This window comes from Lytechinus pictus, chromosome 5 (assembly GCF_037042905.1).
Source record: "Lytechinus pictus isolate F3 Inbred chromosome 5, Lp3.0, whole genome shotgun sequence".
Taxonomy (NCBI): domain Eukaryota; kingdom Metazoa; phylum Echinodermata; class Echinoidea; order Temnopleuroida; family Toxopneustidae; genus Lytechinus; species Lytechinus pictus.
The window spans coordinates 30,189,046-30,451,368 of NC_087249.1; the positions used below are offsets into that span (position 1 = coordinate 30,189,046).

A 262,323-nucleotide genomic window follows, 5' to 3' on the forward strand; every position below is an offset into this window, starting at 1 on the left:
AAGTAATTAATACGCTTATTATTTTGACATAGCGATATATTCTATCTTGTCAAGTCGATATGTCCACATGGCGAGATATGAAGTGTACAAGCCCCGGCGAGAATCCCGATATATCGCTATGTTGACATGTAACTTATTTAAGTCGACTTGGCAAGATAAAATATCTCGCCATGTTGACATATAACTTTTTATAAGTGGACTGACTTGGCAGGATAACGTATCGCGCCATTATTTAGTCGACATGGCAAGATAAAGTATCTCGCCATGTCGTCAAGTCGATGGCTCCGTATGGCGTCTAGAGGGTAAATTTCCGGGGGGGGGGGGGGTAACAGTCCCTGACGATAAAATATGGGGATAATATTTTCCTTGAAGTAGATTTCAGGGGGCGATTGTCCTTTGGGTCATCGTTATAGAACCCCAATGGACTCGTATCATTGGCCTTTTGACCTCTTGATGGCATTGGATCTCACTATATAACCTGACCATTATTTTTACACAAACCGCGGGCTATCGGACCCGCGGTCTATCGGACCCGCGGACTATCGGACCCGCGGTCTATCGGACCCGCGGTCTATCGGACCCGCGGACTATCGGACCCGCGGTCTATCGGACCCGCGGGCTATCGGACCCGCGGTCTATCGGACCCGCGGTCTATCGGGCTGTAACCGATCCAATTGACCGTCAGATAGACAGATTTTCGACACCATACCAATTATAATTTCCTTTGTCGGGAAATATATATATATATATGTCTATAAAGTCAAAACTTCTTTCTTAAAAATATTATGTAAAAACAAACAAATATATGATACAAATCACATTACATGTACCTCCAAATATTAATTAAGTATATACCATATTTAAATAACTAACATGATTATTGTCATTCTGACAAACCATAGTAAAAAACACTTACTGATAGCATTTACAATTCATCTGTTCACTGTTATATTTGAATATATTATCATAACATATTCAATTAAATATGTAAACATTTATTGAGTTATCTTTAATTGGCCATGAAATCATAATAGGGAATTTCATTCAACAGATATTGAAAGTAACCTACAGTAATATGTACATGGCAACACCCACTGAAAATGATTTGTTCACACAATCAACTATCTCGAGATTTAAAAAATACGTTTTATACATAACATCTCATCTAACTTCTACACTCTTAAAATAGTTGGGCAAAATAAATGCCCAACTTTTAAAACATGGGCAACATTACTGTCCACACAACTATTGGTTAAAATCTGTCCATTGGGTAAACTAATTATTGTGTAATAAATTTGCTCAATTGGATAATTGCCCAGAATATATATATATTTTACCATATACATTACTCAACAAAGTGGACAGTATGTTGCCAAACATTTTAAGTGTGTAGTACTACTTACTCAAATATCACTAAACAAGTTTATCAATGCGAATAACACTATTCTAATACTATTCTACCTAAGAAATTATTATCACTTTATACACATTTTTTTTTATCATGTGTCTTTACATAAAAAGGAAAGTGTCCGTGTAAAAATAAATCTTGTCTGATCTTTATGCTTATGTTTAAGTTTGAATTAATTTTTGAAGTTTTATTCAAAAAGTTATTGATGTAAAAAATAAAACATCAACTTCATATCATTATGGCGTTAATCGACTGTTCATATTAGCGTACCTAAAATATCTTTAAAAAAATTAAATACACTAAATAACACTCTAAGAACATGAAATTTCTAATTTTGATGAAATATAATATTTCGTGTGAAATAATTTTCTGTTGAAAGATTAATTCACGTAACTAATGTGCTCATCTTGGAATATTACCAAGAGGCAGGTATAGCTTTATCCCTTTTATATATTCCTCAACTGTATAAAGATCATATGATCAATTATGAAGTAATAATGCAAAAACATATGCATTCTCAAGAATTCCATATACAAACATAGAGGACAAAAGAAGTAGAACACATCTGAATTTCCAAGGTTTTAACATAAGAGAAAAACATTGCAACAGTATATTATAACACATTTTTTTCTTAAAGGGGAATGAAACCTTTGGAACAAGTATATAGGCTTGTGTCGAAACAGAAAAATCAAAGAATAAGAACAAAGAAAGTTTGAGAAAAATCGGACAAATAATGAGAAAGTTATGAGCATTTGAATATTGCAATCACTAATGCTATGGAGATCCTCCCATTGGCAATGCAACAAGGATGTGTGATGTCACATGTGAACAACGTTCCCTTTGATGGCCTAAAAAAAACCTTTTTGTTTTTTCTTATGGTGATACAAAATCTTTATCCATGATGTATTCTTTAAAAATCTGTATTACATGCCCTCCTATAGAAAGAACACATGATCTACTGATAGATGTGATAAAAGAGGCAATTTAAGTGAAATATATACTTATAAGTATTGGGGAGAGTTGTTCACAAGTGACATCACACATCTTTGTCGCATTGCCAATATGAGGATCTCCATAGCATTAGTGATTGCAATATTCAAATGCTCATAACTTTCTCATTATTTGTCCGATTTTTCTCAAACTTTCGTTGATCTGTTTCTTTTGATTTTTCTGTTTTCACACAAGCTATCTTGTTTCAAAGGTTTCATTCTCCTTTAAACATTCCTAGGGAAAAACACTTCAATCACAGACACCATAACTTCTAACATAATTCATTACAAAAAAAAATGTTCAATCGCACATGTTTTTCTTACCTGACTTACATGAATTCTAAAAGTTATATTTGTATTTGTTTAAACATGAATAATGTTTTTTTTTTCAATATATAATGTCATGAAAAATTGCTTGTTTATTCTGACTCTTTTGTTGTTTAATTATCTTAATTTTCATACATAATCGTTACATCATTAAAGTCATCTGGTAAAGGTCAATGAAATATTCAATAATTGTAAGTTATAATTTTACTTTATTTCCTCTTTCGCGTTTACATTGGTTCATACAATCTAACTATAATTGCAAGAACACATCAAATAATTCTACTTCTTTATATACTTATATCTGTAGGCCTATAAGAATTCGGCAAAAATACGAGCCGGGTAATTTTCTTCCATGTGTTGCCTAGACTTGATTTTAGTTGTCGCCAGTGATCTTCGATTTTGTTTGTTGTGTAGCCGTCCTTATCACAGTTTCATGAGAAAAGCCATGCTTCACCAAATCAGAATAGGATTTCCAACAATCATATGATCTTGGTCCCTGGGATAGAATGTACCTCTTTTTGGTAGCAGAGTTTCTTCTGATCTGTCATCAACAGCAACTATGAAACCTTCTTCAATCCCGCCAAACACCCGATTGTCCTCTACCGTATGGCCCTTGTGATATTTTCGCTTCCCAACTTTTGATTCATCAATTTGAACGACTTTGCCTTTGCCTCCTAGTTTCCTCATATTCAAGTAAAGTTACTTCACATGTTTCTCGACAGAACATTTCCCAATTTACTACTGTCTTGCTGCTGATTTGCATTTCTTTCATCATCATATTTTGTGGCATCTTTTGTGTTCACAGGCAGTACATGTAAGTCAGTTTCAAAATCTCTGGAATGCTTAAATTGGAATGATGAAACCAAGTTCTTCCGATTGATACTGTTTTCATGGTTTTTGAGTGTTTTCTTTTCTGGAACATCTTCCTACATACACTCCCATTTGTATCCATCCAGCCGATCTGTTGTTTCTATCAAACGCATAACACTGTTACATATTCTGGGCAAAGATAAGTATTGAAAAAAAAACACAAGCCACTGAAGTTTATGATACTTGGTAATTCTGGGCAAGATAAGTATATAGCCCCTATTGCGAAACAAGTCCTTTATTCAAGTGTACGACCCTTGGTAATGACATTGTTGATAGATGAAATTTTCTCTTTACTAGAATGTTAATGTCAGCTTTAGTGGCAGCTGACATTCCGATGTGGCATGTAAATTACATACCACGTTTATAGGGATCAGAACCAAGATCAGTATTGCTAAAGTAAAGACTAAAATTGGCAATGAATCAGCGCGCATGTGTGTTGGAAATGGTATTCTAACTTTTGATATTGTTGATACTGGCTGGATACGTGGGAAAATGTGAACCAAAATTGTGAATGTGTTAACGTTAAATGTCCTCCAGATATTTGTAAGTGATGTATAATAAGTTTATCAAGATCTGTCTCGAAACGAATTCGAATAATTTTCATTAAAATACTTTGAAAGAAATGTAATGTGGGGAGAGAAGATTATGCTTATGGTTGAAATTTTAACCAAAAGTCTTCTCTCTCGGTCCGATGTGTTGAAAATTGCGTCCTTTCCAGGGGTGGTATTCTGAGACTGAGATGAGATCCATTTTATCTTAGATAAAATAAAGTATTTTATCTCCGTTAAAATGAAGTAGATAAAATACCCTTAAAATCTCTCCGAATTGGTATTCTGAGAACAATTTTATCTCTGTAAGACACACCTATTTTTTAATCAATGAATTAGAAACGTGCTTAACTTAACTTAAGACTTACTAACTGTTACTGTTGTTGTTGTTAGTCTAATTTTATAGCTCTCTATCTCTCATATCACTCAATCACCAATGGAAATCCATTCCGCTAGTAGTAGGAGGTGTGAGATTTTTTAACAAAAATGACAACTCATCTTTTTTTCAGAAGTCTACATCGCATGTTTTCAAGCATCATTTCAAAGACAATATTAGTCAAGAAAAGTCTTATGAAATACTTCATGATTGTGCAAGAACAACGTTAAAGGAGAATGAAACCTTTGGAACAAGATAGCTTGTGTGAAAACAGAAAAATCAACGAAACAGATCAACGAAAGTTTGAGAAAAATTGGACAAATAATGAGAAAGTTATGAGCATTTGAATATTGCGATCACGATGCTATGGAGATCCTCAAATTGGCAATGCGACAAAGATGTGTGATGTCACTTGTGATCAACTCTCCCCATTAGCATTACTTTAATTAGTATATATTTCACTTAAATTGCCTCTTTTATCACATCTATCAGTAGATCATGTGTTCTTTCTATAGAAGGGCATGTAATACAGATTTTTAAAGAATACATCATAGATAAAGAGTTTGTATCACCACAAGAAAAAGGAGAAAGAGACATTTTGAGGGTATTTTATAGTCTATCAAAGGGAAAGTTGTTCACATGTGACATCACACATCCTTGTCGCATTGCCAATGGGAGGATCTCCATAGCATTAGTGAATATAATATTCAAATGCTCATAACTTTCTCAATATTTGTCCGATTTATCTCAAACTTTCTTTGTTCTTATTCTTTGATTTTTATGTTTTGATACAAGCCTACCGGTACTTATTCCAAAGGTTTCATTCCCCTTTAAGGTGTTCTCAATAAATATATCAATTTTCTTCATTTTCATGTCAACATTTAGAGTTAACTCACCTAGAAATATTGACAAAATCAACGTCGCAGAGATAAAATAACCCCTACCCTCTTTTAAGTTTATTTTGTTTTTTTTCTTCAAAGTAACTTGGGCGCAAGCACATCACCCGCGTTGCAATGGCCAGATACGCGATGGGTATATCTACGCAGCCACTGCTCTGTTGGGTATCATCATAGATACGCAAGATAAAATTTATGAGCAAGATAAAATTTATGAGCAAGATAAAATTTTAAATTTTATCTGAGAGATAAAATGTCATCTCAGAATACCAATTTCATTTTAAGAGATAAAATAAAATATATTTTAAAGATAAAATGACCTCAGAATACCGCCCCAGGACTTTACACATGGTGTACCATAAACTACTTCGGTGATTACTTTGCCTCTGTGCATTTCTTGTTTTCACGGTAAAAAAAAAAGGTATGGAATTACAAACATTTGGGTTCACTTGTTGTCCAACACAGTACTCCTGTGAAAAATGATAACAAATCATTAAATACATTAGGGAAATCAAACAGTTTTTATAAGGTGTAATTCCATGTTGTGTTCATATATGTCTTCTCTTATTTCACCATCTTGTTAAAGGGATGCTCCGGGCTGAAAATATTTATATCTGAATAAATACATGCAGAGTAAAATTCACAGCAAAATGCAGAAATTTCATCAAAATCAGATAAAAACAACAAAGTTATTGAATTTTAAATATTAGCAATATTTTGTGAAAACGTCGTCATGAATATTAATTAGGTGGGCTGATGATGTCACATCTCCACTTTTTCGTATGTTATTACCTGAAATCATATTTGTTTCATTGTTTCATACATGTGTGAAAAAGACCTCCCATATAATGAAATAAGTTGCAGAAATGAATTTATATTGCGCTATTAGTTGTCAATCCAATCTTTTTAGTTCTTGGAGGAAAGATTTTAAATAAACAATTTCATATCATAGAATACAAAAGAACAAGTGGGGATATGACATCAATTTGCTCATTGAATATTCATGAAGACATGCCTAGAACTGTTTCACCGGAAAATGCAAAACTTTAAAATGTCTTAAATTTGTTATTCCTTGTCCGATTTTGATCAAATTTTCAGTGTTTTCTTAGATTTTTCTTTATCTGTTCAAATCATATTTACATTAGCCTGGAGTACCCCTTTGACAACTGCAGAATAGTGTATAAGTTTTGAGTGACATTAAAAGTATCAGATGTAGTTATAAGTTGTTTGACCTTTTCTTTCGTATTTCAGGACAATGGAAATTTTCCTTTATCGGGTGCCTGTCTTATTCAGGCGAACAGCTGCAGTTTTATTCAACCTTGGTCTTCAACCAAGGTACAATCAGAATCTTGTTTTGGGATCAACTAGAGTGCTCTGTGATGTTAATGTTCAGCCAGCAAGAACTGTTTGCATTGATTCACTTGTATCAGATTTAAAGAGAGTAAAACTTTCTGAGTCACTTCCTTGCATCAGGGCAACATCTGAAAGGAAATCCTGTGGGATCTATGGGACCGCTATCAGGACATGTTCCAGTGAAGGCGTGAACAAGCGTCGTGTGATTCCCAACGAAGCAAGCAAGCAGTACTTAGCCAGCATAGGTCTCGATTGTGACAGGTTACAGAAGTCCCGTCCCACTGTGCTAAAGCAGAATGTGAACAGTCTACAGCAACATGTAAACCTCCTCAGGAGTCTTGGTCTAAGCGATTCAGACATTGTCAACATCATCTACAAGGAAGCCTCATTCCTGAGGAAAGATGTGAAGTCTGTATATGAGTTGGTAGAGTACTTAAAGAACACCGGTCTGAAGGACAGTGAGGTGGCCAACATCTTTCAGAGGGCACCCCGTTTTTTCACCACGCCTGAGACTGTCATGGACAATGTGGAGTATATGAAGTACCTTGATGTCACAGACAAGAATATCTGCTACACCCTGATCTACACTCCATCTATGTTCTACAGGGTTCAAGGTGGGGTTGAGCGGGTAGCTTCATACCTCAAGCAAGTCATGATGGAGGAAAATTTTGTGGGAGACCATAACCGTGTCATCCGTTACATCATGAGGAATGATCCAGCCCTTTTCATCCGTCAGGTTTCTGAATTGGAGAACAATGTGAAGTTTCTCAAGGAATCTGGATTTCATGGAGAGGACTTGATATCAATCATCCGTTACTGTCCTAGTTCTGTGCGCATTGGAACCGAGTTCCTCAAGTCGCGCCTGGAATATCTCCAAAAGCATCTGCCTTTGACTAATAATGCATTGAAAGACCTCATTCGAAGGCACCCTCAATTGCTTCATGCCAGTGTAGAAACAATACAATCTCATATTGATCTTGTTCTTGAACTAGGTTTCACAACAGCGGATATGGTTAAAACGCCTAGAATCTTTGCTCGTAGTCTGAGCTCCATCAGATCCCGATATGAAGAACTAATTGAAGTTGGATGCAAGCCTAATCTTGGTTCATTCATTTACTCCAAAGAGAGGCATCAGGAGATCGTGCAAAAATTCAAGATGAACCAACGCAAGAAAAACAGGAGTGAAGAAATTAATAACTAAATAGTTGTATTTGTTATTTTATAAAATTAATATAAAATTATAAGGGGACAATTATCTGGAAAAAAACCGCTATGTGTTAAAAGATATAATAATTGAAAGAATTTGTTGAATCACATGTGCACAATGTGTGCAGAAATATGCATGAATATTTCCTTCTGTGGTTGTCATTAGTTCCTTTCTTAAAGATAAATGAACAAAGTTGTAGTTAAACTGATTTCATGAGAAAGTCTGTAAAACCTGGTCCTTGTCTTACAAAGAGTTGTGATTGATCCAATCAACCACAACTATGGAAAGCCAGCTACATCAACATCTTAAATGCATGTTCAAAATTTCTTCTAACTATGATGGATATTCATACATTCATTGTTTTCTTGAAAATTCAGTGTGCTTCTCTTTGTTTATGAAGGACATTGTGCAACTTTCTTGTAGAAAATATTATGACAATGATGTATTTCCATAGAATTGAGGTTGATCGAGTCCATTGTAACTCTTTGTAAGACGGGACCCAGTATTCTCACTATATCATTGTGGATCTATATATCTGGTAGAGTTACATAATGTGAAATCATGAAATCTAATGTAGAAAAACAATCACACTGTAGATCACCAATGCAGATAAGGTCATGTTACAGTGTATTATTATTATTATTGCTTGGAAAAAGACCTGACATTTGATGTGAATCCCATGGATATATTTTGATAATATCTCAGTAATCACACAATTACTTCCAGAATCATTTGGCACATATTTTTTTTATTTGTGCAAACAGACACTTAGGCAGTCATTTTATTGTCTTCTGTATGAACTCATCTTGAAATTGTTACCACAATTTATTAGTTAATTTTATTCTTTTAGTATTACTGGCATTGAGTGTTTTAGAGATTTTTACAGTATACATGTATATGTATTGGAGGAATAATTTATGCTGTATGCAACCCCTGAATAAAAAAAAAACAAAAAATGTTTTATTATAAATTTTAATCACAGAATATTAAGTATAAAAAAAAATCATCTCATTTTATTGTTTTGGTCCCTATAATATTCTGAAACATTTTAAATATTCTTGCCCCCCCCCCCCTTGGGAAAAAAACTGTGTGTAGCCATTGATATGTATCACATTTCATGATTTGGTATCAGTTAACTTTAAACTGACTGGAGGGGAGGTAGTTAATAGTCTGTTTATAGAGAGTGTGTATTCATAAATTCGAGTAGAAGAACTGATCCAATGGCTATTTGACATTCTGTGTGTTTTCCAGATGCTTGCCAATGCAATAGATAATGATTTTTATATGTAGTTCATTGATTACTACATCATGAGGAGAGTGACATTGTATACGTTTGATTCATGAATTTATATATAAATAATAAAGTAAAAGTCACAGAGCAAAATGCTGAAAATTTCATCAAAATTGGATAACAAATAACGAAACTATTGAATTCAAAGTTTAGCAATATTTCGTGAAATGCACGTCATGAATGTTCATCAGGTGGGCCGATGATGTCACATCCCCATATTCCTTTTTCTTATGTTATTACATGAAATCACATTTAATTTTTCTTACATGTGCAAATGATGTGTCTCCATTATGATGAAATAAGTTGCAGCAATAAATAACTAATGCACTATTTTAGTTGTCAATCCAATTGTTTTAGTTCATAGTAGAACAAAAATTGAATAAACCTAATTTCATATAATAAAATACAAAAGAACAAGTGGGGATATGACATCATCAGTCCACCTAATGGATATTCATAAAGACAGGTCTAGAACTGTTTCACCGGAATAATGCAAATCTTTATAATTCAATAACTTTGTTATTTGTTATCCGATTTTGATCAATTTTCCATCATTATGCTCTGTGAGTTTTACTCTATTTAATGGCATATAAATATATTCAGCCTGGAGCATCCCTTTAAACAGAATTGCTGTTAACAGGAAGTGGTCAGATACTGGCTGGTCATAAGGACTGCCACTCCTTAGGACTGCTAGTCACTGGAGCACTATTCATAATACTAGGAGAGGTTTGTTTTCATAACCAAAGAAAAGAATCAAAACATGCTAAACAGGTCATTAACCTTGACAGTCTGTATTCATAATATGGGAAAAGGGTCATTATTCATAAAGTAAAAATACATGTAGTTCTAAGGGTAACTATCCATAGTGGAATAAGAAAGAAGCTAATGCACTAGTCATAATGGATAAAATGTTGCTATTTGTAATTGAATAAGAGGGTCACTATTCATAATAAAATAAACCCATCAGACTAATGACCACGTCCCTTGATTATTACCAGTAACCCTTTCTCCCGTTATGAATAGAGACCCTCTTCTTCCATCATGACTTGTGATGCCCCCCCCCCCATTCCATTTGAATAATAATGACCTGCAATTAGCCGCCCTTCATTTTTGTGAGTTAATTAACTTGATTCAAATCAGTTCTGATTATTAATTCCCTTTATGGTAAAATATGAATAGTGACTCATCTTACATTTGAAAATAGGCATTTTTAATAATAGTCATCATTACATGTACCTTATGAATTATGACCCTTTTTCTGTTTTATAACTAGCAGGAAGTTAAGTATGCGTGTAGTAAATAGTGGTCATTATGATTAGTGGGCTTACACAACATTGCCATGGATTTCAGGCCTTTTATTGCAATATTTTTAATGCAATGTCACTTTTATAATTTCTATATTTATTGCACATATCAGAATATTAGAAAGGGCTTAACAAATCTCAGCGGCTAATAAGAGGGGCATGTTTAGACTAATTATTAGAACATCAAAAGCAATATCATCAATTGACTTGGATTGATAAGCCCTAGAAAGTACAACTGGTGATTTGAAAATTTGAATTCAGATCCAAATTCATATCATGAAGTGCACATACAAAATAAGACCCCAAAATTCTGAAATAAATATCCAAGAAAAATAGTGGTTATTTCATTCTATTTTATCAAACCTAACAACATTGTTAAATCGGGATGTTTAAGCTGTTTTTATATTTTATTTGGAAGAAATATATCACTTTTTAAGGATAAATCCGTTTTTAAAATGGTTATTTTAATAAAAGATGTAAAAATCAACAGAAAACTTCATTGTAAAAAAAGAGGATAAAGGTCATATTTAGTTGCAGAGCTTGCAAAAATTCCTGTACTAAAAAAACATTTTGCCTATGATAATAATGTACCCATATGCCAAATATGCATTTCTTCTTTGTGATTTAGGATTTGTAAGAACAATTTCTGAGAAAGTTAGCATGTAAAATACTGTCTTACATTGGCCTTTTCTTCCACTTCATGGAAAACTTTTTAAAAAATCCCGGGGGGCCACTTCCATTGACGAGTGGATACCATGCGCGACCATGGGGTCTTGAAAAGCACCCTAAACACGTATTTTCCATATTCTGAAAATGCACCCCTTAACAAGTATTGGCGTGTGAAACCCTACCCTTAACAAGTATTGGAAACAAATACTATTGGCAAGTATTCCCAGAATTGAGCCCCTAAACAAGTACAGCAATGTATTTTTCATATTCTGAAAATGCACCCCTTAACAAGTATTAGAAACAAAACGATACTCTTGGCAAGTATTTCCTGAAATGAACCCCTAAACAAGTACAGCGATATTTTATTGTTATGTCACGGGTCCGTCGGTCGTCGGTTTTACCTTTACACACCATTATTTTGGTTTAGCACGGCCCCACCTTTCACACCTCGCGCAAATCGGACTCTAAACACGTAGTGTTGGGGCAAAAAGGACATCCTTTATAAAACATTTTGATTTTGTTTTATCATCCCCGCATATTTGACCCTAAACACGTATTTTTCCGAGCGAAATAGATACCCTTTTTTCAATATTTTTGTGTTTTTGATACCCTTATCACATTACGTACGTAACGTGCCCTATCTTGAAAAAGACATCCTTTTTACGTGTTTTTTGGGTCGCGCATGGTATCCACTCGTCAATGTAAGTGGCCCCCCCCCCCCCCGGGAAAAAATCAAACCAGCATCTTCTGCATCACAATTAAATAATAATGTATATGCATTGATCAAATCAAAATTATGGTTTTGATTGTAATAAGATAATGTGAATAGCAAGCAATCTAAAACAAAAATGGAGAGAGGGGGGAGGAGAAGATGAGGGGTGGCAGTGAGAGAGAGAGAGAGAGTCGATAGGCAAGCCGATAGAAAGACACAGAGAAGGATGAGTGAATTGTGTGCACCCCTACCCCGACCTACTTTTTCCTATCTGGGGTCTAGGATAGGAATAATAGGTCGGTGGAAGGGGGGGGGGGGGGACATACAAAAAAGAAGAGACTAGGAATGGGAAGAGGTAAGGGTGTGGCAAATATGACTCTATTTTCACATATTTGCCGGTCTAATTGTTTTTTTGCGCTTTATGTCTATAAGATATTAAGAAAAATCAGAAGCCTTAATTGCATTAGTTATTTTGACAGTTGTTTTTCAGTGGATTAATTGATTTAGGTTCCTGTATTTATTGTACTCCTTTTTGTATATACCGGTACTGTTAAAAAAAAAATCCATTACCCATCTATTTCGAAATTAAAGGGCATAGCGAGAACCACAAGCGAAATAGCCAACATTTTTTTTTATAGGAGCATAATTTGGGGCTTGTGACTCGGCCCCAAAAGGTTCCAAGACAAAACAAGAAAGAAAGGGAAACGGTGAAATATATAATTTATTGATCTCATGGCCAAATCTATTTCAGGTTCACCCCGTGCGCCATGTTTTATCCCTTCGATTTATATTACGTCTCTGTGCAGCTTTTGAACTCGTTAACTTTCCAAAGCATCATGCATCTTGAAACAAGGGATCTAATAACATGTACATGCATGAAGGCCTTCATTTTATATCACTAGGTCATGGGTGTCGATCGGGGGGGGGGGGGGTGGTGGGTGGATATTTCTCCCAAATATTTCAGATGGTGATGGCCTAGCTGTGTTAGTATCCCCCAATAATTTAAGGTATGATCATAATAATGATAATAATAATTGATAATAATAAAAGCGATTATCATAATTGTGATGGTTATCTTATGTACATATGATGACCATTCGCCCCCCCCCCCCCGTATTTTTCGTGTTTATTGCTTTTGAATGAAACCTTTCCTTTCGGACTGTTACAAAAAGATGGATTGAGAGAGAGAAAAAAATCCAGGTTGAAACAATAAAATGATCATGTTTTTTATACATGACATTATCTTTTTAAAATTTAGCCCTCCACGTAACCGAGGGCACGGGGTGTGCCCCGTTTATTTCACAGCCCTTTTGAATATCACTTCATTTTTGTTAGTTTTCTTTATTCAGGTAAATGATGTAAATTAAGTGGAGAACATACAATAGAAATGAGAACTGGAATTGAAGAGTGAATAAAGGGACATAAATAATTGAATAAATAAATAAATAGATAAATAATGATAAATAAATAAATTATTAGTAATAATGATTATAATGATGATGATGATGACAATGAAAATAATAATATTAATAATGATAATAAAAATGATAATAATAATACTCGTACAGTTCTTAATAGACGCATAACACTAAAGGATCTTTAAATGCGTGAGAAAAAGCAGGAAATATGTTTAGACTCGTAGATTGGAAATTAGACATTCAATGTACATTATAAACATCAGAGAAGTATTGAATATAGATTGAACCTAAGTTAATCAAACACTCTGAAGCCGTTGGTTTGTAAATATAATTGTACTTTGAATTGCTCAAAACAAGAGTCCGTAAAATTGCTATTTTCTAGGTCACTTTTTCAAAAATTTCAGCTCGCGCTTAATTCGTGCACGCCTTATTTTGGTCCTATCTCGTCCCTAAAGTACCTTGTTTTGTTGTAGAAATAAAACTATCATAATACACTTAAAACTCCTGTTTGAAGGAACACATCCCCCGCAATTACGTACATAAATGTCTCACAAAATATGTGTCAGTCACCCCCCCCCCCCACCATGAACACCGATCGACACCTATAAATAGGTGTATTGACTGACATGCGCACCGGGAGCATGTCTTGATGGGGGGGGGGGGCGGGGGGGGGGGTGGGCAGCGCGAGGGTCGCACCTATAGGTAGAAGGGGCTCATGACACAATTTCTTTTCTTTCTATTTTTTTGAAGGGGTGAGGGGAGTTGCGCAATATTTTTCAGATGGCAGGGAGAGCAGCCTCCTTGAAACTGAACATTCCTGTCGTGCTGACAGCCGAGCTGGGTACTAAATTTAGGTTGTTCCAGTTAATTCCTCATTGTCTCGGATAGAATAACTTGAATGAGTCAATTGAAGCTTGTGTGCATGATGTACTTGAAATTGTGATCGTGTCTTGAAAAAATGTTGCAGTGTTGCATTTCAGAGGAAACTATTGTTCGGGAAAGTTTGTAAACAACCTCTATATTGTTATAATATATTATGATAATTTTTGGGATAACCCCCCCCCCCCCCCCCCACTCACTGAACCCCTTCCGCTGTAAGGGGGACAGGGCCGGTCCGGGGCGTGACCAAGTTAAGGGAGGTATCGGGATGAGATGAAGTCACTGCATTGGCTAATAGTCTCGCGTCCTCTATTGTGTTAGCCTGCTCACGTGCGCTTCGCGTTCATCCATTCAGCGACGCGATGCGATGTGGCCCGGTGCCTCCATATAAAAGATCTCCATAGCAACGCTGACACTATCCCGTATTGAGAAACCCGGTCGGGTGCAGAGAGATCAAAAGGGGTATTATCAATATACTCGCATGTTATATTCTGTGTGTAATGTAACGAGTCGAAAAGTTGATACCAAACAAACATCGTGTCGTCCCGTTGGCAGCCTGGAAAACCCACGATTCTCCATCGGGAAAGGATAAATTAATATTTCAGGATCTATATCTTTCCGAAGGATTTATAATCTTTTTACAAAGAGGGTAAGTTTTTCGCTGTTTGTATGATTTTAAAGTTTATGTAAACAAGATCAAGTTTATGCACGTAACCATGATGTTTATTCCGTTGTTTATTGCGATATGCTTTGTTACATAAAATAGGCATATGCTTATTAGATATACCAGCAAATCTAGGTCTAACATTTTTTGAAAACTTAATTGTTGACATTCTTCTCCTGTAACTAGAAGTTATTACTTGACTCAACTCTGAGGGAAGATATTTCATTTTAGAATTATTTCTAGAGACATCCAATCGAAGAACAATGGCCAACATATAGGACTACCGTTTACATTCAGTTGCCAATCAAAATATATGTTCTAATTCTTTATGATCAAGAATAAATCGTACTTGATGTTTATTCCGTTGTTTATTGCGATAATGCTTTGTTACATAAAATAGGCATATGCCTATTAGATGTACCAGCAAATCTAGGTCTAACATTTTTTGAAAACTTAATTGTTGACATTCTTCTCCTGTAACTATATATAGAAGTTATTACTTGACTCAACTCTGAGGAAAGATATTTCATTTTAGAATTATTTCTAGAGATATCCATCCAATCGAAGAACAATGGCCAACATATAGGACTACCGTTTACATTCAGTTGCCAATCAAAATATATGTTCTAATTCTTTATGATCAAGAATAAATCGTACTTGTTTGCAGCATTTGAATCATTATCGAGTCCATTCGTTTTTTTATGGGCGATATTTTTCAGTGACATCTTTTAAAAGTTCTCTTTCTCAATATTTTAGATTTAAAAATTAATGTAAGCTACTTTATCATCTACTCAAGATTTTGGAGCGCATTGTGAGTCAGATAATAACACATTTTTCTTTACTACGATTAAAATAATTCCACAAAAAATAGATTGTTGTTGTTGTTGTGAAGGCAAATGCTATACCTCGCTCTAATTTGTATATAGGGACAGCAACGCACCACAAATGTATTTGTTTATGTGAGGGATCACATAGATTTTTATTTGCTAATACATTCATATATATATATATATATATTTGTATCATAATAATGGTCAGAGGTTGACAAAACGCACTTTTGACAGATAAGCACAATTTGGCCTACTATAGCTACAGGCATCACTGAGGAGTAGGGACTTTTATGCAAAATGGTTAAACGTCCCATTCAACATCGTGCTGATTCCAATTGTGATGCAGAGATGAGAAGGAGGAAGGAGCAGGAGGAGAAGAAAAAGAAGAGGAAGAAGAAGAAGAGGAAGAAGCAGAAAATAAATAAAGAATAATAAGAAGAAAAAGATGAAGAAGAGAAAAAAAGAAGAGGAAGAAGAGAAAGAAGGAAGAAGAAGATGAAGAAGAAAAAGAGGAAGAAGAAGGAGGAGGAGAAGTGGTGGAAGAAGAAATGCAGAGATATGACAATAATTCAGTATTTAAGCATGACGGTTATGTCTTTTCGTTGTCTTAAACATTGTTGATATGTAAAAAAAAATTAGAGCAATCAAACATCAGTGAGTTTGAACTCCTTTGTCTGGTGTATGTCACAATATTGACCTGAACCCGTTACCTAAGAATCTTTACTGTCTTACAAACTAATCAACTTTCGATAGCTTCTGAATAAATTTCAATCGCTAATAATCTTTTTATTAAGATTTTATACGTACTATAATCATAATTTTTTTCTCGTATGTAATACATGTTTATTTGTAAATTTCATTTTGAGTTGTAGCAAAATAATGCACCTATACACGTAGGCCATCAAGTATTTGGAAGGTTTGAATGTTGTTGTTGTTTTAGCTTATACGGCGCGTATCATTCAGTAGCGAATATTTGCGCCAATGCAATCGATTATTATTATTCGTTGTTATGAGCCGTTCCAAATAAAACGTCCGGTCATTCCTATCAATAAATGGATGACAATAATGGTGCAACATACACTCAAGATTTTTACCATCATAACAAAATATTTATAAAAAGATCAAACCAAGTAATAATCGTGAATCATGTAAAAAGGCGCTCACAAAAATATCGTTATGAAGCAATATTTAATGTTAATAATTTAGCTTATAAAACTATGAGCAGCTGTGAGGAATAACGTTTGATTTTTTTTTTTGGGGGGGGGGGGCACTGAAGCCAATAAGCCATGAAAGCAAAATGTGACCAGTTCTTGGCTGCCAAGACTTGTCCATCACAGTTCATGCAGTGTTTAACTTTTAGTAGGCATACCCCTTGGTAAATACTGTCCAATGTTTGTCTCCTTCGATGTATCTTTCTCTACTAAGTGCTTGATGAGGACTCACCCTTTATTTGAATAACAACTAAAGTGTAGTTAGGGATAGAGTAGTGTTTTCAGAGTCTATTCATAGTCTGACAGTGTGTAAACTAATGAATATACAAAGGAACAAAGCGGTCCTAAACAATAAAGTGATGTCACAAAAGCGATGTTGCTATCAATCGTGGCTCTAATCAGTATAGCGAGAAGGTTTTATCCCTGTTACTACTGTTACAGCTCAAAAGTATATAGCATATATTTCATGACGGTGCGGGGGGGGGGGGGTGGTTCTTGCTGGTCCTTAGAGGAATATAGAACGAGTTTACTCTCTTTATGCAATATGCAAATCAGTTGTAAATATCTTTTAGAGTTTTGCTTCTCGGATGGTGTACGTGTGTGTGTGTGGGGGGGGGGGGGGGTAAGGCGCAAACAGGCCTTTCAAATAGTTGCAACCGGTTTCAAGAAGTAAATATGCTATTGAAACAAATCGTTGGTTTAAATTCCTTGTAAAGACAATTGATATAGGTCTAATGGAAAACCCGTCAGCATCGCGGTATTCCGCATATCGTTATAGTGGGTATGACTGGTAGTATTATAGGCCTATGCCTATATAGTTTGCTCCTAAATGAGCTCTTAATAATTTAAAATACAAAATGTACGTCATGTCCTGTCAACCTGTCTAATCCCTTCCATCTTATTTTTCGTGATAAATGAATTTATGCCCAGTCACTCCTATTTCGTCCATGTTCGAATTGATGTTCAACGCCCCCTCCCCCATTTTGCCCGATGCAATCCTCCTCTTTCCCTTATCCTGTCTTCTTATTGCCATGATCATGAGCTCAAACTGCATCGTGGTGGTGATGCGACAAGGTGATGTAAGGTCACGGAAGTAGATATCCCGCCTAACCACCTGCTGAGCTCCATCCATGGAAACCGTTGCCAGGCAATGTTTGTAGAATGGAAAGTACTCTACATGCTAAAATTGAAGAGTAAACACAGTTCCTATTCACATTAATCATTATTAGATGTCGATGGCAGCTTGTTCAATATAAAAGCAGAGTTAAAGATGGAGTTAAATCGTGTTGATAATTGATTTTTGCGAAGTAGAGTGTTGTACTTGAGTGTTGTGCCTGTATAAGTATTGTTCTTGGATGCTGATGTTGCCTAGCTGACTTCATAGAAGTGATCGTTCTGAAAATTTCGAAGAGGATCGAGCGTCGAACAAAAACAAAGCATAGACCTACAATTCGACCTGCAAATTGACTTACTCTCGTGTGATAATTAAACGTCCACTCTGATAATGGCACGAAAACGAGTTGGCCTGCCAAGGAAAGTACACTTTTTTTTATGAATCTCACACATCCGTTCAAATTCTGGAAAGGGCCTACTATATGTAGTACCTGCACAGAAGTTATTTCTTCCTGGTCATTGATGGTGCCCTCGCAAAGCTACCACACTTCTTTATTCGTTTCCCTTTCCTGTAACCATGGTAACTCGTTTCTTCTCCATGTTCTCTCCGGTGTTCTCTCCAACATGCAGGAAGAAACCAAGAACCATGCCAGCCGAGACAGTCACCCTCCCGGTCATCAGCAACAAGATTCCTGCCCCGCTGACCGGTAAGGAGTTCTTGACCGCTTCCCACTACCGCATCGGCAACGACAGAAGACTCAGCAGAAGCGCAACCAAGAAAAGCACCTTCAAGAAAGACTATGTGGCGCACCGGTTCTACGGGAGAGGGGATCCGGCTGAGCCTCCTGCACCAGCTTCGGTCATGCACAAGGACCTGGTGGCGAGATCAGCGGATACCACAGAGACACATGCATCCTACAAGGTAGTTGGTTTATCTTCCTTTTCCCAGATACCAACGCGATTTCTATGATGTATATATCAAAACTAACAAACGCATATTTAAAATCATATATAACCCCTGTACTTACGTGAATGCGATTTATCTTCAATATTTGAATAGCTATGTAAGTTGATAAAGCATTTTAGGAACGAACCAATAGTTCCAACATGGAAGCAATTTACCCCCAAATTTAGCTGCAATTGCTTATCAAGACCATTGCTGCTTAAAAAAAATGTTCCAATTATTGACTGACCATCAAGCATGCGATCAGATTTAATCTAATTTCTGACTGATCGCTATTATTTGTCTTTCGGTCCTCTATCTGATGTAGATCTGCGTAATTTATTCAAGGTTCATCGCCACAAAATTTATTTTATCATCAATGTCACAAACTCTGTTCTTATATTACGAATATATCCTTATAATATTGTACGTTGCCATGAAGCAGATTTAAAAAAAAATTAAAAGACAAAGCCACCCAAAACAAAGAGTTAATGTGAATAATTAGAGAAAAATCCAACAAGCACAACGCTGAAAATTTCATCAAAATCGGGTGTAAAATAAGTAAGAGAGTTATGACATTTTTAAATTTTGCAAAATTTCACAAAACAATTATGCACATCCTGGTCGGTATGGAAATGAGGAGATTTTATGGTTCAGTCAAGTTGGCCCTAGTTGTCAAATCTGTAAAAATGGAAATATTGTATAATTAAAACAATAAAAAACAAAAGAAATAGTGAGTGAGGGACATCATCGACTCTGTCATTTGCATGTCACTGAGTTGTGCATAATATATTATAGTGCATATTGTGAAAAATAAGGGAGACTTTAAAATATAACTATCTTATTTTACATCCAATTTTGATGAAATTTTAAGCGTTATGCTGTTGTGATTTTTTTTATAGATTCAAGCCAACATTTTTCTGAGGTGGACTTGACCTTTAAAAGGAGAACTGAACATTTTATAAACTCTAGACAGTGTTGCCATCATTCTGCAGTTTAACATCAATCATTAACATAATATGAACTTAACTGAAGAAGTATAGATTACTATGATAATATAGTATTGTTTTACGATGGGAATCACTTAATTGCAATTATCGCAAAAATTTGCTCGATACAGGGAACCTTTCTTCCTCGGGTCAGCCAGTGCACCGCCCTCACGAAAACCAACTTTAAGATGGACTCCGATCACCGGGTCGAATCCTTCCTGACGTCACACTCTCAAGAGTTCCAGACACCGCAAGCAATGACCCGATCTTTGCCGAACCCCGAACCGATGAGGAGTTACGTACCCGAGGGGGATAAAGAAAAGGAGAGGATGCCAGCTTCGGATTATCACGGAAATTTCCGAGGGCACGACACGTCGGTGATCAAGGTGCCGAGAGCGCCATGCGTGCATACGGGTAAGGAAAACGAATTACTTACATTTCTTATAAGCCAAACAATGATCTTGTATTTTCACAAAGTTTCTACCATGATATCTTATCAAGGACACGGACATTTCTATGGTCAGGTGTATCATTGTGATACTGCATTTGGAAATCTGACAACTGTTATAAAAATTTAACAAATTAAATTAATATAACATAAAAGAATGATTTGTCTTATTTCCAATGTCCTTTGTATAAACATATATGTTTTAATAATATTGATACAGTAGATATATTGATAGCGGCGGGGCTTAAATTACTATGTCACATTTACTTGAATCCGAATAACAATCGATCTGATCACTGATTTTCCATAAAGGCAATTTGTCATTTTGTCCACCGATAATTTCAGGGCAATAAGAGATTGTATCATTATAATCGGGAAAGACTAACATATAATTTCAATTGCCTGTCGACTATAACTTTGAAAATTCTATAGTCCCTTACATAAGTTGCAAGTATTAAAACTTGAAGAAAATTGAAGAATATAGGATTGATTTCCTTATCAATATTCTTTTTTTTTTCAGGTGGCGAGCCGACAATCAGAGGGGATTCTCGTACTCATGAGCCATACGATACGTCGTCTAAAGAACAATTTCCAGGCAGATATCTTCCTTACGTCGCCGTCAAACCAGATGTAAGTTATTATTTTGTTAAAATTGTATAAAGTCAATAGTTTGAATATGAAACTTATGCTGTAACATTTCTAAGACTGATTGATTTCCGACCCTACCTTCACATGTATGTATTTGTTAAAGTCATATGGAACACGTACTGTATGTAAAAACTAGAAAATTCTAAAAACGGATAAAGTGAAACATGCTCTTTTGACTTGACTTTTATTATTATCACTGATAATATGATTTTGAAATGATGATATAGAAAGTAGTAGTCCCAGTAGTGAATAGGGACTTGCGTTTCATCTGCTGATCTTTTTAATTTTCATGATAATTTCCCTTTATTTTTATTACAATAGCTTGCTGGATCAAGCATCCCACAAGGAGATATTGATAAATTGGTCCATCGAGAAACAACACAGCTGACGTCATACCCAAGGTTCAGCGGAGAAGTTTATAAACCATACCAGAGGGATGACGCCGTAACCAGGATACGAGATACAAACTTCAAGATGGGCCATAGCAAGAAATATGACCAGTTCAGCACAACGGCTGCAGACAATTTCGGTGCAAAGATTCTTCCACGTAAGTGCATATACCAGGGAACTTAAATATTGGTTTAGAGATGGAAACATAGGCCCTATTTGTACCTTTGGCAGGATGATGCGGAGTGACGAAAAAATGAAAGAGGGGACATAGCTAAGGTCTATAACAAGAAAAGGAAGTTTGACAAAGATAAGGATAGCGACTATTACGACAAGGATCACAATAGTTATGGTGATGACAATGGTGGTGATGGTAGTATTGTTGGTGATGAATTGATGATGATGATGAGGAGGATGATGATGATGAAGATGATGATGGTGATAATGACGACCATGATGTTGACGCTGCCCGATGACGATTATGATTAGATTATCATGATGACAAAAGCCTACTGATATGATGACGATGATGATCATTATTAAGATGGTGAATAAGATGATGACGAAGAGGAGTATGATGAAAGAGATGATGATTTTCTTGCTGTGATAGGAATGATGATAATAATGCTGCTGATGATGCTGATAATGATGATTAAGTAGGAGAGGGCAATGTATAATTTGACAAAGATGCGAACAAGATAGTGTTTAATGAAAAATAGAAGCAAAATTATTGAAGCTGAACCTTTGTTACTTTTCCACAGCTTTTCAAAAGCACGTGCCTTATGACAGCAATGCTAGCAGTATTCCGTCGGGTGATATGGACCCAGAGAGGATTATGGATAGAACAACGGCTACCAACTATTCCATCTACCATCAACTGGTAAGTGTGGTCTTGATAAAATCATCTATACAGAGGGGGAGGGGTTCCTGCTCATTAACGTTTCCCAATTAATTCCTCGAAGGAAGGTGTGACAATTATAAGATTAGGTGTTTTTGTTTTTGTCATTTTGCTATTCAAACGCTGGATATTTCAGCTCATTTCGTCGCTAAGGTACATTTTAAAATATGCGAAACCATTACAGACCGATGAGGTAGGCATAGTCTTTCCGCAGGAATAACTTTAAAAATGGATGCGGCCTCAGCACATCTCCGACGAAAAGAAGTATGATTTTCTCCCCTACCCCTCCAACTACATCCCAGTTATATATTATGATGTCCTCATGAAACATCATTAAGTTGTTTCATTCACAAGAACCAATACGATAGATATCATGCAGTTACATTTTGTCTATGATTTAATGGAACGATCGTTTCATCGGTGGTGTGTGTATAAGAACCAAACTTGTAGCCAAATCATGTCTATAAAAATTAATCATAATTCAGTTCACGTGGTTCTATTTCAATGGGGTTTTAAAGGATACTGCTTCGAATCTGAAACGATTTTGATACTATAAAATTCTCAACATATACCATAAAGTGTTTAATAATCATGCCCAATGGGCAGAATTTTATTATTATACATGTACATATTAATTTTGCCTATGTATATGAATAGAAACTTTTTATAATTTACTTTTTAGCCGCATTCAAAATTCCGAAACAAGATAGTCTCGGGTGCAATGATGCGAACTGCAAGTGACGTCACATTCGGAGAACCTCGAAAACTTTCGTCATATTACTCGACAACACAATCGGATGACTATCCGGTGCTCGGCAAGTCGGCTTTTGCCGTTCGTGCCGATGGTCTGCAGAATTCATCAGTTCCTCTTGACGTATACGGTGAGTTAAAGCTCGGTGACAGGCTTTGTAAAAATACTATTCTCTTTCCCCCAACTTTTCCCAATTGACTTTAAGACTGTAACATTGTGAATATTTATTTTCGGCAGTCTGAGCGGGCATGTTTTACGATTGCATTCAGTTTTAAATGAAATATCTGTCCTGGAATAAATGATAAATGCCTGCATTTGTTTTCAAATTTTCATTAGATTGGCGAACTGATACTTGTAACAGACCATCTTTATCATAATTAAATTTAAAAAACAAAAAACAAACATGAAGTGAAAAAGGGTAAATGTTTGATATTTCATTGTCACGAAGTCATCTTACACTGCTGGCACATAATGCAGACGAGATTCTACTTGGTTTTTTTTTTTGGTTCTGTTTCATTAAATCAATTTTGAATTCTTTTGTCTTCAATATCGTCCTTCAGGTGATGTTCGGACTGTCTCAACGACCAAGGATGATTTCCCACCTCCTTACGGTGAGGGCGTCACTCCCAACCGAGTACTTGGTGAAGATCAAGTCAACAAGGTAAAGAATCAGGTTCTTCATAAAAAATTAATAATTCGCATCCAAGATAGGCTGAGGGTGTCTAGTAACGAAGAATATTGTTTTTAGGGCTTTATTTTTACAGGCGCGGATCCGGGGGGGGGGGGAGAAGATGCGGGCTCAACCCGTGAACTTTGGAAAAAAAAGAATTGCGCACCCCAAAAAGACTTCATTTGAGAGTGACACCAAATTTTTCGGACAAGTATAGAATAAAAAAATGAATACTGGATCCGCGGGTGACTCAAGACAGTAATCTTAACATTTGTTGACATTAATCAGTTTTTCCCATTTTATTTTCCAACAAACTTTGGCTGGCGCCGCTCCCCGCTTACTTCAAGCCTTCGCGTATACATGTAAACCTAGCGACTTCTTCTTGGATTTGGTTCGAGATGAATAATTAATATAGAAATTCACATGCAAGACAAACGAAAGAAACTGTAATTGATGGTATACATGAATATGACAATGAAACAAAGAGTGAAATACAATAGGGGGCTACTTGTCACGATGGATGTTATACTGCAAATATATACTTAAGTATATACATGTATTTCACGTTGACCGCGATTTCAACCGCCTTTAAACAGCTAAACATAAATTAACTTTGTTTTAAGTTGATACATATTCTGGTAAAACTTTGGGTAAAACAGGTTCATTTAAAGATGGTTTATTGATTCGCTTCCTTTGTGTTCCTGACACTTGTTATTTTTTTTCTTATTATTTCTGCAGCTCCGTGCTTCACATTTCGACGCACACATCGAGAAAAATCGCTATTTCGACACAACACACCTTGCCACATACACAGCCAAACAGGTTATCCCTTACAAATACGACAGCAACAAACTTCAAAAGAGTTCAGTACCAATCGGCACATTTAGCCAAAGTATGCCCTAATTATGACGCCAACTGAAGAGTAGTGATTCATTACGTCACGAAGAAGTCTAAACGCGAGATCACATCCGCCGCGGAAATGTGGTAGGCTTTCGCCTCGAGCGCTTTTATGAAAATCTGCGGATATCTTGATTAATGCGTTTTTTCATATTGGTTCAAATATAATCATATTACTGAACTCCCTCTTTTTATGCAAAACTCACGGCTGCCTTGATTGTAGAAGCCTATAGTTTATTTCTTCAATCATCAACTGGAGCATTATCTTTTTTATTATATTGTTCTTTCGAGTGATATTTTATACTTCCATCACAGACCTGTATATAGGTTCAGTTTCACTCCACATGTTGTAGTAATGTAAATTGATTTTTTTTTTCAATCAATATAGAGAATGGAGGTCTCATAAGAACCAAATTTTAATCCATTGATTTTAAACGATTTACAAGAATCATTATTTTGACTTCCTATACGTGGTTTAAAATAATGTTTCCTATCTGGTTTGATAACTGAAACATTATATCAGTTCATGAGAGAATGTCTTTATGTTGAATGCTTGTAATGGTTCGATTTAATAAATCTACTTTAAAAATCAGGGCGTTTCAATTCAATTCAATTGTTTTTATTTTCCACTTTCATTTTTAAAACTTATATTTGTACTTGGTCATTGTATTAATATACGGCATGAGGCTGGTTTTCCTCGATATTTTCAAGCATTATTTGGATTACTATATGTTTTCCCTACTCTGGAAGTAGTATAACAAAGATTTTGTTTGTTTGATGTTTTAATCAAAGGAAATGCTTCGATATTATCATGCAACTAACGTATTTTGTCAAAGAAGTTTAGGTCATGAGCTGGGTGATGATTATATTCCTAGTAATTATGCTTGATTTCATGTTGTTATAATTCATTATATAATTTCATATTTCGAATGCAAATGTACCCACCGTATTCAGTGGAATTTATATTGTAATATATATATATATATATATAAGTATTTCTTGAAATATTTGTTATGTTAATCAACGTCATTATGTGCATTGTTTGTAACATATAATGAACCAATAAACACAATTCATCCATCATAATCATACTGAATTGGTAAATCTCATCCATTGTGTCCAGGGGCGTCGCGATGTCTTTTCCCAGTATAGGGGGTGTGGAGGCCCTGATTACCGACAAATATCGGTACCGATTACCAACGACCATGAGTCATGGTAAAGTTCCTCATTGTCCTCAGTCACATTTTCTTCTGTCATACACAGTGGCAGATCCGGCTTTCATGAATATGAGGGAGGTGGAAATACTTTCATTGACATTTCCCCCGTTGCAGCCGCCAAATTTTGTTTTGGGAGGGTTAGTCCTAACTTAATTCAAATTCTTAAAAACAAGATAAGGTATTCCATGTGGTCTTAATATAAATTACCACGCGAGCGCAAAGCGCGAGCTCAATTTTTCCCCCCACACCCCCCTATAGCGACGGCCATGATTGTGTCGTCTACAACTTGAACATGATAGGACATAATTCATATTTAGATGGTCATGCATAATTATAACTGATGAATCAAAAGAAAGATAAAAAACGGAAGGAAACGGGGAAGAATAGGGTAAAAGAAGAAAACGAAATAAAAGAGAACAAAAAGTAACATAATCAAGAAAAGGCGAAAAGGGAACTACGGGGAGACGAACTTTGAAAAGGGTTTCTCCCGGGTGTTTCTTCATCCTTTAAGCCGGCAAGAGACTGACCAGGAAAACAGAATATAAAGTTCTGCTAAAATAGAGGACATCGCTAGGTACAGTCGTAAGGGCGGATCCAGCCTTTGCCAATAGGGGGGGGGGCCTGAATTTTTTTTCAGCCATATTTTCCCCGATCGGCCGCTCGAAGATGATTTTTGTTTGTTTCTTTGAAGGGGTAATCCCAATAGTCACTTCTTAGCTTCATTCTTATAAATCACTTTTTAGATATGTAATATCATAATCCTTATTTATATGATGCGAGCGCGAAGCGTGAGCTATTTTTTTGTGTGGAAATTTTATGTATTTTTTCCTAAAATTTTTATCATTCTGGGCAATGTTTGTTATCCTGAAAATGATGTGTATTCAACTAAATAATTACTACGAACGCGAAGCGCGAGCAGTAATGAACTGATAGAAAAGGTACCTGTTAAAGATTGCTTGCAGTTAGCCATGAAGACGTTACATATTTGAACAATCAAATAATGCGAGCGCGAAGCGCGAGCTAAACATTTTTGACATTTTCACATAGAGAATGGAAATTCAACGCACTTTTTGTAACTTAAACAGAATAGGTATATAACTAAACAATTGATGCGAGTGCGAAGCGCGAGCGGAAAAATTCGAGATTTAGTCCTACTGAATGAGACACTCTATTCATGTTTTGTAAATCATAAAAAGGATGAGTAATTGGGGATCTTCCTTACATTAATAATGCGAGCACAAGGCGCGAACATAAAATTTTTATATACGTTTTGAAATGATCGAAAAGGTACCTGTTAACATGGTTAAGGACTGCTTGCACTTAGCCATGAGGACGTTACATATTTCAACAATCAAATAATGCGAGCGCGAAACGCGAGTTGAAAATTTTGACAGTTCTACATAAAGAATGGAAAATTGTGAGGTGGGTATGGATCTTACTTAAAAAGGAGCTGATATTTTTTCATTATTATTACTTTGAATTTTGACATAGGACCGGGACATCCCTAGGACATGTTATCATATGAAAATAATGACTATCTTCCTTTTCCTCTTGCTAAGCGCGAGATGAAGGGACAATTTAATTATTAAATTAATATCTTATTTATTAATGCCTAATGAGGCGCGAAATCTGATATTATAGCCTGAAAACTGGACATTTCAAGCACTTTTGTAATTATGAATAGGATGCGTCAATTAATATATTTTTAACCATTAATGCAAGCGCAAATTGCGAGCAAAATTTTGATACACTGTCATGAAAAGGGGATTTTAAGTATTTTGTTGTATAATCAATATTGAGACATACATAACTCGCCAATCAAAATGCGAGCGTGCAGCGCTAGCTGATACGTTTTGACAATCTGACCTGAATAGGGATATTTTGATAACTTTATGGAATACAGAAAAATAATAGGTACCTGACAAATCAAATTTTGCGAGCGCGCAGCGTGAGCAGAAAATGTTAATATTCAGACCATAAAACATAATTTTTACAGAGCACTTTAAAAAAATCAATTTGTAAATCAAACAAAATAATGAAAGTTCGATTTCCGAGCTGAAATACGTTTTGTATATTGACTTCAAAATTTCATAGTTTACGTTCCATATTGAGCAAGATTATGTAAATCACCTAAAAGGCAATGCGAAAATTTTATACAGTGACATGAAAGATTTTTTATTATTATTTTCCAAGTCTCCCCCTCATCTTATTTTATTCACTCGTCTTCCTCTTCTTATGTTTCCCCATCTTTTTTTCTCCTCTCTTTTCTCTTCTTTTTCTTTTCTTTCCCCCATTTATTCTTTTTTTTTTGCTCCGCCAAAAGGGGGGCGGGCCCATCCTGGATCCGCCTATGGGTAGGGGTAGAGCAGGTCCAATTACATGTACCAAGAAAATAAAGAAAAAAAGAGGAAAAGAAAGAACCAAGTATAAGAGGTCATCCATGTATTGTGACTTTCCTCCACATCATTAACAGGAGGTATACCCCCCCTCTCTCTCTACCTATCTTGGCTGCCTTTTCCACTCCCTCCTCTTTCTTATAGCATACTGCCACTTTATTTAGACCCCAATGTTAAGGTGAATCTGTCCAATTCAAATCTCTATACCACATAAATCTGTTCTACAATATATTTAGGAAAATAAATATTTTAAAAAAATGTGATTTATAACATTTTTTGCTTCCCATAATTCAGCATAGAGTTTAGACCATGGAATAAACCCAACTTCAGAATGAGGGACAATATGCTGCAATCATTAATGACAAACAAAGTGTCATCATTTGTCAACACTGCTTATCATGCGATTGCATTTTGATTCACATATTTTTTTTTTTCGAGTGCGGATCCATCAATACAAATCGTTTGTGACATCAAAATATTATTGTCAAACTTGTCGTGCAACGAATTTGCAGAGAATGTTAAATTAATCTGATGAGGGCTGTGGTATGATTTAATAGCAACCCAAGAAGGACCGCCTTGCACATGTGTACTTTTAAATACTGATTTCTCCATATCAAAAGATTCTGCGACAAACCCCAGGAGATATCTAAATCTCCCTATTGATAGAAACAAATTCACACATTCACCTACACTATTATTCAACCAAAGACAAAGAAAACACGACATTCATCAATTATGTATGTATTTCAATCAATATTTTTATGTACACAAAATACTGCATCAGTAGCAGGACATACATTGGTATTCCAATAAGAATACAACACGACACAACTGTGTTCTTCTGAGCACTGTCACACAAAGCTTTAAGACTGATCTTAGGATTGATCATTACGAATGAATGCATTATACATTATGAACAATCAAGATCAATCACTCAGATTTGTGACACCGCGCCCTGGTAGACTGTTGAATACATCTACAAGCATCAACTTCTTGTACATGATATATTCATCTCCCATATATTTTAATGATGAGTAAATACGATATAGGTCCAAATTCACAAGTGGTACGGAATGGGAGGGGACACAAACAAGCGCACATTGACAAAGGGCCTGCCTGTGATTTGTAAATTGGATCATATTCAGTGCTCACACGAGCATGGTGTTCTACTTTTGTGAATTTGGGCCACAAAGTCCATGTAGCAGAAACCATGACAACACCATATTTTCTTGAGCTCATTTAAATTTGGGTGAAATTTGTTGGATGCTCAATAGCCATATCAATCAAGCCTACATCTGCATCCCAGAACAAAATTAGTTTCGTAGATCCCGAATGCAGTATAACTCTAAAATCTAATTAACTATTTTCTCAAGGGGGACCAACCACTCACGGCTATTTTGCTTTGTTCCCCCGTTTGATTTGTCTACAAAAGCAGAAACTGAGACAAAACAATTCTTGTAACTCCGAAACAGAAAGATAAATTCTGTCCAAAGATAAACAATAAACAATGTAAGAACACTGCAGTAATTAGTTTGCTTATCTTGGGTTGTATCAAGATACAAAATCAGTTGTTAAAATCTTGCTTCTAATATATTAACATCAGAAATATACCATTTGGGGTATTGACAAATTTGAAGGGGTACAAGTTTTGGTGATCTACATCAAGCCACCACAGGATAACAAAATAATATTCAGTGATTGGTCCCCTTTAGAGCACACAACTATTCATTTATGTTCCTGTGAAAGTGTTGAAGCCAAAGACTTTCTTGTTCCTTTCCTTGGAGGGTTCTAGGTAGTAGAGGTCTAGAAGACCTGGTTCGTACCATCTCTTGGAGTTGAAGACACCTTCACCGATGGTCCAGCCTGGGACATCCTTCATGATCTCAGCCTCCTGTTCCCTGTTGTATTGTAGCCTCAGAAGCATCCTGGAAGATAGGAAACACATAGAGATGAGCCTCTCAATCAACACGTATTATCTGTGTAAGAAATCTGTATGAGTCCCCCCTCCTTTTGCTCCAAAAATATATGATCATTGTTTTTCCTTTCAACCTAAGTCTAGTTATTATTCCTCTGAATAAGCAATACTGATATCCCAGATATATTTTCTTGAGTAAATTTTAGACAATATGAAAATCACGTGCAAGATCAGTGTGTTTAAAGAAATCGCAACTTTGGAAAATACGAGCATTTTAAAAATTCCACAAGATGATGGAAACATACAATATTTCAAGCATAAAATCATTTGAAATGTGTATGACAGCTTGAGAACCATGTTTTTGATTCCTTGGAGTTGTACTTCAAACCCTGGGATATGTCAATGTGTAGATTTTCTTGTTTAGGTATTCTCAAGATTATAGCAAACAAATGATGAGATTTCATAATCACCTTTGTTTAGTAAACTTTTAGAGTTTGTAATATGAATGTGAAGCAAAATACAATGTAGTTCCAAAAAAGATAAAAATTTTGTTTCATTATACACTACTGTTCCCCAATTTAAATATTAGCATTAAGAGTAATCACTAAACATGGAAACATACTCTCTGTCCTTTTCTGCCCAAATAAGAGGCATTATTGCTATCTTGGATTCACGATCCTCTTGGATCCATTTCCTGTAAAGAAAAAAAAAATTGATGACAATGTGTACAAATTAATAGGCGAAATGGAATTGAGATTCACCAGCTTTCACAGAATAGGTGACTCTTAAACAATAAGCCAGTTCACGGTTAGCTCATGATCAAATTTTCTCAAATGACCTTTGTGATTTTTCATTAGGATAAGCACTATCATTTTCAAATGTAGATGTTGCGTAAGCTTTACCAGTAGAGTATTCAAATTCTACGAACAAAAGGCATTGTATAGACCAGGTGACTAGAATAGTACATCAGGGATAAAGTTTGGAAATCTTTTTTATTGTCTGCCTTTGGCACATTTGACTATTGTTTAGGCTACTGTCAAATACCAGTGATTATGAAGGCTCTATTTATTACTCTTCAGCTTGGATGTGATAAATATTTTGAAAGGAATACATGAATAATCATCAAATCACAAATGCCTATGTCAGTGAATTTGAAAGCCACCTTCATGGTTGTCTCCAATGACCTTTTTCTGCTCGTGCGCAGTTTACAACCGTCAAAAGGCTTATAGACATGCATCCTGTTATAGCTCTCATCACTCTACCCCATTCATGTTTTGAATGGACATAGCTTTAAAGGCCACCGCACACATTACGACTGTTCGCGATCCGATTTTGGAACAAATTGCACTTTGCTCATTTTCTGAAAATGTGAATGGAACATATCATTTTATTTGAGGTTAAAATTAAATGAAAGAATACTAATATAACCATTTTGACAGATTGCAAACCTTTATTTTGGAGTAAAGACCAAATTAGTTTCAAATCGTAGCCAATCGTACGACTGCTATGACGTCATTACGACTAGATATTAAATTCGCTTTTATTCTAAGAAGGATGATAGCATAGTCACAGATTTGAACATAGGTATTCCTACGATGATTTCGAACATTACACAGTAAGATATTCCAATATTAGCATCAAATTCTAGAACATTTTATTCTGAGATCGGGTCGCATACCAATCGTAAGGTGTGCGGTCGCCTTAATAAATGCCATGATTAAATATCTTATGGTACATTTTACCAAAAACATCTTTTAATATCAAAACTGATTTCCATTTCAATACCATTACATTACCAAACTTCACACATACTTCATACTGTTTTAGAAAAATATTCAGAAGCATGTTTTTATTTCTCAACTGATAAATTAAGTAACAATACAAAATGATAATTAGAAAACAATAAAAAAAACAGTAAATAAATAAACAAAACTAGTCAAATGATACTGGGCATTTAGGTGTATATTTGAAATGTAAGAGTTGATACAGTGCAGTTTACTATCCTAGATTTCTGCCCTGAAGCCTACAAACTCACCTCCTTTGTTTATTGCTCATTGCCAAGGTAACAAAGCCAAAGGTCATAATTCCAGCCATACCAGCAAACATTGTGTATCCTACAAAGACAAAATGTGGATTTCTAAAGCCATTTGTAATATAAACAAGGCAAAAGCGATTTTGTGTCTCGCCCACTTATGAAAATAAGCAGAAATATCGTGATTTGCGAGGGCACGCAACAGAATTGTATCGAAACTTCATTGTGAAATGACTGGGTTGGAATAACACTTGTCATAAGAGCCTTGCACGTAAACTTTAATGTTGACCTGAAAATGACCTTTGACCTTACCATGTGACCTCCAACTGCAGCATAACATGCAGGTCCCCCAAGTCCATCTACCATCCAAGTTTGGTTGAAAAGCGACTTACGGTTGCGGAGTTAGGTGTCATAAGAGAGTCTTGCATGTAAACTTTAACGTTGACCTGAAAATGACCTTTGACCTTACCATGTGACCTCCAACTATTAACATGCAGGTCCCCCAAGTCCATCTACCATCCAAGTTTGGTTGAAAAGCGACTTACGGTTGTGGAGTTATGTGTCATTAGGTTTGTGACGGACGGACGACGGACGGACGACATTTGGATCCCTAAGTCTCGTCTTCACCTCCGGTGGGCGAGACAAAAATGATGATGCTGTAGCTTGTATTTCTACTAATATGATAATCGAATTGGCATTTCAAAAAGAAGACAAATAAAGTGGAACATTTAACATAGGATAGGTCTAGATTCTATCGTTATTCATTTATTATTTATTTCTTCATGTTATAAATTCACCGCCAATTCAAAAGCAATGCATTCGCAAGTTTTTGTGGCTGGCAGCCATGGCAACACTTGCAATGTTAAAGCGACCTTTCATTGACAAATCATGGGGAAATCAAGGCTAATCTCAGACCAGAGAAGGGATTCAAGTCTTTCACTCGGCTGCGTGCCTGGGGGTGTTATGTAATGGACGCAGGCATGTCTGGGATGTCTATAGGACAGCAATAGTTAGTAAACTAACCAACCAGAAGTAAACTGTGTGTTTTCACTTTTAAACATGTAACTTCACAGAGGTTTATTAATTTTGGTTTAGCAATCAAGAGACCTGCTACAAGTCTAGAAATTGGGATTGTTGAAAACTATAACTGCGATGATCCGAAATAAATAACCATCACGAGTTGGGTCAAATTCGTGCTGTCTGAACTTTTATCGCATTAGTCCGACGGGCGCTCATGACGGACGGATTATATTATGCAAGTCAATTGACCTTTTGCAAATTTCGTATTGATTCAATTTCCCTATGATTTGTCAATGGCATGGCTCTTTAATGTTTTCAAATAAACAGTGAATTGATAATATGTGAAGGAATAGATGAACATAGATCTAGGTATGAGTTTTGAATTATTATTGATTTGAGACAGATACGAAAACTCAAGAACAAGGGCAAGGAGAACATGAATTGAACTGAAAGGAGTGAACTTGTTGCTTGTCGTACATCATCTAGATCTATTCTTAAAGATGCTAGACAAGCTCAAGTTCATATTAGATCATCAATCATTAACATTAACAACAATTTAGAATCTGATGTTGATTGGAGATTTGCATGGTGGCATGTACAATCGCCGATGTGGTTTACGGTACACCATGTGGAGTATTGTAGAAACAGTGGATAGAAGAAGAAAAAGAAATGGATGGGCAAGAAAGTGGAAATTTGGGAGTAGAGTAATCTTTCTTGAATGTAGTCCTGAAAAGGACTGTAAACCAGAAGAGATTGATGAGTTGAAACAGCTTGAGTAGTAGGATGGATGAGGAGATGCTGGCTTGAGTCGGCGAGTAGAGATGATGAGCAGAAGCAGTGGAGAGACTCGACGTTTAGAATCTATTCTAACATTTGTAGTAGTTCTAACTTCAGGCCCTAGATTAGAACTTAATTTTTTTTAATCTGCAGTCATTGACAATGTCATTGTTAGGTATTCCCACTGGCACTAGATGGTGCTGTCAGGCATGTGCACAAATAGTCAATGCGGAGTTGTCCCCCACATTGTTTTTCTATATTTCGAGTGGATTGTTTAGTTATGTTTATAGGCATCTTCACATTTTCTGGCAGCCAAGTTGATTAACCCCTTAAGGTATACACCAAAAGCTTCAGTCTCTGTATTTGGTTGTTCCGCTGAACTACGTTGGCTCCATTCATCAATATTAGTAAAATGTCAGAAATTGTTGAATAAATCCCCAGAAACGACGGTCATTCCTGTCTAATTAAGGTAATGCTTTTTAGTAGAAATGTTTTTTTTGTGTGGCTATCATTGTCAACGCAACGCAACGCCCAAATTCTATCACTCAACCAGATAGTCTAGGAGATAGGGGGCTTTATTCAGAATTTTTGGTGGGGTAGGCTTGATAAACTTATCCGGGGTAAAATTGTGCGCTGATTCCAAAATTGTCACTCTTATTGACCGTTTCACACCATTTTGACCATTTTGGCAAATTTTTGACAAAAAATGACAATTTTGACCACTCTTTGGAAAATGGTTCCTTAACAGAATGCTTTTGTAGCCACAAGCAATTAAAAGGGTCTATCTTAAGTAAAAATGCACCCAGATTCCAGATAGTGGTTTCATTTGCCAAATTACAATAGAAGTGGTCATTTTGGCCATGTTTTGGCCAAAAATGACAATTTTCATGATTTTTTTTTGTCCGAAATGAGTTACAAATATTGATCAGAGCTACGATTGGATGTCTTTAGAAATCCACATTTATTTTCAAAATGTGCGCAGGATTATAACAATCAACCTCATGTAATTAATTCCGTCAGTTTAGACCTTTGAGGGTCATTTTGGGTACTTTAGACATACATGTAACAGACCATTTGCACAGTTTTGCATTATTAACTGTTCAAATAGGCAGGAAATTGAGGTCTTCAGCATGTTTTACATGTATCTTCTTCCCTTATAAAATGAGAGTGCATTCAAAGGTCCTTCTTGTGTAGAATTTTATGCTGATTCCAAATATATCAGTCTTAATGACCCTATTCAATAGCTTATGGTCATTTTGGCCACTTATGGCCCTCAAAATGACCAATGACATCAGTTCAATCTATCAAAAAATACTTTGTTACCAGAACAAGGGTGTGCTGTGACACCTAAGATTGGTGCATTAATCCTTTAAATTGAACATCTCAAAATTATTTTGACCTCAGGTAATTTATTCCATCAGTTTTGACCTATGAGGGTCATTTGGGGTACTTTAGACATAACTGACCATTCGCGCAGTTTTGCATAATAAACTGCACATAGGCACTGAGGAATTTGAGGTCTTCTGTGTGCTTTATGGGGCCTTTATCGTCCTCCTTTATAAAATGGGAATGATGCATAGGTCCTACTTGTGTAGAATTTCATGCTGATTCCAAATATGTCAGTCTTAATGACCCCATTTAACAGATTATGGTCATTTTGGCGTGTTTTATCTTCTTCCCTTATACAATTGGAATATATTTAAAGGTCAATCTTGTCTAGAATATTATGCTGATTCCAAATATATCAGTCTTAATGACCCTATTTAACACCTTATGGTCATTTTGGCCACTTATGGCCTTAAAAATTACCTACATCAGTTCAATTTATCCAAAAATACTTCAATGTTACCAGAATCGTTACAAGGGTGTGCTGTGACATCTAACATTGGTGTATTAATCCTTTAAAATTAACAGTTCAAAAGTATTTTGACCTCATGTAATTTATTTCATTAGTTTTGACTTTTGACCTATGAGGGTCATTTTGGGTACTTAAGACATAACTGACCATTCGCGCAGTTTCGCATAATAACTGTGCAAATCAGCAGGAATTTGAGGTCTTCAGTGTGCTTTATCTTCCTCCTTTATAAAATGGGAATGATGCATAGGTCCTTCTTGTGTAGAATTTCATGCTGATTCCAAATATGTCAGTCTTAATGACCCCATTTAACAGATTATGGTCATTTTGGCCCCCCAAATGACCAATACCATTTGTTCAATACTTCAATTTATCGCAAAATACTTTGAATGTTACTAGAATCGTTACAAGGGTGTGCTGTGACACCTAACACAGGTGTATTAATCATTTAAATTGAGCGTCCAAAAATAGTTTGACCACCTTGGTCATTTTGGCCACATTGTCCCCTGCCCAATGTGTATACTAAATCAGCCTATAGCGACCATGATGAGGAGACAATTCAGGATTGTGTTAATATTAGCATCAATTATTGTTAAAAGGGAAAAGTTGAATGCTTCTGGGTGAAAATTAATGCAATGGTTCCATATAAACCAGTGTTATTGGCCAAACTATTGGACCCTGTGGTAATTTGATCACTTTTTCCTCAATAATGACTAGTGACCACACATTATTTGATTTAAAAAGGGCTCAAATGTTGCTTAATATCAATATCAGCGTGAGCTTCGACACCAATAATCAAGAGTTTAATGAATGTGATAAAAACCTACAGTGGGGGCATCGTGGTCTAGTGGTTCTGACTCTTGCCTTTCAAACAGAGGGTCTTGAGTTTGAATCCTAGCCATGGCATGTTTTCCTTCAGCAAGAAATTTATCCACACTGTGCTGCACTCGACCCAGGTGAGGTAAATGGGTATCGGCAGGAAGTAATTCCTCAAAAAAAGTTGTGCGCACCAATAACACAGGGGCTTGCCGACTGACTGAGTATTCCAATGTTGTTGCTCTGTATTTTTGTAAGATTTGTTGTATCAATCATAATCAGTGACAAATTATGTAATTCAATATGATATTGATAATACCAATAGTACACAATCAAAATTTGACCATTTTGGCTACTTTGACCGTTTATCCAATGTGTGAATTTTGAAATAAACATGACTGAGCAGCGAGTGTAGGTCTATGAACTTGATGCAACGCATTCAATCCATTTTTATGAGAAATATAAAAGGCTCACTTTGAGTAAGAATTGTGCCAAATATCTTGTGACTGTCTTCTGTGGGCCCTTTGGTATGGTATGGTCCTAAATAGCCAACATTATATTCCTTCTTTAAAGTCAAATAGTACTGAGAATTTACAAAGCGCAATAGGTCACAGTGAAGTTCACTAAGAGTTTTGATTATCATTCATTTTGACCATCTTTGGTTTTTTTTTTACAATGCTTTGCAAACCTCAGTCACATTGGCATGATTTGTGAGCAGCAAATTTACCCTTAATTCTTTTGAAGAATACTGTGTAGTAAAACACATTCTCTATATGAAATTATTCTCTGTGCCGATTTTTGGTCACTCTTTAACAATATTATTAGGGCAAGTTTTCCACTTTCAACTCTACCAATCATGCCAATGTGAGGTTTGTGAAACAATACATATATAAAATTGCAAAAGTAATAAAAATGCATCATGGTCAAATCTATTCGTGAAATTAACTTTGACCAATTGCTTTGTAATGATGCACCTTTGAATTGAGGATTAGACATTAGTGCCTTCCTCTAGAACATAGTTCTCTGTATACATGGTGTAATTTAAATAAAAAATGAGGGAATGATGTTATGGCTATTCAAGGACCGTACAATGACCAATCGGGCCGTATTAGACAGTGGTGAGGTATTTGGCACAATATTTTACTCAAGGTGAGCTTGTAATATTTCCAATCGAAAGGGTCTGAACCGCATTTCCACAATTGCTCCTCAGTCATGTTTATTTACAAAAGTCATACATGGGATAAATGGTCAAAATGGCCAAAATGGTTACAATATTTTGATTATGTACTATTAGTAATATTATATTGAAATCAATAATACATCTTATTAACAATACAGAGCGACAACAACATTTGAATCCTTTTTTATACATGCAAATGTGATTGGTCATTGTCGGGACCAAAAGCGACCAAAAATGACCACTAGCTCATAGATGGTCATTAAGACTGATATATTTGGAATCATTAATCTAGAAAAATGTCCTAACATTACCTGTAAATAATTCTAAAATGTCTCATTATGTCTCATTATGCTGCCCCATAAACATTTACTGTATGGTCAAGGTGGCTAAAATCATGTAAATGACCACAGTACATGGTCAAACAACCTTATGTATGCTCGATGTAAAGGATTTTATCACATTTATCAACACTCTTCACCGATTATTGGTAGCTCATGCTGATAATGATACTGACCAACATTTGAGCCCTTTTTAAATTATCAAAGCATATGTGGTCACTGGTCAATATTGAGGGAAACGTGGTCAAAATGACCACAGGGTCCAGTAGTTAGGCCAATAACACTGGTCTGTGTGGAATCATTTCATTGATTTGATTTCCACCCAGAAGCTTTCAAACTTTCCCCATTTAGATTTGATGCTAATATTAACACATTCTTAAATTCATCCTCATCATTTTCGATATAGCCTGAATTATACACAATGAGCAGGGCTCAATCCTTGGGGGTCAAGGTGGTCAAAATGACCAAGGTAGTCAACTTTGGGGATGCTCAATTTTAAGGATTCATTCACCAGTGTTAGGTGTCACAGCACACCCTTGTTACGATTCTGGTAACATTCGAAGTATTTTTGGATAAATTGAACCGATGTTATTGGCCATTTTAAGGGCCATAAGTGGCCAAAATGACCTTAAGCTGTTAAATATGGTCATTAAGACTGATATATTTGGAATCAGCATCAAATTTTACACAAGATGGACTTTTGAATGCATTTCCATTTTATATGGGAAGAAGATAAAACATGCTGAAGACCTCAAATTCCTGCATATGTGCAGTTTATTATGCAAACTGCGTGAATGGTCAGTTATGTCTACAGTACCCCAAATGACCCTCATAGGTCAAAACTGATGGAATAAATTGCATGAGGTCAAAATACTTTTGAGATTTTCAATTTAAAGGATTAATACACTAATGTTAGGTGTCACAGCACACACTTGTAACGATTCTGGTAACATTCAAAGTATTTTGGGATAAATTGAACTGTCATTTGTCATTTTGAGGGCCATAAGTGGCCAAAATGACCATAAGCTATTGAATAGGGTCATTAAGACTGATATATTTGGAATCAGCATAAAATTCTACACAAGAAAGCCTTTGAATGCATTCTCATTTTATAAGGGAAGAAGATAAAAACATGCTGAAAACCTCAATTTCCTGCCTATTTGAACAGTTAATAATGCAACTGCGCGAATGGTCATTTATGTCTAAAGTACCCAAAATGACCCTTACAGGTCAAAACTGACGGAATAAAATACATGAGTCCTGTTGATTGTTATGATCCAGCGCACATTTTGAAAATAAATGTGGATTTCTAAAGACATCCAATTGTAGCTCTGATCAATATTTGTAACACATTTTGGACAAAAAAAAATCATGAAAATTGGCCAAAATATGGCAAAAATGACAATTTCTATTGTTATTTGGCAAATGAAACCACTTTATATCATAACCTTGTTCATTGAATGGTTGAATTTACATAGACCTCGGAGTCTATATTTAAAGGTCAAGTCTACCCAAGAAAATTATTGATTTGAATCGATAGAGAAAAATCAAACAAACATAACGCTGCAAATTTCATCAAATCGGATTTAAAATAAGAAAGTTATGACATTTTAAAGTTTTGCTTATTTTTTACACAATAGTTAATTGCACAACTCAGCGATATGCAAATGAGAAAGTCGATGATGTCCATCACTATTTCTTTTGTTTTGTATTGTTTGAATAATACAACTTTTCAATTTTTACAGATTTGACAATAAGCACCAACTTAACTTAACCATAAACCTGGGGCGGTATTCTGAGGTCATTTTATCTTTAAAATATTGTATTTTATCTCTTAAAATGAAATTGGTATTCTGAGATGACATTTTATCTCTCAGATAAAATTTAAAATTTTATCTTGCTTATAAATTTTATCTTGCGTATCTATGATGATACGCAACAGAGCAGTGGCTGCGTAGACATACCCATCGCGTATCTGGCCATTGCAACGCGGGTAATGTGCTTGCGCCCAAGTTACTTTGAAGAAAAAATAAAATAAACTTAAAAGAGGGTAGGGGCTATTTTATCTCCGCGACGTTGATTTCGTCAATATTTCTAGGTGAATTAACTCCAACTGTTGGCATGAAATTTAAGAGAAATGATAGATTCATTGAGAACAACGCCTTAAAGTTATTCCTGTACAATCAGGAAGCATTTCATAAGACTTTTCTTGACTAATATTGTCTTTGAAATGATGCTTGAAAAGATGCGATATAGACTTCGAAAAAAGAGATGAGAGTAATGCAATTTTAGTTAAAAAGAAATCTCTGTAAAGACGCGCAAGCGTATAGTGCAAGCGTATTGAAGTCAATAAATTGACGCAATCTCACTCCTTTGCCACACCTCCTAGCGGAATGGATTTCCATTGGTTGAGTGATATGAGAGAGCTATAAAAGCGCGTTTCTAATTGGATATTGATTAAAAAATAGGTGTGTCTTACAGAGATAAAATGAAGATAAAATTGTTCTCAGAATACCAATTCGGAGAGATTTTAAGGGTATTTTATCTCACTGATTTTAACGGAGATAAAATATTTTATTTTAACTGAGATAAAATGGATCTCAGAATACCACCCCAGGCCTCTACAAAAAAAAAATAATCACTTGCCCTGTCGGGCAAGTGATAAAAAAATTTGCTTGCCCGATAGAAAAAACTGCTTGCCCGATTTTTTTTCAAAAATTCAAAAAATAAACCAGGCCTCTACAAAAAAAAAATAATCACTTGCCCTGTCGGGCAAGTGATAAAAAAATTTGCTTGCCCGATAGAAAAAACTGCTTGCCCGATTTTTTTTCAAAAATTCTTTTGCTCTTAATTATTCTTTTCTGTCCTGGCTGAACTTGATTTACTGGCGCTGCCCTTGGCATTTCTTTTTCTTGACTCTTGTTCAAGTTGTTCTGGTCGCCGTTCACGACGACAAAAGTCTCCTATGTTAATAGTCTGACGACTCATTGTTTATTTGGTTTGAAGTTGAAGCCTTCATTCTTGGAAAGAAAGAAACAAAGAAAGAAGAAAACAGGAAGGAAGGAAGGAGGGAAGGAAGGAATGAAGGAAGAAAGGGAAAGAAAGTATAAGGGAAAAGACTAAGAAGGACAAAATGAAATAAATAATGAAAGAAAGAGAGGAAAGAATGAAGGGAGGCCAGAATGAAAAAAAAAGAAGAAAATAATGGGAGAGAAAGAACGAAAATAAAAACGAGTGGAAGGGAGAAGGAATGAAGGAAATAAAAAAAGGAAATGTAATAAAGAAGGCAACTAAGAGAAAGAAAGAAAGAAAATGAACAGAGAGAGAAAGGATCAGGAAATAAAAATAGGTATGTAACAAAAAAGGGCAAGAAGGAAGGATATAAGGATAGAAAAGAAAGAAAGAGGAAAAAGTTCAAACTTCAAGCAAATAAAAACAATCCAATCACATAACAAAAATCCTAATTGTATTTGGTGTTTTTTTAATATATTTTTAAAATTAAAAAAAAAACTAAAATGTTTTAGAAATGAATAAAATACGGGACGTCTGGTCACCCTGGTCCTGGCCGAGTCAGTCCGAAGCTTGCATGCATTCAGCGCGATCTAGCTCGAGAGTCGACTGGCTCGCTATCGCTCGTGTACGTCCATGTACTGTAGCGCCGATGTATTAGAGCATGCGCTCAGAGGGCAAGAGAGGGGTTTCCCCAGCTAGCTCCTTCGTCGATAAGTAGCGCATGCGCACAGTGTAGTTTAGAAAGTAAGATGGCAGCCCCCATCGAACAGGACCGCTGGCGATAAAATGTCGGTAAATTGGCGCTGATTTGGCATGTTTCCACTGTTTTTTGACTGGTATGACATTGTATGAGAGACAATTGGCCGATAATTGCAATATATTAAACTTTACTGTCAATTTATCTTTTTCATTTTCAAAACAAGCACTTGCCCAATCGGGCAATTGACTTTGAAAAATGCTTGCCCGCACGTCAATTTCACTTGCCCCGGCCCGGGCAAGCGGGTTTGTCGCGCCCTGCATTAACTGTTAAAATAATAATTTAATGGTAATTCCACATGTTCAGGGAAAAATAAAACTTTGTTTCACTTGAAAAGGAGAAAATTAGAATATTTCATATAATAAAATACAAAAGAAATAGTGAGTGGGTGACGTCATCAGTCTGCCAATTTGCATACCGACCAGGATGTGCATATAACTGTTTTGTGAAATTAAGCGAAACTTAAAAATGTCATAACTTTCTTATTTTACATCCGATTTTGATTAAATTTTCAGTGTTTTGCTTGTTGGTTTTTCTCCTCTTTTCAAATCAACTTTTTGTTGAGGTGGACTTGTCCTTTAAGTATCAACCAACATCATATGATGATGATGATGATGATGCACAGCATTTGTATAGCGCCATGTATCTGTCAAAAACATTCAAAGGCGCATTGGAGGAGCCAGCCAATCTGGGTCGCCTACAAGGGCGCGCACACAGAACTGTGACCCGCAGGTCTCTCTTCCCGATAACTGGGGGAATGCAGGTGGACCACTACACCGGGGTTTCCCCCTACTCTTATTCGAATAGTGCAGTGGGTTCTTAACGTGCAAAGGTGGCGATTCTCCTCTACACGGGGCCTCCATTTAACGTCCTATCCGAGGGACGGAGTGTTTTCCACTGTAACATAGCCTGCATCTATGAAACATGGGAGAGACGTTTACACACAACGCACTGGCTTCAATCATCCGCCCGGGGTGGACTCGAACCCACGATCTTTGGTTCGACGGGCAGACGCGTTACCGACTGAGCCAACTTCGCTCTATATTCATAACATGACGAACCAAATTAAAGTCTAAAGTAAAGAGTGGAGTCTGAACCAACTAAAACTTTAAAAGTAGAAGAGTCTACTTCATAAAAATAACCAACAAGAGATAGTGGATGGAGATGAATAAGATGTTGGGATGATTACATAATAAGAATTTTGAACAAAAGAATCACATGTGGGAATGTGAATGAACACCATGAACACAAGGAAAGGAATCGGAATGTGAATGACAAGACCGAGTGAGATTGAGAAGCACTGCACTCAATTCAACTTCAACTTTCAAGCAGGTTGAAAGTGAAATGGATGACAAAAGAAGCATCAAGAATGTAAACAAAGCTTAACTAAATACCAAAGCTAGAAGTACAAATAACTAAACTATAAAAGGAAACCAAATGTCACAATAACAGTCCTACGAAAAGACCCTGTCTTTGCATTTGTCATTGTGGTCGGGCATCAAAGGAAAGATAACACAAGAAACAACGAATGGGACTGTAATTACGCGATGTTCAACTTTCCATACATAAAACTTTAGAAATTGGGCCTATACAGGCACGAAATTATATAAGACATGCCTCATATTCCATGTATACGATATGAAATTATCAATTTACCTGAAAAACCTCTTTTGGGCAACATTCGCTTATAACTGATGTTGCTATAGCCGCCTTTCGGCGGCATATCTTGTCTGAAAGTCGACGCCATTTTGGTAATCCGACGACAGCTGCGATGTAGAAGAGCGCCATCTAATATTCAGCTCATGTAATTTACAAAAGGAATTATGCGAGTTCGACATTATTTTATTATCACTGCAGCAGTTGTGAATCCCACACTACTTTCATTTTTAATTTTAGGGAGCCCGAAGTGGGAGTTTAAACCCCTAACACCCTTAGATCCGCCACTGCACTGTATAGCTTGCAATCCATATGCTATCGGGGAGCACGGGGCGCCCGCCCCTATGCTTTTTCAAGAAAAGGGGATAGAGCGGAAGTCCCTGACGAATTGACAATAAGTTGACAATAAGGAGAATGAAACCCTTGGAGCAAGTTACCTCGTGTGAAAGCGGATAAATCAAATAATCAGATCAACGAAAGTTTTAGTAAAAGTGGACAAGCAATGAATGAGCATTTTTGGTAATGAGAACAAGATATGTGATGTTCATGCATGTCTCATTATGTACAACCACTGATCTGTATACCCCCCCCCCCTTCACTAACATTTACACCAAGCCATGAAAAAAATCGCCTTTGCTCATTCTAATGATATGACAAACATTATTCATCCATATGATAATATGTCCTCTCTCTCTCTCTCTAAAAAAAAGAACACTTGATCTTGCGATAGACAAGATAAACGAGAAAACGAGTAAAATATGTACTAAAGTAATATGGAAGATCACTGGCGGATCCAGGGGGGGGGGGAACACAGCCGACCCGTGTCCCCCCCCCCCTGTAAGAAGCAAAATTAAAATTTGTAATGTAAAAATGCCGTTGAAACAAAAGTGTGCCCCCCCCCCTTTTGAAAGTGAAGACCTTTTTTTTTGCTTGTAAAATTTTTCCTCGGAAAAATGGCCCCCCCCCCCCTTTGGAAATCCAGGATCCGCCCTTGGGGAAGATGTACGACATCGCAGATCCTGGTCGCATTACCGATGGGAGGATAGCATAGTGATATCACTTTTCAGATGCCCCCAAAATATTTTTTTATCAATCTTGTTCAAATTTTCACCGAGCTGTTTTCGTTTAGATTTTGCTCTTTTAAATAAATTGGTTTCTATATATGGTTTCTGGTTTGATGAAAATCCGTCAAATAATAACCGAACCTTTTTCAAAGTAATTTTATTTCAATATTTCATCAGACGCATAATTTCATGCTCCCTTCTCTATGAAGACATTTTATAGTAATCAAATTCAACAAATAATAAGCTTAAGAAGTGCTGGATTATTCCATCTTCCTCACAAATTGTTCATGTTTTATGCTTCTCCTGTTCTGATAAATTTTTAAATGACTGATACAAATAACTTATCTTTCAATTTTTATGATGATTCTTCTGATAGAGAATCCAGTGACCTTGATACCTCTTCTGCCTCATATGATAATAATTTTGCAGATAACTTTAATCTATCATCTGAGGAGTTAAATTATGCTAATGATTCTAATCAATGTTCCCTTCCAATTCCCTCCTCGAAATATATAACCCAATTACAATTAAAAGAAGTAACAAAAAAAAAATCTAAAAACTCATTTTCCTTACTCCATATGAATATCAGAAGCATAAGTAAACATTTTGAAGACCTTCAAATTCTTTTAGACAACCATAATAAACACTCTTTTTCAGTTATTGGCTTGACCGAAACTTGGCTTTCCACAGACACAAATTTACCTTATGCATTAGATGGATATGATTTTATTGTTAATAACAGATCAGAAAAGTTGGGTGGGGGCGTAGCACTTTATCTTTCCAATAATTTTGAATTCACTGTCCTAAACGAACTTAATTTTATGAATGAGTTTATTGAGTCATTATTTATTGAAATTTCTATTCCTCATAGCAAAAATATAATAGTTGGAATTATTTATAGACCCCCAAACTCAAATAATAATGATTTCTTACAATTTATAACATCTATTCTGAGTAATGCTAATTTTGTTAACAAAGATGTATTTGTAATGGGCGATTTTAATATCGATCTATTAAAACATGCTAGTAATAATTTCTCACATGAGTTTCTTGAAACACTTTACTCAGCCTCGTTCTTGCCATTAATTTCTAAACCTACACGTGTTAGTAATCACTCAGCCACTCTCCTTGACAATATTCTGTGTAACTCATTACCACCCCCAGAATCCTTAATAGTCCTTTCTGATATTACTGATCATTATCCAATCATGTCATTTTTTAATCTTAAATGTTCCTTTAAAAAAGTATATCCCCTACCAGCTAGACGTAGGGCCACCCCAGAAAAATTAGCTAGTCTTGGTGTCAGTTTAGATAGAGTTGATTGGTCTAGTGTTTACAACACTGATGATGTCGATCTATCCTTAAGTAATTTTTTAAGAATATTTAAAAAACATCTAGATGATCATATTCCAAAAAAGAATGATAATCGAGTTAATTATAAAACATCACCCAGACTTCCATGGATTTCTAACTCCCTCTTGCGCTCAATTAATAAAAAAAATCGACTGTACTATAAATTCAAAATAAAAAAGAATGAGCATTCAAAAATGAAGTATACTTCTTATAAAAATACATTAATAAAAATCTTGCGTGCAGAAAAAAAGAAATATTACTCGATTCAATTAGAACAATATAAACATGATATGAAAAACACATGGAAAGTTATTAAGCAAGCCTTGAATATTTCAAAAAAGAAATCAAATATTACTAAAATAAGATTTAATAATCGGAATATTGAAGATCCCATAGAAATCGCCAATGTTTTAAATTCATACTTTTCTACCATAGGGGAAAATTTGGCACAAAAAATTCCACAATCTAATAAGCATTTTTCTAAATTCTTGGGACAACCTAATGCCAATTCCATTTTCTTCTATCCGACTACTATTTATGAAGTGACCGATATTGTTTCCTCCTTGAATAATAAACACAGTGCTGGTCATGATGACATAAGTAATTTTATATTAAAAGGTACCATATCGTCTATTGTTGAGCCCTTGACACATATATTAAATAAATCTATTTTGAGTGGTATTTTTCCTAAACAAATGAAAATTGCGAAAGTTATTCCCTTATTTAAAAAGGGAGACGAGCTTGATGCTGGTAATTACCGTCCCATATCTTTACTCCCTTCTCTTTCTAAGATTTTAGAGAGATTAATTTTTGTTAGAACAACTAAATTTCTTAAAGTCAATGATATATTTACTAACTTTCAATTTGGTTTTAGACAAAAACATAGCACTATCCACGCTCTTTTAAATTTTGTGCATAAAGTAGCCCATTCTTTGGATGATCATTCGCATCTAATTGGTATATTCCTGGACTTCTCCAAGGCATTTGACACTATTAACCACGACATTTTACTTTACAAGCTTTCTCATTATGGAATACGTGGAATTGCCTTGGAGTGGTTCAGGAATTACCTTAAAAAAAGAAAACAATATGTTTATTTAAATAATCACATCTCTGATCAACATGAAATTAATTGTGGTGTCCCACAAGGTAGTATATTAGGGCCTCTTTTATTCATTATTTACATTAACGATTTTCACAGATCATCTGACATTCTTTCGTTTATTCTTTTTGCAGATGATTCCAATGTATTTTTTGCTCACAAGAACCCTCACACCTTAGTTCAGATTATGAATTTGGAATTGCTAAATTTGACTCAGTGGATACGAGCCAATAAACTATCTCTCAATTTAAATAAAACCAAATATATGTTATTTAGTAATTCTATTGATTCTTTACCTTCTGACATTATATTTGATGATACACCTTTACAATGTGTTTCCCAAATTAAATTTTTAGGAATTATAGTTGATAATAAACTTTCTTGGAAACCCCACGTTCTTAATGTGAGCAAAACATTATCTCGTAATATTGGTGTAATTAATAAGTTAAAACACTATTTTCCTTCCGTCACATTACTCATGTTATACTCCTCTTTGATTTTACCTTACCTTAATTATGGAATATTAGCATGGGGTAATACCCATAATTCTTTATTAGAGAAAATATTAATTTTACAAAAGAAAACACTCCGAATTATATGTAATGCACCAGTTCGTTCTCATACAGATCAACTGTTTCTGGAACATAAAATCATGAAAATAAAAAAATTATATTCATTTCAATTAGGTCAATTCATGTATAAATATAAAAATAATTTGTTGCCACGCATATTTGATTTTATGTTTCCCCAAAACCAATCCCTCCATAACTATCCCACTAGGCAGTCAAATGAATTTCACTTGCCCCTCCTTAGAACGCATCTCGCACAAAATACTTACTTATATACAGGTCCAAGTTTTTGGAATTCCCTTAACGATGAGATTAAAGATGCTCGTTCTTTACTGTCCTTTAAAAACAAACTAAAATTTATGCTCTTAAAATCTTAATTATATTCACTATTCTAAACTAAAATTTTGTATCCTTTTTTTTTTTTTTTTTTTTTTTCTAATCTATTATCAATGTTTGTATTGAACCCATAATGCCTTATTTTTTCCAGTTAGACATAAGATTTAAAATTAGTTATAGCTTGTCTATACATTATATTGTACCTTTTATATTGTATATGTGTATGCGTGTATGTGTGTATGTATGTGTGTGTAAGGGTGCGTGTGTACGTGTGTATTTGCATGTGTATATATGTATGTATGCGTGTGTGTATGTGTATGTATATATGTTTATGCATATACATGTATAAATATATGTGTATGTATGTGTAGACATATATATGCAGCAGATTAGCTTTGCATCCCTCTCCCTATCTCTATCTTTCTTTCTATATTCTAGGCAGTTGTCATCGTATTGTCCACCTCATGTACTTGTGTTGTGTTGTGTCGTGTTATTGTCCTTGTCTCTGAATTTCAAAATTCTGTACATAAGATTTTTTTTTTTTTTTTTTTTCCCCCCTTTTCGTTACTTATTTTCATGTACTCCTTTACGTATATTTCAATATTCCTTGTATCTAAGTTTTTGAGGGGTCCACATTCTACAAGCTTTGCTTTTTAGTGGACCCCTCCATTCTTCTCATTGATATATACTTATATTGATTTTAATTATATTTAATTATATTGATTATATTGATTTAAAATTGATATACACGTTAATCTATATTTGAATTACTTATTGAATGTTGAATCTTGTTCATGCTTTTGTTTAAATTGAATCAATTATCTTGTACATATTTATATTATGTTGAAGAATGAAAAATAAATTTGAATTGAAAAAAAAAAAATAAAGGACCAAAGGTATATGATTATAGCGATGTCATTATCAATGTATGGCGCACTCTATAGGTAGAGAGTATTTTGACAGGAAAATTATTATGAATTCGAAAGTATTTGAAACACTAATTACTTTAATATGAGAAGAAGAATCCATACAGTACTCGGTGAAAACTACTGATTAAAGGGAAAGGAATTTAAATAAAAGTCAGTTTTGAAAATTTGAAAATCCAAATCCCTATAAAGGCAAATACTAGTAGATCACCTGTAGATAAAAGGAATAAAAGAAGTTATGAAAATCCCCAAATCATAATGACAAAAATAAGATGTATAAGGGGAAAAGAAGTTAAATTGAAAAATCAGTGTTGAAAATTAGAAAACACAAATCACTAAAGGCTTTGAGATATGTGTCGACAATGAAAACGATATATGGCGATGTACATGGGTTCTTATTTTGTTTCTTTTACACACACACACAAATTTCCTCCATCGTCAGTTAATTCCATTAATGTATTTTACGTGATGAAAATGTTGCTTAGAAACATCACTCCTTTGTCAGAAGGACGATTATCACTCATTTCAAATAATTATTTCAAGCACATTGAGTGCATATATTTTAATTATCTTCAATTGGTTTATTCCTTGTCTATTTACTGCAAACTTCCACCAAAATGACAAAGTGCCCCAAAAATTGTCCGTAGGAAAAAAGTGCCTTTTTTTCAAAAAGGAAAATGCCCTTTAAAAAAATGAAATCTGTCCTTTTCCAAAATATTAATACTCTTTTTTTAGTAAAACAATACATTTTAGGTTAGAAAATCACTATTTTTTGCTCGCACTTCGCACTCGCATCAATTATTGTTGAGTAAGGTACTCCTTCTGGTCCTGGTTAAAAAGTGCTTAGAATGAAAATGTCCTTTTAAAAAATGAAATACGCTTTTTGAAGTAAAATTTAATATTTTTAGGTTAGAAAATCACAATTTTTTGCTCGCACTTTGCGCTTACATCAGTTATCGTTTAGTATATAGGGTACTCATTCTGTCCATGGTTACAAGAATACTTAGAATGTTCAGTTTTCAGTTGGAATATTACAAATTTTCAGCTCGCTTCGCGCTCGCGTTATGTATCCTATTTATTAGTCAATAAATGCAGGTTAATTTTCTGGTCATTATATTTCAGCCATATAAATTTCAGCTCTTATGTCTTATTATCTGAAATTCCCAAAAGTTTAACCTCGCGATTCGCGCTTGCAACGTATCGCAAGGATGCCCTTTTAACAGAAATTAATTAACAAAATATCGAGATTTACAAATTCAGATTTGAAATAATTTCCAACCCGCTTTCTCGATAGCTACGCTCTCTCGCGGATGAGCCTAAATAAATATCAGAAATCACTTCAAAATTGGTTTGCTCAATTTAATTACTAGAAAACACTCAAATACTCTGACGCATCAGATGATATCTGAAAATGTCGTGTGTACCATGCCTATGATTTTGACATATATTAAGTGCCCTTTTTTGGCTTTGTCCCCCCAAAGAAAATACATTCTGCCGCCCCTGATTTTACTGCTCGAAAATGTGTGCCTCACCCTCAAGGATCTCTCACGTCATTGATATGGATGAAGCTATGCGTTTGCATCACATCCAGGGGCATGTTGCATAAAACTTTTTACCTGAGAAAACTCTGGTAAAAACTGAAAACTAAGGTTAGTCTGATTTCTGCCATTGACTTTAACACAGGGTACAAACTCCGGTAAAAACAACCTGAGTTTTCTCAGGTAAAACGTTTTATGCAATGGGCCCCAGGAGGGAATGGGAGATACTATATCCCCCCCCCCCCGCTCCACTTTTCGGAGAAAGGGTGGGGGTGGCCTGTGCAATCATTGCCCCACTTTTCAAGACAGAAACAATATTTTTATTAATCATCAAAAATCAAAATGTTTAATACTATACTGTTAATGCGTGAAATCATATTTGAAATTCAAATAGGCCTAATTTCACTCCGTGCCCAATACGAGATATACTAAACTATATTACAGGCGTATCCCACATTTCTTATCCCGTCACAAGCTTTTGCTTTATCTTGGCCTCGTCCATGTCTTCGGGTGGTCTGGCCTTGTCCTTATTCTCTGGCAATCGACCTGGGCCTCATCCGACCTTGCACTCTTAAAATGTTGGGCAACATACTGTTCACACAACAATAATATTGGTTAAAAATCTATCCTCTAGGTAGTTTTTCAACCAATACTGTGTAGTTTTCACTCAAAGCACACATTATTGGTTTAAAACTACCTAGAATTGGATAAAAGTTTTAACCATGCATTCGTTTGTGGACAGCATGTTGCCCAACATTTTTAAGAGTGTGGCCTTGGTCTTGACCCCCGGGGGTCTTAACCTCAGACAAGCCGGCCTCGGACACAACTCTCCTATTCGTGTTTCCCCTTTTCTTTCTTTGTGTATAATGATGTTTATAAAATTGATATGAAATGAAACAAATCCTTTAAACCTTGGCTTAATTAATCACTTTCTGATTTTCTATTTGAATCATTGCGTTATTTCCACGTTATTTTTTCGAACTTTATATTGCGGTCTGTGAATGCCTATAATTCATTTTATAAGACATCTTTCTTCTCGATAATCACGAACCCATCTTTTCTCCTTCTCATCTCACCTATCCAGTGAGCAGTGGCGTACCTATAGGATTTTCCACAGGGGGGGGGGGGCAAAACCGTCCGCCAAAAAATTTTACAAGCAAAAAAAATAAAATAAAAAAAGGTCTTCAAGCTCGTCAGGGGGGGCAATAAAGGTCTTCAAGCTCGTCGGGGGGGGGGGGGCAAAAAAGGTCTTTCAAGCTCGTCGGGGGGGGGGGCAGGGATACGTCCTTTGCATGGGTTGTGGCTCGTCAGGGGGGCAGACTGCCCCCCGTAGGTACGCTAGTGCCAGCAGTGAGTAAATATGAGTTTTCAACGAAAAAATATCTACTTTTTAATCTTCATTGGCTTTTTTATATTTCATATCTCTTTTTTTTTAATTTTCTAATTAAGTTTTGTTTTCCTCTAACTTTATGCACATTATATCTTGTATCTCGTCTTGTCCTTTCTTGTCTCTTGTTTGTCTTGTCTTGTATGACTTGTCTTTCTTTCTCCCTTCTCCTTTCTTTCTCTCTCTCCCCCTTTCTTTCTTTCTTTCTTTCTTTCTTTCTTTCTTTCTTTCTTTCTCTCTTTCTTTCTTTCTTTCTTTCTTTCTCTCTTTCTTTCTTTCTTTCTTTCTTTCTGTCTTTCTCTCTTTCTTTCTTTCTTTCTTTCTTTCTTTCTTTCTTTCTTTCTTTCTTTCTTTCTTTCTTTCTTTCTCTTTTTCTTTCTTTCTCTCTTTCTTTCTTTCTCTCTTTCTTTCTTTCTCTCTTTCTTTCTTTCTCTCTTTCTTTCTTTCTTTCTTTCTTTCTTTCTTTCTTTCTTTCTTTCTTTCTTTCTTTCTTTCTTTCTTTCTTTCTTTCTTTCTTTCTTTCTTTCTTTCTTTCTTTCTTTCTTTCTGTCTGTCTGTCTGTCTGTCTGTCTGTCTTTCTTTCTTTCTTTCTTTCTTTCTTTCTTTCTTTCTTTCTTTCTTTCTTTCTTTCTTTCTTTCTTTCTTTCTTTCTTTCTTTCTTTCTTTCTTTCTTTCTTTCTTTCTTTCTTTCTTTCTTTCTTTCTTTCTTTCTTTCTTTCTTTCCTGTCTAATGTTTCATGAGTGCTTAACTCCGGGGTGTGACTGAACCTCAGTCTAACCACCACTTTTATTTCTTATTATATCATATTAAGTAATACATCATTATAATAAAAAAAAGAAAAGCGCCTTTGAATGTCTTTGACAGATATATTGCGCTATACAGATGCTGTGAGATACGTTATCTCGCCAAGTCGACTTGTAAAAAGTTATATGTCAACTTGGTGAGATAGTTGGACTCTCGCCGGGCCTCGGACACTTCATATCTCGCCATGTTTTAAAGTCGACTTGGTAAGATAACGTATCTCGCCATGTCGACATAAAACTTTTTATAAGTCGACTTGGTAAGATAACGTATCTCGCCATGTCGACATAAAACTTTTTATAAGTCGACTTGGCTAGATAACTTATCTCGCCATGTCGACATATAACTTTTTACAAGTCGACTTGGCGAGATAACATATCTCGCCAAGTCGTCAAGTCGATGGCACTTTAAATTTTTTCTCCGACTCCTCCTGCTACCGGTATGCATGTTGTTTACCCCCCTCACTCAGACCCCACCCTCCTCTCTAGTCCCCGTATATATATGCGCCGCTCTGCCACTGCACTGTACTGCTGCTGCACCGGCCGCATTTTTTTTTTAGGACCAATACCGGTACATGCCGTGCAGGTGATGATGTGAGTAAACGCCAAAACGGGGACACCGAAGACAAAGTGACCTAACAATCAAAATGTGACCGTACTTCTAACAACTAACTATGGCATTTAAGGTTTTATACCTCCTTCTCTTCATATGCCTTGTATTCAAGATCCAGTGCATACTGAGTGGTAAGTGTAACATGAAGATTTTTCTTGTTTCTGTTAAGATCGAGAGGAAGCTCTCGAGCTCGAGCGCGAGCTTCTTCCGGTATCACTTCGCTTCTTCTTCATTCATGGCCCAGGGTGTCGGCGCGGCGATGTCTGAGGGGTCTGGTCGGTCGGCCCGTCTCGGCGTCATCATGCCCACATTCACGGCCACGGGTCTTTTTGTTCTGTTTAGTGTTATTTTACTTTAGGAAAACAGAAGAATTGTACCAAGACAAGTGTTTGCCAGATTTCAAATGTAGGCTACATGTGTATGATGAAGTAACATAGGATTACGCATAGCAACAAAGGGTGTGAGACTGAGAGTTCAGCTTGTCAGCTGAAGTTTATTTTACTTATTTCAATCAAGGAGATATCACCTCTGTCATCTGATATCTCCTTGTTTCAATTCAGCTTGTTTTATGAATCAATGTTACTGTCTTTCATTTTGGCTCAGCCTCAGCTTCAGGTTTCCACTTTCCATCCTCTTGAAGTGTCTGAATGTCATTATAACTTAGATAGTATATGGAACTCAGGGGCAGATCTAGGATTTTCCAAGGGGGGGGGGGAGGGGCACATTTTTCTGATGAAAATTTGACGGTTAATTTGACAAGCAAAATATATTTTTTTTCATCTAATATTAACTAAAAATAAAGTTCATTTCATCTGCGGAAAATTTGATATGCAAATAAAAGGTCCTCACTTTCAAAAGCGGGGGGGGGGGGGGCACACTTGGGTAAAAACAGTATATTTACATTGCAAATTTTGATTATGGCTCTCAAAGGGGGGGGGGGGGCATGGGCCGGCTGTGCCCCCCAGGATTTGCCACTGATAGACCTACATGTATTTTATTTCAAGGAATTTTGACATACGAGAGTTCAAATACGAGAGGCATGGGCCATATATGTGCCCCACCCCCCCCCTGGATCTGCCACTGAGCCATCAAGGCCTATTGGAGGAATCAACATTGAAATCTCAACCTACAATGTAGGTTAAGTTTTGGAAATTATGTCATCAAAGTTTAAAAGTATATGGAACTACATGTAGTTCATAAAACTTGGAAATAAAGAGTAATCAAGTATCACTGGTTGTCATGCATGAGTTTCAGGTCATTTGATTAGTGTCAAAGGTCATTTAGGGTCTATGAACACAGTTATTTGTTATTATGTACACATGAATGTTGTTTTTTATGGATAATTTTTTCATAGTTGTTTTCAAAGTCAGCACTGCTGCTACATGTATACATTGAATTGACGTAATGCAGGCAAGACTACCAGAGCAGTTCTTTGCTTTTTAGTAAATCGACAAAGTCAAAGTATAACCTTATATCTAGACGACTAGGCTTACTTACTTTCATACTGCATCAAAAGTCTTTGATTTTTTTTTTTGGGGGGGTATTAATAGATACGTACAGTTTTCTTTGCTGTCAAGCTTATAAAATATCATAATGGTACAAAATATGCTCTTTACTAATATTATAGGGTCTTATATCAAATGTAAGGTCTTTAATACTACTGATAAAATATTTAAAAATGAATTAAAGAAAATTAATTCATTTTTCAGGAGTAATTCTTTAAATGAGAGAACCCTAACACCGTAACAACAGCAATTCATGTATGTCCTACATGTATACTGTGCCTAGGCCTATGTTTGCAAGAGCATATTCTGTTCCAGTGTGATTTGATGATGTTGAGCCTTGCCAATTTAAAGCACACACTTTATGAATTCATGTATATATCTATCTTCATCAGACTTGGCGTAAAGGTAGTGTAGTTCAAGCTGCACACAAACGTATTTCCTCGTATGATTTTACATACATTATGTATCTGAGAGAAAAATGTTTGGGGCAACTCTGAACTGGTGCATCATTTCAACTGCTGACATTTTCAGATTATTTTTTAATATTTTTCTTTCTCCGAAGGGGGGGGGGGGTACTTATTTGCCTTCATTGCACCCCTCATGGTGTCCAGGGTACATGCCCCCCTGCACCTTAGAAAAGCACTGATCTTTTAATACACACAAGATTAGTTGTAATTTGTTGTATTCCAATGTTTGCATATATGACAAGTGGTCAGTCATGACCCCCAGCAGGGAATAAAATCAGCACACACAGCTTCCGATTACCTGGCAGCCAAAATTTAATTAAGGCAACTCAGCTTGCCAGTTAGCCAGTGTACAGGATACAGTCTGCTGTGATTTGCAAGCACTGCAGGATGGTTTTACCCAGTAGAATAATATTTACAAAATGGAATTTAATTTTTGAGAATTGAAACTCAATGAATTTAGGGTTCACATATTGCTGGATGGTTTTGGGTTGTGATGATGACTGTAGTACATGTAGTGTGATTGAACTGGTGATGTGGTGGTGGTGGTGGTGATGATGATAATGATAACAATGGTGGTGGTGGACTGGGGGGTGTTTATGGTCATAAAGATGATGATGATAATGATGACGATGATGACAATGATGATAAATGAATAATATGATGATGATGCATATTTTGGGGTTCAAGGTGATGATGAGGTAGTGGTTGTCATGAAGCTGATTTGATTGTTATCAAAGTCACCAGTCTCAAAGACATGCCTCGAGACATGGAGACAGTGATTGTGTGCCATGTCAGGGTTTCTGTCGTTTATGGAAATGTCTCCTGTCTCCACCCCGCTGTCTCCTGTCTCCACCCCGCTGTCTCTGAGCTTGGGACATTGGCAACTAACACTAAATAACTGTGAAAAAGAGCATAATCTCACTGCTTTTTTTACTTCAATCTGTCACTATGTTTGGTGTCTCTCCTGGTCTCAGCTTATTCTGGACCTGAATGACAGGTGTTGTGGTCTCAGGCACTGATTTTTTTATCTTGGGGTGTGTTCAATGTCGATTTTCAAATTTAATCAGCAACATGAATCATGATTGAAAACTCACTTCCAAAACACCGAACACAAACACGATCAGCGGTGCACAGTTCAGTGTCGAAAATATAAAGCCTTTTATATGTTGATCGTTTTTAAATTTCCCGCTTTCGTTAGCGCAGCTTTAGTGCTCAGTTTGACCCATCACAAGAAAGGTCAGTTCTGGCACCTGTTTGTGTAGGCTTCCGCTGCGAGAGCAAATTTAAAGATGTTTCAAAACGCAATTGTGTTCAATGTTGCATTCGTAATGCTCAAGGTCGTCAATTTGAGCTGATCGCATTTACGAACGTCTTTTTTTTTACGTTTAAATTTTCCTCCGAATCGTGATTTGAAAGACTTTTACATGTACGTCCGGGAATAGTTGGCATTGAACACATATGTGTAAGGTATTAATGCATTGTCCACGTCTTGTATGCCAACTTTGTCTTGTTTTGTCTTTAAAAAAAAATAGAACTAAACTAGTACCTTTTCCCTACATCTTTTTCACTTGGGTAATGTATCCTGTATCAAAATTATAATTGTGTATGAATAAAAAACAAACATTTTACCTGTTCATTGATATGCATTTCAGAAGCTTTCCTGTAGATGTCGTATTTCTACACTTGAATAAAATGAGTAAACTTGCATTTAGTGTGTTGATACTAGAAAAATATGTCAAATATCCAAGTAATACTATTCAATATAACCATTACAAGGACATGATGTCCGTGTAACAGAGGTATGTACATTACAAAGTCATATCTTGAAGGAGATATTCACATTTTAAAGTAATACAAGATTTGGAGATCATAAGATAGCACTGTTTTTTTCCCTTTAGACAGAAACATAAATGTTTCCAGAGACATACTGAAGTGGAACCTTCAGGATTAGTATGATTTTAAATATCATTTGTCAATAATTTTGTACATGTACATTCTCCTTGTTTAAACTCTAATTTAAATTGCTTTTATTTGCAAAGAATTTGACATGCAAAATGTTTTTCTTCTAGTAAAATGAATTGGCCTTGTGCAATATTCTAAGGCAGAAAGTGTAATTTGGAATGTAATGACCATTAATGAACCTTAACTTATAATGCTCCAAATTATACCTCGGTTACAGAGACATGATGTCCATGTAATGGTGGTAACACCAAAAATGGAAGGTTAGACCAGTGAAAGTAGTTGAGTATTTCCAAAGAGATTATTCGATTCTGTTGAGGCATGATTTCTCTCAACTATTTAGTTCTACATGGCATGAATTGAATTTCTTGACTGGTGAGAAATAAAGAACGACACAGAACATGACACTGGTATACACACAGAGTATTAAGTTCCATTTATTGATGCTAAATCTTTCAAAATATACATGTATATACCATGTTGGAAATTGTGGAATTTATTAAGAGTAATAGAGATCAACTTCTTTATTTTGACAGTGGGAGAGTATAGTCTTAGGAAGGATGATAAATGATGTCCGTGTAACGGTGGTATTTTGTCAAATCTTGTTTCTCCGTTTACTCAAGTATGCAGGGTGGTATGAAATGCCTGTAAGTGGATTTAATTGAAGAATTGTCCCATGAAACTTATAAGAAATAAAACATTTCATTTATTACAGAAATTTCTATTTTTTGACCCTGATGTCACAATTTTTGCCCCAACCCCATGGAATGACCCATCTGTGTTTTGTTATCACGTTTTCAATCATGATCCATGTTGCCGTTTAAATTTGGAAACCGACATTGAACACACACTTGGTCTCTGACTCTTACCAACACTGATTGATGATGGTGATGGTGATGACTGACAAAGATGTTGATGAATGATGATACACGTACACTATGTACCTGTAGAGGTATTGACATTGGTAATGCTATTGATATGATCTGGTGATGGTAGAGGAGGTGGCTGTGATCATGATTATTAACACATTAGGCGGTTTCAAACCGCCTCGATCACAAGAATCCCGTTAAATTACGAGAACATTTTTAGGCTAAAAAATACCCATTAATTATTCCTGCATTCACACTGCCCCGAAACGTACCCTTCGGAATAAATTCCTGAAGTTAGGAGCATGCGCAGTATGGTCTAATAAGCAGGCAAGGCGCGAGATTCAAAACCACTAGCCCAGCAGCCACCCATGGGGCCCGCGCCCAACGACACGCTGGGCTAAAAGTTCCCGTAAATTGCTTTCACATTGCCAAAATACCTGCGACCTTGGAAAAATCCCCGCGAAAGTTTTCGTAATTTTGCCAAGTACCTACTATTTAGCGGGTATTTTCTTTCGGGGAAATTACGCGTAGTTTGCTTTCACATTACCAAAATACCTGGTATTTTCTGATCGGGGTGAATTTCCCGATCAGAGAATACCTGGAACTGACGAACTTCGAGGCAGTCTGAAACCACCTATTGATGGTAAGAAATTGACAAGATTCTAAAAAATTTCTCTGTGGAGTCATACATGTATGACTGTCATTAGTCATAAAACAACACTGCCCATGTGTTGTGAATTGAAAATTTGGGTGAAGTAAAGGGGGGGGGGGGATATCTCTTTTTGCTGTCTCTTTCATTTGTTCTCGTTGAACCGACAGGTTTTGCGGTTGATTCTCAGCATGGAAAATTGGCAACCTAGGAAGTAGCTGGTTTTGCATATATGCCTGTCCTTTTGAAAATAATAGTGAAAGAGTTCCATTGACTGGTGCTATACAACAAGAGCACTGTTCCATAACAAAGTGTTCTGGATCGTTTTCTTTTGTTCTAAAGGCTGAAAAGAATTCAAACCAGACACTATTAAGATACATCGGAAAAAATACCTCTGTGGTTTCAAAATGAATGTGTGATCATAAAATCTTTTTATATACTGTACATTTATCTCTGCAAATGTGAATGTTAATCACAATATTGTAGTGTGAACTTGTGTATTGAATTTGAATAAGTATACTGTAACACTGTAACAGCACTGCATGAGTTTCATATTTAGAAATGAGAATTTTGATCATTTTTATTTTATTTACAATTTCGTCACAGTTATTGCTTTTATTCCACCAAAATCAGTTTGCTTGTACTGTGAACAAATAGCAAGGTGAATTTCACAGACTTCATAAAATTGACAGCCAAATTATCTAGACACTTGTTGACTATGAATGGGTGTAACAGTTTCCTGTGTTATCTGCCAGACTGCCACTCCAATCTTGAAACCAGATTTCACTCTTGAACTCTAGGACTGAGTGACTTGCTGTATATGCAGGACACAAGGCCTACTGTATTTGACCCAAAAGATGACCCCAAAATTGACCTTCCACTTTATGTTTGGAGACACTGATATACTGACAGGGAAATAAGGCCCGGGAAGTATATGTAGGTATGTCTATCATCAAGTTTTCAAGTTATCAACGAGGCCAACATCATACTCATAGTAGTTGAATACAACGTTTACCAAAGACAATGTGCACTATTTGGATGCCACATTATCACTGTCCAAGTCACCTCATCAAGTTTTAAAATTATCAACAAGGCTGACACCATAGTTGTAGACAATTCTACCAAAGAAAATGTATGCCACTGGCACTTGGTTGCCTCTTTATCATCACTGTTATTTGCCCACACTCCATAATGTACAAGTTTTTGGTGGAATAACAAATATCATTATCCACAGTGTAACTGAAACCATATATGACTACATAATTATTTTTAAAAATGGGCCTTGCACAGGAACTTTTCAAAGGAGATCTTTAGTTAACAAATAGGCCTAATCATCCTTTGATCTTAGAATATTGTAAAGACCTTTTGGCCTCTGGGTGATTTCAACCCCCCCCCCCGAAATGATCAGAACCCGGGGGGGGGGGGGGGGCACTTCCATTGACGAGTGGATACCATGTGCGACCATGGAGTCTCAATAAGCACCCTAAACACATATTTTCCATATTTGGAAAATATACCCCTTAACAAGTATTGGTGTGTGAAACCCTACATGTACCCTTAACAAGTATTGGAAACAAACAAATATTCTTGGCAAGTATTCCCTGAATAGACCCCCTATTAAGTACAACAATATTTTTATTGTTATGTCACTATCGTCGGTTTCACCTTTGTACCTGATTGGGTTTAGTACAGCCCCTGCACCTCCCACATCATTGGCAATGTGACAAGGATGTGTGATGTCACTTGTGAACAACTTTCCCTTTGATGGACTATAAAATACCCTCAAAATATCTCTTTCTGCTTTTTCTTGTGGTGATACAAACTCTTTATCCATGATGTATTCTTTAAAAATCTGTATTACATGCTCTCCTATAGAAAGAACACATGATCTACTGATATGTGATAAAAGAGGCAATTTAAGTGAAATATATACTAAAAGACATCACACATCTTTGTCGCATTGCCAATTTGAGGATCTCCAAAGCATTAGTGATTGCAATATTCAAATGCTCATAACTTTCTCATTATTTGTCTGATTTTTCTCAAACTTTCGTTGATCTGTTTCTTTGAATTTTCTGTTTTCACACAAGCTATCTTGTTCCAAAGGTTTCATTCTCCTTTAAGCTAAACTCAGAATGCATGCATTATGAATGTTAAAGGGATACTCCAGGCTGGAGATACATGTATCTATATCTCAATAAAAGTAAAATTCACAGAGCAAAATGCTGAAAATTTGATCATAATCGGGTAACAAATTTAACGAAGTTATTGAATTTTAAAGATTTGCTTTATTCCGGTGAAACATGTGTTCTTGAATATTTATTGAGTGGGCTTATGATGTCATATCCCCACTTGTTTAGTATTTTATTATATGAAATTAGGTTTATTTAAAAATTTTCTACCAAGAATTTAAACAATTGGATTGACAACTGATTAAGTGCATTAGTTATTTATTGGTGCAACTTCCTTCATCATAATGGAGACACATCATTTTATACACATGTATGAAAAATGAAACAATTATGGTTTCATGTATAAAATTAACATAAGAAAAAGGAAAGTGGGGATGTGACATCATCAGCCTACGTTATGGATATTCATGACAACGTGCATGTAACTCTTTTCACAAAATATTGATAAACTTTAAAATTCAATAACTTTGTTATTTGTTATCCGATTTTGATGAAATTTACAGCATTTTGCTCTGAATTTTACTCTGTTTATTTAGATATAAATATTTTCAGCCCGGAGCGTCCCTGTGTTTTAAAATTAAAGGAGAATGAAACTCTTGAAACAAGTTAGCTTTTGTGAAAGCAGAAAAATCAAAGAATAAGATCAACAAAAGTTTGAGTAAAATAGGACTAGCAATAGAAGAGTTATGAGCATTTGAATGTCGAGATCACTAATGCTATGGAGATCCTCCAATTGGCAATGCGACCAAGATCTATGGTGTCACAGATGAACAACTCTCCCCTTTTGGACACTGAAAATATACACCAAAACATCTCTTTTTGCTCATTCTAATCATATGACAAACGATTCATCAATGATATAATGTTGTGAAACCTCTGTACTTGTCCTCTCATAAAGAGAACACCTCACCTTGTGATAGACTCTGTAAAAGTGAGAATATAAGTGAAATAAGTACTAAAGTAATGAGGGAGTTGTACGTGTGTGACATCACAGATCTTGGTCGCATTGCCAATGGGAGGATCTACATGGCATTAGTGATCTCAATATTCAAATGCTCATTACTTTCTTATTATTCATTCAATCTTCCTCAAACTTTCAACAATATGTTTCTTTGATTTTTCTCTTTGATATGGATTCAAGGGTTTCATTCTCCTTTAATGAAAGAAGGAAAGGATATCTTTTCATTGATGCACATCTCTTTATGATGGCAAACATTACATTGAATTACGGTTTCTTTTTTTCTGGGATGCCCTGTACATGTTGATGTACTAGCTCCTGTCCTCTGCTGTCCACCTTTGACTTTCATGTCAAGGTTTTCAACTATATAATTAGAGCTAATGAGGAAGCTGTATTCCAATTAATGTCTTTAAAATGGAATAATGGGATAGTTCCAGTACTGGCCAAGGATTGAAATCTTTCACTGATTATTTCAGTGTATACAGGTGTGGTTCTTTTCAATATTTTAGGGCAAGGCACTCGAAAAAGGACACATTTATATTGAGGCAAAGTGAATTTTTGTTTAAATGGGCACAAAATTTATGAGGCTATAAATGAGTTGGGCATTGAGACCAATCGGTAGGACATCCAGAGCTACATGTATGGCTTTGGTGGCCTTGGACTAGATAATGATGGGGGGGGGGGGACTCGGCTATATTGTTGTACACACACCTTTAAAGGGGTACTCCGGGCTGAAAATATTTATACATGTATCTATTATAGATATGAGTAAAATTCACACAGCAAAGTTTTCATCAATATCCGATAATAAATAGTGAAGTTATTGAATTTCAAAGTTTAGCAATAGATTGTGAAAACAATTGTATACACGTTGTCGTGAATATTCATTACAGTAGGTGGGCTAATGATGCCTCATCCCCACTTTCATTTTTCTTATTTTATCATGTGAAATTATAATTATTTCATATTTATATGTGTAGGTAGTATGTTTCCCTTGTTGTAATGAAATATTAGTGCTACATGTATCCAATGCACTAAACCAGTTTTCATTCCAAATTTTTTGGTTCTTGAAGGAAAAATTGAATGAACCTATAATATAAATAAAATACAAAAGAACAAGTGGGGATATGACATCATTATTTTGCTCATTGAATATTCATGAAGACAAACTGAGAACTGTTTCACCGAAATAATGTTAATCTTTAAAATGCCATAAATTTATAGCTATTCCTTGTCCGATTTTGATCAAATTTTCAGTGTTTGGTTTGTCTGATTTTTCATTATCAGTTCAAATGATATGATTTTCATCCTGGAGTACCCCTTCAAACAAGTTTCATCCATGGCATTGGTCAGATTTACACCCAATTCAAGAATTTTAGAATCTTTTTCAACAATTTTTAACATTAAACTCGTTAGTATACATATACATGTATGTACCCTTGAACGAGGTATAAGACAACTTCTATTCATTACAGTAGTACATATGTTAACCTCTAAAACAATTGAAATGTATATATATGATGTACAAGTACATGTAACATTACACTTAACCTTGAGTAACGTCTACCTTTATAAACCTTTTAAAGGTAAAAGGAAGTAGTTGCAGTAAACAATTATTTCATGAGAAAGTCTTTTTAATGAAGATTAATTGTCACCATACATGTATATCTAGATCTGGCACATTAATGTAAACTTGTCTTTGTGAAATCATGAGATCTTACATGTAGCTCAAAACTGATAATTCTGATGTTCACTCCCACAGAATAACATATGTGGGACAGTGTATTAATATTTAATATTGCTTTGAAAAATACCCAACATTTTATGGAATTCCTTGCTTATTTTGCTCATTTCTCAGCAGTTATTAATTTTCTTCCAGAGCCATTTGGTACATATATTTTTTCCATTCAAATACATACAAGCAAACAAAAACTTGGGTGGTAATTTTATTTAATTCTCTTCGATCTAATTTGGAGGTTGTGAATACCACAATTGGTATTTATCTTTAATGTACATTTAGATATGATCTACTTGTCAATATAAAGGACAAGTCCACCCCAACAAAAAGTTGATTTGAATAAAAAGAGAAAAATCCAACGAGCATAACACTGAAAATTTCATCAAAATCGGATGTAAAATAAGAAAGTTATGACATTTTAAAGTTTCGCTTAATTTCACAAAACAGTTCTATGCACATCCTGGTTGGTATGCAAATGAGGGAACTGATGACATCACTCACTCACTATTTCTTTTGTATTTCATTATCTGAAAAATGATTTATTCCCATTTTCTCCTCATTGTCCTTGAAACAAAGTTTCATTCCTCCCTGAATATGTGGAATTACCATCGCCTTAACATTTTATGGTTCAGTCAAGTTGGTCCTTATTGTCAAATCTGTAAAAATTGAAATATTCTATATTTTAAACAATAAAAAACAAACAAAATAGTGAGTGAGGGACATCATCAACTCTCTCATTTGCATGTCATTGAGTTGTGCATATCCTGTTTTGAAAAAAATAAGTGAAATTTTAACATGTCATAACTTCCTTATTTTATATCCGATTTTGATGAAATTTCCAGCATTATGCTAGTTTGATTTTTCTCTATTAATTAAAATCAACATTTTTCTGAGGTGGACTTGACCTTTAAGGACTATACAGTCAACCTCACACTAAAAAGTTTAAACTTTGCCTCAGTTATATTTCAAAAGACCGATTATTGAAGGTGAAGGGCTACGATGATGCAATCAAGGGATGAAAGTCACACAAAATTCCTAGCAAACTCCTACATGTATTCATTCCTAACAAACTTCTACAATATGTTTTCATTTTCAAGGTTTAAAGTTTTTTAGTTCTACATGCACGTCATTTGTTTTACACGGTTTCTCTTTTCTTTATGCAACACAACAGTGAAATAAAAGGAGGGTTAAACCCTTTTAGAAAATGTAGTTTGTTTGAAAGCAGAAAAAAACAAAGATCAACAATAGTTTTAGTAAAATTGGACCAGCAATGAGAAAATTAGATGTATGAGCATAATGAATTTTATTTTCATTTTTCATACAGTTGTATCCCATTAATCACGGTTCCCACCCCATCAGGGAAATTTTTAAAACTTTTTTCCAGTCAGGGAAAAATCAGGGAATTTGATAAAAATATATCATTGGCAAAAAGAAGCTGCTGAAAACTGCTTATCTAATAAAAGAGAGCCAATGGAGTAAATTAGAAAGTCAAAAAGGGGCCTAAGCTTTCGTACACTGTACACCAGCATTCCCCACGACGAAGGTATCCAAGCATCATGTGAAGCCTTGGCCGCCAGTGGCCATTCCAGTCCCCCCATATCCGATATCAAATCTCTGATGTCTCATGTACTAACAAAAAACAACTTCACATTCATGGGCAAGCACTACCTACAGATATTCGGTACAGCAATGGGCACCCGGATGGCTCCTTCATTCGCCTGTCTCTTCATGACAAAGCTGGAACAGCAGATGTTAGATTCAGCCCCCTGTCGCCCATGGATTTGGTGGCGTTACATAGACAACATTTTCTTCATCTGGACCAGGGATGAAGACAGCCTCCATACATTCATTGACCACATCAATTCCTTCCACAGGACCATCAAATTCACTTCTGATTTCTCCCAACAGGAAACCCACTTCCTTGATGTTACAGTCCAGAAAAAGTCGAATGGTATCACCACTACCCTATACTCTAAACCCACAGATACCCACCAGTACCTCCACTCATCCAGCTGCCACCCCCGTCACTGCAAAACCGGCATCGCTTACAGTCAAGCCCTCAGACTTCGCCGTATCTGCTCCGAGGACCCTGATTTTTCCTTCCATGCCAGGAATTTGCAGAAACATCTCTGTGCCAGGGGCCACGGGGCCAGGGCAGTCCAACTGGCAATTAACAAAGTTCGTTCTCTCCCCAGATCTGAAGTTCTCAAACCAAAAAGTGACAAGGAGACCACCGACAGAATACCGCTTGTGACCACCTTCCATCCCAATCTACCCCCTCTCCGCAAAATCCTGTTTGATAACCACCACATTTTACACACTTCTGATCGTCTCCAACAGGCTGTTCCCGATACTCCCCTTCTAGCATACCGACGCCCACCGAATCTCAGGGACCTCATTGTTCGTGCTGAAGTGCCCTCCCTCACTAACCATTCTTCTCCTATACAGCATGGCACCTTCAAATGCACCAGCAACAGGTGCATCATATGTGAAATACACCTTCACGAGGGCGATACTTTCACCAGCAACTCTACCAGCCTGTCTCACCAAATCAAGGGCAACATCACATGCACTACCACTAATGTTGTATATCTCATCACTTGCAGAGTTTGTAGGGTACAATACATAGGGGAAACCAAGACCACACTCAAGAAACGATTCTACGGGCACAGATCCACCGTCAACACAGCAAAGCTGGACACTCCAGTTGGCCGCCATTTTAACCTCCCCAACCACTCCATCACTGACATGATGCTACAGGGCATCGAATCTTTAGGTACCCGTCCTGACTCAGTCCGTACTAGCAGGGAGAAGCTCTGGATGAGACGACTTCGCACCACCCAACCTCATGGCCTGAACATCCAAGAGGGGAACGACTGATTTTTCTTTCCTATCCACTTTCAATTTATATATACATATAATTTTTCCCCTCAGCTCTTTTGAATAGTTACATTATAGTTTCTTACTCTACTTTCCTCCCATATCTCATACAAGCTCAGCTCCAATTTTTCCTTCCTTATTCAGGCGATATAATAATTATTATATATATATATATATATTTGTTTTTTCTCCACTCACCTCTTTTAGATTTACCACATTTGCTTATTTACATGTATACTATGGTTTCTTCATAATACACCCCCTCTCTTCTATATTTGCTTTTACCTTTTTAGGCAATTTGCTTCCTCTTTTTCACATATACAGGTTTTTTTTGTTTTTTTTTCATTTTTTTTCCCCGTCACACCTAGCGGATTACAATATCAGTTACACCATATGTGTATTTATATATTTTTTCATATACATTTCTTTTTTGGATATATTTATATACATATCACTTATAGATACATATTTACACTTACCTTCTTCTTTTAGTTTTTTTAATGCTTTATCATATATACTTATATGTCTTTTGCACATTATCAGTTGTTCCCCATTCTTTTTCTTTTTTCCCCCCACTCTTATGCACCAGTTTATTAAGCCTTTCTTTGTAACCTGTTTGACCCACCTCTCACTAATTCTCTTGTTTTTCATCCCATTATCACTGTTTTGTTCCAGATCCTGTTTGATGTTGCCTGCCTCATTATTTTAATCCCTCTTGGCTTGAGGTCTTTTACTGGCCTTACTTACACTAACTTCCCTTTGTGTCTGCCTACTCCTTTTCTTTCATCCCCTTCACTAACCTGATTGGTCTTCTCTACTCACTAATGCCCCTTTTGTCTCCTTGTTTCTAGTGTTGCTGTAGCTTGTTTGTGGTCTATATTATGGTTGTTCCACTTTATATGTTTGTCATTTTGCCTCCGACGAAGATTCTGCTAGGATCGAAAGCTTAGGCCCCTTTTTGACTTTCTAAAAATATATCATATCAGGGGAAAATGCCTCAAATGAGAGAAAAAATCAGGGAATTTTGATCCGCTTAAAAGTCGAAAGTACGGTAGTCAGACTGTTATATTTTGTTGCTTATCGAAACAACATCCATTGAATGACTGGTTATGGTGGTAGGCCTACTAATTAGTTTTTATACTGAAAATGCAAATGTAATTCACTGCAACAACTTTAATAGAAAACATGCGAAACTGGGAATGGGTTTAGATAATTATTATCAGGGAATTTTTAAACTTCACCAGGAAAAATCAGGGAATTTGTTTTCTTGAAAAGCTGGGAACCCTGTTAAATGTTTTGCATAAAATTTTGCTGAACTTTTTTTGTGCCGTGTCTGAACGGGCCTTCATGTATAGGACAGAGAAGACTTTTTGTATGATGCATTGCGCATCACATGCCTGCAGAACATTGAGAGTTTGTTTTTCTAGTGACTGTGCGAATACCAGTTTGCTGGGGAGATGTCTTGCAGATAAGATTGGCTAATCATTTAAAACAAATGTGATGAACAGCAGGAGCTAGGAGATGGCCTTCTTCATTTATGTATCACTTCCGAGGATGTGCATTGGATATTAGAGCCTGATTCATCTTGCTCTCTGTGGTAGACTGGAATGGCGCAATAGGGAGGGACGGAGGCACTAAATCTCCACTGTATATTATTTTCTTGAGTTGGGCGAATAAGGGGGAAAAGAGAAAGGAGAGGAAAGGGAAAGAGTGAAGAAAAAGAATGATGTAATATCAAAAGAGATGACTTGGTCAAGCAAGTGTACAATATCCCTTTTTAAAGACAATCCTGCCACCCATAAAACAGAGTGGGCTGGAAGTGTAAATGCTAATAATAAGAATCATTTTAAAACTAGAAATTTAGTATCTGTATAATAAACTGACGAGTTGCAAACAGATTTTTCTTTTAAAGTAGACGAACTAAATTAATAACATGTCAGCTTTAAGTTTAACTTGTACTTTAGTAAAACTTATTAAGCTTGGAGTCGGTCTTGTTTTACCTCCATGGGTTAGTGCTCTTTCAGGTATAGCTTGTCAACATACAGGTCTGCAATGTTTTCTGTGTGAAGTCAAACATACATGTAGAGAAATTTCATGGAGGCAAAGGAAGTCATCTGGGTGCTTTGAGATGTGCACCAATCAAAAAGTCAAAGAAAAATTACATGTTAATGTTCACAATATGGTCTACAGCTTGATTTTGGGAGTTTGTCATGATATAATATGAGGACAAAATTCTCGTTAAGTTTAATACCAGTTTGGTTCATGTTGTTCTGGGACGTTGAGTATGACAACAAAATATGGTTTATGCACCGACATTAAACACACCGGGGGGGGGGGGGGGGGGTTCAAAAAGCTGGTCTTACATGTATGTACATGTAAGTTACGAGTGACTTCAAGAATGACTAGTGATCCTTTCTTGTAGTAAATGATATTCACAATTGAATGTTCAAGAGTGCATTAGAAAGGTTCACCGGTCCTTCTAAAAGTTGCTCTTAAAGGACAAGTCCACCCCAACAAAACGTTGATTTGAAAAAAAAACAGAAAAATCCAACAAGCAAAACACTGAAAATTTCATCAAAATCGGATGTAAAATAAGAAAGTTATGACATTTTAAAGTTTTGCTTAATTTCACAAAACAGTAATATGCACATCCTGGTCGGTATGCAAATTGGCAGACTGATGACGTCACCCACTCACTATTTCTTTTGTATTTTATCATATGAAATATGAAATATTCTAATTTTCTCCTCTTTGTCAAGTGAAAAGAAGTTTTATTTCTCCCTGAACATGTGGAATTACCATCATTTTAACAGTTTATGGTTAAGTTGGTCCTTATTGTCAAATCTGTAAAAATTGAGATATTGTATTATTCAAACAATAAAAAACAAAAGAAATAGTGAGTGATGGACATCATCAACTCTCTCATTTGCATATCGCTGAGTCGTGCATTTAACTGTTTTGTGAAAAATAAGCGAAACTTTAAAATGTCATAACTTTCTTATTTTACATCCGATTTCGATGAAATTTGCCGCATTATGTTTGTCTGATTTTTCTCAATCAATTCAAATCAGCAATTTTCTGGGGTGGACTTGACCTTTAACTTCCAAACAGCTTTTAAACACCCACCTGATTAATAGCATGATATTATGACCCTCCCCATAGGTGAGTTATATTGCGTCTATTCATAATCATGATGTGAACGACGTTTTTCAGTCTCATGGTTGCGTTTTATAAAAAGTATAAGAACACATTCAAATCACGAACATGAAACACAGTTAAAGGGGTTTTAGAAAGATGTTTCTGTAGAATCGTTTTAATAAAGGTTGATTATTCATAACGATGAGATGAATATTTTTATGATATCATTTTGTCGGCCTTTTTCAGGGTTTATGTTAGGTCAAACTACAATAACAATTTTTTACCATAATTTGCTTTCACTTCATATAGTAGTAGCCATACATGTACACATGTTTTGAAAATCAAACTCTCTTCACAATTGTTTTTCCCCTGAGCTCTTTAAGTTTTATTGTCATAGTGCTATTTATAGCTGACGTAAGGTAATTCTGAAAAATAGTAGAAGTACACATATATTTCCTAGGTCAAACTACGCACTACAATGCTCTAGGCTCGAGGCTCGAAGCAAGAGAGAAACAGCATTGGAGAGAGGGGTCGATTAAACCCTGATCTCCCAGTTACTACATGATTTATGTTTGTGTTTTGAATCATGATTCATGTTTGTGATTCCAGCTTATAGTTGCTTAGCCTTAAAGACAGCCTTACAGTATCTTGTACGCTTTCGAGATTGATGAGCACAGAGTTTAGTTGGTGCACCATGTCCAAACAGGCTTTAAATGCCATCAATAATCACTAATGTGCACATTAACTATCCATTGATTTTCTCTTGTGACTGGTTCCAGTGTTCCGCATCAAAGACCTACGTGTATACCTAAAGAATCATCCAGTCATGATGTCTCATGCATTGAATAGTTGAGGGATTTCAATGGTTCTTTGTAATGTTGGTGTTCAACAACCATTCAGTCGGTCAATAGTAGCTCGACAAAATGCATGAATGGGAGGTGAGCAAATCATCACCTACTTTCACACAGTTTGTGTAGTTCAACAATCTGAGTCATGGATTCCTTTCTCATTGATGATCTATTACAAAGTCTGTGCTCTGCGGATGGTGTTGGTCAAAGGGCAACCATAAGCTCTAAAGCTCTGCAGATGGTGTTGGTCAAAGGGCAACCATGGTGCCTCTGAAATTGAAATGAAAGTTTCTCTGTTAATAAAATCAATGAATGAAGGGAGCTTTATACATCATACATACATGTACATATAAGGCTCTTTGGATTGATTGACATCGGAAATGTTTTCTTCTGATATCACTCTCCTGATATAACACTCGGTCTGGTGGAGAGTGTGATTTGACAAGTCATTCTGTCTATAGTGTGCATATGTAAATAGTAAATTTTTTTATAATTTTTCTTTTCTCCATTCCACCAGTATGCATATTTCCTTGCACTTTTTGTTAAAGAGGCTTTTAGAGGACGACTGCACTCTTACAATATTGACTAAAACTTGGCAAACAAAACTTTAACCTCTGGTTGAACTAATCTTTGAACATGTGCATGTACTTGTGTTCATTCATGTGAGAGAAAGTATTTAAGATTGGTTTCTTGAGCTTGGAGTGGAAAACTGTGGGGGCACCGTAGTCTAGTGGTTACGACTCAAGTCTTTCAATCAGAGGGACGTGGGTACATATCAAAGCCATGGCGTGTTTTTCCTTCAGCAAGAAGTTTGCCCACATTGTGCTGCACTCAACCCAGGTGATTTAAAGTTATTATAAAGTTGGCGGAGTACAGCAAGTCTGCATATGCCGACTTAACCCAAGACAAGACAAGACAAGGTGAGGTGAATGGGTACCAAAAAAGAAAGGTGCAACTTGTGCACACTTGCCCTTTCACTTGCTTTGATTCCTTTTTTACGCGAGTTAGGATATATATTTTGGATATCAGAAATCAATTTCAAATATGATAAACATAATGCATCGTACAACTTACGTTAATTTTGTGAAAAATCACTGTAAACTGTGTTTTAAAAGGGAAAGGTTTATCTTCATGCTGGGCTTGAATGGTTAAAATGACGTCACTCACGTGCACGTTCACTATGATTTTGGAGAACCGCAAAATGGATGTGGCGAGGTTCTCGATTCTGATAGTGGACGTGTGTGAGGACCTGAGGCATATGGAACGCCAAAAAATGACGTCATCTCGTATCAGTCGACGTGTATTTCTAAAAGTGCTCATTTCTAGATTGATGGCGCTATATAAATGCCTCTTATTATTTAAACTGATCGGGAATACATGTAAGGACTATTTTTACACTTTGCATGCAAAATGGGAACTAGCAGCCTGGTGTAGCGCCACCTCAAGTCATCAACTATTCAAATCTGACCTGGTACCCTACCATAACACAATATTCTGAGCAGTGTAGTCTCTGAATATAGGCCCACTTGAATGATGGCACACTTTAATATTCACTGCATAGTGTAATACAATCATAATGCAATAATTATATTACCAAGTAGCAAAACAGGTACTACAGGTACATGTGATGCACCTTTCTTCTTACACCTCTACACACATGAAATTATAAGCAATTTATTATCTGTATTATTAATATAGCTACAATGTATCTCAAAAGGTATATTTTGTGACGACATCAGTATCTCATAACACACTGTCATTGACAATGTTGGTCAGTGTGCTCCCCCTTTAATACTGTTCAGATAATTTTTATTTGTACAAATTATAACAGCATATTAAAAAAAGATACCTTCTTTTTTATGAAGTCCAGTACACATACCAGTCTTGGCAGATGGATGCAGGACCTTTGTACTAGATGTTTTTCCAGTTGGCTTGAGATCTAACCCACCCCACCCCCCCCCCCCGAGATGGATGAATATTCATTATTCTGTGAATTCCAAATGCAGCGCATTCATTCAGGAGGACGTGAGAAGACCTCTTGCCTTTTGACTCTTACTTCTGTGTAGACAAGTGCTGCCTACGCCAGCCTTTCAGTCCATCACCTTTCGAGATGGAGCTTGTTATCATAGGAACATAATATTCTTTGGATAAACACCAAGAAAATGTACATGCTGGCTGATACGAGAGGGTCCTATATAAACACAATGAAACTCTCTGGAGATTCTACACATGTACCTACAAATGTACATCTACATTCTTCTATACAAAATTGCAAAATAACTTGTATACAACTCAAATTAAAATTAATCTCGAATAAATTTATTCATTCATTAATATTTGATAATTTTCACTGTGCACAAAGCATCTGGCCTAACGCTGAGCCAATTCCAAGTTGGGTTAGGGGCTTTCACAATTGCTTGTGCGATCGTTTGCGATCATTTGGTCACAATATATGTTGCACAGAATCGCAACGGTTGTAAGCAGTCGCACCACCAATTGTGAAAGGGGCTTTCTGCATGCACCTTGATCTTGGTGATTTGTTGCTTGCATGGTCTCTATTTACTTGAAATACTTAGAAAAGAATGCAATGAATCTCGTGATATCTTAAATCCATGTTACTTCAAAGCTCATGATTTAGATAGTGTGATAGATACATACATGTACCATAAAACAACTTGTATTGAGAGCAACATCTTTTTGGGTGATAGACAGTACCTTGCTAGTACGTAATTCACGATGTATCGTAAATGCGTACCTTGATTTACCCCAAGATATATCCACCAAGGAATAAATGTTGAATGCTGTCTATGAATGACTCATAAAAGGATTGCCAAGACCAACTCTTGTCAGAGAAAAATAACCCCAATGATATTGTAACTTTCTGAATTTCACCAGGGGCTGAATGTCCATTACTAGTACTTATGTATTTTCTGGTAATGGGATAAAGGGTTGATGAAAAGTAATATTGTGTGATGTTTTGGATTAAGAACTTGCTATCACCGTCACCACATGAGATGATTTGGAGGCTATTCAAATTATTATATTCAGTATGATACCTGTGCAGAGTCCCGGGGGGGGGGGGAAGCACTTACATTGACGAGTGGATACCATGCGCAACCAATAAAACATGTAAAAAGGATGTCTTTTTCAAGATAGGGCACGTTACGTATGTAACGTAATAAGGGTGCCAAAAGCACTGAAATAATGAAAAAGGGCTATCTATTTCGCTAGGAAAGCTACGTGCTTAAGGTCAAATTTGCGAGGGTATAAAAAAGACTGAAAAGTTTTATAAACAGATAAAGGATGTACTTTTTGCCCCAACAATCAACACTACGTGTTTAGAGTCCAATTTGTGCGAGGTGTGGGAGGTACATGTAGGTCCGTACTAAACCCAATGTAGGTAAAAGGTAAAACCAAAAAAAAAAAAAGCCTCCCCGGGTGCAGGGTGTATTTTTCACAAAAGATGCGAAATGCAAATCATATTTGAATGATTTTGTAAAGGTAGAAATCTGCTTCTCAACAGGGACAGATCCAGGATATAATGGGGGGGGGGGGGGGAAGGAGGAGTAGAAAGGATGTCAAAAAGAAAAGTTAGTAATGATTGGGGATGTCGAGTATTTTCCCATTTAAAGATATTTGACAAGTGCTCAATAAAAAGCAGGGGGGTGTTCAGGCTCGCTTGGTTTATACCTCCCTGAAATCGTGTCTGTTTCTCAATGTTTGAACATGTCAATGTTGATCATCATTCATCAATCATACCATGAATAACGTAGCATCATAAATACACATACATGTATTTGTGGAAAGTTGATTGCTATGATGCAGATGACAATTTTGTTTTACATCTTGGCACAGTGTGATATGTTGCTCAAAGAACTGCTCTATGGAACCATGATGAAACACATTCCATGGGCCATGATACCTGTGAGTCCTCCAAATCACAGCCGGAATTTCAAGGTCGTTATCGATGATATCTCTAATGGGGTAGGCTATTGATTATTCAAAGATCGTTGCCTGCTTGATGTGTTGATTCTAAAGATAGTGGTGTATTGCCTCAGGTTGCAGGGGTGCTCTCTAACTTTAAAGAAGGTATCAACATGAAAAACCTGGATATTACTTTTTACAAATGGGGTCTCTGATGAGATCAGCTATAAAAGTTTGTACTGCGTCTACTATTTCTCCTACATTTTCAAATATACTAGGCAATGCAATTGTAAAGAGGAATCTGGGGCCTGTTTCTCAACACCTGGACAAGTTTAAATAGTCGTATCTTTATCCACCAACCACGGAGTTAGTTCCAATCTTACTAAACCCGTTTCACGAAAGGCTTTTTACTATTAAAAACTAGAATCCATTGATATTAGTAGCCTTAGTGACGAAATAGCATAATTCTTAAAAAGCAAAAATATGATAAAACTGCAATTATTGTGATGAATGGGGAAATACATCTAAATCAAAATAATAGCAGAGGTAAAACATGCACCATATATACTTAATAAACCATTAAGACTGGAGCATTTAATTGCTGAGAAAATGAAATCATTAATAATACATTTTATGACTAAAAAATCACATGTGGACGTTGAGATGGGTACCCCCGGGATGGTAAATTTTATAGTTTACGGGAGTAAACCATAATTGCTTTCATTGTAAAATGATGATGATTATACGTTTTTTTATGTTTCCAAACATCATCAAAATATAGTGTAAGATAAATTGTTTATATCTCTAGATACCGAAACATACGATTTGACAAATTGCATAAATTAGAGACAAAATTTATCAAAATGTTTGTAAGGGTCTGAAAACAACGAATATGAATCCAGTTATGGATGGCCTGACGTGGTAGAATCTTTATCGATTCAATTATTTTACTATTTCGAAGTGAATGGTTTTGTGGCATTTTACTAACAGTTTTTTGTAGTTTCTGTGCTTTACAATTATTATTGAATTATCTTTCGCTCTTGTTTTGCAATGTAATTTCAACTTCTAAGATTGATTACGTAAGATTATGATTTTAAAATTTTGAGGCACATTTGCATGTCATAGTCTACCCATGTGATGCCACTACGTCATTAAGAAAGAAGTTATGACAGGTTGGGAGGAGTCATAATTATTTAGTCAGGTTGTTGTCCCCGATCTTGGCAAAGAGGGCTTCGTGAAACGGTTAGAAGACAAGTGGATCATTATCTTTGAGTTAGTCAAGAAGTTAGACTTATGACGGTGTTGAGAAACAGGCCCCAGGTCACTACACGTAGTAGCAGCAGTAGTATAGACAATAGTATAGTATAGGAGGAGGAGTACATGTATGTAATAGTGTCATAACAAACTGCATAAAGAGTACAATATCAAATGATCACAGAACCACATTCTTTGACGAGGGTATTTTTAATAATGAGAAAATTTGACTGTCAGAGACAGAATACACCATAAGAGGATGATATATTAACATTTTGTCCAACCCTTGAAACATTTAATTAATTGCTGTCCCTGTAATATGAAACCGAGATACTTCTGAAGTGATCCTTATTCTTGAAAGTACAATGCAACACAGCTGTGACTCTGATACTGGCAGGTAGTACTGTCTACATTCATGTAATTGTTTAATGTTGGAGCTTGATCAACTTTTAGACTGTGGACTCTACATTTTCCAAATTTTCCATGTAAAAATTGTTATCTTTCCAAACAAAAATTGTATGATAAATATTGGTGTCAATATCATACTGTATGCAAGTTTATCATGTACAATGTGTCTGATAGCCCGATAAGCCTACATGTATCTGAACCTGCTTTGCTAAACTACAATTTGTTTTGATAATTGTTTATTTGGTGTTGTGTATAAGTTATAAGTTATATCCAGTATGACCATTTAATGTATACATGTAAGGAATTAGCAAAAAATCATGTTTCAGACCATTAATTCAAAAGCAAATTCATCTACATGTGTACATGTATGTATTTGAATTTAAACCTTCATTTTCCTCTAGGACCTACATGTATATTTTGGTGAACAGAACTGCACAATTTTTTTTTTCTCAGAAGTGTTTTCTATTAGTCTAGTTGTGAGTTGTGATACATGAAGGGTTTTGGGGTTAATGTTAGATGTAAGGTAAGCCAAAGGTTTTGTGTTTTGACCCGAATACAATGCAGAAATGCCGATTTCCCATTGAAGTATTTGTCGCTACCAAGATAGCATTTTAATAGTAAAAACAACAATATGTATATTGTCTAATGGTATTGTTATCATTCAGTCAGGTCATCTTTTGGTCTGTAAATGCCAACTGGGGTTTAATTGTTTTTTTTGTTTTGAAACAAGCTAGTGATGTACATTACCATTCTTGCCTATTTCACCTGATGAACATTTTGGTGAATAAACAGTAAAATGAATATTTTGAAGTCAATAACTCAAATAGTAAAGTGTATACTAGGTCAGCAGCAAATATACTGACAGAAATAAAACTCAAAGTAGAGTCATAATGTACATGTGTAAGAGACAAGAGTTCAATTTTTTTATCTTTAATTGAGATCATCTTTAGGAACTGAGAATGTACATGTACATGTATGAGAATAAGAAAATAAATTGATCAAGAAAAAATGTTAAATAACTCTTAAAGTTTAATTAAGAAGGGGGTGAGTTTCCATAAATATGGGTTCCACACACAATATATATAGATATCAGTTGTTCAAACAGATAGCATGTCACAAAAATCCTCTGCCTTCTCGATATTTTGCTTTGAAAGTCTATGAAATTAGCCACCTGTCATAGCCCGAGAGACGAGTGTACAGAAAAATCACTCTGAGTGTGACGTCACCGAGGGGAATTTAGTATAAGAGGTGCCCGGATGTAATACAGAAATGCTATGCAGAGAGAGAAAGATGATTTTACAATTTTTTTTCAAAGAACTCAAATCAAACAAATAGGAGTCATATGTACAAATCTTTACATTCCCTGTATAAAAAACAGTATGAATAACTATCATGAACTCTTAAATCATGATGTAAGATTGCAAACAGTGAGTTATTGAATGATATTTTCACTATTTCTCATTTATTTTATCACGATGTTCCATCAAGTGAGTAGCTGGAAAGTAATTCCGGCGGCTAGCTCAGCTCTGCGCGCGCTGCACGCCTATACAATACACACAACACCCAGGCATTGAGTGTACTGTAGTGGTCTGGTATGTCGACCCGCAGTTCATGACCATGCAGCGATCCCCTGGCGTCTTTTTCTTCTTTCCTTTTGTCTTTGACTCCATTTTTATATCCTCTGGATCATTTCCACTCATAGCTCATTCAACAGAACAATCTTGAATCAAACGTAGGCCTACTATTCTTCTCGGCCTTCCGAGTTGTTTTTTCTATATTTATCCGCGTCACACGCGGATAAATATGTCATAATAACACGTCTGCTACGTTATCGACTGGTGAGAAGATCTCGATCAAATTTCATATTATTCGCCTTGAAATGATTCCTTTAGGGTCTATGGTATCATTCTGAGGGAATTTACATATTTGGAATAATAGTACGGCCATAAATATACTTTTAATAATTTCCTCTTTGCAAGTTCTGCGGCTCGCAGATACCACTTCAACTGCAGTTCATTCCATTATGACTTGTTCGCCACGGACACAGTCCCGAAGGAAAACAAGGCATTAAAATCGTCTAAAATCGCTACAAAGAAGAACAGTTTTAACAATGTAGGGACATATTATTGACTATATGTCTTTGAATAATTATTACTTCCTTTCAATATCGTTCACATAAAATTAATAGCGATAAAATGAAGTTTTGACACAAAAGTAAATATGAAGGCGTACGTGCATAGTACACAAAACGGCACTGCCTTGTTTACTACACCGGGACCGAATACCCCCCCCCGTGACGTCACAGTCAAAGAACACCCGTCTCGGTAGGCATTGCAGGAGCGAACTCAGGTAAAATGGGTAGGGATAAATCGTTCAAATTCACTATTTTGAAAAAAGAAAATGGGGGGTCGAATCACCTCTTATTGTTTGGGGGGTTGTAAGGAACTTGCTATTAATGTAAATATCTCAATATTTGGAATCGTCTTCTTAATTCAAATTTAATAAATTAGGAGTAATTAAACTGAAACTGAAAGACTAAAGTTGTTTGAGTTTGAAATGAATTGCAGCATTACGCTTGGTGCTGTCCACACATCTCAAAGGAATTTTAATGATTCCTATCCCAGTAGCGGCCCAGTTCTGTTGTTGCTCACTTATACAGTCTGTAGGTAATGGTGTACCGCTATTTTATCCTAACAGAGGATCGGTTTTCATAAAAGGTGCATGAACTTCATAGATTATGTAATTGGAGCTTGAGTTTTATCCCAGGTGCATTTCAAAAGGCAAAAAAAAAAGTCGAGCTCATCACTCTAGGGTCTTGGCAATTAAGAATTGAAGAAGGGCTTTTGTATGGCTACAGGCCGCTTGTTTAGCAATCAGAGGGTGCATTCCCATAGAGCTGATGAGAAGTGCATATGTACTGTATCGTGTTTCCATTGACCGTTCTCTGATACTGGCATTTGCCATTCCTTTTTTCACTTGAACTTGATCTGGCTGTTCTATAGCCAATGAGCTTTAAAGAGAAATTCCAGTAGTTGCAGTAAACACTGATTTCATGAGAAAGTCTGTAAAACCAGGCTTAATTGTCAGTATATCATCGAGGATCTAGATCTGGTACAGTTACATAAACTGAACTTCGTGAAATCTTGAAATCTACGCTGAAAAATGTTCAGACTGAACTTCCCCAACACAGATAAGCGCACGTGGGACAGTGTATAATTATTGCTTTGAGCGTCGGGCCCGACGCTCTACCCGAATCCTGTGCTTATTTGCTGATTTCTCAGCAATTACACAATTTCTTCCAGAATCCTTTGGCACATGCGTTTTATTTATACAAACAGACACTTTGGTGGTCATTTCATTGGATTCTGTAAGAACTCATTTTGATATCGTTACCAAAACTAGCATTTACCTTTAAATCCAGTACTGTATTGAATATGAGAATGTTTTGTCCTAAATTACATAGAGGTGGTGTGTCCCTTTTTAAAGGGCAAGTCCTCCCCAACAAAAAGTTGATTTGAATGAAAAGAGAAAAATCCAACAAGCATAACTCTGAAAATGTCATCAAAATCGGATATAAAATAGGAAAGTTAAGACATTTTTAAATTTCGCTTGATAGGTATGCAAATGAGGGGACTGATGAAGTCACCCACTCTAGACTTCAAGATCGAAATTACCATTCCAGTTTATCTTACAATTACATGTACTGTAATAATTGCAAAACTTTTTTAGACTCGAACAAGAATCACCCGAGATTAATGCTACAGTCACATTTCCCCTACGGCGGCCGTACGGCAAGTCGAAAACAGCCGTTTTATTCAAAATTCAAACCACTTCATATGTAGCTGGTACAAAAAATATTAAAACGGCTGTTTTCGACTCGCTGTACCGCCGCCGTAGGGGAAAGGTGACTGCGCCATAACAGATCAAATAAAGCAGTCATTCATAATATCAAGATGTTTATGATAGAATATTCATGTCTGAATAGCATGTAGCACTTAGGATTCTTCCGGTAGGTAGTCATTGGCCTCTAGAATGCCCCCCAAAAAATCGCGTGATGACAATATTCAACAAACTTGTAGCCTGTACCCACCTAAATGTGTACCTCCCCGCCCCCGTCAAAAGGAAAATTGTAGACTTATCTGGTAATTTCATGGAGGTAGAAAGTCATGGTAATCCTGAGGTAAATGAAATTATGAGTAGAAGTCCAGAGTTACTACACCACGACTTCTGCAACGGAATTCCTACAACATGATTCTTCTCAAGAGTTTCATATGACCTAGTAAACTCAGTATCGAGCAGTTTATGCATTACTGCACACACATCTGATCATTTTAAACTGCTCATTGCCTGTTAATGTTCTGCAAAGAGCAATGAAACCAGTTTACAAAATTTACATTTGGGAAATTCCAAGCAAAAGTGGACATTTTCCAAAAATTTATATTGGCTCTATTTCAAATCAGGATCAAATTTTTCTATTAAAACTCATATGGGATTTTATAAATACAAAAGGGGAACATAATTGGTCACAAATTTTTTTTTTACGCATCTCCTTATAGGAGAATCCAAACCATACAAAAAATTCAATACATGGGACTACATATATTGTTTTTTACTTAATTTCAATTTAACAGAAAACTATTGCTTGTTTTGTAAAATTTTCTTTTGGATAATCTGAAGGTCATCATTTTACATCATATCAAAAGGAAATTTTAAAATATAAGTTCATTTTACGTTGCCTATGTGTGAATATTTCGGATGTCACTCCGTAACCAGATATGGGTTTATGTTTTAAGTTGTAATTAATGAAAAAATACACAAATTTTTTAATGTAATGCAGTATATTAAAGCTAGAACAACATAGAATCCAATCTAAAATCAACATTGTGATAACCATTTAAAGTTCACAGAGTTTGAGCAATATGTTTTCTCCTCAAATATGCATGTCCATTTTACGTCACTCCGTAACCATGATTATGAATATCAATATTCATGTCTCATTAATTCGGTGGATCAAAATAACAAATGTTATTAATTTGAAAAGTGGGTTTCAGCAACTACTGTCAGGTACCATTTCTTTGCAAATAACTATTTAGATATGGGTGATATCTTTGTTTAAATACTTAAAACTTGTTTCTGAATGTCACTCCGTAACCGTGGAACTGCCCATTTCTGTATGTTGACAATTATGTGCTTAATAGTTCTTTGTAGATGATGAAAGTGTATCCTAAAAATGCAGACTTAAATCATGAAGCTATTAGCTGCATGCTTAAATGATGACTGTCTACTGTGATATCTACAATCAAGGCTCCACACTAGCTTTTTTTTTCTTTGTTGCCCGATCAGCCCACCAAAATCATCAATTTCATATTTTTGGTTGCCCTAAAACAATTGAAAACATTGCAGAATATCAAAACTTTGGTAGTCCAACTGGGCCACCAAGTGTGGGCTTTTACATAATTTTGGTGGCCCCACTCTCACTTTTGGTTGCCCCGGGCCACCGGGTCCACTGCTAATGTTGAGCCCTGCTACATTGTTTGCTGAAAATAACTATGCCTAGCTGATGAAGAAAAAGTCAATACTGAAAATCTAATACATGATTTGTATATACTTTATAAGTAATGAATTTTTGCTGATATGTACAATGTTTTTACTTGAATGCCTCACAGAATTTGTGTCAACATGGTCAACATTTTACAAAAGTCTGAACATTACCAATTGGATAACATGATCTCAATCCGTATGAGACACAAATTATGGACACGAAAATAAGATTACATGTATGAACAAAAACCACAGCAACATAAATTTGATGGAGTTAATGAACATTTAAAGAAAATGATGCAAAATTTATATTCACTTCGGTTATTTTTCACTAATTTTATAGGGTTAACATGTATTTTCATTTTTTCAATTCATAAACATTCTATGACTGTACTTCCCTTTATTCTATGATACATGTACATCTATTCAAATCACATATGTTGCCTGATTTTTTTTTCATACCAATAAACAGAACAAAATTTGTATGTAAATTTGTTTAATAACAATTTTGATAAAAAAATGCCTGCATGTACCACGTACATGTACAGTACTTTGTGTCACATGCAACAACTCCTTTGGGGCTATTTTCGTCAGCCATGGCAAGTATGTGCACTTCCCATGTCATGACAATTAATGAATGCTTGCTTCATAGACTTGTTTGTCAGCACTAGAACACTCAGAGAGGACCTTAATCTAGATTAATTTCCCATCTGGAGTCAAATGAATAATTAGCCTTGTGAAAATTGCGATGGATTATTTTCCAAGCTGGGCTGGCTCAAGTACCGGGTACTCTGTGTTTTCCACATTTCTTTGTACATAGTGTCAAATGAAGAATATCTATTTTCACCTCCTGATGTTTTAATTGTATTTTGTCAAGTATTGTATGTCAATGATAAATCAATTATATACTTAAGTTATTGATATATAAAATATTGTAGATTCACCACCCTAAAATTGATATTGAATTTATATCTTTAAATTATTTCTGGTATATGCTACGAGTTTTAGGACTCCTTGAATAGTATGTTCTCCAAAGAAATACAGTATTAGATTATCTAATACCCCGTTTAGATTTACCAAAAATCTAGAGTGCCCTCGGAGAATACCGCAGGTCGTTCTAGACGAGTCGATAGATCTAAACGGTCTCGGCACAAAGCACGAATCTGAGGGAATCGCGATGGAAAATACACCCTAGACAGTCTAGCACGAACGCGAGATTACACGACGTGATCCACTGTTGGACTGTGGATCTAAACAGTGGCGGCGTAAACGCAGCATAGAAAACGGAGTCCTTTATCTGAGCACATGGTCTCAATCGTTGTGCAGCGCGTGCTTTCTCCCTTGTTTGTCATTGACCAAAGGAAAAAAAAACAAAGAAGAGAAGAAAAAATGAAAAATTTATTAAGAAGATGAAAGAAGAAGTAAAACAAAGAAAAACATGAGAAATAATAGAAAACAGAGGAAGGAGAAAACAAAGAAATATATACAAGATTTCGTAGAAAAATTAAAGAAGAATTAAAACAGAATAACAGAACAAAATAATTGATTGAACAAAGAAAGAAAAAAAATCAGGAAAAAAATACATAAGAATTAGAAGAACAAAAGATTAAAGAAGAGTTTAAACATTGAAATAAACAGAAATGACTGAAGAAAAAAATAAAAAAGAAAAATATAAAGAAATACATAAGATTTGAAAGAAAAGAGAATGAGAGAAGAATTAAAACACAGAAATACATAAGAAATTAAAAAAAATGGAAGGAAAGAACAATAATATGATACACGAGAATTGATAGATGATGAAAGAATTAAAACAAGAAAATAAGAATTAATAGAAGAAAATGTGATGAAAGAAAAATAAAACAAAGAAATAAGAATTGATAGAAGAAAAGGTGAAAGAAAAATTAAAACAAAGACATACATAAGAATCCATAGAAGAAAAGATGACAGAAAAAATAAAACAAAGAAATACATAAGAATTGATAGAAGAAAAGATGAAAGAAGAGTTTAAGCATAGTAATATCTAAGAATTGATAGAAAAAGATGCAAGAAAATTAAAACATAGAAATATATGGAAGAAAATATGAAAGAAAAATTAAAACAAAGAAATACAAAAGAATTGATAGAATAAAATATGATAAAAACTCAAAACAATGAAATACATAATTGATTGAAGAAAAGAGAAGAGAAGAATTGAAAAATAGAAAATAATGCATAAGATTTGATAGAAAAGAGAGTGAAAGAAGAATTAAATACGTAAGAAATCATAACAAAGAAAACGGAAGGAGAGAACAAAATATACATAAGATTAGAATGAAGAAAATATTAAAACAAGGAGATACATAAAAATCTATAGAAAAAAACCAAGATAATAATATAAAAACCAGAAAAAAATACCTAACAAGTTTAATAGGAGTTGTTAGAAAAGATGAAGAAATAGAAATGTTTCAGAATTGATCGAGCGCACGTTTTCCCCTCACTGGAATAGGTACGATCACAGCGCATCTTGCGATTACCACAGACGTTTGTTCTAATCTAAACGGCCGTTGCATATGTGTGTATCTCGTGTTCTGGTAAGGAATTTCATGCCGTGTTCATTCCAGACGATTGTCTAGCATGACACTAGAGAGACACAGATCTACACGGGGTTATGAGAATCTCTACAAGTGTAACTCTTTACTCCTCTAATTAGTAGTCAATTCTATTGTGTGTGTGAATGTCCTCGATTGAGCTTTGGAACAATGCCACAATATTGCCATGGATATTGTTACTTTCAAAGACATTCATTTTTGTCTCGCCCAAAAGAGGTGAAGGCGAGACTTAGGGATCCAAATGTCGTCCGTCGTCCGTCCGTCACAAACCTTATGACACATAACTCCACAACCGTAAGTCACTTTTCAACCAAACTTGGATGGTAGATGGACTTTGGGACCCTGCATGTTATGCTGCCTTCGGAGGTCACATGGTAAGGTCAAAGGTCATTTTCAGGTCAACGTTAAAGTTTACATGCAAGACTCTCTTATGACACCTAACTCCGCAACCGTAAGTCAATTTTCAACCAAATTTGGATGGTAGATGGACTTGGGGGACCTGCATGTTATGCTGCAGTCAGAGGTCACATGGTAAGGTCAAAAGTCATTTTCAGGACAACGTTTAAAGTTTACATGCAAGACTCTCTTATGACACATAACTCCGCAACCGTAAGTCACTTTTCAACCAAACTTGGATGGTAGATGGACTTGGGGGACCTGCATGTTATGCTGCAGTCAGAGGTCACATGGTAAGGTCAAAGGTCATTTTCAGGTCAACGTTAAAGTTTACATGCAAGACTCTTATGACACCTAACTCCGCAACTGTAAGTCACTTTTCAACCAATTTTGGATGGTAGATGGACTTGGGGGACCTACATGTTAGGCTGCAGTTGGAGGTCACATGGTAAGGTCAAAGGTCATTTTCAGGTCAACGTTAAAGTTTACATGCAAGACTCTCTTATGACACCTAACTCCGCAACCGCAAGTCACTTTTCACCCAAACTTGGAGTGTCGATGTAGTTAGGAGACCTGCATGTCATGCTGCATTCGCAGGTCACATAGTAATGTCAAAGGTCATTTTCAGGTCAATGTTAAAGTTTTCGTGCAAGACTCTATTATGACACATAACTCTGCCACCGTAAATCACTTTTCAACCAAACTTGGATGGTAGATGTACTTAGGGGACCTGCATGTTATTGTGTTGGGAGGTCACATGGTATGGTCAAAGTTCATTTTGAGGTCAACATTGAAGTGTACGTGCAAGACTCTTATGACAAGTGTTATTCCATCCCAGTAATTTCACAATGAACTTTCGATACAATTCTGTTGCGTGCCCTCGCAAATTACGATATTTCTGGTTATTTTCATAAGTTGGCAAGACACAAAATCGCTTATGCCTTGTTTAAATTAATGAATTACATTATGGCTTACACTGACAAATGTTTAATATCCTACATTACAGGTATTAAAGGAACTCTCATTCATACTATAAAAGAGACAAGACTTTATCCATTCAATATCCCTCTGTCTCTTATAAAGGCCCCATTTTTATTGTCTTAATGCTTTTTAAACATTTTGAATTATTATTTGGTGATATCTATTTATTATTAGATATTGTTGTTGTATAAAGTACACACTGTAGAAGTGGTATTTAATCTCTTTATAGTATAAACATTTAGTGATAGTGTAAGGACATGTACATGTAGACCTAATCATATAATGTCAAAACTTCATTTCATTAAAGGTCAAGTCCACCCCAGAAAATTGTTGATTTGAATCGATAGAGAAAAATCAAACAAACATAACGCTGCAAATTTCATCGAAATCGGATGTAAAATAAGAAAGTTATGACATTTTAAAGTTTCGCTTATTTTTCACAAAACAGTTAAATGCACAACTCAGCGATATGCAAATGAGAAAGTCGATGATGTCCATCACTCACTACTTCTTTTGTTTTTTATTGTTTGAATAATACAATATTTCAATTTTTACAAATTTGACAATTTGGACCAACTTAACTTAACCATAAACTGTTAAAATAATGGTAATTCCACATGTTCAGGGAGAAATAAAACTTTGTTTCACTTGACAAGAAGGAGGAAATTAGAATATTTCATATTTCATATAATAAAATACAAAAGAAATAGTGAGTGGGTGACGTCATCAGTCTGCCAATTTGCATACCGACCAGGATGTGCATATAACTGTTTTGTGAAATTAAGCGAAACTTGAAAATGCCATAACTTTCTTATTTTACATCCGATTTTGATGAAATTTTCAGTGTTTTGCTTGTTGGATTTTTCTCCTTTTTTTAAAATCAACTTTTTGTTGAGGTGGACTTGTCCTTTAAGTATGGTAAAATGAAGATGAAGTGGCACATGATTGGTTCTCTGCAAAGTTGATCTGAAACTTTCCACAATATTGATTTTGTGGCACTTCAGCAATTAATTCCAATACCATAATTCACATATGTGTATGTAATCCTTCACCACAAGCCAGACAACTATGTATTCCTTTCTTTACAAAGGAATATCGATCAGATGAGAAGTGTCAAATAATTCCGTCTTTACCATCCTCATAAAAATTTCATGAAGTCAATTTAATTTGCTTGACACGTTTGGGGATTAAATGAAGCAATACCCAAATTCATGATTATCTTTTTTTCAGTCTCACACAAGAAGAATAAATTGTATCCAAATTGACAATTTCAAATGGAATTATGAATTCCGCTCCAATGGTTTTGATAGATGAAGAAAAGTGAGAGAAACTGGTTCATGGAGTTGTTTTTTTACTTCGCCCTTTAAAAGAAGTTTAAATTTTTCATTTTGAATTCAGAGGTTTTGTTACAATACAACCAAACCTTTCACATGTTTGAACTTTATATTTTCTAACGATTATAGAGCTGTTGAATATAGGGAACTGTTTGGAAAAATATTTTACAATCGGAAATTATGACACTTTATACTACATTACTTTAAAAAGGAAAGTTCAACCTGATGAAAAGCTTATTGTAAATAAATCAACAATATTGGTGAAGGTTTTAGGAAAATCCATCAAAGATTAAAGTGATTGGTTAACATTGGTTTGACTTTTAAAAAATCTGAGCTAGAAGGTCACACTTGTCACCTGTGTGTGTGATATGTTACAAAAATGAAGCCCAGAAAAATTGCGTTCGAAAATAATTATTTAGTGCTTCAAAAATTGAAATATAAAGTGACCGAAAACACCATCTTAATTTCATCCCATACACTTATGTGTACTATTTAGGCGTCTTGTAGACGCCTTTTTACAAAATCGGGGTTTGCCTTGTAGTTTTAGCTTTTCATTCTCAATAATGGTTGTTTTCAGGGTTTATTAGTTCTAATACATGCACTTGTACACATGTTTCATCTTGGTTTGATAATTTTTTTAAATCGGCTGCTCACAAAGTTAAACAATACCTTTAAGAAAGTTATGAGAGCTTTAAATTGTGACATCATGTACATGTATGAATTCTGCCCCATGTTGATAATATTAATACAGCATGTAATACAAAATGCATAAAATATCTATTCGTTCTTTCCAGAGTGGGTGTTAAATGATTTAGCTGTTCATACTGGAGGTGCGATCAAAACCTTTTTTTGAGAAAATTACATTTGATTTTTTTAGAAAACTACATACTATGGGGGGGGGGGGGGGGGAGCTGCTCGCATATATGACATCACAAATAAAAGGAAAATTCTTATAACATTTTAATTTTGATGGATTTTCCTCAACCCTTATTTATATCTTTCTCCTTTAATACACATTCCAATAAAGCTCAATTTGATAAATATTTCAAACACCAGGGTCCCGTAACACAAAGATTAGCGATTAATCGTACGCTTGATTTTTACGATTGATTGTACATTGTAGTCAATGCAATCAATCGTAGAAAAATGTTATACGATCATTGCTAAGCTTTGTGTTACGGGCCCCTGGAATGTAAACTTGGCATGTGTTCTCATTCTTAGGCCTATTGCATTCTTCTTCTTGTAAAAAACTGCATGACATGAGAATACTTTGAAATATTTTCTCACACATTTCTTTGTGTGTTATAAAAGGTGGGGGTATAAGGATTTCTAATCATTAGACTTCCAGAGTGTTTTGATTCCACGCTCAAGTGAGTTTATAGGTTGATACGTTGAGCTCATCAAGATTGGATAATCATGATCCTAAAGGATATTGATATTTTCATAATTTTCCACCCCAGTGCCAGTCATAATATGGCTGTTGTAAACTGCTATGGTAGTCAAAATAGTAAACTTAACCATGCACTTTGAAATTTGTGGTCAAGCACTGGGCACAGAGGGGTGTTATTCAGGAATACATTAATATTTTGGAACAGAGGGCATTTGTGGTTTGGGTACATGGTAGGGGGTTAACATGTGTTCTATGGAGAGGTGAAGGGCCTCTACAGTTCTTCTCCAAAAGTTGTTTGGAGTATTTCAGATGATCCTGACAAACTTTATGAAATACATGTGCTCCAAAATTACCATGATGACCTTTCATGAAAATAATAATTGGGATGTTAAAATAAAGGATGCCAGATATATTTTAGTACAAATTTATTAAAAATCTAACAAAAAATGTCACATTAAATACTCTCAAGTTTGCTACCAGGCTTGCTTTTTAAAACAGACTTTTTTAAAACCAAAATGTGTGTAAGAAATTTATTTAGTTGTTGCTCTTCATTCCTGTGCAAACAATACCTTATCTCATGAGAGCAACAAATCACAGAGTTTGTTATATTTCCGCATACTGACACATGCTTCATGATTTTATAATTCTGGTTTGTGTATTTTGTAATTAGCAAAATCTTTTCTTTTTTTTTTCTTTCTTATATTCAATACAGATTCCTTCTTTGGGACAAGCTACATCAAACTTCCTCTTGAAGAGAATACTGCGGTGTCAGAGGTTAGCATACGCTTTCGAACAAGCCGCACCAAAGGACTTCTCCTGTATGCCTTTAGCCAGGACAGTGCTCTTGTAGTGCGACTCAGGGAAACCAAGATTGAGGCTGTACTGTTCTTTGGGGATGATGAAGTCACGCTTCTTTCTCGGAGGAGACCAAAGCTTAACAATTTGAGATGGCATCAAGTAGAGGTGACATTGTCAGGGAGCCAAGGCATTCTCTATATAGATGGAGACCAAAAAGACTCAGAGAGTATACCCAGAAACACTATATATGCAGAAAATATTTATGTTGGTGGATCAAATGACCTAAAGAGTCCCCATTTATCAGGTGTGGACAAATACTTCCGAGGATGCTTGGAGGATGTCACAGTAGGCAATATCAATGTTATAGCAGCATCGATTAGCACCTCTGGAGGAGTCTATCATGATATCACTCGGGAATGTAGCGTTGAGTTTGAAGCAGGCATTGATGATCCCATCAGCTTCGTCAAGGAAACTGCCTTTGTGTCATTTCCGAAATGGCACATCCAGGAGGAAGGGTCGTTTGCCTGTTGGATTCGCACCTCAGCACCCACTGGCCTTTTGATGTTTAGTTACCAGGATAGCAATTTCATAGCAGCAGAGATCGAGAATGGTCATATACGGGTCCTTGTCCAGACAGAATCATCTAGTACTAACTCTGTTGCAGTGTTATCTGAAAAAAGTGTAAATGACATGACCTGGCACTTTGTTATAATAGATGTTGCACAGGATTATATAAGAATAAGTGTTGACTACGATGATGAGCAGTTTGCCTTGTCAAGCCCTTTTGAGGAGCATATTGATTTCTTAGGAACATTGTATGTAGGTGGAGTCATCCATAGAGGTAGGTCTTTGGCCTTCAGTTCAGATCTATCTTCGATCACTCATGCCAGTATGGGAGGCTCGCTTAAGGGCTGTCTAAGAGATATTGAGCTGAACGGAGTCCAGTTTGCTCTTGGGGACTCCCACGCAACACATGGAATTCTTGTTGGATGCCTGTATGAATTTCCTTGTTCTCTGGATCCGTGTGGAGAAAACAGCAGATGCATGGAGACCGGTCTTTCTGACTATAATTGCGAGTGCCTTGGAGATGCATGCCCTACCTCTCCCATGATAAAGCCAACATCGGGAGGAATTGTTACAACTGCTGCTGCTGCATCTACTACAACTGAAACGATAACTACTTCAGAACCAACTACACCAGAACCAACCACTACCACTTTCCAAATTCTTACAGTAGATGCATTGTCAGTGATGGAAGGTGGAGGTGCTCTGATGACAACGGTTAACATCCGTCTGAATGTTAACCTCAGGGAATATAATCTTCGACAGTCACAGGTGTTGTTCAAGATGGCCCAGTACCCAGAATTTGGAGTGATTGAAAAAGATGTTCTGAGAAAAGGAAGTTCCAGAGTGCAGTTCACTTTCTTGGATTTACAAACGGGTAAAATCAGCTATGTCCATGATGGCTCAGAAAACTTTAAAGATCAGGTTATATTTGATGTCGTCTTCAGTGGAAAACAAGACCCAGTTCCAGGTATTACAGAAGATTTCAATTTCACACTGCCCATCAGAATTACACCTGTCAATGATCCTCCTGAGATAGCTGTTGCAGGTGACAATACTTTTAGGATGATCAGAGATACAAGAAGAGTACTGCGGGCAGATTTTCTCCAAGTCATTGATCCAGACAACCTTCCATCAGACCTGATTATCACCATAGTGAGTCAACAAGGCAATGTAGGTTATTTTGAACATGGAGGAAATCGTGGCGAAAGCATTACAGAATTTACCCAAGAGGATATTGATGAGGGCAGCATAGCATATGTTCACACTGGCCCTCTTCCAAAATCCAGGATTGTGCTAAGAGCTGCAGATGATGAGGCTAAAAGTGGACTGGCATCATTTCGAATTGAGTCTGCTGAACTAGCTCTGGAAGTTGCCAACCTTACAGCAGTCAGAACTAATCCTTCTGCTTCACAGATCATTAATCTTTCCAATCTTAATGTGATTACCAATGACCCAGAGGATATGTTTGAAGTGACGTATCAGATTACTACTCCACCAAGGCTTGGTGAAGTACAAAAGCTTTATCTGTCAGGAGAATGGGCAGATTCAAATGAGTTCAGTCAATCAGATATGATTATGAATCATGTTAGATATTCTGCTTCCCGGGCTACTGAAGAAACAGAAGTGTCTTACGATCAGATAGGAATTACTGCGAGAAGTGAGACTGTCAACAAGCCAGGGATATTTCTTCCCATTCAGATTGTCGTGACTTCTGTTGAAGTGACTACAAACACTGGTATGGTGTTGGATGTAATCAACGAGGGGTTTATCACATCTCAGAACCTGTCATCGGAAGCCACTCATGTCCTGGATGGCTCGCCCATATTATACCAGGTAGTACGACCTCCAGTCAAAGGTGACATCATGAAGCATCTTGTTGGGAAAATAGCAGAAAGTCAGACCTTTTCTCAAGATGATATTGATGCTGGTCTCATCACCTACCGTCTCAAAAACAACTTTTATACTGCCTTCAATGACACTTTCATTTTCCGTGTCACTGTATCCAATGCTCAAACCAGCGCCAAAGAATTCATGGTAACATATTTTCCTGACTCCCAGCAGGTGGCTGTCACTAATAATGGCTTTGTTGTTCAGGAAGGAGGTTCACACACCTTGGTAGCCTCGGATTTGTTTTTAGAATCATCAGCCACATCAGACTTTTCCTATACAATCACATCATCTCCACTGCATGGAAGATTGCAGATGATAGATCCTGCCCCAGGTAGCATAGTTATTCAGAATGTGTCATCTTTTCTGAATTTAGATATAACAAGAGGTGCACTCCAATATGTTCATGATGATTCTGAGACACTGTATGATTATTTTGATGTAAACGCATCCGCCTCTTTTAACGATAGATTTGGACGTAGGAAACAAGCCAACTGGATGGGAAGAATAAACATTTCAGTCGAGCTGCAGAATGATAATACACCTAAACGTGTCATTGACAAGGTGTTTAATGTCATAAAGAATGGAAGGACTGTCTTGACTGGAGAAGATATCTTGTACACTGATGAAGACTCTGATTTCGATGATGATGATCTGATATATACCCGCCAGAAAATCAATGCAGGCGATCTTGTGAAGACAAACAACCCATCGGAATCTCTCTTGAAATTCTCACAGAGGGATCTCCTTGCAGGCAAAGTCACATTTAAACACCAAGGAGATGTTGAGCAGACACGAATGCTATTTCTCGTCCTTGATAAAAATAGGAAACATTACGTTGCTGGTTTTCTGCAAATCCAAGCGATTGAGTCACATGTCAGTGTAGCAGTCAACACTGGTCTTCAGGTTGCCAAAGGCGAGGATGAAATCATTACCAGTGCAAATCTAACAGCAGAGACAAATGTCAATGTCAAGGCTAGAAATATTGACTTCCAGGTTACATCAGGCCCTATGTATGGTGTTCTAAAAGCGGAAGGGGTTGCCATCCAACAGTTCACACAAGAAAGCCTTGATAGTGGTGCAGTATCTTATCACCATAACAACCAGAGCAGTGATGTCGTTGATTCCTTTAATTTTACAGTATCTACAAAAGGACTTGAAAGTCAGGGTGAGTTTGTAATTAGGATTCTAGTTGCAAGCAAGGAGCAGTTGCCAACAGTGGAGAAAATGGAACCTGTTCTGATGGAGGTAGGAAAGGAAGTAGTCTTTACTAAGTTGAACTTAAAGATTTCTCACCCCAATCACCTTGCAACAGAGATAGTATACAGGGTTATCTCACCTCCCAAGTATGGAGAGTTAAGACTAAAGAATGAATATGGCATCATCATCAAGAGATCGCCACCACTTGAAGAGGAGTCAGAACGGAAACGGAGGGAGACTGTTGATTCTGCCATGACCTTTACTCAACAAGATGTCAGCAGAGGACATGTGAGCTACATACAAACAGATTATTCACAGCTTATTGATGAATTTTCCTTTGAAGTCGGTAATGGTTATGTGATCCTACAGAACCTAACAATGACCATTGACATTGCTCCAGCAATTGTTCCACTTGACGCTCACGATTTCTCTGTCCTCGAGGAGCGATCGAAGACCATTACAAAGGATATTATAAGGGTTGGACACCCATTGTATGAACCACTTCACTTCAGTGTCCATATTTTGAAGAGTCCATTGCATGGAATCATTGAGAACACAAGGCAACCAGGTGTTAACCTGAAGTCCTTCACAACTCAAGACATTGAGAATGAATTTATCTACTATGTCCATGACGGGTCAGAGCAAGCGAGGGATCGCTTCACGATCATGTTTAACAATTCTGAGGGGAAGCAAAGTGATGCTCACACCATCAACATCACCATTATCCAGATAAACGATCAGCCACCGACGGTTGATGTCAACGAGGGGCTTGCTGCAATCATGGGGGCACTTACTCCTATAACAAATGCTTCCTTGAGTGCCTCTGATCCTGATACACCAGATACTAACTTGACCTACACCATCACCAATCCAGGAAATGGCATGTTGGTGTACTGGAGGAGTAAGGAAGAATCCATTCTCTCATTCTCTCAGGCCGATATAAACACTAGAGATGTTCTCTTTGTTCATCAAGGTAAAATCAAATCAAACATGCTAAATACATGTACATAGAAAAATAACAATTTTGATAATTTTTATAACTATTATTATTATTATTATTATTTATCTGGCAAAGAAAATTACAAAAAAACAATACAAGATAAGAAATATCAACCATTGGAACACCAGGGACAGAAAAAGTTAACTAAATTACTGTGGCATAAAGCCTCCTGTCCCAGTTCCATTGGTTGATTTACAATATATAATAATAACCAAACAATAATAAAGTACTAGCAATATAAAGGGATGTAACATGCGACATGGGTAATAGAAAACAACGTGATATAGATTATATAGAACTAAGTAAAGGCTTCAAATGAAATGACCTTTAGAAATTTAATTAAATGAAGTTTAATATCCTTCATCTGATTAGTAAGACATAATTAAATATTTATTTACGTACTGGGAAACTTTTAACTGCCTAACGATTCTGAAGCTATTTCAAATAATGATCTGCCTTGTTTCTTAGAAGATAAGGTTGTGGCACAAGAATCATAACGCAATTAAAATCTGAATTGCAGAAAATTGGTATAAGCCCTCTTTGCATTTCTTACATAAGGGATAACGGGACATTGTCTCAGTTGATTACAAAATCCATTCATGTTTTGGAAGCAATATGAACATGCTATGAACTGCAACATTGGCTAGTACCGATTGTAACAAAATGTTTATTCCCATAATGTTTGACAGTTGTAACTTTTGAACAGCAAGGCAGTCAATAACATATGAAGAAACCTACAGCAATTACTTCAGTGATTGTCTCTCAAATAGGAACTAATGTTAATTGCATTCGGAAGAGACCTATCTTTGAGAATATAATATTCATATAGTCCTTCTGTCATGATGTTTCACTGGGACTAGTTTTTGGAATATTTCAAAATACATTGGATGTTTATTTCTTCGAATCAGTTTATTATTTTCCCTAGTGTCAATAACTGCTGTAAATGGCTGCTGGAGATTTAACAATTTTTGATAATGTGTAGAAAGTACTTCACAGTTTAATTTCAATCCTTTCATCTTCAAATCTGTAATTTATTTTTGTGCTAATTCCCTTCGCTTTTTCAGGATCAAGAACTGGTGGGTTTCGTTTCCAAGTTACCGATGGTGTTCATACTACCCAGCAGCAGATCTTCTCCATCAGAGCGTCCCCTCTTCTCCTGGTGCTTGCGAACAATTCCCAGCTAACAGTAACACAGGGAACTATTCAACCACTCACAATGGAGCATTTGCTTGTGGTGACCAATGGAGACCCTCCTACTGATCTTAGTCGACCAATCACATATGTCATTACTACCAACCCTGTTAGTGGTGAGATCGTGAAGATTCTTTCCAGGGGTTCTGCAGCAGCGGACACCTTGAGCTATTCAACAATATCAGTTTTTACCCAGGAGGACATTGACAATGGTTTGATAGCCTTTAAACATGATAATTCATCCACCCTTTCAGAAGACAGCTTTCAGTTAAATGTCTTTCTCCCACTTTCACAAAACCTTTCAAATATTATTTTTGAACTCCACATTCCATTTGAAGCCTCCCCTACAACTCCTTTGCCTACTTCCACTACCATGTCTGTACCAAATGTAACAATGTCAATTGAAGAGGATTCAGGAATCATCAATACAGGGGTTGAAGTATCTGAGGGAGAGAGTGTGACAATCACAGCATATAACCTTGATGCAAACATCCTTTTGGAAGGACTATCAGGGTATGTACAGTATACAGTGACAAAAGCACCTAAACATGGATTTCTCAGCTTATCTGGAAGGAACATAACTACTGGAGGTTCCTTTATCCACAACGAAATGTCTACACAGGAGTTGGTGTACACCCATGACCATTCAGATACACTCAGCGATTCCTTCAACTTCTCGGCATCCATTAAATTATTTGGACCAGCAGCAGCTTCTGCGGAAGGAGCAATAACACCAAGTGCAGAGGGTATCTTCAAGGTAAAGGTCTTGCCTGTCAATGATCAGACATTCGTTGTTGTGACAGCTTCCCTGAGGATGTCTATCGTACAAGGTGAACATGTTGTATTCAATGACCACTTCCTCAACATCTCAGATCCAGATAATCCACCATCAGATCTCGAGTATAAGATCATACAAGGGCCAACCAATGGAAAGATTGTCTTCATTGACAATCCCGGTGTCAGTGTCAAGACTTTCACGCAAGACAATATCAACAGGGACCTGCTGCAGTTCATCCATGATGGAGGATCAACCCTTGGAGCATTCACATTCAGAATCAACGATGGCAAGCACTATCAGATCAAGCAGTTCTTCATTGATGTTGTGCCACGTGATCTCACCTTGACTGCTGTGGCACCTCTCGTTCTTACTCAAGGAGACTCCATGGCTATCTTGTCTTTTGAACATTTGAACATATCCAGTAATGGCAATGCATCCACTTCATACTACAATATCACAAGTCCAGCTAGCTTTGGCGAAATCAGAATGAATACTGTCCCAGTGGTGCAGTTTACTCAGAGTGATATTGAATTGGGAATGGTAGAATATCACCAAACTGACATGGCATCTGATCAAGACAATCTCCAACTGACATTGTTTGATGATTACAATGTTATACCTGGTATCTATCTTAATATTACTGTGGAACCCTTGATTGATATAAATAGCATTGAAGCATCAAGTGGAAGCGATGCACCAATAATGAAATCAAATTTAGATGCGACATTGCTAGCGAATAAGACTGGAAAGTTACCCTTTTTTACCATCCTTGAGGCTGCAGAATTTGGACTGGTTGTTAATACGACCTCAGACGAGGAACTCCATAAGTTTTATTTCCATGACCTTGATAAGGGAGATATTGTTTACAGGGCTGAACGTTTAGACATTGCAGAAAATGATACTGTAGGTGATAACATCGCCTTATTGCTACAAACTGAGGGGTCACAACCTGTGAGTGTAATTGTTGGAGTTGTTATTGGGCCTGCAGTTATAGAGAGCACCACCCAGCTTTCAACAACAACAGAGGCAACAGTTAGAATAAATACATTTGACCGCGGGGAACTGCCAATCGACAAGCCTTTTGAAGATGATGGTTTAACAACAGAGTCAACATCTCTTGAGGGTGGAGGTCCCAGTGCCAAAGCCGTTGATAACAAAGGATCCTCATCCATCATATACATTGCTCTTTCAATTGTGGCTTTCTTTGTCATTATTGTAATCAGCATTATTATTTTCATTCTCTGGAGGAGGCGTCATCGAAAGAAAGGGGATGAGAAGCCAGTCCCCCCACCTCCTATACAGGAGAACCTACCAGAGACAGTCACATCAGCTCCTGTTATAGCTCCAGAACCGTCTCAGCCTTCCCAGGCCACGCCCTCTGAGAGATCATACGATAGCAGTGCAGTGACCCAACCAATGATTAGAAGGCCAATTCAGAGTCCCATGGTTCCACAGGTCAAAGTAACTCCCCTGGGAAGGCCCCCATCGCCCGTCAACTCTTATGCAAGCCTCACCTCTAATGGAACCTTCCAATCATTTTCTAACTGGACAGGGTGTGACCCAAAAATGGCTGCTCCTCACCAGACACGATCAAAAAGCCCCACCTTGAAGAAAAGTCAGTACTGGGTTTGAATTTGTGAGGAGTTTTTATCTGAATGATATTGAGCTATCTTTTATTTATTTGTATATTTTTACATTGTAAATTAATTTAATAGTGCTTTTAAAGTGCTTAATTAGAATGGTGCTGCAACAAGTATTTAATGTTTTTTAGGAGCCGGAGTTCAACTCATATTCATGTACATATTATTGGGTCCCATGCTATCCAAATGCAAATTTATACCTGTTGATAATCGTTTTACTATACATCTTATGTTCTGTTATTCAAATATCAAAACACATTTAACAAATACACAACTTTTCAAGTACCCCCCTCCCCCTGTCCTATTTCACTCGGTTGGAAATGCAACATGAGATAGCTACATCGGACTAGTTGCCATGCAGGCAGAAAGATGAATATTTACTATTGTAAATTTGTTACATGTTTTGCTTTAGACTTACAGTTACACCTAACCCTTGATGTAAATATAATCAACTAATCACATAATTGTTTAAGATTGGGTATTATATGTATTAAACAATAATAATAATAATAATAATAATAGTCAGTTCTTGAATAGCGCATAACACATTATAAATAACGTCTTGATGCGCTTCCAAAGGACTTGGATATTATTACCCTGGCTGTAGCTCAAGCAGCTTTTACACGCTCTGAAATCACTCGAGCATTCTATACAATCCACAGGACCCAATGTGCACAGAATTGAATGCGAGACGATTTCATGTATTTCTCAACCAATCAGCCTGGATTGCTAATTAGGAGTATACAGAACCTTGAAATTGTGTCTAGCTTCCCATAAACTAAATTATCCATTGATGTACAGTGGAATGTTTTACTGTCATATGGAGGCCTATTCTCCAATTATGCCTTTGGATAAAACATTTCTGTTTGATTATTAGAAATTTTGAAAACCTAGAGTTTAAGCTTTGAAACCTCATACCAATTTTTTTGGTAAAGACTAAATTGAGTTTAAATTGGCTTGAAACAATATGAACCTTAAGAGAATGGGTCTTGTACGTATGAACATTGCGTGATTTCCAATTTTGAATGTGATTTGCAAATTAACATGCTTTTATTGTCAAAAAAATGTTTACAAGTTTGTCATTTGACAAAACTTTTAGTTATCTCAAGCTACAGTTTGTCACTTTAATGTGATTTTAAGGACGTTTTGCCATAATCATTTATTGTTCCAAGAGCGTAGTAGTCATTGAATGCGTTTTTCTCAAAGGTCATTTAGGGTCAGTGAACTATGGCCATGTTGCGGGTATTAGTTGAATTGCCATCATAACTGAAAGTTTATCGATATAGTTCAGGAAACTAAACAAAAATGTTATTAAGTAAAACCAGAATGTAGTCAGAATTGAAAATCTCATTATTTCAAAACTTTTGGATATATTGATGTAATACGATAATAATCCTATGGATGAATTATTTTCAATCGTAAATAATAATGTATCATGAAATAACTTGCTTTCACATCCAGTATCTGAGCTTATAAATGTAAAAACAAAAGCATACCAGATAGTGAAAAAGTATCTGAGATAACTGGTTCAAACTGACTGTAGCCTATTGGCTTTAAGATTTAGAAAATCCCTGAAGTGTAATGAAGGAAATTTACTGTTATGAAGATTTCTTTCTGTAAATTGATTTTGTACTATTATGTATTTTATAAATACATCTATTGTTTCCCAAAGCATGTCCCCACTACTCAGGTGGCCACCTGTACCACATATTTTGGTGTATAGTAAGATATGTATTCTAGGGGCTCAATAGGTGGGGTGGAGGTCCAGAAGAAATCTTAAAAAAATAGGTGGTCTTTATAGACTTCTAGCATTTTCCAGAAATATTTTTATCATTTAGGGTTAATTTAGAAATCTTCCTTAACAATCTTGAAATTCAGAGTCATAATTTTGCCAGCTTTTTTTTCCAGACATCTGTCATAAGAGGTATGGCTTTCCTGATTTGATTTCCAAAAGGCTGTGATACTGGGGAAATTTTGATGACTTCCCTTCCAAAAGCTAGTTATAGGGGTAAAAAAACTTGAAGAAAAAAAAATGTATGTATTTCCATCTTTAAAGGGGGTATATCTCAGAATTTGGAATTAGTTGACTCCCTTATCCCTTATTAAACTGGGGGGTCAATTTGACCCCCCCTTGACAAGTTTCATCACTTCACCATCGCGCAATTTTTTTTGACCGCGCCGCTCTCTGACTTTTTACTTTCAAGTCTTGCGCATCTTTTGAGATCAAGTTTGCGATGCCCGGGTACGCAGTTCCGAAATTAGGCAACATTTTGTAAGTGAATGTCAGACCCAAAATTGCTCAAAAACGTGATTCCGTGTACAAAGTCGATGCAAATCGTGTTTTTTAACCAAAAATCATAAGTGTATGATTATTTTTACTTTTGTTGGTTTAAATGGATTTATTTTATGCTATTTATGATCGCAAAAGGATCCCCGACAAATTTCATCGGAAAAAACGATAAAAACAGGTAAAAAAAAGTTATAAAATAAAACAAATTTATACATAAGAATTTTAACAACAATTAAATACATAAGAAATTATATTTTTTGCAATTTTTTTGTAGATATTTGTCCGAAATCTTAGCATTGATACTCTCACCCAAAATTAGTATTCTACTAGCTATATAGGCCAAAATTGAGTTAAAGCAAAAACATACACAAAACCTCAAATTTAGGGCAAATTTCATACGCTTATTGCATGATTAATAAAAAAATATTAACAATTTGTTGAAAGTTTTACTATACAGTCTTATAGTTTACATTCGGCCCTACGCGCGTGCAAATTGTCGTGGCGATCGCGCAATCAGCGGCCGAGATCTGAGAGGGGGGTCAAATTGACCCCCCCCCCAGTATTTCCTGGTCTGAAAAAGAACAGGGAGGGAAAGGGTTGATTGGTTACAATGTGCAGATAAATCCATCTTATCTCTTTATCACTTGGGACTATAGAAATAAGTTTGATTTGGTAGAAACTCAATTTATAATTTGGTCTGCTTCAACTAAAAAAAAAAAAACCCCTTTTATTTTGCTCAGGGGGAAGTACACCTATAGGCAGACCTAACAATATTTGCAATTTATTTATTGATCTAAAGACTTCTCGACTAAGAAGGGAAAACACAGTTGAATCATGGTTTGCGAAATTATGCCTTCAAAAGTCCTTGAATTCATACATGTTATAATGTATTCTTTCCTCAAATTCATTGGGAATTCTTGAAAATCCTGTATCCTTGATAAATCTTGAATTGTATTTTGAATTATGAAATTTTGAAAATGTAAAGAATATCTTTGCAATATAAAGTGTACGTAAGATTTTACAAAAGGGCAGCATATGGTTTCTTCTATATTGTGACCTTGATATTTATATATATGTGTTGTATATTGATGTTCAAATAATCCTTGAAAAATGCTGGAGTATAAGCTCATTTGGTGATTTTAAGTTTGGTGTTGAAAGTGTTAATGTCGAGCAAAATTTCAATAGATGTCGAGCCTCAATGCGCTTGAATATTTGTAAACTCAATGGCCTGTATTCTGAACTCGGGTTTAAATCAAACCCTGGTTTAAAGTTGTGGTTTAAGTATGCATGGAGAGCTAATTCGGGCACATATCTGAAACAGCACACATCCAATTAAAAAAATATACTGAATTTCAATTAATTGAAATATTGTAATTGCCAGGAATATGGAAGAAATTTATGAAGCCCCACATTCTTAGAAGTGTGTAAAATTCTAGTTGAGACTATGGTTAAATCTAGGTTTAATTGCCAAAATACCACCGATTAGTTGGAGCTAGGCGATGCAATCATATGATGCTCTTGACACTAACACTAACACTGGACTTCATCAATAATTTTGCAGGTTTTAATCCTGAATATTGCAGATACAGTAAAAAAAATGATATATGTTTATGTCATAACTCCATTTCAGTATGTATATCTAATGTGTTGCATGCTCTGTAATAATGTTCAGTACTGCTGTAAATAGATGAAACATTATTTTTGTATTTTAGCTTGAAACAATTTTGTATTCAGAAATTGCTATAGACATGAATTGTAATCAAAGTTTCATGAAATGCTGTTTGGTATAGAGCTTGGGGGTTTTCATAAAGCTATTTGCAAAGTTTTTTTTTTTGCAAGTCATGGTCAATCAGATTTTGCACATAAATTGAAGTTGCAATGTGCCAGCGTTCAATAACATTTTTTACATTACTGTTGTAAACTGAAAAGTGTGCCACAATTCAACTCAAATTATTCGAGATTAGTTCTTACTTTGCATCGGAGAAAGGTTGAACTTTAAAAATCACGTTTTGGCTCCACATCCTTAAGTCATTATATGACTTTACAGACAGTATTATGAAACAATACATTACTGTTGTAAACTGAAAAGTGTGCCAAAATTCAACTCAAATTATTCGAGATTAGTTCTTACTTTGCATCGGAAAAAGGTTGAACTTTGAAAATCACGTTTTGGCTCCACATCCTTAAGTCATTATATGACTTTACAGACAGTATTAAGTAAAAATAATAGTCTAAAAATTATGTTACGGTATTGCATAATGCTTCATGCTATTCCATTGTAGTGTTTCCCTTTCTAATTTGTCTCAAAATATTCCCCTGATATATGGTTTCCTCCCGGGTTTCCTGGCTGTTAAAAAAAAAAAAAAAAAATTATTCAGTCTTCCTCCTCTGAACTTTATCTGTAATTTTGTAGATTATTGAAACCCACTCTGAGTGTAATAATTGTCCTTGTATCCTCTTCATCGTCCTTTTGATTTGAAAAGTTTGAAACTGGTTCCCTTGATTCAGACCTGCCAACCAGTAAGTTTTAGCCGTATTTAGTACGTTTTTGCAACCAAAATACGGCAGTACGTTTTTTCTTTGAAAAATACGTTTTTTGTAAAAAAAAATAATAATCTCTATATGTCTCTATTTCATAAAACGTGCACAAATATGGTTATTAGATCAATGTAGATCATTTGACAATTGTAGAAGCATGGATCTACAGTGCGTCCCAAAACAAACTATACACTTATGAAATGGCTGCCAAATAAAAAATGTAGCACTTTGGGGGAAAAATACTTACATATATGGAAAGCCAATAAAGTCAACTTTCAAATGACACCGAAAAGTTGGAAAACTATTCATGCTTGAGCGAGCACTGCCCACTGAAACAAAGGGTATGAAAATTAGGGTGGGCTGGAATTAGCCTTCCAATTTATGTAAGTTTTTGAGAGGCAAATCCTTTCGAACTTGCAAAGTTAAGGGCGATGTGAAAAATTAATGATCAACCATGACCAGTTTTGGTTGCTTAAGCAAATTTTGTAAATTATTAAATTGAATTTTAATGCATGAGTGAACACAAATTACACTTTTTGGGCAGCATTTCAACTTTATCATTTGGATCTCTTTTTGGGCAGCATTTCAACTTTATCATGTGGATCTCAGCAATGTGTTCAAGGGAGTCGGGAGAATAGGGGATGAGATAGGACTTAAGTGAGAGAAGTAGGTTGATAGAATAAGGGTCAACAGAACATTCAGTCCCCGCCCCTCCCTCTTTCCCACCCTCCCCTCCTGTTGAGAGATTGATGGCTATTGTCATGTACGCGTGAAGTCCAGAGCAGAATGTCGATTTAATGATTAATTCTGAATTGGGACATCAACTTTTTCCTATCAATCATTTAATCAACAATTTATCAGTAAATCAACTTATTCAATGTGCAATGTGATCAAACAAACATTCAGTTTTTTCAATAAATTATTTCATTAATCATCATAATCATTAAATTTCTTGGTAATCATTGAAAAAAAATGACCATCAGCCACCGGTCACTTGGCAGTTAAATTTTGAATAGGCTACAATGCAGGAAGTGAGACAGAGAGAGGGGGGGGGGGGGGCTGGGAAATGGAGGTGGAGAGGGGAGGGTACATATGACTTTTAATTTGTAAAACGAAAAAAAAAGAAGAGGAATGCCCTTTTAACCAAGTCTTAGCATATCTCGCCCTCTTGCTTGTAACGGGTACCATCACATTGCTCTGACTCTCACGAACACACTTCTGAGGTTCACAAGATGAATATGCTACAATAAAATTACAATTCCTGTTCACTCATGCATTAAATTTCAATTTAGTAACTCATGAAATTTGCCTAAGAAACCAAAACTTATCTCACTCATTAATTTAGCTTAACAAGTTCCAAAGGACTAACCACTCAAAAAAACTGTAAGGCTAGTTCCTGCCCAGCCTAGCTGAGCTTAGTCTCTCAGGAGGAGAGAAGCGGGGGGGGGGGGGGGATTGAGAGAGGGGTTGCTAAATGTTCTGTTGACCTTTATCCCATCAACGTACTTCACCTACCTAAGTCATATTACCCCCTCTTCTCCTGACTGTCGTGAACACATTGTTGAGATCCACATAATAAGACAAAATGCTGCACCCAATTCATGATCACTCATGCATTAAATTTCAATTTAATAACGCATTATCTAGGAAAGTGTATGCATATGTCAAGAAAGAGGCAATAAAGTGATTGTCTATTATTTATGATCCCATTTTTCAAATTTTCCTCCTAATATTCCAGAAATACATTGCTCATATTGTGTAGAGAGTGTTTTTCTCTTAATGTTATTGAGGTCATTATGTGTGTGCGGAAGTGTGCGGATCAAATAATAACATATTTCATTTCACAAAATCGTCTGCTTCTTGATTTTGCTGCTTCAAATCAAAAGCATGTTGATTGAAAAACATTTTCTAACACGGCATCAGCCAACAAAACCAGGAAAGCTGTGCCTTTGTAAATAATCAGATACGCCTTGGTAGTCGCTGTTGTCAAAACACCCGTTTGTTCTCATTAACATGCACATAATCACTAGGCGGCGGATCTCATTCGATCAAAGATATGATAGCGTTGAATGTCCATCTCTAATACGTCCATGGTAAGGTAGATCAGGGGCAGCGGAACGGTTTTGAAGGGGGGGGGGGGGCTGACCATGCAGAAAATCACAATCAGATGGTCATTTTTACGTTTGTACATTGTTTTAGAAAAAAGGGGGGGGGGGGAGGCGCTGAAGCCCACCCAGCTCCCCCCCCCCCCTTCGCGGCCCCTGAATGTAGATGGCAGAGGTGTAAATGTGTGCAGTTTAAAAGCTATCTTGATGTTACATGAAGTGGATATGTAAATGATTTTGTATATCACACAATATATTCTCACTAGGCAAATGTACTTAGAATCGCAAGCTCAATCCAACTTCTAGCCAATCTGACAAGAGAGTCGCGATGCGTACATGATGTACAATGCGCATATGAAGTAGGAACAGTGTTGCATGCTCTGTAATAATGTTCAGTACTGCTGTAAATAGATGAAACATTATTTTTGTATTTTAGCTTGAAACAATTTTGTATTCAGAAATTGCTATAGACATGAATTGTAATCAAAGTTTCATGAAATGCTGTTTGGTATAGAGCTTGGGGGTTTTCATAAAGCTATTTGCAAAGTGTTTTTTTTTTGCAAGTCATGGTCAATCAGATTTTGCACATAAATTGAAGTTGCAATGTGCCAGCGTTCAATAACATTTTTTACATTACTGTTGTATACTGAAAAGTGTGCCACAATTCAACTCAAATTATTCGAGATTAGTTCTTACTTTGCATCGGAGAAAGGTTGAACTTTAAAAATCATGTTTTGGCTCCACATCCTTAAGTCATTATATGACTTTACAGACAGTATTATGAAACAATACATTACTGTTGTAAACTGAAAAGTGTGCCAAAATTCAACTCAAATTATTCGAGATTAGTTCTTACTTTGCATCGGAAAAAGGTTGAACTTTGAAAATCACGTTTTTTGGCTCCACATCCTTAAGTCATTATATGACTTTACAGACAGTATTATGAAACAATACATTACTGTTGTAAACTGAAAAGTGTGCCAAAATTCAACTCAAATTATTCGAGATTAGTTCTTACTTTGCATCGGAAAAAGGTTGAACTTTGAAAATCACGTTTTGGCTCCACATCCTTAAGAAAGTCAGACAGAATTATGAAACAATACATTACTGTTGTAAACTGAAAAGTGTGCCACAATTCAACTCAAATTATTCGAGATTAGTTCTTACTTTGCATCGGAAAAAGGTTGAACTTTGAAAATCACGTTTTGGCTCCACATCCTTAAGTCATTATATGACTTTACAGACAGTATTAAGTAAAAATAATAGTCTAAAAATGATGTTACGGTATTGCATAATGCTTCATGCTATTCCATTGTAGTGTTTCCCTTTTTAATTTGTCTCAAAATATTCCCCTGATATATGGTTTCCTGGATCTACAGTGCGTCCCCAAAAAAAACTATACACTTTTGAAATGGCTGCCAAATAAAAAATGTAGCACTTTGGGGAAAAAGACTTACATATATGGAAAGCCAATAAAGTCAACTTTCAAATGACACCAAAAAGTTGGAAAACTATTCATGCTTGAGCGAGCACTGCCCACTGAAACAAAGGGTATGAAAATTAGGGTGGGCTGGAATTAGCCTTCCAATTTATGTAAGTTTTTGAGAGGCAAATCCTTTCGAACTTGCAAAGTTAAGGGCGATGTGAAAAATTAATGATCAACCATGACCAGTTTTGGTTGCTTAAGCAAATTTTGTAAATTATTAAATTGAATTTTAATGCATGAGTGAACACAAATTACACTTTTTGGGCAGCATTTCAACTTTATCATTTGGATCTCTTTTTGGGCAGCATTTCAACTTTATCATGTGGATCTCAGCAATGTGTTCATGGGAGTCGGGAGAATAGGGGGTGAGATAGGACTTAAGTGAGAGAAGTAGGTTGATAGAATAAGGGTCAACAGAACATTCAGCCCCCGCCCCTCCCTCTTTCCCGCCCTCCCCTCCTGTTGAGAGATTGATGGCTATTGTCATGTACGCGTGAAGTCCAGAGCAGAATGTTGATTTAATGATTAATTCTGAATTGGGACATCAACTTTTTCCTATCAATCATTTAATCAACAATTTATCAGTAAATCAACTTATTCAATGTGCAATGTGATCAATCAAACATTCATTTTTTTCAATAAATTATTTCATTAATCATCATAATCATTAAATTTCTTGGTAATCATTGAAAAAAAAATGACCATCAGCCACCGGTCACTTGGCAGTTAAATTTTGAATAGGCTACAATGCAGGAAGTGAGACAGAGAGAGGGGGGGAGGGGGCTGGGAAATGGAGGTGGAGAGGGGAGGGTACATATGACTTTTAATTTGTAAAACGAAAAAAAAGAAGAGGAATGCCCTTTTAACCAAGTCTTAGCATATCTCGCCCTCTTGCTTGTAACGGGTACCATCACATTACTCTGACTCTCACGAACACACTTCTGAGGTTCACAAGATGAATATGCTACAATAAAATTACAATTCCTGTTCACTCATGCATTAAATTTTAATTTAGTAACTCATGAAATTTGCCTAAGAAACCAAAACTTATCTCACTCATTAATTTAGCTTAACAAGTTCCAAAGGACTAACCACTCAAAAAAAAACTGTAAGGCTAATTCCTGCCCAGCCTAGCTGAGCTTAGTCTCTCAGGAGGAGAGAAGCGGGGGGGGGGGGGGGTTGAGATTGGGAGAGGGGTTGCTAAATGTTCTGTTGACCTTTATCCCATCAACGTACTTCACCTACCTAAGTCATATTACCCCCTCTTCTCCTGACTGTCGTGAACACATTGTTGAGATCCACGTAATAAGACAAAATGCTGCACCCAATTCATGATCACTCATGCATTAAATTTCAATTTAATAACGCATTAAATTTTCACAAACAACAAACTGATCTTTAATTTACCAAATAACCATCAACTTTGCAAGTACCAAACAAAAAAACCTGAAAGAAATTGGAAGGCTAATTCCAGCCCACCCTAATTTCCATACCCTTTGTTTCAGTGGGCAGTGCTCGCTCAAGCATGAATAGTTTTCCAACTTTTTGGTGTCATTTGAAAGTTGACTTTATAGGCTTTCCATATCTATAAGTCTTTTCCCCCAAAGTGGTACATTTTTTATTTGGCAGCCATTTCAAAAGTGTATAGTTTTTTTGGGGACGCACTGTATAAGAGATGGACACTCAACAAATAGTTAATGAATTCACTAGTATGTGATCATCATTGTGATCTGAATAACATTCTCTTCATATTTGTCTCCTTTGATCCTACTGTGTACGTTCCGCCGTCAATTAGGCCATGAGTAGAAGCATTTCGTGATTAGACATTGATATTGCACAAAATGTATGCGCAGAAGATGATAAATCACTTAAATCATGGAAAATAGATGTGCAGTTCTGGGTTACCTTTGGCAATCTTAGTTCCATGTGTTTTATTTGGGAAAATGTATGCATACTTCAAGAAAGAGGCAATTTAAGTGATAGATTGTCTATTATTTATAATCCTTTTTTATATTTTCCTTCTAATATTCCAGAAATACATTGCTCATATTGTGTAGAGAGTGTTTATATCTTAAATGTTATTGAGGTCACTATGTGTGAGCGGAAGTGTGCGGATCAAGTAATATATTTCATTTCACAAAATCGTCTGCTTCTTATATAATTTTGCTGCTTCAAATCTAGGAAAGTGTATGCATATGTCAAGAAAGAGGCAATAAAGTGATTGTCTATTAGTTATGATCCCATTTTTCAAATTTTCCTCCTAATATTCCAGAAGTACATTGCTCATATTGTGTAGAGAGTGTTTTTCTCTTAATGTTATTGAGGTCATTATGTGTGTGCGGAAGTGTGCAGATCAAATCATATATTTCATTTCACAAAATCGTCTGCTTCTTGATTTTGCTGCTTCAAATCAAAAGCATGTTGATTGAAAAACATTTTCTAACACGGCATCAGCCAACAAAACCAGGAAAGCTGTGCCTTTGTAAATAATCAGATACGCCTTGGTATAGTCGCTGTTGTCAAAACACCTGTTTGTTCTCATTAACATGCACATAATCACTAGGCGGCGGATCTCATTCGATCAAAGATATGATAGCGTTGAATGTTCATCTCTAATACGTCCATGGTAAGGTAGATAAGGGGCAGCGGAACGGTTTTGAAGGGGGGGGGGGGGCTGACCATGCAGAAAATCACAATCAGATGGTCATTTTTACGTTTGTACATTGTTTTAGAAAAAAGTGGGGGGGGGGGGAGGCGCTGAAGCCCACCCAGCCCCCCCCCCCCCTTCGCGGCCCCTGAATGTAGATGGCAGAGGTGTAAATGTGTGCAGTTTAAAAGCTATCTTGATGTTACATCAAGTGGATATGTAAATGATCTTGTATATCGCACAATATATTCTCACTAGGCAAATGTATTTAGAATCGCAAGCTCAATCCAACTTCTAGCCAATCTGACAGGAGAGTCGCGATGCGTACATGATGTGCAATGCGCATATGAAGTAGGAACAGTGTTGCATGCTCTGTAATAATGTTCAGTACTGCTGTAAATAGATGAAACATTATTTTTGTATTTTAGCTTGAAACAATTTTGTATTCAGAAATTGCTATAGACATAAATTGTAATCAAAGTTTCATGAAATGCTGTTTGGTATAGAGCTTGGGGGTTTTCATAAAGCTATTTGCAAAGTTTTTTTTTTTGCAAGTCATGGTCAATCAGATTTTGCACATAAATTGAAGTTGCAATGTACCAGCGTTCAATAACATTTTTACATTACTGTTGTAAACTGAAAAGTGTGCCACAATTCAACTCAAATTATTCGAGATTAGTTCTCACTTTGCATCGGAAAAAGGTTGAACTTTGAAAATCACGTTTTGGCTCCACATCCTTAAGTCATTATATGACTTTACAGACAGTATTATGAAACAATACATTACTGTTGTAAACTGAAAAGTGTGCCACAATTCAACTCAAATTATTCGAGATTAGTTCTTACTTTGCATCGGAAAAAGGTTGAACTTTGAAAATCACGTTTTGGCTCCACATCCTTAAGTCATAATATGACTTTACAGACAGTATTATGAAACGATTCCAAGTTGCCTGCGTGGGGTTGTTTGTACAAATAATAGTTTAAAAATGATATTACGGTATTGCATAATGCTTCATGCTCTTCCATTGTAGTGTTTCTCTTTTTAATTTGTCTCAAAATGTTCCCCTGACATATGGTTGATGTATGGTTTCCTCCCGGGTTTCCTGGCTGTTTAAAAAAAATATTTTTATTAAGTGTTCCTCCTCTGACCTTTATATGTTATTTTGTAGATTATTGAAACCCACTCTGAGAGTAATAATTGTCCTTGTATCCTCTTCATCATCCTTTTGATTTGAAAAGTTTGAAACTGGTTCCCTTGATGATTTTACCTCTTCCAATCCGCATTTATCATTTAGTACATGCTCCCACGCTTATATATGAATTATTCTAATATTAGAAACATACACTTTGTAGTACTTATATGTTCATCCTGCTAGTATCCTTCCACCCACTGGACATGGTTGCATAAGGCATTGTGTTTACAGATCATCCTCTGTCAGTCGAGTACGAAACGGGGGAGGGCCATGGATGATTTCACCCTCGTGTGCAGACAAAATCGCAGCGAAAATTTGCAGAATTAATGCTTATGGGGGTAGCCAAATTTTCTAAAGCTGCCCCAAGACCTGCAAACAATATCTTACAAAAATTCAAAACATCAACATTTTACAAACGGCATAATGTATGTTGAGAAAAAAAATGTATCCCTTGAAATGGAAGATATACCCCAATAGCTCTAAAAAAAAATCAGCAATAAGCCAGTTCATAGTTCTATTGTGTGCATGATCAGAAGATTCTGTGCATGATCAGGAGAAGTTCATTATTTTGTACTAAAGTGACATGGTGGTTTAATGAAATAAGCACCAACTTTGATGTCTCGATTAATTCATTTAGTAACTGGTATTTCACATTTGGCCAAGTACATGTGTACATTGTTATGACAACATGCTAATGCAATCAAAGTCGAAATGCAACAGATACCTCCATAGAGTGTCAATGTGTGTTCTATTCTAGCCACTTAAATGTACATTGATATTTCTTGGTTCTGCCCTAACCAAAATCAACTTCAAACTTGGCTCATTTATAAATACTTAGTATTAATTGGATATTTATCTGATTACATTTTATACAAGGTCAAGGGTCACACTAGGTCAATAATTTCTCTCTTGCGATGACTAAACGTCTGTTTGAGGGATAATTTAAACTCTGCTTTTATGCATGGGTGAGTTAGATTTTTTTAGGTCAATGGTCATCATTTGACAATTGTAGAAGCATGGATCTATAAGAGATGGACACTCGACAAATAGTTAATGAATTCACTAGTATGTGATCATCAACATCAGCAAAATGCCGAAAATTTCATCAAAATCGGATAACAAATAAATAAGTTATTGAATTTTAAAGTTTAGCAATATTTTGTGAAAACAGTCGTCATGAATATTCATTAGGTGGGCTGATGATGTCACATCCCCACTTGTTCTTTTGTATTTTATTATATGAAATTAGGTTTATTCAAATTTTTTCCTCCAAGAACTAGAAAAATTGGATTGACAACTGATTTAGTGCATTAGATATTTATTGCTGCAACTTATTTCATTTTAAGGGAGACACATTATTCACACAAGTATGAAATAATGGAAAACTTATGATTTTATGTAATAACATAAGAAAACGGAAAGTGGAGATGTGACATCATCAGCCCACCTAATGAATATTCATGACGACTGTTTTCACAAAATATTGCTAAACATTAAACTTCAATAACTTTATTATTTGTTATCCGATTTTGATGAAATTTTCGGCATTTTGCTCAGTGAATTCTACTCTATGTATTAAGATATAAATATTTCAGCCCGGACCATCCCTTTAATCCAGTTGCCAATTTGAAATCTACATAGTCTTAGGGATCTCAATTTCAAAGCAGCCGTAACTTTCTTATCGCTTGTCCGATTTCTTTTAAATTTTCATCATTCTGTTTTCTTTCTTTTCTTCTTTCCAACACAATATTTATGACCAAGGCTGGTGGGTTCTCCTTTAATATAATCAGTTGGTGTATTCTTTATTGGAACCTGCTTTCTACCATTAATATTACAATTGATTGATGTAATTGAAAATCCTAAGCTTATATGTAAGGGAATTATGAAACCCCAATAGTTTCATACCTTATTTAACAGAATGAAATATTAGAATAAGATTTGTAAATAGTTTGACCCAAGCGAGGGAGTATAACAAATGAAAATGGCTACCTGAATTCGGCAATGTTAGGTAAGTTGTCAATTCATGTAAAACTATATGCCTAGAATAAATTGTATATTGACATATACTATTTATTACCCTCAAACTTTTCCTCGAATCTGCAATTGTTTATTTTGTACATTTCCTCTCACAGTTAGATAAGTTATTTAATCTGATTATTACTTTCATCCTCATCAGTCTATGCCTCCACCCACTTCGGTATGTTTCCACGTGGGTAGTTAAAGGGATGGTCCATGCTGGAGATATTTCTATCTCAATATAGAGTAAAATTAACAAAGCAAAATGCTGAAAATTTGATCAAAATCGGATAACAAGGCAAAGTTATTGAATTTTAAAGATTTACATTATTCCGGTGAAACAGTTCTAGGCATGTCTTTATGAATATTCATTAGGTGGGTTGATGATGTCATATCCCCACTTGTCCTTTTGTATTTTATTACATAAAATGAGGTTTATTCAAAAAATTTCTACCAAGAACTAAAACAATTGGATTGAAAACTGATTAAGTGCATTTATTGCTGCAACTTATTTTATCATAATGGAGACACATCATTTACACATGTATGAAAAAATGAAACATTTATGATTTCATGTAATAACATAAGAAAAGGGAAAGTGGAGATGTGACAACATCAGCCAACCTAGTGAATATTCATGATGATGTGCATATAACTGTTTTCACAAAATATTGTTAAACCTAAAAATTCAATAACTTCGTTATTTGTTATCCGATTTTGATGAAATTTTCAGCATTTTGCTCTGTGAATTTTACTCTATTTATATAGATATAAATATTTTCAGCCCGGACCATCCCTTTAAGAAGCCATTTAAAGGAAACCAAAGTACAAGGAGAAAATCTATCAGAAAGAATAAAATTAGACTAGGAGCAATCTAACACTTGTTTTTATAAAAATCGGTTATATAAGCGAGTAATTGAAGTTTGAAAAACTCCTTTTGTACTTTTTATGGGGATCCTCAAATTGGCAAACGTACTTCAAAATGGCTGATTTTGTGGACAACTCGTTTGTTATGTATACAGATTTTCAGATTTTCCTCATCTTTCAAATTGCATCTTGCCCCCTTCTGAGCACAACAATATGTCATGGGAAAATATAAGTCACACCACATAAATTATGTCAAGGTCAGGAGGAGATAATGTGAAATATGTAAAATAAAGGGGAAAATCTAACTAATTTGCGTACAAAACAAATGGAGAGTTTTCCACAAAGTGCATGCAACAAGACTTTTTTAAACGTCCAAAACTTGCTTATTTCATAACTGATTGTGATGAAACTTGTTTTAAATTGTTCCTCTCATTTTGCTCTTTCCAATAAGATTGATTCTCTTCTTTGGTTTTGGTTTCATTTAATGTGATGCTACCCCCGTATAATAAAGTTGATGAATGCAAATGATCTTATATCACGCAATCATATTTTCACGAGGCCAATCTGTATCAGCGAGTGTATTATTTGGTAACTGTCTTATCTCCACCCACTGTTATGTAGGTGGTTGCGTTGAAAAGTTGTGTAATCTATTTTATTAGAAGAATAAACTGAGAATTAATCAGTGTAGTTTTCCATACAAGATGGACTGATTGCAACAACGTTTACACTATAAGTTGAAACAAATGTTATTGATTACTGCCACTAGCATTACTAGTTAGGTATTATAGAGCAGCCTATTATGGTTACCAGCGGCAGATCCAGGATTTTCCTAAAGGAAATATTTGACAAGGGGGAAAAAGGTCTTTATATACTTGTTTCCCCCAACATTTTCCACTTACAAATATATTATGGCTTTCAAAGTGGGGTGGGGGCATGGGCCGCATATGCCCCCCCCCCGGATCCACCAATGGTCTCTTATGTACTTTTCAAATACCAGTACATTCTATATGTTATGTTTTGTTATGTACCTACCACTTATCATGTAGAGTACATTGCTTGGAGTATTTAGTGCGCAATTCCTGCATGTTACTGTAAAAGTCTCGATAGAGGGGTCTCATATAAATTTGGAAGAAAAAAAATAGATACCGGTAGTGGAAGGGGGAAGGGAATGGGGGTAAGTTAGCGAATCCATATAACCTAAAAATCATGCTATATAAATGTAAAATGTACTATACTTGGATGAGACATAAAGCAATATGTTTATGTGCCCCTCTTTGATTTCTTTATCATTGGTAGTGAGTAGGCCCGTGGTGTTTCAAGACTCAAGAAGTTATTCTTTGTAGGCCCTCATTCATAAAAGAAAAAAAAACAATGTCATTTTGTGTCTCTTATACTTGATTGCAACTCTGTATGGCGATTATTGACTTGAAACTGTACTAAAGATTATTTATATCATGTGAAGATTAATTTGTTTGAGCGAGTCTTCATTGCAATACGAGTTGAAACAATGTCGGGAAAGGTTTCTACCCGGGGGGGGGGGGGGGCAGTGAAATGTATTGCTGTACACATGCGTGACCAAATTATTTCTAAACACCCCCTAAACGTTTTTTTTTTCTGTGTGTGCAAAAGAACCCACTGAACAAGTTTTTGCGGGCTTTATTTACACATTTTGGCCCCTAAACAAGTTGTCGCCAGAATATGACCCCGGGGAAAAAATCTTGGGGAAAACATACCCTAAACACGTCGGGCTAGTCTTAAAAAAAAAGCTTTGGAAAATAAAACACATACCCTAAATACGTTTGACCCTGCGATTGACCAGTCTTTCAAAACCACCCTTCACCTTCTTGAAAATCGATGTTTTTGATACCCTTAACGAGTGCACGCGCGGCCCTCGTCCAAAACTGAAAAAACACCCCTTTAAGGACGTTCCACAGTTATATTTGTGCGCATTATGATCTGCGCATAGTTTACACTCTGCGCGCTGACGTCACAATGGATGAACAGGTGATTAATTAGCTGCGGGTATGAGCTGATTTTTCTCATCTTCTGCACTTTAACTGCAGATCCGATGCGTTATTTCATGAAGCTAAAAAAATGAATTATTCCATGGACCATTCAAAAAAATATTCTCTACAATTTCAAAATACTTTACTCTGCAGTGCTGCCAAGAATCACGAATATTACCCCGAGTTTGAATAAATGGTAGAGTGGTTTTGATTTTTTCTTCACATAGATACAAAGCATTCGGCGCATTTTTGGTGTTTTAAAAAGCACATTTGCTCTAATAAAAATACTGATAGTTTAAAAACAAGCACATGAACCCCTATTTTGGAATATTTGTTCCTCTTAGGTATACATTCCTCTACAACTCTGCAAATTTTGGTGAAAATGACATGGATTTTGAATAAAGTGCAGCATTTATTGTACGTTTGTAGTTTGTTACTGAAATTTTAAATTTTTTAGATTGGGATTTTGTTATCTTTTACGCCATTTTTAAGAACTGACAGTGCTGTTAAACTTAAAATTGCAAACAAATAGCACTATTAATAGATTCTCTATTCTAACGATACAATTATTAACTCTCTTGCGAAATTTGATGACTTTTTCATGTATTTTGACTGAGTAATGGAGGTTTAAACTCATTGTAGTAATCTTGGGCGGTCTAAAAATGCCAAATTCCTTTGAATGCGCAATTCTTAAGAACATCAATTTGGGTGAACTTTGAAGCTCTATAGCAAAAAATCAAGCACATGGACCTATGTTAATTTTTGCATATTTCGAATATTAAGGTTCTAAAGTATCTATGTGCAAAGTTTGGTGAAAATGACATGGATTTCACTTTAACTGTGGAACGTCCTTAAACGCGTTTTTTCTTTTGGTCACGCATGTATACAGCAATATATTTGACTGCCCCCCACCCCCGGTAGGGGGGTTATCACCTCGTCATGTCTAATCCTTGAAAAAGATGAGATGATGAGATCTTGGATCTCGTCATGTCTACATCCCATGAGAGAGATGATCAGATGACAAGATCTTGGATCTCGTCATGTCTACATCCCATGAGAGAGATGATCAGATGACAAGATCTTGGATATCGTCATGTCTACATCCTGTGGAAGAGATGATCAGATGACAAGATCTTGGATCTCGTCATGTCTACATCCCATGAGAGAGATGATCAGATCACAAGATCTTGGATCTCGTCATGTCTACATCCTGTGGAAGAGATGATCAGATGTCATGAACTCGTAACTCGACCTGTCTTCAACTTTTAGAAGAGATGATCAGATGACATATCGTGGATCCAAGATCTTGTCATCTGATCATCTCCTCCTCAGGATGTAGACATGACGAAATCCAAGATCTTATCATCTGATCATCTCTCCCACAGGATGTAGATATGAGATCCAAGATCTTGTCATATGATCATCTCTCCCACATAATGTAGACATGACGAGATCCAAGATCTTGTCATCTGATCATCTCTCCCACAGGATGTAGATATGACGAGATCCAAGATCTTGTCATCTGATCATCTCTCCCACAGGATGTAGATATGAGATCCAAGATATTGTAATCCCATTATCTCTCCCACAGGATGCCAGTGGCGTAACAGGGGTCGGTGGCCAGGGGGGGGGGGGGCAAGAGCCAAAAATTTCCCGGTCATATCATGGTATGAACAGGATTTTTTATGATTGTGCCCCGAGCATTAGGGCAAAGCTCAATGCGTGATAAGTATCCCCCCCCCCCAAAAAAAAAAAGAGGGGGCACAGCATGGCGCGCGCAGCAAAAAGTTGTTTAATATAAGTCCCGAGCGAGCGAAGCGAGCGAGAAAAAAAAGAGCTTTTCATGAGAATCTAACTTTGAGATTGATTGTGACATGGTATTCAGAAAATAACATCATATCTTACATCTTCCTTTCCTTTTCTTTCATCTTTTCTTTTATGTTCTCGGTTGTAGAACTTTTGGGGGCCAGTGCTATGCGGATCGGGTCTGGGGCAATGGCGGCCCAGGATTTTTAACCTCGGGGGAGGCAAAAGAACATTTGGGGGCGGGTCAACACACAAATATTTTGCCTATTTCTCAAAATCGAGCAAGAAGCGCGAGCTATTTGTTTTTAATGTAGACCCTATTGACTTGAAAAGGGACCTCTTAAGGACTAGATGCTTGCATTGGGTCATAAAGATGATACCTCACCAAATAAATAATGCGAGCGCGAAGCGCGAGCTGAAAATTTTTAACATCCTGAGATGATAACTGGACGGTTTATAAGCACTTTTTGTAATCATGAACTGGATGGCTATCTAATTAAACATTTGAAGCGAGCGCACGTAGCGCGAGCTGAAATTTTTTATTTATGAAAATTATGAATAGGCAGGATGCGCGTATCTCGCCAAAACGAATAATAAAAACTCTAATCGCGAGAAGCATATTGACTTGAACAATGGATTATTAAGCCCCATTTGAACAGATAATTTACTTATCTCAGTCAACAGCTACTGCGAGCGTGTATAGCGCGGGCGACATTTTGAATTTTAAAAATGACCTGAAAGATTTATGTGAGTGACAAAAAATTATTGGGAGCTAACAGTAAATGGATGAGAAAATTTTCAAAATTAAAGGAACGAAAAAGCTGTTTCGGAGCACTTAGCAACTTTAGTAGACTGCCTATGACAACATTTACTATACATTTCTTTTATTTTTCAAAATTTTGGGAGTGGGGCCAACTCACTGGGGGCAAATGCCCCCCGTGCCTCCCCCTTCCTGCCGCTACTGGTCTGGGGCAGAGCCCCCGGAACGTCGGGATATTTTTAAACATTGCAGATGGCCACTGTTTTATCAAACCGCGGGTACATACACAACCCATATAACTTCAACGCAGTTGCGGATAATAACGAAATATTTCGAGGCAGCACAACATTGCAAATGTGGAAAAATTTATAAAAGTCGCCAGCGAGCGAAGCGAGCCAGAAAAAAATGGCCTTTAAAAATGATTTTGAAATTAAATTCTACTTATGTGATAGTAGCTTTGCAAATTTAGCCAAAGTAAATTGGCTTTTTACGGTAAATCTTGCCAGCGCATAGCTTTACTTAGGTTAGGACATAATATCGGGGGATATGACTAGCCCTTGGCTAACCCTACTTTGGCTAAGGATTTTTCCCGGGACACTTTGTCCTGATTGCGACCATTATATATTGCATAAAATTTAGCAAGCTTATAATAGACGCCATCCACCTTTCTTACCGTTCTTTATATTTTTCAATCCTTGGCAACCCGGTCGTGTTATTAAGTTCGCTTATTATTCTCGTCCCTTTTCTCTATATATTCTGATTTTCCCATTAAGCATTTGGTTCTTCCTTCATTTCCCGTTTCTTTCTGCCTCTTTCTCCCATTTTCCGCCATTCTTGCCCGTGCATGCCATTGCTGAGTCATCCCTTTTGATTTTATATCCCTCTCTTGCTAATCATGCTAATGTATTAGTATTTCAGGATATTCATATTTCCTCACGTGTTCTTCTCTCCTTCTTTTCCCCGCTTTCCTTCCATTTTCCCTTTTTATGTTCTTCCCTTTTTTTCCCCTTTCCCTTTCCGCTTTTTCTTTCTTTCTTTCCCTTCCCCTTTCCCTCTTTCTCCCTTTTCTCTTTTTTCCCGCTTTTTTTTATTTTCCCGGTGAAATCCGCCAGGGGGGGGGGGGCAGCTTGCCCCCCTGCCCCCCCCCCGCCTGTTGCGCCACTGATCAAAGGTCATTTAGGGTCAATGAACTTATTTGACCATGTTGGGGTAACCAATATCGAAATCTTAACCAAAGGTTAAGTTTTGAAATGTCATCATAACTTAGAAAGTATACAGACCTAGTTCATGAAACTTACACATAAGGGTAATGAAGTATTACTAAACATCCTGCCTAAGGTACAGGTCACTTGACCAAGGTCAAAGGTCATTTAGGGTCAATAACTTTGGGTATGTTAAGGGTATTTGTTGAATTTCCATCGTAACTTTAAATTTGTTATGAAGCTAGTTCATGAAACTTGGTAACTTGGACATAAGTAATCAATAATCACTGAACATCCTGTGCGAGTCAAGTTCAGGTCACATGACCAAGGTCAAAGGTCATTTAGGGTCAATGAACTTTGGTCATGTTGGCGGGTATTAATTGTTGAATTGGCATCATAACTTAGAAAGTTTATGGCCCTTTTATGTATCTAGTTCAAGAAACATATACATAAGGGTAATCAAGTATAGATTATTATTGTTTTGCACACATCTTAGATCACATGATCATGGTCAAAGGTCATTTTGGGTCAATGGACATAGCATTTTATTATCATATGAATGTTTTCTTTTGTGAATAATTATTCAATAGCTGTTTTCACTGCTGATATATCGAATCGCGTAATACAGGCGAGACTGCCAGAGGCGTTCCACTTGTCACTTATTATATGGTAATAATGATAAAAGTACTGCTAGTAATAACAAACTCGTAAATCACTTTTTGGGAGAAGACATATAGCATAATCACTGAAAAAACATCAAGCATCGACCAGGATAAAGTTGTTGATATTTTATTGATATTTTAAACAAAAGACAAACAAGGACATAATACAGAAGTCTCTGCTCATATACAAAATCTCTTTCACAAAAACAGGGCCCTGGGAACGATTTTTTAGCTGAGGGTGCTGAAGTAAATTTGACAAGGAAAAAAAAAGGGGGGTTTTCACTACAGAATGAAGGTTGTTTTGGTCCAAAGAAATTTGACAAGCAAAAAAAAAGGGAAAAAATCGGTTTAAACACAAAATGTTGGTCATTTTCCATACATTTCTCCAATTTGACACACCTACCAGAATTCCAGGGGGTGCTGCCTATGGAAAATAATACACGCAGCACCCCCTGGTAAAATATTGGGGTGCTTCAGCATGCACCCCCCCCCCCCAGCACCCACGCTTCCCAGACCCATGCACAGAAAGGATATTCATTGAAAACCTAATGTCGTCTTTATATTTAATCAAATAAAAAAAATAACCCTGAAAATTTCAGCAAAGTCGGATGTTTAACAAGTAGGCCTTAATAACAAGTACAATTTACAAGGTTTCACTTATTTCGGATATTTTTGAAGGCTCAAAACGGTGATATGCAAATGAGAGAATCGATGATATCGCACACTTGCTATTTCTTTTATATTATAAAATATTTCGATTTTTGCAGATTAGACACAATTATCTTATCATCAACATGATCATTTTTTTAATCATTATAATGGTAATAATGAGAAAAGTATTACTACTACTAATAATATTATGAATCGCGATTTGGGAGATGACCTTAGCATAATCAATCAGTGAAAACAACATCTAGCATCGGCATTAAATTTTATTAATATTTTTATACATTCTACGTACGGTTAAAATAGACAAAAAATGTATCTTCAGAAGTCTCTGCTCATATACAAATTATCCCTTTCACAGAAAGGATATTCATTGAAAACATAATGCTGCCTTTAAAGCTTACTCCATTATGCCTACAAGCTTACCCTACTATCTTATTTAGACCTATTGAAAAAAAAATGCAGCACAGCCGGCCTTGCACGGGAGCTGTATGCCCGGGCTGCATGTTGTGATGATACCAAAGCATACTATAGTGTTTATTGAAGCCTTCTGATGTATGAGCGAGTCAAATCTGGAAAGATGTATCGTAATATCAGGGAGTTGAGGGGTTGAGACTCCCTGATAATATAATATATCTGTAGTTTATATTGTAAGCCACTAACTCAAAAGAGTGTGCCATCTTGTGACGGACAGTCCTGGATGTTGGAGAACGTTTGCCCATTGCTGTTTTTCCGATTCTTTAGAGGCGCCCACTCCAAACCGGACTTGACCGATTATCCTCGGTTTACCGGTAAAGCTCTTGCTTGAGAGAGTACACAACACCGTCATTCCGTCACGAAGGTTGTTGAGGTCGTTGATTTCGAACGACATCAGTTCCTTGAAGACGGGGTTCCGAGAATGGCGTCGAAAACCCGTTTGCTTGACGACGGTACTGAGGGCGTTGTTCTTGATTTGAGTAACTTCGACTTTGACTTGACAGTCTGCATGAGCGTGAGAGAAAGGGCGAGAAGGGGTTAATGTACTATTAACTTTATTACATACTGCAGGTATAATATTCACGAACGGATCCCATTAAACACCTGTTACAGAACTCCGCGAATACAGGCCATACCACCTAAATGAACACTAAAACTATTCCGAATACCCCCTGAAAATTGATAAAAGGTGGGGGGAAGGAAAAAGCGAAAGGATATCGAGAAAAATGGAAAGGAAGGGGAACCCTATATTTAGTGACTAGAATATATCCTTTTGCACGTTGGTCTATAGGGAAAGAAAAAAATGGCCGTTTAGGTGGTGATAACCCTATTTTGGCAAAGAACTTTTATCATCTTTTTCCTCTTCCAAATCACACAATCTTACCTATGTGTAGACACATAATATGACACAATTTTTGTTGAAGTATAACTCCTATCGGTAAAGCAACTTTCCGCCGCACTTAATTATTACAACATGAAAATATTACGTCCGATTAGTCATCGTGGGTATCCTTAATTACAAACGACAGAACTTACTTTCATGCCTTTGGGGGGGGGGGGGGGGGTTAAAGCAGAGATAATGGCCGAGTGGGGATTTGAACTCATAACCTCACAATCATGGGACCAATGCTCTAACCAAGAGACCACACTACTCTTGGTTTATATAGGATTTCTCTAGCGCCATTTTCTATTATGAAGAAATGTTCAGGGAATTTTCAATAACAAAGCCATCCTACCAAAAAAGGATAAAAGAAAAATATAGAACAATGAAATAATGATAATAAAAAATAGTAGCAACAAAAGATATATAAACCCCTCAAAAACAGTTTGGAAATCTGAGTTTGGCCATTAATTTTTCCTAACTCCCAATTTTACACAATGCATATTTGATATCATTCAAAAGACCATTTAATTCTCTTTAAAATGATACCATGCTTGTTATTATGATCATGCCATCGCGAAAAGAGCAGGATTCAAAAGTGTTGGATGAGGTCTAAATTGAAAAGCTGCAAAACGAGCAGAAATAGTCATGAAGGGTCAATAAAGATCATGATTCTTTTGTCTGTGTCAATAGAGATGAAAATCCATTCAAATCAAGCCCCTGCTTCTTCATTTTTGATGTTTTGTTTTTGTTGTGGTTTATGTAGTACGATGGTAACATATGGTTTGAGTCGTGGTTTGAAATCCCATGCATGTTTGTTTGTTATGTGTTTGCTTGTGCAGAGGTGTGTTTGATTCCATGTTAAAAGAAACCGCTGAGAAACTCACTCATCACCACGGAAAAAAAACAGTGACTTTCAATATTGTGTCATTTTGCAACTTTTGAATTTTGACATTGCCCCACATTTCAGGGCACTGCACCTCCATGTGCAGAGCAATGTTTTATACATAGCAATGTTTTCCCGGCTTTCAGCCATAATCATGTCATGTAGGGTATCACTTTAAAGAGAATAAAATGATCTATTCACAATAATATCAATTACACATTAATATTCACTAAACCGAGGAGGGATTATCGATCAAAATCAGATTTCCAAACTTTTTTAATGGACTTTATATATTATAAACATATGTTTACCTGGTTTTGTTTTACAGAAACCCAATCTAGGAAGACCCTGTGCTCGGATCACAGTGATGCACAGTTTCCGAGACTTTGATCGATAGCAAATAGAAATGTTCAATGTCGATGTCCGCGTATCCTGAAAAAAGAAGACAAAATAATAGAATGCACATTTTTTAACATTGAATTATTTTACCCGATGATAGATTAATAAGCACAATGGCGCACTGTTGAGCCCATTTTCAGCACTTTCACCTGAATTGTTCAATTTTAACGATCGCATCTTAAATGTGAATGTTTCTCAACATTTTTATTTTGATTGATTTTGAAGAGTATCCAGTATAGCTGATCGAACACCTTTGTTATGCTGTGTCTTCTGATGGACGCACGATGGCATCATAGATGATGTAAAAAAAAGTATTCTCGTCTGGCCTGCGCGGTCCCCAGCTCCCTCCCCGATAAATAATTATACTCCAATATACACAGGTCTTTACAAAATCTTATTAAGCCCACTATCCCCCAACAACCACCAACCCCGGGTACCCCCCCCCCCCACCCAATAATGAATAAATGAAATAAAAAAATAAAGGTAGGATGAGGAAGAAAAAAAAAACTACTTTATCTTTTTTATGAACAATAGGCTTCGAGTTAAACATTCATTTTGTGATCCAATAACAACCGTTACACCGAAGAGGTAAATATATGTAGCCATACATTAATGTTACTGGAAGATATAGCTTAATGCGACTTGAAAACTAATGCTAAAGTGCTCTATTTTACTAACCTTAATCATTCCTTTGGGCTTCAGATCCTTTTGAAGGAATATCTCTTGTAACGAGGTCTTCAGATCTGCCAGAGTTAACACAACTTCCCCGAGACAAGAGGAAGGCCACTTATCTAACAGAAACCGGGCGCCCTTGAATATTCGAACCTCTAACCTTCTTGAGATGAGTTCATATGGAGACAAGTTGAAAGAAAATTCTTCATCGTACGTTGGGTCACAGGTTCCTTCGACGAGCCTTGTGTGTTTAGTTGTTTCTTTGTCAGCATGTTCAGACAAGAGGCGGAGTCGAACGTAGATGCTGATCTTGCGCGAAGCGCTCCCTGAAGTCAGCCCGACACCATTTAGTTGGATAACACGAACTCCTAATCGTCGGCGTCGTCGATCGTATTTAAGAGAGAGTTCGATTTCCCCTAGGTTTGGTGATCTAGTCTCAAAATGCTGTCTTACACACAACATTTGCAGCTTATCAATCATCTCCGATCTGTCCACATAAGCTCCATGAGCTACAGACAGGTTAACCTTTCGTACCATTCTCACCCTGGTATTCGGTGTGGATGACGCGGCCAGAGGGTGAAGATTTGCGTTAGAACTTGTTTGTGAAGATCTTCTTGGAAGCGGCTGACAGGTGAAAGAAGCAGACATTTTAGAATTCAAACGTTTCATGTCAAGTGATTCGGAAACGTGGACTTCGGTTTGGCATTGCTCATTGGGTACAAACACGCTTCTGCGAACCGGTGTTTTACTCGTTACCTCAACAACCGATAAATCGATGACAGCTTTTTGTGAATATTCTCCTCTCTCATCATCTTGACATGGGAGATCGTGACTGCATACTGACGAGGACAACGGCATCATGCGATTCCGAAAGTTTTGGCTGAGAAGAAGCGTTTCTCTTTTGACATTGTCCGATGGACTGCACTTTAGGAAACTAAAACCATAGGGTGTCTTCATTTTTGGTATATGATCATACGTCATAGAGAGCTTCATTCCTGGATCACTATCGCTCCATATATCATGCTTCACCTGATAAATTGAATCAGCATTCATGTCAAATTCAAAGTGGGAATCGATGTGGACACTGCTCCGACGATCTTGAGAACATGGCAATTGTTCGTCATTCGTCGACTGCAAATCCTGAGGTTTAGTGACGTCTGATGAGCTCGATTCCTGATTAGGAGATCTCCCCATCCCAATAGACCATCTATGGAATGGATGCATCTTTTTCATGTTCTTGGATAAAATGGGCAACTCTTCAATCTTTCTATTGGATGAAATGTCGTTGCATTTTGGCGGGATATAAAACTTCGGAACGAGGGACGGAGTTAAGGCTGGACACGTTGTACGACGAGCAGAAGGCCCGTTTACAATTCCACGGAGATCCATTCTTCTAATTCTAAGCTCATCCACCAGGTCAAGTTGATGTTGAAATAACTGGAGATCTCCGAGGGAGATGCGCTTTTATACAAGTCTTGGAACGTCTTATGACTATAAGAAATTAAGTATTATGGCTTCATTTTTTTCTCTCTTCTGCGTGCGGAGAGCAACATCACTCGCATGCACGTCATGTTAATGATGTTGGTTTTATACTGAGATTACTGGCTGGAAGAAACCACACCCCTTTTTAAAAAAGCCGGATAGTTTTCCTGTGTCAGTTATGTATTCACATCACTACAGAGGTGGATCCTGGGGGCCGAAGCAACCGAGTCCCCCCCCCCCCCCCCCTTGGTGGCGAAAAAAAGGGGGAGAAAGAAAAAGAAAAGGGTGAAAGGAGAGGAGAAAAAATAAAAGAGGAAAAGGAGGAAGACAAGTAAAATAAAATAAGGTGAGGGAGACTTGGAGAATGCAGGGATGCCTAGAAAATGTGAAATCCTTTTTTTTTTAATGTGACTTTAGGAAATTTTCGCTTATGCTTCGCACTCGCACGTGTTCATTATAAGGAAATTGAAGTTTCCTCCTGATTACTCTTCGAATTCTGACTTTTATTAAAATTCTAACATACAATTCTGAGCAAAACTATGGATAAATTTATGTGACGTTTTAGCTCTTTTGTGAAGGAGAACATGGTGATTGTGCTCATCCTATACATCACGATGACAACAAAATTTGGCCAATTTCAGATATCCATTTTATATTGATTACAATTTTTACAACTAAAAAAAAAATAGAAAAAATGATTACACTTTTATTTATCCGTCTTTCACATTTATTCTCCTTTTGTATTTAAAACAAGTTTTCATTTGGGTTGATAATTGTGACAAGATGAAATACTCAACATGGGATTGTGCACAAAACGGGTTACTTCAAATTGCAAATGTTTTTATTGACTATTCACGATCATCATGCTTTCATTAGGCACTTTACGAGTTAAAGGAGCACTTTAGACTGAAAATAATATGATTTGAACAGATAAAGAAAAATCGTACAACCAAAACACTGAAAATTTTATCAAAATTGGACAAGAAATAACAAAGTGAAACAGTTCCGTGCATGTCTTCATGAATATTCAATGAGCAAACTGATGTCATATCCCACTTTTTCTTGTGTATTTTATTGGATGAAATTAAGTTTAGTAATTTTTTTCCTCCATGAAAAAAAAAATGGAATGACAACTGATTTAATGCATTATATAATCACTGCTGCAACTTATTTTATCATATAAGGGAGACATATTATTCACACTTGTATGAAAAATATATTTATGATTTCATGTAATACCATAAGAAAATTAAAGTGTAGATGTGACATCATCAGCCCACCTAATGATTATTCATGACGACGTGCATATAACTGTTTCACAAAATATTGCTGAACTTTAAATTCAATAACTTCTTTGTTTTCAGATTTCGATGAAATTTTCAGCATTTTGCTCAGTGAATAGTTTCAGCCCGAAGTACCCCTCCAAATGTCCTTGAGATACAATTTCTCTTTACAGATAATTGTGACATTTGTCTTTATCATCCAACAATTGAAGATTTTATATGACAAACATACACCGAGCTACAATCAATGACTGTATTTCAAGTTGTATAAATGTACATTTTATTCAATCCAGAATAAATCATGGCGTAATGATGATGTCATAAAAAGGAAATCCATGTTACATTATTCCAACTTAAAGGACAAGTCCACCCCAACAAAAGTTGATTTGAACAAGGAGAGAAAAAACAAATTAGCAAACTTCATCAAAGTCAGATGTAAAATAAGAAAGATATGACATTTCACAATATCGCTTATTTTCACAAAACAGTTATATTCACATCCTGGTCGGTAAACAATGACACCACCCACTATTTCTTTTGTATTTTATTATATCAAACATGTAATATTTCAATTTTCTCCTCATTGCATTGTGAAACAAAGTTTTATTTCTCCCTGAACATATGGAATTCCCGTTGACAATGGTCCATTGTGTTAACATATTTGTGGTACAGACAAGCTGGTCCTTATTGTCAAATCTGTATGAATATTGTAAAATTCAAACGATACAAAAGAATAGTGAGTGAGGGACATTATCGCCTCTCACTTGAATATCACTGAGTTGTGCAAATAAATGTTTTGAAAAGCTTAAAATGTCATAACTTTCTTATTTTACATCTGACTTTGATGAAATTTTCAGCATTATGCTTGTTTGATTTTTCTCTATTGATTAAAATCAACACAGGCTGAAAATTGAGAATCATTTGGAACTGATGATAGCAATAAACCTTTGCTGGACAAAGTGATTTGGTAATTTGTCCCATCATTTTCTTGTGTCAAGTCCATTACAACCATACAAACTACACAGAAAAATAGCGAGAAAAAAAAGCGAAATCTGCAGTGTACTGAATCTGTTTCATTGCATTGAGGAGCACTTGAAACTTCCGAGCAGTTTTGAGGTGTTAATGCACAATAACTCGCCTCCCAAAGCATTGTTTGACCAGTACATTCTGGCACCACTGATTGCATCAGTGTCTTTCATTCAAAGCTGAATAGGGAATAAACTAACTGAAATCTCTAAATTGGGAACTAAATGAAAATTTCGGCATTGCTGTTTTTCCACACAAGTTGGCAAATTCCTCACTTTCAAAGACCTTCTACATGTATGTATATCAATCTCCATTCATTCCTGATGATACATCAACTTCAGAAGGAAAGATACAGCAGTAAATTAAAAATACTTACTGTATGTTGCCAATTTAAAGAATAAAAGATGATCAAACATGGCTTCATAGTTTGAAATGTTCATGAGAAAAATACAAATGTGCAAGATTATAGGGGTACTCCGGGCTGAAAAATAATGATATGAACATATAAAGTCACCTCCCCCCCCCCGAAAAAATTGAAAATTTAATAATTGGACAAGGAACACCAAAATAATGACATTTCAAACTTTTATATTGTTGAAACAGTTCTAAGCACATCTTTTAGAATAGGCAATAAGCAAGCTCAGGATGTCATATCCACATATTCTTTTTTATTTATTATATAAAGACAGATCCATCCTCAAAGATTTAAAAAAAATACAGATTAAATGTGCAATATAATCATTTCTGGAACTTACATGTATTTGTTAAAATGGACAAAAATCATACACACTTGTATGAAAATTTATGATTTCATGTAAGAAAAAGGAAAGTGGGGACATGACACCATCAGCCCACTTTATAAATATTCATGACAACATGCATATAAATGTTTACACAAAACATTGCTGAACTTTAAGAATGAAATAACTTTATTTCTTATCAGATTTTCATCAATTTTTTTAGCATTTTGCTCGGTTAATTTTACTCTTTTCATCAAAGACTAATTATTTTCAGCCCACAGTACCCCTTTAACCTTCACATTATATACGTCATGATAAATCTGCTCAATGACTAAACCGTGTCCTTTCATTCATTTCGCAAAAATTGCATTAAACTATGTTAACTTTTATGGTTTCTACACGATTCTCATTACCTATACAACTTTTAATATACTAACTAGCACTGAAGCCTTTAAAGGACAAGTCCACCCCAACAAAGATTTGACTTGAATGAAAAGAGAAAAATCCAACGAGTATAACACTGAAATTTCATCAAAATCGGTTGTAAAATAAGAGTTATGACATTTTGAAGTTTCACTTAATTTCACAAAAAAGTTATATGCACATCCTGTTCGGTATGCAAATGAGGGGACTGATGACATCACTCACTCACTATTTCTTTTGTATTTCATTATATGAAATATGATTTATTCCCATTTTCCCCTCATTGTCATTGTCTGAATACGTGGAATTACCATTGCCCTAACATTTTATGGTTCAGTCAAATTGGTCCTTATTGTCAAATCTGTAAAAATCGAAATATTCTATATTTCAAACAATAAATAACAAAAGAAATAGTGAGTGAGGGACGTCATCAACTCTCTCATTTGCATGTCAGTGAGTTGTGCATATAATTGTTTTGTGTAAAATAGCGAAACTTTAAAATGTCATAACTTTTTTACATCCGATTTTGATGAAAATTTTCAGTGTTATGCTTGTTTGATTTTTCTCTATTGATTCAAATCAACATTTTTATAGGGTGGACTTGACCTTTAAAGGAAATAACTACATGTAAGAGGATAAACATGTCTTTGTTTATTTCTTTTTCTTGATTGATGCAGCAACAGAAGGAGGTGGAGCATATGTTGCCTGGGAGATTTTGTTGACGTAGTACAAACCCACCATAGAAAAGAGGACACTGAAATGAACCAAATAAAAGAAAAAGTTCATGAACAAAAGAAATCCAAATAAAGTCCAGGATAGAAGAGGCATAACATTGTTTTTTTCATATATACAATAATTTTTTTTGTGGTTTCTTGTCAATTAGAGGTTGCTGATTATGAATCTGAATGATGCCACTCGTGTAACCTTAAGCATTTTCCGCAAATTGGCAAAATCCAATATGGCCGCCAAAATATGCATATTACTTATGAAAATCATAAAATTGCCAGCAAATTGGTTATAAAATGTATGTAATTTTTTTGCAGGATTGAAATACTCTCTGAAAAAAAAACATTTTTGACAAAATATTTATTATTTGATATTCAAAATGGCCACCACAGACCTCTGTATACTCTATTATGTACAATATGAGTAGGGAAAATTAATTTTTCACAAAAAATGATCATTAAACTGCAAGTAATTGTGATCTATGGACGAAGTAATATATAAAAATCATCAATGCTAACATGATATATAATTTACTGTGTCATGTATGGGAAAATTGTATTTAATATAAAAAATAGCTGCCACAGGCCCAAATAGTATTATTTTCTATGGCAAAAGGGCCAACAAAAATCGCAAGAGTGAGCACTAAAATGCATATTATTAAGAGAAACGAGTGGAATACTGACTAAAAACACAATTGCTATTAAACAAAATATATTATTTAATATGCCATGTATGTGATAAATAGTGAATCAGACTTGGACTAATAAAAAGAACTTTTACTGTCATCTCAAGTACAACATTGCCAACCTTGTTCAAGACATTACTAAGTCCTATTTTGGAATATGGAAATGTAGTGTGGCATCCAAGGTTCAAGGAGGATGCTGTTAAAATCGAAAAGGTACAGAGAAGAGCTAAAAGCTAATCTCAGAATTGCGACATTTGCCATACCAGGATAGACTTGTAAGCCTTGGAATGTACTCACTACACTACAGAAGACAAAGAGGAGACACGATCGAGGTATTTAAGATTTTGAATGGACTTGTTAATCTTCTGTATATATTTCATCCCTGCCATTCAAGACACAACAAGAGGACATCATCTAAAACTTTAAACAGAGGTCTTATACCACTTTAAGGAGGAACAGTTTTAGTCAGAGGGTTGTAGACCTATGGAATAATCTTCCTCCATCTGTTGTGTCGGCACTCTCTATTGACTCTTTCAAACATAGGCTGGACAAACATTGGTCTTGCCATCATCAAATTCTCCCCTAAAAAAAAAAAATATCCGTCCACCCTCCACGTAACATGCATGCATGTAATTTACAAGACATTTAAAATAGTCAAGTTGGAACAAGTACTATCAGAAGGAACGACCAGAAGTCTCGACAGGCTTGCCTTCTTCTTCCGTACACTGATGATGATGATGATGAATACTATTAGGGCCTATAGGGGCCATTTTAAATTTCACAATACAGCATTTATCTGATGTATGACAAAAGAAATATGTTTTGCTAGAAAAGATGTTTTCAGACATTATTTTACTCTGTGATCACAGTTACATGCATTTGTTAGTTCTTACTCTTGTGAAAATTAACTTCTCCAATCGCGTAGTTCATAATTTATAATGGGCCTATGGCAGCCATTTTGGATGTCAAAATACGGCATTTATCACATAAATTGCATTTATATTTCGTTAAAAATTATGTTTTTAGACAGTATTCCACTCGCTTATTCACTAGTAAAATGCATTTTAGTACTCACTCTTGTGATTTTCTTTTGTCCCAATTTTTACATAATTCTGTAAGGGAATTTGGTGGCTTTTTGAATATCAAAATGCTTCAATTATTACATACATGACATAACAAATGATACATTTCGTTAGCAATCATGTTTTCATCCATTATTTCACTAAAAATCACAATTACGTGCATTTAGTGCTCACTTTTATGAAATTCAGTTTTCCCCATTCATATTGTACATAATATAGAATACATGGGTCTATGGCGGCCATTTTGAATATCTAGAAACTATATTTTTTTTGTCAAAAATCGTTTTTTCAGAGTGTTTCACTCATGCAACGCAAATACATACATTTTATAACCAATGTGCGGGCAATTTTATGATTTTCATGGGTAATTTGCATGTTTTGGCGGCCATATTGGATTTTGCCAATTTGTGGAAAATGCTCAAGGTTACACAAGTGGCATCATTAAGATTCGTAATCAGCACCCTCAAATGGACAAGAAACCATAAAAAAATATTATATATATATGACAAAACAAGGTTTGGTCAATATTCTAAAGGGGCCTATCCTGGACTATTACATTAAAGCAACATGAAAGCATTGACTTCTTTTATAAGAAATCCTCAATGTCAAAAGACAATCTTTGAACTGGTGTATTTTAATCAACAGATATAATTATGTAGTGTCAGAAGTTTTCCATAAAGCGAAGCTTCCACGGAAATCATGGAAATGAGGGGAAAAGCGGAAAACATTATTATAATGTCTCCAAAGAAAGGCTTACTTCAAAGACTAAAGATCAAGACCTTTCTTTCCCTAGATCTCTGTTCATATTAAAAAACAAAACTTTTGCAAGACACTTTATTTCAAACCTTTAAAGTAGAGGTATGGAAATAAAGAGTACAGAGCGGCAGGAATTCTACATTTTCTTGCTTGAATTTATCGGTTTGTAACGTTATAATCCAATTTCATGGGCCAAGCCATTTGGTTCTGTCTGTTAACTACACAGAGTAACTAAGAGTCTCAAACAGAACAAAATGGCAACGGATATTAACATTACCGCCCAATAAATTCAAGCAAGAAAATAGAGAAATCCTGCTTGGTAATCTATTTTCATAGTCCTACTTGAAATATGATAAATGTATAATCCAATAATATTGTATGAAAGTTTAAAGTATTGTCCTTGTTCAACTGGCCTGCCACCAGTAGACTCGTCAGTTGCTAAAACATTAGGCTGCACAGCTAAGTAATCATTTTTTCTTACTACATGTATTTCCATAACTCAAAATTATAAGTTTTCTCTTAGCTTTCAATAATTTTCCAAATTTAGAAATCAGAATTTGGAGTTTGTGAAGCAGAAGAAAGCATATTTAATATTGAGAAAGCAGAAATCTTTGGGCACTGTATATATATATATATATATGATATATACAGTGCATCCAAGGAAAAGCAAAAATTATATTTCTGATTATACAGTAATCACAGATCTGTGATAGACAAAAGATGTATCAATTTGAAGCTTTGAGTGTCTCTTTCATCTGAAATAACTTACATCTCGATGATTCTTCATTCAAGCATGAGCGAGTACAAATAATATTAAGAAAGTATACCAGATAATCATTTGGCAGACAGTGGCCCATATTCTGAAGTCGGGTTTAACTTAGACCATGGTCTAACTCTGTGCTAAAATTATGGGAAGCCAAAAGTGTCAAATTTTTTATTAAGTTGTATGTTTTTTTTAATGTTTACTGTGCTTTTTCCAGATTCATCGATAGTGAAGACAATCATCTATTTATACTTCCTAGACAATTATGAGTGATTTGAGAGCCAAATGAGCTGAAGTATGATATCTCTACCATTAGTGATTTATACTTAAACCACAACTTTAAACCTGAGTTTAAGTTAAACCCGACTTCAAAAAACGGGCCAGTATCTTAACATACACTGTCTGTTTCACTTGCTCAAAGCTCTGATTTACTAATGATCAGCCACACATTATGTCTTCTGTAAACTACGGTAAGGCAATTTGTTTAATGAAATTATGGAATTGCAATTAAACTAATTAAAAAAAAACAAAATTTCATTATAACTCGGCCTTTTTCTTTGATTGAGGTATTAAATTAAAGATAACTAAACTAAAATGTTTTTTTTACAATTAGGCATGTGACAGTCTTTCAAAATTCAGATACTGTCTGCCAAGTGACTGTTTGGCATCCTTTCCTCAATTTGTTTTTACTCATTGATTTGTGGAGGAATGTCGAATCATCTACGTTAAACCAGATGAAAGAGGAGACTTTAAGCTTTTCAATGATGGGTCATTTGTCTAAAATATTTGTGATTAAATATTATAAATCCCTGATAGTTCTTGGGTTCCTTTTTTTTTCTTGCATGCATTGTTATATATATGAAAAATTTATTTACTAAAAGCATTTTTTATCATTTTTAAAAATAAAGTTGAAGAATCAGAGATAGGACTGGATAAATTGTAAATACATAATAAATAAGAAAACAATGTTGATTCTATATATATGATTTTCATTGACTCACCAAGTTGTGACACACACTCTATGAACTAAACCTGAAGCAAACATAGCAGCGACCAAAGCTACAGCAACTGTAAAGCAACCAAAAGATGAGAGAAAACATTAGTTTAAAGCGAAATGCCAGTTGTTGGAATGATTCTAAAATGAGTTCGTGTAGCATACAATAAAAAAAACATCCACGTGTCTGTATGTATAAAATAATACCCGGTATGTGCCAAAGGATTCTGGAAGAAATTGAGAAATTTTTGAGAAATTTGCAGAACAAGCATGATGTCTGTTGGGTGTTTCATAAAGCTGTTCGTAAGTTAAGAGCGACTTTACGAACAACTGGTAATCCTTTCTTGTGGTAAGTGATACACATCAAATTTCCATTGGCGTCGATTTAGTTCCCAAGAAAGGATCGCCAGTCATTCTTAAAGTCACTCTTAACTTACGAACAGCTTTATGAGACGGCCCCCTGGACTTTTTCAAAGCAATAATAATACACGGTCACACATGTGCTTATATATGTGTTGGTGATCTTTGGTGTGACTGTTTTTCTGCAAAAAGTTCAGTTTATGCCTGTACCTGGGGGGTGTTTCACAAAGATTTAGGTATGGCTTAGAGTCACACTTAAATGCCTAGTTGCGTGCATTATAAAAGGCATGACTGCATTGGTCAGATCCTGCCAAGAGGACGCGCACTACTGCATATTGATCAATAAGGTTGCGCGTTGCATATCATGTACGCGTCGGGATTTAAGTGCGATTTAAGTCATACTTATATCTTTGTGAAACACCCCCAAGATCTAAATCTACGATGATAATTTTGATATTGTAACAAACAACCTTGGTTTTACAGACTTGAAATCAGTTGATAATGCAAATTTTACTTTTATATATCTCTATTTATATTCTCTTGCTCGATATTCTGCATAACATGGTCTCTTGGTACTGGGTTGAATGTCAATGCACAAACCACATTCTATGGGTACAATTGCCTCTGTTTAGTGTAATCTTTGTACCAGTTTCATTCTCAAGTAGTTTTTGCTGTTTCGTTCTCAAGTAGTTTTTTTGATAATTTGGAAAAATATTCTCTGAACACTTTTGTGCCAGTCAAATATGTGTCATCTACTGATTCATAGACGCAGTGTGATGTAACATTAAGAAAAAAAGTAAATAGCATCAGATGAGGGCTTTATTGCTACAAACAAGTTTTCAGCAATTAAAATTGCATAAAAGGTATACTGGCTATCTGTTATGTTACCAGAATAATCTGAAGATTCTGACACATCAAAGTCATCACTGTCAGTCTACACTGTCAAAATTGAAACCATGAGGTCATAATTAACATAAGATTGATTAATCTCTGAAGTCTTTAATTAGTTTGTGCTTTTCCTTTTGAAATTTTTGCAGCTTCTAAATTTTATTGAAGGTGTAACCCACAACTATATTTCATCTCTCCTCATTTTCTATACATCAGACAGCCACGATTTCAATCGTGTTAATTTATGATTTACATCAATTATTATACTAATTAGCTTAATTAGGTATCCTTTAAACTTAAAAGTAACTTAAAAGTTAAAATGTGACCCACTTATGATTGAAGAATAAGCCAGTGATCCCCAAAACTATTACATATTTAGGTACTGTGATGTTACACATTTAATTTCTGAATGAAATAAAAATTTATGCTCCCCTCGTCATGCTCCCCTCGTCTACCACCATGCAAAAATGGCCAATTGATGTTACATAATTGCTAATTACTGGTAAATGAAGTAATCTCAAGTATTTCTTTTTCTTTCAAGTAATTGGTATAAAGATTCCCTTTGATGTGATACCAAATATACCCATGTAGCACATGTATTTCAAGTTTTATACCATTAATCATTTCTGTGCTTGTCGTGCAAATGTAACGATACCACCTATTTGCGGGCCCAACATAAAACGCATGGCCATAAGCAATAAATCATGTTTTAATTTATGAATGAATGTCTATTTTGCAGAACTTTCTTGAGGAATGCATATTCTAATGTTGAGCTGAAACTACATATACTTCTGGCAATTCCCCTCAACATGGTTGGTTCCACCTAACCACCATCAAAAAAAAAAAAAGTTGTAATAAAAGTAATAAGTGTAAATTCATCCTTGCATATCCAAAGAACACAGAAAAGAACCAATGCTTTACATGTATTGCAAATTAACAAAAGCAGATGAAGATTGACTTTCAGTGATACATACCTTCTGGAATGAGTTTCGCCTGAAATCCTTTACCAAAGAGCATAGTTTCAATGTTACTAATGCACTGCAGATTTTAGCAGTTAAAGATAAATTCCAGTTTTGGTAACGATCTCAAAATGACTTTTTACAGAATCTAATATAATGACCACCCAAGTGTCTGTTTGGATGAATAAAAAATATGTGCCAAAGGATTCTGGTCGAAATTGTGTAATTGCTGAGAAATAAGCAAAATAAGCGCGGATTCGGTCACTTCCGTCGGGTCTTTATTCCAGCAATAATAATACACTGTCCCACGTGTGCCTATCTGTGTTGGGGATCTTCAGTGTGAATATTTTCAGCGTAGATTTCAAGATTTCACAAAGTTCAGTTTATGTAACTGTACCAGATCTAGATCCTCGATGGTATACTGACAATTAAGCCTGGTTTTACAGACTTTCTCATGAAATCAATGTTTACTGCAACTACTGGCATTTCTCTTTAAGGATAACACCATAGTAATAGTATACATTACATGGCTAACAAATCTATGCAATTTTGTTTAAATGAAGTAGAGTTGACATGGCATGGCTCATAGCTTAATATGAAGGGGGCTACATGTATTAACGTGAGGGTGCCTGTGATATCAATTGTTCTATCTTGCCTCCTACTTCCCATTCATTGACCAATGATAAAAAAAAATTATGAAAGCAGCAAAAATTGCTGGCCTAGAAGACTTTGAGGAACCCAAGAACTATCAGGGATTTATAATATTTAATCACAAATATTTTAGACAAATGACCCATCATTGAAACATCTAGTTTCGAAATGATGTAAACATGGTTTCTCCCCTGCTTTGCTTGTTGCAGTTGATGTGCATGATGCACTGTGCAAAATTAACTACACTCAGCACACATGATGCTAAAAATTGCATGAAATGATGAAAACACAATCACATCAAGTGACCAATTCTTGTTCAAACTGGAACACTGCAGAGATACTAAATTAGGCTGAAATTATACAATATTTTTAGGTTATTGCTTGGCAATGCAACTATTTTGCAACATTTTGGTAGATGGTTTTAAACTAAATTAAAGAAAAAGAAATAAAATATGCTCCTTTCAATTAAGAAAATTCCTTTCAGCATAGAGAAGCACCCTTTAGGATTCCCGTAAGATCAGCACAACATTGAACACAATTGAAAGTTTGCAAAGGATACAGTGAGGATCAAGATGAATAGGTCAGCTCCAAGGAATCCACCAAATATTGTCAGCCATTCTGAATCTGCGAGTTGGGTGCGGTATGTCTGCATACCAGCAAACAGGGCTACTGCTAGGATAGCAGACAAAAGAGCCGATACTCCACTACTGACAGCTGAAAGGAACAAGTCACAAATTGATGTTTGAACAATCTATAATGTCAGATAAAAAATAATGAAGGGGGTAGCAATCAGCACTTTTTAAAATTTACAATAATCAGGGCCATAAAATTGGTCATACATGTATGCCATGGTGAAAGGCTTCCTGATCCTATTTCTTGCAAAAATAATTTAAAAACCAGGATGTTATAAAAATCTATATTTCAAGTAATTTCCAAACAAATTCTAAACAAGAACATATTTTCTACAATTTACATGACAGATTTTATATCAGAGTGCACTGGTTGATTTATCTTTTTCTTAATATTCTCTAAACCGAATCAAGTTTCTATTTAAAAACGAAATCTTCAATCCTCTTCAAAAATTACCCTACTCAATACCCACGATCCCTTTGAATTGCCTTGCGCAATTCCCTTCCTCATACTGTTAATGATTCCATCCTGAAAATGACACTTCACTATATATATAAAATTCATGCCCATCACCTGTACTCTTCAAGTGGGCTAGATTTAATCCTGGCAGTAAATGCTCAAGACATCAATGCTCTTGACCGCGATTTGTCACTAATCTCCGAAGAGCGGAGGATCAAAACAGGGAGAGTAGGCCGTAGAGGCGCAGAAGCCCATTTATTTTGTGTGTGGATGACAACAAAAATACTTAAATGAGGAAAAGTTCTGTCTCGTTTGTTCTCCTTCTCTCAAAATTGAAAACAAAATGGCCGATCGATACCGAGAATGAACGCGACATGGAGGTCTAACTTTTCCATTTTTGAGGATCCGGTTTGTGTCTCGATGTCAGGATTCTGTGTGACGATAGACCTTCATGTCATCCATATAATCCAGGTAAGTGCATAATTTATTTTTTCCCCTTTTATTTGGAGGGCTATTGCGACCCCATTCTACCCCATTTTGGAGAGTACCCATGTCTGCCTAGTATTAGTTTACACGGACGAGTCGAGTCCTGGGGCTGGGCTCCGGCCCGCGAAGGCGAAGCGGGCCAGAGCTCCCGACCCTGGCCTGGGTTAGTGAGTTACAAAAAAATACAAAGGAAAGCACATCCACATGATAATGTTTACAATTATTTGGCTATTTGTTGCCAAAAAGTTCTGGAGCAAAAGATGATTGATTTAAAAAATCTAAGTGTCCGGACTCCAGACACGCCGGCATCGAGACCCCCCCGCCTCAATGCATTGACATTGTTTTACCCCAATATAACACACACGGAAACCAGGGCGCGGGACCACTACAAAAAAAGTTGAGATTATATACAACAACTCTAATTACTTCAAAACGCATTTTTCCCACTCTCATGCCTCACAAACGCTTCAATATCAAAATATATTGCAATACTGACGGATTTTCTCCATTTAAGTGACGATTAACGTTAAGATAATATAAGAATTACCCATATTTGAAGTCGCAGTTCTTCCACGTCGGCACTACTGGTCAGAAATATTTCAGACAAATTAGATATTTTCTTTTAAATCTTATTATTGAAAAGGTTAATAATAATGACGATTATCGTGATTAATAAGACATCATGATTCGGTAATGAAGTTTTTTATTGATTATGTTATGAAATCATTGCCTATAATGGATTACTTTGTTAATGTAATTGATAGTAATAAAATCATTTATCAGGACTTAAGACTACGTGTAGATTTCCACCCCCCCCCCTTATGCTCGGATACCATAGAGATACAGTGCGTCCCAAAAAAGAAGCTATTTATTTATTTATTCAAACAACTTTCAACATGATAAAACATTACTCAGCTCGCAGGCTGTTTCACATAATGGTCCTGCATAAGGAGAGAAATACACATATTAAGAAAGTGAAACATCAGAATGAAAAATGAACAAATAGCAAAATTTATCTCATAATAAGATTGTAGTGACAATTTCTGAGTTTATTTTAGGATATCAAAGAAGCCTGAAATACTTTTATGTGATACTGCGTAAAACAAGAATCAAAAGCACTTTTATGTGATACTGTGTAAAACAAGAATCAAAAGCACTTTTATGTGATACGTGTAAAAAAAAAAGAATCAAATGCAATTTGGATTTTTTTAGTTGGACGCAAAGAAATTTCCACCTGTCATTATTAAAGACAGTATTTCCGGAACAGCAGGTGAATTTCAAAAGAAAGCATTCCCAATACGTGTTGAACCCTAAGAGACACGGACTTAGTAATAATATGTAAATAATGTTTTTCCTGGTTACGAAAAATGACCAATTAGATCTCGCCCTGTAAGGGCGGTTTCGTGCGTTCTTAATTAAACGGGGACTCTCACAAAAAACCCGGTTGCTGATACTTCAGCAGAGCCGTCGGTGTTTAATTTTGGTTACATCTTTTTCTATGGGGATTTGAACCAATATCTCCCCGAGATCGTCGGCTTAGCTTCCCAACAGCGTATACCACACTGATGCTGTATGGGCTCTTCATTTTGTAAAGGAGAAATGGACTCCTGTTTTAGCTGACTTTTTACTTCTTTTTCCTGATATTTATCGGGTTCCACTGAGACCCTCACCATAGACGAGTTTTTGTCCTGCATGACATCGATCGATGATTCATCAAGACCGGTTTTCCACTCTCCGTTGTATACGGCAGGCCTAGCTACGTATTTCACCATTCCAAGTTCAGGTCGAACAACTCAATTCGCAAAGTAGATCGAACTGTCAACTTCTCAACGCTTTGGCCTATTTTGGAGTTTATATCCTATTTTATTACATAATCAATTGCTCTGTTATAATTCCTTTGAATATTCGACATTACTTTATTTACTGTCTTCATTATTGGATATATCATACAGGCATTTCTTTGAGTTGTAAACACTTTGTAAATTTGTCAAAGAAAACATTCGAATCATTTTCATTATAAATCGAAGTCATCGAACTGTAATTATTTTGTCAAGTGCTTATTTTTCTTGAATGATCACGTTTAGCTAAAAAGTTGGGGTGTTTGAGTCGCCGTGCTTGTTGTTGCTTGTTTAGTTTTTTCCCCTATTTTTTTCCTAGTCTGATTGATTGGTGTGTTTGATTTATCTTTGTTTTTAAAGAGAAACATAACATTTTCTCCACCAAATTCATAAATACTCAGATCCGTCCCAACAAGATAAAGAAGTGATGAAGGGAAAAGATAGAGGTTTTATACACCGATATGAAATCACGTTAAAAAGGGAATAGGCCTCAATTTAATGAATTGTATCAATATTAATACTTATAGGAAATCATAATAATCGATAATTAACGTTAGATGTGTATTCTTGGGTAATCATGCTAATAATAACAATACTATAAGTATATATGAACCAAAATAAAACAGTTTAAAAATTCTTATTGATCTAAGCGAAATTTCTTATAATGATATTCATGCAACAGAAATGGCATTATGGACTCTTCCGGGAGTTTATTCCAAGTTACATGACTGTTCCGGCATATCATAAATATGTTAGGTTTTGGTAATACTGCATTTAGTAAGTTTGCATTACTAGTGTTCATGCCATGGTGATCGAAATACATTTCAATTTCATTTGATAAGCAGGGAGGGGCGACGCCCCCTATACACTTGTAGGCCTGCATATGAGAATATCCAGAAAATAATCCCGACGTTGGTCAATATAGTTTGCCAGGAGAGTTCATTTATGAATGTATTCCCGCTCGCAATTTGATAGTCAGAAATTCCAGATACATATCTAGCAGCTTTTTTTTGCAATCTATTTAGGGGCAATTTGTAGGCCGCTGCATGGACATGCAGTTGCCCCAAACAGAGCTATAGGAAATCAGTGTAATTTTTTGCCACTGAATCAGTTTGCTTCATGAGATGTAAATCAATGAAAAGATATGCTGGCCATCTCAACGTGCATGCTGTGGAAAATAGGAAAAAAAGAACACTTTTCGGTCTCAGTTTCGGTCAGAGATTAACAGTTAGACCGATATTTAATAGGCAGGGGCGTCGATTCATTTTTCAGATTGGGGGGGCAAAATCATTAACGTTCCAAAGGCGCTCGATCGTATAAGACACCCATCCACCCCCCCCCCCCACACACACACACACACCCACACACACACACACATATATATATATGACTCATGAGACACAGACACGTATCTCACCATCAACAAATTAATGCGAGCGCGAAGCGCGAGCTGATTTTTTTTTAGCATACTGACAGGAAAAGCGTGCCTGTTTAGGGCTGTTTGTAACTCATGAGGATACATATCTCACTACACAGATATAATTTTGATATTTCGATCTGAAAAAAATGACAGTTTAATGTAAGTTTTTGATAAAGAACAAGATATATATCCAAGAAAAGATGATTGCAAATCGAAGCAGGAGTTCTTTTGAAGCTTAAAACTGAAAATGGGACATTTACATTCACCTATTCAATCATGAAAAGTATGGGTTTTTACTACAGAAATGATGCGAGCGCGAAGCGCGAGCTAAAAAATTTTATATTCCAATCTGAAAAGCAGACATTTTGAGCACGATTTTAAATAAAGAACGAATTGTGTATCTCAATCTCGCTTGCTGAACATTACAATCTTTTTTTTTTTTTTTGTATATCCGGAATTATTGGGGGGGGGGGGGCAAAATGATATGTTTGCCCCCCCCCCAATATTTTCATTGGTGGGGCGATCGCCCCCCTGCCCCCCCAGGATCGACGCCTCTGTTAATAGGTTTATTTCTGTCCCAGGGATATGCTCCGCTGAGATTTCGGCATGGCTCCGCGGCATCCCCTCCGTCAATATGTAAATTCACGGTGGAGCCACTGAAAATTTCCATTTGCACGAGTAAAAAAATTAATTTTCTGGGTTTTACTGCTATCGGAAAACAAAGTTCAGAAGACCTTGTGTGTTAAAGGACAAGTCCTATACCAACAAAAGGTTGATTGGAATAAAAGGAGAAAAATAAAAAAATAACACAGAAAATCTCATCAAAATCGGATAAAAGTTATATATTTCAAAGTTTAGCTTAGTACAAAAGTTATATGCACACCCTGGTAGGTATGCTTGGCCGACCGATGACGTAGGCTACTATTTTTTTGGTATTTTGTTATACGTAATATGGAATATTTCAATTTTCTCCTCAGTTGCATGAGAAACAAAGTTTTATTCCTTCCTGAACCATTGTTTTAACATTGTGGCTCAACAAAGACCCGGGGTCCGTATTGTAAATCCTGTGAAAATTGAAAATAAAGGACTATTGTATAATTCAAGCAATAAAAAAATAAATAAATAGTGAATGAGTGACATCATCAACTCTCTCATTTACATATCACTGACTTGTGCATATAACTGTTTTGTGAATAAGCGAAACTTAGAAATGCCATACACTTTTTATATATTTTACATCCGATTTTGATGAAATTTTCAGCGTTATGCTTGTTTGATTTTTCTCTATCGATTGAAATCAAGTTTTTCCTGGGGTGGCTTTGCCGTTTAAAAATGATTGACGTATGGTCGAGAAAAGCTGCATGAAATCATATTTGATTCCTGCATTAGCGTACCTAAGGGGGGGGGGGCAGACTGCCCCCTCCTGACGAGTCACAACACATGCAAGGGACGTATCTCTGCCCCCCCCCCCCCCCCCGACGAGTCAAAACTGATCCCTGACGAGCTAAGTGGGCCCTTCCTTTGAACTTGAAGACCATTTTGTTTTGCTTGTCAATTTTATTCTGGTGCGAAAGGTCCTTTACTTGCGGTTGAAGACCTTTTTTTTTGGCGGACGAATTTGCCCCCCCCCCCCTTTGGAAAATCCTAGGTACGCCACTGGATTCCTGTATTGGACGGTGGGAACGTTCAAGGCACTCTGACAAAAATTTATTGTAAAAAAAAATCAGAAAACATATTTGTGGAGATTCGAGGAAAATCCATCAAAATTAAGAAGTTATGATTAGATTTTGAAGTTTTTGATCTGTGACGTCATATACGAGCAGCTGCCCCGCCTCGCGCCAATGTAGGGATATGGAAAACTAACGGACAGAAGAGGTCTTCACTGCACACGCGCACTCTTGAATTTCACTTCCATCATACCCTTTTTATTTCCACAAACTAATGTGTATCTATAGGATAAGATGGAATCAGGTAGATTTTTAGTTCCCTGGAAATGAACATCTTCTTCTATCAGCAGACCATAATTTCATTTACATCCAATAAGTGAGAAATGTGGTACTTAAAATCCGAAGTCAGGGATATATATTGGGATGATGGGTTTGGGGGCATGTGGACTATATCTGTCACATCGGACGGCATGTACTTTCGTTGGGATTTTAATAAAGGGGATATTGTAAGGCAAATACTCATGAAAGAAAACCATGAGGATTGGTTAAAAAGACTTAGTGCAATACCAATCACTGAGGAGAGTTTGTGAGATAGCAAAGAGCAGACCCACATGCCCTAGCTTACTCAATGTACAGTCAATACACCATATAGGGCGGCTAGCTGGTCTGAGCTTTTGTGTATACCCGCGGCGTCCGTTAGGTTTTTGACTCACAATTAGGCTTTCCAGCTCTTTCCATTGCTATGCTGAACATTTTATGAAATATATATATATATTTATTTTATTCCATATGCCGAAGCAGATTAAATATATATATATATATATATATATATATATAATATATATATATATATATAGTGCGTATCAAAAAAAAGTTTACACTTTGAAAAAGCCCAGGGAATTCAAAAATATACAACATGTGGGTAATTTGTTCACATATAATCTTGGGTTTGGGTCTCATCTATCCAATGAAAGTAAAACTTTGACAGAATGTTACACTTGAGTGAGCACTGTCCATTTTTGTAAAGCTCGCAGAAATCTGTTTGCGCAGAAATGCTCGTTTTAACGCTGTGTCAAGGGGAAAGGGCAGAATCAAACTTACCCTGCGAAACATTTCTCATGCATTTCCCTTGTACTTTTAGTCAAATAAAACGGATACATTCAAGCATTTTGTAACAATTTTGCCAACCAAATTGAAATTTCAACATTTAGTAAGCACAACCTTTACCCTTTTTGTGCCAGCTGGATCTGAGGACACAACTGAACCTGAACAAAAGTTTATATCAGACATCTCCAGCATTTTTTTCACTGAGTTTTTATCATTTAAAGTGGGTTACATTTCATTTTTCATTTAATACTTGTTTCTCCACACTTTTCCCAAGCTTGACAATGATTAACAAAATTAAAATCAAGCCTAAGCCATTTCATGTAAATCACAGCTCAGTGTAAAGCAAATATCATCTCGATGGCCTCGGTGTGTGGGGGAGTGGGGTGGGGCGCAGCGCAATGCACTCTTCGAAGTGTTTTTGACAAGAAAACAGGTTTAAAAAGGTAAAAGATATCTGCAAATCAATTTTACTAGCTAAATTCCACGTTTTCTTCATGATTAAGGCCTATACTTTTATTATTTAAAAGTTCTGCGCAAATCATTTTTCACTAAATTTTCAAAAGTAAGTGGTTCTCACTCAAGCGGAAATATTTTTCGACAGTTATATCGTCATTTGCTTAAATGGATCTGTACCCATGGGCAGTGGCGTACCGTGGGTCACGGCATTGGGGGGGCACCAGCAAAAATTTTGAGTCACTTCGTGAGCGCGCGAAGCGCGCTCAGTTGCAAGGTATACTGACCTAATAGAGACATTTTAAAGACAATGCCATTAAACGGATGTATTTAACTAATCAAATAATGCGAGCGCGAAGTGCGAGCTGAAAATTTTGATATTCAGACCTAAAAAGGGACATAATCAATTTTTTGTAATCATGATACGTACCTGTCTCGCTAAGCAATGCGAGCGCGAGCTGAAATTCTTGTATATATTGACCCCAAACAAGGAGATTTTAAGGACTATATATATTTTAGGAATCCATTAAGAGTATACATATCTAACCATAGTCATCTAATGCGAGTGCCAATTAAGCGCTTGTTGATTTTGTTAGAATTACATCTGAACACATGAAGTACTTGTAGTCATTGTAATCATGAATATCATACGCATCTCACTAATCAATCATTGCGAGCGCGAAGCGCGAGCTGAAAATTTAGATAACTCAGACCTGAAGAGTGGCATTTTAAGGCTTGTATGTAGGAATTCACGAAGACCATACGTATTTCACTAATCAAGTAATGCGAGCGCGAAGCGCGAGCTGAAATTTTTTGATATTCACATTAGAAAAAAGGGACATTTCAAGGACTGATCCGTATTCATGGAGAGCAGACATATCCCACTAATCCACTAATGCGACAGGAAATGTTTTATATTAAGACCTTAACATGGGGCAATCACTTTAAGTAGTCATGAAAAAGAAGCATATGTCACTACATAAAACAATAATAACTCGAAGTGCGAGGAAATATATTTGGTGTATATTGACTTGAAAACGGGAGGTTTTAGTACAACAGGATTATATATCTCATTAAACAGACAATGCAAGCACCAAGAACAGTGAAGACATAGGCCCTGAGAAAATTATGTTTCGTAAATTTATGATAAAAATGTTTATTATGTAATTTACCATAACATAGTTATAATATAAAATTATAATGAATAAGAAGTTCTTCTTTCCCACTTCGTGGCTCTTCCTTTCTCCCTCTTTTTCTTCTTTTACCCGTTTTTTTTTTTTTTTTGTCAGCCGATTGGGGGGGGGGGCACGTGCCCCCCATGCCCCCCCGTAGTTACGCCACTGCCCATGGGTGTCGATCACGGGGGGGGGGGGATATATCCCCCCAATATTTCAAGTGGGGGGATGGCCTGTATTATCACCCCCCCCCAATAATTTAGGGAAGAAACATTATAATAATGATGATGAAAAAATGAAAAGTTTGATCATGATGATTATAGTGATGATTATGCCATCAATCAGTTTGTTTTCCTCGCAATTTGTGTATATTGTTATTAAATAAAAAACATTCTTTTTTTCAGGACTATTAAACAGATGGGTGGAGGTTCAAGGTGAAAAGGCGAGAAATGTTTTTGTATATGATATTTTTTAACACATGACATAAAAGGACCCCAACGAAAAACAACTTTTGTTGATAGGGTGTTCCATCCCACCAGTGGTGAATAAATTAATTTTAATACATCAATTCATTCAAAAGGGTGGACAATAAACGGGAGTAAAAGGGTGGCAAGATAAATCGTCTAAGGAATGACCATATAGCTATTACAGTATATAGCTCTATGGAATGACGGTAAGCCCGATGGCGCACGAGAAGCCACACAGTTTGTAATTTGTGTTAGTAATTGGTCCGAATCTGCATGTTATCATCATGCATTAAGAAAAAAGATATTGCCAGTCGGGTTAGATTTAAGAGAGAAGTTGTATACACAGAGGCGTCGATCGGGGGGGGGGGCGATCGCCCCACCAATGAAAATATTTGGGGGGAACATATCGTTTTGCCCCCTCCCAATAATTCCGCATGTGTAACTAAAAAATAAAATAAGATTGTAATGCTACACTGAAACCAGCAAGCGAGATCGAGATACCAACTCGATTTTGATTTAAAATCGTGCTCAAAATGTCTGCATTTCAGATTGGAATATAAAAATTTTCAGCTCGCGCTTCGCGCTCGCATCATTTCTGTACCAAAACCCCATACGTTTCATGATTAAATAGGTGAATAGAATGTCCCGTTTTCAGTTCTGTACCTCAAAAGAACTCCCACTTCGATTTGCAATAATCTTTTGTTGGATATATATCTTGTTCTTTTTAAAAGCGTCCATTAAACTGTCTTTTTTTCCAGATCGAAATATCAAAATTTTCAGCTGGCGCTTTGCGCTCGCATCTATTGTTCTTCTAGATACCCATCTTAATCATTGGTACCAAAAATGCTTAGAATATCAAGCTTTCACGTCAGAATATAAAGAAATTTTAGCTCGCTCTCTAGTGAGATACATGTATCTATGCCCCTCATGAGTTACTACAAACAAACCTAAACAGGTAATTTTTTCCTGTTTTCATGTCATACTAAAAAATTTCAGCTCGCGCTTCGCGCTCACATTGTTGGTGAGGGTGAGATATGTGTCTCTTTCTCATGAGTCATATATATATATATATATATATATATATATATACATATATATATATATATATATGTATGCATATATATATATAATATAGGCCTATGTGTGTGGGGGGGGGTGTGGGTGAGTTTGTTCGTTTTGTATGATCGAGCGCCTTTGGAATGTTGATTCATGATTTTGCCCCCCCCCCCCATCTGAAAAATGGATCGACGCCCCTATGTATACATCATGCTCAATAAACAGATCACTATGTACATGGTCCAGATAATTTTTGTCATTTTTTCTTTCGTATGAGTTTAGAATAGGCTTACTTGTAACACATATTGAATTACACTACAGTACACTACAACAATGAAGGAATTTTCAAGAACACCATGCATATCAATTACTCCAAAATGTCCTAACTTGTGATTTCAGTGGGGGTAATGTTGAAAGATCCCCATCCACAAGAACTTTTGTGTCAATCATCCCCCCCCCCCCCCCAACCAAGAACACCGATCGACACCCATGTCTGTACCAATAGTAAAATGTGGAAAAATCTTTGGGATACTACAAATGCATAATTTTACAGGATTTTTTCAAAGTGTAAATTTTTTTGATGCGCACCAGAAAAAAAGAAACCGAGATTTATTGATGATTTTTCATAACTTAATTACAAATCATTGTAAAGCTGAGAGTCTCCTCTTTCATTTAAAATAACATACATGTAGATTATTTATCATTCATGCATGAGTGAGCAAAACAATTTGAAGGAAACCAAAAAGTTATTTGGCAGGCGGTATCCGAGTTTCAAAAAAAAAATCACACTTAAAAAAAGTTCAATATCTGCTCTTTAATTTGATACATCAATTACAGAAAACGGTCAAGAATTAACAAAGTTCTGTTTATTTGAAATAAGGCTTGAATTCCAATAATTTCATAAAATTAAGAGGTTTTACTGGATAGCTTTCAGACTTTTACTCGACGCTCCGTTTTGGTGACGATCAGCCATGCATAAAGTCTTGTTAACCGTGCGATAGCTTAGGTGAGAAACCGGTGAAAATGTGTGTTTCATGAAATTATGGAAATACAAGCATTGTTTTGAAGAAACATAGCTTTGTTATTTCTATACCATTTTCTACGATTTAGCTATCAAATTAAAGAGCAGATATTGAACTTTTTAGGCATGTGATTTTCTTTTTAAAATTTTGATACCCCCGCCAAATGACTTTTTGCTATACTTTCTTCAAATTGTTAGATATACTGTATATATATATATATATATATATATACTGTATAATACACATAAAGGTCAAGTCCACCCCAGGAAAATGCTGACTTGAATAAATAGAGAAAAATCAAACCAGCATAGTGCTGAAAATTTATCCAAATCAGATGTAAAATAAGAAAGCTATGACGTTTTAAAGTTTCGCTTATTTTTCACAAAACAGTGATACAAATAGGTGAGTCAGTCTATGATGTCCATCACTCATTATTTCTTTTGTTTTTTATTGTTTGAATCATACAATATTTCATTTTTTATAGATTTGACAATAAGGACCAACTTGACTGAACCATATAGTATCAAGCAATGCGAATTCTACATGTTCAGGGAAGAATTAATCGTTGTATCACTTGACAATGAGGAGAAAATTAGAACATTTCATCTTTCATATCATAAAATACAAAAGAAATAGTGAGTGGATGAGGTCATAGTCTCCTCATTTGCATACCAGCCAGGATGTGCATATATATGTTTGGTGAAATTAAGCGAATCTTTAAAATGTCATAACTTTCTTTTTTTACATCCGATTTTGATGAAATTTTCAATGGTATGCTCGTTGGATTTTTCTCTTTTTATTCAAATCAACTTTTTGTTGGGGTAGACTTGTCCTTTAAACTTCATTAAGCACACATAGTTATTCAATTTAAATAATATTCTGGAGCAATTATCTATGGGGGTGAGATAAAATTGACATTTCTGCCAATGACTGAAATAATGAATACACATGATGCTGGAATGAATATTATAAACAATGCCTGCATTGATGCTCGTTCAATGTTGAAATTTCTTTGGGTAGATGAACATATCTATAGATTGGAAAATTGTGTCAGCAGTTTAAGAAATATCACCTGAAGGTCAAGTTCATTCACATGTGTGTTTAATTGAATCAGCAAAGTCATGAAAGAAACAGAAATCATTACTGAACATGAGCTGAAAACATGGATATCAAGGCAATTTGAAATTTTGCATTGCTTTGTCAAACTTTAGCTGAAGAGAAACCATTAATAAGTTCATGATACCATTATGAATTAACTTTTAATTTTGTCATTATCAGAAAATTTATATTTCATATTGATGCTTCAAAAATTGTAGTCTTGTTATTAATCATAAAATACATTCTCCTAAATTGTCTAGGAAATAATTTAAAAGTTTCGCTGATTAAATTTCTTTCTTGTAACTTAAGCGAAAACAAATTGAAATTTTGATAAAAATTAACCAAATTTTGGTTAAATTTAACATAAAATATACCATTCAATTATCAAAATTTAACATTCAAATTAAGTATATATTTATTTTTCATTATCTCCAAGTGTTTCAGCTATTTTACTAATAAGGCATGATTTTGTTAAGATCTTTAATCTTAGTTAAACATTATAAAATGTCTCTATTCAAGCATAGAATTTTAATTTTTTTTTTATTTTAAAATAAAAAAAAAGATTTACAAATCTCTTTTGCCAGCAAAACATTGTCTTGAAAATAAACATAATATTCTTGTAAAATATACAAATATAGTACTGTAAATCTTGAATAAATATTTAGAAAATCATCATGTAAATGAATGAAAGACACCAAAAATGTAAGTTAAAAAAACACACACCCACAATTACATCATCGAAATATCTAGAATGCTGCTATCCGTCACTGATGTGTCTTTCCAGTGAAAGACAGTCTATTCACTATTTTCTCGCAATACCTTTCAATACCTTTATCTTATTAAAAATGCATCTAGTAGTTGCAGCAAACAATCATTTCATGAGAAAGTCTCTAAAATCAAGGTTAAATGCCACATATCTAGTTCTGTTACATTGAAATAAACTTATCTTTGTGAAATAAAGAAAACTAAGCTGAAAACCGATAATTCTGATAATCACTAACACAAAAAGGCATATGTGGGGACAATGTATTAATATTGTTTGGAAAAATACCTGACATTTGATACAAATTCACTGCTTATTTTGCTCCTTTCTCAGCAATTACACTTTTTCCCCGTCATTTGGCACAAATCTTTGATTTATACATACAAAAACTTGGGTGGTAATTTGATTGGATTCTGTTTTAACTCATTTTGAGATTGTTACCATAACTGGTATATCTTTTAAGGGCACCCCACAAAAAGTTCAAGGGAATAAACAGATAGAAATCCAATGAGCATAACACTGAAAAATTCATCAAAATCGGATGTAAAATAAGAAAGTTATGACATTTTAAAGTTTCGCTTAATTAAAAAAAAACCAGTTATATGCACATCCGGGTCGGTATGCAAATGAGCAGACTGATGACGTCATCCACTCACTATTTCTTTTGTATTTTATTATATGAAATATTCTAATTTTCTCCTCATTGTCAAGTGAAACAAAGATTAATTCCTCCCTGTAAATGTGGAAATAGTATCAAATTATAACTACATTGTTCAGTCAAATTGGATCATATTGTCAAATCTGTAAAAATGAAATATTGTATAATTCAAACAATAAAAATCAAAAGAAATAGTGAGGGACAGCATCGGGTTGTGCATATCACTGTTTTGTGAAAAATAGGCAAAACTTTAAAATGTCATAACTTTCTTATTTTACATCCGATTTGATGAATTTTTCAGCATCATGCTAGTTTGATTTTCTCTATTTATTCAAATCAACATTTTCCTGGGTTGGACTTGAGCTTAATACATGATGTGCTAAGACCATTTGGTCTAATATCAACTAGGTCTTATTGTCATTTCGTCTAACCATCACTTGGGCTAAATATCATTTAATGCCTATATGGTCTAATTACCACTTCATCTCCTTACCTTTTGGCACTTTGTCAAATGAAAATGTTGGTCCTTAGGGAAGCACCATTAGATACCCGGGGGGGGGGGGGGAGGCTGGAGTTTGGGTTGATGGAATTTCTTTTTCCTTTCTTCTTTGAGTTAAGTTTTTTTTCCTTACTCCATTTTTTTGCACCTTTCAGATGATTTGTCAGTGGACCAAGTTTTTTTTTACTCTGATGGTGAGTCAAGTTTTTTTTTTACTCTGACGGTGAGTCAAGTTTTTTTTTGCTCATATAGCAAGTCAATTTTTTTTGGGGGAAAAACTTTCAGCCCCCCCCCCCTGAATATCTAATTGTGCGTCCCTTAACAGTTCATCTAATCACATACACTAATGGGGTGTTGCAAGAAACTTGCGATCAATTGCAAGTCTATTTTCGGTCTCTAAATCAATTGCATATCTTGCAATAAATTGTAATTTGTGATTGATTGCTGAATTGATTCTTGCAACAATGAGTGTAATCTGATTTGCTACAGATAAAATTGATCTATCGATTGTAATAAATGCAACAGAAATTTTGCAATTGCAAATATTTTCTTGCAACATCACCTAAAGTGGTGTCAGACCAAGTGGGTTATAGAATAAATGGTGTAGCGTAAATGGATATTATATTGTGTTTTACTTCAATTTTTTCTAATGTTATTTTCATGTAAATTTTTCATACTATTTTCTTGGAAAAGAGAGAGAGAGAGAAAAAAAGAAGAAACTGAATGAGAAAAAATGCAAAATAAGCTAAGTGGCAATAATAAAAAACTGAAACTAATATAGAGCATAATCAAATAAAGCTGCTCTATATGCACTTTGCATACAACTCTACAATATGTATATTATAACAAATATAAACAGCCTTTTTGAAGCAACTCTTGGAATATGTAAGATTGAAGAGTCTTCATTTCAAAATAAAATTAGACCAAATGGTAGGAGACCAACTGGTAATCTTGATAAAATGTCCTTAGCCCAACTGAGATGAAACCAAACAAAAAGTAGACAAATTATTTGTCAGTAGACCAAGTGGCAATTTACTGGATCGTCATCTTGCCGGAATGTTCCTTTTAATACAAAATAATGTGCTCTGATAAAAAATATATGTTCCTTAGGTATCATATTATAGCCTGATAAGTGGAATGGCTGATTAACAATCATTCTGTTACGTCCAGGCATGTCGAACATAATCAATATATATGTCACAACTATTACGCAAGCTTGCATTTCTCAGCAGCAAGCTAAGTTAAAAAACAGGAGCTACAAACTATATACATGTACATCTTTATAGAATTTCAAAACTATACAATCATATACTGTCTGCAATAGAAATACTATTAGAATGTAACAACACTTTGATAAAAATATTTATATCCATAGTTGAAAGACAAAACAATTTTATTCACCAGATAAAACTTTGAAATTAGACCAAAAAGTAATTCAATTAACCATGAATATTTCTTCACTTCATTATGCATAATGTAGTATTCATTACTTTCATTCACTGATCCAGTATTCTGTTGTTGTCTCAATCGACACAGTTCCATTCATTTATTTCTTTCACTTGCAAGAAATGCAAAAATTTAACAAGAAAATAGAATGTACATATTTGCATAATAATTGAACTGCCTACCAGTTTCAAATGCTTCTCTCTTGCCCCTTCACTTGAATCATAAACTGTAATATATTCACTTCTGATCAATGGATATTTCAACAATTTCTCTTTTCCTACCTCCATTCCCCTTTCCTACCCACCCTTCTCCTTTTCATCATTATTCTCATAAGCCGCATTTAGACATCATTCCCTTACTGTGGGGGCCCTGCATTATTATAATTGTGAGTCTGATTGCCAATCACAAGGTTGGTTACTGGTCCAGTGATATTAAGGATCAACTTTTGTGGTTTGTCATTACTACCATGCTGAGCTGGAAAATCCAGGTTCATTTCAAGAGGTGCATCTTTTCCCTCTCCATCTCTGGGTCTCCTTGTTTCTTCTTCAGCCGACCCCCTCCATCCTGTACCATCACCTCCAGAAACATCTCCCCCAACCTTCTCCTCCTGTTTATCTGGGAGAAGTCTCTGATATTCATCAGTCTCTTCCCTTGATCTACTGTCAACAGCTTCTTCCCCATTAGCTGGCCCATCCAAACTGTCTTTGGTATCCCCAGAACCCAAGTGCAATGGCACACTTTCATTATCTTCACTGCTTCTAAGAGTTCTGGCATTTTCACTCATCCCAGATCTGAAGCTACCGTTCTTTGAAGAATCATCTTTTCTGTTCTCTTTCGTGGGTTGCGACTTTTTTGCGTTAGCCGAAGCAATCAAGTTTTCTTGCTTGCCTTCTCCATGTTGGTAATTGCTATCAGGATCAGGCAGAAGACATTCAAGTTCTTCTCTCTTTGCATAATTTTCTTCAAACCCTAGCCTCATGTTGTTTCTCTGGGCTCCATCTAAATCTGAGGTCTCCGTCTGAAGGTTATCCTCATCAAGACCGATGACATTGGTTGATGTGCATTGCAAAGTTGCATCAGACAGTAGTGTCTGTTTTTCATAAGGTACCGCCTTGCAACTATTCCCTTCTTCTTCTCTCCCCCCACCCACGTTTGTTGGAGCAACATCAGATTCTATACTAAATATTGGTGACCCACCATCACTCGTCTCGAGACCATTAACAATATCTTGCTCCAATCTCCTTGAACTTGAGGGATGATCGCATGTGTCAGACACACAAAGACCTTCAGATATTTCAAGTGGAGGTTTTCCAGAATCCCTGCAATGTGAATTCAAAAATGGGTGGAAATCACTCGAACTGTTCCCATTTTCCTTCAGGTCATCTACAACTTTATGGTCAGAGTCGGTCTTGTTCACATAAGGCAAAGGAATCTCTGAATTACCACAGGTAGGATGCTCTTTCCTCTGTAAAATAGATGAACCTTCGGGGTAATTAATTTCATTTGCGCTGTGGAAGGCCTCTAAGACTGTTTTTTCACAATCTTTATCATCTTCAACATTCTCTCCAGATCCACCACTTAGAGTTTGCTCTTGAGTTTGACATTGACCAGCTGTCACAAGTGGAACTGTGTCTACTACCATTGCTTTGACTCCTGTATGATTATTAGCAACTATCACAATCCCTCCAATACTACCACTATCTGACAAGCCATGATCTTCTCTGCCATGGGTCTCATCTGGATACGAATGAGTCTCTCTACAAGGAATTAAAGAATCAATTGATATTAAAGAATTGGATGATAAAAAATCTCACTACAAACAAAGCAACAAAAAAATTGTTTTTTTTTTATAACTTTCATCACCTACCAATATCAATATTTTCTAAAACTAAAAATAACATACAAGTCAGGATGTATAGCATACTGTAAAAGGATAAAAATGAAATGAGAAAACAATATACAGTGTATGTAAGATAAGGATCCGCAATGAATGATTGAATATCCCCCAAACAGCGAATGAATTCTTTTCGTTTATAACGCACTTGTAAATCTTTGATGACTGTACCATCATTAGTTGAGGTGTTCTCAAGAACTTATACCACAACAATGAATTAAACAATAAAACTCCTTTTGGAAATTAGAAAAGGCCCATCTATTTTTCTCTTCAAATGTCTAATCACAATCTCACTTCCCTAGGGGCCTTTTCACACGTGAATCTTGAATCATCATTGTAATGATTGCTATTGTAATCGTGACTGTGATAAGCGTTCATGATCTCATCATGTTCTAGTTTGGTTTCACACGTGCTAAATATTTGTCATTAGCCTTATTTTTCACTGGAATCATCATTCACATTACAATTTTTTTTTTACTGTGTGAAAGGGCAGTCAGACTCTTTCAATTACTGGCTTATGTGAGTCAATCACAATAGAGTGTGTGCAAACAGTTTTCTTCAAAGGTACTCTCACATAAATAGAAACTATGAATATGGTGGCTCAGTGGTTAGAGTGCACCTCACTCTGGCATAGTCATACCAAAAGACCTGAGAAATGGCCTTCTTGTCAGGCGCTCAACATTTCAGAACGTTTGGAGAAGCGTAATTGTAACAAAGTGTTATGCAGGGCCCGCTTGAAAATCAGCCAATAGAAGTGGCTACCATGGGTAAATAAGAGTTTACTATTACTATTATCCAATATTAATATAATGTTCAATGGGTGAAAATGCATCTGTTTTGATATAACATACATGTACATTTACGATATATTCAGTTTCATCATATCTCCATCTTGAACAGCATTTTCCCGAATGAACAGAAAAACTCTTCCAATATTAAAATCAAAATTAAAAGTTTATATAAACTTACACATCTCCCAATACAGTTTCCGAGGAAGGTTTTCGATCATTTCTGCAATGTTTATAGCATACATAGACTGGTATCACACTGCCGCCGATAAGGACAACGGCCAGAAGAATGATGATAATGACGACTCTCGTAGACACACCTCTAGCCACGTGATCTAATGTAGGAAAGAAGACCAATGTCATTTTTTTTCTTTTGCTGAAAAGGATCAAGAAAGGTCTTGCCATAGACTTACATACAACATTTGTGCCAGAGTGTCAACTAAAGCGGAATCCAACCTAAGTCATAAAATGTTATGTAACATCTGGAGCGGAAACATTCAGTAAAAACAGAATGGTGACAGTTGGAAAGAAATCAGACAAGCAATAAGGAATTTACACCTCAGTTACATGTATATGGATTAAGATAATTTTGTTAATTTCGAATTGGCAACTGGGAGAACTGGTAGCCTCTGGGACATCTACCCCATAGGCCATGTACTGTACTTACATGTAATTCTCCTTTAAAGTACCTATTCCCCTGCATGGCAGTACTTAATCAAATTAAAAAACACAGGTAGCACATATATTTTACAACTTTTTAAAATTCATTACTTACTAAATAGTTTGTCCGATATTGTTCAAACTTTCACCTATCTACTTGACTGAATTTTCCTCTAAAAACAAGTTTTAAATTTAATCTTTATTTGGGTTTGACTCCCTTTTGATCTACACACAACATTGATAGAGCCAAATTATATCTGCTCCAAGTTTTGGTGACATTCTTAACTTGAAATTGTTACCACTCATGCACATACAACTTGGGGCATCTTGAAGACAAGTTACTTCCAATTTGCTTGAGACCTCAAATTTCATAAGCTCACATTCCTTTACTAATTTTTTTTTAAAGTACACACCTAGTTACCAAGAATGCATACGGCATTTCCATTTACTTGAATGTAGAATGAAAGAGCACTGTTGATTAAATGCCTTGCTTACGGTCATGGGTGCCGTGGCCAGGAACTGAACCCCAGACTTTCAAATGTCTATATTTAGGCACCTTAGACTACTCGGCCACGGCATCTCCACATTCCTTAATTACTGTTGCAAGTGCTGGAGGTAGCATCCCCCTCCACTTTTCAATTTCATGCAAATGCTATTTCATATCTGTATTCATATGTGGAATCAATGGTGAGCTGGAAGGATCAGCTTCTAACATTGGCAACATACAGTTCAATCAAAAACTAAATGATATAAGCAGGGGCGGATCCAGGATTTTCCAACAGGGGGGGGGGGGGCCAATTTTTGGAGGAAAATTTTGACAAGCCAAAAAAAAGAAAAAAAAGTTTTCAACCACAAATAAAGGATATTTCGTACCCGAACGAATTTGACAAGCAAAAAAAAAAAAAAAAAAAAACGGTCTTCAATTTCTAAAGAGGGGGCACACCTCTGTTTTAATGGCATTTTTACATAACAAATTATTTATTTTGCTTCTCAAAGGGGGGGGGGGGGGGACATGTGCACCCCCCTTGGAACCGCGCCTGGATATAAGAATTATATATGATTGAAATACACTTGAAACTGGTACCAGGAATGATTGAGAATGATATATATTCATTTGATATCATTCACATGAGAAAAGGGAGGGAATCAAACCTCTGTCATCAGAGCTGCAATATCTTCAATGCAGATATGCTACCACTTCTTGACATTTTTAATATTTTATCAAATGAAACCCCCAAGTTTTGAAAAAAAAACTTGGCCTTCACACAGGAAAATGTATTAAACAACAACAAAAATGCTAAAAGAAAGAAGCAAAACTTATAGAGAGAAAAAACCAACTTGTTAATAATATATTTCAAGAGAGTTTCCCATGCAGTCTGAACATTGAAAATAAATGATCAGTTATTATCTCACACTCACAGAGAAGACAATATTCCAGTGGATTTTCAGAGCATATGTTGTGCTTTTTTTTTTAAGGTATATGACATGTGCAGATTATACTATCACACTATTATATATACACAAACACAATTATAATAGGAGTACCGTAGACTTCTCTGTGAATGCAAGCAATTTCTCAGGAAATCATGTCCAAAAGGGAAATTAATTGTTGAAATCAATTATTTTTTTAACTACATGTATCCACTGCAGTATGGCCATGTCATTCCTAAATATGGGGCATAATGGGGCTTTAATTTCAAAATCATATACTCTCTTAGAAATCACCATATCTATGAAAACGTATTATCAATCACGTATTGAAAATGAAGATTGGCAATACTTCATCAAAATTATCGACTTCCATTTACTGTTTACATTTATCTGGGGTGGACTTGGCATTTAGATTTATGAAGGTTTTGTTCCTTAACTAGTTCAAGAGCATACAGTTGAGGGGCTTCATTATACAATGTGATCTCATACCTGGATACAGAGGTAGTGATGACATCCAAGATGTGATGGTAGCTACGGTCGTTACCTGCTGATTTTCAAGCCAAACTTTGCAGGCTGGGATCATTCGAGGATTGCTCAGCTTTTCACACTTCTGATTACAAAGATCTGGGTTTTGTGGATCTTTATAAAACCTAAGGAAAGAGCAAACATTTGTTCAGGTTATTTTCAATAAAACCCGAACTAAAATTAGTGGACTGATCTTCAAATTCTAGTCATTTTTTTCTCCACAAATCCCTACACAATGGATCCATCGCTGAAAGAGTTTCAATCAAGCACACATCAAACTATCAATCACAACTCGAATTTCAGCTTGATAAAAGCACATTTAGGATTGCATATGACCTGAGTTTGACAGGGCTAAAAGGCTTTCCCTGCTTTCCTGAAAACACAAGTATACTGTTACCGTATAACACTCTTTTTCCAAGTTCAAAACAAGTTGAACCCCTGCCTTGCCTGTATTACAAGATTCATATAGAAGCAGTGTTGATTTTGAAAACAACTGAATTTTCACGAAAGGAGAATAAAAAGTTAGACACCCATTCATAAAATGATAAAATATGAAGTTCTTTGACCCCCAAATTGCCTTTTGTTTGACCTTGACTGTGAAACTTTGTTTAAATTTCAAAAAACAAACTCATTTAAATTTCATTTACTTTGATTTAAAAGTACTTTTAAAATAATGAAGAAAAAACATATAACAATTCTGATACTTCATCTGAAATGACCTTTACCCAGTAACCTATTATTATAGTTCATCTAATTTCTGAAACCTGTTCATCACATCCAGGTTCGACATAATACAGAGTTTTTACAGACTTATAAATTCAATATTATCTTGAAAGTTCATAATCTTGACATTTGGTTAGGTGTTTCCTAAGTTGATATCAGTTTATTGACCTCCAAATGACATTTGACCTTCACCTAAACTGACCATTAATTGTTCTGGGATAGTGAATTAAAAGTAGGTTGGATTGATTATCATCATCATCATGATTCAAATAGGCAAAGGTATACACTCATATCTGAAGTGTTTCTTAAATATTACCATGTGAACAATTACAAATTCACCACAACCTTTTCCTTCCATACCACACATATCCTGATTTCCTCCTTTCTTTTGTTATTCTAATTCTTGTTTCTTCTCCTTCTCAACATCATCATCATCATCATCACCATAATGTCATAAACCACTATTATCCTAATCACCACTATCATCACCACCATCGGCATCATCATCGCTGCCTTCGTCATCATCTGTCTTTCCCTTTTCTTTCTTTTATCTTCCTCTTCAACTTCTCATTCTACTTATCTCTTTTCTTTGTTCTCTTCTTCCTCTTCACTTTATCCTTATACATGTACCTCTTTTTCTAATCCTTCTCACTTTCCTTTTCATTTACCTTCTTTCTTTCCATATTTCTTCTCATCCTCCTTCTCTTCCACCACCTCCTCTATCCCACTCATCTTTCTCCATCATCATTAGCACCACCACCACCATCATCATCATATTATTCCATCCCCCAACTTGAATAGCATGATGTCATGTATTTACGCCCATGCATGGAATGAAATGAACAAATGAATAAATTTAAATTTCCTCATTCTGCCATACCACACATACATGTATTAACTGATACTCCCCAAATTAAACAACCAATGTCTTCTAAATATGCAGAGTTCAAGGTCGATCCATCAAATAATTCAATCAAGGTAATCATGTGGGCAAAACAGTCCTGAAAGACGAGCCACATGGTGTAGGAGGGGGGAAAAAACCTCTCCTTACCCAGGGAGGCACTCTCCACACACACGATCAGTAGAGAAGCTGCATTCTTGATCAATCACAGTGTTTTCACATAATCTGCAAGCCACACAGTCATAGTGATTGTAGGAGTAGTGATCCTCAGGACAGGGGACACAGACAGCATCACCATTCTCTCCATCTCCACAATACTAGCAAATAAAATGAAAATGAGGGGGGATATGTTTAATTAAACAAGTGGAATGCCTCTGGCCGTCTCACCTGCATCACGCGATTCAATATAGCAGCAGTGCTGATTTTGAAAACTACTATAACTCGCACAAGATGTTCAGTGATACTTGGTTACTCTTATTTCCACGTTTTATGAACTAGACCCATACACTTATAGAGATATGATGGTAATTCAACAAATACCCCCAACGTGGCCAAAGTTCATTGACCTTACATGACCTTTGACCTTGATCATGTGACCTGAAACTCGCACAGGATGTTCAGTGATACTTGATTACTCTTACATGTATGTCCAAGTTTCAAGAGAAAGATCCATCAACTTTCCAAGTTATGATGGTAATTCAACAGATACCCCCATTATGGCCAAAGTTCATTGACCTTTGACCTTGGTCATGTGACCTAAAATGCGCAAAGGATGTTCAGTGATACTTCATTACTCTTATGTCCAAGTTTTATGAACTAGACCAACACACTTTCAAAGTTATGGCGGTAATTCAACAAATACCCCAATTTGACCAAAGTTCATTGACCCTAAATGACCTTTGACCTTGATCATGTGACCTGAAACTTGCACAGGATGTTCAGTAATACTTGATTACTATTATGTCCAAGTTTCATGAATCAGATCCATAAAATTTTAAAGTTATGATGGTAAATCTACAGATACCCCCAATTCGGCCAAAGTTCATTGACCCTAAATGACCATTGACCTTGGTCATGTGACGTGAAACTCATGCAGGATGTTCAGTGGTACTTGATTAACCTTATGTATAAGTTTCATGAACTAGGTCCATATATTTTCTAAGTTATGATGACATTTCAAAAACTTAACCTTAGGTTAAGATTTTGATGTTTATTCCCCCAACATGGTCTAAGTTCATTGACCCTAAATGACCATTGACCATGGTCATGTGACATGAAACTCAGGCAGGATGTTCAGTAATACTTGATTAACCTTATGGCCAAGTTTCATGAACTAGGTCCATATACTTTCTAAGTTATGCTGTCATTTCAAAAACTTAACCTCAGGTTAAGATTTGGTGTTGACGCCGCCGCCGCCGCCGCCGTCGCCGCCGCCGCCGCCGTCGCCGTCGGAAAAGCGGCGCCTATAGTCTCACTCTGCTATGCAGGTGAGACAAAAAACAATATAAAAATTAAAACATGCACTAATTTTCTCCCCTCTTTACTTAAAAAAGATAAGGCAAACCAAGCCACTTTAAAGTGTCCATTTTGTAATCCTTCCTTTCTTCCCCCCTTTAATACCAAACATTAATTCCTTTGAGTTTGAAAATAAATCATGTAACACTTGGTTACCACTTCAAAAATTCAATTTTCATTATGAACTTAAAAGATCTATCTAATCATTTGATTTGTGAATTGTGACTCTATCAGATTATCACCGCTCACATATTAGCAAAGTTCAATATTTTTTTGCTCAAATTGTTCTTGAGTTATCATATGCAAGATCAAGATATGGGGGGGGGGGATATAATCACCTCTGTGACCTTTGGGCCTGTGAACTCAAAATCTATCAGATCCTTATCACTCACATATGATGATGGACACAAGATTGAAGTTGGTCTAAAACAAGACATGTGACCTCTGACCCATGACCCCCAAATCTAATCAGATCATTTAATTTCTCTACAATTTTGAAGTTGATCAATCAAACAGTTCTTTAATTGGTCAATGGTGATCGTGAGAATATAATGACTAATGTTACATTTGACCTTTGACTAACAACCTCCACAACTAATCAGATCATCATCACTCCTACATACTGAGAAATTAACACGAGAACGTGAAGAAAGAACAAACAGAACCAGACTGACAACCTGAAAACACAATGCCTCCTAGCTGCAACCACCTACATGCAGTTGTTATAATGCATTTAGAAACAGTAATTTACCTTATTATGTCCAAATCCAGGTTCACACTGCACACACATCTTACACAGGCCATCTCTATCTAGGAAGAATCGAAGACCTTCACAATCATCAAAGCAATCCGGAGGTTGAGGATCTGATGATTGTCCATCATTACATGGGGTCTATAATCCAATCCAAATTAAAATCATGCAATCATGAATAGGAGCCTTTTATTTAAAGGACAAGTTTACCCCAACAAAATGATGATTTGAATAAATAAAAAAAAAAGCATATATAACACTGAACATTTCATCAAAATCGGATGTAAAATAAGAAAGTTCTGATATTTTGAATTTTTGCTTGATTTCACAAAACAGTTATATATGCACATCCTGGCTGTTATCTCGTAAATATTTTTTGAAATATTTACGTCTGACGTCACGGCTCGGGATACTACATGTATTCCCGGGTTGTGAGGTTAGATGCCAGGATTCATGACATTTTTGCCTATTTCGTGACAATGGTTGGAACTATCTTTGGAATTGGTCACATGACAGGTTTAGACCAATCATCTGTGGATATAATCCAAATTATGCAGAACTGTATTGTATAAAGGTGAATCCAACCTTGGTAAAATGTAGACTAGGGGGCCTATCAATACATTACTATAACTAGTTTTAAAAAAACTTTTGAATACAAGTTACATTTCACAACTTTCAAAATTCAAATTACCGGTAGATCTTCTACATTGTATTTCTCAGATTTTATTCAAACTTTCACCAAGGCAATTCATATTAATTATGGGTATCTTACAAGTTGTAGTCTTTCTCATAGTACTATTAGTCTTATAGATTTTGGATTGGATTCTCAAGTTCTCCTAAGTCATCCTAAAAATCTACCTTACCAGACTGCCAGATGTAAGCTCAAGCTGCAGGATTATAACTAAAAACACTGCCGACACGGTCACTTGTAGTTGTACTAGAAGCAACTTAGTCTTCATGATCCCTGTTGCTGTTGAAATTATTCAAACTCAACTTCACATCACATGATCCATCCAAAATCAAGATGGCAAGATCATTGGCAGAGTACGTAGTGGTACTGGTAGTGGGTCCTGATCCTGTCAACTGATCAAGGCCATCATCATCTTCGCATTATTTCCCTAGTCCAGACAGAATAGCAAAATTAGCATGCAGCCTGAAGCAGCTCACACTAGCTCACAGCAATGTTCAGCCACAGACACTCCACAGTGCAGTGCAGTCCGTTTACAATTATAGTCGATAGCCTAGGCTATAGCCCTAGTCTCCTAAGTCCTAGATACTTTCTTTAATCTAGGCTATTATGACGATTTTGCTAAATAAACGACAAAGATCAGTGTGCGCACTGCCATGTGAAGTCAATTTCCTTGTTTACAGTCTTCAATCAATGTCAAGTTAATAAAATAAAAGATGAAGAAAACGAAAACCGCGTAACCGCGCCCCTGACTCTCGCTCTTTAACTTTTAGGGAATTCCCCGTAGTTACATGTCGTGTGCACCAGCAGTTTTTTTGCACTTTCGTGTTTTTCGTCTGGAGGGTCCGGTGTTTCGAGAAAGTTTTTGTTATTAGCCTAAAAGTACCGGTATGTTGATTATGGTTTTTGAGATACCAATACAAATATATCAAATTGTGAAAAATAATAAATGTATAGATATAATAAAAATAATTTTAAAGCTATTGGAGATTTTATTATTTTTTATATAAATTACATGAATAATAATTAAAAAAATACATTGATCGAGGAATTGCCCTTGCCTACCTATACCGTCTACTATACCCTACGTACGTACACATAGGACCTACAGTAAGAATAGTTCCGTTTGCGCATTAATCGAGAAGCAAAGCCGAGAAGGGTGTTTTATTTCCAGATGACCATTGCGGCTCCATTGCTTTGTGGTCGTATTATTAGGTCAATTACCGGCTTATAACTTGGACAGGAGAGGAGCATGCGATTTTTAAGGTGAGTCAGATATCATCTCTCTCGAGCTCGGGCTATCAGTATCACTACCGGGTAACTCTCTCCTGACTGAGGCTGAGCTAACCCAGAGAGCTCCAGCCCGCGTAGCAGCCCGCTACGCGGGCTGGAGCTCTCTGGGTTAAGGCTGAGCCTGAGTCCTGACTTCATCCGCTGGCTTAGACAGCTGGCAGCCGTCTGTTTCGAGGAGTTTTTTAACTTTTTTTTTTTTTTTAATTTCTCCTCGTACACAGACGGCTCGCTAGCGTGCAGCCACCATTAGGGGACTTGCAATGCAAAATCCCCCCGTCGGGGCTCTTCAATTTTTGTCTTTAATGAATAAAAATTTTGAAAATTAACGCGACCAAAATGCAAATTAATATTCCCTCTTGGCATTAATTGCCAAAAAACGGAGAAAAATCAAGTTAAAAGGAACAAAAACAGTGACTTACCTCGGCTGTCGCGCAAATTCACTTCCCCGTTTTATCTGATCTTAAGTACATAAACATATTGCCATTGAGTCCCCTGTACAGATCGCGCTAGAAGTAGAACTTCGGTCTCTGTATTTGGTGAGTGAAGCCAACGGAGTTCAGCTGAACAACCAACATAACAGAGACCGAAGCTTTTGGTCTACCGCTGGCTAAGCCCATGGACCTATTCGTAATAGGTCCATGCTAAGCCTAACCCAGGGAGTCCCGGCCCGCGAAGCGGGCCGGAGCGGAGGCGGAGCCCAGGAGTCGACCGTGCAAAACGAGGGAGACACTGGGGTAGATTGGGGTCTCAATACTAGTAATCTTGATAAAATGTGAAGGTCTATCGTGACCACAAATCTTCGAGGCACAGACTGAAACCTCAAAAAATGAAAAGTTCTGTCGAAATACCTCTCCTTCAATTCAAAATTCAAAACAAAATGGCAGATCGAGACCGAGGCTATATTTTGATTGTTTGAGGTTTCATTTCACTCAGTCTGTGCCTCGATGTCAGGATTTGTGTGTCACGATAGACCTTCATCAATATAATTATAATCGTGGTAAGTGCATAATTTCTGTTTCCATATTTTATCAAGACTATTGAGACCCCAATCATGCCATTGCCAATCTACCCCAGTTCCGTGTCTCCCTTGTTTTGCACCAGCCTTAACTTTAAGTTGAGGACTCCATGTCTGATATTTTTAAATATTTTGACATATATGGTGAGTCTACCACATATCGACCACCTCTTTTGAAACCGACCACCTTGCGCGCGTTAAAATTATTGCGTATTACAAACGATACGCGCGGGAGAGTAGGCGCAGTGTCCATAGAAACGGTAAGAATCGATTTTACGAGAAAAAAAGAAGCAACAAAAAGTAAAAATTTAGTAGAATTAATCAAAATTGTATTGACCAGACCCAATTCCCGCTGAAAAACCAAGAAATCCGATAGGAAACGGCTTTAGAACAAATATCCGTCGTCAATCGTCGAATCATGTGCCGGAGCTCGCAGTGGAAGTAGTGAGACGATCATTTAGCATGTTGACATCATAGAACTGATTTGGAAGAGTAAAAATATTTCGCCACCGCGACAAGAATCGGCCGTAAACTTAGTGTATCGCGGGTGGTCGGTTTCAAAAGACGGGTGCAAATGAGCAAATGTAAAATCGTCGTATTCGTTGTTCGTCGATATATACGCGGATTGAATCGGAGTCGCCGAGCGAAACATGTGAATCTGATCTGCTCAATTTTCTGCACAAATGGGACTAAAACTGGGTAAAATTGATGAATATTTTCGGAGATACGATGCTGAGAAGATTAGGTGGTCGATAAGGGGTAGTTCCAACCATACTTCTTCAGACATGGAGCCTTGAACCGCCGGCCATATATGTATAAGGCCAAGTAAAAAAAGAAAGTAGTTGATCGTCCTCGCGCGCATCTATTTTGGCCTAAAAAATTGGCTAAAAAAAAAATTGTGATGTTTCTCGTCCGCGCCCGCTTCCCTATTTGATTGCAGCATCAATTTTCTTGATATTTACTATTTTTATGGCTGCTGAATAGCGAAAAAAATTCACAAGATTGGCGAGCGGTTTGCTCTCATGTGCTCTCACTCTCTCGCAACTTCATAAAAGTTTTTTAAAAATTGCTAAGTCCGATATCGCCGTAACTGCAAGAAAGAAAAAAATTCTGATTTGGTTTTTTATTGGAATTTTGAAGATAGGGTCATAAATTAGCGAGAATATAAAGTTTGCAAACTCAGAAAAGATCACAGATTTTTTCATTTTTAGTGCATTTTGGGGGGCCCCGCTTCCTGAATCTGAACTAATCCGTCGCGTGCTTTGGAAATATGGCGCAGATAAATCAATTTTAATGACGTAATTTGTATTTCAGCGGGGTTTTTTGGTGAGTGACAGCACCTGTACTTCGATGTGATTGACTGTGCTGGCGCGACATGTGAATTTGTGACATGAATTGAATTTTCTGGCGAGTTTTCTAACGTCAGCAGGCAATGCATTGAATATTCAAAAAACAATTTCAAGTGATTTATTGATTATCAAGATTGAAAATCATTAATGGGATTCCAGTTAATGCCAATTCTGTTCAAATTTGATAAACTTCATTCTTCCTTGAGCTATTCAATTTGATGGACAATTGTAAAAATTAGTTAGTAAATAGATCTAACACTAACAGTTACAAATATTGAAATAAACATTATGTGAACAATTAATTCAATAAATCATTTAACATTTGATATTATTAAAAAAATTAATAACAATTGAATGAACAGTATTAAACATTTAATATGTAAACGAATATACAAGCAGCTGGAAACTGCGATGCGAAACCATGCCTAGAGCTGAAAAAGAGATTGGCTCTGGAAAACTGAACATGGCTCCATGCCCATGGTAATAAAAATGACCCCCCATGCATTTTTTACCCTTACATATATATTGATATAGAATAATGTTTAAATATTCACTTGACATGAACATTTTGTTTTACAACAATACAGTACCGGTATACATCAGTATAGTAATACATCAATAGATTTTTATCGCATAATACATTTTCCATAGATTTCCAATCAATTGTATATAATATATGTATCTACTCAATTATTATTAATATTGAGCATGCATCGATTACATAATTCGAGCTTGACATGGCCTGACAATCATTTGAATAAAAAATAGCCAAAAAAAAAAGTAAATAGTAAGGGCCTCCCTCATCACTGATGTCAAAAAACGGGCCGAGGAAATGCCTCCTTGTTTTAAAAAAAGATAGTAAGATAGCAAATAGTAAGGACCTCCCTCATCACTGCTCTCAAAAAACCCAGACGATCAACTACTATCTTTTTTTACTTGGCCTAAGAGACACATGTAAACAAAGATGGATTTCCCTAGGAAATCCATAGTTAGAGGGTGAAATCGGTTTGTAGGGGTGAATTTTTATTAATCTATGAACCTTCATGCGCCTAATGCGTATAAAGGGATACAAATTATTTCACTATAAATGGTAAAAATGAGACGTTTCTTACCAGACCGATCTCCTGTAGATCCCTCAATCCGTTTGTCAACAAAGCAAATACAATAGGCCTGACCCTTGAACCGCTTCGTTATGACGTACATCCGATTAGCGATGCCATTTTGAAGAACAATTTATAAATAAAAATTATTATTTCACAAATACTAAAATTTAATACGTGATTATGAATAATTAGTATAATAAGTACTACTAATTCTCTTCTCATATCCTCTCTTCCATATCCCCTTCTTTGACAAAGCAATGAACAGATGTGTTTTTATTTATATATTATTTAGACCTATTTGTATTTTTAATGATTTCATTTATAAATGCATTCATTTTTTTTTTTTGGGGGGGGGGATTAAGAATAATTTGAAAGAATGAGCAGATTTTTCTTTCTGTTAAGAAATTATTATTATTATTATTGTGATTATAATTATACTGTAGCTTATGAAATATTTTGATTTGCTTTTGATCTACAGGTCAGTTATCATCATTAATTATGACTGATGATGGTTGTAATAGTTGAAGGAATTGCTACACTTCAGAAAGAAACAATGTTTACAGGAACTGATCAGAGGATAGGTGAAAAGAATTGCTTTCATCGGATCTTGAGGAAACTATGACAGTAGCGATTACCGTGAAGTTTGAGATGTCTTTGACCAGTGCCCCAAGCAGAATACCAAATGAGGAACCAGCCACAGAGGCAGTCATCCAGTAGAGACTCTAGTTCTTTAAACTGGAGAAACCGTGCCATCTCACCTGGTCAGCATAATGTTAACATTCTTGAGATTAGACCTGGAAGGTGGCTTCGGATTGAATATATCCTTGGGAAGCATCGCCAGGGCGATGACCGAAACTCACAAGTTGGATCATCTGGGAAACCCAATGGTGGCCCCAATATGAGAGATCTTTCTGAAGGAAGCATCATTATGAACAATGAAGGTTCAGAACAAGCCTCTAATACTACCTCTAACAGTCTCCACAGAGAGAATCTACCCTCAGGAGACAATGTACATACGCATAAACTAAGCAACTCGACTACCACAGCAGAGAACGACAATCACCAGAGTCCAGTGGCCAAAGCAGATGCTGTCGGCAGCAGCACTTACGGCAAGGTAGCTGCAAACCAAAGAAAGAGTGTTCGGAGCAAAGGTCATTCAAAGTCGAAACATTCGCAGCAAAATCAACAGAATTCCAAGTGGTCCAGTCAGGTTTCCCTCATCTCTCTCATGGAGGAACCTGGTACTGTGCTCTTCTTTTTTCATGGGGTTGGAGGATGTGCAGAAGTATGGTACCACCAGTTGCAATACTTTGAGGAGGCTGGCTTTGAGATGGTAGTGCCTGACATGCTTGGGCATGGATTCAGCAGAGCCCCGAAGGAAATGGCTGCTTACAAGTTTGAAGAATTGGCTGAAGATGTGCTTGCAATATTTGATCGCTATGCAAAGAAGCGGAATGTCCTGATTGGTCATTCATATGGGTAAGAAAGCTTATTTTGAAGACTCAATGAATGCATCTAGGTCTTAAGGTATTAAGAAGAGATTTTAATAGAGTAAAATTCACAGAGCAAAATGCTGAAAATTTGATCAGAATCGGATAACAAATAACAAAGTAATTGAATTTCAAAGATTTGCATTATTCCAGTGAAACAGTTCTAGGCATGTCGTTATGAATATTCATTAGGTCGGCTGATGATGTCATATCCCCACTTGTTCTTTTGTATCTTATTATATGAAATTAGGTTGTTTTTTTTTAATTTTCTACCAAGAACTTAAACAATTGGATTGACAACTGATTAAGTGCATTAGTTATTTATTGCCGCAACTTATTTCATCATCATGGCGACACATCATTTACACATGTATGAAAAAATGAAACATGATTTCATGTAATAAATGATAACATAAGAAAAATGAAAGTGGGGATGTGACATCATCAGCCCACCTAATGAATATTCATGACGATGTGCATATAACTGTTTTCACAAAATATTGATAAACTTTAAAATTCAATAACTTTGTTATTTGTTATCCGATTTTGGTGAAATTTTCAGCATTTTGCTCTGTGAATTTTACTCTATTTATTTAGATATAAATATTTTCAGCCCGGATCATCCCTTCAAGTTTTTAAAATGTCATCATAACTTAGGAAGTACATGTATACATGTAGGCCTACCTCGTTCATGAAACTTGGACATAATAGTAATAAAAGTACCAGTATTACAGAACATCCTGCACGAGTTTCAGGTCAAATGACCAAGGTCAAAGGTCACAAAAAACACCATTCATATATGTTATTATATGAATGGTGTTTTTTGTGAATAACTATTTTATACTAGTCATTTTCAAAGTCAGCACTGCTGCTATATTAAATCACGTAATGCAGCCGAGACTGCCAGACGCACTCCACTTGTTATTACATTGGGGTATATTTTTGTCTCGCCTGCATAGCAGAGCGAGACTATAGGCGCCGCTTTTCCGACGGCGGCGTCAACATCAAATCTTAACCTAAGGTTAAGTTTTTGAAATGACATCATAACTTAGAAAGTCTATGGACCTAGTTCATGAAACTTGGACATAAGGATAATCAAGTATTACTGAACATCCTGCCTGACTTTCAGGTCACATGACCAAGGTCAAAGGTCATTTAGGGTCAATGAACTTTGACCATGTTGGGAGAATTATTTTCAAAATCTTAACCGAAGGTTAAGTTTTTGAAATGACATCATAACTTAGAAAGTATATGGACCTAGTTCATGAAACTTAGGCATAAGGTTAATCAAGTATAAGTGAACATCCTGCTCGAGTTTCAGGTCACGTGACCAAGGTCAAAGGTCATTTAGGGTCAATGAACTTTGGTCAAGTTGGGGGTATTTGTTGAATTACTATCATAACTTTGAAAATTTATGGATCTAGTTCATGAAACTTGGACATAAGGTTAATCAAGTATTAGTGAACATCCTGCCTGAGTTTCAGGTCACATGACCAAGGTCAAAGGTCATTTAGGGTCAATGAACTTTGGCCAAGTTGGGGGTATTTGTTGAATTACCATCATAACTTTGAAAATTTATGGATCTAGGTCATGAAACTTGGACATTAGGTTAATTAAGTACCACTGAATATCCTGTGCGAGTTTTCAGGCCACATGACCATGGTCAATGGTCATTTAAGGTCAATGAACTATTGCCGTGTTGGGGTATTTGTTTAATTACCATCCTAACTCTGAAAGTTTACGGATCTAGTTCATAAAACTTGGACATAAGAGTAATCAAGTATCACTGAACATCCTGTACGAGTTTCAGGTCACACGACCATGGTCAAAGGTCATTAAAGGTCAATGAACTTTGGCCGTGTTGGGGGTATTTGTTGAATTACCATCCTAACTCTGAAAGTTTATGGATCTAGTTCATAAAACTTGGGATATAAGAGTAATCAAGTATCACTGAACATCCCCTGTGAGTTTCAGGTCACAAAACCAAGGTCAAAGGTCAGTTAAGGTCAATAAACTTAGGCCATGTTGGGGTAATTGTTGAATTGCCATCATAACTTTGAAAGTTTATAGATAGAGTGAATGAAATGTGGACATGGGTGTAGTTGACAAGTCTTAAGTCACCGTTCAAATGTCATTTATGGTCAATGAACGTGGTATTATGTCATTATATGAATGGTATTTTTGTGAATGATTATTTTATAGTAGTTTTCAAAGTTAGCACTGCTGCTATATTAAATCGCGTAATGCAGGCGAGACTGCCAGAGGCGTTCCACTTGTTAAATTAAAGAATGTTTCAAAGAAATTTCTAAAATCCTTGAAATCCTATTTCAAGTTTTGGTATCCAAAAGAAAAAGAGAAGAGTTTAATGATTGTGCGTGCCATAAAACAGTAGTGATGTGATGGATATGAAAATGAAAATGAAATTAATTTGATAAATTTTTTCCAGATCAAATTAAGATACTTTTTTTTATATATATAAATCATCCTCTTATAAAGCAACGGGCCAAAAATGTTCAGGATATATCCTTGCCTGTACACATTTACATGTAGCTTTCTGATTTTCAAATACTACATGTAAATTTGAGGGTAGGACATTAACAGATAGAGTATGCTTAGACACCCTAGAGAATCTCAACATTTTAATTTTTCACCAAAAAAAAAAAAACAATTTTAGAAAATGTTATATGATTCTCAAGTAAAATTCACATTATAATATCGACCCTTTTCTAAAGCTTTTAAGAGGCTTTAAATTAGTAATGAGATGAAAATCAAAACATTCTGAATCAGTTCCTATGAATTTCAGGTACCGTACTGTACATAAATTTTAAATAATGCTGTGCATAAAGATACTGCAGCTGCCAATTTGTAGTATGAAGGATTATTGAATGAATCATTGTCCCAAATGGAATAAAATAAATTTGTGTTTTTGTTTTGGCCCCCTCTTCCCCCCAACAGTGGTTCATTCTGCACCTTGATTGCGAAGGAGAGGTCAAGAAAGGTTACCAAGGTTGTTTTGATCAGCAATGGAGGTCCGATTCCCCTCTCACCTGAGCCATGTCATCTGTTCTGTCTTCCATCGTTTTGCCTTGCTTGTATCAAGCCGATTATCAATAGAACATTTGCAAGGTAAAATCTCTTTATATTTTTCAAGACGTTTGTACAGACACAGCAGGTGCAATTCACGATCAAAGGTTCATTCTCGTAGTCTGCGTACAGACTCGTCACTGAGCATACCTTGAAAGGCCAATTTTACTCCCATAAAATCAAATAACAAATAACACTAAAATTTCATTAAATGTTGATTAGGTTTGATATTGATATGTGATGACTGTACCTGATTTTCTCAGCAGTTTCTCAGTCAGTCGGCAAGCCCTCAAAAAGTGGCTTCTTTTATCCAAGTGATATTCATGACTAGAGTGGTTTTGCATTGTTAATGAGCTTGGTGCGGACCAAAATACCTCTTTTAATTCGGCCATTGCTGCTCTAAATATTAACAAAATTTCATGTTTTTGGTATCTTTATAAAGAAGAAAAATCATTCTTTCAGGTTATGTGTTTGGATTTTCAAAAAGATGTTGTAATATAGGGGAAACTTTTGATCTAAAACAAACAAAATAATTATTTTCATGCAACAAAAGTTGTTTTTACCCTTAATTTCTGTTTGAGCACAAATGATTTTTAGATTATGGTAAAGCTGAAGATCTAAGCTTTAGTATGATATAATTTTTATAAGAAGAGGTATTTTAGATGGGTCAGCAGCTAGCTTTTCATAGGCCAAGTACATTTAGCAGCTCAAAAACAAGAATACTGCTCTCTGATTGGTCATAGAGACCACACACCCACCCAAATTTCAATAGGGCCGTCTGCACCATCCCGAGTTTTCAAATTAGCGCGCTATTTCTGATCCAGCAAATTATCCCGATCTGAACAATCTTGAGATTATTTGCAATGGAGACGCAATTATCGCGCTAGTTCGTAGGATAAATCTCGAGATTGCAATCCCAAGTCAACTTGGGATTATTTGCAAATTAGCGCGCTATTTTACGAATTTTCGCGCTAATTCGTAGGTGCAGACGCACTCGGGGATATTTATTCACGGCGTCAGACCATAATGCATCGATGCTTCGCTCGAGCAGGAATTGCTCTTCTTGCGATGGTGGAGACGGGGTTTCTTGAATCTCGAGATTAATCGTGAAGAGGGACGATCGGGCTAAAATCTCGAGATTGAGCAAACTCGGGATGGTGCAGCACCGTCTAATGTTCCCCACACTGGGCCTCTAAAGGTCACACTCACCATGTGGTAATCTCTTCAAAATACCCGTGCCTGTTGTTTTGAAAACATTTTTCAGCCAATCAGAACTCTAGATTTTATGCTACTCAGAAATTTCAGAAATCTCGTCTTGTATCTTGATGGAAAAGGCTGGCTGCTGACCCATCTATAACGTGTCACATATCAAGAGTGACATTGTATGAAAGTAGAGAGTTTGGGCTTTCTGATGATATAAATAATGTTTGTGCCCAAAACTCAAAATTTTGCACAATTTGCAAGAGAAAACAGAGGAAGAAAACTGTTTGAGGCCTCTTTTTAGGCCTGAAATTCACCTATTTATCAAAATTTTATTCAAAAGAAATGACCAATATAAAAGAGTAACGTTTACTCTTTCCTATGGTACAAAAATAATCAATTTTACTTAAGGACGTTCCACAGTTATGTTTGTGCGCATCATGATCTGCGCATATTTTACACTCTGCGCGCTGACGTCACAATGGATGAACTTGTGATTTAATCAGCTGTAGGTAATGTGAGCTGATTTTTCTCCTTATCTACATTAACTGCAGATCTGATGTGTTATTTTATGAAGCTAATAAACTGGAATTATTTCATGGACCATTTTTTTAAATTCCTCTACAATGTCAAAGTAGTTTCTCTGTAGTGCTGCAAAGTATGATGATTATGACCCCCGAGTATGAATAAATGGAAAAGTGGTTCAGAATTTTTCCTCACAGATACTGCTTTTGGCGCGTTTTCGGGTGTTTTAAGAAGCAAATTTGCTCTAATAAGAGTGCTGATAGTTTCAAAACAAGCACATGAACCCATATTTTTTAATGTTTGCACCTCTTGGGTATACCTTCCTGAACAACTTTGGGCAATTCCATGGTAACGGAATTACAAATCAGAGAAATTTGGCTGTTACTTTTGCTCACAGCATCCAGATGTCTCAATATTTTCCCATTTTCTGAACTTACTATGCATGGCAATTTGTGCTATATTCTGAACCAAGATTTTTAGAAAACCCCTCACACGTTCAGATGTGAGTGACGGATATGTGCTATGGTAACAGAATTACCAGAGAAATCAGTAACTTTTCAACACAAAGTTTAGTAAAAGTTTCTCTGAAATATACAACACACTAGCTCCTAGTTAATGTCTGATTCAATTTATTATTACGTCAACTTTATTTTGAAAGTAATTTATTCACAAATATCATCAACAAATTTTCATAATTGGTCTTTCTTTGGGGGAAGTACATGGTAACGGAATTACACATAATGGTAACGGAATTACGCCTCTGACATTTGTGAAGGAAAATAATATTTTTAGGCATTTATGACTGAAGAAATGCCTCAATATAGCTTGTTTATATATTCTTCTCTAATACTTAACACAAACTAAGTACTTCACGTCTATAATATCAAATAGAATATAAGTGTATAGTATGTAATAAGTGGCTCTACCATGAATAAACAGAATTTTACAAAATATTAGGGATCAGTGGTAATTAAATTTTAGTTCATTTTCAACTTCAGGGGTATTAGGACTTACTAGCCACTTTTTGCCTCCTGCACTGATGAAAGGAATTATGCAAAGGCCAAAAATCATCACTAATACTCATGGTAACGGAATTACATGGACTACAGCCAAATGTATACACATCAGGAATTTTACAAAACTGAGGACAGCATGTGATCAGATCTGCATATTTAGTAAAAAAAATTGGGTAGATGATAGTTTAAGATATTCTAAAGTCTTTGAATACTCAAAAGAAACATAGTTTTACATACAATTGGCATCTTAAAACAGTTAAACTGAAAACTTTCTGTTTGGTTGTTCAATAAATGTATTGAAAACGAGAAATAATGCTGAAACCACATGAAAAAAATGTTGACATTCACATTTTGAAAGAATGCTGGGGACAACTATTAAAGCAATAAATTAGTGCACCAATTAATCTACTTCTCTTTAAAGGTAAGGATTCATTTTCTGTCTACATGTATATGTGGCTTACTGAGGACTGCAATTATAGCAGATCTGAGTATAAAGTCAATATCATCTTCCTGACAGATGTATTTCCCAAATGTGACCCTAAGAAACTGCAGTGATTTGATGATCATATGTCATATTCATGACCTGAGGTGGTTTTCCTAGGCCATGATTTTTTAAATGTTATCTCTATTAGAATTTTTTATCTTTCATATAAAATATGAATTTATCCGAGATTAATTTTTATCTTCCGTATCTTAAGATATGTGACAAAGCAGTGCCTAGGATGTAGACATGTTCATCGCGTATCCAACCATTGCATCACAGATGATGTGCCTGCGCCAATGTTCCTCTGAAGGAAAAAAAAAGAACTTCAAATTAGGTGGAAGCTATTCTCTCTATCCATTTTCAATTTCAGCAATATTTCTAGGTCAATTCGCTCAAAACTTTGAAATAACAATAAAGGAAAAATAATAAATTATGTAATCATGAGAGTACTACTCTAACATTATTCTTGTAGATATAAAATAAATATTTCAAATAATTTTATTGACTAAATTGACTAATATTGTCTATGAAATGAAATGAGGTAGGAAATGTGATATTGACTTCTAAAAGTATTAATTTTTTTTAAATTAAATCCCTGTAAGCACAGAATTTGATTTGATCCAATCTCACTCATTTGTCAAACCTCATGGCAGAAAGGCTTTTCATTGGTTGAATGAGATGAGTGCTAAAAAACAGCCTTTCTCATTGGAAATTGCTTCATAAATAGGCATGTGTCACACAGATAAAACAAAGATAAAATGGTAATTAGAATACCATTTCGGAAAGAACTTTAGGTGATTTTATAGAGATAAAATATTTTATTTTACAACATGTATCTCAGACAAATGTATCTCAGAATACTACCACTGTCTCTTTGAATTTCTTTCACAGCAGAATGCTGTACATTTCTACCCATTTCCAATTGAGTTTGTCTTCTGTTACATTTATGTTGCTGTTCTCAGATGTTTTGTTATTGATGACACTGTTGGTCTCAACATTATCACCATCCTCTCCTTAGAGGAGTGTTCATTCTGTGTATCATCCTCACTTGAAGGGTCATCATAGTTACTCACTTACTCCATCCCTGAAGCAGTGATTATTGGATGATGCTGACTTTGCATGTTTCTGAACATCCATTGCATAGGGGTGGAGAACAGTATTGGTTTGGTGCTTATTTAAAAGACAGACTTGAATATCTTTGTCAAAATCCACCATACTTTCGGAAATATCATCTGTATCAAGATTTAGTATGATATTTTTGGCATGTGGCTCTTGCATCTGCAAATTATGGATCTAACTTCAACCTTTTCCACTCATTACTTTTTACTGCTCACTACACTGTTTACCAATGCCAGAGTCTGGTCCCTAACCACGGCTTGTTACAAAAAATGTCCAGTCTTCCAATGCAAGGAGAGTTACACAGAAGATATCGCTTAAATTATTAGGCAGTACCATCTGAAAAATATAACCACTTCTTTGAAGCATAGAACTACTCCCAGCCATCCCAGAAATTTTTTAATAAAAAGTTCACTACAGACTGTCGAGGGTGAGTTGTTCAGAGGCACTTACAAAATAATGAATGCCATTCTTTTCCAAGGCACATACAGTGAACATGGTCACTTCGTGATTGTGTGTCCAGTATTTTGGATCTCATTAGAACTGGTTCTTGGCAGTGACATTTTTGGCAAAATCAATCTGGATTCTGGAAGACAATTTTGTTTTGTCATCCTGCATAATCTTTCTTCTACTCCTCACCAAGAAGTGATTGCCCATTAATCATTTGAAAGGCATTCACCTACATTGTATGCTCCATCAATATACTTAATTAATGCCAATGTACATTATCTTGCCTTTATTCTGAATGTTATACTGAATGGGAGCTTGCTGTCAAGTAATTTTATAATCTCATCCTGATTTGGAGTGTAATTACTAATCAGAAGGCTTTTAATGTTCATAACTCTGAACTACAGCTAAGATATCAACATGCTAATGGAACAAAATTGGCTAACGCACACCCCTTCAAAGATATGATAATGGTAATTCCGTTACCATGTAATTCCGTTACCACAGTTACAGCAGACTTAGAAATGATATTTCAAAAAAATGTTGCTAAGTCTTTAGCAAGTCACATGAAATCAGAGAATTCAGAATTATATAAAATTCAAGTAAGGATTTAGCTCATAAGAAAAACTTTTTCAGTTTCATGGTAACGGAATTACATCCGTTTTGTAGTAGACTGCAAAATTTTCTCAGAGAAATTTGAAAATACCCCTGATAAAGACATTTGCTACTGGTAATTATTACACCTCCACACACAAAATAAGATGATTTTGAACCAAAAATGTAAAACATGTTTTTAGTTATCAAATTTAACAAAATAATGTAAAATATATGTTCTCTAATTGAAAATTGTCATCAAATTCAAAAGATCATTTAACAAAAACCGTAAAAGTTATTTGAAAAAGGTTTTCAGTTCCTTAAAATATAAGGTTTTGTGTAAAAAGGACATTCACATTCAGATGCAAATTATCAATTTTGAAATTTAGTGTTTTTCCCCTCTCCCATGTGGAATTGCCCCTTTGCAAAGATTGGTGAAAATGACATGGATTTTAAATAAAGTGCAGCATTTCTTATACTTCTAAAGTTTGTTATTGAAATTTGACATTTTTGAGGTTATATCTTTCCCGCAATTTCTAAGAACTGAGAGTGTTGTTAGACTTAAATGGGCAAACAATTGACAGCAATCGATAGATTATCCATCTGACGGATACAATTATTAATCATATTGCAAAATTTGACGAAATTTTCATGGATTTTGACTGATTAATAGGGCTTTAATCTCAGTGTTGTGATCTCGTGAGGTCTAAAAATGCCGAATTCTTTTGGATGCGCAATTCTTAAGAACATCATCCATTTTGGGTTAACTTTTAAGCTCTATAGCAAAAAATCAAGCACATGGACCGATGTTAATTTTTGCATATTTGGAATATTCAGGTGCTAAAGTATCTATGTGCAAAGTATGATGAAAACGACATGGATTTTCAATGTTTGGGAGCAAGACTACGGAACCACTCGCATTTTAGACGGTATTAACAGACTTTTGCTTGTTTTCGGTGCATTTTGGGCTGTTTCAAGCCAACGCGCAACACTTTGGACACTGATAATTTGAAAACGAGCACATGGACCCCAAATTTGTAATGTCTTAACTTCTTTAGAATATATTTTTCTACAAATCTAGAGAGTATGATGAAAATGACATGGATTTTGAATGTTTGGGAGCAGGACTAAGGAACCATTCGTATTTTAGACATTGTGGACGGTATTAGACTTTTGCCCGTTTTAGGCGCATTATAGACTGTTTAAAGCCAACTCGCAACACTTTAGACACTGATAATTTGAAAACGAGCACATGGACCCCATAATTTTAACATCTTAACTTCTTCAGAATATATTCCTTTACAAATCTAGAGAGTATGATGAAAATGACATGGATTTTGAATGTTTGGGAGCAGGACTAAGGAACCATTCGTATTTTAGACATTTTGGACGGTATTAGACTTTTGCCCGTTTTAGGCGCATTATAGACTGTTTAAAGCCAACTCGCAACACTTTGGATACTGATAATTTGAAAACGAGCACATGGACCCCATAATTTTAACATCTTAACTTCTTCAAAATATATTCCTTTACAAATCCAGAGAGTATGATGAAAATGACATGGATTTTGAATGTTTGGGAGCAGGACTAAGGAGCCATTCGTATTTTAGACATTTTGGACGGTATTAGACTTTTGCCCGTTTTAGGCGCATTATAGACTGTTTTAAGCCAACTCGCAACACTTTGGACACTGATCATTTGAAAACGAGCACATGAACCCCATAGTTTAAACATCTTAACTTCTTCAGAATATATTCCTCCATAAATATAGAAAGTATGACGAAAATGACATGGATTTTTAATGTTTGGGAGCAGGACTAAGGAACCATTGGTATTTCAAACATTTTTGGACGGTATAATCAGACTTTTACTTGTTTTCGGCGCATTTGGGCTGTTTCAAGCCAACTCGCAACAGTTTAGACACTGATAGCTTAAAAACGAGCAAATGGAACCCATGTTTCTAATATTTTAACGTCATCAGAATATATTCCTCTGTAAATCTAGAGAATATGTTGAAATTGACATGGATTTTGAATGTTTGGGAGCAAAACTACGGAACTATTCGCATTTTAGACGGTATTATTAGACGTTTGCACGTATTCGGCGCATTTTAGGTGGATTTCAATATTTTCAAGCCAACTCGCAACACTTTGGACACTGATAGTTTAAAAACGAGCACATGGACCCCATATTTTTAATATTTTAATGTCTTTAGAATATATTCCTCTACAAATCTAGAGAGTATGATGAAAATGACATGGATTTTGAATGTTTTGGAGCGAAATATGGAACCATTCGCATTTTAGACGGCATTATTAGACTTTTGCACGTTTTGGGCGCATTTGGGCGATTTTCATGCCAACTCGCATCACTTTGAACACTCATAGTTAAAAAACGAGCACATGGACCCCATATTTTTAACTTCCCTACACCTTCGATATGCATTCCTCTACAATTTAGCCGAATTTGATGAAAATGACATGGATTTTGAAAAAAGTGCAGCTTACAAAATACTTTTTTAATTTTTGAGTAGATTCACGTCTTTGAAGATTTGTTTTTTCCGAGTTTTTGCACCATTCTTGCCAAATGAGGGCGCTGTTGACTCCAAATAGATATAGTTCTACCAATTAAAAGACTTTCTCTTTCTTTTGTATACACTTTGTTATGTATCTTGAAAATTTGATGAAGTTTGATGCTGTATCTACTGAGTAAAGATGATTTACACTCATTTGGTGAATTCGTGAGGTCTAAGAGAGGCATATTTCTCTTGATTGCGCAAGATTGCATATCATTCAAATACGGCGAATTTGAAGACCCGTAGAAAAAAAATAAGCACATGAACCTATGTTATTTTTTGCATTTTCATAATGCATAGATACCAAAGTAACTCTCTGCAAAATTTGGTGAAAATGACATGGAATTCATTTTAACTGTGGAACGTCCTTAAGGAGAAAATGGTTAAATTCTTTGAGAAAAAAGTCTCACAATTCACGAGATTTTGTAGGGATATGAATTCAGCCACGAGAGGACTTGGATAAATCTTGCTCATTTGCTCATTAACATAGGGGCTTGCAGACTGACTGTTTCTTCCTCGATGTTTCTTTCATTCCCAAATCCTAAAAACAGTCATCTCATTATATTGTACTATATTATGTCCCTAGGGAAAACTATATTTCTCCAGAAATAGAAATATCACTTTACCCTTTTCAGGAAGCACATAAAGTATGTGGAAATATTGCACAATTACAATTTGCTCTTTGACTAAGTGACAGTTCTATGAAGGCATATCCTCTAGAAAAGCACTTAATTGGTCCAGGTAATTTTATTATTATTATGCTCTGTTTCTTTGATAGACAAGCCTTTCATACCAAAGATAAACGCTCTGCAGTTGACTTGAGAAATGCCTTTGACATCCCTGCTTACGTTCTACGTGCCACCATGCAGGGACAGTACTGGCCTGAAGGAGGGAGTGACTACCATTCGTCACTCTCAGTGGGTGTCCTTATCATCCATGGACGCCAGGATGAGCTCGTGCCTCAGGAGGAATCAGTAACTATGCAAGAGGTTGGTGTGTATTGATTGCATTTCGGTCGAATCCAACTTTCTCATATATGCGTATTCTTTCTCGGCTCTGAAAGTTTGTATGTAATCCCTTTTCATTGAAAACCCGTTTGTATGATACTGTAAGGTGTCTGAAGCCACACTGAAAAGTGTCAGCATAAAACAGGCTGATTTAGGGGAAAATATGGCACATTTTTTGGGGGAAGTTCAGGCTACTAGAAAAATGTGATCTGAATTGATTATTAACTTGTGATTGGCATGTATGGAAAGAGAAAATTTAGGGGCTTCTTTTGACAGTAAGGACAAGTTTATATGATCATTTTAAATAAGGATTTAGAGATAAATTGCAAACCCTTATTTTTGTGTGTGTTGAGATTGCCATTTCTCCATGCGTTTTCTATGGGAAAATGAAATTTCTGTTTTGCACATTTTTTTTCACTTTGTTGCAATTTTTCATTGTGATCTGGTTTCCAAATCTTTATAAAAATCATACCATCAGATAGAGCATAAAAAATCCTATTGGACTCTTCATGGACAAGTTTTTGGCATTAATAATAAATTTATAACAGCTCTCGGAAGCTAAAAATTTGGATTTGTGTGTGTCCATTTCTTAACTACACAGTCTATGGCAGAGAAATGCTGAAAATTTACCTAATTTCATTCTTCTTTTTTTGCAGCCAATAATTTGACTTTTTTAAAAAATGTAACATTTCTGTCAGTCTGAAGGTCATTTCTCTTCAAATTCACAAAGAAAATGTGATATTTTCTTGAAATAAGAAAAATAATTTTTTTCTCCAGACACCCTCATTTGGTCCAGTTAAAGGGGAATCCAACCCAAATAAAAACTTGTTTTTATAAGGAAAAGAAAAATCAGACAAGTTGATAGGGGAAAGTTTGAACAATATTGGACAAACAGCAAGAAAGTTAAGAATTTTTAAACGTTGTGAATATTGGTATTCACTATACCCATGGACTCTTCAAATTGGCCGCATATGGGATGTCATAGTGATGTAAGGCAAGGACTACTCTTCCATGTACTCCAATACATATTATGGCTAAAATTTCATTTTTCCCAAAAGTTTTATTTCAAATTATATTTTTTTTCATGAGGACATGAAACAATATACTACCTGGGTGATATATAGATTACTGCCCCAGGGGAATGGGTACTTAGGAGAAAACCACAAATCCCTGATAATAAAGTACATGGCCTATGGGAAACTTGTCCTTGCCCCTTGTCATAATTTACTTACTCAGTTGCCAATTTGAAATCTACATAGTATTAGTGATCTCAATTTTATAAGCAGCTATAACTTTCCTATTGCTTGTCTGATTTCTTTCAAACTTTCACCATTCTGTTTGATTTATTTTTCTCCTTCCCAACACAACATTTTATGACCAAGGCTGGATTCCCCTTTAACTAATCTCCGTTCTGCATTTTGCAGAGTCTTCAATTGTGCCTGTGTTGTCCAAATCTAGATCTAAATGCCATATTTCAATTAGTCAATAAATAGACTGGCTGAAAATGTTTGATAACAGCAACAAATTTAATCAGTATTTCATATAACTCTGATATTACTATCCATACCCGGTTGCTCTTAGATCGGTATCTAACTTTATGTAGGTAAAGAATCATAAGACACCCTTCATAAATTGGTCGAGGTTTATACTTCAAATGCTATTTTCCATTTTCTAAATTGTGTATTTATGTTTTCTTTTTCTCAGACTATTTATGCATCTCAGTTGGAGGTAGTGGAATCAGCCGGTCACATGGTGATGGTGGAGCAACCACAGAGGGTCAACGAACTCATCCATTCATTCATCCTGAAAGACATGACCATCAGTCTGGCGATGCAGCAGAGTCATGTGACCAAACACATGACCAATCCCCCTGATGCAGCTGCCTTCCTTCCCTCACCCGTACAAAGACACAAGACGGTGCCAAACTTCTCCATTACGTCATGACACACAAGCAGATCTTGTGCAAGTATATATTCCTAACACCTAATTTCTTCATTACATGCCTCTTTCAATTAGTTAGATCACCTTGTTAAATCAAAATTTTGAATTGAATTAAATTAAGGTTTATAATTAAGTACCTTTAGAATATTGATCATGATTGTCTTTTTAGCAAGGACACTTTGCTAGTTACCATTGATGCAACAGGTTCCAAATAATTATGTTTACCATCCAGGGTCCTACGCAAGAAAGTTAGGAAATGTCAATCACATTATGAACGGATTCTGAAGGTTCCATATTGTTCGAAGCGTATTACAATAAGTTCCCCGTTGGACAACTCAGCTGAGGACGACTCCAACCTTACAACTAAGGATGTGCATTTTGTCCTGAAAATTTGACAAGCAAAAAAAAAAGGTCTTCATTCCCGAAAGACTCGCCCCGAAGAATAACTCCCTCGGAGGACAACTCCCCCTGAGGACCTCTCCCCTGACGACATTTCCCCCAATTACAGGGTAAATAAATGGCGTCATAATATTCAAGGGGGGGGGGGTAAAACGATAGTTCACCACCCCGAACAATATGTTCGCTGCTTGAATGTACAAAAGGATAACTCCGGAGGACAATTCCCCTGGTGGAGAGCTCCCTCACCCATTCCATTCAGTGGCATGAAGAAAATGGAAGAGAGGGAGAAGAAGAGAGGAGATGGAGAATGAAGAAGAAATTATTTCTATTATATGCAATCATATCATTACAGTGAATCATTATGCCTTGAAACCCATCGGGGTATGATTTTACATATCGTCCCCCTACCTGGAATCTTTTGTTGGCACTTTTTCATCCTTTCCATGAGATATGCAGCCATTAATACTTTTTGATCCCCCTTCCTTCCCGATCTTATTATCTATCTTTATGCCATGTTATACTTTTGCTTTTTTATTAGATGTATGATAATGCAAGTTCGCTTTATCTTTTATTTTCTAATATCTTCGAAGATGAAGATTGCAATACACTGGTTGAAACTGTGTGGCACTGAAATCCGGTTGGGGTGGGGGTTAAGTAGCTTCCATTGAAGAGTGAAGAGTGGCTAGCATCTGTAAGAAAAGAACATGCGGAAAAGGGGTGTCTTTCAGGGGTAGGTGCAACCAGGGTTGTGATAAAAAACGTTTTTTATTAAAAAAAACAAATAAAACGTTTTTTATTGTTTTAAAACGTTTTAAATCGTTTTAAAACGTTTTTTTTCCAACGAATGATGCAATTTTCTCTAAATCAATTAAACTATACACTAAATACAGTATGATTTAAGCTCTTAATGTTTCAAATAAGAGATTACCACAATTTTGTTAATGAATTTACAACAGAAAAGTTCATATTTCCCCCAAAATTACTAAATCATGGAAATTGAATGCCTACAAAAAAAGAACACATTAAGTAATTTGACATTTTATTCCCTAATCTAATACATGAACATATACATTAGTCTGAATCGAGGGGGGGGGGGGCGAGGAGAATTTGCACAATGGAAGAAATTGACGTACATGGGGTTTCAAAGCTTAATTTCATTACCAGTAAATCAATATGCTTTATTTCATTTGAATCAATTATACCAATTTTAGTGCATGAAATACAAATTCAATTCAAATCTATAAATAAAGCCCTTGAACTACATATTTTTTAATTCAGGAATTCTGATCAAATGTATATTAAAAACAATTAGTAGGCCTATAGAATGTTTTTTTAACCCTAATAAGACTGGGGGGGGGGGCTGATTCAGCCCCCCTCGACATTTTTTGCGATAAATCCACTGCACATATTTTTTTTTACCGCGTCACTCACAGACTTTCCTTTTTCAAGTCTCACGCAACTTTTGAGACCAAAATTGCGACCCCCTGGTATGCGGTTCCGAAATTATGCAACATTTTGTAAGTGCATGCAGACCCAAAATTGCTCAAAAAAGTGAATTTGTGTACAAATCTAATTCAAATAGTGTTTTTAGCCATAATTCATAAATGTGCCATTATTTTTCCTTTTTACTGATTAAAATAAATTAATTTCACCTTGTTTATGGTCAAAATATATAGTCCCTGACTATTTCCATTGAAAAAACAATAAAATACATAAAAAAATAAATGTGATGTTGAATTTTTTTAAAAGAACATTAATTTGATCAGATTCCTATAAAGGGTTTGTGAACCAAAAATGATAATTTCAGGGGCATTATTTAGTTAATTAGAGCAAACTTTTGATTTTACGCATAAATTAGCAATGAGATTTATGCAAAATTTGATTTATAGTTTTTTAGATTATGCCATGGGTAATGCGTGTGCCAATTTTCGTTGTGATCCCGCGATCGACGGCCCAGATCATAAGGGGGGCCCCCTCAGTCTTCTTAGAAAACAAAATAGCCCAGTCTATTTAGGTTACCGGTATTATGTTTTTTTTAATTGTTTTTATTGCTTATGTACAGAGTTTTTAAACTTTTTTTTATAACTAATAGAAAATTTTGGCAATTTTCCAATCATTAACAATAAGTAAAAATAATGATACAGATACGAATTTTGGCAAGAACTCACATTGGGCTTATACATGAAATCACGTTTTTAAGCAATTCGGGATCTGATAATATGCACTTGTGGTGTATATCATAACTGCATACCCATGCATTCATCCCAAAAATAGTCTTGAACGATATGGCGTGGCCCTGTCGTGTTTATGGATTTATCATAGAAATCTTTAGGGGGCCATTAAGGTCCCCTGGAATTGTTAGGGTTAAGGTTTGCTAGCTGATTATCTTATACTGTTTAAAGTACTTTTCTTCATCTTTATGAAGCGCAAAGTTTCACCAACTTGTGTGTACCTCAAGAGTAACGTATGATGTCAGGTTTACAGAATTTGTAAAATATTATTGCGCTTGTGCAACATTTCCATTTCATTCAAGTTCTATTACATGTACATGTATTTTAGCTTATTTTAATAGTGTTTCTTTACCTGTCCAAAAAGTGAGTACAACAGTCAGATATGTTTGTTAAAATGAGAATATTCTTAATATGGATTGATGTGCACAATTGAACAGAGAGAAGAGGAACATGACAAAGCAATGGAGAAAGGAGAAAGAGAAAGAGGAGAAAAGGAGTGGTGTTGAAAAGAGTTTTAGTTAGTCAGAAGAAAATAATACACTTCAGAAATAACAGTGTAAAAAAAAAACATTTATCTAACATCACATCCATGCAAATTTATAACACACAAGTCTATGCGGTGTTTTAAAACACGTTTTTTTGTAAAAAAAACGGGTGTTTTAAAACGCGTTTTAAAACATGTTTTAAAACACACCGTTTAAAACGCGCCAACCCTGGGTGCAACACACGAATAGTGTGTCAAAAACGCCCCAAAATGAGAAAAAAATCCCTTTAAATTATGAATATGTAAAATGTAAAAAGGAATGAAATTTTTACTGACTGTAATTCCTACTTGTACAGTAACAAGACCCATGAACGGAAATTCATTTACGCCACCTCGATTAAAGTCAATATTCAAAATGGAAATTGGAATCCCTACCTAGGCTAACCCCACATCTCAAACTCTAAAAATTCTCTATACTACATTGCATAATGCTGGCATAAAAATGTGAATATATCCTGGATTAGGGAATGTCTGAAAAATGTAACGAAGTACCTGTTCAGAGTGTGCAAATCTAGAACATCTGCGCAACTCCGTGTTAGGGTGTCTGAGCAACAGTGGCGTACCTAGGATTTTTCACAGGGGGGGCAAAACCGTATGCCAAAAAATTTGAAAAGCAAAAAAAAAAAAAAAAGGTCTTCAATCAAAAATGAAGGATTTCGTACCAGAAAAAAAAAATGTCTTCAATCATAAATGAAGGATTTTGTACCAGAAAAAATTTGACAAGCAAAAAAAAAAAGGTCTTCAATCACAAATGAAGGATTTCGTACCAGAAAAAAATTTGACAAGCAAAAAAAAAAAAATAAAAATAAAGGTCTTCAAGATCGTCAGGGGGGGGGGGGCAAAAAAGGTCTTTCAAGTTCGTCAGGGGGGGCAGGGATACGTCCTTTTCATGGGTTTGTGGCTCATCAGGGGGGGGCAGACTGCCCCCTCTGCCCCCCCCCCGTAGGTACGCTAGTGCTAATCGGCCTATCCTTGAATCCTTATTTAGAGTGCTTTTTGCAGGACGATTCTCGCGGGTGCTGTCCACTCTTCAATGGAAGGTGTCCCATGCCCCCCCCCCCCCCCCCCCGGGGCAATATTATCTGTTGAGAACAAAAGGGTTACAATGAATAATTAGCAACTGAGCAACATACTACCATGGTACCTAGAGGTACAAACCTCCTGTAAGCCATCCCCACCACCATTTTTCATCCCTGAGGGGCTTCTTCCGGAGAATAGTAAGAAAAATAAATACTGGTATAATTGAGTTATATTCAAAAAGGAAAAAGACACCAAGGAGTTGGCATAAAATCAATATTCATCAGTAACATTGTCCGGAAAGCATTTGAATGAGGGGAGATGTCCTCTGGGGAGTTGTCCTCATGCTAAATTGTCCTCCAGCTAGGGAGTTGTCTGGGGGAAGTTATCCTCCAGGGAGTTGTCCTCCAGGAGAACTGTTGTTCGTGGGAGTTGTCATGGAGGAGCTGTCCTCGCTGGGAGGGGGTACCATTCAGAAGTAATTTTATGGAGATATATGTATTAAAAGTTTGAAAACAGGGTCTTACATTAATACTCAAATAGGCTGATCATCATCTTTGCAACAAGTGTTTTGTCTCAGTGTTCTCTGTCCAATTAAATTTTATTTGCTGAATTTAAGACAATAGTGTGCTCTCATCCCATAGTATGAATTATACAGTGCGTATCAAAAAAAGTTTACACTTTGAAATAATCTTGTAAAATTATACATTTGTAATATTCTGAAGATTTTTCCACATTCTAACATTGGTACAGATCCATTAATAAGCAAATGATGATATAACTGTCGAAAAATATTTCTGTTTGAATGAGCACCACTTACTTTTAAAAAGTTAGTGAAAAATGATTTGCGCAGAAATTTCAAATAGTTATGTGAATAAAAGTAGACCTTAATCATGAAGAACACGTAGAATTTAGCTAGTAAAATTGATCTGAAGATATATTTTACCTTTTTTAACTTGTTTCCTTGCCCAAAACACTCAGAAGGGAGCATTGCACCCCACTCCCCTACACATCGAGGCCATTGTGACGATATTTGCTTTACACTGAGCTGTAATGTATATGAAATGGCTTAGGCTTGATTTTAATTTTGTTAATCATTGTCAAGCTTTGAAAAAGTGTGGAGAAACAAGTATTAAATGAAAAATTAAATGTAAACCCACTTTAAATGATAAAAACTTAGTGAAAAAATGCTGGAGATGTCTGATATAAACTTTTGTTCAGATTTAGTTATGTCCTCAGATCCAGCTGGTACGAAAAGGGTAAAGGTTGTGCTTACTAAGTGTTGAAATTTCAATTTGGGTGGCTAAATTGTTACAAAATGCTTGAATGTATCTGTTTTATTTCAATTGACTAAAATTGCAAGGGAAATGTATGAGAAATGTTGCGCAGGGTAAGTTTGATTTCGCCCTTTCCCCTTGACACAGCATGAAAACAAGCATTTCTGCGCAAACAGATTTCTGCGAGCTTTACAAAAATGGACAGTGCTCACTCAAGTGTAACATTCTGTCAAAACTTTTACTTTCATGTGATAGATGAGACCCAAACCCAAGATTATATGTGAAAAAATTACCCACATGTTGTATATTTTTTAATTCCCAGGGTTTTTTCAAAGTGTAAACTTTTTTTGATACGCACTGTAAAATTTGCTTTTATTTTAGTGGTCTATGAGAAATTGGCAGCATAATAGCCTGAGGGGATCATTTTACATCTCAGCCTAAAATACATTAAGCTCCAAAATCATTACATGGTAATATGGTGACAGTTAACTTTGCATGACGAAAAACTTCCATTTGAGAACACTATACCCCAGTTTCCCTTCTCATCAATTCTCTTCTCCAAGTACGACAAACCCTAACTGCCCCAAGCAAGCAATTTAAGTATCAAAACACCTGTTTCTTGACGTCGGTCCGAAGATAACACAACAGCCCGGCATATACAGTCACAGCAGGGGGCCACACACGATGGGATGCATGCGCAGCGCTGAGCGCGGTCCCTGCAAAACATGCCGTCATTTTTATTCGCTTACTTTCCTTATTTCGAGGTCGATTTTCTTCGTTCGAAATTGAAAATGGACTAACATTGGATTACTGAATACAATATGCCTTTGAAAACGTGATTAAATATCGAATACAATAATATCATTCCGAAGGTCCTACTACGTATACAGGCAGAGAAGTCTTACGTAATAGCACAGCTGTTGTTTATCTTTTCGTCCTTTGCTCAACGCTCATATACTGGCCTGTGGAGGTGAAATTGAGACAGCGGGGATTACCCCTGGATTACCTGGCCAAGCGCGGTTGATAAGGGCTTGGAAATGATTTTTGGGAGATCCAAATGGAAAATGGGGTATTACACCGCAGTTTGCAATCTGAACTGCGGTCTTTCTCCAAACGGGGGTTTGACGTAATGGGATGAGGAGGCGCGATAGCTCAGTCGGTAGAGCGGGGGACTCGTATTCCGGTGACCCGGGTTCGATTCCCACTTGGTGCGCTATTGCCCTTTGGTAAGGCATTAATCCTCAGTACCAGGTCCTTCGGAGGGGACCTTAAGCCGTCGGTCCTCTGGTTGCTTGCTTACAAGCATTCATGCTTTATTAGCAATCAGGTAAAAAAATCACCACCACCACCAAAAAAATCACCACCACCATGGTTTTATTAGAGATTTAAATACTTTTATTTGTTGCAGCTACTTGTGTTAAGTTACAGAGAGGTAGGAGATAAGATAAGAGGAATGTAGACTAAAAAAAAATTGTTATTGATTCGTAAGTAATGTACATGGTCGTTCCTATAATAAATTGAAGGAAGTTCCCACGAGGTAAAATTGGTTGCTTAATTGCTGAACCCTCAAGTCCACAAGTATTTTGCCAAATCTATGGACAGTTTCACAAAATTCAACAAATTTTAATAAAGTAACCGTTAAATGCTACAGAAATCCTTCAATCTGATTGGCTCATGGTAAATTTGATGTAGAAATTGTGTGCATTTGTAATTATAACAAGTCTTTATGTAATGGGACCATGATGGCTCTGTGGCACTTCTTACAACATTCTTTTGTAAAACTTAAAGGGGTATTCTAGGCTGAAAATAATTATATCTGAATAAATAGAGTAGAATAAATTCACCTCGCAAATGGCTGAAAATGTCATTAAAATCTGCTAACAAATAATGAAGTAATTGAATTTTAAAGTTTTGCAAAAAATTGTGAAAACAGTTATATGGGCTATTCCACGGTTACTCACGTTTCATTTGGAGACACCTTGACTCATACTGGGAGCTGTAACTCCATTATTATTGATAGGAACTAAAAATCTCTTTATCACAACATAGTATGCAGTCTGACTATCCTTTGTATAAAAACAAAACTTGGGAAATTTCATTATGCTCCTGGCAAATCTTTGAAATGTGTCTGTTACTCATGTTACATGATTTGGACATGCATAAAATGAAAAGTGGACATAAGTGAAAAGTGTCCTCATGCAAGGCTTTTATGAATGTTGATTATATCCATTTCAAAGAAGTATATTAGGGAGACAAATTTGTATATAATTAAAAAAATAAAGAACACATGGTTTTTACAAGGGGTGCAGATAAAGTGGTTACGTTACGGTTCAGATGGGTTATATGTACAAAGACACATTGAGCTCATGTCCACCAACCTATGGAATTGCCCATATGCGCATTGTCATGAATATTCATTAGGTGGACTAGTGATGTCACAGTCACACCCACACTTTCCGTTTTCATATGTTATTACATTAAATCATAATTACTCTACATGTATTTTCTTATGAATGATATGTCTCCCTTACGTTAAAATAAGTTGTAGTGCCAATGAAATCTAATGCATAAAATCAGTTGTCAATTCAATTTATTTTAGTAAATTCTTGGTGGGAAAAAATTGAATGAACATAATTTCATGTAATAAATACAAAAGAACAAGTGGGGATATGACATCATCAGTTTGCTCATTTAATATTCTTCAAGGCATGCATAGAAATGTTTCACCGAAAAAATGTGAATCTTTGAAATGTTATAACTTTGTTATTCTTTGTCCAATTTTTAGTGTTTTCTTTGTCTGAGTTTTCTTTACCTGTTAAAGTCATATTATTTTCAGCCTGGAGTACCCCTTTAATAGTATTCAGTTGAAGGAATGGTTTGGGGGAAGCTGATGTTTTCAAAATTTTAGTAATTTTCATTTTTAGGGGGTTATTTTTCATTGAAATTGAATACTCTATGCTATTTGATGAAGAATGTGTAATAATTGATTGAAATTAACAATGTATTTTAGATTTAGATTTTTATCGTGAAACGCTTGGGAGAGGAGGTTGCATACATGTATGTACACGTATGTTAATAAAATTCTTCCACCACAGGAGTCCGTCCATTTGTCATGACATTTTCAGACAGTATTTCGTATTTCTTTCAAACTTTTGTACATTGAATATTCTTTGTGTGCATTTTGAATTCATGCAAGGCTGATCAGTATGCCTACAAGTAGATAGATCTCTCTCTCTCTCTTTTCTACTTTTGTATGGATGCACTATGACATTGATCAAGGAAAACAATGTTTGCCAAAAACATAAACTTTGACATTGAAATCTGGAGATTGGTTGTTTTTGTTTGTAGATCGAAGATATTGGTAAAAAATACCCCCAAACAAACAAAAGGATTAATTCAAATGTTTGTTTCATTCTTTATTCAACAGCCTTGCTAGTTCGTACAGTAAACTTTAAAAAATGTAAGTTCTACATGTAGATTTTGCTACCAGATTCCATCCAAATTTGTATTTTGTATGCAATCATGAAGTTTCTATTTCATATTGTAAGAAACTAAGTATTTGTCATGTATGTGTGTGAAAAGCCTTTTAAATTAGTTCACAAACTTAGAAGGCCTGCATAATGTTTTCATTATGACTTGATATGAAAAATATGCAAGTTAGAGAAAAAGAAGCAATAGTATTTGTATTGTCATATATAAAGATATCAGAGTTAATTTTCATTCGAATGAGTAGGTTTCCAATGTTAAATGATTTATGATGAAATTCCTGAAATATGATAATAAATAATTTATTATATGAATGAAACAGATTCATAAATCAAATGGAAATATGTATGAACCTTATCAATGTATGATATTAAACAATATTATTTTTACAATATGATTGTAAAGTAATCAGGGATGCCAGTTTTCAGGCAAAAGCCTGAATTCAGGCCCTGGCAATTTATTTTCAGGCCATAGTTTTAGCATTTTTGTGTACAAAATATTGTATTCTAGGTAATTTTCAGGCCCTCTGATCAATTCTAACTGGCATCCCTAAGTAATGTAAGAGCTGATATTTCAGATTGTTGATATTAAAATGTAAATGATTGTGTAAATAAGACTTAGTAATTGTGTTCAACCCAGACAATCACTTATTTTCAAAAAATGGTTCACTTTTATACAGTATCCTTTCACTCATAGTAGAATACTTGTTTAAATGTTAGTAATAGCTAATATATTAATGTCATCTTTATATTAAGTTTGAATTATGTATATCATGTGATATATTTATTCAGAGAGAAAGTGAAAGAGAGAGAGAGAGATTAATAGAAAAAGAGGGAGAGAGAGGTTGGAAATAGAGCGAGGAGAGACAGGAGAAGGGGGTGGAATGGTGGGGGAAGGGGGTAGGAATCTAGCTACATGTTTATCACCTCAGGAATAAATCTATATAAATAAATAAATACTTTTCACATTGTACCAAAGTTGGTTTCATGTTTATAAATTTGTGTAAGCAATCATATCAAGGTTTATTCATAAGAATGAAAATAATATAACCTTGTCAGCTAGAATGAAACTTGCATGATTTATGGATATATGTTTAAAACTAAGATCAGAAAAGGTTGAAATATTTGGAAAAATGATTTTCACAGATGTACTGTATGGTTAACTGTTGATGTGAATGACCATAGCATAGCAATGGTAGCATGGAAACTATTGTTGCATTATTTTTTGACTGATTATCACCATAAATCATGAGTTGATTTAAATGTATTAAATTATGACCTTGAAATTCTCTTGAGAGAAAGATGAACATGCATGCCAATTTTCCAATCTTACCATGTTACTTGTTATGACTGCTGTTCAATTGTGTACTGAACATTTGCAGTGAGGGCCCTCTGGGTGCCGAAAGAAACAAATGAAGTAATTTTTTGTCGGTTAAAAAAAATGAGAGGAGGGTCCCTTATTTTCCAGCACAACAAAAAAGGCCTGATGCATTGACTTCATGTATATGATAAGCAATAATTTTTTGTTGTATATAATGATGCAACTTATAAAAGTGCCTGGACCCATTTTGCACAATGCTCAAGGCACAGATGGTCACTTTTATGTGTTCCAGAAGGGGCAGGGCAGAATCCCTAATAGCCTCGATGTGCGATTGAAGTCTACGCATTCATGGAAAGGCTGAACATTTGGCTGTAAATAATGTTAATATTATGATACATGGTCATAAATTTATATAGTGACATCTAAGCCATTACATGATCATACATGTAGCTGCAAGAGTTATATTCTTGGCTTTGACATCACCTCAGTGAATAAAACTGCAATGTATTGCAAACCTTGGCATTATATTCACCGAGGTGACATCTCTCACTGCTTATGAAGCTGAGTAATCATTATCAGGTAGTTTGCCCGAGGTACGTGTATATGCTAGTCAAGTGTATGCATAGATTACATGAAGCATGCGCTAGCTATGTTTTTATATTATGATGTAGATGGATCAGAGCTGCAGCAAGCGTTGTGAGTTCATCCAAGACCATGGAGACTCTGATGTGGATATACGTAGACTACACTTTACCTTAATATCTGTTTTAAATAGTAAATAACATTTCAACTCCCCGGCCTTCTAAAGCAGTGATGTGTGCTTCAGGCAAAATATTCTCCCTTAGGGAAAAATATTATTTCGTTATGGAAATTAAATATTGTGTTCAACCTCTCAGTAGCTGGTGGTAGGCAATATCTGCATAGTAATATCTCAGTTGATCAGAAACACAATAAATTTGGAAGGTAGGAATGGGTGCTTCATGTAGATGTAAATTATGGGACATCACTTTTCACCTTGAAATCAAATGTGTGTGTAATTTTTTTATGTTTATTTAATGTGTAAATAACAATTACAGTGCATTAAAGATTTTGTTTTCAAAGAAAGTGGATCTGTAGTTGCATTCTTGTTGCGTTACTTAAATAATTTCATGGTGGTCACTTTCCAATCATTTTGCAGAGTGTGCTAGTAGGAAAGGCATGTAAGTGGACATGACATTTTGCTTTTGTACAGTATGGTGCATTCTGATGCTGATATATGGTTTAAACAAAATTAAAATCTTTAAAACTTCAATTATTCATTCTGAAAGATACAAAATTGTATTAGTTTCCCACTCTTTATTGATATTTCACCTTGTCAGAAGAAGATCATCTGAAGCTGTAACACATGCAGTTTAAAAGTAGTTCAGTGTTAAAGAGAAAACGATGCTCATTGGTAAAAGAATATGGTTTTACCAATTAAAAAAATAATAATTGTGTGTGAAATTTACCCTATATTGTTCCCTAAATATTGTCATTTTCCTGAAAGGAAACCCCAAAAGAGCCTTGAAAATCAAAATGTTAGACTTTGAGAAAGAAAGGGAGAGAGAGAGGGGGGGGGGTGCTTGGTATATGTATAGAGTGTGTGTGTGTGTCAGAACTCCATTGCCTTATCAAAGGGGGAGATCTATTTTTTTCATTCCCCACTTTGATAGTATGACGTCACAGATTTACACCAATGTGTTCAAGTCAGATTTTAATAGGAAATATTCACATACCACTATAAGAATAATATATCCATTGAACACAGCTGACCCTTGTTTCATTTAGTCATTTCAACCAGTTTGCTTATAGAGCTTATAGGCCCGTATTCTGAAGTCAGGTTTAACTTAGACCATGGTCTAACTCTGTGCTAAAATTATGGGAAGCCAAGTGTCAAATTTTGTATTAAGTTGTATGTTTCTTATGTTTACTGTGCTCTTTCCTGATTCATCGATGGTGAAGACAATCATCTATACTTCCTACACAATTATGAATGATTTGAGAGCCAAATGAGGTGAAATATATCTCAACTGTTAGTAATTTATGTAACAATTGGCTATCCATACTTAAACCACAACTTTAAACCAAAGTTTGAGTTAAACCCGACTTCAGAATACGGGCCATAGAGTCAAGAGGATGTTATTAAAATCCAGTTTGAGCTGGCTTAATGTCTGACAGCGCTATGTCAGGCAAACATGAAACAAAGGAATGTAAAACATGTTGTAAATAACTGCGACCCAGGATGACCACATATTCGATACGATCATTTTTGTTTTCCAAATATTTTTGTTGAAGAGAACATATATGTCATAGATTTGTAGCATCATGTAGCTGTCCGGGGTAGCTGTATGATGTGTTTTGCTTCTAAACACAAAAATAACTCCCTCACCCTATCGTATCAAAATACAAAAAAAAAGGTTTGAACAATATACTTTGGCAGGATAACTTTCAGTATCTAACTTATTATATCTATATCATTCATATCCTATTTGTTCTCCCGTGTTTTCTCTGGATCTTTTTCTTATTCCTCCTCCCCTATTTTTTCTCCTCCTCCTTATTCGTCTTCTTCCTCCTTCTTATTCGTCTTCTTCCTCCTTCTTATTCGTCTTCTTCTTCCTCCTCATTCTTCCCCTTCTTCTCCTTCTGCTCCTCCTTCCTCTTCCCGTCCTTCTTCCTCTTCTTCATCATCTTCTTCTACTTCTCCTTTTTCGTCTTCTTCTTCTTCCTCCTCCTCCTCTTCTTCTTCTTCTTGATCTTCTTCTATATCCTTCTCCTCCTACTTCATCATCTTCTTCACCTGTAATTTTTTTTAATCCGCTCGTTAATCTTAACATAACTTTTCACCCAATTAATTTCATTGACAATTTTCATGGCATGGCGTGCGCGCGCGGTGGCCAGACCTGCCACGCCCACTATTTGCAACGATCAGGTGACTGCTGTTATGCGATCAGCTGATCAGTGAGATACAAGAGTCTGAGGCTGAGCCCCGGGCTCAGCCGGTATACGTTAATTGATCCTGAGCCTGATGCGCCTCCCGAACGTATACAAGTGTCAAAAAGTTGATCAAGAGTCCAGGATCAGGGGCCAGGGCATGCAGGTTATTCGGCACGGTTATTCTTGAATCAGCAAGGCAGCAAAGTTATAACTTTTTACAACAAGGCTATTAACAAATCACAGGGACACGGCAGCATGGGCCTTACGATTGTTCTTTCATGCGTAGTGGCAGTAGTAGTAGTGATGCCGATTTCCTCATCAATTGCTCACAGTCACAGACACAGTCAGGCTCAGAGTGAAGGAGGTAAACCTGTAATGTAAAAGCTGGCAAGTGCCCAGGTTTGAAGTGGCATATTTCAATATTGCCTAAAAAAGAAGTAAGAAGTTTGCTATAAAGTAACAAGTTTGCTATCAGTATCAGCTATAGTTTCTTGTTGGTGTTTTGCTGAGCTTTGGTAGTTTTGGTACACTTGATCTAGTAGGAGAAACAAAAAAGTATTAAAAAATTGTATAGGTCTAGGCTTTTGATATATAATATAACTACTATCAGACAGATTTTTTTTACTATATAGTTCGATGAGGAGAAACAAAAAAAGGGGGAAATGTGAAAATCCCCTCAAAATCATTTCAATTGCATTTTAGGATACCTTCTATTGCTCTTGACTTTTGTCTTTTGAGACTAGTGATATCTCAAATTTCTTGATAAGGGCATTGTTAAGATGGTTTTAGGTGCTGGATATAGACCTACACAGTTTGAATATATAGGGTATTTAATTTTTACAAATGAAATATAAAACATCAATTTTTGCAACTTGAAGTTGTTTGTTTTAATATTATTGTAGTGAAACGTTGCATCCCAAAGAAGTTTTCAGGATCTGAATCCTTTGTCTGTGTGTGTAATTCAACCTACTGTGATACTGTGTCCAGTTATAACCCTCTCACAAGCACAGACTTTACTGTCTTCTCTTCGAGTAGTGCCTCTGATCGGTTGGCGAAGCATGTCTACAACATCTCAGAACAGTCCAATATTACAGGTAGGATCTGATCGAATGCCCAAGGTGTTATGCAAGAAATTTATTGATTTCTTTTCTCTTTTTAGGTGGTCCGTCATGTATATGACAGATATCACCCAATTATTTTTTATTTTGATATCGATTTTTCTTGATTTTGTAACATAACAAAATCATTCATACTAAAAAAATCAAATACTGTAACTGTCTTGTCAGAAAGAACAATGATCAAAAGTGAATCAATGCAAGTAAACAAATAATGAAGCTGATACCATAGAAAACAACTTAGCCTACAGATGATCTGGTGATTTACAGTTGAAATTCTCAGCAGGGGACAATTTTATTTAAATTTGTAATGTATGATGTTTTCTTTTTGCTAATTCAATAAATGCTACAGCCTACAATATTACCAACTCTAGTGACCAATGAATATTTTCATTTCTTCTTATAACTATTTTTCTAAGATCAGTTTGCAATCGATTTTTATCAATTGATTGTTGCATGTATCAAATCAATTGATATAAAAATTATGTTAGAAAATGCAGTTCAATTATCAAAGGTATCTTTGCAGTTGGTTATGAAATTTATATAATTTGTGTGTGTGTGTAAATGTAATTTTGATAGCTTTGATTATTTTCTTTCTATGAGAGATTTGTTAATGAACAAAGAATTAACACATATTTTGGTTGAACAATACTCCATATAATAGTTTGAATGCTTTGCATATATAGTATTTAAATTTTATTTACTATCTTTCCTGATAATATCCAAGCCTTTGCTATTGACCTATTATTGTTATCAGTGAAACTTAATCTTTGGCTCCCTTTAATATCAGATCATGGACTGAAGTTCACAGTCGATGCTAGTCTTAGATACCAGACTGTCCTTGGCTTTGGAGGTGCCTTTACAGATGCAGCCGGGATGAATTTCTTCAACCTTTCAGTTGGGGCACAAGATCTTCTCATCAAATCTTATTACTCAAGCAACGGTACATAGCTTTCTAAATTGTGCAAGATTTTTCTGGTCAATATCAACTCTCATCACATAGCCTACATAAAGTACTCCTGTTTTGATTTCTTGGAAGATAGTTTGACTAAAATGTAAAGGGGGAAAAATACGTTACAGATCAATCATGCAATCTTAAACACATAGGAGTAATGCCAAAAATTTGTTTACAAAAAAAATCAACTTGGGATAAGGGTTAAAGTTATGTTTGAGGTTTAGACTTTTATCTATTTATTAACTTAATCCATTGACTACTGAATTCCGTAATATTTTCATCAGATCAATTTATGTCAGAGCAAACTTTTCTTGGGATTTAGTAACATTTTACTGGATGGTATTTGTAAGAAATGGATCAAAACCTTGATATACATGTCTATCATATTTATGATTGCATGCAATTAAATCTCCTAGATTAATTTTACAATCTATTATCTTAACAATTGCAGTAAGTAAGGTTTTATTTTGTGCCTCTGCCCACAGCTATGTCATCCACTATAAAAAGCAATATGATTCATTGTTTTTTTTAAGTTGTGCATCACAGAAATCATTGCTCATTAATATAACCTAGGGCTTCGATGAATCAACTCAAACTTGGCCGAATGAAGGAGGCTGGCCTGTAGGAGGGACTATAATTTAATAATTGAGTTTTTTTTTTTTTTTTTGGGGGGGGATTGCTAGGACAAATGTCAAAGGTCTTTAAAGGTCATTCATAGAAATGACCCATTAATTATTACAATAACCCTATACCCAGGTCAAATTTAGACTTAATTTTTAATGCAGAAAAAAAATCTTATCTCTGTATTCTTTGTTTCATTTAACAGGTATTGAATACACTATTGGGCGAATTCCAATGGCAAGCTGTGATTTCTCTACCCATCCTTACTCTTACGATGATAACAATGGAGACTTCAGTCTTGAGAACTTCTCTTTAGCTAAGGAGGATCTTCAGTTTAAGGTATTTAATCGCTATCATCCATTTGAAGCAAATTCCACCCAATTAGATGAATATAATAATAATAGGCTTAGAATGGCTTGAGAAGTGTTCTTAAAACTTTTGTGTTAATGTAGTTTGTATTCCCAAGCAATGTTTGTTTAAAGTATGTTTACAGAAGAATTTGGTAAGTAAAATTTGCTCAAAATTGATATTTACATAGTATCCTTTTTTTAATGTTTGCTCATTAATTAGGTGTTATAAAGGGATCACGTTGACGGTGTGGTGATTTGAATGATGCTATAATAAAAAATAAATGCTAATTCAGACATGGTGCAACAAAGCTCATAGCAATGCAAATTTTTTCTCTCAGTTTTTGCATCCAAGACTCATGTAACTTCATAAATCAGTACACTTTTTACATACTTTTATGAGTCTGGGAAATATGAATTTTCCTGCTCAAAACAGTAGGCAAATTTTTTATTATGTTTTAAATAAACAATCTCTGTGGAAGATATGTTTTATAATTATGTGATATATACAGTGGGGCATGTTGGGTGGATGGTTCGGGGAAGGGACGGCATGGAAAAAACGAGTGCCGGGAGGAGCAAGAGTAGGAGGGTGGGTTTGACGAAGGAGGATGCACTAAAGTAGAGGTAGGGAAAAAGATGATTGCCAAAAGCGTGGGGATGAGGTGAATCTGGCCATCAATTCAATTCAATTAGAAAAGGGTGTTTTTTTTATGATCATACAGTATCATAGTATGAGAAAACAGGGCAGCTGGCACTTTCATTTACAAGAATGTTTGCACAATATATTAATATCATAAATGATAAATACATTATAAAAGTAAAACTTTTGAAATACACCCTGGCTTCATCCATCGTTCAAGAAGGACTGGACATTAATGGACACCAGATTTAAGACTTAAGTGTTTTAATTATTGACTTACTAAAAGGCTGATATGTATGAGCAACAAGAATCATTGTATCATCCCTTTGATTGCAAGAGTTTTTTTGCAATCAATTAAAAATATTCTTTGGCAATTTTACATTCTTTGGCAATTTTACTTGAAAAATTAGTAATTAATTGCAAGACACATGATTGATTTAGGCACTGAAAATAGACTTGCAATTGATCTCAAGGATATCTCAAGGATACAGTTGCCATGTTCACCCAGACACACCTTCACCTTGTTTCTACGAATAGATCCCGATGATCAAGTCTGCTCTAGAGCACTCATCAAGACCGGTCAAGCTGTTTGGAAGTCCCTGGTCAGCCCCAGCTTGGATGAAGACAAATGGACATATGAATGGAAAAGGTCAACTGATTGGTCAGCCTGGGGGAAAGTACTTCAAGACTTGGGCTCAATATTTTGTGAGGTAAGGGTGATTAAAGTTGATTAGACATAGGCTGTAGTCTGTTTAATGTTTGCTTAGATCATTCTCAAATTATGTTAGACATGTGTGCACTGTATTACAAACATAAATGATTTCCTCATTTACACAATTGAGCATAACTTTGTATGAGCACCGGCATATAGATGAGATAAGCTTGCAAGGACCATGCCCTCCCCCTAGAAGTTCCACTATCAAGGGGGAAAATGAGAAAAAGAAAGACAATGTTCAAAGGAAAAAAAGTGAATTACCATATTATATTCTGAATATATTGTCAAAATATATGGTATCACAAATTAAGCTTTAAATTTTGTATCAAGTGGGTCAGTATTTTTGCTTGCTCGCTCACAAACTTTCATCAATTTTGCTCCATACACCATGTTCGGCCCTCTCCAAATTGTAGAGTAATTATTACGCCACTGACTGTGAGTCCATGGAAATCTGTAGTAAAATTTGCGATCGATTGTGTATACCAAGTATACCTCTTTATGTTTCTGCCCCTGGATATTTAGAATATATATGGCAAGGATGATAATTAGAGTCAGGATTATTTTAGTAGCAGTTGATATGCTTTAAAGGGGAATTGAACCTGCAGTCTTAATAGCCCCACCTCAAGTTCTCAACTCCTCATATCTGGCCAGGTTCATTACCCCTAATGCAACATTCTTGGCATTGTAGTCTTGTGATATCGGCCCACTTCAATGGCAACACATTTAATAATTTACTGCTCAATACATTCATATCACAATAAATATGTGATCAAGAATAAGCAAATCAGATACCTTTCCTCTCAAAGGCAATTTTATCTACACAAATAAAATCATGGGCTAAATGATCTGTTTTACTGATAGCTATCCTAATAGGTATATTTTAAGACAAGCCATTTATATCACACAGTCATTGAGAGACAACACACAGTTAGCCACAGCTTTAAATGCTTTACAATCAGGTTTACTCAGTTGATGTGCCTCTAAAGCCACCAATCCTGACCCAGTTTTGAAGGATATTTTGGCTGCCTGCAGAATAATACCTTTTTATGCCTGTATGCAATTATAATGTTGAATTTATCTCTTTCAAATGAACTAACCCATGAACTGAGCCGTTACTGAGTCTATTGGAATTATAGCATTAAGTAATAGGTTATTAAGCTTGGTGAAGTTTTGAAATCATAACAGTGCCTTAGATTTTTCCCTGTAATGCATCCCATTTTCAGGAATTGGGGACAAAACTCTCTCAATAGAGTGGCACACTCCATACTGTAAGAATATATCCAAGCCCATCATGGAATATTAACAAGAAACCTCACATTTTCTTTCTAGGTTTGTTGAAGAATACAAGAAAAAGAACCTGACTTTGTGGGGCTTGACTGTCCAAAATGAACCTATTGATGGCGCTATTAAAAACTTCTCCTTCCAGGCAATGCACTTCACCGCCGAGATGGAGCGGGATTTTATCAAAGTAGATCTAGGCCCTGCCCTAGAGTCTTCAGGTCTTCAACCGATTCATCTCATGATGCTTGATGGACAAAGTTTTCATCTTCCAACTTGGCCTCAGATAGTAGGTCAAATTTATGTGTGCAAACATTCAATAGCCTCCATCTTCTTTTTAAAATGCCATATGCCGTCATCTGATGAAGTTATATGATGTACATGTAGGTTGTAAGATTCTCTCTACCCCCTACATGTACGTCCTATAACTTTCTTTTAAATCCTTCCTGTTCGGATATATACACATAGCATTATATTAATCAAAGGAATGCCAGATTTCTGGATTTAATTGGGATTCCAACTTTCCAGTTTTTTCATTACCATTAATTTTTTGTTGTTTCCTCAAAGGATTTATTTCTCCTCAACTTCTAATACAATTAAAATATTGTTCTTTCTTTTTTATATAGTTACGACATGATTCGTAAAGTCAAAATGCAATTACCACTTCTTTTCTCTGTGTGAAATAGCTTGTTTTATCTTCTTCTTTTTTTAGTAAACAAAACTATTTCCTTGTGATGGCTTATGGACCTTCATTTACCCTGGATCCCCTTCATCTCACATGAACATGGCCTTATTTGTGTAAAACTCTTTATCTTTGCAGGTTCTTGGAGACCCTGAAGCTAAAAGGTATGTCTCAGGAATAGGAGTCCACTGGTACATAGACAAGTACACACCATATGAACTGAAGCTTTCTGAGACACATCAGCTGTTTCCAGATCAGTTCTTGCTCTACACAGAGGCCTGCTATGACTCTACCTTCTCAAGCAAATCTGTTGATCTTGGCAGCTGGTCCAGGGGTGAGGGATACAGCAAGAGCATCATCACTGTGAGTTTAACATGATCAAACTCTTGGGCTCAATATTCTGAACTTGAGTTTGACCCTCAAAAGATTTGACTATTTTTACAGCTAACGTGACTGAAGGGGAGGAGGAAATGATTAAAGATCTCAGCCATGAAAATATCCATATTCAGTCTCAAACAATTTCTTGCTGAAGGAAAACTGCAATGACTAGAATTTGAACCCTGGACCCCCCGATTGAAAGATGAATGCAGACTATCAGACCATAACGTCCAACCAGAAAACCAAAATGCTACGAAAATACAGACCGTTTTGATTACAAATGGCATTTTTCCTTATTGTCATTATTGTCTCTTTATTGAAATGCTTGAGCCTATCTTCTAATCCAGGTTATGAACAATTGGGTTACTGGTTGGGTGGACTGGAACTTAGCACTCAATATGGAAGGTGGACCTAACTGGGCCAAGAATTACGTAGATAGTCCTATCCTTGTAAATGCTAGTAACGATGAGTTCTACAAGCAGCCGATGTACTATCATCTAGGTCACTTCAGGTAGGAGCTAATTCTTTATCTCTCTTCTTGGTGGTGGTGGTGGTCAATTTTTACTTGATTATTAAGTAAAGAGCAACCAAAGGTCCTCTCCAAGGGACGTGGTAATGAGAATAAATTCTTCGGGTACTAGCACACCAATTGAAAATCAAGCATTTCATTAATGGAATTTTTTTCACTGACAAAATTTGTTTTATCCATTGGTTACCATAGTAACAATTGAACAGCTATACTTTTCAGCCAATCAAAATCAAGAAACATTGTCAGACCTGTCAGTCAACAAATCTTGATGAAATGCCTCCCAGGCCACAGAATTGTGAGACAACCATGCTACTTACTGCCCTATTACATCTCCTTATACCTTTTAAGGTAAAATAATTGCTATCAGAGTAGTGCAAATGGGATAAAAATGGTCTTCAGATAATATGAATGGTTATCACATTTCTAAAATATTTCATGTAACACTTATTTTCTTCCGTGATGTATTTCTCTTAATCGTTCCCAATTCATGCCATCAACGTCCTCCTGTTTTACAGTAAATTCATTGTGCCAGGTTCAGTGAGAATAGGAACTAGTCGGCAAGAAACAGGAGACATTAAGACGGATAGTGTTTACAGCGTTGCTTTCAGCCTGCCTGATGGGTCCAGGACATTTGTTATTCTCAACATGTGAGTGTCCGTCATTCCGATTTATTTAATATTGGAGGATACTGTCTATGGTAATGAAAACTAGTTGTATAGGAGATTTGGTCTAATTCTCGGTTCATCTGCATGTATTATCATTATTACAGCTGAACCCATTTGGTCTACAATTTAAAGCCATTTGGTCCAACCTTAACTCAACCTAATACTTGTTTCGATCTAGGCACATCCCCACCCCAAAATTGTACACTATTAGTATCCTGTGAACAGTGCTATCATACTATTCAGCTTTTTCCCCTTTGGAAGTGAAATACTTTTATTTTTTTAGTGATAATCCTCCCCCCCTTAACCCTATTCAATGTTCCCTAGTTTAGTAGCAACATATAGTAGGCATGGGGGGCACTATATGACAAAACGTCTTTCACCCAGAAAAATCCAAAATAGCTCTCATAAATTGCAAGAGTGCCCCACTACAAACTGTTATTTGGCTTTAAACAGATGTGCAAGAAACATCCCTTGTTAAGAAAAAAGATTTGTTCTTTGATAAATAATGTTATTTGATAAAAAATTGTTATCTATTAGAATGATTGATATAAAGTCAACATATTTGAAATAGCAAGTTGTTTATAATCCTTGAACTAATTGCAGATTTGACAACAACAAAATTCCTGCGAATAAGAAAATGTGGGAACTGGTATGCGTATAAACATTATGTATGTGAGAATATAGTGTGATGTCAATGATGATCTATGTAGCTAGTGTAGAAAGTGGATTTTGCACTGTAAATATTATTATATATTTTACATGCAAGAGTCCTGAACTATTTTTTTTTTACTTATTGTTATTTCGCCAATTGTGGGTCATTTTGCATCATTCAAACTTCCATTTTGATCTTCATCTAAATTTCAAATCGTTTTTGGATATGCCAATTAATATCCTAAAACCATGGGCGGAAATCCCAGGGGGGACAGGGGGGACGTGTCCCCCCTACTCAAAATAGTAGGGGGGACACAATATCAAATGTCCCCCCTACTATTTTTGGTCTTTTATGATGGTAAGAAATACATCATTCTAAATCGAAATAAAACATGTATTTTGGGACGAGATGACCTTACTTTTCGGATGATAACCTTTTTTTTGCTTGTCAAATTTGCCCGCCCCTTGTCCCCGTAGGCGGACCAGGGGGCCGAGGGGCCCACCCCCCCCCCCCCCGTCTTGGCGGAGCAAAAAAAGGAAAAAAAGAGAAAGAAAGAAAGAAGGAATAAAGGAGGGAAAAAAAGAGAAGAAAAAGAAGAGAAGGACGACGAGTGCATAAAATAAGATGAGGGGAAGACTTGGAAAATAAAAATAATCTTTCGTGCCACTATATAAAATTTTCGCTCGCGCTTCGCGCTCGCATTGCCTGTTAGATGACTTACATATCTTGTTCAGTATGGAGCTCGAATGTTTGGAAGTTTGGAAGTCAATATACAAAACATATTTCACCTCGGAAATCGAACTTTCATTATTTTGTGTGATTTACAAATAGATTTTTAAAAGTGCTCTGTAAAAATGTCAGTTTTATGGTCTGAATATTAACATTTGCTGCTTGCGCTGTGGGCTCGCAAATTTTGATTTATCAGGTACCTATTATTTTCGTGTATTTCATAAAGTTTTCAAAATATCCCTTTTCAGGTCTGATTGTTAAGACGTATCAGCTAGCGCGCTGCACGCTCGCATTTTGATTGGCGAGTTATATATTTTTCAATATTGATTATACAACGAACTACTTAAAATTCCCTTTTGATGACAGTTTATCAAAAAATTTAGCTCGCGATTTGCGCTCGCATTAATGGTTAAAAATATATTAACTGATGCATCCTATTCATAATTACAAAGTGAAATGTCCAGTTTTTATGCTATAATATCATCAGATTTCGCGCCCTTATTAGGCATTAATAAATATATTAATTTAATAATCAAATTGTCCCTTTTGTTTCATCTCGCTTAGCAAGAGGAATAGGAAGATATTCATCATTTTCATATGATGACATGTCGTAAGGATGTCCCGGTCCAATGTCAAAACTCAAAGTAATAATAATGAAAATATCAGCCCTTTTTTAAGCGTGATCCATATCCACCTTACAATTTTTCTACAAAGTGCTTGAAATATATAAAGCTGAAATTGACTCTTTTCAGAACGGAATATCAAAGTTTCATGATTTCATGATTAAAGATGTATTTAGAATGCCTAGATTCTAGGTCTAAATATGAAACACGCGCGCGCATGTTTATTCAGATACTCGACTTGTTCTCTATTTAAATCATTATCCAGTTTTAGATCACAATATCAACATTTTTCTGCTCGCGCTTTGTGCTCGCATTATTAATGTAGGAAGACCTCATATTACTCATCCTTTTCATGAACAGAGTGGCCCATTTTTAGGTCTAAATCTCGATTTTGATCTGCTCGCGCTTCGCGCTCGCATCAATTATTAAATTATATAGCTATCCTGTTCACGATTACAAAAACTGATTATTAAAATTTTCCATTCTTTCTTTAGAAAGTTCAAAATTTTTCAGCTCGCGCTTCACACTCGCATTTTTTAATTGTTGAAATATGTAACGCCTTCATGGCTAAGTGCAAGCAGTCCTTAACAGTTATACCTTTTCAACAGGTGCCAGTTCAAAACGTATATAAAAATTTTCTGCTTGCGCTTTGCGCTAGCGCGCTAGCATTATTAATACTCATCCTTTTCATGATTTACAAAACATGAATAGAGTGTCTCGTTCAGTAAATATTATAGGACTAAATCTCGAAATTTTCCGCTCGCGCTTCGCGCTCGCATCAATTGTTTACTTATATACTTATTCTGCTTAAGTTACAAAAAGTGCTTAAAATTTCCATTCTTTAGGTGAAAAAGTCAAAAAACAATTTAGCTCGCGCTTCGCGCTCGCATTATTTGATAGTTAAATGCTACTTTAACAGGTATCTTTTCCATCAGTTCATTTGTGCTCGCGCTTTGCATTCGTAGTAATTATTAAGTTGCATACACATCTTTTTCAGGATAACAAACATTGCCCAGAATGTTCAAATTTTAGGAAAAAAACATAAATTTCCAAAATATTTGCTCGCGCTTCGCGTTCGCATCATATAAATAGGGATTATGATATCATGTATTAATTTATAAGAATAAAGCTAAGAAGTGACTAATGAGGACTACCCCTTCAAAAAAAAAAAAATCATCTTCGAGCTGCCGATCGGGGAAATTATGGCTGAAAAAAAATTCTGCCGCCCCCTCCCCCCCCCCCTATTGGCGAAGGCTGGATCCGCCCCTGTGTCCCCCCTACCTTTTGGGAGAGATTTCCGCCCCTGCCTAAAACAAATAGAAATTATTCCTAGATTTCTGTCAGCCAGAATCTCTTAAAAGTTTGTTTATACTATTATGTAAGATGGACAGCTGCAACTGGACTACAAGCTGTGGTCATCAGCCTGTTGCGGCGGTTGCTGTGTGTTATCGGCTCTTTACAGCTGTCAGTCCACCCCGGGCCTCCCCAGTTTAAATGAAAGAAATGAAAACTCTCCCAAAAACTGAAAGTGGGGTGGTCATTCCCCACTAGAGCTCCAATTCGGACATAACATCCAAGGCAATGGGGTTCCTTTGTGGGGTTCCTGATGGGGTATTTTTTAAATGAGGGAGACACTTTAATGATATCTTTCTTTTTCATAGGGCAAACGAGGAGTACCCAATTAGCATCCATGATCCTTCCGTTGGTTTCATCAACGGGGTCTTACCCCCGAGAGCCATACAGACGTACATATGGAAGCCATCTTAACTGATATACCCTACTGGAAATGAGCTGTCCTTATGTCTATGGGAATCGAAATTCAGTGGATTAATGATATGACTAAATGACAATGAGTCAAGTGTGTAAATATGACATTCCATCAAGTGTGTATGAGACTAAATGACAATCAGCCAAGTGTGTATTAGACTAAATGGCAATCAGTCAAGTGTGTATTAGACTAAATGACAATCAGCCAAGTGTGTATTAGACTAAATGACATACAACCACTGCAAGTACGTGTGTAGTAGACTAAATGGCAATCAGTCAAGTGTGTATTAGACCAAATGACAATCAGTCAAGTGTGTATAAGACTAAATGACAATCAGCCAAGTGTGTATTAGACTAAATGACAATCGGTCAAGTGTGTACGTATTAAGACTAAATGGCAATCAGCTGAGTGTGTATTAGACTAAATGACAATCGGCCAAGTGTGTATTAATTTGACTAAATGACAATCAGCCAAGTGTGTATTAGACTAAATGGCAATCAGCCGAGTGTGTATTAGACTAAATGACAATCAGCCAAGTAGTAGACCGGCCAATTTTTTAAACAATAATTTGGACGGCAAAATAATTGGTTAATGCTTGCTAATGCTTGGCATCATATAGCTAAAAGTCTTGCAAAAATACCCAGGAATAGCGCACGACCCGATGCCAAGCGCACTTTTGCGTGAAAGTGTCATAAAGTGTGTATTAGAGTAATGACAATCGACAAAGCACCTTTTAGTTTTACCATACTTTTTTTTCATATTGTTGTTCAAATGAATTATTTTAACCAAGATGACAATCAGCCTTATGTTTTTTTAGACCAAACGATGGACTATCTGGCCCCAATTAATAGTAGACCATGTACATACTTTTCTACATAGTGTCATCAGGCAAACCTGCATGAGTCAAAATGGCTGTGAATTCTTGTACTCAGCATTCAGCAGTTGATACTTTTCTTGCGGCTTAGTCAAGTTTTCTCTTCTTGGGGCTTCTTGGCCTTCTTTTACTTCTTTCAAGAAACTAAGACTCCTTTTTTTCGCAAATGTAACTCAGGATAATGTATATGTATCGTAAACAATATATTGATATTGATCAATAAATTCAATTCAGTCATTCTTGTTACTTTTTGTATCTGTCTTATTTCCGAATTCTTCATTGATAGTGCCATTAATTATACCAGTATTTAATGTGGTTACTTGGAGAATCTGATGACATAATTTTGACAAGATTTGTTTGTGAGTCGCCCCATCTAATCTGTGTTAAAATAAAATATGAATATCTATAATATGTATGTGTGTTAGCAATTTCACCAATAAATGGATGATATATTAAAAAAGAACTGGTTGGTTGTAAAAAAAAATTAAATGTTTTTTAAGGAAAATTTATTACAGTGAAGAATCAGGTGCTTAAATTGGGTATGCCAATTGTTAGAAAGGAACTACTAGTTGTAGATTCATAAAGGAAAAAATGACAAAGTAATTAAAAAACAAGAGATTGTTGGTATTGCTATTGGTCAAAATAATGCTACATCAATAATTTTATGTGTTTTCTTTGAAGTGACACCTATATGCATAAAAATCCTGACCTATATAGCGAAATTATACCCTTCATAATTTATGTAAGATACACCTTTAAAAAATTCAGTTGATTCGGGGGAAAAAACAATTTGTCTGATTTCTTTTGTCATCATTATTAGACTATATGCTACACTTTAAAGTGTTTCGGTTGTGAGTGAAAAATGATTTGCACAAAACTTGAAAATATAAAAGTAGACGTTAATCAGGAAGAACACATGGACTTTAGCTAGGAAGATATCTTTTACCTTTTTTATAAGTTTCCTTGACCAAAAGACTTATAGAGCGCCATGTAAAGCGTGAAAACTGCGGGGGATGTTTGAAATAAACTACTTCTGAAGGTTTCCATGGCGAAGAAGAATAGTGTAGTAGGTTTTACGGTACACCATGTATCTTTCCTGGGCAAGTGTTGGTCCTGAAAAGGACCTCCCAAATAAACTGTTGTTTTACATTCAGTTATGTCCTCAGATTCAGCTGGCACAAAAAGGTAAAGGTTGTGCATATACCCCCGGTGCATACCTAGGGTTAAAATGTTAATTTTAAGTGGTAAAGTTATTACAAAGTGTTCAAATGTATCTGTTTTATTTCAATTGGCTAAAAATGCAAAAGAAATGTACCGCACGGTCATTTTGTTTTCGCCTTTTTTCCTTGAAAATTAGCATTTCTGTGCAGACCGATTTCTGTGAGCTTTACAAAAAATGGACAGTGCTTGCTCAAGTCTATTATTCTGTCAAAACTTTTATAGATGAGACCCAAACCCAAGAATATATGTGAAAAAATATATTATTCAATTCCCAGGACTCATCTTGACACGTACCCCTAATGCTCCCATCAAGGATTATAGGATTAGGAACGCCCACGTGTCCCTGATTGGATAGAATCCCTCAATAAACGTTTAGTTTGCCTTGATAAAGATTTATTATACATAGTATCCCGTAATTAGTAACCAACTGGAATAAAATTATTGGAAATGGTTTTTTGACTGATTTGAGTAGGTATGGGTGTCAACATTTACCAAAAAAAAGTTAGGAGGAATACGGGTTGGGGAAAGTGTTTTTTTTTCAAGGTCAAAGGTCAATGACCTTTTTAAATATACTGTATCATGGTATCTCCCAGATAAAATATTACAGGTTGGTGATCATGGTGTCAAAATGCACAGATTCTTACAAGAGGATCAAATAAAATAAAATCAAGTACCTACAATGCTCATTCACCCATGAAATTCAAGGTCAAAGCCTTTTTACATTATATACCATGCATATACGGTATAATGGTATCTCTGAGATGAAAAGGTGCAGCCCAGGACCAAAATCCAATTGAAACCAGTTGGATTTCCAACTGGTTTCAATTGGTTTCAATTGGTTTTAACTGGTTTCAATTGGTTTTAACTGGAATTTAACAATTTCCAGTTGAAACCAATTGAAACCAGTTGGGCAACTGGAAATCCTAACTGGAACCAGTTGGGCAACTGGAAATCCTAACTGGAACCAGTTGGGTAACTGGAAATTACTTCCAACTGGAAATGATTTCTAACTGGAACCAGTTGGGCAACTGGAAATCCTAACTGGAACCAGTTGGGCAACTGGAAATCCTAACTGGAACCAGTTGGGTAACTGGAAATGACTTCCAACTGGAAATGATTTCTAACTGGAACCAGTTGGGTAACTGGAAATCCTAACTAGAACCAGTTGGGTAACTGGAAATGACTTCCAATTGGAAATGATTTCTAACTGGAACCAGTTGAACTGGAAATCCCAACTGGAACCAGTTGGGCAACTGGAAATCCTAACTGGAACCAGTTGGGTAACTGGAAATGACTTCCAACTGGAAATGATTTCTAACTGGAACCAGTTGGGTAACTGGAAATCTAGCTAACTTGAACCATGCAGTTGTGTAACTGGAAATCCTAACTGGTACCAATTGGGTAACTGGAGATGACTTCTAACTGGAAAGATGGGTAATTTGAAATTAATTCTAATTGGAACCAGTTGGGTAACTGGAAATAAAACTGGAACCAGTTGGGTAACTGGAAATGATTTCCAATTGGTTTCCAATTGGAAATTTTCCAGTTACCCAACTGGATCCAATTGAAACCAGTTAATTTGCATATTATCTGCCAGTGTGCACAGATTAATGTTTTATGAGATTCATCATCATTAACAATGTATCTATTTAATTCTTTTCAATTTCAAGTGCCACACTTTTTAAAGATAAGTATTTAGAATACTTAGCAGTGAAAACCATGTTCATAAATGTTATAGATTATAATTAAAACAGATTAAAGGATAATTAGTACACCACTAACTGTTACCAGATTACATCAAATAAAAATACATATATTAGAAGATCTTCCATATAATATATACATATGAAAGTCTGTATTTTATCAATGCCCTTTACATTGGTATCAATAGACATATAATACTGCTTCTGTGTTGGCATATGAGCAATAGTTAGTGGATCCAGTTGGAAACCAATTGGTTTCAACTGGTTCCAGTTGAAACCAGTTGCCTCCAATTGGTTTCAACTGGAACCAATTGAAACCAGTTGCCTCCAATTGGATTCAATTAGTGTTAATAGGGAAATTGGAACAACTGGAACCAATTGACACCGATTGCCAACTGGTTCCAGTTGCCCAATTGGTTTTAACTGGAACCAATTGGCAACTGGTTTTCAATTGGAACCAGTTGGTTTTAACTGGAACCAATTGGCAACTGGTTTTCAATTGGAACCAGTTGTTCCAATTTCCCTATTGAAACCAGTTGGCCAACTGGTTTCAATTGGTTTTGCCCTAATTGGTTTTAACTGGATTTTGGTCCTGGGAGGTTGGTGATCTTGGTGTCAAAATGCAGAGGTTCTTACAGAAAGATCAAATATAATCAAATCAAGTACCTACAATGCTCATTCACCAATGAAATTCAAGGTCAAAGCCTTTCAAAGCTCAATGACCTTTTTTTTTTACATTGTATACCATATACGGTATAATGGTATCTCTGAGATGAAAAGGTGCAGGTTGGTGATCTTGGTGTCAAAATGCAGAGGTTCTTACAGGTAGATCAAATAAAATAGAATTAAGTACCCAGAATGCACATTAAACAATAAAATTCAAGGTCAAAGCCTTTCAAAGGTCAATGACCTTTTTTTACATTATGTATCGTACTGTATAATAGTATCTCTGAGATGAAACGGCACAGGTTGGTGATCGTTGTATCAAAATGCCCAGATTCTTACAGGAAGGTCAAATAAGATAAAGTTAATCACCTAGAATGCATATTAATCCATAAAGTTCAAGGTCAAAGGTCAATAACCTTTTTACATAGGCTATATACCATATAAAGGTATCTCTGAGATAAAACGCTGCATGTTGGTGATTTTGATGTCAAAAAGCAATTTTTGCAAGAAGATAAAAAAGACTCAAAATAATCATACAGAATAATCCAATATCCAAAGTCAAAGGTCAAAAGTTGATAGATATTTATATATCCATGCATGATTCCCCCCCAAAAAAGAAATTAATCCATTATATTAACATTTTATTTGTAAATAATAGAAAGAAAGATAACTATTTGTAATGAAAACATGGAAGTCTATTAAATAATTTCATTCTGAAGTAAGGATAAAAAATGGCCATGGAAAATATATTTAGGAGTTAAAGGTCAATCAACTATGTCAATAACGTCAGGGAATTTAAGTAAATAGGTCGATATAACGTGATTGTGGCATGTAGGTATAGTGATTCTGATGGAAAAAAGACTGACCCGCGTGGAAAAAGAACACAAATTTAATAGTTGAATCCTTGACCAATTATGATGTCAAAATACAAGTCCGAGGTAAAATTGGATCAAATAGCACTTTTTCTTATAATATACTGTAATGGATTGACAAAAGTGTAAAAAAATCATGTGTGATATAATTTGAAATGGTGACAATGGTGAAGTTACCTAAAGTAGTAGCATTTAGATATGCATTTTATAAATCTAAATCAAGGTACTAATTTCTCTGTAGCAATAGGTCACTAACCTCAAATGCTACAATCAATACTATAAAACTATAACTTAATCTGTAAATGGAAAGGATAGGCCTAACTCTTAGGGCAAGCATCATCCGATAACATTTTCATATAGCCAGGGACAATGACGAAGAATTAAAATAAGGCAATCATTAGAGCTGCAGCTAATTTGTCATAGATGAAGTTAAGTGTCTCAACTTCAGCAAAGAGTAATTGAACTCTTGAAAACCTTCTGACATTTTCAGGACTTATATCTGGCCCATTCAATGAAAGCCTTACGTTCTGTCAAGGGATATCAGACCAGGATCTATATTATGACTGATATGTTGCACAGCTTGATTCTCAAGAACTGGAAGTGGTGCTGTAGGACTTTTGTTAGGTCGATGGATGTGTACTTGTAAGCTATTATCTCCTTTTGAATTTCATTGTTATATGCCTAATTTGTGCATGATAGCAATCAGTTGTTCTGGACCAAAAACATGATCCTTGTACAAACTGATACCTAGTAGAAATAGCATCATGGGTGACGTACGGCAGAGAGCAGATATGAAGTTTTCTCCTGCAACATTAGCATCACAAGAGATTCTGGCAGTTCGCAATGAACTGATGAAAGGTAATGAATAATAATACAGGAATTCACCTTTGTTGAAGTTGATATATATGTAATTTGCTACATGTATGACAGAAGCTGCAGCTCTAATGATGGCCTTCATTTCATCATCATCATCATCCCTCTGCTGTTTGGAAATGCTCTCAGATGATGCTAGCTGTGACATGAGAGTTAGACCTATCCTATCCATTTTCAAAAGATTAAGCTAATAGTTTATAATATGTATTATAGCATTGAGGTGAGTGGCCTATCGCTGGAGAGAAAAGACATGACAACCTTGATTTAGATATAATGATGCATTAAATGCTGCTACTTAAAATAAAAATCATTTCAAATTATATACTTGATTTTATTTATTTTTTCAGTGCTTTTGGCAATGCATCGCAGTATATGAAAAAGTGTTATTTGGTTATCAACATTTTTTTACTTAATTTCCACTGATATTTTGGATTTTGGACATCTGACCCCTAAATACATTCTCCATGGCCTTCATTATTTCAGACCGAAATTATGAAACCTCCATGTTTTCATTACAAATTAGCCATGGTTATTTACGTTATTCAGAAATAAAATATGAACACAAAAATTTGTTTTTTTTGTTATTTTTATGTCATATAGATTATATATTTCCTCTGATGTAGGATTTCAAGGGTGAAAGGTTATTCTTTATACTTATTTTAGTGTTGTTTAATTGTCTTGTACAAGTCTTTGCATTTTGACACCAAGATCACCAACCTGCGGTGTTTTATCTCAGAGATACCATTATTATTATCTAATGTTAAAAAGAACATTGACCTTTGTCCTTGAATTTTATGGGTGAATGTGCATTCTCGATGCTTAATTTTATTTTATCTTCCTGTAAGAATATGCGTGTTTTGACACCAAGAACACCAACCTGCGCCGTTTTATCTTAGAGATACAATTATATAATATCGGGTATATATACATGTAGTATAAAAAGGACATTGACTTTTGGCCTTAGATTTTACGCGTGAATGTGAATTCTAGGTACTTAATTTTATTATATTTGATCTTCTGGTAAGAATCTGTGCATTTTGACACCATGATCACCATCACGTATATCTCAGAGATACCATTATACGGTATGGTATATAATGTAAAAAGGTAATTGACCTTTTGAAAGGCTTTGACCTTGAATTTTATAGGTAAATGTGCATTCTAGGTAATTAATTTTATTCTATTTGATATTCTGGTAAGAATTTGTGCATTTTGACACCATTATTACCAACCTGTGCCTTTCCATCTCAGAGATACCATTATACAGTATATACAAAAAGGTCATTGACCTTTGACCTTGAAAAAAAGCACTTTCCCCAACCCGTATTCCTCCTAACTTTTTTTTGGTAAATGTTGACACCCATACCTACTCAAATCAGTCAAAAAACCATTTCCAATAATTTTATTCCAGATTGGCTCTTTTGTGGTCTAATTTAGGGATACTAACAGTGCGTCCCACAAAAAACGAAACCGAGATTTATCGACGATTTATCATAACTTAATCACAAATACAATAGACAAATGACCTACCATTGTAAAGCTTAGAATCTCCTCTTTCATCTGAAATTACTTAGATTATTTCTCATCACGCATGAGTGAGCAAAAACAATTTGAAGAGGGGATACCAAAAAGTCACTTGGCGGGCTGTATCTGGTTTTTAAAAAGAAAACCACATTTAAAAAAAGTTCAATATCTGCTCTTTAATTTGATACCTCAATTTCAGAAAATGGTCAAGAAATAACAAAGTTCTGGCTATTTGAAATAAGATTTGAATTTCAATAATTTCATAAAATGAAGAGGTTTTACAGGCTAGTGTTCGAACTCACTTGACACTCCGTTTTGTTGACGATCAGCCATGCAATTAAGTCTTTTGTTAACCGTGCGATAGCTTCTGTGGGAAACCGGTGAAAACACGTTTTATTGAAATTATGGAAATACAAGCATTGTTTCGAGGGAACATAACTTTTTTACTTCTTGACCATTTTCTGTGATTAAGGTATCAAATAAAAGAGCAGATATTGAACTTTTTAGGCATGTGATTTTCTTTTTGAAATTCAGATACCCCCCGCCAAAGAAGTTTTTGGTATATCCTTTCTTCAAATTGTTTTGCTCACTCATGCGTGAATAAGGAATAATCTAAGTAATATCAGGGGAGCGTTTCATGAAAGGACTTGTCGGACGTTTTATCCGACAGTTACCATAGTAACAGTACCTCTCAGCCAATCAACATCAGAGAAATATGTCAGATCTGACAGCTTGTCGGATGAAAATGTTGATGAAACACTCCCCAGATGAAAGAAGAGATTCTAAGCTTTAAATTGGTAGGTCATTTTTCTATTTTATTAATGATTGAATTATGATTAATCATCGCTAAATCTCGGTTTCGTTTTTTCTGGGACGCACTGTATATATATATGCATCCTTATATTCTACCGTCCCTCGATTTGCCGCCACCGTGACTGAGCTGCAGTTTGCTTCTCTTTCTTTCTTTCTGTCTGTCTGTCTTTCTTTCTTTCTTCCTTCATTTCCTTTCTTCTCTTATTTTTTCTTTCTTTCCTTCTTTCTTTCTATTTCTTGCTTTCTTTCGTTCTTTCTTTTTTCTTTTTTTTTCTTTTTTGTGTGTGCATGGCAACATGTGTTTTAATCAGGGCGGTAGCTATAAGGGAGGGGGTGACACCCCCAACATTCATGGCAGTCGGCAAAATTGACTCTATAGGGAGAAAGAAAGGAAGGAAGAAAAAAAAAGAGCCTGATAGAGGACAGGGGGGAGGGGCAAGAGCCAAAAATTCCCTTTCCTTTCATCTTTTTCTTTTTGTTCTTAGCCAGTACGTGCTATGCGGATTGCGTCCGGGGCAGTGGCGGCACCAGGATTTTTAACCTCGGGGGAGGCAAAAGAAAATTTGAGGGGAAACACAATTTTTTTTGCCTATTTCACAAATTCGAGCGAGAAGCGTGAGCCATCTTTTTCAATGTATGCACTACTGACTTGAAAAGGGATCTAAGGACTAGCTGTTTGCATATATTGGATCATGCAGATTATATCTCACCAAATAAATAATGCGAGCGCGATCGAAGCTCGCTGAAATTTTTTACATCCTCAGATGATAACTGGACGTTCTAAGCACTTTTGTTATCATCATAGGCGGCGGTTGTCGGTCCCCCCCCTAAAATTTTGGTTGATATATAACCTTTTTTTTTTTTGCTTGTCAAAAATTTTTGGTGGTCCCCCCTTGCGGCTTCCGCCGCCAATGCTTATCATGAACTGGATGGCTATCTAACTAAACAATTGATGCGAGTGCATAGCGCGAGCTGAAAATTTATTAATGAAAATTATTAGTACACAGGATGTATGTCTCGCTTAAAAAAAAATTATGAAAACTCTAATCGCGAGGAGCACATTGACTTGAACACTGGAGCCCGCATTCTGATAGCGTGGTTTAACTTAACCCTAGTCTAAGTGTGGTAATAAACTGCCATGTTTAAACCTATAGGTTTAAATTTCGTATTCCGATAGCAAGGTTTAAGTTAACCCTGGTCTAAGTGTGGTAATAAATCCTCAAAAAGTTAAACTCGCGCAGGGGGTAGTTTAAGCCTGGTTTAAATCCAACAAATCATGGCCAACAAATTTTTAGAATGTATGACTATATTGCATTTTGAGCTATACTTCCTCAGTTTTCTACCGATTCTCATGAAATTTGGAACACACATTGGTCTTAAGGTAAGGTGGTGTAAGAATTTATTTTTGTTTGCTTTTTCGGAAATTGTGTTGCCATGGTAACAGTATATTATGGCAAAAATTTTGCCGTTTAAAATACATCATCAGTTTTCTACCAATCTCATGAAAATTGGCTCACACATTGGTTTTGAGGTAAAGATGTTTATGCCCCGGCCATGTGAACAGATAAATTATGTGCTTAATCATATAACTTTTCATAGATTATCAAAGTAGTAGACGTTATTTTTGTTAAAAAAAACAAATGTTTGGTGTCTTTGAACACATCATTTGTTTCACTTTTTTTCCTATGGGCTAACTCGCCCCGCCTATATGACGGGCGAACTTGCCCTATAGCTTGCATGCAGGGTGGGGCAGGTTCGCCCTGCAGCGATTTTTTTATGGCCCATTTTTGTCATTACCGTGTGCAAATAGGGTATTAGGTATACTATATAGCATGGGTGTCGATCACGGGGGGGGGGGATGGGGGGATATATCCCCCCCCAATATTTCAAGTGGGGGAAATGGCCTGTATTATCATCCCCCCCCCCCAATAATTCAGGGTAGAAAAATTGTAATAATGATGATGAAAAAATGAAAAGTTTGATAATGATGATTATAGTGATGATTATAGTATGCCATCAATCAGTTTGTTTCCCTTGCAATTTGTGTATATTGTTATTAAATAAAAACATTCTTTTCCAGGGCTTTTAAACAGATGGGTGGAGGTTCAAGATGAAAAAGAATTAAATGTTTATCTACCGGTATATGATATTTTTTAAACACATGATATAAAAGGACCCCGATGAAAAAAAACTTTTGTTGATAGGGTGTTCCATCCCACCAGTGGTGAATAAATTAATTTAAAGAAATCAATTAATTCAAAAGGGTGGAAAAATAAACGGGTGGAAAGGGGTGGCAAGATAAACAGGGAAACCTCCATGGACGTAAATCCTAGAGGGGTAGATCTTGAAAAAGTACAAACAACTTTTCTCAGATTTACCCCTCCCACATCCAAGTGCATGATGTTTGTCCCATTTAATCTACAACCCTTTGAATATTAAACATTTTATCATGTGACCCCATCAGATACCTCTCATGAAATTATTGAGGTTCAGTAAGCTCAATATAATATGATCATATTTTTACAATTTTTTAATAAGTGAAATCAATTAATGGTTTCAGAAAGAATAATCATTCATTTCTCTGTAAAGCGTATCTTCGGATATGAACATCGGAGGGTTTTTTCCATGTTATTCTTGTTATTGTTATGGACTTGCATAACTAAACTTGGTTGATTTTTTCTTATTTTGGCAAAAAGATATTTTTTTTAGTTTGGAAAGGGATGACAGTTTTGCATTCTATATGAGCACACTCATGCGGTATATTAATTTCATTTTAACACATTATATTAGCTGATATTACACACTGATGATTCAAGAAGATGTTGGAAAAATATCATAACATGACAGTTGAGTTTTGATTGTTTTTATGTTTGTTTTGTTTCATGCACTTATAAAATATTTAAAACGTGTTAAAATCCAGGGTTAAAATCGTCTGACGGTAAGCCCGATGGCGCACGAGAAGCCACACAGTTTGTAATTTGTGCTAGTCTTAATTTGTCCGAATCTGCATTTTATCATCATGCATTAAGAAGACAAAAGATATTGCCAGTCGGGTTAGATTTAAGAGAGAAGTTGTATACATCATGCTCAATAAACTGATCACTTTGTACATGGTCCAGACAATTTTTGTCATTTTTTTTCTTTCGTATGAGTTAAGAATAGGCTCACTCAGTAGGGTATCTACGGGGGGGGGGCATCCAATCGGCTGACAAAAAAACGAGGAAAAGGAGAAAAAGAGGGAGAGAGGAAGGGAATGTAATGGGAAAGAAGAAATTATTGTTCATTATGATGTTAGATTATACCACAATTCTGTTATATTACATAAGACGCATTTTTCATAACTTTATAAAACATAATTTGATTAGGGCCCATGTCTTCATTGTTCCTGGTGCTCACACTGTCTGTTTAACTTTAACGAGATATATAATCCTGTGGCACTAAAACTTCCTGTTTTCAATATACTTCCTCGCACTTCGAATTATTATTTTATGTGCAATAGTATGCTTCTTGTCATGACTACTTAAAGTGATTGCCACATTTTAAGGTCTTAATATAAAACATTTCTTGTCCATGCTTATGTTCGCATTAGTGAGATATGTCTGCTCTCCATGAATTCCTAGAATCAGTCCTTAAAATGTCCCTTTTTCTGATCTCAATATCAAAACTTTTCAGATTGCGCTTCGCGCTCGCATCATTTGGTTAACGAAATACGTATGGTCTTAGTAAATTCCTACAAACAAGCTTAAGAATGTCCCTTTTCAGGTCTGAATTTCCTAAATTTTCAGCTCGCGCTTCGCGCTCGCAATATTTGATTATTGAGATGCGTATGTTAATAATCATGATTACAATGACTTCAAGTGCTTAATGTGTAATTCTAACAAAATCAGCAAGCACTTAGCACTCGCATTAGATGACTGTGGTGAGATATGTAGTGGATTCCTTAAATATAGTCCTTAAAATCTCCCTGTTTGGGGGTCAATATATACTAAAATTTCAGCTCGCGCTTCGTGCTCGCATTATTTCATCAGTGAGATACATATCTGTTTAATATATGGCACTGTCCTTAAAGTGTGTCTATTAGGTCAGTATACCTGGCAACTGAGCTCGCTTCGCGCGCTCACTAAGTGACTCAACATTTTTGCTGGTGCCCCCCAATGCCATGACCCACAGTACGCAACTGGGCCTACTTGTAACACAAATTGAATTTTGTGATTTTAGTGGGGGTAATATTGAAAGATCCCCATCCACAAGAATATTTGTGTCAATCATCCCCCCCAACCAAGAATACCGATCGACACCCATGCTATATAGGTATACCTATAGGCCTTTAAAGGCACAACCTTCCTGCTAAAGAAATGACGGTTCTAGAAGAGCGTGAAAAAATGGGGCCGACTCGCCCCGCACTCCCGAAATATCTTGATTTATTTTATTATTATTTTATCCTATTTTTTTTTGGGGGGGGGGTGTGTCCCCGGCCATTTCCCAGACACCCATGGGTACGTGCGTATTGTATGGGATGGGCTTCTGGAAACTCACCTTATTAATGGTGTGCTTCAACTGATGAGTTAAGCCAAGTGGAATTTTACGAATCCCTGGACGCTTAGAATTCTAAATGTATATGCCTTTTACAAGAACTTGCAGCACACCAGAGTTTCCAGAAGCCCAGCCCATGCAATACGTACCCATGGGTGTCTGGGATATCGGGGACACCCCCCCCCCCCAAAAAAAAAAGGATAAAATAATAATAAATACATATATAGATATATATTTACGTACAGGGAATCTATGGCCTGTACGTCCCCAATGATAAAGTTACGATATATAATGATTATATATGAGAGGTAAGTAGGAGTAAAATTAACGATGCCCAATCGATCTTTTGACTATACATAATACCGGCCACGTTCTTTTTTTCCCTTTTTTTTTGGGGGGGGGGGGAATATATAATAATTCCATATGTTTATTGATATTAAATGAAACGATTCCTTAATTCGTAAACATGCAGCCATGGCGTAATTTCCTTCAGCAAGAAACTGATCCCCATGTGCTCCACTCTATCCAGGTGAGGTAAATTGGTACCGGTAGGAAGTAATTCCTTAAAAAGCTGTATGCGCTATGAACGCCTAGCTTAGCCGGGTAATATAGGAGCGCCTTGAGCACCTAACAAGGTGGATATGTGCGCAATATAAATACCCTATTATATCATTATTATTAGAAACAGATTGCCGGATTCCAGCTATAGGATACAATAAGTGCTCATGTCATCCTTCCATATTGATTCAGAAAACAAATTGGAAATGCAAGCAATTGAAACAATATTCTTAATTTTGTTTTGTTTTGTAATTAACCGTTTAATAGTTGATCGATCAATCTTTGCTTCGTCTTAGCGCATTTATGCATTAGCACCATTCCGCGCCCATTCTTGAAATCGCTCCATGCACCGATAGGGGAAATCCCCCAAAACGTGTCCCTCCCATAATCCCGCGCGCGGTATGACCATAGTCTTTGGTGCGTGGTATGGTATGACCAGGGAAGTGTTATAGACACTTCCCTGGTATGACGACCACTCACGTATGTATATGTACGTCCGTGTTCGTTCGATCGTGTACGTAGCTAGCTAGCTGTAGGTGTTTAGACAATGCGGGTTCGGTTCGCAGGTTGATGGTCAACAACTCAAATGTAAACATTGATTAGTTTCGCTTGATCTTCTCAAAATTTAACGAATTTGTTGGAGTTCGTTTGTATGATGGTCAGACTATTCCACGATGTTGGGGAACTGTTGGAAAAACGCAAGCTGGAAAGTCTTAAAAACAGGATGGCAATCTTTTCAAAGAAATGAAAATGCGATCAGCAGTGTTGCACGTTTTCGTCCCTTCCGATGTGGAGCCGTTAACGACGCCACCTCCACTCGCTGCAGCTCCGGCACTGCTGGGAGCCTGGGCGGCGTGCATGTAGCAAGTGTGGCCACTTGCAGCGGATGTTTGCCTGGTCGGGACTTCATAAATGAAGATGGCAAGGGCATCATTGCAAGGAGGAGGTTCTCTAGTTCTATGCAAGTGTGCAGGAGAGATTGTGGTTTGGCAGATGAACAGGAAAAGATTGAAAGACATTTAAACAACCCTCTCGGCAAATATCTGGAACGAACTGGTGATGAATTTTCAGAAAAGACCTTGGAAGAAATGACAAGGTGTAATATCTTTTTATACATATGTAACATGCATATTGTTCTCCTCCTCCACTTCTTCTACTACTAGGACTAGGTCTAGATAAAAAACCCACAAATGCCTGCTTACAAGTTACAGATACCGGTACACTGACTCAGCTCTTCGACTACACAAATGTGATAAAACGGGGCATTAGTGTTTATATAGAATTACCTTTAGATTTTTTTCTAAACTTGTTAATGACTTTTGATTTGAAATCGATTGACCAAACTTTCTGAAATGTTTCCACCTTTACACTTTTATATCATATTTTCATATCGTGATATTTCTTCCCAGTACTAGAGTGTTTCAAGCTGAATGAAATGTTGACAACCGAAAAGAAAAAAGGGTCTTCACCACCTATTTTAGGTCGTTTCCTACCCCCAAAAATTACAAGGAAATTTTTTTTTTAAAAGGTCTTTTTGGGGGGGGGGGTTGAAGTTACCCCTGTAACCACCCCCTGCATACGCCGACTCTTCTCAAAATGTAATAATGTGATATTTTCTACCAATTAGTTATTAAAGGGAAGTTCACCCTGACAAAAAGTTTATTGTAAAAAATATTGCCAAAGGTTTGAAAAAAATCAAAGAATTAAAAAGTTATTATAATTTTTATTATTTGATTTGTGACGTCACATGCAAGCAGCATTCCTCATGTACATAGCAAATGGTAAAAAAATCAATGAAAATTGAAATGTCATTTTCTGAGAAAACTGAAAATAGTTTTTACTGTACTTTTTTATATCAATAGACAAATAATTTCACACCTGATCATGAAAATAAAATTCAAATTCAATTCATCAGGAACCACTAAAAAAATTAAATTCATGCGTTTTATATTACATAACATATGGAGCAGCTACTCGTTTATGACGTCACAAATCCAAAACTTAAAATTCTAATAACTTCCTTAATAATCATTAACAAATTTACCTCAAACCTTCACCAATGTTTTTTACTATTTTTTCTACTATTTTTAAACAAACTTTTCCTCAGGGTGATCTTCCCCTTTAAATCACGACATTCTCATGAAGTTCAATCTTACCTTCTCTTATATTGCAGAGAACAAAAGAGAAAGATAGCTTCTTTAAAGCGAGCGAGAGCAGCGAGAGAATTCAGACAAGGACCGGAGAGGCGGACCTTATCCTGGGACACCATCCAGCAGATCCACTATCTGAGACAAGAGAACCCTGAGGATTGGTCAGTGGCCTCACTGTCACAGAGCTTCAACGTTTCTGAAGAAGTCATCGCCAAGGTCCTGAAAAGCAAGTTCAGGCCTGGCGCAAAGACCAGGCGGAAGCAAGACCTGGCTGCAGCGAAGACAACAGGCTATGTGACCGGTGGGACTAACCTGACACAGGCACCAGCCCTTGTGGCAAGGGAGGATGCTAAAGAATCAAGCGATATCAATGAAGGAAGAGAAAATAAGCATGCACAAAACACACATGCTGTTGGACACAACAAAGAATTGAGAAATACGCATCGTAAATCAGCTGTGTTTGAAAATAATCAGTCACAGGGAAGTGCAGAGAATTATAGAATGAAGATTAAAAAACACTGGGATGCCGTTCCACCTCACACTCTGGATAAGAGGCAGGAAAATGATGAAAATCCAATCAATCCTGAAGTGGAGTATTCATTTGGCTATATTGATTTTGAGAACGTAGACAGCTTAATTGAACAAACGGAAGTCAAACTGAAACCTCAAGTCATCAAGAAGGGCAGAAACTTCTACAATGAACACGGGGAGTTCTTGTATCGCATTTAGCATGATTCACAGGGTGCACTTTGTACCAGCTTGAACCTCTGTGCTTGTTATTCCAAACAAATCAAATTTGCTGGAGAGTTGACCTTTCTTGGAGTTCATTCAAGGAAATTGTAAACGAAAAGGGTCTATTAAACATAATGGCCCATATTTCCAAAAGAGATTTCAATTGTACCATGACACAAAAACCATGGACTATGCAGATTTGTGTATCTAATTATGGTTGGTTATTTCATTACTTACACTAAGAAAAGTGCAATTATAAATGTGCGCCTTTTGCAAAGGGTGCCTATTTGATGCGGGGTAATACATGAACCTGCATTTATAAGCAATGGCTTTGTAGACCATTGAAACCTCTTGAGAATATTGTACGGGCCAATGTATATAGTGAGATTGTCCTGGAGAAAAAAACATGAAAAAAGCAATCCTATTCTGTTTTTGGACCAGTAACCAGCAGAAAAGTTCTTTGAACAATAGAGACATTGTGATCAGTCGAGGTACATGATTACATTGTGCATCGTGGGGTCAAGTAAAATGTGTTATAAAATGAATTTTTAATGAATGAAATTGGCATCTCTTGTGTCATAGAAGGCAATTTTCTTTACCTTTCTGTCACGAAAGGTCTAACATACAGTTGCATGTCCCACCTAGTTAAAAATATCAGCAATAAATGTACTTGTAAATAAACGATTAAGTGAATAATCATTCATATATTTATGTGATATCACCATTATATTGTTACAAATGGCCTAACAGTTTGTTGTTCTTCTATACTTCATTTTCTCTTGTAAAAAAAACCTTGCAGTGGTGAATTAAAATTTGTATACAACTTGTATTTTATTGTGTAATCAATTTATTCATGTAAAATAAAAAAAATGAAGGAGAAAAAACAAGCTGTATAATTATGCTCTTACCACCAAAGTTGCAAAGGTTGCGGACAGGACCAGTTTACAAGGAATGAGTTGGCGATATTAAGGTAGACCAAAGTGTATAGAGTATTGATTTGATAATTGAATGTAAAATATGACGAACTCATTTATACATTACAGGGTGCTACATAACTTTTTAAAACCACTTGTCCGGTCGGGCAAGTACATTTTTAAATAGTTGGAATATACTTGCCCAAAAATAAATTTCACTTTCAGTTTTACCTCTCTTTTGACATGAACTGATGTACCTTGTTATTGCATTTCTTTGTCCATAGTGATTTTATCTTGCCTGCCATGACCAAAATTAGGGTCAATATCATATCATATTTACCCTAATTTTGGTCATTCTACTGTGAGAATTTTGCTTGCCCAATTCGGGCAAGTAGTTTTGGTCTTTACTTCAAAACACTTGCCCGACTCTAACTTTTTCTTACCCCGGGCAATCGGGCAAGTGCTTATGTAGCACCCTGCATTATGACAATGTTGAAGGTACATGTACACATAGTTCAAATTATGATCACTTTAAACTTGATAGTCTGAGAGCTTAATGATGAACAATGTGAAGAGTGAGACGAGCAGACCGAGAGAGAGATAAAGGGGGAGAAGAGAGAGAGATTAACTCTATTCACATTGATCTTCCACCAGAGGAGATTTTCCTTTGCCTCAGATAATTTTCCCTGTATCCTCCCATGAGAAGGCTCAACTTATCCCGGGGAAGTAGTTAACGTATTAATTTATTACTGATAATTACTAATTTATAATCCTGTTCCTTTGTAAAGTTGCATTAGTGTAATTTGTACTGTATTATAGTAACCTTTCTAGATTAACCGTCCGACACTTATATGACACGCATGTGTTGATAGTGTCGTTAAATTTTTATCAATCAATCAATCAACAGAAAACTGCCCTCAATCGAAGGGTTTGGGCCAAGGTTTGGGCGCAACAGTTGGGGAGAGAGCATCCTTTGATGCAAAATCGACGGGCCACTTCCCAGGGGTGGTGCCATGGGAGCGGGGGCAAGGCCTTAAGCAAGGGGTGACTGCCACCCCTCCCTTATGATTTTGCAATTAGAGAAAAAAAAAAGGAAAAATGAGTCCAAGCAAAAAGTAGGGGAGAGTTTAAAGATAGGTCTGGGCTATTAACTGTACTATCTCTTTAATACATTTTCGAAAAACATGATGTCAGCTTTAGGTCCTATCCCCCCCCCCCCATGAAAATTTCTAGCTCCGCCTCTGGATAATACTGAATGAGATATCAACACAAGTATTACAGTGATGTGTGATACTCGTGGATGATCCAAGTTCGGTCTTCTCTTTTGGTTGGCTGGATCATAATGCCCGGGTGGGTTAGCAACCATCTTGTATTTGTGTGGCTCACATTTCCAATACTTGTCCATGCAGTCCATTCAAGACTGAAGCTGCGGACACCGAGTGCATGGTATACAAATAAACTGCACATTCTGTATACTTTTCTATTAACGGCCAGTAGTGAAACAGACATTTATGATTAGATATGATTAGAAAACAGTGAATGTATGAATATACATCGCATCTAGAAAATATTTTGAAACGAACATGTATTTTGGATGTTGACGTTGCTGGCTTTCCATAGTTGTGGTTGATCGGATCAATCGCAACTCTTTGTAAGACGGGGCCCATGACGTGTGGTGCCCAAGATTAGTGCATTCCCCTCCAGAAAAAAATGAAGATGAAGAAAAAGAAGAAAGAAGACTAAATTCCACCAGGCCCTCTCTCTCTGTTCCATTTCTACATTTACCCGAGTCTCCTCTCAAACTCATAACCTCATTCCTCCTGCCTGTACACTGAGGAAACCTTGGAAACTTTTTAAGTGGAACTTCAAATGAATTATTAATATCAATGGACTTGCCTTTCTCAAACCATCTGTCTTCAAACAAATGTTACCAAACTAATCACCAAAATTGTTTGCATTGCATTTCCTGCCCCTTTCTCCTTCTATTCACCTCTGACTACTCTTAAAAAATCATTAGTCTTTCACAAGGGGACACACACTCCTTCAGAAAATGAGGTGTCCAACAGCTTTATTAAAGGGGAAGTACACCCTATCAAAGAGTTTATTTGAATTAAAGAAGAAAAATGAAACAAGCACAATGATGAAAACCTCATTAAAATCTGATGTAAAACAAAAAATTATAATTTAATTTTTCACATAGTGTTACAAATAAAATACATATCTTTGTCAGTATGTAAATGAGGGAACAAATGATGTTACTCGCTTTTTAATACTTCTTATTTTTTTGTATTTCATTATAAAATATTTCATTTTCCCCATTATAATGTGAAGTAAGAGTAATTTCTCCATGAATATGTGAAATTACCTGTTGTAAATTGTGATTTGATGAAGAGCTTCCTCATTTTCAAATCTGCAAAAATGAAAAAATTTAACAGAAATACATGTAAAGAGACTCAGAGGGTGTTGAAGGAAAATATTTGCAATCAATTGCAATTATTCTTTTGCGATTTTAGAAGTTATAGATCAATTTTAACCATAGCAAATCAGATTACACTCCCATGTTTTAAGGAGCAGATGATGTATAGCGACAGAAAAGGAACTTCACTCTACATGACGATATAAATTTTACATTGCATTTTATGATGATACTAAATACTTTACACTGAAGGCACATTATAAAATTGGGCTTGGGCTGAGGTCAATACAAAGAAATAAACATTTTAAAAAAATGTCAGGTTTGAAGTTTAATCTTTACTTTATAATACCAGATTTTATGGATTATGCCTCTCCCTCTTGTACTTTATTATGTAAATAAGTCACTGCTGGGAGACACTATTCTATTATATCCCGGGGGGGCCACTTACATTGACGAGTGGATACCATGCGCGACCAAAAAAACAGCAGCTTCTTTTTGCCACCAAAAAAACAAGCGTAAAAAGGATGTCTTTTTCAAGATAGGGCACGTTACGTACGTAACGTGATCGTAACGTGATAAGGGTGTCAGAAACACAAAAATATTGAAAAAAGGTATCTATTTCGCTCGGAAAAATGTACGTGTTTAGGGTCAAATATGTGGGGATGATAAAACAAAATAAAAATATTTTATAAAGGATATCCTTTTTGCCCCAACACTACGTGTTTAGAGTCCGATTTGCGCGAGGTGTGGAAGGTGGGGTCGTACTAAACCAAAATAATGGTGTGTATAGGTAAAACCGACGACCGATGGACCCGTGACATAACAATAAAATATCGCTGTACTTGTTTAGGGGTTCATTTCAGGGAATACTTGCCAAGAGTATCGTTTTGTTTCCAATACTTGTTAAGGGGTGCATTTTCAGAATATGGAATACATCGCTGTACTTGTTTGGGGGCTCAATTCTGGGAATACTTGCCAATAGTGTTTGTTTCCAACACTTGTTAAGGGTAGGGTTTCACACGCCAATACTTGTTAAGGGGTGTATTTTCAGAATGTGGAAAATACGTGTTTAGGGTGCTTTTCAAGACCCCGTGGTCGCGCATGGTATCCACTCGTCAATGGAAGTGGCCTCTCCGGGTATTATATATAATGTATATCCATGTGAAATTCAGTATTTGTAACTGCTATGCATGTTAAATTATTCCACGCCATACCGTACCATTTCTCTAATGAAGAAAGGGAAATACATATAAATGTAGTATAACAAAAGACGAAGAATGTACGTGTTTAATAATAACCAAATTCAACAGTTTCACTTGGCCTCTATAATTTCAAAACAGACTGGTTAATAATCATAATGCCTATAGAAACGATTGATCAATCTCCAAACTTTGGTTATCAAGTTGTCATCACTTATATATATATTTATATCATTTGCCCTTCTATGGAATCATGTACCCATGCAATTTCCTGAATCATTATGCAACTCTGTACATGCAGATGAAGAAAATTACTGGTAAACAAAAAAAAGACTAGTACCGCTTAGCACACATATGCTTATTTAGACACGGTATGGCAGAGATACATCATTTTTTCCCCCGTCATCTCGTCACAAAATGCGGTTGAGCAATCAAATTCTTAGAAAGTGAAAAATAATGTTTTCAGAAGTTGGGCAGAGAAAGCAGGTGTGTCAACTTACAACATTACACGATAACAGATAGTAGTCTTTGTGTTTATCGCATAAAATTTGATTATTTGTTTGCAGTTGACGCCTTTGTCATGTTTATGGGGGTGATGTTTCACTCTGTTTCAATACAAACATTGCTCAGCTTTCCTGTCTTAAAAATCACATGCAATCAATAATCTCAAACATCAGCTTCATGTTATACTTCCTCTTTCATATATCCTATACTTCAAATAATTTTCTCTTCTCAAGATTTATACTACTTCCCCCTCTGAATTAAACATATAAGAATATTTATAGTACATGTAGGTTCTGATAATCTTACAAATTCCAAAAGAAGTAATTAAAAATTGCGCATTGCTGTTATAGAGTACAAAATCGAAACAAAGTAATAAATTAAAATTCAGTTATGCCATAAATTAAACAACAAAATTCCTAGATTTTGATCATGACATTTGCTTAGTGGGCAATAATAAATCAATATACTTCTGATCATATGTGAGCGATGGTAGCAAAGTTACCAAGCTGTTCACATTAGTATTGTTTTGTTGATTAAATATTGGAAATTGAAAGATCTGATTCGCACACTCTTGGTGTATTTTTATGGAAAATCATTAATTTTGCTTGGCAGTATATCCTCAACCAGCACAGGAATTTGTAAACCAGCAAAATCACAGTTTAAAATTTTTCGTCCATCCAAAGGACAAGATCAAATGGAATTTGGATGATTATGAATTTGAACAGTATCAATGATGAGATGACTTGAACAAGCAAACATTTACAGAGCTATGAACCACGTTAGCTTTCTTTCCTTGAAAGGAGTTTCAATGTAATATACACACGGTTGACTGTTGACAGCTAAAAGAGGTAGATGCTCATTATATCAACATATTGGCAATTCAACAGTGCAGGTACACAGCACGCCCAGCCCCATATATGTGGAACCTTCCAAGAAATGCACTGTTTCTGTTTTCTATATTTATATCGTTTGCAATAACTGCATGAATATTTTTTAATGAGAATGGAATAAATGATCATTCATATCAATGGTATCAGACATGCTAATTGCTATATGAACTATGTGAATGTGGATTGTTTCATGACCACAGCAGTTCATGATATCTGCATTTGTATAGCAATGAGTATATCAAAACGTTTTTACAGACATATTATCCGAGTAATCAAATCCTGGCATGCCAGCACACTTTCACCACTACCTGGGATTCAGTTTCCAAACTGCTAGGCATAATACATCGGCTTTCACATCAAACCGGGGGCCCATAACACAAAGCTTAGCAATCATCGTACAACATTTTTCAACGATTGATTGCATTGACTACGATGTACGTTCAATCATGAAAATCAAGCGTACGATCAATCTCTAACCTTTGTGTTACGCAACCCAGGTGAAGTCAGATTTGAGACAAATGAGGGTTAGATATACATGTACATAATCACAGCAAAAAGAATGATGAAATCTTCAATTACTGTAGAATCCTTTTTTTTTAAATCAGGCCTTGATTAATGCATGTATAGGAAGCAAATGTAAGTTGATATTTATATGAGAGCTACCCTCTGAGGGAGTGCTGCAAAAAATAGTTCCAATCAAATGCAAATTTCTAATGCAATTTTAGAAATGATAGATTTCAGCTGTAGAAAATCATTTAACACTCCCTGTTGTAAGAAACAGATGAGCAATCAACTAACATTTTATGATTTACTGAAAGACATATCGTCAGCGGTCATTTGAACCGTTGTATCACACGTACGACGCTGCAATCCATTTCACAGAAAATCGACTTCAGAGTTAACCATAATTTTCACACTTAGTTCCCCACCCTTACAACATATTCCTTGCTAGAAAAATACATGATTGGAAAGACCAAGACAATTGCTTGACATTGGTATCCTTATTTCACGTGCAAAGTCAATGCAGTGCCCAGCGCCGATACGAAGGTTTGGCTGACCGTGCGCATTGAAATCGCGGTCAGTCAAAACATCGTATCACCCTGTTACAGTACACGTTTCCAATGGGATTTGCGCATTTTATAAAAAATTGTATGGTATCGCCGTGAAAATCCCGATATCTCAAAAACTTGAATAAATTGCTGCATAGAAATTTAGTTCTATATAGAAAAGGACTTGTCCTTTCATTTTCTGCAAAAATCTCAAAATCATATTTTTTGGGGTCCAAAATTGACTGATACGACGGTTCGGATGAACGCCAACGGTATGATTGATTTTGGGACCCAAATATGACTTGCAATCGATTGCAAGTTATTTTGCAACACCCCAAAAGTATATGGCAATGAGTGTGTTGTATTTAGAGCACAAAATGATCCGTTTTCAAACCTTTACAAGATGAAAAGTGCGTTCTTTTCAGCAAACATGTAATTAGGAAGGGGGGGGGGGGGCAACTTCAAATTCAATATAATGCACCTTTAGATACCCATCCAGTATCACATATTCGGAAAACTGGCAATTTCTTAATCTTCTAACAGATAAATTTGTAAACAAAGAGGAAATATAATAGAACTTGGAAAGTGATATAACCATATCAAGTAAACATACTGGCCGTCATGTTGAGAATAATATCAGGGTGGTATTAATGGCAAAAAATATTGATCCCTTGATAATCATGAGCTTACGATTTAAGGCCTGGCCCCACTGGCCGACGGACACAAAATGTATTCATCTGCTTTCATCCACTCCAGACAATGGACAAAATGGGCGAACAATGAAATCACAGTGGATGGATGCTCGATGGATGTAGACTATTGAGCGTATGAAACATGTACATGCAAAGATTACACAACGGATACATAACGTTTTCCAACAGATGGCAAGAATCTTTTCTGTTTTACATCCTCACTGCATCCGTAAGTGCAGTGGGACCAAGCCTTTAGGAATGTCCAAAACATATCATCTTGATAATAAATACAAAATATAAATTGCATAATATATTTGTTTGTAACTCACAAAAATGATCACATTATGCATTCAGCAAAAATATAATTTATTGCATCAAACAACATATGCTACTGACACTTTACAACAAAATGATGAACATGTGATAAAATTATTTGTTCATATAATCTACTAAACTACATGCACTTATTTTATAAAGGTATATATCTTCTTTTTTTAATACAAATGTAGGCCTACTAATTACTTATTTCATTTTGCATGCAGAAAGCCCAATATAAAAAAAATGTTTATACGTAGTGGAAAATCGATTAAAAAGAGATTTTCTCCCTTTCATTAGTGTTGGTTTTACCACAAAGGCTCTATCAATATTAATGTGATACAGCTTAATCTTTTTTTATATTGTCCCCTAGTAATTAGCACTAGTAATTAAATGTACCTTGTCTGCAACCTAGGAATGAGTTGCATTCTACATCCAACCAAAGAGTAGATTGAACCATTCTTAGAACTCAAATGAAACATAAATAGTACCTTTTTTTAAAATCTCATCAAAATTACAGTTCTGTAGTTTGATTGAGTGTACATAATGTTGTTTAACAAAGTACAACCCACAAGAAGTTTCTTTGTTACCCTGTGTTTCTTAATAATTGCTCACCAAAAAGAGCTTTATATGACCAGGGGTCCGTTGCAGAAAGAGTTGCGTTTAAACGCAAGTCAAAAAATCGATCGCAAGTCCCAAATGCGCGCTGTTGATTGGTTGAAAATCAAGTTGCGCATGATATTTAGAGTTGCGATTGATTGCAACTCTTTCTGCAACGGGCCCCAGAACCGGAAGGGCATGCATACTAAAGGTTACTAGCCTCCCTAGCCCCACATACACACTCTGGCCCCTCCTACACCCTCTGACTCCTCCTACACCATCTGGCTCCTCCCATACACTTCTGGCCCCTTCTAGCCTCTCCTTCATCTGGGGAGTGTTTCATGAAAGGACATGTCGGACGTTTTATCCGACAAGTCCCATTTTATCAGACAGTTACCATAGTTGCAGTGCTTGTCAGCCAATCAGAATCAAGGAAAGTTGTCAGATCTGACAACTTGTCAGACGAAAATGTTGATGAAACGCTCCCCAGGATGTCAGTTGACATTATCGATCTTTTCAATGTAGAGGAGCTGTTCAGTAATAAAACATGTTGCAACGACGCAGTGTCAGTTATCACTTGATAAATTCAATAACAAATCATATCCTGTGTGAGGGTGGATAAATCATCACGAATCAGAGCTGTTCCTCCATTTAGTGTGCACACTGTGTAGATGGTCTGCGGCCCTTTGAGTGATGTTGAGAGCCGGGTGTATTGGAGCCAAGCCCTCCTCTCCCATCATAGATAAACCACATAGTCCAAGGTAAGCATGTAGGGCGTCGGGGTGGAAGTCGGGCCACTTGGAGAAGCCTCCCATGCTGGTGTCCTCAGTGGATAAGATGTAGTTCCTATTCCATCTGAAGTCTACCATGTCAAAAATCTCTAAAAGCTGAATAAATAATGATAATGATATTGTAATTGAATGGTAAAATGATAAAAAATATGCAATCATGAGTGGCAGGATCAAAAGTACAGGGAATGAAGGTATTAGGTATGGAGAATGAACCTGTAATACGAATTCATAAAAAGTTCTATGCACATAATACAGTTGCATGTAAGAAAATTATTTTAGAATTGGTTACTTTTTGAAGCATAATCTAGGCATAAAATCTGGTAGCTTATTTCAATGGAAGAGACCCAATTTAGAATATGCCATCCCAACGACACAAACTTAAAAAAAAAAAAAGGTTCAACCCCCTCCTTGTTCAGACCCGCTTCTCGGTATTTTAATTGTGCATACACCAAATCTGAATACCCAATAAAGCTAGAAACTAGTGCTGGACAGTCGGATGGGATATTGCATTGACTTGACTACCAGCCAGAAATTTTGAGGGGTGGAAAAAGACTGGTGCTGACCACCATGGTGACAACACTGGAAGTCAAGTTCAATTTTTTCTCATTGAATGGCCTTATTATTACCCTCTTAAAATATTGTTCTAAGCAATTTGTGCATTTCGTAATGCACGCGCCACCAACATTATGTTAATTACCACCAGAGACTTAGTAGTCAACCAACTTTTCCAAGTATAGCATGGGTCGCGAGGAAGATTCGAACAATTCAAGAAATGTTTTCTGATGTATCCCAACTGCAGAGAATATATGCGTAAGGGTTAACCAATAGAACTTTAAGTGAGATCTCAAGAAAACTAGTAATCAAATTAATTTTGCAAATATGTGGCGTAGTCGGCGTTGACTACACAATTTGGTTGACAAATCTCACAAGATTAATGTGTATGAGTGGCGCCGTATTAAGGGCCCATCTTGCACACATGTAGACTGAGAAAATAAAACATATGACACACCTTGAGTGTTGATCCAACCCAGAAGGAATAGCAGGTATCTGTCTTCTTGTTTGGACGACCATTGAAGCCAGTCTGTTGCCTGAATAGACACCATCTCTTGATTCTATCTATCTGTTTCTCTGTGAAGGCATGTTCTAGCTGATCCATCAGCACCAGTGAAGCTATCCCACAAAACGTTGTACCACCTGCAAGCGAACCAATTATTGAATCAGTTTTGTAAATTTCTTTGTGAAAGGATCAGGGATGATAATGTAGGTGATTACTTTATACAGCACACGCAAAGGAGGATAGTAATTTTGTTTGTCATGGACAAATCATTGTCATCATCATCACCATCATCATCATTCTCATCCTCCTCTTCATCACCATCATGAATCACAAATGCCTTCACCCTCCTCCTCCTCCTCATCATAATCATCATCCTCCTCCTCATAAACATCCTCATCCTTCTCTTCATTCTCAACATCATTGCCATTATCACCATCATCATCATCATCATTCTCATCCTCCTCATCATCATCATAAATCATCAATGTCATCATCCTCATCATCATCATCCTCCTCATAATCATCCTCATCCTTCTCTTCATTCTCAACATCATTGCCATTATCACCATCATCATCATCATCATTCTCAACCTCCTCCTCATCATCATAAATCATCAATGTCATCATCATCATCATAATCATCATCCTTCTCTTCATCCTCATCATCATCATCATCATCATCATCATCAACATCATAATCATCATCATTATTACCATCATCCTCATTCTCTTCATCATCATGACTACCACGACCACAACCATCACATCATCATCCTTATCATCATTAATGTCATCATCATCATCAACATCGCTATCATTTAGTTCTTACCATGACATTCTTGCCCTGGACCTTGCCCTATACCAAAATCATGAGTCTGGATATAAAAGAAAATGGGAATGATCCATTCTTTGAAATGGTCCTGAATTTCATTTTAAAAAATGGTGATGTGGACAATCTCTGTGTCCCTGTTTTGACCTTGTGACTTCAAAATCTATACTGGCCTTTCTGCCTTTCTCACTCAAATATGATACACACATGATTGAAGCCAGTAAATTCTTTCTGTGGTTACTTTGAAAATCGAAGTAAGTTGGAAGGAAAACATAATGCCACTTTCATCCTTATTCAGAAGATCAACATATAACGATGGGTTTACTATCACTATCTACTTTTGAGACAAATAACAGCCAAGACCATGATGACATGACAGAGTACAGATGTGTATTATACTTTAATTGCTCCACTGACTTTGTTTCACTACCCCAAAAATGAAATAATTCCCTGGAATTTTGACTGTCATTAAAAACCAGCACTGAAAAAGGGAAAGTGTATCAATTAGACGGCAAATTGCCAATTTGTCTATTGCCAATTCATCTAATGCCAACTCGTCCACTCATCGCATGGTCTACCTTTATTTAGTCCATTTTTACCTCCATTCGGTCAAATAACCATTTGGTCCAATAGTCATTTCGTCTAATCACCAGTTCGTCTATTACCATTGTCTTATAACCGGTTGGTCCCATACTCATTTTCTTTTCATCCATTTCGCCCAATTAACACCAAGTCAAATTAGACCAAATGGTATATGGACTAAATGGCTATCGGACCAACTGGTTATTAAACGAAATGGTGAGTGGACGAATTGGCAATTAGATCATGTGGATAGAGGATGAATTGATGGTAGACCAAATGATAGAAGACGAGTTGGTAATTGGACGAATTGGCATTAGACCAATTGGAAATAAATCAATCAGACTGGTCTAATTGTAAAGTGTTTATGCACCTAGTGTTACTTCACCAATTCTTTTTGCTATCCCTGGGACCCGTTGCATAAAACTTTTGCCATTAAAAAACACTGGCAAACAAAATTATGCCATTGAAAATTACACATTAAAAAGCTCTGGCAAAAAATTTGCCAGAGCTTTTTATGGCAAAAGTTTTATGCTACGGGTCCCTGGTAGACAATCAGTGGTAGTACCAATGCCATATTGCCATATATCAAATGAATAAATAAATATATTAATGTTTCGTCCAAACTGACCAGGGCCTGTAACGCATAACTTAGCAATGATCATAGAACATTTTTCTACGATTGATTCCATTGACTACAATGTACAATCAATCGTAAAAATGAAGCGTACAATCAATCGCTAGCCTTTGTGTTACGAGCCCCAGGCATGCAAAATATACACTAAAACAGAAACAAAACATACTGATACACAAGCTGCAAAATACAAAGCAGATAATGTTGTACATGTAAAGATGATGAGACAATGAAGAAGTTAGCATCATGTAATGAGAAACTTCAAAGAAATAGAGAATTAAAAGAAAACATACCAGTGAATTTCTAATGAACTGAACAGCTTTTTCTTTGTTGATTCCACTCCAGTCTTGCAGCATATAACTGATGCAACAGGCACAATATACAAATCGCATGTCATTCTCACTCCCGTTCTCTAGAGCTGAAAAACTGGATAAAACAATGAAGAGTGGGAATTAACTTTTCATGGCTTTCTCATCAATCTATAATTTCTTCATCTTGATCGCTCTCCTCTCTATCTTTCTCTCTCACTTTCTTTCAGCCTCTATCTCTCTCTATTTCCTTTCTACTGTACTGTCTAACACAATGCATAACTGATTACTTTACTTGAACAAAATTACAAGCAAGATAATTTAGCATGATTTTATTTTGCAAAGAGTCATCACACAATGTTTGCAAAATTCACAAAACGTAGCCACATCATGAAATATTCCATGCTTACCTAATCCCCCCCCCTAAAAAAATATACCAGCATTTCACTTGGGATTTTACGTTTGCATGTGACAAGTGCAACAGATAGCACATAGGTCGGGAAAAGTATAAACATTCTTGAAACAAATTACCTTCCATCGTCAAGCTGAAGAGCCTTGAGACCTGCAACGATGGCCGGCATGTTAACCCGAGACAGATCATCCCCTAGGATAAGTAGTGACGCCAAGCCCGTATATGTCATCGCTACGTGGCCCCAATCATAGGGATGGAAGGTGGCAGTGTCTTTCTTTATAAAAATCAATAAACAAGACATACCAGAAAATTTACCTTGAAATTCAATTAAATTTTATTTAGAATTAGTAAAATGAGTTTACCTTGATATATGCAGTTGTTGGAAGATGTATTTTGGCAATATTAATAGAAAAGCTTAAAGGCAGAGCACAAGTGTATCATGTTATGACTGGAATGTCCTTGGATTTCACTGAAGTTGACACATGAGTGGATTGAGTGTATCCTTCTAAAGGTTTTGTCTGCCAAGAAATCACACTGATTTGATTGATCAGTGTAAAAATTAAGTATTTCAGTGAAAATTACTTTTATAAATTTTGTTTACATTAACAGGATACTCTGGGCTGAAATAATTATGAAATAGAGTAAAATTCACAAAGGAAAGCACTGAAAATTTCATCAAAATCTGATAACAAATAAGAAAGTTATTATTGGTTTAGCAATATTTTGTGAAAACAGTTACAGTGTATATTCATGCCATCATGAATATTTACATTATATTGGATGGCTCAGAATGGAATACCAGAAATATTCAAAGAGTTTGGGCAAATATTCCATGAATCGCAGATGAGTGGAATAATGGCCCTAACTGCACAGGCAATTGATGCAGACCAAAATAAAAAAAACAATATATAGATGATAATTATGATTATGTCATGTACCCACTTTTCTTTCTTTCACATTATTACATATGGAATCATACTTCTGTATTTTCATACTTGTGTGTAGAATATGCTCCCTTTGCAACAAAATATGTTGCAGCAATGATTTAACAACACTTATGCCAGTTACTTAGGTATTCAAAATCACCGTGCATGCACATTTTACTGTCCTGCTAGTAATATAACTAATCATATTTTTACCTCAGATGGATTAAAAGACAAGCCAATGGTGGAGGATCCTCTGAAACCACATCTTGATAATGACTCATCTGAAAGAAACAATTTTTTTTTTAAATGTCAATAATTTTACAGGAAATATCTTGTACTTTGCTAACAGTCACAGAGAAGACAATATTCTCATGAAATACAAATTATCAAAAAAAATCCTGCCCTCTCTCTCTCTCACAGCCCCCCTTTTTTTTCTCTCTCTCCCCCTCCCTATAGCATCTATCTCTTTCATCTACCCTCTATTTTCTAAGACACTGAAAGTATCATGGCTCAGTTAAGAACTTCCTCACTGCCAAAACCTAATCTGTGTGTAGAGTAACAAACATGAATTCTTGTCTACCAAAGATGTACATCCCACAGTGGACTCATACGTACTAAAGCAAAAAAAAAAGACATTCACTGATGTTTCTCCTTGACCACAATACCTTGTCCAATTAGCATCAAATTTTATGTTTTTTTTTTTTTTTTTTTTTTTTGGGGGGGGGGGGTATATCAATAATCAATTTCAATGATTTGTTGCAAATGTCCTTTTCAACCAGATAAAATCCTTCCAATTCTTCAGAATTAAACATCTGGTTCCCATCTAACCAATAGTTTTTATCAGTTCAAATCCAACCGAGACTGATTTCTAGTTGCGAATAAAAGAGGCAGTAATTTTGTCTATTTTGATACAACTTATTTGAGTTTGATATATATTTGGAATGCTTTGTAGGATAGGACTCATGAGACTTAAATGTACTTTATGCACAGCCTTTGATGCAGACAGTGTAATGAAAAAATTATATACTCGAGTTTGAAAATAACTGGCCTAACAAAAAGGATGGCTAATCAGTCAGAGTCTCTATCAAGGGAGGACAAGGGTAATGTCTAAGAATATAAGTTCCCCCAAATTGTGTTTCATTTCACAAATTCATTATTAATGTGGCTGCCAGGGTTGGCCTGAAAAATGGGAAATACTACTAGTTGGAAACATGGGGAAAATTCATACGGGGACTCAGGGAAATTTTGCCCTTGAAACATTCATGACAGCCCTGGAAAATCCTCATTCAGTGCAATAAGCCAGTTCACGGTTAGCTCATGATCAACTTTTCTCAAATGACCTTTGTGATTTTTCATTAGGATAAGTACTATCATTTTCAAATGTAGATGTTGCGTAAGCTTTACCGGTAGAGTATTCAAATTCTAAGAACAAAAGGCATTTTATAGACCAGGTGACTAGAATAGTACATCAGGAATAAAGTTTGGAAATCTGTGTTATTGTCTGCCTTTGGCACATTCGACTATTGTTTAGGCTACTGTCAAATACCAGTGATTATGAAGGCTCTATTTATTACTCTTCAGCTTGGATGTGATGAATATTTTGAAAGGAATACATGAATAATCATCAAATCACAAATGCCTATGTCAGTGAATTTGAAAGCCACCTACATGGTTGTCTCCAATGACCTTTTTCTGCTCGTGCGCAGTTTACAACCGTGAACAGGCTTATTGCAGATTTAGGCAACAACTTGTGAAAAGTAACCCCAGGGGAAAAAAAACGCCTGGTTGGAAAAGCACAGAAACTCTACAAAATATTGCCCAGGTGTTTCTCAAGCATATTCTAGCATTTCCCTGTACCTCTCTGTACACCTTTAAGTACTTTCCTGCATTTAGAAGTTTTCCCCAGTATTTCCCACATACTGTGCCTTCAAATATCCCAGAAAATTGTCAACCCTGTAATTACACTCACCTGTATTGTCAGGATCTGGCAATACTTGAAGGGAGTATATCCAGTTGATGGTTTGCTCTTTCTCTTTCTCAATCACATCCAGAGCATTAAGAACATCCAAACCAGACAATGCAAAGAAAGCAACAGTTAGTCTGTAGAATAAAAGTATAAAACCCATAATAAACAAGGCAAACGCCAAGCGTTGTCTCACCTGCATATTGCAGTCATGAAGAGACTGCATGTCAAAACTACATGTATGCTATATGACTTAGATGGACCTCTGTTACGAGTTTGGCGATCCCACCTCGAAGCTATAGAAAGTTATTGTGTGTACAACACAGCACAGTGCCAGTCATGGAAAGTTCATTGACCTTTGACCTTAATCAAATTCAACTCACATTCGAACTTGACCTGCACCTTCAAGAGATGGACCTCTTGTATGAATTTGGCAATCCTTACTCGAAGATATAGAAAGTTATTGTGTGTACAGCACAGCACAGTGCCAGTCATGGAAATTTCATTGACCTTTGACCTTATTCAAATTCAGCTCACATTTGAACTTGACCTGCACCTTCAAGAGATGGACCTCTGTTATGAATTTGGCGATCTCACCTCGAAGCTATAAAAAGTTATTGTGTGTACAACACAGCACAGTGCCAGTCATGGAAAGTTCATTGAACTTTGACCTTTGACCTTATTCAAATTCGACTCATATTCGAACTTGACCTGTGCCTTCAGGAGATGGACCTCTGGTATGAATTTGGTGATCCCACCTCGAAGATATAGAAAGTTATTATGTGTACAACACAGCACAGTGCCAGTCATGGAAAGTTCATTGACCTTTGACCTTATTCAAATTTGACTCATATTCGAACTTGACCTGTGCCTTCAGGAGATGGACCTCTGGTATGAATTTGGTGATCCCACCTCGAAGATATAGAAAGTTATTATGTGTAGAATACAGCACAGTGCCAGTCATGAAAGTTCATTGACCTTATTCAAATTCGACTCATATTCGAACTTGACCTGTGCCTTCAAGAGATGGACCTCTGGTATGAATTTGGTGATCCCACCTCGAAGATATAGAAAGTTATTATGTGTACAACACAGCACAGTGCCAGTCATGAAAAGTTCATTGACCTTTGACCTTATTCAAATTCGACTCATATTCGAACTTGACCTGTATTTGGCGATCTCACCTCGAAGCTATAGAAAGTTATTATGTGTAGAACACAGCACAGTGCCAGTCATGGAAAGTTCACTGACCTTTGACCTTATTCAAATTCGACTCCTATTCGAACTTGACCTGTGCCTTCAGGAGATGGACCTCTGTTATGAATTTGGTGATCCCACCTCGAAGCTATAGAAAGTTATTGGGTGTACAACACAATTGTTGACGACGACGACGACGCCGGAAATAGTGATACCTATGTCTCGCTCCGCTACGCAGGCGAGACAAAAATAAATGGACTCAGTGAAGCCATGGTATAAAATAGGCAACTTAATGTGATTTAGAGCTGTGCCAGGCATGGTGGCTCAGTGGAAGAATAACCAACTTATGAACCGGACGTCTTGGGTTCGATCTCCGGCTGAGTCATATCAAAGACTTTAAAAATGGGACCTTCTGCTATCTTGTCAGGCACTCAACATATGATAATGAGGAAGTGTATTAGTGATAACATTGTATGTTATGCAGTACCCACTGTCGTCAACTTGAATTCTGTGCAAATTCAATGCCGTTAAATTTTTCTTTTTTCTATTGGAAATTTGAAGATATGATCCTTAATTTGCTAGAAAGTTATCGTACTTGGAACAGAACCAGGGATTTATTTTCTTTTTTTTCTTTTTTCGGCGACCCTGCTTCTTAAATCTGAGCTAAGCCACCTTTTTTGAGGGAAAATTTTGACTTTTTAAAGGGGATTTTTTTTGGTTAAAACTTCTGGGGGTAAGTGATAGTGCCTTTGTATATAAAATGTGTTTGGTGTGTGTTTTGGTGTTTGACTGTGCTGGCTTGTGAAATTGGTTTGCCGTGTCGAATCTCGGCACATGTCAAATTTTAGGGTGCGTTACTCATTGAGGTCCCTAGACCTACATGTAGCTACTCTCATGGTCGCTAGATCGTGCTGTCAGGCAAGTACACAAATTGTCAATGCATGAGTGGCCCAAAGTGTTCTTGCATATTTTCAGTGGTTCGTTTAGTTATATGTTTAGTGGTATCTTCACATTTTCTGGCAGCCGAGTTGACAGGCTATCAATGTGACATGTTTCCATGGCTCCTACAAGAAGCTAAACACACTCCCAGGGCAGAAAGGATATTTTTGGCCACTAGCCTGCTAGCCTACAGTAATGAGCACTCACACTAGTACGAGGTTAGTATTAGTATACTAACCTGGCACAAAGAAGCGCGTTTGGCAGTGGATTTCTAACTAGTGGGTCGCGGGTGCTGCGATGCCATTTCTGGCGTCTACAACACACGACTTCTATGGCTTGATTTTTCTGTGCGCAGCGGCATGTAATGAACCCTTGAGTGGTAATGAGTGTACCGTGAGGTATCATTTCTTCTATGTATTTTTTGGCACATAAACACAATCTATTTAATTGCTCCTTTTTCAGAATAGAGAATTTCTGTAACTTTTTAGTAATTTTCATTATGCTTTAGGACTTGAAGATTATTTTTGTGTGTGTTTTTATGACAAATTAAGAGCTTTCTAAATTGTGGTCCTACCTACATGTATGGTCGTTAGCTAGGTAGGAGTATGGTCAGTTCCCCCCATGTCTGCGAGGTCTCCCAAGTCTGCGCAACCAATAAATACGCAATAAATCATGGAACTGTACGCTTGGGACTATTAGGATATCACAGAAATATTGGGAAATTCACCATTGCTGTCAAAATGCGACAGAAAAATGTAAGTTTTTTCATTAAATTTATCATATATTAGTCATATTTTATAAATTGTATGCTTTTACCTGTATATCAGCCTATTAACTCGAGCAAAAGTCAAAATTCTTGGTGAAAATGTCGTTGCTGCCAGCTCGGTGAATTGACATTTCAACTAATGTTAATAGACGACCAAATATTGTCAATACGATTACATATGGAGACAAATTATTCTTCCGTACGGTTTTCATAAATGAACAGATTTGAGCAGAACACTGAAGAAAAGGTGGAGAGACGAAATGAGAGATAAACGACTGGATGAGAGGGGACAGGGCAGGAGCAGGGCGGAGGCAAGGGCGCTTTAGACCCTATCGAACATTACGTGGTCTGAAAATAATGAAGAGATATAATGTTCAGAAAGTAGGAGATGAGACTAATGTCGCAATTGAAATTATGAGGAGGAAATATTGGTAAAAATGAAAGACAAAACAAATCAGAAGCGAGAAGATGAATTGAGAGATAAGAGTGGTCTTGTGATATCAAACATTGACAAAGATAAAATGGTCAGAGTCATCAGGGGATATTAAAAGAAGGAACATGAAATATAAATCTTATTAAAACTCATGCTGTCATTTAAAATGGAAGCCTGAGAGATATGTGATCAAAGCCTATTATGATAAATATTGGGATACATGTAAATATGTTATATGTTTAACATTATCACATTGTGTAGAAGCTTTGTCTTGTTGAAAGGTTAATGGCAAAAATTATGTTCCAGAATATATTGTGACTGAATAAAAAAAAATTAAGCATTAGAATGATTTGTTACAAGATGGAAGAGAGAGTTGTATTGATTTTTTTTATTGAATTGATAAGTTAGTATTATTTCAGTTTATCTGACTTACAGGTACTTTTGATTAATTCTCTCTTTGACCCTATATAGCCTTATCCAATTCGCCGTCGCTCATAGATGAAAACAACAATGAAGCCATTCGACTCGTTGCATCAAAGACTTCAATCCGTCAAGCTGCTGATAAATGTGGCATGCCTGAATCAACCCTCAGAAGTCATCTAAAAGAGAAGCATATTCGCGGGAGAACTCGCCCAAAAATCTTCTCAGGGGAGTGTTTCATTAACATTTTCATCCGACAAGTTGTCAGATCTGACATCTTTCTCTGATGTTGATTGGCTGGGAGGTACTGTTACTATGGTAACTGTCGGATAAAATGGGACTTGTCGGATAAAACGTCCGACAAGTCTTTTCATGAAACGCTCCCCAGACGACGATGAAAAGGCTCTTGTTGATCTTCTGGTCTTCATGTCTGAATGTGGATATGGCCCATCTCGAGGACAGGTTAGTTTTATTATTAAGGATTATTAGGATAAGGCATCATATTAATGTTTAATTCAGAGGATCATTGGGGCATCAAAATGATCAATGATGGGGGTGTTCATGTTTGGTAAAGGGGCATATTTATCTTAAACTTAAGAGGCAACATATTCATATTTTCTATTATCTTCATGACTTCATTCATGTTCAGTAAAATTCACATTTAATCAGTTTTTAACAATAATTCTTGTTTATCTTCATTTCATGCAGGTTATGGCTTTAGCAAGCAAGCTCCTCACAGATTTAATTGGTTCAACAAAGAGAGTCGGCAAATGCTGGTTGAGTCATTTCCAGAAGCGATGGCCATGCCAGAAGTTAGTTAAGCCACGACATGGGCAAGGAATACAACCAAGCAGCGGTTAGAAAGCTACTACTCTGAACTAGGGCGTATTCTCGACAAATACATACAACCTCAAGGATAAACCCCATCTCATATTCAACATGGATGAGACAGGTTTTTTATTTTGAGCATAACCCCCTCCAGATCATCAGTGGTGTCGAGAGGACGCAAGCGATTACGTCATGCAGGTCAGCCACCACAACAGTCATCACCTGTGGTAGTGCTGCTGGAGTCTCCCTGCCCCCATATTTCATCCTGAAGGGGAAGCGGGATGTCAACACCAGTGTGAAGGAGGGCTGTCTCCCAGGCAGCAAGTTTGAAGTATAAAGTGACAGCGGATGGAGCAATGGGAGCATTTTCAGAAACTTTATCAGCAATCACTTCCTGCCAGCGGTCAAGAGGGACGAGGAGTACTGTCTGCTCCTGTATGACAGACACAAATCCCATAACCGTTCCCATCATCGAAGAAGCCAGGAGGAACAGACTGATACTCTTTCTTCTGCCTCCCCACACCTCACACTTGCTCCAACCACTCGACGTAGAATGTTTTGGGCCTATGAAGTGTCATTACAACTGGCAATGTGCATCATATCTGTCTTCACATCCAGGCATGGTGAATTCGAGGCACAACATTATCGGGCTCATCTTGCTCGCTTACCTGAAATCAATGACCCACAACAACCTAGAAGCGGCCTTCACAAAGACTGGTGTTTGCCCAATCGATACATCTAAGGTGGACACCGAGACAGCAACCAGGCCTAGTGTGGTGACTACTCCACCAGACAATCATCCAACTCAAGATACTCAGCTAACAGACAAATCACTATCAGAGAAGTTTCTGTTGAAGAGACCAATGAGGCCATAACCATCTACCACTACAAGAAAAAGGAAAGCACCTTCATACGAGTCAGGAGGGGTGGCAGTAACTGAAAACGGCACATTCCTGAAGATATTCAGAAGACACCAGCAGCAGGATGAGCACCATCAGAGAAACAGTCAACAAGCAGGACCTAGTCAACCCAATCCACGTCCAATACCACCTCCACCGCCAACACCATCACCAACTCCCATGAGTTTGAACGAAGACGACGAACAATGCTGCTAGTGTAAACAACATTCGCCACCTCGTCACCTCTTAGATGGAGGGGTCTTCATCATCAACTGGGCTCAGTGTGACAAGTGCCATCATTTGGTTCATCTAAAGGTCTGCTCCCCAGTCATTAACATCTAAGATTTATCTGTCAATGTTGTGTGAATGAACCATAAATCGCTGTTATATTTGGACTTTTTCTCATTCTATCATTCTCATCTCATTTCGCCTTTCACTTTCTAGCCTCTATCATAATTTGCTAATTCTATCTATTTTGCTGAATCTTACTATTCAGTCATAATTATATTATGCCATATATATTGTGAATGATGTTTCAGGATGATATAGATATGCAAATATATAAATATGTAAATACATAAATGTATAAACATGTAAATATTTTTTATAAATGTGAATATAAATGTGCAAATATATGAATATATATATATGAAGAAAAAAAATGTGAATATGTTTATAAAGTAAATATAAAAATATAACTCACCGTGACATTTTCATTCATGTTATCACTACAGCCTTGTCTTTAGATGTCAATAAAATGAAGTTTTAATACAATTTTAATCTTGCTTCAATTTTATTGGAGTATTCACTAACTTCAGTCTTCACTATTAGTATTAGTGAGACTTCTTTCAATTGTGTTTATAATTCTGTTGTTTGCTTGTGATCAGATTGAGATGAAATTGGTGTAAAGTTGATCTGATGCGATTGTGGTGGTTGGATTTTGAAAAGTGTACATGATGGGTTAAATGATGTAAAATTTGTGTGAATGTGGTAAAAATATGCCATTTAATGATTTATAATGCACATAAAAAGACAGAAATGGGCGCATCATGCCTAAGTAAGATTTTATCAGTAGAGGCGCACGGCCAATATGGGAGACTCTCTCCAATAGGGGAGACAATCTCCCACATTGGAGACTTGCTTTGCAAAAGGACAAAAGAAACAACACCAACGAAAGCATGATTTTTTCCACCCAAAATTTTGTCTCACTGAGGTCAGAAGCCCATTTGTTTTGTGTGTGATTGACAACAAAATCCTTATGAAATCAAGAAATTGGAAGGAGGAGAGGGGCAAACAAGTTTTTTAGGTAAAACTTTACGCCCACAACAAGGCACTCCTAGTACCAATGAGGTCCAAACATTAGCATGTATGGACCTCATAGGCGACAATGCGTTAAAAACAGGTTAGAACTTCTAACCGTACTGTTTCCTGCACCCAAGTATGATATTACTCCCAAAATATGAGTTTTGTCCTCGTTTGTTTATCATTTATTAAAAGATTGCCCATTAAATATATTCCTATTCCTAATTTGAATTTAATAAAATAAAGGGAAACTTACATTTGAGTCATTTTTCGATCTTTTTTTGGCAGTCAGTCCGGTCACCGTCGAGTGCGATCAAAGCGGTATGAAGCTGATTTTCAGATCACGTGATACGTGTGGTCATCACCTGATCAATCGACTATCCTTTTTTAAAGACCGCAACAGTTATAAATTTTATTATAAAATATATATAGAATAAATTATTGCATAATATTATGTATATTTCTACAATTAAAAAATATTTTGTGATATAAATTTAATATTTGACGTAAAAATCGCTATTGAACAAAATATTTATTAAAAAATAAAAAATCAAACAAAATAAAAAAGCCTTGGACACAGTGCAAAAAACCTAACGATTTGGCCGCGTTGTTAACAACTATCGTAAGGGGCGCTTTATTTATAAATAAAAAAAAATGTACAGCTGTCTACCGCGACGTGGTTTGTCGCAAGATTTGGGACAAATCCGTGGGAATTCTGGAGAAAATACATCAAAAGAACTGGTGAGTACCGTTTAAACATTATCAAATTACTAAATAGATTATACATACCTTGTAGTTGTAGATTTAGTTTTTAAGGTGATATTAGTGCTTAGTTCTAAGCTAGGGAGGCCCAAACGCGCGTGAGCGGAGTCCCACTTTATTAACACGGGTAAGTATTGCGGAGTGCAACAAGGTATGTTACAAGGTATGTTACAAAAGTAGACGGTGAATTTTTAAAGTAGACGGTGGAAAGGGGTAATTTTTCATGAGGAATCTGCTTATCACATTTTTATTTGCCGCCAAGTTAATCCTTTTGCAGCAAATGTAAACAAAGGAAATTGGACTCCAAAACTGGAAACTGTCTCTGAAATTGGATACCCAAATTCTTTACAAAAGTCTCTTATATTGGACTCTTTGGAGATAATCTCCCACATTGGACTCTGGAGACAGTCTCCAATTGACCAATATTGGCCGTGCGCGGCTACTGTTTATGTGAAGAAAAAATCACACAAATTCTTTCTTACATCATTATAATGAAGAATATCTTTTCATAATATTTGGAATAGCAAGCGCAAATTTTTCTTGATTGTTTTGTCTCCAGTTGTCATTTTTAAACTTAAAGCACTGAAAAAAAGGTGTCCGCTAATACTATTGTGGTCGTAAGTGCCTAAGACCACAGGGTATGGGTAGCTTGCACGCGCGCGTCCCAAAATGGGGAGATCGCGAACGGACGGCCGTACGTTCGCAAGGGGCCTTGCCTGCGTGGAAGCCATCTTCATCACTTGAGAGTCGACCGGTGCGAGACGAGGACGTCTGTGTTTCTACACAAATCTACCTTCTGCTTCGCCCGTTCGCCCTTCGGGTTTCATCTAGTTGCGGCAATTATACATCACACTATCACATCTACACCAAGAATACGTCACACCAGCAATATCCACAAGTTATTTAGGCCTGCTTTTTGGTTACCGTATCTTTATTTCAACGTGCCTTGCACCAACTTCCTACTGGTGAGTATATCTGTGAACCTTCCTCCTGCTAACCCCACTTTCCCCCTTTTCCCTCACAGGTGATATATATACTTATTACACCAAAAAATACTACAGTGGCGCTTGCGAATCTTACTTTACGCGAATTGGCATCCCATTGGGCTTCAATTCATTTTCATTTTTCATTTTGAGTGTATTTCGGGAGTGTTTTGCTTCCTTCGTGAATTTTCGGAAGGGGGTAGGATCGCACGTGTGATTTTCCATTTGCTGTGTGTGGTGTGCATGTAGTGCCGTGTGCATGCGAGCGAGTGTCGTAACTCACTGCAAATCTTGGTCTGTGGATCTATCGTTGCAATTTGCAAGACTGGAAACTACGAAAGGTAGTTTATTTCGTATTATTACATAAAAATTGGAGTGTTTGTCGTATATTTGTGATTTACGAACACGTGGTTCGAGATTGGAAAATTCCGTTCAGGGTTTCCCATAGTGCCTTTGCGCTATGCAAATTGCTATTGTTTCGAGTCATGTGCGAAACCTGCGCCGCCATTTTGCGTAGATTTTTTCCCATTGACTTTGTACGCGGTGTCTTGTGTGGTAAGGTGACTATCCTTGATACGTCCCGTAAGCCCACACCTTGCGCAACGCGTCCCAAGTTATTTTTTCTTTCGGATTAAGTCCTTTACAAAATTAAACAAATTTAATCCCACCTTTGCGGTGATTGTTATATTAGATTTATTCCTGGAGAATTATTTTTATCATATTTGAACTCAAGATATTTGTGCTGAATTGCGAGATTCTAATTAATTTTCCAGTCTTCCATGTTCTATGCTTGAATTCCTGTGTGAGTGTGTACGCTTGCCGAGGGTGCATTCTGATTGAGAAATTTGCATTCTGGAATTTATTTTTCCATAAGAAGTTCAGGGCAATACTTCTAAAAATATATCTATGAATATTAACAACTGTTATAGTATTATTGCTACATGTTTTGACACAGATTTCTGACTAAAGTTTCAGTTTGTCAAGATCGATTGGGAATATTTTTTTTAGATCAGAAGCAAGTTGAAGATTCAGATTTTAATGCCCCAAATTTTGGATTTATCCAATGAATTTTCTTGAAGGCAGCCGATTTTTGGCAAGTACCTTTTCTTTGCTCCTTTTTTGGATTTAGACTCCAAACTAGATTTTGAGTGATATTGGTCACCTTTCTTCTGTGTCAATTCATACTCCATATACTCTGTTGCGAGAGCTTACATAGGCTTATATATTGTAATGACTGAGAGGTTTTCATAGCAATTGTTAACTTCTTGGACTTTTTATAGGCACAGCTACAACCTTTGGAAATAAAGCAATTTGTTTTTTTGATCAATTTGTTTAAAAACAAAACAAACAAAAAACCCTCAAAACTATCTGTTTTTTGGATTTGACCCGTATACTTTGAACTTTTCCTTTTCCATATTTGGGAATAAGAATTAGTTTCTGTCTTTTCTTATTTTCCCCACGATGGAGAGAATTAAAGTGAACGTGTGTACAGAGGAGGAGTTGCGAACTGTCCCTGGGGTGGGTGAGAGAACCGCGGCAGTTATCTTACGCCGTCGTGACGAATTTGGGGGGCATTTATCTGTAGGTCATCTTTTGGATATTCCCACATTAAAGAATCTAGACTTACATCAGATATTTGATTTTACGTCTGCGGAACGATTGGCTAGGCTCCAAGTTCAGTCCCCTATTCCATTTGCCGCTGATTATTTTCCTCCTCCTGTTACCCGTTCGGTACCTGCGAGTATGAGTCCTGAAATTCCTTTGGATGGGGGGCTCTTAGATAGACAATCTATGGGAAGCACTAGGCAGTATCCCACATCCCAGGTTCGAGGTGATGCAACCCAATCTAGGGCTTATAGCGTAGGACCCAATGCTAGGAATACCCAGGCTGGGACTCGGGGAGAGGCTGGTCGGATAGGCAATGTAGGTAGGGCACGTGGGAGTAACTCTCACAGACCCAGTTATACCACACCCTGGAACATGGGGGGGAAGGCAGCATCTTCAAATGTCCCCAAGAGTATCAGCTATGATGGGAGGGGAAGTTGGATGGCATTTATTCAGAAATTTAACAGATTTGCGGATAATGCACAATGGACCACTGCGCAACGGCAAGATAACCTTTGTTGGTGTCTGCAAGGCCGTGCTAGTGAGGCTTTTGCCGCAGTAACGCAGCGCGATCCCGGGATAGATTATTTTGATCTCTTGGGGAAGTTAGATCGTAGGTTTGGTGCGCGGGAGCTCCCTGAAACATCGCAAATTGAATTTCAATATGCACAACAGAAATCAGATGAAGATACTGTTGAATGGGCAGACCGCGTATCCCATCTTGCTATGAGGGGTTTTCCGGAATTACCTGATAATTTTCTCGAGCAACAATGCATAATGCGTTTTTGTCAAGGGTGTAGGAATAAGGATGCGGGGCAGTGGGCGCTTAACATGAAGCCTAGTTCGCTAGAAGAGGCAGTGGGAATTGTTCAGTGGACTACCCATACATCTCGGTTAGTGCATGGGAAAACAAGTGAAAAGAAACCCGCCGTTAGGCAGACTTTCGGAGAAGAAGTTTGGGGGGAGGTGTCCATTTCGAAAGTGGGTAGGGAGGAGTCAAAACCCTATACTCCAACTCGTAAGTGGTCTTCACCGTCCGCGCAGGTGTCTCGAACACAATCAAGTCAAGTGTCGAGAACACAATCCACACCTAAGTATCAATCTCAGGGGGGCAGCGCCCAAGAAGAACTCCAGGACAACCGTCTGGGTTCACTGGAAAACAAAATAGATAGGATGGAGGGACACATATCAGAGATGCGGACATCAATTAACAGGCTGACCCAGGTCGTAAATGCCTTGTCCGCTCTCGTAGTAAAAGGGGCTGCGGAAACATCTGCTACTAAATCACCAGCCCGTACCCCCTTTAGGTCCGATAAATGTTTCAGGTGCAACCAAAGTGGGCACTTTCAATCGGAATGCCCATTAAAGTCTCCTAAAAGTGTATCCTTTGCGTCCTGTGACCCAAACTTAGAGGGGTTGGAAACTTTGGCCGCACTCCAGCCCAATCAGAGGGAGGCCGGGAGTCCACAGTAGATGCAAAATCAATCAATGTCAATGCTTTCGTAGGCACACAAAAGTTACCCCATGTACCAAATTCTCCCGAACTTGATTGTTCGTCACTTGGCATTAAGGGCGGAGATCCATCAAATGAAACCAAGGACTCCAGCCCAAATTCTGACCGAGGACTTGCCTCAACTTTAGGGGGTAATTTGGAATGCAAAGTAGAAGAATTGGAGTATGGAGGTGACAATCCAGAACCTATTAATAACACTATTAATGATTCTAATGACATTTTGGAACCTGATATTTCGGAACCTGAGCCCCTGACAAAAGATTTGGGCAAAGATGAAATAGTAATTTGTCAACTCAGTTCATCCTCCAGTTTTTCTATTCCCATTCAAGTCCATGGGAAGTCTATCTATGCCGTTGTTGACACTGCGGCAGAGGTTACTATTGTTTCGGATAGAGTAGTGGCAAAATTTCAAAATCCTCCGCCTGTTATCAAATCTATAACATTTAATACCGCGGCTAGGGACATGAAAATGGCCGGAAAGTTGGTAGGCCCAGTAGAAATCCATATAGGGCCTCACATTTACAATGATCTGATTTTTGTTGCCCCTATTGTTGATGATATGCTATTGGGTGTGGACCTAATGTGTAAGTATGGGTTTTTGATTGATATTCCTGCCGCAGAGTTAGTCATTAGGGGAGAACGGATCCCAATGACCTTTGGACGCGAGCGCGATCACAGGCGCTATCCTGTACGATTGTATGGGACCACTTTGGTGCCACCGTGGTCTGCAGCTCGAGTCAAGTGTTCTTGGGATACCAAGTTTGAGGGTGCAGTTTTGTTTGAACCTGATTGTAGCTTACCCATTTTATTTCCCCGTACTTTACATTCAGGGGATTCTGATTTCTTTATATATGCCGTCAACCCTACAGCAAAACCTGTTGAATTGTCAAAAAATAAGACTGTAGGAGAGGTATGTTTAATTTCAGAATTGGGAGAGCAAAAGAAAAGTTATGAAGAAACAGAAGAAGGACTTGTTATACCCCCCCATTTGGAAGCCCTATGGATAGATTCTGGGACCCATTTAGATAATCAACAAAAAGAGAAATTGTTGGGTTTATTGTGTAAATATAGTGATGTGTTCGCCCAACATGAATTTGATTTAGGTAGTTTTAATTTAATTGAACACCGTATAGATACAGGAAATTCTGTTCCAGTAAAACTCAAAATGAGACGTACTCCTATTAATTTTGTGGATGAGGAAAAGAATCATTTGCAAAAAATGATTGATGCTGGTGTTATAGAACCCTCTGTTTCAGAGTGGGCCGCACCACCCGTACTTGTTAGAAAACGAGACGGTGGGGTTAGATGGTGCATCGATTACAGGAAACTCAACGATGTCACTAAGAAGGATGTGTACCCTTTACCCAGTATAGAAGAGTGCATTGACACTCTGGGGGGGAATGAATGGTTCTCCAAGTTAGATGCTAATGCCGCATATTGGCAGGTGCACATAGACAAAAGGGATAGAGAAAAAACTGCTTTCATTACAAAATATGGTTTATTTCATTTTGTTAGAATGGGTTTTGGGTTATGTAATGCTCCCGCCACATTTTCTAGGGTTATGGATCTAATTTTGAGTGGTTTAAACTGGAATATCTCTTTAGCTTTCCTTGATGATGTTATTGTTTTAGGACGTTCTTTTGATCATCATTTGCAAAATCTTGAACTGGTTTTGGAACGTTTCCAGACATATGGTCTGAAGTTAAAGGCCAAGAAATGTAGTTTATTCCAACGTCGCGTTGAATTTTTAGGTCGCGAAGTTGATGCAGAAGGATTGCATTTGAGGTCGCAACACATTAATGCGGTTTTAGATTGGCCAACGCCAAAGAGTACCCAGGAGGTGCAACAATTTTTGGGGTTGGTGAATTATCACAGGCTTTTTCTTAAAAACTGCGCAGAAATTGCAGACCCTTTATACGCGCTAACAAGCAAGAAGCGTACTTTTATTTGGGAAGAGCAGCACCAAAGAGCGTTTGAGCAACTCAAAGAAGCATTGACTTCTGCTCCAGTTTTAGCGCTGCCAAATTGTCATGATTCTTTTATTTTAGATACCGATGCATCGCATTGTGCAATCGGAGCTGAATTATTACAAGTTCAAAATGGTGTCGAACGAGTAATTTCTTATGGTAGTTTAAGTTTGTCACCTGAACAGCGCAGGTATTGCGTAACACGCAAAGAGTTGTTGGCTGTAGTAAATTCATACAGCAATACCGTCATTTTCTTTTGGGTAAGCGGTTTATTGTTAGGACAGACCACGATAGTTTGAGGTGGCTGTTAAACTTTCGCGAACCCCATGGCCAACTTGCGCGATGGTTAGAAGTTCTTAGTCAATATGATTTAGTCATTGAGCACAGACCCGGTAAGAGGCATGCCAATGCAGATGCGCTTTCGCGTAGGCCAGATCATTCGCAATCCGCTTGTGAGAATTATTCATTAGGTTTAATTCCAACAGATCTTCCCTGTGGGGGCTGTAATTACTGTGAACGGGCTCATAATAACTGGTCAGTTTTTGCTCGTTTAATTGATAATGTAGTTCCATTAAGCAGGCAAAAACCTGTGAATGATGATCATTCAGCAGACATGTGTGTATCTCATATGGACATTTTATTTAGGGAAAATGACCCAGAGATTATAGTCAACCTTGATAGTGGCTCATTTCAAGACAAGGGCAAATCACCCAAAAAAGAAAAAGAGGGAATGGAGAATTGTGAAATTCCTTTTGTTAGTAGCATTTCTTCTGATTCGGATTTTAAGTTTTTAGAGCATCAAGTTAAAGATCCTGTGTTATTTCATTTAATACAATGGTTAAAAGATGGGACTGAACCAGAAGAAGGTATTGTTATGTTATGGGGTGAGAGGCAGAAGGCCTTGTGGATTAACAGGGACAACTTTTATTTAAAAAATGGTGTTTTGTTCAAGAAAGGTGCCCCAAAAGATAGGATAGTAGTACCCCACAGTTTACAATCAGTCCTTTTAGGTCTAAACCATGATGTACCTCTAGCTGGGCATGCTGGAATAGACCGTACTACAGCTAAATTAAAGGAAAAATATTACTGGTATGGCATGACCGCGGACGTCAGGGACTTTATCGCTCAATGTGACATTTGTAATGTTAATAAGAAACCTGCACGGAAAGGGCGCCATGCTATGACTATTTTTCATGCCGGTGTACCGATGGAAAGGGTACATTTGGATTTTTTGGGACCACTCCCTAAGACAAAGCAAGGAAATGTCTATATTTTAGTTATAGTTGACCAATTCACAAAATGGGTCGAATGTATTCCCCTTCCCCTGCCAGAGCAGCTGTTAATGAGTTTTTTACCCGTTTTGGTTGTCCTTTGCAAATATTCACCGACCAGGGTCGGAACTTTGAAAGTAACCTTTTCCGTTCCATGTGTAAACTTTTACACATTCACAAAACTAGGACCACTGCATACCGACCTTCGGCCAACGGGCAGGTAGAAAGGTTTAATAGGACATTAATGGATGCAATCCGATGTTTTATTAATTCAACACCAACTGAGTGGGATTTCTACCTCCCACAGCTAGCAGGGGCAATCAGGTCCACAGTAAACCGGAGTACAGGTTTTACTCCGAATATGTTAATGCTGGGAAGGGAAGTGATTCAGCCAGTGGATCTGATCTATCCTTTGCCTCAGACAGAGGAGCATATGCTTGTAGATGAGTACTGTTCTTCTTTGAGGGATTCGATTGGCAGGGCTCATGAGGCGGCGAGAGACAAGCTTCAGTCGGTTGTGAATACCAGGAAAAGAGACTACGACCTAAAGATAAGGCAAAATTCTTATGAAATTGGGGATAGGGTTTATTTCCTTAATTCAGGCGTAACATCTGGTAAGGGTAGAAAACTCAAGTCCCCCTGGAAGGGACCAGCCACTATCATCCATAAGTTCACACCTTATCTTTATCAAGTGGCTTATCGTCGAGCTACCTTCGTGGTAAATCACGACCGGCTGAAGATTTGCAAAGACAATAGTCCTGTTCCATCATTATCACTTCGGGGTAACAAGCATGAAAGATACTGTCTCTGTCGTCAGAAGGATGATGGTACTTTCATGATCCAATGTGACTATTGTTTTGACTGGTATCATGGGCACTGCATTCGTATATCCCAAGAGGAAGGGGAGGCTATGGATAAGTTTAGGTGCCCTGTCTGCAAATTGAGGCAAAGTTATGGATTAGATGGTTTTCATGTTTGCTTCGTTTCTTTCGACCCAGCAACCATGGGTGAAGATAATTTGAAATGCATTTTTTGTTAACCGTGATTTGTTTATTAATATCTGCCTGGTTAAAGGATGGCAGATAATCAAATTGTATTTTTTTTGGTTTTTCTTTCTCCCATTTGCTCAGGTATGGAGAACGTAGAGTCCATGGAAGTGGACGACGGCTTGAGCAAAGGCAAGGCCCCCGATGCTAACGACGTCGCGGGCGATTCCTTGGAGGCGCTTCCAAGTAAACCGGAAGTGTCTTCAGAGACAACCCTTGCAAAGGGTCCGGGTAACGCAATTCCCAAGGCGCCAATTGCTGGCACTCCCCTATCTCCTTCGAGGAAAGTGGGTAGAGTGAAGCGGGGAATTATGTGCCCCTTTAGGGGGTGTAAGGTTGTCCTCAGAAGGGACAAATTAGCTAACCACTCATTTAGGTTTCATTTACCCCTATGTTTTAAGATGGAATCCTCTGAGTTTTGGCAGAAGATGCGTGGCCTGCGCATCAATGCTCTGTTTACTCTTTCACAAGAGCTTGGAGTAAGAGGGCTAATAGGGTTGTTTGATTTCTTATTCAAAAGGTGGAATTGTTCGATTAAGACTCAATTTCAACTCGAGCTTGTCGATGACATGATACACCTTTCGAAAGAATATGGCTGGCATATACCTCCTCGGTTTAACTTGTCACCACCAAATTCACCGGCAATTCTCATTCATTGGCGTCCCTTGCTATTTTTGGTAGGCCAATTACCTCGCACCAGACAAATTTGGTTCAAGAACAGATTCTCAGTTCTCTCCGTTCCTTCTATAAAAAAGGAGCAGGTACCACCTCCCCAAGAATGTCAGCACAAACCAGCGACACAATCAGCGCCAATTGCTGCTCCACCAGTGGTGCGTACGTGCAGTTCTGAGATTCCAATTGCGCATTCACAATCTGCGCCAATTGCAATGACCATTCCTGCTAGCGCGGGCGTGGCAACCTCTACCTCGCTAGCAAGGCCTGCGCCAATTGCAATGACCATTCCTGTCAGTACGGGCGTGGCAACCTCTACCCTGCCAGTAATGCCGTCAAGGTCTGCGCCAATTGCAATGACCATTCCTGCGAGTGCGGGCGTGGCGACCTCTATATCAGCAGCAATGCCGTCAAGATCTGCGCCAATTGCAATGACCATTCCTGCAAGTGCGGGCGTGGCGACCTCTATCCCAGCAGCGATGCCGTCAAGATCTGCGCCAATTGCTATGTCTGGTCCTGATGAGTCAGGTTTACCTGCTCTAACAGCTTTTGACGCACATTATCACCCTGACCGTTTGAGCGCACATCTCGGGCATGTTACGGAAGAACAGTTAGCACCGCCCCGTGTTCCGGTCAGAGTTATAGGAGGCGTTATGAATTTTTGTGACCCAGGGACGTACAGCCAAATGCCGCGTTTAGTTGGGCATCCTTGGCATCTTGCTATTGGAATTCACCCTTCGCGCGCAGGTACATACACTGCAGACGATTTCGCATACCTTGAGCAGACTTTGTCATCTCGTCGGGTCTCAGGTATTAGTGAAGTAGGGTTGGATTACAATCTTGATCCAAGCACATGGGATTCCCAGATGCGTCTTCTAAATCGCATTTTAGAACTGGGCACTTTAGGTTATGTCCTTATTATGCACATTCGGGGACCTAAGGGAAACCCGGACCTTACTCGTTTGGTATACCGCAAGGTATTCAAGCAGGTAAGGTTGTACTGTTCCGTTTATCAGCGGATCCACTTACATAGCTTTTCGGGCGATCTAGAGACTATGAACGAATGGGTATCTAATTTCCCAAAATGCTATGTAAGTTTCTCCGGATTGTTGCGTGTATTCACGTCGGATCAGCTTAGCGCACTGCGGCACTGCCCGTCAGAACGACTGCTGATCGAGACGGACTCACCATATTTGCCCCTCAGGACTAATGTGGGAGTGAATACACCCAACTATATTGGAGATATAGCGGCTGCAATTGCTGAAATAAGAAATGTTCCTCTCAAGGAAATTCTGCAGAGGACCAGCAGAAATTGTAGGCTCTTGTACCTAGGTGTACATGAAAGCAGCACCTAGATACAGGGAAGTAATTTTGTACATACCTTTTTTGTCTTTGGTTTGTTTTTCTTTTACAAGAAAGATCAGAGTTTGATCTAAATACCTGTAAAATTGCAATGAAAAGTGCAGAATGTGACAGGTAAAATATTGCAACAAATACAGCAAAGACAAATTGTATCAACTAATTTTCTGTTAGTACTTGTGCTAAAACTACACATGAGTACAAAGAAAAGAATACCTTTAACCTTATTTTTTATTACTAATATGCAGGCAAATTGTTTTTTAAGGGATTCCCTGGCAGTCTCGGTATTGGTATCAAGTGAATCTTGTGATCGCAAGTTTGGGAATCAAAATATTTCAAAAGTCACATAGATACAAAACCCCTTGGACCTTTACTTGAGAGCTGGTTAGGTATTTAAGAAAAAAAAAAAATATATATATTAGACTAAAAGATACAGACTTGTGACGTGTTAATCTACTAGTCCGAACACTTATTGAGGGATTCTCTTTCCTGATATTTAATACTAATCCATGAGCGCGACAGTAGATTAATATATGCGTTCTTACCTTATTTGGAATCATTGCGACCCGTACAAGGGCCATGATCAAATTTTTGGATACTACCCGCTTGAGGGTTTATTTTTCTATCCTTAAATTAAAAGGCGACAACGCTGTCCTAAAGTCGGGGGGAGTGTGGTCGTAAGTGCCTAAGACCACAGGGTATGGGTAGCTTGCACGCGCGCGTCCCAAAATGGGGAGATCGCGAACGGACGGCCGTACGTTCGCAAGGGGCCTTGCCTGCGTGGAAGCCATCTTCATCACTTGGAGAGTCGACCGGTGCGGGACAAGGACGTCTGTGTTTACACTTACTATACCTTCTGCTTCGCCCGTTCGCCCTTCGGGTTTCATCTAGTTGCGGCAATTATACATCACACTATCACATCTACACCAAGAATACGTCACACCAGCAATATCCACAAGTTATTTAGGCCTGCTTTTTGGTTACCGTATCTTTATTTCAACGTGCCTTGCACCAACTTCCTACTGGTGAGTATATCTGTGAACCTTCCTCCTGCTAACCCCACTTCCACCCTTTCCCTCACAGGTGATATATGATGGGGTGTCCAAACTTCGCGCACTTTTCAAAAATATTCATCAGGCTTAAATTTGTTCACAAAATATTCATAATTTATACAAAACCAATTCAAGAAATAGTTACCACTTCGACGGCAAGATCGTAAACTATAAAATCATGGACGAAAATGTAAAGTAGGTCAAGGGGATTCGCCGGTATCGCGATCTCAAAATTCTATTCCGATCGGCGAATGCGCGCTGTGCTGGAAAACCGTTCAGAAAAAGTGTGACCTAACTTCGCGGACCAAAGGTTTTGTGGACATTTAAACAAAAACTCAAGCTCAAAAAGTGAAATATTTATATCAGATTGATGGAAAAATGCTATAGAATCGGTTAGTACCACATTTAACTCACATTTTTGATGATTTCTGCTTGCAACATGGTGATATCGTGATGCTTGTTGAGAATATCAGATTTCTTCAAAACGGGCGCTAACACTTAACAGTGACAAATTTGCCGATCTTTTGCCAATATTTTCATAAATACTGAACTCATCCTAAAGAAACTTACACCAAAGGGTAATTTTAGGTCGCTTTTCACGTTGCTGATGTCAGATTTTAAGGATATTGGCTAGTTTTTTAGATAATGACCGTCCGCGAAGTATGGACACGCGCGAAGTTTGGACTCTCTGCCATACATATTACCCCAAAAAATACTACACTATTAACAGTACACAAATCTCAATATATGGGTACGTACGGTCAAAACTAACCTGCTGGTATCGAGAGATGAATACGACGGAGGCAGAACTTGGAGACACATCTTGAAAAAATTCACATGACGTTTGTGTGAAAGGGTTGAATTACTATACTCCCCAACATTGGAATCCGCATATTCTTCCATTTTCGTCTCATTTAAGGGTACCTCCGACACCCTAAATTTCCGGGGTAAGAACTAAGTCAAAGATTAAGACTTAAATATCTAAAATATTGCACGCCCTCTGGAGTCCCGTTTAAGATCGCAGAATCGGCCGCTCGATCTTTTGAAGGGGGAGGGGCGCGGGCTGGGGGCTTACATTATTCATTATTTCGTTTGTATAAATTTGAGCAACTTGATAATTTCATATTCCCACTTACCCTTTTGTATTTTAATTTCAAAAAGTATATTTCTTCGAATTTGGACCTCAAAGAATGGGAATGTTTAATGCCCAAGATAATAATTTCGTTACATGAGAGATATTATGCAATGTCATGCAATACCCCGGAGGGGCCATTTCCATTGACGAGTGGATACCATGCGCGACCACGGGGTCTTGAAAAGCACCCTAAACACGTATTTTCCATATTCTAAAAATGCACCCCTTAACAAGTATTGGCGTGTGAAACCCTACCCTTAACAAGTATTGGAAACAAATACTATTGGCAAGTATTCCCAGAATTGAGCCCCTAAACAAGTACAGCGATGAGTATTTGCCATATTCTGAAAATGCACCCCTTAACAAGTATTGGAAACAAAACGATACTCTTGGCAAGTATTCCCTGAAATGAACCCCTAAACAAGTACAGAGATATTTTATTGTTATGTCACGGGTCCGTCGATCTTACCTTTACACACCATTAATTTGGTTTAGTACGGCCCACCTTCCACACCTCGCGCAAATCGGACTCTAAACACGTAGTGTTGGGGCAAAAAGGACATCCTTTATAAAACATTTTGATTTTGTTTTATCATCCCCGCATATTTGACCCTAAACACGTATATTTTTCCGAGCGAAATAGATACCCTTTTTTCAATATTTTTGTGTTTTTGACACCCTTATCACGTTACGTACGTAACGTGCCCTATCTTGAAAAAGACATCCTTTTTACGTGTTTTTTTGGTCGCGCATGGTATCCACTCGTCATTGTAAGTGGCCCCCCCATAAGAAAAGGGAAAGTTGAATAATGAAACCATCAGCCCACTTTAATGAGGGCGTACTTACAACTTTTTTTTCACAAAATAATACTAAATCTAAAATTCAATAGCTTCATTATTTTGATAAGTGAATTTTACTCTATTCATTTAGATTTTTTATTTTTCTGCTGGGAGTACCCATTTAAAGGGCATGTCCACACCAACCAAAGTTGATTTAGAGAAAAGGAGAAATATCATGCAAGCTGTACAATGAGAGTTCAAATTTGGGTGTAAAATATTTTAAAAATAACTATATATTCAAGTTTCACTTGATTTCATAAAACAGTTGAGTTATGTGCACATCCTAGTCCATGCAAATGAGGGAACTGATACCGTCACTCACTATTTATTTTGTATATTATCAATATATATAAAAATGAAATATTATAATTTCCCCTCATTTTCATGTAAAACGTTTGATCCCTCTCTGCACATGAAGAATTGCCATTGTTTCAACCTGTGTCTCCTTCATGTCAATTCTGGAAAAAATTAAATATTTTATGATTCAAACAATAAAACATTAAATACGTAGTGAGTGACATCATTGACTCCTTTTTACTACCACTGGGTTTTGCATTTGACTGTTTTGTGAAAACTAGTTCAAACTAGTTCAAATGCAATTGATTCAGGTGTGTTAAATGCAAACTCTTTGTGCAACAGTGACATGGTCCATATTCTTACCTAAAACCTTGAAGTTACAAACATAAATGATTATGGCAGGTTCCCTCATATTCTTTTTTGAAAAATAACCCAGTAAACACAATAAAAACAAAATGTTAAAATCATCAAGTCTTTTTTAAAGATTCTTTATTGTGCAAAGATTTATGTTTGAAATAATAATCACAGAGCAAAAACTGAGCCTTAAAACCCACAAGATTTTTGTATTGGAACCTTTCTATATAATGTATTAAAAAGTAAAACAGTAACAATGCCAATACATGCTGACCTACTCTGGCAAAAATGTGTAAGCTTTCTTAAAAGAGCAAAATGTTATATTTTACATTGAAGTCGGGTTTTTTTTTTTTTTTTGGGGGGGGTGAGTTTTTTTATTTCCAAGGATTGACAGGAAGCAAGTTAAAAGAGAAGTTCACCCTGACAAAAGAATTGTTGTAAAATAAAAGAAAAAGCAATAATAATTATTAGGTTTAAGGAAACTCCCTCAAAGATTAAGTTATTTAAATTTTAAGTTTTTATTTATGACATACTGTATACAAGCAGCTGCCCCATATGGTATGTATAAAATGCATAAATTTTAATTTTGGAATGGTTCATTACAAGTACAACTTTTTTTTTTCTTTCAGGGGTGGATGTGAAATGATTTAATATACTGAAGGTACAATAAAAACTTTGGGGGGGATTAGTTTATTGATTTTTTTTACTATACGATATATGGGGAAGCTGCTTGCATATGACGAAAGAAAAATTCAAATAACCTCATAAAATCTTTGATGGATTTTACTCAAACCTTCACCAACATTTTTAAAAATTAATCTGCTATTATTACACTAAACTTGTTGTCAGTGTGAACTTGCCTTTTAATGCATCCAACCCCATAAATTTGCCAAAATTGTACGTTGATGATCCCATTTTATCAGAGTTACCTCCTTTTTGAAGTGAAAGTGTTCACCTTTGGCATGAGAGATGCAATGTACATCCTTTTAGGAG

At 36.3% G+C, this 262,323-nt stretch overlaps 11 protein-coding genes across 15 annotated transcripts; 6 read left to right on the forward strand and 5 right to left on the reverse strand.

Annotated features, from left to right (window-relative positions):
- The first annotated feature begins 3,089 nt into the window (after nt 1-3,089).
- Nucleotides 3,090-11,237, forward strand: LOC129262135 (uncharacterized). 3 transcript variants are annotated; one of them, XM_064100219.1, is made up of 2 exons: nt 3,090-3,538; nt 6,666-11,237. In XM_064100219.1, coding segments are annotated over exons 1-2 (1,305 nt in total). In that variant the 5' UTR covers nt 3,090-3,536; the 3' UTR covers nt 7,969-11,237. The 3 variants fall into 3 exon arrangements, with proteins under 3 accessions (XP_063956289.1, XP_054756159.2, XP_054756160.2); XM_054900184.2 differs by lacking the exon at nt 3,090-3,538 and adding an exon at nt 4,033-4,137; XM_054900185.2 differs by lacking the exon at nt 3,090-3,538 and adding an exon at nt 4,065-4,101.
- Nucleotides 11,238-14,720: 3,483 nt separating this feature from the next.
- LOC129262134 (stabilizer of axonemal microtubules 5-like) lies at nt 14,721-25,159 on the forward strand. Its single transcript, XM_054900182.2, has 9 exons — nt 14,721-14,896; nt 18,696-18,987; nt 20,129-20,411; nt 20,966-21,075; nt 21,415-21,640; nt 22,242-22,360; nt 23,061-23,259; nt 23,690-23,790; nt 24,538-25,159. The coding sequence occupies exons 2-9, from the start codon at nt 18,712-18,714 to the stop codon at nt 24,700-24,702; spliced, it is 1,479 nt and encodes a 492-aa protein (XP_054756157.2). The 5' UTR covers nt 14,721-14,896; nt 18,696-18,711; the 3' UTR covers nt 24,703-25,159.
- A 3,875-nt stretch (nt 25,160-29,034) lies between these two features.
- Nucleotides 29,035-32,370, reverse strand: LOC129262133 (NADH dehydrogenase [ubiquinone] 1 alpha subcomplex subunit 13-like). The gene is made up of 3 exons (XM_054900181.2): nt 32,260-32,370; nt 30,847-30,918; nt 29,035-30,234 (listed from the first exon to the last, which is right to left on the reverse strand). Exons 1-3 carry the CDS (start codon nt 32,328-32,330, stop codon nt 30,039-30,041), a joined length of 339 nt encoding a protein of 112 aa, XP_054756156.2. The 5' UTR covers nt 32,331-32,370; the 3' UTR covers nt 29,035-30,038.
- Nucleotides 32,371-53,417: 21,047 nt separating this feature from the next.
- LOC129261579 (chondroitin sulfate proteoglycan 4-like) lies at nt 53,418-114,045 on the forward strand. The gene is made up of 3 exons (XM_054899635.2): nt 53,418-53,487; nt 89,088-93,800; nt 94,892-114,045. Exons 1-3 carry the CDS (start codon nt 53,418-53,420, stop codon nt 97,426-97,428), a joined length of 7,320 nt encoding a protein of 2,439 aa, XP_054755610.2. The 3' UTR covers nt 97,429-114,045.
- A 5,080-nt stretch (nt 114,046-119,125) lies between these two features.
- On the reverse strand, nt 119,126-124,427 carry LOC129260310 (synaptotagmin-like protein 3). The gene is made up of 3 exons (XM_054898313.2): nt 123,001-124,427; nt 122,235-122,355; nt 119,126-120,661 (listed from the first exon to the last, which is right to left on the reverse strand). The coding sequence occupies exons 1-3, from the start codon at nt 124,381-124,383 to the stop codon at nt 120,339-120,341; spliced, it is 1,827 nt and encodes a 608-aa protein (XP_054754288.2). The 5' UTR covers nt 124,384-124,427; the 3' UTR covers nt 119,126-120,338.
- Nucleotides 124,428-125,295: 868 nt separating this feature from the next.
- LOC129262132 (keratinocyte-associated protein 2-like) lies at nt 125,296-138,161 on the reverse strand. 2 transcript variants are annotated; one of them, XM_064100220.1, is made up of 6 exons: nt 137,935-138,013; nt 136,372-136,526; nt 135,177-135,240; nt 132,962-133,028; nt 128,576-128,702; nt 125,296-127,987 (listed from the first exon to the last, which is right to left on the reverse strand). In XM_064100220.1, exons 1-5 carry the CDS (start codon nt 137,936-137,938, stop codon nt 128,600-128,602), a joined length of 393 nt encoding a protein of 130 aa, XP_063956290.1. In that variant the 5' UTR covers nt 137,939-138,013; the 3' UTR covers nt 125,296-127,987; nt 128,576-128,599. The 2 variants fall into 2 exon arrangements, with proteins under 2 accessions (XP_063956290.1, XP_054756155.2); XM_054900180.2 differs by having other exon boundaries at nt 125,296-128,702; nt 137,935-138,161.
- A 10,395-nt stretch (nt 138,162-148,556) lies between these two features.
- LOC129262130 (uncharacterized) lies at nt 148,557-162,810 on the reverse strand. The gene is made up of 6 exons (XM_064100221.1): nt 162,108-162,810; nt 161,245-161,385; nt 159,129-159,295; nt 157,319-157,479; nt 154,920-155,073; nt 148,557-153,813 (listed from the first exon to the last, which is right to left on the reverse strand). The coding sequence occupies exons 1-6, from the start codon at nt 162,201-162,203 to the stop codon at nt 152,412-152,414; spliced, it is 2,121 nt and encodes a 706-aa protein (XP_063956291.1). The 5' UTR covers nt 162,204-162,810; the 3' UTR covers nt 148,557-152,411.
- A 183-nt stretch (nt 162,811-162,993) lies between these two features.
- On the forward strand, nt 162,994-184,650 carry LOC129262129 (protein ABHD8-like). Its single transcript, XM_064100222.1, has 5 exons — nt 162,994-163,198; nt 167,171-168,171; nt 171,138-171,308; nt 180,002-180,212; nt 181,935-184,650. The coding sequence occupies exons 2-5, from the start codon at nt 167,375-167,377 to the stop codon at nt 182,172-182,174; spliced, it is 1,419 nt and encodes a 472-aa protein (XP_063956292.1). The 5' UTR covers nt 162,994-163,198; nt 167,171-167,374; the 3' UTR covers nt 182,175-184,650.
- Nucleotides 184,651-195,319: 10,669 nt separating this feature from the next.
- Nucleotides 195,320-208,214, forward strand: LOC129261578 (lysosomal acid glucosylceramidase-like). Of its 2 annotated transcripts, none has more exons than XM_064100223.1 (10): nt 195,320-195,761; nt 196,300-196,491; nt 197,303-197,455; nt 198,294-198,427; nt 199,613-199,785; nt 201,120-201,357; nt 201,889-202,113; nt 202,476-202,639; nt 203,173-203,304; nt 206,988-208,214. In XM_064100223.1, the coding sequence occupies exons 1-10, from the start codon at nt 195,653-195,655 to the stop codon at nt 207,091-207,093; spliced, it is 1,626 nt and encodes a 541-aa protein (XP_063956293.1). In that variant the 5' UTR covers nt 195,320-195,652; the 3' UTR covers nt 207,094-208,214. The 2 variants fall into 2 exon arrangements, with proteins under 2 accessions (XP_063956293.1, XP_063956294.1); XM_064100224.1 differs by having other exon boundaries at nt 195,404-195,834.
- Nucleotides 208,215-221,141: 12,927 nt separating this feature from the next.
- LOC129260303 (neugrin-like) lies at nt 221,142-225,335 on the forward strand. The gene is made up of 2 exons (XM_054898308.2): nt 221,142-221,827; nt 222,905-225,335. Exons 1-2 carry the CDS (start codon nt 221,406-221,408, stop codon nt 223,608-223,610), a joined length of 1,128 nt encoding a protein of 375 aa, XP_054754283.2. The 5' UTR covers nt 221,142-221,405; the 3' UTR covers nt 223,611-225,335.
- Nucleotides 225,336-228,198: 2,863 nt separating this feature from the next.
- LOC129261577 (geranylgeranyl transferase type-1 subunit beta-like) lies at nt 228,199-240,108 on the reverse strand. The gene is made up of 7 exons (XM_064100225.1): nt 239,698-240,108; nt 237,942-238,009; nt 236,922-237,076; nt 236,376-236,508; nt 234,870-234,915; nt 233,993-234,177; nt 228,199-233,079 (listed from the first exon to the last, which is right to left on the reverse strand). The coding sequence occupies exons 1-7, from the start codon at nt 239,915-239,917 to the stop codon at nt 232,819-232,821; spliced, it is 1,068 nt and encodes a 355-aa protein (XP_063956295.1). The 5' UTR covers nt 239,918-240,108; the 3' UTR covers nt 228,199-232,818.
- Between the last annotated feature and the right edge of the window lie 22,215 nt (nt 240,109-262,323).

What these genes read in the sequence shown, in the direction of transcription:
- LOC129260303 (XM_054898308.2), top strand. Translation starts at nt 221,406, where the DNA reads ATGTTGGGGAACTGTTGGAAAAACGCAAGCTGGAAAGTCTTAAAAACA. An exon ending in ACCTTGGAAGAAATGACAAG is followed by an intron (nt 221,828 to 222,904) that starts GTGTAATATCTT and finishes CTTATATTGCAG; the next exon opens with AGAACAAAAGAGAAAGATAG.
- LOC129261578 (XM_064100223.1), top strand. Translation starts at nt 195,653, where the DNA reads ATGGGCCTTACGATTGTTCTTTCATGCGTAGTGGCAGTAGTAGTAGTG. An exon ending in AGGAGGATCTTCAGTTTAAG is followed by an intron (nt 198,428 to 199,612) that starts GTATTTAATCGC and finishes TTCTACGAATAG; the next exon opens with ATCCCGATGATCAAGTCTGC. An exon ending in ACAGCAAGAGCATCATCACT is followed by an intron (nt 202,114 to 202,475) that starts GTGAGTTTAACA and finishes CTTCTAATCCAG; the next exon opens with GTTATGAACAATTGGGTTAC.
- LOC129261577 (XM_064100225.1), bottom strand. Translation starts at nt 239,917, where the DNA reads ATGCAGTCTCTTCATGACTGCAATATGCAGGTGAGACAACGCTTGGCG. An exon ending in AGTTCATTAGAAATTCACTG is followed by an intron (nt 234,916 to 236,375) that starts GTATGTTTTCTT and finishes TTTTATATCCAG; the next exon opens with ACTCATGATTTTGGTATAGG. An exon ending in TCCAGGGCAAGAATGTCATG is followed by an intron (nt 234,178 to 234,869) that starts GTAAGAACTAAA and finishes GTTCGCTTGCAG; the next exon opens with GTGGTACAACGTTTTGTGGG.
- LOC129260310 (XM_054898313.2), bottom strand. Translation starts at nt 124,383, where the DNA reads ATGGATCTCCGTGGAATTGTAAACGGGCCTTCTGCTCGTCGTACAACG. An exon ending in AGCCCAAAGGAATGATTAAG is followed by an intron (nt 122,356 to 123,000) that starts GTTAGTAAAATA and finishes TTCTTTTTTCAG; the next exon opens with GATACGCGGACATCGACATT. An exon ending in TTTCTGTAAAACAAAACCAG is followed by an intron (nt 120,662 to 122,234) that starts GTAAACATATGT and finishes ACGCTCATGCAG; the next exon opens with ACTGTCAAGTCAAAGTCGAA.
- LOC129262132 (XM_054900180.2), bottom strand. An exon ending in TATTCATCTTGATCCTCACT is followed by an intron (nt 135,241 to 136,371) that starts GTATCCTTTGCA and finishes TAAAATCTGCAG; the next exon opens with TGCATTAGTAACATTGAAAC. An exon ending in GGCGAAACTCATTCCAGAAG is followed by an intron (nt 133,029 to 135,176) that starts GTATGTATCACT and finishes GTTGCTTTACAG; the next exon opens with TTGCTGTAGCTTTGGTCGCT.
- LOC129262134 (XM_054900182.2), top strand. Translation starts at nt 18,712, where the DNA reads ATGCCAGCCGAGACAGTCACCCTCCCGGTCATCAGCAACAAGATTCCT. An exon ending in ACGTCGCCGTCAAACCAGAT is followed by an intron (nt 21,076 to 21,414) that starts GTAAGTTATTAT and finishes TTATTACAATAG; the next exon opens with CTTGCTGGATCAAGCATCCC. An exon ending in GTGAAGATCAAGTCAACAAG is followed by an intron (nt 23,791 to 24,537) that starts GTAAAGAATCAG and finishes TTATTTCTGCAG; the next exon opens with CTCCGTGCTTCACATTTCGA.
- LOC129262133 (XM_054900181.2), bottom strand. Translation starts at nt 32,330, where the DNA reads ATGTTTGCTGGTATGGCTGGAATTATGACCTTTGGCTTTGTTACCTTG. An exon ending in ATGAGCAATAAACAAAGGAG is followed by an intron (nt 30,919 to 32,259) that starts GTGAGTTTGTAG and finishes TTTTCTTTACAG; the next exon opens with GAAATGGATCCAAGAGGATC. An exon ending in TGGGCAGAAAAGGACAGAGA is followed by an intron (nt 30,235 to 30,846) that starts GTATGTTTCCAT and finishes CCTATCTTCCAG; the next exon opens with GATGCTTCTGAGGCTACAAT.
- LOC129261579 (XM_054899635.2), top strand. Translation starts at nt 53,418, where the DNA reads ATGGCATTTAAGGTTTTATACCTCCTTCTCTTCATATGCCTTGTATTC. An exon ending in GATCCAGTGCATACTGAGTG is followed by an intron (nt 53,488 to 89,087) that starts GTAAGTGTAACA and finishes TATTCAATACAG; the next exon opens with ATTCCTTCTTTGGGACAAGC. An exon ending in TGTTCTCTTTGTTCATCAAG is followed by an intron (nt 93,801 to 94,891) that starts GTAAAATCAAAT and finishes TCGCTTTTTCAG; the next exon opens with GATCAAGAACTGGTGGGTTT.
- LOC129262130 (XM_064100221.1), bottom strand. Translation starts at nt 162,203, where the DNA reads ATGAAGACTAAGTTGCTTCTAGTACAACTACAAGTGACCGTGTCGGCA. An exon ending in CTGGATTTGGACATAATAAG is followed by an intron (nt 159,296 to 161,244) that starts GTAAATTACTGT and finishes TTTATTTGCTAG; the next exon opens with TATTGTGGAGATGGAGAGAA. An exon ending in TGTGGAGAGTGCCTCCCTGG is followed by an intron (nt 157,480 to 159,128) that starts GTAAGGAGAGGT and finishes CTCTTTCCTTAG; the next exon opens with GTTTTATAAAGATCCACAAA.
- LOC129262129 (XM_064100222.1), top strand. Translation starts at nt 167,375, where the DNA reads ATGAGGAACCAGCCACAGAGGCAGTCATCCAGTAGAGACTCTAGTTCT. An exon ending in CTGATTGGTCATTCATATGG is followed by an intron (nt 168,172 to 171,137) that starts GTAAGAAAGCTT and finishes TCCCCCCAACAG; the next exon opens with TGGTTCATTCTGCACCTTGA. An exon ending in AATCAGTAACTATGCAAGAG is followed by an intron (nt 180,213 to 181,934) that starts GTTGGTGTGTAT and finishes TCTTTTTCTCAG; the next exon opens with ACTATTTATGCATCTCAGTT.